The 275,466-nt window shown below is 40.5% G+C and overlaps 1 protein-coding gene across 2 annotated transcripts; it reads left to right on the forward strand.

Moving 5' to 3' along the window:
* Positions 1–117,894: 117,894 nt before the first annotated feature.
* On the forward strand, positions 117,895–231,557 carry LOC124798424 (zip homologous protein 2-like). 2 transcript variants are annotated; one of them, XM_047261831.1, is made up of 10 exons: positions 117,895–117,991; positions 118,762–118,826; positions 119,981–120,100; positions 120,839–120,921; positions 144,231–144,345; positions 185,532–185,689; positions 211,820–211,897; positions 215,097–215,204; positions 226,230–226,481; positions 231,099–231,557. In XM_047261831.1, exons 3-9 carry the CDS (start codon positions 119,981–119,983, stop codon positions 226,465–226,467), a joined length of 900 nt encoding a protein of 299 aa, XP_047117787.1. In that variant the 5' UTR covers positions 117,895–117,991; positions 118,762–118,826; the 3' UTR covers positions 226,468–226,481; positions 231,099–231,557. The 2 variants fall into 2 exon arrangements, with proteins under 2 accessions (XP_047117787.1, XP_047117786.1); XM_047261830.1 differs by lacking the exon at positions 117,895–117,991 and adding an exon at positions 118,023–118,398.
* The last annotated feature ends 43,909 nt before the right edge of the window (positions 231,558–275,466 follow it).

A 275,466-nucleotide genomic window follows, 5' to 3' on the forward strand; every position in this document is an offset into this window, starting at 1 on the left:
ACATAAGCCTTACGGTTATTAACAGAAGTAGGTTATTGCAAATTGTAGTTCTGTTAGACAATAAATTAAGTGGAATGTTGAACGGAAAGGACAATGTCTTGATAAGAGCTCATAAGATGGAAAGTGAAACAAGGGTAATGGAATGTAGCCGAATCACATGAAGAGATGCTTAAGGAATTAGATTAGGAAATGACGCATTAATCATCATCATCATCATTATCATTTAAGACTGATTATGCCTTTCAGCGTTCAGTCTGGAGCATAGCCCCCCTTATACAGTTCCTCCATGATCCCCTATTCAATGCTAACATTGGTGCCTCTTCTGATGTTAAACCTGTTACTTCAAAATCATTCTTAACCGAATCCAGGTACCTTCTCCTCGGTCTGCCCCGACTCCTCCTACCCTCTACTGCTGAACCCATGAGTCTCTTGGGTAACCTTGCTACTCCCATGCGTGTAACATGACCCCACCATCTAAGCCTGTTCGCCCTGACTGCTACATCTATAGAGTCCATTCCCAGCTTTTCTTTGATTTCCTCATTGTGGACACCCTCCTGCCATTGTTCCCATCTACTACTACCTGCAATCATCCTAGCTACTTTCATATCCGTAACCTCAGCCTTATTGATAAGGTAACCTGAATCCACCCAGCTTTCGCTCCCATACAACAAAGTTGGTCGAAAGATTGAACGGTGCACAGATAACTTAGTCTTGGTACTGACTTCCTTCTTGCAGAAGAGAGTAGATCGTAGCTGAGCGCTCACTGCATTAGCTTTGCTACACCTCGCTTCCAGTTCTTTCACTATGTTGCCATCCTGTGAGAATATGCATCCTAAGCACTTGAAACCGTCCACCGGTTCTAACTTTGTTCCTCCTATTTGGCACTCAATCCGTTTATATTTCTTTCCCACTGACATTACTTTCGTTTTGGAGATGCTAATCTTCATACCATAGTCCTTACATTTCTGATCTAGCTCTGAAATATTACTTTGCAAACTTTCAATCGAATCTGCCATCACAACTAAGTCATCCGCATATGCAAGACTGCTTATTTTGTGTTCACATATCTTAATTTCACCCAGCCAGTCTATTGTTTTCAACATATGATCCATAAATAACATGAACAACAATGGAGACAGGTTGCAGCCTTGTCTTACCCCTGAAACTACTCTGAACCATGAACTCAATTTACTGTCAACTCTAACTGCTGCCTGACTATCCATGTAAAGACCTTTAATCGCTTGCAAAAGTTTGCCTCCTATTCCATAATCTTGTAGAACAGACAATAACTTCCTCCTAGGAACCCGGTCATATGCCTTTTCTAGATCTATAAAGCATAGATACAATTCCCTGTTCCACTCATAACACTTCTCCATTATTTGCCGTAAGCTAAAGATCTGGTCCTGACAACCTCTAAGAGGCCTAAACCCACACTGATTTTCATCCAATTGGTCCTCAACTAATACTCGCACTTTCCTTTCAACAATACCTGAGAAGATTTTACCCACAACGCTGATTAAAGAGATACCTCTGTAGTTGTTACAATCTTTTCATGACGCATTAAAAGGAGTAGAAAAATTTTGCTCGTCGAACAGCGAAATAATCGCAGCCGAAGTAGAAATGAATTAAAATGCGGACTTGATATAGTAAGACATGCATTTCTGAAAAGGAGAAATTTGTTGTTGTCGAATACAAATTAATATTTTAGGAAGTATTTTCTGAAGGTATACTCGTGTGCAGAACTTACGAGTGAAACTATATTTCGCATGATCTATCACTGCCAAGTAACGTAGCTCGGTGAAATTAAATTTTTATTTGAAGGCAACAATTATAGTGAAGTCAAAGCAATTTCTGATGGTCCCGTGGATGATAAAAAAAGCATGTGAGACATGGTTCTTAATAGGGTGTGTGATCACCATGGACGGTGGTGCATGCTCTGCAATGTGCCCCCATGCTGACCACAAGGTTAGTAAAGAGTTCATGTGGTAAGGAATTCCATTCTACCACCAGCGTGGTTGAGAACCGGTCGTTGGGGCATCTGGACCTGCTGCAATGCGTCTCCCCAACGCATCCACACATGCTCGATATGACATAAGGAGGGGTGCGGGCTTTCAATTATTAAATGAAATGATGCGTGGTGGTCCTCAACTACGTACCCTCAGACTCAGAGTTGAAATATTAAAAGTTATGGCTGATTTCGTTGTCTAGGGGCTGGGATACGTAGTTGCTGCATTACAAGTGAAATACCGCTGAGTCTACAGTATATAATATGAATATACACATGAATCGAATGGTCGAAGATTCCTATGACTCGGCAATTGTGAATTTTTAATGCAACATAGTACTTTGTAAATGAAAGATTGCAATTAAATAAAATCTGCAGGTACTATCTTAACGACTTTAAATGATGAGAATGCGGTATATTTCTGCAAAACACTTATTGGTTCTATGGTCCAGCAATTAAATAAAAGGGAAACAATAGATTCCTACGGCACGTAGTTAGTTATGAATGACAACATAGTTCGCGAGATATTCACTTCCAAACACATACTACACCTTCACTCTAGAAGCCAAGGAAATCTCACAATTGCACAAGACGGCACTACGAAATATTTCTATCTCCCGCGACCATGCATCCATCGTGCCGTACTGTCCTGCACTCTCTCCTGTCCTCTCGCATACCCTTCCTCGCCCCGCACTGTCCAGAGCCCCCCCCCCCCCCAAATTCACTTTGGTAGTCGCCTCCCTTAGTAACGAGCGCTGTGATTGGCGACAGCACTCCCGTCGTGTCTCCAAGCCAACACACACACACAAACATTTTGAAACACATTCGAAGTCCTGTATTTACATTTAAATGACTTGAAATTAAATAACTGTTCTTATGGCTGGACCCTAAACACGCTCTAACACACATTATTAAATACACAAACAAATTAAATAAACATATAACAAAGGAATAGAAACAAAAGGTCTCTGTGCTTCCTAAAACACAGTAAATATTTAACCAATTTCTTCATCAATAGTGTATATCGGATATAAACAAAGACACAGACGAATAAATATATTTATAAGCATGATGCTACCGTTTTTTCGTGTAACTGAGAAGTACTTATGATCTGTCGCGATCGATAGTAATCGGTCACTTTGACCTCCAATAACTCATGTTCTGTTCAAGTTACATGCCTGTAATTTATACCAATTTAGGTTTACACTAATAGCTTTCTAGAGACACATTGATCGACAAAATTGTATGAGCCGTTCAGATTTTGGAAATCCTTTGCTGGGTGTTGCTTGTATAATTTGTCGTCAAATACCAAACTAATAAAGATATTGAAAATCTGGTAACACCATCAGAATCGTCGTGCAAATAATGATAATGTACATGTTTCTTTTTGAGGTATCATGATTCATCTGGCTACTATTAATTCCTATACGAACTGTGAAATGTCTGCCATTAAGCTTTCACAAAGTCCGCCATCTTTGTCACTCCCAGCATGTCTCCTTCATCGACACAGCGTCATCATGGAATTTCCAGCCATGCGGTCGCAGGACCTCGCACTGGGACTTCCCCTCTTGTCCGGCACCATGCGGTCATTCTGCCGAGCGGTCCGCACGGCATGCCAACTCCGAACTTACAATATTTTCAAAGCACCACAACTCGCAGGCCAATCCATTCGCCGAATTTCCTCTCGAGCTTTTCCATCTGAGATGGAGCATTTTCATCCATAAAAAATGAGGCAAGGGGCGAATGCGCCCCTGAAAATATGCTCGCAGGGAAGGTGTACAATGTCACAAAGTTTAACGGCGAACGTACAGTGTTCAATTGGCGGTCAGTGCACCCATGCAACAGTACGCCTCCCACAGCGCAACACCTGGACTACCAAAACGATCACGTTCGACAATGTTCCTTGCTGCATTACGTCGTTCCCACCTCTCGCCATACGAGGGTACGTCCAGAATTACTACTGAGGCTAAATCTGCACTCTTTCGAAAAGAGCACACAAACTCAATACTGAAACTTCCTGTGTGCCCGACCAAGACTTGAACTCGGAACCTTTGCCTTTCGCGGGCAAGTGCTCTTTCATCTGAGCTACCTAAGCACGACTCACAACCCGTCTTCACAATTGTACTTGCGCTAGTACCTCGTCTCCTAGCTTCCAAACTTCAGCGCACACTCCGCTGCAGAGTGAAAATCTCATTCTCGAAACATTCTCCAGGCTGTGGCTAAGCCATGTCTCCGCAATATCCTTTCTTTCAGGAGTGCTAGTTCTGCAACGTTCGCGGGAGAGCTTCTGTAAAGTTTGGAAGGTAGGAGACGAGGTACTGGCAGAAGTAAGGCTGTGAGGACGGGGCGTGAGTCGTGCCTGGGTAGCTCAGATCGTAGAGTACTTGTCCGCGAAAGGCAAAGGTCCCGAGTTCGAGTCTCGGTCGGGCACACAGTTTTAATCTGCCAGGAAGTTTCATATCAGCGCACACTCCGCTGCAGAGTGAAAATCTCATTCTGGAACCTCAATACTGGTTGGTCCAGTCTGTACGCTCTTGACAGCATCGCAAACGGTGTCGTTGATGCGTGGTTGCCAGCGGAGCACAACATGGTAGTCTTCGAGGAAAGAGACAACTCCATTGAGTCACCGTGCCACTGTGGTCAGTCAGATTGCGTGCCCTGCAGTTCTGTTAAAAGTGGTTTCAACCGCATCCGCTGTTCGATGTGCTCCCTTATTGCCTGTTGCACAGTTTAGCGGTAATACGTTACTGTAGGTGACTTTCTCCTCTGCTTAGGGCAGCAGTGTTGTAATGAAGAACACACAAAGTGCACAGTAAATGCTCGCTGATTGACACATACCGACTTTTATCGCTCCTTCAACTGCCAGCTATATTTGGCGCTATCGTCACTGTGATCTCACGCCACGGGCCGTCCATTTTTCTGTACACGACTGTAAGATCTCTGGTAACATGCTCCTGCACTTTGATTAACTTCCACCGAGTTGTTAATGCGTTATGTTACTTTATCTATCTCTTCCTTTAAGTTTTTCAGTGAAGTGTATTTGTCCGGTTTCTAGCCTCGTACGAGATGTGAGATTATTAAAGACTACTGGTACATTAACAGCCGCATTATAAGCACCTCTTATTCCCATAAATAGTATCGCAAGACACGTTGTCAAAGTCCAAGGTTAAATGAGATTAGTGGATTAGTCATTATCTGATTAACATTCGTTGTCGGCTAATACACGTAACTCCTAATTATCGCGAATTGCCTATGAAAAATGCTTGATAAACTGTTCAGATGAGAAGAGAATAGAAGCGTTTGAAATGTGATATTATAGAAGAGGTTTGGAGATTAGGTGGGTAGATTGGGCAACCAATGAAGAGGTACTGAATCGAATCAGGGAAAAAATAACGTTATGATACAATCGCAGTAGAAGAACATCCTGAGACATCACGGAAGCTTCAAATTCGTTATAGACGAAAGTATTGGCGGAGGGAGGCGGGGCGGTCGAGGTATAAGTTATTAAGGGAGACGAAATCTTTGAGTACATTACGCAGGTTCAAGTAGGTGGAGAATTACAGCAAAACCTTCGGAATGGAGACCACAACAACAAAATAGTGCAAAGAACGTGGACACGCCTACTGCTCTAGTTCTTGACGACTGCAGTATATATCATTCACGAGTGGACCGCGCATATGGCGAGCAGCCATTGATCGTCGCATTGCGACTGTAGTTCGGATTAAGACCATTGTTATACGCAGAGTGTCCTCATCGACCTTTAAGAATGGTTTGCTGGAAATGCGGCTACGAACAATGATTATCCCTGTAAGCCTCCCATTTACATCTTATCGCTGTTCTCCCGATCTCCGACACTGTCGCGAAAGACAAAAAAAAAACAACAAAAAAACAGAAAAAAAAACAAAAAAAATGGGAATCACGCAGTAGACGAAGGGAAAGCAGCTGTGCTAACTCAGGAGAACCATGACGCATTACAAATGAAGCAAGGAGAACATAAGAATCAGATTAGCACAAGCAAAGAGGGTATATCCAGCTAAAAGAAGTTTGGTAGTAAAGAACATATGATTCAATTTGAGAATTAAATTTCTGAGAACGTAAGTGTGGAGTACAGCATTCTACAAAAGTGAAACATAGACAGCGGGAAAACCGTAAAACTATTGAATCTTTTGAGATGTGAGACGAAAATTAAATGGTCTGATAAGTACCGAGAAATTCTACCGCAGATTCGATGAGGAAATAATATGTGGGAAACACTGACACTTATGAGACGTGGGTTTAGAGATCAGCAAATAACTCCCACACAAAACATGTAAAACACATATAGAATCATATGTATTTTAGAACATTGAGTGTAAATCATACTCTCAGACGAAGAGGTGGGCAGGGAAGAAGGGTCATGGCGGCCGTCATCAAACAGGTTGACGACCTATTAAAAAAAAAAAAAAAACCAAGGTGCCGCAGGTATCTGGGATTATTTTGCCCCCTACGCGACATATACAGTAGTACTGATTTTGGAAATAGATATTCCACACTACACTATTCCTATTTTATTTATTTCTCAGTTATCTTTCGTTCTTTGCCGCTAGATCTGGGGTCGTAGCCGCACTCTCAAGCAATTATTCCTACCATCAATGAAGCCGTCAGGCTAAGTTCCGGCTTCGCCACTGATTTGCATTTAGACTGCTGGTGTTACATGTCAGACTTGTTAAGGCCAGCGACTGCGTTCTGTATTCGAGGCATCCGTAACGTTCTGTCAACAAGATAACGCAAGACCGCATGCTGCCTGTGCTGTCCGGATCGATCTCGATACAGAGGGTGTTCGTCTGATGCTTCGTTGAGCGCTTTCTCCAGATACATCACCCGCTGAAAACATCTGGTCACGGGCTACAGAGAGATTGACTCGACAGCCAATACGACCGACGAAATTCGATGGAATGACGTATTTTTGTACCTCTCGTACAAGCTGTTCTACTCCATGCCAGCAGCTCTAGGACTGTTGTTGCTGCTACCAGAGGTGGCACAGTGTACCCTCAATTAAGTTACAAATTCAATCATGCACTCTTACTACACACATCAAAAAAACTTTTACATCACCTCGGTTCCGAGAGTTCCGGAACCTGAACAGAAACTTGGAGTAGAGGTCAACTTAAACATCATTCCGCCCTTTTTATTGCTCATTAAAATCACACATTGCATGTTGTACCACCATACAGCGAGACCTTCAGAGCTGGTACACCGGATTGCTGTACATACCGGTACCTCTAAACCAGTAGCACGTCCTCTTGCATTGATGCATAACATACTATCCACAAGTTTATCAAGGCGTTGTCCCACTCCTCAGCGGCATTTCGGCGTAGATCTCTGAGTGGTTGGTGCGGCACGTCGTCCACAAACAGCACTTCTGTCACAGGCATGTTCGAGAGGATTCATGCCTGGAGAACAAGCTGGCCACTCTAGTCGAGCGATGTCGTTATCCTGAAGGCAGTCATTCACAAGATTTGCGCGATGGGGACACGAAATGTCTTCTACGAAGACGAATGCCTCGCCAATATGCTGCCGATATGGTTGCACTATCGGTCGGAGGATGGCATTCACGTATCGTACAGCCGTTACGGCGCTTTCCATGACTACCAGCGGCGTACGTCAGCTCCACATAGTGTGTCCGCAAACAGCAGGGAACCTCCACCTTGCTACACTCGCTGGACAGTGTGTCTAAGGCGTTCAGCCTGACCGGGTTGCCTCCAAACACACCTCCGACGATTGTCTGGCTGAAGTGAAATGCGCTGCGAATACATAGAAAGAAAGATCGTTTATCATTTAGCTACAATATAGCAGGTCAGCAACTGGAAGCTGTTAATTCCATAAATTGTCTGGGAGTAGGCATTAGGAGTGATTTAAAATGAAATGACCATATAAAATTAATTGTCGGTGAAGGAGATGCCAGACTGAGATTCATTGGAAGAATCCTAAGGAAATGCAGTCCGAAAACAAAGGAAGTAGGTTACAGTACATTCGTTCGCCCACTGCTTGAATACGGCTCACCGGTGTGGGATCCGTAGCAGGTAGGGTTGATAGAAGAGATAGAGAAGATCCAACGCCGAGCAGCGCGCTTCGTTACAGGATCATTTAGTAATCGCGAAAGCGTTACTGAGATGATACATAAACTCCAGTGGAAGACTCTGCAAGAGACACGTTCAGTAGCTCGGTACGGGCTTTTGTTCAAGTTTCGTGAACATACCTTCACCGAGGAGTCAAGCAGTATATTGCTCCCTCCTACGTATATCCCGCGAAGAGACCATGAGGATAAAATCAGAGGGATTAGAGCCCACACAGAGGCATACCGACAATCTTCCTTTCCACGAACAATACGAGACTGGAATAGAAGGGAGAACCGATAGAAGTACTCAAGGTACCCACCGCCACACACCGTAAGGTGGCATACTCAGTATAGATGTAGATGTAGAAGGAATATGCGACACTCATCGGTGAAGAGAACGTGATGCCAATCCTGAGCAGTCCATCTGTACCGCACTGCATGGTGTCGCGGTTGCAGAGTTGACCTCGCCATGGGCGTCGGGAGTGAAGTTGCGCATCATGCAGCCTATTGCGCACAGTTTGAGTCGTAAGACGACGTCCTGTGGCTGCACGAAAAGCGTTATTCAACATGGTGGTGTTGCTGTCACGGTTCCTCCGAGCGATAATCCGTAGGTAGCGGTCATCCACTGCAGTAGTAGCCCTTGCGCGGCTAGAGCGAACCATGTCATCGACAGTTCCTATGTCTCTGTATCTCCTCCATGTCCGAGCAACATCGCTTTGGTTCACTCCAAGACGCCTGGATACTTGCCCTGTTGAGAGCCCTTCCTGGCACAAAGTAACAATGCGGACGTGAATGAATCGCAGTATTGGCCGTCTAGGCACGGTTGAACTACAGACAACACGAACCGTGTATCTCCTTCCTGGTGGAATGACGGGGAACTGATCGGCTGCCTAATAGGCGCTCCTCATGCATGGTTGTTTTCACCTTTGGGCGGGTTTAGTGACGTCTCTGAACAGTCAAATGGACTGTGTCTGCGATACAATATCCACAGTCAACGTTATCTTCATGATTTCAGGGAACCGGGGTGATGCAAAACTTTGTTTGATGTGTGAATTATACTGCATAAACACAAAAGATAAAATTTCGTTATTTACTTTAGATTTACATATAAGTTACTTTCGGATCGGTTCTTCTTGTAACTGATCATTTAACGCGTTCCATCTGTCATCATAATGAGAAAGGACCACAGCGGAGTCGGTACGCTCTATAGCGACGGTAAGTGGCACCATCTGTCCTGAGAAACTGCTTCGTGGGCAATTCACGGTACTTAGCAGATACATGTATTAGCCGACTTCAGATCTTACTCAGATAATGACTAACCGACTAATCCCACTTAATCTTGGACTTTGACAACGCGTCTTACGATACCATTTATCGGAATAAGAGGCACTTACAGAGCTGCAGTGAACGTAACACTAGTCGCTAATGACCCCACATATTTCTTCACTTGACTCCAACACACCTCGATCAAATTAAGATCAGACATATACAGCAGAAATATGTGGTCATGGCTCGCAGTCTTCTCGCTGGGCGTGTTTGTATGAAGAGCGCACCTTATCAAGTCGTCAACAACCAAACATTTTTTCTTTTTGGTGAACTTTTCGAAGGTAGTTTAATGTCCAGGATATTAATAATTACAACAAATTGCTTCTGAAGTTTGCCTAGAATGAAAATAACTTTCTCCTCCACTTTTCGAAATTAGCTTAGTTAATCTGCCCATTCATTTGGCAGTAGCTGTTCCCGCATTCAACAAAGCCTGGACGTCTTCTAAACGAACAACAATCACAGATCCTATAAAGATACTACCTTCCTGGCACTTCCTGCTACTTAAGTCTCCATCAATCCAAACCTCAACGCCCTAAAATAGTACCTACTGTAATCTTTTAATATCCATATCTTCTGCAAATACATTGCTGGAACGGTCGCAGGTTCGAATCCTGCCTCGGGCATGGATGTGTGTGATGTCCTTAGGTTAGTTAGGTTTAAGTAGTTCTAAGTTCTAGGGGACTGATGACCTTAGAAGTTAAGTCCCATAGTGCTCAGAGCCATTTCAACCATACATTGCTGCAAAAAAATCAGTACACCTACACTACTGGCCATTAAAATTGCTACATCACGAAGATGACGTGCTGCAGACGCGAAATTTAACCGACAGGAAGAAGATGCTGTGATATGCAAATGATTAGCTTTTCAGAGCATTCACACAAGGTTGGCGCCGGTGACGACACCTACAACGTGCTGACACGAGGAAAATTCCCAACCGATTTCTCATACACAAACAGCGGTTGACCGGCGTTGCGTGGTGAAACGTTGTTGTGATGCCTCGTGTAAGGAGGAGAAATGCATACCAGCACGTTTCCGACTTTCATAAAGGTCGGATTGTAGCCGATCGCGATTGCGGTTTATCGTATCGCGACATTCCTGCTCGCGTTGGTCGAGATCCAATGACTGTTAGCAGAACATGGAATCGGTGGTTTCAGGAGGGTAGTACGGAACGCCGTGCTGGATCCCAACGGCCCCGTATCAGTAGCAGTCGAGATTACAGGTATCTTATCCGCATGGCTGCACGGATCGTGCAGCCACGTCTCGATCCCTGAGTCAACAGATGGGGACGTTTGCATGACAACAACCATCTGCACGAACAGTTCGACGGCGTTTGCAGCAGCATGGACTATCAGCTCGGAGGCCATGGCTGCGGTTACCCTTGACGCTGCATCACAGACAGGAGCGCCTGGGATGGTGTACTCAACGACGAACCTGGGTGCACGAATGGCAAAACGTCATTTTTTGGATGAATCCAGGTTCTGTTTACAGCATCATGATGCTCTCATCCGTGTTTGGCGACATCGTGGTGAACGCCCGTTGGAACCTTGTATTCGTGATCGCCATACTGGCGTATCACCCGCCGTGATGGTATGTGGTGTCACTGGTTACACGTCTCGGTCACCTCTTGTTCGCATTGACGGCACTTTGAACAGTGGACGTTACATTTCAGATATATTACGACCCGTAGCTCTACCCTTCATTCGATTCCTGTGAAACCCTACATTTCAACAGGATAATGCACGACCGCATGTTGCAGGTCCTCTACGTGCCTTTCTGGATACAGAAAATGTTCGACTGAGGCCCTGGCCAGCACATTCTCCAGATCTCTCACCAATTGAAAACGTCTGGTCAATGGTGGCAGACCAACTGGCTCGTCACAATACGCGAGTCACTACTCTTGATGAACTGTAGTATCGTGTTGAAGCTGCATGGGCAGCTGTACCTGTACACGCCATCCAAGCTCTCTTTGACTCAATGCCCAAGCCAGAGGTGGTTGTTCTGGGCACTGACTTCTCAGGATCTATGCATCCAAATTGCGTGAAAATGTAATCACATGCCAGTTCTAGTATAATATATTTGTCAAGTGAATACCCTTTTATCATCTGCATTTCTTCTTGGTGTAGGAATTTTAACGGCACATGTCAGTTCTAGTATAATATATTTGTCAAGTGAATACCCGTTTATCGTCTGCATTTCTTCTTGGTGTAGCAATTTTAATGGACAGTAGTGTAGAAAGACGATGTCGATTTTGATTCCATGACGGCATTTGCTACCTTGAATGATAGTAGATGTACTGATGATAGTTTAAACGTCATGCACCTGCAGAGTGCGTCGTGGCTAGCTGTCAGTGCACCATCTGTGCCTACTCTTTAATAGGGAAGGCCCAAAGGTGCTGCAGACGTGGGAAGCAAGCAGCTGACCTTGCCACGTAGACGCACCCGTGCTTCATGCGGCCAGAGTTTGAAAGGGGTCAAATCGTGAGCTTCCCAATGGTGGGATGGTCTTTTCGGAGAATTACCACACAAGTTGGACGTGCTGCGTTAGCTGTGCAACGAGGCTGGTATCAGTGGTCATGTGAACATTCTCACACCCGTAGATGACGTTCTGGACGTCGACGCAGCACAGACGCCCGCCAGTTTCGTCATATTGTACGGGCGGCAGTGGCAGATCGTACAGCTGTCACAGCACAAATAAGAGGACTTGTGAGCCCAGACGTTTCAACACGAACTATTGCCAACTGGTTATTAGCAGTGGGACTAGGGGCAAGCACACTTCTAACCCGTCCTCCACAGCATCGACGTGCACAGCTCCAATGTTGCCGTCTGAGGATCACTTGGACGATGGAATGGCGCGCCGTGTTCTTCAGTGATGTTCGGCACTCGAGTGACGTTCGTCTGTGCGTACGACGTAGACCTGGTGAGCGCTGTCTCGTAGAGTGATTCGTCCAGAAGACATTGACCCCGTCCCAGGTGTTAAGGGGACCACACCCTGCCTCCACTGTAGTTCCTTCTCTAAATTGTCGCACAGATGACAATATGGTAGATATCGAAATAGACGACAGAGGGATAGAGAAACAATTAAAATCGCTCAAAAGAGGAAAGGCCGGTGGACCTGATGGGATACCAGTTCGATTTTACACCGAATACGCGAAGGAACTTGCCCCCACTTCTTGCAGCGGTGTACCGTAGGTCTCTAGAAGAGCGTAGCGTTCCAAAGGATTGGAAAAGGGCACAGGTCACCCCCTTTTCAAGAAGGGACGTCGAACAGATGTGCAGAACTATAGACCAATATCTCTAACGTCGATCAGTTGTAGAATTTTGGATTACATATTATGTTCGAGTATAATGACTTTTCTGGAAACTAGAAATTTACTCTGTAAGGAATCAGCATGGGTTTCGAAAAAGACAATCCTGTGAAACCCAGCTCGCGCTATTCGTCCACGAAACTCAGAGAGCCATAGACACGGGTTCTCAGGTAGATGCTGTGTTTCTTGACTTCCGCAAGGCGTTCGATACAGTTCCCCACAGTCGTTTAATGAACAAAGTAAGAGCATATGGACTATCAGACCAATTGTGTGATTGGATCGAAGAGTTCCTAGATAACAGAACGCAGCATGTCATTCTCAGTGGAGAGAAGTCTTCCGAAGTAAGAGCGATTTCAGGAGTGCCCCTGGGGAGTGTCGTAGGACCGTTGCTATTCACAATATACATAAATGACCTTGTGGATGACATCGGAAGTTCAGTGAGGCTTTTTGCGGATGATGCTGTGGTATATCGAGAGGTTGTAACAATGGAAAATTGTTCTGAAATGCAGGAGGATCTGCACCGAATTGACGCATGGTGCAGGGAATGGCAATTGAATCTCAATATAGACAAGTGTAATGTGCTGCGAATACATAGAACGAAAGATCCCATATCATTTAGCTACAATATAGCAGGTCAGCAACTGGGAGCAGTTAATTCCATAAATTATCTGAAAGTACGCATTAGGAGTGATTTAAATGGAATGATCATATAAAGTTGATCGTCGGTAAAGCAGATGCCAGACTGAGATTCATTGGAAGAATCCTAAGGAAATGCAATTCGAAAACAAAGGAAGTAGGTTACAGTACGCTTGTTCGCCCACTGCTTGAATAGTGCTCAGCAGGGTAGGATCCGTACCAGATAGGGTTGATAGAAGAGATAGAGAAGATCCAACGCCGAGCAGCGCGCTTCGTTACAGGATCATTTAGTAATCGCGAAAGCGTTACGGAGATGATAGAAAAACTCCAGTGGAAGACTCTGCAAGAGAGACGCTCAGTAGCTCGGTACGGGCTTTTGTTGAAGTTTCCAGAACATACCTTCACCGAGGAGTCAAGCAGTATATTGCTCCCTCCTACGTATATCTCGCGAATAGACCATGAGGATAAAATCAGAGAGATTAGAGCCCACACAGAGGCATACCGACAATCTTCCTTCCCACGAACAATACGAGACTGGAATTGAAGGGAGAACCAATAGAGGTACTCAAGGTACCCTCCGCCACACACCGTCAGGAGATTTGCGGAGTGTGGCTGTAGATGTAGTTGTTAATTTAGGCAAGTATTTGACACATTTCTGAAAAAACTACTTGATGCAGGACCTTAATATTTTTACTGTATGTTACGTGATGCCAACAGAGTCAACTGCATTAAAATCTACTTTATCCATTTTATAGTTTTTAAGAAATACCTTTTTAAATTTATTAACAAAAAATATTAAGTTTTTTTCTGCAGAAAATATTTTTTTGTGAACTTCCTAATGGGGGAATATTAATGTAGTACCAGAGGTGGTTTTTTATGTTATGCAGAGTCTCTGAAAATTTCGTTCATTTATCTATGATAGTTTCTGATATAATGGGGCATATGTACCGAAAATTTTAGTTTGCAGGAAATTGACTTTAAAGAAAAACTTTTGAAATTTGTTACAGTTAATTAAAACTGTCCTGCTGCATATGATGGTTCTTCTTTGGCCTCTAGAAGGTCTTCCAGCTTCTTTTTCACCTTCCTGGATGTTTGTCATGCTTCCTTGGCCATATTAGATGCTGACCTGTCTGCATCGGCTATCCTCATTTTATCGCAATGTTGCAGCCCAGTGATCATATTTTCACCAGGATTAATTCCCAGTGCCTGCCGAGGTGGCCGAGCGCTTCTAGGCGCTACAGGCTGGAACCGCGCGACCGCTACGGTCGCAGGTTCGAATCCTGCCTCGGGCATGGATGTGTGTTATGTCCTTATGTTAGTTCCGTTTAAGTAGTTCTAAGTTCTAGGGTAGGTCCCGTGGTCTAGGGGTAGCGTCCATAATTCATAATCATAACGTCTTCGTTCCCGGGTTCGATCCCCGCCACTGCCTAAATTTTGATAAATAATCAGCACTGGCGGCCGAAGACTTCCGGCATAAGAAGTCAGTCTCATTCTGCCAACGGCCTTGTCAAAGAGGGCGAAGGAGCGGATAGAGGTTCAGGGCACTCTCTTGTCCTAGGGGTGGGAAATTGCCCCTAAAGGCGGAAGAATCAGCAATGATCAACGACATGAGGATGCAGAAGGCAATGGAAACCACTGCATTAAAGACACGTAACGTGTATCCAAAGGACATGTGGCCTGTAATTGAAGAGGTGTCATGATGATCTCTCCATTGGCAAAAGATTCCGGAATAGTCCCCCATTCGGATCTCCGGGAGGGGACTGCCAAGGGGGAGGTTACCATGGGAAAAAGATTGAATAATCAACGAAAGGATAACGTTCTACGAGTCGGGGCGTGGAATGTCAGAAGCTTGAACGTGGTAGGGAAACTAGAAAATCTGAAAAGGGAAATGCAAAGGCTCAATCTAGATATAGTAGGGGTCAGTGAAGTGAAGTGGAAGGAAGACAAGGATTTCTGGTCAGATGAGTATCGGGTAATATCAACAGCAGCAGAAAATGGTATAACAGGTGTAGGATTCGTTATGAATAGGAATGTAGGGCAGAGGGTGTGTTACTGTGAACAGTTCAGTGACCGGGTTGTTCTAATCAGAATCGACAGCAGACCAACACCGACAACGATAGTTCACGTATACATGCTGACGTCGCAAGCTGAAGATGAACAGATAGAGAAAGTGAATGAGGATGGTTCAAATGGTGCAAATGGCTCTGAGCACTATGGGACATAACGTCTATGGTCATCAGTCCCCTAACTAACCTAAGGACATCACACAACACCCAGTCATCACGAGGCAGAGAAAATCCCTGACCCCGCCGGGAATCGAACCACGGAACCCGGGCGTGGGAAGCAAGAACGCTACCGCACGACCACGAGCTGCGGACTGTATGAGGATATTGAAAGGGTAATGCAGTATGTAAAGGGGGACGAAAATCTAATAGTCATGGACGACTGAATGCAGTTGTAGGGGAAGGAGTAGAAGAAAAGGTTACGGGAGAATATGAGTTTGGGACAAGGAATGAAAGAGGAGAAAGACTAATTGAGTTCTGTAACAAGTTTCAGCTAGGATTAGCGAATACCCTGTTCAAGAATCACAAGAGGAGGAGGTATACTTGGAAAAGGCCGGGACATACGGGAAGATTTCAATTAGATTACATCGTGGTCAGACAGAGATTCCGAAATCAGATACTGGATTTTAAGTCGTACCCAGGAGCAGATATAGACTTAGATCACAATATAGTAGTGATGAAGAGTTGGCTGAAGTTCAAGACATTAGTCAGGAAGAATCAATACGCAAAGAAGTGGGATACGGAAGTACTAAGGAATGACGAGATACGTTTGAAGTTCTCTAACGCTATAGATACGGCAATAAGGAATAGCGCAGTAGGCAGTACAGTTGAAGAGGAATGGACATCTCTAAAAAGGGCCATCACAGAAGTTGGGAAGGAAAACATAGGTACAAAGAAGGTAGCTGCGAAGAAACCATGGGTAACAGAAGAAATACTTCAGTTGATTGATGAAAGGAGGAAGTACAAACATGATCCGGGAAAATCAGGAATACATAAATACAAGCCGCTGAGGAATGAAATAAATAGGAAGTGCAGGGAAGCTAAGGCGAAATGGCTGCAGGAAAAATGTGAAGACGTCGAAAAAGATATGATTGTCGGAAGGACAGACTCAGCATATAGGAAAGTCAAAACAACCTTTGGTGACATTAAAAGCAACAGTGGTAATGTTAAGAGTGCAACGGGAATTCCACTGTTAAGTGCAGAGGAGAGAGCAGATAGGTGGAAAGAATACATTGAAAGCCTCTATGAGGGTGAAGATTTGTCTGATGTGATAGAAGAAGAAACAGGAGTCGATTTAGAAGAGATAGGGGATCCAGTATTAGAATCGGAATTTAATAGAGCTTTGGAGGACTTACGGCCAAATAAGGCAGAAGGGATATATAACATTCCATCAGAATTTCTAAAATCATTGGGGGAAGTGGCAACAAAACGACTATTCACGTTGGTGTGTAGAATATATGAGTCTGGCGATGTACCATTTGACTTTCGGAAAAGCATCATACACACAATTCCGAAGACGGCAAAAGCTGACAAGTGTGAGAATTATCGCACAATCAGCTTAACAGCTCATGCATCGAAGCTGCTTACAAGAATAATATACAGAAGAATGGAAAAGAAAATTGAGAATGCGCTAGGTGACGATCAGTTTGGCTTTAGGAAAAGTAAAGGGACGAGAGAGGCAATTCTGACGTTACGGCTAATAATGGAAACAAGGCTAAAGAAAAATCAAGACACTTTCATAGGATTTGTCAACCTGTAAAAAGCGTTCGACAATATAAAATGGTGCAAGCTGTTCGAGATTCTGAAAAAAGTAGGGGTAAGCTATAGGGAGAGACGGATCATATACAATATGTACAACAACCAAGAGGGAATAATAAGAGTGGACGATCAAGAACGAAGTGCTCGTATTTTTTAAGAAGGGTGTAAGACAAGGCTGTAGCCTTTCGCCCCTACTCTTCAATCTGTACATCGAGGAAGCAATGATGGAAATAAAAGAAAGGTTCAGGAGTGGAATTAAAATACAAGGTGAAAGGATATCAATGATACGATTCGCTGATGACATTGCTATCCTGAGTGAAAGTGAAGAAGAATTAAATGATCTGCTGAACGGAATGAACAGTCTAATGAGAACACAGTATGGTTTGAGAGTAAATCGGAGAAAGACGAAGGTAATGAGAAGTATTAGAAATGAGAACAGCGAGAAACTTAACATCAGGATTGATGGTCACGAAGTCAATGAAGTTAAGGAATTCTGCTACCTAGGCAGTAAAATAACCAATGACGGACGGAGCAAGGAGGACATCAAAAGCAGACTCGCTATGGCAAAAAAGGCATTTCTGGCCAAGAGAAGCCTACTAATATCAAATACCGGCCTTAATTTGAGGAAGAAATTTCTGAGGATGTACGTCTGGAGTACAGCATTGTATGGTAGTGAAACATGGACTGTGGGAAAACCGGAACAGAAGAGAAACGAAGCATTTGAGATGAGGTGCTATAGACGAATGCTGAAAATTAGGTGGACTGATAAGGTAAGGAATGAGGAGGTTCTACGCAGAATCGGAGAGGAAAGGCATATGTGGAAAACAATGATAAGGAGAAGGGACAGGATGATAGGACATCTGCTAAGACATGAGGGAATGACTTCCATGGTACTAGAGGGAGCTGTAGAGGGCAAAAACTGTAGAGGAAGACAGAGATTGGAATACGTCAAGCAAATAATTGAGGACGTAGGTTACAAGTGCTACTCTGAGATGAAGAGGTTAGCACAGGAAAGGAATTCGTGGCGGGCCGCATCAAAGCAGTCAGTAGACTGACGACCAAAAAAAAAAGTGTTCTAGGGGACTGATGACGTCAGAAGTTAAGTCCCATAGTGCTCAGAGCCATTCGAACTATTAATTCCCAGCTTTTCATTACCCAGCACTTTCCAATATTACCACAATTGAATGTAATAACAGCATCATGAACTCCTAGTTTCATTGTATGTATACCTACAAATACAGTTTAAGGAAGACGGTTCCAAATTATGCTGTTGGAACATGCACTTGGGTTCTGTGTCTGCCATGCAGACATTTCCTTAGAAGGTCAGAATGATCCAAGTCTCTGAAAATAGGTTTAATTGCTGTAATAACAGCAGCAGGAAGAGAATGCTGGTGAGAATAAGATTCTCCAGTTGCCTGAGCCGCATTGTATTTGGACCACGAATTTTCTTCTGATAGACACAGTCCATGAACACAGTCCATGACATGGCTTATCATCAGTAGAGGACTTATGGAAGAATATGGCCCAAACATCTCTCTTCATTGCCTCCAGATTTTCTTTATTTCTCCTAATTGCCTGCCCATATTATACCTGCAAGTTTTCTATTTCAGTTTTAGTTAACTGACCCCGTCCGGTCAACAATTTTCCATCTTCTAATTTTTTTTCCTTTCATATCAACAGTTAGTTTTCTCAGCCTTGTTCCCAAACGTTTTTGAACATGGCCTACACATTCTATTTTGCTAATAATGTCATCTCCATATGGCTTAGAGTTGACGGTGGGTTGACAGTGGATGACGGAAAAGTGGACGTGGCACATAAACACACGTGGTAGGAAAATGCTCTTTAAATGCTCGAAAAAAAAAGTTTCAGTAAAATCCTTTTCAGAGTACTTAAATAAAAGCTTAATCTGTCGAAATATGATGAAAACCGAAAATCGATTTTTTTCGACCTGAACCACGGTGTGGTCCCCTTAAACTCTGAGGTGCGATTAGCGACAACTCCGTTTCACCTTTGGTGTTCCTGGAAGGAACGCTAACCAACGCTCGGTAACTACAGAATGGTGTTTGATCAGTTCTTCTGCCGTTCTTGCAACAAGAAGCTGATGTGTTGTTGCAAAAGGATAATGCTCGCCCGAACACTTTGCAAAGTGCTCTGCGAGATGTGCAGCGACTTCCCTAGCCAGCCAGCACGGTCTCAGCTGAGAGAGACAGAGGTGACTCGTGCGGCTCGCCAACCAACAGCTCTTGCACAACCACGTGAACGTGTGGAGCAGGCGTGGACTGACGTATCCCACGACAGTATGATCGACTGGAATCCAGAGTCAGCACCTGCGTTGCCACCCGTGCAGGCTACACCATGTACTAATACTAGTGTTTCAGCATGGGTCGATACCTGGTACCACTGAACCGTTTGTGCTGTTGATCTGTAAATGTAATCATTTTATGTACTCCATACGCACTGTTGCAACAATAGATCTTGACTGAACTTGAAATCTCTAAAATGGAGTATTTTTTTTTTCTGGCACTGTCGCTGTCCTCCATATTTTATTTTAAGATAACCTTCTTCCTGACATGCATTTTTTCCTCCTGAACCCTATTCCCCTGAGGATGTGCCTTAACGTTGTCTTCCCATTGAATATTAATTTGCTCTTGAAGATCAGGCAGAGGTATAGAAAATTTAGGAACGGCTTTCTATCTCGCTTTAAACTCCTCAGTGATGGCCTCGATTGCACAACGACCGAATCCGACAACATGTACACTATGTTCCTCGCAAGATGCTTTTTCTTCCTCGCAATTATGAGCTTCGTTTCTTATCCATTGGACTGTTTTCTATCAAATGTTATAGTATATCACAATTCCGGGGTATCTTCACTATGTCAGTACTCTCTAATTTCTGCCATTAAACATCTTTCAGCACTATGAATTGTCTTTCCAAGTAGCTTTTTTGATGGCATATAGACAATAAAGTTTAATCCAGCGAGTGCTCATAAATTGTTTAGTGGCTATGACAGTTTCGAGTAGCTAACCTCTACCAACCACAAATACTTCTTGGCTCATGGCTGCATCCCAGAATCTACTCCACCATATCCTCATTTGAATCTTAAGAATCAGTACTCCTCTAATAAAATCATCACTGTGTTGGAACATGAGGCTCCCAGTTCTCCTCCAGTAAGATCCCCACGGGGATATTGTCAAAATGTGACTCGAACACCTACTCCAGTAAGCCCCGCATGGGGATGTTAGCAGTCAATATTAGGCTCTAACTCTTCCCCATCCTCATAGCAATGTTGCCAACTTGAAGCTCCTCCTACACCTCCTATAAGTATCTCACCCAAATGCTACGAGTTAACATGAGGCGCCTACTCTTCCTGTGGCAACATCCCCATGGGAATGCTAGGATCAATGAGCTTCCTCCTCCTGTAAGAGCCGTTTGGGGATGCTAGGTGCCAAAATTAGGCTCTTCCCCCGCAGCGATCCTCATAGCAATGTTGTCGACACGAAGCTCCGACTACTCTCCCAGTAAACATCTCATCTGAATGCTAGGAGTCAACAAGACGCTACTACTCGTCTTCAAGTAAGATGCCCATGGGAATGCTATGAGTCAACATGAGATTCCTATTCGTCCTCCTGTAAGATTCCCATGGGACTGCTAGACATCAGCATCAGGCGCCACTGCTCCTCTAGTAAGAACCCCAAAGGAATGCTAGGAATTAACATAAGACTCCCACTCTTCCTCCACTCAGAACCTCATCAGAATGTTGTCAGTGTGACGCTCATACTCCTTCTTCAGTAAGAGCCTCACGGAAATGTTGACTCCTTGCTTGCTATGAGATGGACGTAAGCCAAAAAATATTTTGGCTTTGTTGGCAATGACTAGCCATTCGAAATCGGTATAGCCATGAACGGTTCATGTGAGCATTGGCTGAAAAGTTTGTAAGCTCTTTCCTTTGCACAAATCATCCAATTTTTCTGAGATGCTCTTGATCAAAAAGTGGTTCAAATGGCTCTGAGCACTATGGGACTCAACTGCTGTAGTCATCACTCCCCTAGAACTTAGAACTACTTAAACCTAACTAACCTAAGGACATCACGCACATCCATGCCAGAGCAGGATTCAAACGTGCGACCGTAGCGGTCGCGCGGTTCCAGACTGTAGCGCCTAGAACCGCTCGGCCACCCGGCCGGCTTCTAGGTGGTTCACCACTTCTGTTTTCTAGAAGAATCCAGTTAGAAACTGATCACATATGCAAACAAATGGATATAAATGACGCAACGCCTGATAGTTATGCAACACACGTAACATACAGGTAGCGCAGTTACCATCTAAATTGCCAGAGGCTACTAGGAAAACTACCGTACTCTATGATTACTTTATCGTAGCCTACAGTAGTTTTACAACTCTAGCAACAAGTTTAGAGCGTTAGTGTTTAAATATAAAAAGGTTGTGGAAAAACGAAGTTCTTTCCGGGTCATACTGAGACGTAGATAAGGACAGGGATAAATGAACGTTGAGGAAGAAGCGTGAAGGGGCCCTGGCTGCATCAGGAAGTGCGGGCAGAGGCGGCGGCCTATCAGCAGCTGGGCTGCGCCGACCGACTGGCCTGCGTTGCCCCGCCTTATCTCGGCCGCGCCTGACTCAACACGCCGGCGCGTGTCCCAGCCACACCGGCAGCCGGCGCAAGGAGCCGGACAGTGGCGCCATCCCACACCACACCACACCACATGACACGGCACAGGTCGCACTGCAGCCCACCACACCTCGCCACACCACAAACGACTGGGCGCGCGCCGGCGTAATCCGGAGCAGCTGTCTGTAGCCACCGTCGCCCCAGGTGTGCCGAATACCGCCAGGCCTTCCCGCACAGGAGGAAAGGAAAGACCCAGCGCCGAACTACACATGGACCAGAATACCAAAGTGATTGACAGCTGCTTGTTTACAGGGCAGCTACTACCAGTAAACTCGCGACTTTTTAAATCATGGTTGGGCAAACGGTGGCCCGCAGGTCGGGTAGGCACGCGACCAATTTCAATCCGGCCCGCGGAAGAAATTCGTAGTACAGTATACTACGCCCATTCGCATTTTTCCAATTTGACTTCCCTATAATACACTCGACTTATACACTACCGACCATTAAAATTGCTACACCAAGAAGAAATGCAGATGATAAACGGGTATTCATTAGACATTAGACAAATATATTATACTACAACGGACATGTGGCTACATTTTCACGCATTTTGGGTGCATAGATCCTGAGAGTACACAGAACAATCACCTACAGCCGTAATAACGGCCTTGATACGCCTGGGCATTGAGTCAGACAGAGCTTGGATGGCGTGTACAGGTACAGCTGCCCATGCAGCTTCAATACAATACCACAACACCACAGTTCATCAAGAGTAACGGCTGGCGTATTGGGACGAGCCAGTTGCTCGGCCACCACTGACCAGACGTTTTCAGTTGGTGAGAGATCTGGAGATTGTGGTGGCCAGGGCAGCAGTCGAACTTTTCTGTATGCAGAAACTCCTGTACAGGACCTGCAACATGCAGTCGTCCATTATCCTGCTGAAATGTAGGGTTTCGCAGGGATCGAATGAAGGGTAGAGACACATATGAAATGTAACGCCCATTGTTCAAAGTGCCGTCAATGCGAACAAGAGGTGACCGAGACGTGTAACCAATGGCACCCATACCATGACGCCGGGTGATACGCCAGTACGGCGATGACCGATACATGCTTCCAATGTGAGTTCACCGCGATGTCGCCAATAACGGATGCGACCATCAGGATGCTGTAAACAAACCTGGATTCATCCGAAAAAATGACGTTTTGCCATTTGTGCACCCAGGTTCGTCGTTGAGTACACCATCCCAGGCGCTCCTGTCTGTGATGCAGCGTCAAGGGTAACCGCAGCCATGGTCTCCGAGTTGATAGTCCATGCTGCTGCAAACGCCGTCGAACTGTTCGTGCAGATGGTTGTTGTCATGCAAACGTCCCCATCTGTTGACTCAGGGATCGAGACGTGGCTGCACGATCCGTTACAGCCATGCGAATAAGATGCCTGTCATCTCGACTGCTAGTGATACGAAGACGCTGGGATCCAGCACGGCGTTCCGTAGTACCCTCCTGAACCCACCGATTCCATATTCTGCTAACAGTCATTGGATCTCGACCAACGCGAGCAGCAATGTCGCGATACGATAAACCGCAATCGCGATAGGCTACAATCCGGCCCTTATCAAAGTAGGAAACGTGATGGTAGTCATTTCTCCTCCTTACACAAGGCATCACAACAACCTTTCACCAGGCAACACCGGTCAACTGCTGTTTGTGTATGAGAAATCGGTTGGAAACTTTCCTGACGTCAGCACGTTGTAGGGTTCGCCACCGGCGCCAACCTTGTGTGAATGCTCTGAAAAGCTAATCATTTGCACATCACAGCATGTTCTTCCTGTCGGTTAAATTTCGCGTCTGTAGCACATCATCTTCGTGGTGTAGCAATTTTAACGGCAAGTAGTGTATTAAGTCCAAGCAATTTAAACTTCTAAACGTTTTGAAATGAACAAAGAAATGACATCTTTATTTGTTTAGTGTTACACAAACAACCCAAGCTTATGAAGTCAGTCATCAAAAGTACTTTCTGAGAAATGTTATAAAACTGCTTGTTAATACTCTTTGTGGATATTAACACACTAAATTTCAGACTCTCTAAAGATCTACGTGTGGCCAAAAACCGCAAAGTTACTCCTAACTGCTTGTCAGCTGGGACTGCCTGTCTGATTGTCGTATTTGTATTTCTGTTCTCTCTCGTATTAAAATCAGTAAATAATTCTTGTCCGTTTTGGACGGATTGCAACACTGCAAACTAACGATAATTTATAGTGAACCAACTGCAGTCAGTTGCTTTTACAGGCATTTATGTTACCATATTACTCTTCACGATGCTTGGCATCCCATCTTCAGATGTTTACATTTATTTATGAGTCGTGAACATTGTTTACTAACGGAGTTGCAAAATTTTCCAGTGGACTTTTTTAAGACAGCTATTGTAAAACACTGAGAATAAACAATGTTCATGACATGTAAATAAATGTAGACATACGAAGAAGGGGTAACAACAAATATGAAAGCGCGTTTTGAGGCATGGAGGCATAATTTGTTGCGTGGCGTGTCGGGAAATGGGTGCCATTCATGTTGATTCGTTACCCCATTAATATCAACGTCGACCGAGCGCAGTGGTTAGCACACTGGACTCGCATCTGGGAGGATGACGGTTCAAACCCGCGTCCGGCCATCCTGACTTAGATTTTCCGTGATTTCCCTAAATCGCTTCAGGCAAATGCGGGGATAGTTCGTTTGAAAGGGCACGGCCGATTTCTTTCCCCATCCTTCCCTAATCCGAAGGGACCGGTGACCTCTCTGTTTGCTACCTTCCCGCAAATCAACCAACCTACAATATCAACGTCACAGGCGATAGTTCTGACTTAACGTGCTAGGAGCGCTACTGTAGCTTGACGTGACCATCCAGCCCGCGAGTTTAACTTAGTATATAAATCAGGTCCGCACTTTACCAAAGGCTGCCTATGCCTGCTTTAAATAATCGAATTCCCATGTATAAAACTGCTTCAGAAGTCTGATTAGAGGTACGTTAATGTGTTAAATATTTCACTTTAAGCACATAAGCGAGAAAAGGTTTCAAATTATGCACACTGGGTGATTATATTCCGGTAATCTGCGATCCATTTTCATCAAAAGCTAGGTTCTCACGCACCTCCTTGTTAATGATGTCATATCTCTTCAACGTACGCGTTGTACAATGATATTACTTTGCAGGTACATTTAGAGATATATTTAGATATTCTGCTAAGTTTGTGGTCAAAAGAGTTAGTAGTGAATAAGCAATAAATTAAAAGTCATGCATGATGTTGAAGTTTTACTGCACACTATTTTAAACAAACACTAGTTTTTCACGCATCTCAACGATTATGACTTCATGTCTTCTGACCTGTGTGTCATACTGTGATATATTTTGCAGATACTTACAGTGGTATATGTGGATACCCTCTGCAAACTGTGTTGCGAACAGAGATTGTAGTTAAGAAGTAATACACACATCAAAAAAAAGTTTTCCATCACCCCGGTTCCCAGAACTCCTGAAGATAGACGTTGACTGTGGATATTGTATCACAGACACAGTCCCTTTGACTGTTCAAAGATGTAAACAACTATGCATGATCAGTGCCTATTAGACAGAGGGGGTCCCACAGCCGATCAGTTCCAGTCATTCCACCAGGAAGGAGGTACACGGCTCGTGTTGTCTGTAGTTCAACCATGCCTAGACGGTCAATACCGCGGTTCGATCACGTCCGCATTGTTACTTTGTGCCAGGAAGGGCTCTCAACAAGAGAACTGTCCAGTCGTGTCGGAGTGAACCGAAGCGATGTTGTTCGGACATGAATAGATACAGAGAGACAGGTACTGTCGATGACATGCCTCGCTCAGGCCGCCCAAGGGCTACCTACGGATTATGGCTCGGAGGAACCCTGACAGCAACGCCACCATGTTGAATAACTTTTTTCGTGCAGCCACAGAACGTCATGTTACGACTCAAACTGTGCGCAATAGGCTGCATGATGCCCAACTTCACTCCCGACGTCCATGGCGAGGTCCATCTTTGCAACCAAGACACTTTGCAGATGGGCCCAACAACATGCCGAATGGACCGCTCAGGATTGGCATCACGTTATCTTTACCAATGAGTGTCGCATATGCCTTCAACCAGACAATAGTCGGAGACGTGTTTGGAGGCAACTCGGTCAGGCTGAACGCCTTAGACACACTGTCCAGCGAGTGCAGCAAGGTGGAGGTTCCCTGCTGTTTTGGGGTGGCATTATGTGGGGCCGACGTACGCCGCTGGTGGTCATGGAAGGCGCCGTAGAGGCTGTACGATACGTGAATTCCATCCTTTGACCGATAGTGCAACCATATCGGCAGCATATTGGCGAGGCATTCGTCTTCATGGACGACAATTCGCGCCCCCATAAGCACAACGTGAGTTGACTTCCTTCAGGACAACGACATCGCTCGGGTAGAGTGGCCAGCATGTTCTTGCTTATTGACGAAACTAGAGGCGGCGGCAGTATACAACACAACTGTGACGGTGATATGTAGGCACACTGCTGTATGTCGGGTAGGGCCCATTTATTTTGTAAACTCAGTAGCTTCATACATCTCAGAATAAATAACTGCAGTGAGCTTTTACTTTCTGTACTTGCATGAATTCGTTTGCCCATGCCTTAAATCTGTTACTATATCCGGGATAATAGTAAAGAGCATAAACCATGATAATTTTCGTATACGGAGTGCTTTCCTAAAAAAATCAGATAACCTCCTTCCATAGACTGAAAAATATTAATCACAATCATGCTGCAATGCACCTGGCAGCTTATCTTTGAAGTTAAGAGTTATTTTAAGCCATTACGGTACACTTAACGTAGTTGGCACTCATTCTGTATCATTTCCAGCATGTGAATGAATGTATTTGTGTAACACAAAGACATGAATGATTGTGTTTCTGTCTCTTGCTCTGATTGTTGTGTTTTTTCCCAAGATACACAGTGAGTAACGTCAGTATTCGGGTGCTATGAGATTTTTACTTTGTAGCATCATAACGTTGATCTTAACAAAACAAAATAAAAAATAATCAAGTATTATCTTAAAGTAGATGTCAAGTAAATACCAGTATGAACGTTTTTGTACAACTTACAACAGTTCTTAAACAATGTAACTTAAATAAAACACTTAGATTTTCACGTTACTCTAATATTCGGACTGTTGATAGTGTAGTACTTGTATTGATCTCCCCCACCAATTTATATATCGTGAGCTAGAAGGCAGTGTTCCAGTGTTTGTCTGCAAGCACTGACAACTATCCAGACCGTACAATGCCACGCAAAACTAATACCAATTTAAGCACACGACTAGTTGTTCAAATGGCTCTAAGCACTATGGGATTTAACATCTGAGGTCATCAGTCCTCTAGACTTAGAACTTCTTAAACCTAACTAACCTAAGGATCACACATCCATGCCCAAGGCAGGATTCGAACCTGCGACCGTAGTAGCAGCGCGGTTCCGGACTGAAGCGCTTAGAACCGCTCGGCCACAGCGGCCGGTGACTAGTTATGATCTATCATAACGAAAAAGGTAGATCGTATAGACAAATTGGTACCATGCCCAGTATCAGTAAGGGTACTGTGGCACATATCGTCAGACGGCTCACAAACGAGGATCGTATAGATTCTATACCTCAAAATTACCAATCAAAGAAGCTAGCACGTGACAAGAGAAATTTAATACGAAAAATAAAGAATGATCCTATTTTCGGTGTGCCCAAATTATCAAGTGAGCTTCTAAACGAGGCTAGAAAGAAGGTACATCCTCAAACGATACGCAGAGTATTGAAAGATAGTGGCCAGAGTGGAAAAGTGAGTAGGAACAAACCGCAGGTCAATGAACGGAATCAAAAGAAGAGATTGATCTTTCATAAAGAGTTTATTACGAAGGAAGAAACGTGGTGGAACGTCATCATTTTTACCGACAAACGTAAAGTTAACATTTCTGGGTCGGATTGAGAAAGAACGAAGAGGCGGAAGAAAATGAAGAATTTAAAGTCAGAAATGTTAAGCCGACTATAAGGCATTTAGGCATGGATGTGGCACTGTTCTTGTCTGGGGCTGTATATCCACTTTGGACCGGACGAATTAATGTTCCTCGACAATATTAAAGGCACATATCTTTACCCAAAAATATAAAAAACAATTTATGCAAAAGAGTTTAACAAATGGGGATATCAAACACATCCAAGTTTTACCAGAACAATTACCGAAGTACAAGAAGCATTTGTTGTACACTTACTGAAAGTCTTACAACCACCACCTCAATCACCAGACTCTAGTCATATTGAGAATGTGCGGGGAGCGCTACAGCCACGTTTCAGGAAGACACCAACATCTTCCAAAGAAAAGTAGAAGGGTCGATTAAAAGGAGAATGGGGCGGTCTGTGTAACGACCACTTGAAAAATATCATTATCAGTATGCTGCAGCGTTTGAAAGCAGTGATACTACAGAATGCCTAACAGACAAGATATGGAAACACATAACTTCCACAAAAATTTGCAGTGCAATAATTAGTTCTGAAAAGCGTCCGAATATTAATGTAACGTGAAAATCGGATCGAGTTTTATTTAAATCATACTATTAAAGAACTTCTGTAAGGTACGTTAATACAGTTTATGCTATTATTCACGAGACATCTAACTTAAAATCGGTTCCATTCCATGCTGGGCGCCTGATACAGCAAGCGATTATGAATTTCTTGAAATAAGACAGTCTCGCTTGCAAATTGTTTTATCTGTTTATTGGCAATGAAATGTTTCGCCCTTGTGGGGCACCTTCAGTTAATATAAGTAGTAATGTGGTGAGCCAACATTCGTCCTTTAATGCCAGCATATTGCATTAAGACAAAAATTGTAAGGAAACATCGTGCTATAGGGCAATGTTTCCTTATAATTTTTTTCTATAGGACGATGTTCCATTATTATTCTTTCTATAGGTCGAAGTTTCCTTATAGGAAGAAAACACAAGTAACATAATATAATACTTGATTATGTTTTCTCTTTCTTTTGTTAAGAGTAAAGTTATGATGCTAGAAAGTAAAAGTCTCGTTGCTCACTGTAGCTATGTCGTGCGCTAATCGACGTTGTGAAGTGCTTTTGCTCACTGAATATTGTTTAAGAGAAAATGCTTCAGAAAATTTACTTTTTCTAGTTTTACATTTTGGCGGGGAGGGGATATAATTGCACATACATTCGGTTTCTTGTTATGCGATACGTAATAACGATAGTACAGGGCCACAACCAGGACTATTTGGAGGTAACAGCAAACAATAGTTAGGTTATCAGAGGTAAGTATACACTGAAGAGCCAAAGAAGCTGGTGCACCTGCCTAATATTGTGTAGAGCCCCCGCGAGCACGCAGAAGTGACGCAACACAGCGTGGCAGCAGCGCGGAGTGGCCGCGCGGTTTAAGGCGCCATGTCACGGACTGCGAGGCCCCTCTCGCCCTCAGACATGGGTGTGTGTGCTGTTCTTAGCATAATTTAGTTTAAGTAGTGTGTAAGATTAGGGACCGATGACCTCAGCAGTTTGGTCCCTTAGGAACTGACGCACATTTGAAAATTTTTGAACACAACGTGGCACGGGCTCGACTAATGTCTGAAGTAGTGCTGGAGGTAATTGACGCCATGAATTCTTTAGGGCTGTCCATAAATCCGTAAGAGTACAAGGAGGTGGAGATCTCTTCTGAACATCACGTAGCAAGCCATCCAAGATATACTCAATAATGTTCATGTCTGGGAAGTTTGGTGGCTAGCGGAAGTGTTTTAACTCAGAAGAGTGTTCCTGGAGCCACTCTGTAGCAATTATGGACGTGTGGGGTGTCGCATTGTCCTGCTGGCATTGCCCAAGTCTGTCGTAATGCACAATGGACATGAATGAATGGATGCAAGTGATCAGACGGGATGCTTACGTACGTGTCACATGTCAGAGTCGTGTCTAGACGTATCCCATATCACTCCAACTGCACACGCCCCACACTATTACAGGGCTTTCACCAGCTTGAACAGTCCCCTGCTGACATGCAAGGTTCATGGCTTCACGAGATTGTCTTCGTACCCGAACACGTAAATCCGCTCCGTACCATTTGAAACGAGACTCGTCCGACCAGGCAACATGTTTCCAGTCGTCAACAGGTCAATGTCGGTGCTGACGGGTCCAGGCGCGGTGTAAAACTTTGTGTCGTGCAGTCATCAAGGGTACACGAGTGGATCTTCGGCTCCGGAAGCCCTAATCGATGATGTTTCGTTGAATGGTTCGCACGCTGACACTTGTTGACGGTCCACCAATGAAATCTGTATCAATTCGCGGAAGGGTTGCACTTCTGTCCCTTTGAACGATTCTCTTCAGTCGTCGTTGGTCCCGCGTCGTTGGTCCCGTTCTTGCAGGACCTTTTTCCGACCGCAGCGATGTCGGAGATTTGATGTTTTACCAGATTCCTGATATTCACGGTACACTAGAGAAATGGTCGTAGGGAAAATCCCCACTTCATCGCTATCTCGGAAACGATGTGTCCCATCGCTCGTGCTCCGAGTATAGCACCACGTTCAACCTCACTTAAATCTTGATAATATGCCATCGCAGCAGTAGCAGTAACCGATCTAACAACTGCGCCAGACACTTGTGTTATATAGGCGTTGCCGACCGCAGTGCCGTGTCCTGCCTGTTTACATACGTATCTCTGTATTTGAATACGCATGCCTATCCTAATTTCTTTGGCGCTTCAGTGTAGTATGTATATGTAGTATTCAACAACAAAGTGGTGACAACGGCTCTTGTTATTTTCGTTTCAGGTCCATTAACACGACATTAACACGGCAATTCTTTCGTTGCGGGACATGAAGATGAAAGCCATTCTGGTAAAAAAAAAAAAAAAGTTGCACAGTGAAGAAATATACAACTTCAAGTACTTTAAGGAACTGTTCCGTTACAGTATGTACGGTGCGATTAGAGAACAAAAAAAATTAACTTGGAAATGTGGGATCCAGCAGCATTAGCGAACAAATGTAGTTATGGATTTTAATATTTCTGCTCGTTACTGAAAAAAAAACGACTAGCGACGTATACCTGTAATCTGTACATCGCTATAGATGATGCTACGGAATCTCAGCTAAACTAACAAAAACACGCTTTCTCAGTGAGCTGTACTCTGGAAATCGAGTAGTATCTTGGTTCCGGAACGATATTTCGGTAAATATCTTAGTAATCATCTTCTGGTGAAGATGTTGCCGTTGTTCTGGTTTCCTGTCCGACGACTGTTTTGATGCAGCTCTCCACGAGAGTCTAAACTGTGCAAGGTCACCATCTCTACATAACTGCTGCAACATACGTTCATTTGGACCTGCTTAATGTAGTCGAGCTTTGCTCTCCCTCTACACCTCCTCCCATTGCCCAAAGTAACAATTTCTTTAAGCTTCATAATGTATTCAGTCAACCGATCCCTTCATTTAGTCACGTTGTGTCAAAAATTTCTTTTTCCCAGTTTCTTTCAGTACCTCGTTAGTTACTCCAACTACTCTTCAGCATATCAAAAGCTTCTATTCTCTCGCTGTCTGCACTGCTTATCGTCCTCTACGTTTCTTTTCCATACAAAGCTACACTCAGATAGATACGTTCCGAAAAAACTTCCTAACACTTACATTTACATTAAATGTTAACAAATTCCTCTTTTTCAGAATTGTTCTCTACCTCGGTCATCGTCAGTAATTTTGCTGCCCAAGAAGCAAAATTCGTCTAATACTTTCTGTGTCTCGTTCTCTAATATAATTCCTTCACCATCCTCAGATTGAATTCGATTACAGCCCATTGCCCTTGTTTTAGTTTTGTTGGTGTTCATCTCTTGCAATACACTATCCATTGCGTTCGACTACTCTTCCAATTTCGTCTCTGACAGAATTGCAATGCCATCAGCAGACCTTAGTTTTTATTTCTTCTGCTTGAACTGTGATTTCCTTTCCAAATATTTCCTTGGTTTCCTTTACTACACTCCCAATAGGGCCGTTGCTAGGCGTTTTGCCGCCCTAGGCGACAGCTGAAAAATGACGCCCCCCTCTTTTTTTTTATTATCATCGGTCTCATCGATATCTCCCCCTCCACTAACACCAACATCCAACAGCAACATTAAACTAAGATGACCATACGTGCTCATTTTCTGGGGACAGTTCTCAATTTTCATGCTCTGCTCTCAATTTCTTTAAAACTGATTGACAACAAATGTCCTATATTTATTATTTTTTGTCCTCAGTTTTAGAAAGTCCCCAAAATAAGTGAAATAGAAAGAATTTTTTGAACATTTTGAACTAGAAGCCAATCGAATGTAACAGTGCAACCAAATATGGCATCAATTACTTGCAAGAAAATGGACTGACAAAAGTTTGGAGCTGTTTTCTAATGCGAATTAATTTTTCCTTGAATTTAGAAATTATTCTATAGTGATGTGAGACATGCCAAAGCTTCAGACTACGTCATTTGGATAATCGTGGTGTTATTTTGTTTCTGTTTTCATTGAAATAGTTTTAGAATGAGGATAAAATCTCATCTTTTTCAGCATCTTCTACAATGACGTATTGTCCGCATTTTCTATTGATAGTTCTACAACTTTTATTAGCCGCCCCGGTAGGGTAGTGGGCCAAGTGCATGGCTTCTGATCCGGGTTCGAATCCTGGTGAGGCATGGATTATGTGTTTGTCTAAAGGTACTGGTTCTCTCCCTCTCCTGGAGTTAGTGGCCCTAAGCTAGAGACGGGCGGCTGCTTATAGCCAATTTAGTTTCTCACTGTCATTAAACACTAAATAAAAAGTTTCAGTAGCGGCTGCTTTAATTTCGAGGCAGGCAGAGGGAATGTGTTTACTTTCGTCAAAGTGATTTAACTAATTGTTCCGTACGCTTCTGAAAACAATTCGATGTTCTAATTTTTCCTCTTTTTCATTTTTCTCCTCATTTGCTCAATTTTTTTCACTGTTTGACTCGAAATTAATTTTTCCCCCTTTGCCGCCCCTAAAATTTTGCCACCATAGGCGGCCGCCTAATGGAAGAAACGGAACTGTAGCTCAACTGAACACCTCTTGCTCCGTTTCTGCCACATTCTTCGCCCGCATTACATTTTCATTTTAATTCTACTTGCTAGCAGTCGGACAAGAACATTCAGTAGCAGCAAGGTAAGGAGAGACTACCGTGCATTGGGTTGTGCTGCAGATGGGAACGCGCCTGCTAGTATCATGATAGAGAACCGTACAGACAGCCAGGAAACACATATACAGCATGACCTGAATCAATACAGTGTTGCTAGTTAATATTTGCTATTGAAACTCTGCTATGCTCCTCCAGCCATAATGAGCGAGGCAACGCGTATCGGGGCGGTCAGGTGGAATACGGTGCCGATAACTCGTCGCAATTAACTGTGCCTCGGAAAGCGTTTGTGCGTAACAGCTCACCAGAAGCTTTGTATCAAGTATAAACAAATGCAACACGGGTTTTAGATAGTATAGTGTAAAGAGTTACCGACTATCGTTTGTCGTATTGAACAGTGCGTTGATGAACGGTAGTTCGAAGTTTTGAACATATTTTCACAATGAGAATCATTATGTTGTGTCGTGTTGCGGTTCTCTGAACGTAGTTAGCTTTCCGGAATTTGATTTAATGGATGAACACAATGAGGTTCTTACTTGCGATTCTTGATAATCGCTAAACGTTAAGGGGTAAAAATAAGGTGGCACCCTATCTTTTGGTAACTTTGTTTCGTAGCACTGTGTTTTCTCCCACTCTGCCACTCCTATTTAGTGCAGTTTGTTGTTTGCACTTCGAATCCTGCGCCTGTACCGAGGAGAAGCCAATCGGAACGAGATCTACGCGAGGTAAGCAAACCAAAGTCAGTGATGCTAGGTAAGCGAAAAAGACATACCCTCATTAATTGTACTATTGATAGAACCTGGTAACTCTGCAAGGTGGGTATAAACGCACCGTTTAATGTTTAGGTAGGTGAACACTGTAACGATAGTCCACCGTCGCTAGTCTTACTTTTTTTAAAACGTTTCACTATCTTCTCAACCAAAAGTATGAAGCTTGTCGAAACGTCTTACGATACGAAAGTATTATTCACCTGATTTCCAGGGAAGAATTCATCAGAAAAGTCAATGAAAATATTCCAGTATCGCAACGAAGATTGTCTGTTGCGGTGGCCAGTGACTGCTTTTGATTTATGGTAAGTAACGAGCAAAATATTATGACACATATCCCCACAGAATAGCCTTTAAACGAGTCACACGTGTTTAACAGCTGAGAGTGACTTTTCTGAATAGGTAAAGAGCGCCTGCCTTGCTTGTAAACGACGCAAGAAACAGCCTGTCCTGTAAGCATATTCTACACGTCATGCATACACAACAGACATTCAAGTCGACGTGAATGGGCCACTTTTACAGACGGCGTCTCAGCCGAGGTTACATAAGGCAACGCCTCATATGGTTAAAGGCGGTGTTACCGGGGGCATGACGAACCGCTTGAACGTTGATATTTTAAAACAAATGAAGCCGGGATCAAAAACTCCTTCGCCGTCCCTGCACCTTATCCATGGTTCCGTGACATTCATGTACAATGATCAAGTTGTGAAGGAAACCAAGGACAAATTTGTTACGGGGATTAAAGTTCACAGAGAAAAAAGAAAGACCTTGCGTTTTGCAAATGACATAGTAATTGGATTTCCGGGAGGCTTTTGACACTGTACCACACAGCGGCTTGTAGTCAAATTGCGCGCCAGTTATGGGACTAGATTCGTGATTTGCGCTTCAGTCTGGAACCACGCTGCTAGTACGGTCGCAGGTTCGAATCCTGCCTCGGGCATGGATGTGTGTGATGTCCTTAGGTTAGTTAGGTTTACGTAGTTATAAGTCTAGGGGACTGATGACCTCAGATGTTAAGTCCCATGGTGCTCAGAGCCATTTTTTTAGTGATTTGCTGTCATAGAGGTCACAGTTCCTACTAATTGACGGAAAGTCATCGAGTAAAACAGAAGTGATTTGTGGCATTCCCCAAGGTAGTGTTACAGGCCCTTTGCTGTTCCTTATCTATATAAACGATTTGGGGGACACTCTGAGCAGCCGTCTTAGGTTGTTTGCAGATGACGCTGTCGTTTATCGACTAGCAAAGTCATCAGAAGATCAAAACAAATGCAAAACGATTTATAAACGATGTATGTATGGTGAGAAAATTTTCAGTTGACCCTAAATAGCGAAAAGTGTGAGGTCATCCATATGAGTGCTAAAAATAATCCGTTAAACTTCGGTTACACGATAAATCAGTCTAATCTAAAGCCCGTAAATTCAACTAAATACCTAGGAATTGCAATTACGAACAACTTAAATAGGAAGGAACACACACAAATTGTTGTGTGGTATAGCTAACCAAAGACTGCGTTTTATTGGCAGGACACTTAGGAAACGTAACAGAGCTACTAAGGAGACTGACTAAACTACGCTTGTCCGTCCTCTTTTACAACACTGCTTCGTGGTGTGAGATCATTACCAGATAAGATTGACAGAGTTCATCGAAAAAGTTCAAAGAAGGGCAGCACGTTTTGTATTATCGTGAAATAGGGGAGGGAGTGTCACTGAAATGATACAGGATTTGGGATGGACATCATTAAAACAAAGGCGTTTTTCGTTGTGGTGGAATCGTCTCAAGAAATTCCAATCACCAACTTTCTCCTCCGAATGTGAAGCTATTTTGTTGACGCCGACCTACATAGGGAGAAATCAGAGCTCGTACAGAAGGATATAGGTGTTCGTTCTTTCCGCGCGCTATATGAGATTGGAATAATAGAGAATTGTGAAGGTGGTTCGATGAACCCTCTGCCAGATACTTAAATGTGATTTACAGAGTATCCTTGTAGATGTAGATGTAGATGTAATTGCATCACAGACCGTTTAAGGACTTGGAACATCAGTCGAACGGAATGCATGCTGTCTTGGAAAGAAATTGTAAGATGAACATCAATAAAAGTAAAAACTAGATAATTGAATGTTATCAAATTAAATCACTGAATGACATAGTAAATATTTCCCGTTTTATTCCACACGATAATTTTATTAGCTAGTTATGTACATACATGACGAGTCTCATATGCGTCACAATACAGTGTTCTGGAGTGTCTATTGATACTGTTTCACAGTTTATTCATTACGGTTCCTTTAGGTACATAATATATTTTCAGGCTGTTCTGCTTTGCGTTAATGGTCGCTTAAGTGTACGTAAGATGTGGACTGATCACTTTCAAAATTTCGCGTGTGTTCCTTAACTCTAATTAAGAAGTTCCCACCTGTTTGTACAGTGTTAAACTGGTTAGAATCATTGCACTAGATTTTATAAATTCCTGAGTTCGATAAAATTGAGATTTTTGTTTTTAGTGACTGTATTTTCGTTTGTGAAGAATGGCGTACGGAGCGCCATGAATGTAAGAAGTTTTACTTACAATGCACAGACAGGTGCCTCAACAGCACGTCAACTAATAAAAAAAGTCACAATAGACACATGTTGTTGTTGTGGTCTTCAGTCCAGAGACTGGTTTGATGCAGCTCTCAATGCTACTCTATCCTGTGCAAGCTTCTTCATCTCCCAGTACTTACTGCAACCTACATCCTTCTGAATCTGTTTAGTGTATTCATCTCTTGGTCTCCCTCTTCGATTTTTACCCTCCACGCTGCCCTCCAATACTAAATTGGTGATCCCTTGATGCCTCAGAACATGTCCTACCAACCGATCCCTTCTTCTAGTCAAGTTGTGTGACACATAAAAACGTAAATAACTACAAAATTAGACGTACGCAAAAAACAATGTTCAAATGTGAAATCTTATGGGACTTAACTCCTAAGGTCATCAGTCCCTAAGCTTACACACTACTTAACCTAAACTATCCTAAGGACAAACACACACACCCATGCCCGAGGGAAGATTCTAACCTCCGCTTGGACCAGCCTAGACGTACGCCATCTAATTTATATTGTATGATTTCATACTAAAAAATTGTACATCGTATAATGCAGAATACTTGAAAATACAACCATGGAAACGAGACGCGCCATGTATGTAAATAGCGATTTAATAATATCTTTGTGCAGCAGAAAATGAGGCCGTATTTACTATGTAATTCATTGACCTAATGGATGCTGCTGGCTCATTGGAAAAGTATGTTCTCGAATTAAAGTAGGAGATGCTGGGGGAATTAGATTAGGAAATGAGATACTAAAAGTAGCAGGTAAGTTTTTATTTGGGCAGCAAATTAACTGATGATGGCCGAAGTACGGAAAATACACAAGGCAGACTAGCAAAAGCAAGAAAAGCCTTTTTGAAAAGGAGGAATTTTTTATCATCAAATATATATTTAATCGATAATAAGTCTTTTCTGAAAGTATTTTCTGGAGTGCAGCCTTGTATGGAAGTGGAACATGGACGATAAGCAACCGAGACAAGAAGAGAATAGAAGCTTTCGAAATGTGGTGCTATAGAAGAATGCTGAAGAATTGATGGGTGGATCCATATAACAAATGTGGAGGTATTCAATCAAATAGGAGAAAAAAGAAGTTTATGAGACAACTCCACTAAACGAAGCCATCGGTTGATAGAGCACATACTGAGGCATCATGGAATTGTCAATTTGGTAATGGAGGGAAGTGTAGAGCTAAAAATCGAAGAGGGAGAGCAGGGCTTTAACACGGTAAGCAGGTTCAGGTGGATGTAGATTGCGGTAGTTTTGTAGCAATGAAGAGGCTTGCACAAGATAGATTAGCGTCGAGAGCTGCAACAAGTCGTCTTAAGACTGAACACAACAACAATTCCCACATTTAATCTTAAACAAGATTTTTTCCTCGTCGTTGTGAAAACGGATGCAGTGTCGGCGCATTCAACAGGAATTTAGCCCTGGGCCGATCACTTGGATTCAACGTCCCTTCGATGACGAAGTCATTAGAGACACAGCACGAGTTCGGATTGTGGGAATACAGGGAAGAAAATCAGTGGAGTCCTTTACGAACAAACGTAAATCTCGCTCGGTAGGGAGCGAGAACAGTGACTTAACGACTAACAAGGCAAGCACTTACCCAAAGGGTCACGGGTTTTGCTCATATTACGCACGACTGCGGAGTATACTTACCTTTAACGAATGGTGCTCTAGTACGATGCGCTTCTCTTGTGTTTTCGAGGTTCAAAGTTTTCAGGCCTGTTGAGTACCAGAAGAACGCCAGCAGTCAAGCAACGGCCATAGCATAGCCAGCTAAGGCGAGTGACTGGAAGTCTGCCCGCACTGCGCTCGAGTCACACCAGTAAACACCCGTATCTTTAAAGAATCGAACTCCTGCATACAAAAAATCTTCAGACGTGTGGTTACTTAACAAATGAATTAATGCGTTAAGTATTTGTTTTCAGCACGTAAGCGAGAAAAAATTTACGAAAGGTTTGAAATTATACGCACTGGATGATTATAGACTGGCTAATTTGCGCTGTATTTTAAGAAAACTCTAGCTTTCTGGCGGATTTAAACTGTTTGCTGGACTGAGACTCGAACTCGGGATCTTTACCTTTCGCGGGCAGGTCTTCTACCAACTGAGCTACCCAAGCAGGACTCACAACCGGTCCCCACAGCTTCAACTCTGCCAGTATCCCGCCTCCTACCTTCCAGACTTCACAGAAGCTCTGCTGATAACCTAGCAGAAGTAGCACTCCAGGAAGAAAGAATATTGCGGAGACATGGCTTAGCCACAGCCTGGGGGATGTTTCCAGAATGAGAATTTCACTCTGCAGCGGAGTGTGCGCTAATATGAAACTTCCTTGTGGCTTAAAACTGCGTACCGCACCGAGACTCGACACGACTCACTACCCGAGTTCGAGTCACGGTCCGGTACGCAGTTTTAATCCGCCAGGAAGTTTCATATCAGTGCACATTCCGCTGCAGAGTGAAACTCTCATTCTGAAAATCTAGCTTTTTACGCTTGTAAATGTTTATGACATCATATCTCTTGAACTATCGACCATGCAATGATATAATTTTGCAGGTACATTCAGTGTTCCAAAAAATGGCTCTGAGCACTATGGGACTTAACTTCTGAAGTCATCAGTCCCCTAGAACATAGAACTACTTAAACCTAACTAACCTAAGGACATCACACACATCCATGCCCGAGGCAGGATTCGAACCTGCGACCGAAGCGGTCGCGCGATTCCAGACTGTAGCGCCTAGAACCGCTCGGCCACCCCGGCCGGCCATTCAGTGTTCCATGTAGATATTGTTTGCAAATTGCGTTGCGAACGGAGTTAGTAGTAAAGAATTAATAAATTAAAACGTCACGTTTTGCGCTGAATTCTGACTGCATGAACGGCGAAAATGTAGTAAGCGATAAAGTTTTTCTTTGTTTCATCATTTAGTGGCGTTAGCCAGCGAAAAAAGTTTCGAAAAGGTTTTGAAACTATGTGCGAAGTTTGTTGGAAGTCGCTAAAATTCTCTCAGTCTCAAGCACTCTGAGTATAGTCCGGGTATTTGCGCTCCGTCACCTAAGCTGCCTCAAAGCAAACACAGAGTTTTCAACAGTAATATTTGTCTAGTTGTGTTGAACATTTGACGTAAGATTGACAGGATTTTAATTTTTTAACTCTCTCAGTAACTAAACAAAAAATTGAGATCAAAAATTTGTTTTCTCTGGATGTCGTTAGAAGGCATCCTGCAACTGGTATCGGATTCCCTGATAGCGGTATAGTAAAATAGACCATTTTCGTTTTCTCTCCTCATCTCTCAACGAACACTTGTATCGCTACAACTAATCATGTTTCTTCGGAAAGGAACAACAACAAGACAGGCGAGACATAATCGATAAAAAATAAATAACCGTGATGAAGTGAACATTTGAAAAATGGGAATATCGAACGCTCTAAGTGCCACGTTGTTCATTAAACGTGTTGTGTCCCTGTATTCTGTTACATGTCCCCAGACTTGGTCCAAGTGCTGTATATTGGCCAAAATGCTTCGAGCACTTATTACTAGATGGAGCACGATCTTTAAGAGTGTTTCTTTCTGGGTTTCCAAGTGCCATGCGTTAAGGTCTTCTCCATTTAGCTGATGCACTGTTTGTGTGGTAGACAAAATGCATGTAAGCTTTTAGTGTATCAATAAAATAAAGAGATAGTTGGGATTTCAAAATTGTAAAAAAAAAGCTGTAGAAATGAATAGACAAAACAACGTGTGTTTGTAAATTCTTATGAATGCTAAAGCTACGAACTCATTCATGCAATTCCAGTTTTTCCTCTGATGTTAAAGATAGTGCTAAAACATTGTTGCCAGTGCAGGGGTGTAATATCTCCAAATACAGTATGATTAAAGTGTCTCATAATCGTCCGTCTCAAATAGCTGTTCCTCTGAAACAGCAAATGAGTTCAAAAGAGGGAAGACCATGGCTGATGTACTGCAAGACGTGTTTTATTTGAAAGACCACCGATGTTTATCAGCTGGTAAATAGAAAGGCCTGTTGTCGACGTTGCTATTTCAGCCTCAACAGCACAGGGAGTTTCACAGCAAAAGTTGCGGTACCTGATTCCAAGAACGGAGTTCTGTAAAAAACAGAAGTTGATACTGTGGGATCTTTTTCCTTGAGTCTAATTTTGTTCTTCTCTTGTAAAAAATTTAAAAGAAATGAAGAATGGTTTTTGCTGACTACAGTTCTACCCGTTAAAACATTACTGCTCTATTACTGTACTTGTATTATCAGACATAAAACATAATGCCTCAGTATTAGTGGCACTTGAAACAAAAACTTCATTATTGGCACTTAGAACCAATCAGTTCCCTGGCATGGCACCTACAATAGTTTTAATAAATTATTTTCTAATTTGTTCCATCATTTTTTGCAATGTTGAGTCAAACAGCATAACTCTATAGTATTAGAATACCTTCTCAGTTTTTTGTATACAAATGGGTTATGAGTAAAACGACATACATTGTTTTTTGAGTCCCCTGGCAAAACTGAGATTTGGCACTTAAAATGTTTGACTTTTGCACTCCTCCTTTATTTATCGACACATTTATGTAGTTCATAGTTCGTCAATCAAAGCAGTTATAGCCCACTATGGAGTTACTGGAGTACTTACATACAGGATGTACATCCATACATTCATGCACGTATCCCAAAGACGGTGTACTTTATTCAAAGCAGGTGTAGCCCGATAAGACTTAACTGCGATACATGCATGAATGTATCGATAAATGCGATTCCTTATTACATCATAATTACAGGCTGTAAATAGTGTAGCACAGTGATTATTATTGTTGTTGTTATTTTTGTTTCTTTCCAAATAAACATAATTCGCTATAGCGATACGTTTCGTGCAAGATTAGAAAAAAAAAAGAGAACAAGAAAAAGTGACCGGAACGTACAATGACGCTTGCGAACAGGTTTGTAAAACTTTGGATCTCGATATCTAGAAAACGCTTGAGAAACATGTTGTACTACGTCAGCACTTGCTACACCTGAGAACGTGCTGCAGTCATGCGAAACAGGAGCAAAATCAGTAGTCCGCTGCCCGTATGCTTTCCTTTTGAACCACCTCTCTCGCGTGTAGGCAATAGAATTCATTACTAGAGACTTAGCTGCGAACTTTGTGAGCATATAATTCCCAGGAAATTTGTCATAAAGACTTCGTCATGTTTGCTAATGTGCTCCCTGACAGAATTTGTGCAAAATGTCTACGACTTTTCCGATAACCCACTTGAAATATCACCATGACTAATAAATGACTAATAAGAAGAGTGAGGTGACATTCCTTACTTTCTGACTGTGTAAATGCGGCAGTTGAAGAGAGCGATCTTTGCAGTCTTTCCGCAATGCTTACTTAACTGCGGAACATTATCGTTACTTCCGGATTGTTATCGCCATGCGCTATCGCCACGCAAGTAACTGAATGACGCAATATATACAACCAGAAGCAGTGAAGGAAGGCCAAGGGTACGAGGCAGTAGCTTGACAGGTTGGTAATTCGATCGTACTGAGACAACTTTTATTGGTAAACACAAGTCTTGCTCCATTATGGTTCCAGAGACGCAAGAACAATTACGCATTGTCAGTCACAATTCAGAAACTGTAGACACAAACGCACCGCGAAGCTGGAAAGTAAATCTTATTACCAGACGTGACGAGAGCTTGTCAGTCCATGCATGTAAGTAGTAGCTACTTAAAAACTACTCAATAATTATCGAAGAATAGCCAGCATCTAATTGTAAATGAATGTGAACGATGTTTAGACAGAATGAGTCCAAAAAACATTAGCTTAAAAACAATTATTCTGGGAAAGTACATAATGAACTTTTATACTCTGGTTGGTGATATCCCTTTTCAATATTTCAATGTATTTATTGGACTGGTAGATCGCAGCAGTTTAAAACTTATTTAAGTCGCACGCTTTCATGACCAGTGTCACACGTAGTAGCTAATTTAGGACCAGGACGTTCATCTACAAATGGCTCGGGGAACACTAAGAAGACTGATAGTTAATGCATCATCTTTCAAGTCGATATTTAAGGGCTGCAATAACATGTTGTAGCATTACAAGGGTAGTCGTCCGTATAGCCCTCGAAATCTTTATGAAATAATCAGAAATAATCTTGTGGGGATGTCCAAACAGAGTCAAAACAGGTAGTAACCCATGGCGTCATCTCAAATCGAGATATTTTTGCTGTGAAATCTTTGCTGAGTGATTGACACAGTATACATGTAAATCATTTCTAAATTTTATTAGTAATTTGTGGAGGAAAGAATTTAATTAAGTACAATATGTTTTAGGACCCCCCCCCCCATGAACCATGGACCTTGCCGTTCATGGGGAGGCTTGCGTGCCTCAACGATACAGATAGCCGTACCGTAGGTGCAACCACAACGGAGGGGTATCTGTTGAGAGGCCAGACAAACGTGTGGTTCCTGAAGAGGGGCAGCAGCCTTTTCAGTAGTTGCAGGGGCAACAGTCTGGATGATTGACTGATCTGGCCCTGAACACTAACCAAAACGGCCTTGCTGTTTTGGTACTGCGAACGGCTGAAAGCAAGGGGAAACTACAGCCGTAATTTTTCCCGAGGGCATGCAGCTTTACCGTATGATTAAATGATGATGGCGTCCTCTTGGGTAAAATATTCCGGAGGTAAAATAGTCCCCCATTCGGATCTCCGGGCGGGTACTACTCAAGAGGACGTCGTTATCAAGAGAAAGAAAACTGGCGTTCTACGGATCGGAGCGTGGAATGTCAGATCCCTTAATCGGGCAGGTAGGTTAGAAAATTTAAAAAGGGAAATGGATAGGTTAAAGTTAGATATAGTGGGAATTAGTGAAGTTCGGTGGCAGGAGGAACAAGACTTTTGGTCAGGCGAATACAGGGTTATAAATACAAAATCAAATAGGGGTAATGCAGGAGTAGGTTTAATAATGAATAAAAAAATAGGAGTGCGGGTAAGCTACTACAAACAGCATAGTGAACGCATTATTGTGGCCAAGATAGACACCAAGCCCACGCCTACCACAGTAATACAAGTTCATATGCTAACTAGCTCTGCTGATGATGAAGAAATTGAGAAAATGTATGATGAGATAAAAGAAATTATTCAGGTAGTGAAGGGAGACGAAAATTTAATAGTCATGGGTGACTGGAATTCGACAGTAGGAAAAGGAAGAGAAGTAAACGTAGTAGGTGAATATGGATTGGGGCTAAGAAATGAAAGAGGAAGCTGCCTGGTAGAATTCTGCACAGAGCATAACTTAATCATAGCAAACACTTGGTTCAAGAATCATGAAAGAAGGTTATATACATAGAAGAACCCTGGAGATTCTAAAAGGTTTCAGATTACAAAAGGTAAGACAGAGATTTAGAAACCAGATATTAAATTGTAAGACATTTCCAGGGGCAGATGTGGACTCTGACCACAATCTATTGGTTATGACCTGTAGATTAAAACTGAAAAAACTGCAAAAAGGTGGGAATTTAAGGAGATGGGACCTGGATAAACTGCAAGAACCAGAGGTTGTACAGAGTTTCAGGGAGAGCATAAGGGAACAATTGACACGAATGGGGGAAAGAAATACAGTAGAAGAAGAATGGGTAGCTCTGAGAGATGAAGTAGTGAAGGCAGCAGACGATCACGTAGGTAAAAAGACGAGGGCTAGTAGAAATCCGTGGGTAACAGAAGAGATACTGAATTTACTTGATGAAAGGAGAAAATACAAAAATGCAGTAAGTGAAACAGGCAAAAAGGAATACAAACGTCTCAAAAATGAAATCGACAGGAAGTGCAAAATGGCTAAGCAGGGATGGCTAGAGGACAAATGTAAGGATGTAGAGGCTTACCTCAAGAGGGGTAAGATAGATACTGCCTACAGGAAAATTAAAGAGACCTTTGGAGAAAAGAGGATCACTTGCATGAATATCAAGAGCTCAGTTGGAAACCCAGTTCTAAGCAAAGAAGGGAAAGCAGAAAGGTGGAAGGAGTATATGGATGGTCTATACAGGGGCGATGTTCTTGAGAATAATATTATGGAAATGGAAGAGGAGGTAGATGAAATGGGAGATATGATACTGCGTGAAGAGTTTGACAGAGCACTGAAAGACCTAAGTCGAAACAAGGCACCGGGAGTAGACAACATTCCATTAGAATTACTGACAGCCTTGGGAGAGCCACGCCTAACAAAACTCAACCATCTGGTCAGTAAGATGTATGAGACAGGCGAAATACCCTCAGACTTCAAGAAGAATGTAGTAATTCCAATCCCAAAGAAAGCAGGTGTTGACAGATGTGAAAATTACTGAACTATCAGTTTAATAAGTCACAGCTGCAAAATACTAACGCGAATTCTTTACAGACGAATGGAAAAACTGGTAGAAGCGGACCTCGGGGAAGATCAGTTTGGATTCCGTAGAAATGTTGGAACACGTGAGGCAATATTGACCCTACGACTTATCTCAGAAGAAAGATTAAGGAAAGGCAAACCTACGTTTCTAGCATATGTAGACTTAGAGAAAGCTTTTGACAATGTTGACTGGAATATTCTCTTTCAAATTCTGAAGGTGGCAGGGGTAAGATACAGGGAGCGAAAGGCTATTTACAATTTGTACAGAAACCAGATGGCAGTTATAAGAGTCGAGGGACATGAAAGGGAAGCAGTGGTTGGGAAGGGAGTGAGACAGGGTTGTAGCCTCTCCCCGATGTTATTCAATCTGTATATTGAGCAAGCAGTAAAGGAAACAAAAGAAAAATTCGGAGTAGGTATTGAAACCCATGGAGAAGAAATAAAAACTTTGAGGTTTGCCGATGACATTGTAATTGCGTCAGTGACAGCAAAGGACTTGGAAGAGCAGTTGAACGGAATGGACAGTATCTTGAAAGGAGGGTATAAGACGAACATCAACAAAACCAAAACGAGGATAATGGAATGTAGCCGAATTAAATCGGGTGATGCTGAGGGAATTAGATTAGGAAATGAGACACTTAAAGTAGTAAAGGAGTTTTGCTATTTGGGGAGCAAAATAATTGACGATGGTCGAAGTAGAGAGGATATAAAATGTAGACTGGCAATGGCAAGGAAAGCGTTTCTGAAGAAGAGAAATTTGTTAACATCGAGTATAGATTTAAGAGTCAGGAAGTCGTTCCTGAAAGTATTTGTATGGAGTGTAGCCATGTATGGAAGTGAAACATGGACGATAAATAGTTTGGACTAGAAGAGAATAGAAGCTTTCGAAATGTGGTGTTACAGAAGAATGCTGAAGAGTAGATGGGTAGATCACATAACTCGTGAGGAGGTATCGAATAGAATTGGGGAGAAGAGGAGTTTGTGGCACAACTTGACTAGAAGAAGGGATCGGTTGGTAGGACATGTTCTCAGGCATCAAGGGATCACCAATTTGGTACTGAGGGCAGCGTGGAGGGTAAAAATCGTAGAGGGAGACCAAGAGATGAATACACTAAGCAGATTCAGAAGGATGTAGGCTGCAGTAGGTACTGGGAGATGAAGAAACTTGCACAGGATAGAGTAGCATGGAGAGCTGCATCAAACCAGTCTCAGGACTGAAAACCACAACAACAACAACATGTTTTAGGATCAATAGGTAATGAGTCTTTATGAGATGGATATAAATGTGTTTTGGCATATCAGATCGCAATGCTCCGTTAGAGCTACCGAAGTTGAAACTTTACAAACTGTGTCGTGTTCCTTCAGTTTGGTAGGACAATAGACATTATAGTCTACACTACTATTTAACCTTGTTTTTCAAAAAGAGCACTTACCTTTTTCTTTTAGAGGAATGTTTCTGCTTCAGTCATCAATCTTCTCAAAACGGAGATAAGGGTGACACTCACACACAGCACTACGTCATCGTGATCAACCACACACATGTGCACCCTTTCTCCCTCCCTTTTTGTGTTGAAAACCCTGAGATATAGCCGCGGTACAATGAAGGAAGAAGGAAGAGGAGAAGTGAGAGAAGTGAGAGAAGAAAAGGAAGAGAGGGCCAAAAAATGGAGGTCACAACGTGCACTGTCAAAATACGCCAAATGTGCATTAATCCTAAAAGTTGTACTTCTAAAGTGTTTTTTAGTGTGTGAGCATCGTATATGTTATGTCAACTCGCATTTGACAGCAATTGTAACATACAACATGTCTTAGATGAGGCCCATGTGATGCATTACCGACGAATATTCTTACGGCTCTTGAATAGCCTATCTAAATTAACATGGAGAACAAGACTAGCGCATCACTGCAATACTTGTTACAGACTTGGATGTAATTTGATCTTTTCCATGATGGGTTAAGCAACATCGTAACTGCATAAAGGATTTACAGCTTGTATACGCAAGCTTAATTGTTATTCTCGATCCCGCTACTACGTAGGGTTGACAACAAGAAATTTTAGTACCCGTTACAGGGGACATGCAGAAACACTAAGATAAAAGAAAACTCTAGGCAACTTCCCATTTGGCTGCGAGTAAGCATACAAGTATCGGTATTCGAAAGAGCAACGCAGTCCAAATTGACGGATTTGTAATAAGAAACTGAAATCTACATAGCCAGATGTTCAGCATCTTTGATCTAAATGAAAGAAACAGAGCTAGCGATCAAAAACTATATTCGTAACTTTCAAGATGTTTACTTTAAAGGAAAAAAAAATCGCCCGGTGCAAGTAGGGCTCTCACTCTGAGGGTTCCTTAACAAACTTAATCATGCATATAGACAGTACATCCATCACGGGACTCGATAATCTCGACGATTTTTCCCGTTATTGACACTGATAGTGGCCGGATATCGATCCCGGGAAATCTAAGAATTTCGAGAATGTTTTAATTTTTAATTTTCGTGGGATACACATACAAATTAACTATTTTCGGATTTTTTTCCTCTAGTTGTACTGCGAAATCTTGCTTCCTGCCAAATTCCATTACTCTAGGCCAATGGAAAGTATCATACAGATTTTGATGAGTGTGTCTGCGAGTATCAATATATTTTACATAAATGGCCGTACCTTATGTTTAATTGACTAACAAGCTTAAATTTTCACGTCGCCAAAGGACCGTATAACTTACCATGTGCCATAATTTTCACATGAAACGTCTACCCGTTTCTGATAAAATGGGTTTTTAACAGTCGGACAGACAGACAGAAGGACAACAAACTGATCCTACAAGGATTCCGTTTTTACCGATTGAAATAGCGCCCGCAAGCACACACACACACACACACACACACACACACACACACACACACACACGCGCGCGCGCGCGCGCGCGCTTTTGATCTAACAACTCAACCTCCACGTTCTTCAGCATGATGTCATAAACCTGAGACTACAAAGGTCATGGGATACCTCATTTTGCCCGGTGTAGTGCAGCAACTCGACGTTGCATGGACTCAACAAATCGTTGGAAGTCCCCTGCAGAAATACTGAGGCACCCATAACTGAGAAAGTGTTGTCGGCGCAGGATTTTGCGCACAAACTGATCGCTCGATTATATCCTTTAAATGTTCGATGGGATTTGATGACTTCCAAGTAACCGAACATAACCGAGAACCCATGTGTGATCAGTGATCATCTTAAATCATTCCATGTAAACACGGCCCATACCATTATGGATCCACCACCAACTTGCACCGGGCCTTGCTGACAACACTATACCATCAGCTCTTACCACCTGATATCTGGACTCATATCACCAGGCCACAGTCCTCTAGTCAGCTGGGTTCCAACCGATGTGGTCACGAGCCCAGCAGGCTACGTTGTGTCTGTTAGCAAAGGCATTCGTATCGGTCGTCTGCTGCCTCAGCCCATTAACACCAGATTTCGCCGCACTGACCTAGCGGATCCGTTCGTCATACGTCCCACATTGGCTTATGCGGTTATTTCACGCTGTGTTGCTTGTCTGTTAGCACTGACAATTCTACTCAAACGCCACTCCTGTCCGTTGTTAAGTGAAAACCGTCGGCCACTGCGTTGTCCGTGGTGAGAGGCAGTGCCTGAAACCGTGGCATTGTCGATCTCGTGATACTGAATTCCCTAACAGTTTCCGAAATGCAATGTCTTGGGCGTCTAGCTCCAACCACCATTCCGCGTTCACAGTCTGTTTATTCCCGTTGTGAGGCCGTAATCACGTCCGAAACCTTTTCACGTGAATCACTTGGGTATAAATAACAGCTCCGCCAATGCACTGTCACTTTACATCTTGTGTACACAATGCGCTATGAGTACGACACAGCAAGCGGACGCGTGCCCTGTTCGCTTTCCTGTATAGATCGGTGAAGCGGACCCATCCACTATATTGGAACCCGGCTGCTTTATTCTATTACATACCGCTTTTTAACGGTGTTTTGTTCTCACGGAAAGCGAATGTTGGGTACAGAGTTCTGAGCTTTCCCGCTCTAATGTTTTAGTTCACTTGAAGACGTGGCTTTTAGTGACAATAACCGGTAGTGATCCAATAATAAGAGACTAAATACAGCTGCAGCGGTTTATTAACACCCAAGATGACTACCCATAGCTGTGGTTGCCCTACCTACAAGGTTGTCTGCCATCTCCTTTGTACTGTACTTGCATTTTCCCAGTATCCTACGAATGAGCCAAAGTCTACCACTAACTTTCCATACGAGTGATCATCTTCGGTCATTCCATCGCATGTTCCTACAAATTGTTACAGACAGTTAATTCTGTGAATTGACTGGATCCAAATGTGATTCTTTCATAATTCGAATGCAAAGTTACACTGTTATTAATGTCTGAAGCGAGTTGTCTATCTATCCACCACTTTGAAATCTTATAAAGATCCGACGCAATATTTGTTCAAGATTTTTTACACGCTACCTTATTATATACTGCGCAGCAAAATTAAACGGTCACTTGTTTGAAGCCCCGTTATGGTCTACCATTGCGACGCAAAAGTTTGAAATCGGGCTCGGAGGTGTCTATAACCTTCCTCTGTCATTGTGCAAAAAGCGTAGCGCTCTGCGATTTCACCCTCTGGCTAGGTACCTCTTCAGGCAGCAACGCCGCAAAAGTTTGAAATCGGGCTCGGAGGTGTCTATAACCTTCGTCTGTCATTGTGCAAAAATCGTAGCGCTCTGCGATTTCACCCTCTGGCTACGTACCTCTTCAGGCAGCAACGCGTCGACACAAGCAACAAAAAGGCCAGAGCACTGAAATTCTTGTGAAATGTTGTTGTTGCTGTTGTCTTCAGTCTTCAGACTGGTTTGATGCAGCTCTCCATGCTACTCTATCCTGTGCAAGCTTCTTCATCTCCCAGTACCTACTGCAACCTACATCCTTCTGAATCTGTTTAGTGTATCCATCTCTTTGTCTCCCTCTACGATTTTTACCCTCCGCGCTGCCCTCCAATACTAAATTGATGATCCCTTGATGCCTCAGAACATGTTCTACCAACCGATCCCTTCTTCTAGTCAAGTTGTGACACAAACTCCTCTTCTCCCCAATTCTAGTCAATACCTCCTCATTAGTTATGTGATCTACCCATCTAATCTTCAGCATTCTTCTGTAGCACCACATTTCGAAAGCTTCTATTCTCTTCTAGTCCAAACTCTTCATCGTCCATGTTTCACTTTCATACATGACGACACTCCATACAAACACTTTCAGAAACGACTTCCTGACTCTTAAATCTATACTCGATGTTAACAAATTTCTCTTCTTCAGAAACGCTTTCCTTGCCATTACCAGTCTAAATTTTATATCCTCTCTACTTCGACCATCATCAGTTATTTTGCTCCCCAAATAGCAAAACTCCTTTACTACTTTAAGTGTCTCATTTCCTAATCTAATTCCGTCAGCATCACCCGACTTAATTCGGCTACATTCCATCATCCTCGTTTTGCTTTTGTTGATGTTCGTCTTATATCCTCCTTTCAAGACACTGTCCATTCCGTTCAACTGCTCTTCCAAGTCCTTTGCTGTCTGACAGAATTACAATGACATCGGCAACCTCAATGTTTTTATTTCTTCTCCATGGATTTTAATACCTACTCCGAATTTTTCTTTTTTTCCTTTACTGCTTGCTCAATATACAGATTGAATAATATCGGGGAGAGGCTACAACCCTGTCTCACTCCTTTCCCAACCACTGCTTCCCTTTTATGCCCCTCGACTCTTATAACTGCCATCTGGTTTCTGTACAAATTGTATATACAGTTTCGCTCCCTATGTTTTACCCCTGCCACCTTCAGAATTTGAAAGAGAGTATTCCAGCCAACATTGTCAAAAGCTTTCTCTAAGTCTACAAATGCTAGAAACGTAGGTTTCCCTTTCCTTAATCGATCTTCTAAGATAAGTCGTATGGTCAGTATTGCCTCACGTGTTCCAATACCTCTACGGAATCCAAACTGATCTTCCCCGAGTTCAGCTCTTATCAGTTTTTCCATTCGTCTATAAAGAATTCACGTTAGTATTTTGCAGCTGTGACTTATTAAACTGATACTTCGGTAATTTTCACATCTGCCAATACCTGCTTTCTTTGGGATTGGAATCATTACTCTCTTCTTGAAGTCTGTTGGTATGAAATGTAAGCCGCGTTAATGATGATACTCTGGCACCCCGTAGTTCTCCCCAATGCCACCGTGAATGCGTCACAAGATTGGAAGTCGTCACGCCCGTTATTACCCACATTTCACCCCATCTTTTGACGTACCTGCGATGGAAATCAGAACCGCGACACCCAGCGTTGACGTCACGTAGTTTTCTTGTGGGTGGCAGAGGAAAACTTTTCAGAAACACCGCCGCTCATAAAAGACACGAGAAGGCCTCTGGAGGTGGCATAAGGGGTGTCAATGAAACCACCCCTTTCCTTGGGGCCTTGATTCCCACACATTTCAAAGTCGACAACGGCAGTTGGCAGTGTGGTGTGCAACAGGACGACGTTCTTGACAACGTTCGCCACTGCTGAGACCACGCGGGCAATTCAATCGTTCTCCAAGAACATCGTGAGGCTGCAACCCCATTGAGCGGTGTGTAGTGCGATCGTGATTTTTACTCTGTTGTACACAGTGGAACCACTAGGGACCAATCGAAATTTGAACGTGATCCCAAATGTTCAAGCCTGCCGGTGTGGCCGAGCGGTTCTAGGCGCTACAGTCTGGAACCGCTCGACCGCTACGGTCGCAGGTTCGAATCCTGCCTCGGGATGGATGTGTGTGATGTTCTTAGGTTAGTTAGGTTTAAGTAGTTCTAAATTCTAGCGGACTAATGACCTCAGAAATTAAGTCCCATAGTGCTCAGAACCATTTGAACCAAATGTTCAAATGTATGTAAATTGGTAGACCAAATTGATGAGATCATCGGTCCCTAAACTTACACACCACTTAAACTAACTTATGCTAGCAACAACACACACACCCATGCCCGAGGAAGGACTCGAACCTCTGGTGGGAAGGGCCGCGAAATCGGTGACATGGCGCCTGAAACCGCGCGGCAACGAAATACGAAGCAGCAAACAAAAGGTATTTATCCTTTTCCAGTCTTCCTGTTTCGCATGCTCCTGTAGCATGATAACTGGAGGTGTGGGGTGGAGACCGGGGGGGGGGGGGGGTGGAATGGTGGGTAGGGGGCAGGAGGCGTAATCCTGTGCAACACTTGTAAGTAGGCTTGTTTAAGTTTTTATGTTGGTAATGCCACGTGGCGCTTTGTATGAAAATCACTGACTGTGCTGTGTGCAGTGTGTGGCTGGTTTGCATTGTTGGAATATTCGCTATTGTAATGTTGGGCAGTTGGATGTGAACAGCGCGTAGCGTTGCGCAGTTGGAGGTGAGCCGCCAGAAGTGGTGGATGTGGAGAGAGAGATGTCAGAGTTTTGAGAACGGACTATCTGGACGTGCGTCCGCCAGAAAAAGGAAATTTGTAAAGATGGATATCACGAATTGATAGATACATTTGAACACTATTAAGGTAAATACATTGTTTGTTGTCCATCAAAATCTTTCATTTGCTAACTATGCCTATGAGTAGTTAGTGCCTTCAGTAGTTAGAATCTTTCATTTAGCTGACAGTACTGGCGCTCGCTGTATTGATGTAGTTCGAGTAAGAAAAATTTTTGTGAGGTAAGTGATTCACGAAAGGTATAGGTTATTGTTAGTCAGTGGCATTCTTTTGTAGGGATTATTGAAAGTCAGATTGCGTTGTACTAAAGAAAAAAAAAGGTTTGTCAGTTTATTGATGATCAGAATACGTAAAGAGAGAAATGTCTGAGTACGTTCGGTTTTGCTCAGATGTTTGAAAATCAAACAACCTAAGAGGTTTACCAGCACAGTAATTCATAATTTTGCAAAGGGGATGTTTCACACTGACACATACATGAGTAAAAGAATAAAACGGCAAACGCTCCCTCTAAGGGCCCACCAGTTCGGGAACATTCTCCGTGCCACCCGCGCAAGTTTGCTGACCGCCTTAAAAATGTACGTGTACAGTGACTTCGACTCACATTCAGCTGAGTGGCGCTCCGGAGCCACTGTAGCGCCTGCGTGCAGGGATGCGGATTCCAAAATCAAAGGAATCACCTACCCTCATAAAGAGGGCAACGAAATCTAACACAGAAGAATTCACAAAGAAAAGGAAAGAGGGAGACGGAATCGACAGAAGAAAGAAACGAGAAGCAGAGAAGAAGTGGATTCGGAGCTATAAGGAAAATATAACGACCCAGAAGTAGGAAATTCTACGAAAGAGTTCAGGAACTGAAGAGAGGCATTCAGCCGCGTCCTGTATTCTGCAGGGATGAAGAAGGAAATGATACAGAGGAAAACAGATTCTACACCTGTGGGCAGAATACTTCAGCGAACTGCTGAATGCTACTAAACCCCTAAATCCCTCCCGAACAGGCCATGAAAGCCCAACGGTACCAACCGGCCGCAGTATCATCCTCAGCCCCTAGGCGTCACTGGATGCAGATATGGAGCGGCATGTGGTCAGCACACCGCTCTCCACGCCGTATGTCAGTTTTCGAGACCGGAGCCGCTACTTCTCAATCAAGTGGCTCTTCAGTTTGCCTCAAAAGAGATGAGTGCACCCCGCTCGGCAGCCCGGATGGTCACCCATCCAAGTGCTAGCCCAGGCCGACAGCGCTTACCTTCGGTGATCTGACGGGAACCGGTATTACCAATGCGGCAAGGCCGTTGGCGCTGAATGGTACTGGGGAGACAATAATACCGGGAAAAAAAGGAAAGAGAGCGAACAGCTATGACACAACGTTAGCCATGATGAAATAATTGTACTTACACCAGTAATAGAGGAATTTAGGTTGGTAATCAAAAGCCTGAGCATTAATAAGCACGTCAGCAATCAAGTGTGAAGATTTCCCCATTTGCAGCCCATATCTTTGCTAGGGTCATCCCCCGTCCGCTCCGCTTACAGACTTTTGCCACCGCGTCAGTGCCCACAACGCGACTGGGCAGCATACATCGTAGCGGCGGGAAGCTATCATAATATTTTGGCTTACCGACGTATAATGGAAATGGAAAACAGCATTTCGCGTCATTGGAAAGGAGGCCCCTTGCGGGGCATATCCGGCCGCCTTGGTGCAGGTCTTATTACACTACTGGCCATTAAAATTGCTACACCACGAAGATGACGTGCTACAGACGCGAAATTTAACCGTCAGGAAGAAGATGCTGTGATATGCAAATGATTAGCTTTTCAGAGCATTCACAAAAGGTTGGCGCCGGTGGTGACACCAACAACATGCTGACATGAGGGAAGTTTCCAACCGATTTCTCATACACAAACAGCAGTTGACCGGCGTTGCCTGGTCAAAACATTGTTGTGATGCCTCGTGTAAGGAGGAGAAATGCGTACCAACACGTGTCCGGCTTTGATAAAGGTCGGATTGTAGCCTATCGCGATTGCGGTTTATCGTATCGCGACATTGCTGCTCGCGTTGGTCGAGATCCAATGACCGTTACCAGAATATGGAATCGGTGCGTTCAGGAGGGTAATACGGAACGCCGTGCTGGATCCCAACGGCCTCGTATCACTAGCAGTCGAGATGACAGGCATCTTATCCGCATGGCTGTAACGGATCGTGCAGCCACGTCTCGATCCCTGAGTCAACAGATGGGGACGTTTGCAAGACGACAACCATCTGCACGAACAGTTCGACGACGTTTGCAGCAGCATGGACTATCAGCTCGGAGACCATGGCTGCGGTTACTCTTGACGCTGCATCACAGACAGGAGCGCCTGAGATGATGTACTCAACGACGAACCTGGGTGCATGAATGGCAAAACGTCATTTTTTGGATGAATCCAGGTTCTGTTTACAGCATCATGATGGTCGCATCCGTGTTTGGCGACATCGCGGTGAACGCACATTGGAAGCGTGTATTCGTCATCGTCATACTGGCGTATCACTCGGCGTGATGGTACCATTGGTGCTCTACCCTTCATTCGATCCCTGCGAAACCCTACATTTCACCAGGATAATGCACAACCGCACGTTGCAGGTCCTGTACGGGCGTTTCTGGATACGGAAAATGTTCGATTGCTGCCCTGGCCAGCACATTCTCCAGATCTCTCACCAATTGAAAACGTCTGGTCAATGGTGGTCGAGCAACTGGCTCGTCACATTACGCCAGTCACTACTCTTGATGAACTGTGGTATCGTGTAGAAGCTGCATGGGCAGTTGTACCTGTACACGCCATCCAAGCTCTGTCTGACTCAATGCCCAGGCGTATCAAGGCCGTTATTACGGGCAGAAGTAGTTGTTCTGCGTACTGATTTCTCGGGATCGATGCACCCAAATTGCGTGAAAATTTAATCACATGTCAGTTCTAGTATAATATATTTGTCCAATGAATACCCGTTTATCATCTGCATTTCTTCTTGGTGTTGCAATTTAAATGGCCAGTAGTGTACATTCGACACCACATTGGGCGACCTGCGCGCCGGATTGGGATGAAACGATGATGAAGTCAACACAACACCCAGTCCATGAGCGGAGAAAATCTCCGACCCAGCCGGCAATTGAACCCCGGCCCGTAGGACTGCAATCCGTCGCGCTGACCACTCAGTTATAGAGGCGGACTACCGACATATAATGATATCGCTTTTATATAATGAGACTAATATGTGTTACTACTATTCAAAATATAATACCATTCATTAACAAATACTTTATTTACTTATTTCCCCATTGCTATATTACCTACTGGTCACTGATCAGGATAGAGTACGAATTATTTGCACGGGTCATCAGTTTAACTTATGTCCATCAGCTAACATGGCGTAATGTAAACTGTAAACAGCATCAATTCCTTTTTTATCGATATTACCATATGGAGACGTTGCTTATCGACGCCAAATGACGTAGTTGCGGAAATCTGGAGAGGATTCGGTGCCACATTTCTGTTGCTAAATTACAAGATACAGTCTTAACGCAATTTTTATTTGAATATAAATACGGTAAAATTAAATATAAGGATGCTTGTAACTGATAGCCTTGAGTAATTTAAAATACTCATTTGCGCTATAGATACAATGTTGTCCGCAGCTCGTGGTCGTGCGGTAGCGTTCTCGCTTCCCACGCCCGGGTTCCCGGGTTCAATTCCCGCCGGGTCAGGGATTTTTCTCTGCCTCGTGATGACTGGGTGTTGTGTGATGTCCTGAGGTTAGTTAGGTTTAGGTAGTTCTAAGTTCTAGGGGACTGATGACCATAGATGTTAAGTCCCATAGTGCTCAGAGCCATTTGAACCATTTGATACAATGTCATGGAACACTAAAGAATCAATAAGGTATATTAATTCTCCAATTTTTCCCCGTCTAGTGTAGTCACCTGCACGGACATACACCACATACTGCTGACTCAGTTCGTTCCCTGGAAATAAAAACAAAAACTAAAATAAAATAAAATAAAAAACCGGCAATCGAAGCTCAGGAACTCAAGGTCACACCTTCGTTCAATGTCGCTCGCCTATAGGTATCACAGTTTATACTCTGTGTGCGGAACCACGTGCGTTGTTGCCATGAGACGATATATTCAGCCATATGGGAAGTCGTAGAAATTGCGACTGGTTTCGGTCAGAGATAATTATCCAACACCTGTCATACACTTGGCATGAATACAGGAAAATTTCAGGCGAGACATGTGTTTTAAAATTGTAGTAAAAATTCAAGCAACAAGTATTTGTTACCGAGAAGACATACATCATACATAAAAAAATACAATGTCAAAAATTCCAAAATGAGAGAAGGCATTTACTGGTTCCTCCAACCGGCATCTGCATCCATATCTACATCCATATCTACATGGGTACTCTTCAAATCACACTCAAGTGCCTGGCAGAGGCTTCATCGAACCATCTTCATAATTCTCTATTATTCCAATCTCGTATAGCGCGCGGAAAGAACGAACGCCTATATATTTCCGTACGAGCTCTGATTCACCTTATTTTATCATGGTGACCGTTTCTCCCTATGTAGGTTGGTGTCAACAAAATATTTTCACATTCGGAGGAGAAAGTTGGTGGTTGGGATGTCTGAGAAGATTTCGCCGCAACGAAAAACGCCTTCGTGCTAATAATGTCCATCCCAAATCTTGAATCATTTCAGTGACACTCTGTCCTCTATTTCGCGATAATAGAAAACGTCCTGTTCTTCTTTGAACTTTTTCGATGTACACTGTCATTCCTATCTGGTAAGGATACCACACCGCGCAGCAGTATTCTAAAAGAGGACGGACAAGTGTAGTGTAGGCAGTCACCTTAGTAGTTCTGTTACAAGTGTCCTGCCAGCAAAACCCAGTCTTTAGTTAACCTTCCCCACAACATTTCCTATGTGTTACCTCCAATTAAAGTTGTTTGTAATTGTAATTCGTAGGTATTTAGTTGAATTTACAGCCTTTAGATTTGACTGATTTATCGTGTAAACGAAGTTTAACGGATTCGTTTTAGTACTCACAAATGGTTTAAATGGCTCTGAGCACTATGGGACTTAACATTTGAGGTCATCAGTCCCCTAGAACTTAGAACTACTTAAACCTAACTAACCTAAGGACATCACACACATCCATGCCCGAGGCAGGATTCGAATATACGACCGTAGCGGTCGCGCGGTTCCAGGAAGAAGTCATTTAACTTGTTGAGCGAGCTATACACACAGTTAAATCTTTCTGAATGTAAACTGCGTGATGAATGTTTTCGTTGAGGCTAGACAGAAAGAGTGACGTACGACTATGTGAGACTGACTAGGGACCATATACTTGTCTCAGATGTAAATAAGGTGTGTTAAAGTTGAGCGACTTTCATGATTCTAGCACTGTCGTTAAGCGTAGATCCCTATATGCACAGGAATCAGTGGGTATGACAGTTTAGGGACACGATAAAATGCAGTAGCCGCCTGCATGTCTGATGTAATAGCCACCAGTTTCACTCGTCCGATACCCACTAAAGTACAGTGACCTATCATTAATAGAATAAATATAAAATTAAACAGAATAAGAAACAGGAGCCGATGTAGAAGAGATAGGAGGTCCAGTACTACAATCAGAATGTAGAAGAGCTTTGGAAGGCTTAAGATCAAATAAGGCGGAAGGGATACATAATTTTCCGTCAGAATTTCTAAAATCACTTTGGTACGTTGCAATGAAACGACTATTTACGTTGGCGTGTCGAATGTGTGAGTTTGGCGATATACCATCTGCCTTTCCGAAAAATGATCACCCTCACGACTCCGAGCTGACAAGTGCAAAAATTATCGCACAACCCATGTAACAGTACATGCATCCTAGTTGATGACAAGAATAATATACAGAAGAACGAGAACGAAATTTGAAAATGTGTTAGATGACGATCAGTTTGGCTTTAGGAAAGGTAAAGGCACCAGAGAGGCAATATTGACGTCGCGGTTGATAATGGAGGCAAGATAAAAGAAAAATCAAGACACGTTCATAGGATTTGTAGATCTGGAAAAAGCACTCGACAGCTTGAAACGGTCCAAGTTGTTCGAAATTCTGAGAAAAATAGGGATAAGCTATAGGGAAAGATGGGTAATATACAATATGTACGAGAACCAAGAGATAACAATGTCACTGGAAGACCAAGAAAGATGTGCTCGGATTAAAAATGGTGTAAGACAGGAATGTAGTGTTTCACCACTACTGTCAATCTATACATCGAAGAACCAATGACGGAAATAAAAGAAAAGCTTAGGAGTGGAATTAAAATTCAGGGTGAAAGGATATCATAAGATTCGCCGACGACATTGCTATCCTCAGTGCATGTGAAGAAGAATTACATGATCTGCTGAATGGAATGAACAATCTGATGGGTACAGAATATGGATTGAGAGTAAATCGAAGAAAAACGAAAGTAATGAGAAGTAGCTGAGGCTAAGGAATTCTGTTATAGGTGGCAAAATAACCCGTGGCGGACGGAGCAGTGGCCAGGAAAAATCAACTAATGTCAAAAATCGCTCTTAATTTGAGGAAGAAATACATGAGAAAGTACGTTTGGGGCACAGCATTATGGAAGTGGAACATGGACTGTGGGAAAACAGGAAAAGAAGAAACTTGTTGTAGCTGGGATTCACAGTAAAAAAAAATTTTTGAAGGTCATCATCTTTGCGCCGGTGGCTGTTATAAGTTTTTATTGCACTATTGCAATTTCGGCCTTAAGCCATTATCAAGTGCTGATATTATGGCTTACATTACGTTGACATGGCTTAAAGCCCTAATAGCAGCATTTGATAATGGCCTAAGGCCGAAATTGCAATAGTGCAATAAAAACTTATAACAGTCACCGGCGTAAAGATGATGTCCTTCAGGAAAAGAAGAGACTCGAAGCATTTGTGAGGTGGTGCTACAGAAGAACGTTGAAAATAAGTGGACTGATAAGGTACGCAATGAGGAGGTTCTCCGCAGAATAGGGGAGGAAAGAAATATATGGAAAACACTTACAAGAAAGGACAGGATGGTAGGACATCTGGTAATACATCAGGGGTGGTACTACGGGGAGCTGTAGAGGGTGAGAACTGTAAAAAAAGACAGAAATTGGAATGCATCCAGCATATAGCAGAGGTCGTGGGTTGCAAGTGGTACTCTGAGATGAAGAGGCTGGCACAGGAGAAAATTTCGTGGCGAGCCGCATCAAACCAGTCAGAAGACTGATGACTTAAAAACTAATAAATAAATAAGGGCAAGCGTTTTACACCCTACAGGCAGGCACATGAACCGGCAAGTTACAATTGGAACCATCGCAAACACTTAGTTTCGATACGTAAGTTACAATTTACCCAATGTTCTATCTTAATTCATGTAAATGATATATTCTCCTGAGATGTGAAGAATCTTTTTGAAATTCGCTGTACATCTCCCGCAGTTTTCACCAAATAGGGGAGCGAATGTCACGAAAATAGAAAGCGAGTTGGGTTGGCAATCACTAAACAAAGTTGTTTTTCGTTGCGGCGAGATCTTTTCACGAAACTTCAATGCTTCTGAATGTAAAAATATTTCACTGTCGCCAGTACACATAGGGAGAAAAGATCATCATAATAAACTAAAAGAAATCAGAGCTCGTGCAGAAATATTTAAGGGTTCTTTCTTCCCAAGCGCTCTTCGAGAGTGGAACGGCAGAGAAATAGTCTGAAGGTGCTTCGAAGAACCTTCTGCCAGGCTCTTAAGTGTGAAATGCAGAGTAGTCATGCAGTTGCAGATGTAGATGATGTTAACTGAATCTTCTGTCGGTTCCTGGTAGAAACACATTAAAATAAATTAAAAGCGCTAGTTTGCTTTTTTTCTACAATAATTCTACTTGTGCTAACCAGTTTTCGCCAAAGTTACAATGTCGTTGAGAAACATTGCAACTTCTTTGGTCCCAACAGCCAGTAAATAACCCGAAAACCGGTTAATTAGCGCTTTTCATTTATTAGGTGTAAATGGAGACGCTCTAATGTTCGAGAATTCGTTCCGTCGAACCTTCCGCGAATGGTACAGGAATGGGAAATGACTCTGGTAGTTAAAATGTCCTCCGCCACACACAATGTATAATAGCTTGCAGAGTACAGACGCAGGTGTAATTAAAGTGTTGATCAGAAAGACTCCATGTGTGTTTTAAGTTAGTGTACTAAATTGCCGATACACCAAACGCCACTCTAATCGGAAACGATTCTTTATCGGCAGTTCTGTCGATGGCGTGTCGGTAGGATAAGCTGCGGCAATAGCTCCGCTCCCTTAATCTCCGGGGAAAATTGACATTTCGGCAGTAAAACATCGAAACGAACAGGCAAACTCTTCGTCAGTCACTTCCAGAAGCCGACGTGAGGCAGCAGTCGAGTCTTCACTCTTAGTGGAAAGTGTCACGAGCTGGAAACATTGAAACATTGGCAACAGTCTTCGTTCGACTACGGTGAGATAAAGAAAACTAATGCCAGCACGATAGTCAATATTTGCTAATTGAGTGGAGCAGAGAAAATGCTGAAATAATGTTGTCTGCTCAATTCCCTATTTCTTTTCACATATATCTTTGTAAAGTCTGGTCTTAAGGTTTAGTTGTGTGACGGTTTCTTAATTGGAGTCGTCGGCAGTGTGTAGGAGGATAGTCGTTGACAAATAGAGTCGTTACATGTAAAAAGGGTTAACTAATGTGCGTTGTCGTATTAGTTGACAGTTCCACGATAAACGTAGAAAAGGAAGCTCTTCACGAATTTCAGTTTCTCACTAATAGCAACTTCGTCAGAACGTAAGTAACCAGTTGCAAGTTACGAATATAAGGATGATGTTGAATACTGCAGTCCAGATAAAGATCCTCAATATGGTTCTGAACCCAAAGGTATTTCAAAATGTGTTGCTAATCAGGTAAATGTTAAGTTGCATCACTTAGGACCGTTTGTGTGAATTTACGTGACCGGGTGATGGTAGAAATGTTAGGGGCCATTCTTAGCATTGTTTACGAAATGCAGTAGGGTGCTTGCTAAAATTAATTTTATGTTGAGCTACCCACTGATGAATTTCTAAGAATAAAATTTTGGGTATCATTTACCATTTTAAAAATATATATTTACTGTAGATAAATTTGAAAACAATGACTTATCTTAATAAAAGATTATATTGAACGTACTTGAAATATCTTATTTAGGGGATTTAATTGACACTTTACTGTGAAGTATCACAAAACAACGAACTTGTCCCTCACCAATGTTTACAGCCAAGGTATTCGCTTAGAATGTCCCTGGTCAATAGAGCGAACTTATCACACTTCCCTCAGACACTCCTAAGAAACCTTGTTTCTATTGGACAATCGCCGTCGAGGATCTATTGCTTGAAGCCACTCAGGTATCTGGAAACCTATTTCGTATCCTCGTTCCTTTGTTAAAAGTCGGTGGTGAGGCACCATGTCAAACGCTTTCCTGAAATTTACGTGGGGCGTTCGATAAGTAATGCAACACCTTTTTTCTCGGCCGCTTCAGCCGAAAAAAATGACGAATTTGTTGTGGGGCATCATGGAACAGTCCCGCATCAGTCTACATAAAGTACCGATCGGTGGCGGCACTATATACAGCCTTAAAAATGGTGTCTGGACGGATGTGCGTTCTAAGCTGAGGGCTGTCGTTGAGGTTCTTTTGGCGGAAAACAAGAGTATCGCAGATATTTATAGACGCTTGAAGAATGTCTACGGAGACCTGGCAGTGAACAAAAGCAAGGTGAGTCGTTGGGCGAGACGTATTTCATCATTCAAACAAGGTCGCACAAACCTGTGCGATGTCCCGCGTGCCGGCCGGGCGCACACACCCTCAGGAAATTGAAGAAACAAACTCAACGTGCTCGGCGACTAAAAACGCAAACGAACTCTTCCTTCTCCATGACAACGCAAGGCCTCACACAATGCTGCGAACCCGAGATGAACTCACAAAACTTCATTGGACTGTTGTTCCTCATCCACTCTACAGCCTGGATCTCGCACATTCCATCTGTTAAGCCCAATGAAGAACGCACCCCACGGGAAGCAGTACGTACATGATGGGGAGGATACTGATGCAGCAAGATGTTGGCTCTGACGTCGACCAGTAGAGTGGTACTATGCAGGAATATAGGCCCTCCCGGTAAGGTGGAGTAAAGCCGTCGCACTGAACGGAGATTGCGTTGAAAAATAGGGTCCTGCAGCCAGAGGCGTGGGCAGTAATACGGTGTATTGGAATTATGAGTAAAACCAACCCGCTTTCAGAAAAAAAATGTACTGCATTACTTATTGAATGCCCCTCGTAGGGATAGGGAAGCTGCCTGTTACCCATCATCTATGGTTCGAAAGGGCAAGCAAGGTTTCGCATAAGCGATACTTTCCAAAACTAATTCTTGCTCTAGTCTCCTCACTCACTGATAGCCATGAAAAAGCTGCACTCTTTGGGCAAAGATATTGGCAGGAATTGTGACATTACATGATATGGCTCAGAGACAGGGAGAACAAACTTACTAATTTAAATGGAGATGACGTACGGGTTGAATCAGGCTTTTTACAATTGCATCACATCAACACACTGCACTTTGAGCCTTTAGGTAAGAAACAGGAAGAAAGGAAATACACACATCAAAAAAAGTTTTGCATCACCTCGGTTCCGAGAGTTCCGGAACCTGTTCAGAAAACTGGAATAAAGATCAACATAAACATCATTTCCGTCCTTTTTATTGCTCATAAAAAACACACAGTGCGTGTTGTACCACCATACAGCGAGACATTCAGAGGTGATGGTCCGGATTTCTGTACTAAGCCGGCCGGAGTGGCAGAGCGGTTCTAGGCGCTATAGTCTGGAACCGCGCGACCGTTACGGTCGCAGGTTCGAATCCTGCCTCGGACATGGATGTGTGTGAAGTCCTTAGGTTAGTTAGGTTTAAGTAGTTCTAAGTTCTAGGGGACTGATGACCTCAGAAGTTAAGTCCCATAGTGCTCAGAGCCATTTGAACCATTCCGTACTCACCAGTACCTCTAATAACCAGTAGCACGTCCTTTTGCATTGATGCATGCCTTTATTCGTCGTGGCATACCATCCACAAGTTCATCAAGGCACTGTTGGTCCAGATTGTCCCACTCCTCAACGGCGATTCGGCGTAGATCCCTTAGAGTGGTTGGTGGGTCACGTAGTCCATAAACAGCCCTTTTCAATCTATCCCAGGCTTGTTCCATAGGGTTCGTGTCTGGAGAATATGCTGGCCTCCCAGTCAAGCGATGTCGTTATCCTGAAGGAAGTCATTCACAAGATGTGCACGATGTGGGTGCGAATTGTCGTCCATGAAGACGAATGCCTCGCCAATATGGTGCCGATATGGTTCCACTATCACGTATTGTACAGCCGTTACGACGCCTTCCGTGACCAGCAGCGGCATACGTCGGCCCCACATTTTGCCACCCCAAAACAGAAGGGAACCTCCACCTTGCTACACTCGCTGGACAGTGTGTCTAAGGCGTCCAGCCTGACCGAGTTGCCTGCAAACACTTCTCCGACGACTGTCTGGTTGAAGGCATATGCGACACCCATCGGCGAAGAGAACGTGATGCCAATCCCGCCGCGGTGGCCGTGCGGTTCTAGGCGCTCCAGTCCGGAGCCGCGCTGCTGCTACGGTCGCAGGTTCGAATCCTGCCTCGGGCATAGGTGTGTGTGATGTCCTTAGGTTAGTTAGGTTAAAGTAGTTCTAAGTTCTAGGGGACTAATGACCACGACAGTTGAGTCCCATAGTGCTCAGAGCCATAGTGCTCAGAGCCAATCCCGACCGTTCAATTCGGTATGTCGTTGGGCCCATCTGTACCGCGCTGCGTGGTGTCGTGGTTGCAAATATGGACTTCGCCATGAACGCCGGGCCGAGCGGGATTAGCCGAGCGATCTAAGGCGTTGCCTGCGGTCATGGACTGTGCGGCTGATCCTGACGGATGTTCGAGTCCCCCCTCGGGCATGGGTGTGTGTGTTTGTTCTTAGGATAATTTAGGCTAAGTAGTGTGTAAGCTTAGGGACTGATGACCATAGCAGTTAAGTCACATAAGATTTCACACACATTTGAACATTTGAACACGAACGTCGTAAGGGAGGTTGCGCATCATACAGCCTATTGCTCACAGTTTGACTCATAACACGACGTCCTGTGGCTAAACGAAAAGCATTATTCAACATGGTGGCGTTGTTGTCAAGGTTCCTCCGAACCGTAATCCGTAGGTAGCGGTCATCCACTGCAGTAGCAGCCCTTGGAAGGCCTGAGCGATGTATGTTATCGACAGTTCCTGTCTCTCTGTATCTGCTCGATGTCCGAACAACACCGCTTTGGTTCACTCCGAGACGCCTGGATGCTTCCCTTGTTGAGAACCCTTCCTGGCACAAAGTAACAATGCGGACGTGTCGAAGCACGGTATTGACCGCCTAGGTATGGTTGAACTACAGGTGGAATGACTGGAACTGATCAGCTGTCGGACCCCTCCGTCTAATAGGTACAGCTCATGCAAGGTTGTTTACATCTTTTGGTGATACCTCTGAACAGTCAAAGGGACTTTGTCTGTGATACAATATCCACAGTCAACGTCTATCTTCAGGAGTTCTGGGAACCGGGGTGATGCGAAACTTTTTTCGTTGCGTGTACTTCTTTGTGCTATACGAATGTTGAGTTCTCTGAGCAATTTTACACATCTACTACTTGCATGAGTCAGATAAAATGTTTTATAGCCCTAACCCTCATATTTTGAAGTGCGTTACAGTCACGGCATCCTGCATACAAGTTGTGTCTAAAAAAAAGTCCAGTGAGTCTCGGATATACAGATGGCAGCATTACTTAAGTATTCGAGCGTGCATACTTATGCGTATCCAAAGGCATGTCTAGTAGCGACACGTAGCACCCAACAAACTCCTCTGAATCAAAATTGTGTGATGCGGTCAGTGGAATGTAGCGAGTGTGGAGTACGTGTCATAGTCCAGCAGATCAATACAGAACATCAAGGTTTTTGCAAACAGAAAAACAAAACAAACGCAAAGAAAGCGCAGCGATGTCAGTGCAGGTTTACTAAACATTCCTGCAGCTAGTTCAACTGCTTTCGGAATGGTAACCCCAATGTGTTTTTGATACACCACGTAACTGTAGCCTGTAAACTGGTGTTATGAAAGACAATATCAAGATAGTGAAACATATGCTGGCACAGCCACCGTCTCTGGGATTGGTATCTAATGAATAGGGAAAAGTCTCTGGATCCTATAAATTGATTACTCGCACAATCTATCTTTTAAAAAATGTCTTCTTCGTTTTCTCCTGGCCGTACAGGTTTAGGCTAACCTACGCGCGAAATTCTGGCAGACCTCGGGGAAAATTATTTTGGCTTCCGGAGAAATGACAAGAAGAGAATAGAAGCGTTTTAAATGTTGAGTTACAGAATAATGCTGAAGGTTGAACGGATAACATACGACGTGATAATGAATCAAATTACCAAGCGAATGGCGCAGAGGGTAGCACAATGTACTCGTATTCGGGAGGACTACACTTCAATTCCGCCTCCGGCCATCCAGATTTAGGTTTTAGGTGATTTTCCTGAATCACTCCAGGCAAATTCCGGGGTGGTTCCCTTGAAAGGGCACTGCCGATTACCTTACTCATCCTTGAAACATTACGAGCTTGTGCTCTGCCTCTAGTGGGGTCGATGTCGACGAGACTTTAAATCTTAATCTTCTTTTTTTACCGAAACGAACTGGGGATGAAGGAAATCTATTGCACAAATTAACTAAAAGAAGGCATCAGTTGATAGGCTACATCTTGTGGCACGAAGCAATAGTAAACTTGATTGTGAAGGGAAGTGTAGAGGGTAAAAATCAAAGGAATCTTCGTACTAGACTCCAACAATAATGAGGTGATGCAATACTTCGAATTCTTTTTTCTTAGGCTGTAAAACATGGTCACTGTCACTCCCACACTTATGTTCGATGAGAATTCTCATCGCGTTTTTCTTGTTGGAGATTACGGTGAAGAAGATAAGAACAAGCCTTCACCATTCCGCTGCCGATGCTGCAGTATGGAGTACGGGTTCTTCTGCTGCCCCTGGCGGCATACTGTCCCGCCAGGCCAGCGTCTCACGGAACCCTGAGCGCTCTCCCGCCATTTGCGCCATTGTCTGGCAAGAGTGGGATTCGTTCGCTCCAGAGACTCGTCTGCAGCTGCTGAGTCGGATAACATCTTTGAAATGCTACAGAGTTCCAGAGGGGAGGGCAGCCGTAAGACTGAAACTATAAAAATTAAGGACCGTTTTAACAAAACTCAAACTGGAGGGAAGCAGGCAGCTGAAACCATTTATGAGGTTATTAAAGATTACTGAGAGAAAAAAAAAACACCGGACGACTGGATCAAGTCATAATCCATCCACTACATAAGAAAGGTGACAGGACAGACAACAACAATTACCGAGGCATGTCTCTACTTCCAGCCACCTACAAAATTATGTCCAAAGCTCTACTGAATAAGGCAGAACACACAAGCAAGGTTCAGAAAAAATAGATCGTGTCCAGAGCAAATTTTTAACCTGGAATCTATCATGAGGATGAGAACAATGCGGAACCTTAGCACAATCACATTCATTGATTTCAAAAAAGCATACGATTCTGTAGACAGACAGACAATACTCCCAACACTGGAAACAGCAGGTATCGACAAAACCACCAGACTATTAATCGAACAGACGCTCACAGACACAACTTCAAAAATTAAATTTCTAGGAGAAGTTTATGAACTCTTCAGAATTACCATAGGTGTTCAGCAGGCCGATGGGTTCTCACCGAGTCTCTTCGGTCTGGTATTACACAAGGCCACGAGAGAGTGGGATAAAGAACTACAAGAGAAAAACGTCAAAGGAATGGATCTAGGACAAGGAAGAGGAAAATCTGAGGCCAAATGTCTCGCTATTGCGGATGATATTGCAGTAATTTCTAAGGACAAAACAGATGCAAAGATAATGATAGAAACACTTCACAAAACTGCGGATTATTAATATAATATGAGAAAACGGAATAAATTGAACATAAACAAAACAGAGGAAAATATTTACCAAACGCAACGCGGAAATATCAAAAGAGTTGATAAGTTTAAGTATTTGGGAGAATCAATACAATCAAATGGGTTAGATAACGCCACAAGTAAGGAAAGATCGAAGAAAATGTAATTAGCGTACAAATTCACCCAAAACCGAAACTTCGTGGCAGATTAAAACTGTGTGCCGGACCGAGATTCGAAATTGGGACCTATGCCTTTCGCGTGCAAGTGCTCTACCATATCAGCGCACACTCCGCTGCAGAGTGAAAATCTCATTCGGGAATCACCCAAAACCGTTTAATAAAAGATCAGAATCATTCCAGGCAAAAATTAAACGCAAAGCAACTGTAATTAAACCGGAAGCATTGCACGGATCTGAATGCCTAACACTGAATAAAGGAGATGAACAAGAAGAACTGAAAAAAAAAACCAAAGGAAAATACTCAGAAAAACTTTAGGACCACAAAGAACAAAGGTAACTGGATGAAGTAGAGAAATGAAAATCTATTTAGTAATATAGAAATTATCTCAGACATAATAAGAAACAGTAGATTAAAATTTTACGTTCATACACAAAGTGATCAAAAGTATCATGACACTCTGAAAAATACACATTTTCATTATTAGGTGTACTGTGCTGCCACCGACTGACAAGTATTTCTTATCAGCGACCTCACTAGTCATTAGACATCGTTAGAGAGCAGAACGGGGCATTCCGCGGAACTCACGGACTTCGAACGCGGTCAGGTGATTGGTTGTCACTTGTATCATGGATCTGTACGCGAGATTTCCACACTACTAAACATCCCTAGGTCCACTGTTACCGATGTGATTGTTGTTGTTGTTGTTGTTGTTGTTGTCGTTGTGGTCTTCAGTCCTGAGACTGGTTTGATGCAGCTCTCCATGCTACTCTATCCTGTGCAAGCTTCTTCATCTCCTAGTACCTACTGCAACCTACATCCTTCTGAATCTGCTTAGTGTATTCATCTCTTGGTCTCCCTCTACGATTTTTACCCTCCACGCTGCCCTCCAATACTAAATTGGTGATCCCTTGATGCCTCAGAACATGTCCTACCAACGGATCCCTTCTTCTGGTCAAGTTGTGCCACAAACTTCTCTTCTCCCCAATCCTATTCAATACTTCCTCGTTAGTTATATGATCTACCCATCTAATCTTCAGCATTCTTCTGTAGCACCACATTTCGAAAGCTTCTATTCTCTTCTTGTCCAAACTATTTATCGTCCATGTTTCACTTCCATACATGGCTACACTCCTTACAAATACTTTTAGAAATGACTTCCTGACACTTAAATCTATACTCCATGTTAACAAATTTCTCTTCTTCAGAAACGCTTTCCTTGCCATTGCCAGTCTACATTTTATATCCTCTCTACTTCGACCATCATCAGTTATTTTGCTCCCCAAATAGCAAAACTCCTTTACTACTTTAAGTGCCTCATTTCCTAATCTAATTCCCTCAGCATCACCCGACTTAATTAGACTACATTCCATTATCCTTGTTTTGCTTTTGTTGATGTTCATCTTATATCCTCCTTTCAAGACACTGTCCATTCCATTCAACTGCTCTTCCAAGTCCTTTGCTGTCTCTGACAGAATTACAATGTCATCGGCGAACCTCAGAGTTTTTAATTCTTCTCCATGAATTTTAATACCTACTCCAATTTTTTCTTTTGTTTCCTTTACTGCTTGCTCAATATACAGATTGAACAATATCGGGGAGAGGCTACAACTCTGTCTTACTCCCTTCCCAACCACTGCTTCCCTTTCATATCCCTCGACTCTTATAACTGCCATATGGTTTCTGTACAAATTGTAAATAGCCTTTTGCTCCCTGTATTTTACCCCTGCCACCTTTAGAATTTGAAAGAGAGTATTCCAGTCAACATTGTCAAAAGCTTTCTCTAAGTCTACAAATGCTAGAAGCGTAGGTTTGCCTTTCCTTAATCTTTCTTCTAAGATAAGTCGTAAGGTCAGTATTGCCTCACGTGTTCCAACATTTCTACGGAATCCAAACTGATCTTCCCCGAGGTTGGCTTCTACTAGTTTTTCCATTCGTCTGTAAAGAATTCGTGTTAGTACTTTGCAGCTGTGACTTATTAAACTGATAATTCGGTAATTTTCACATCTGTCAACACCTGCTTTCTTTGGGATTGGAATTATTATATTCTTCTTGCAGTCTGAGGGTATTTCGCCTGTCTCATACATCTTGCTCACCAGATGGTAGAGTTTTGTCAGGATTGGCTCTCCCAAGGCCGTCAGTAGTTCCAATGGAATGTTGTCTACTCCGGGGCCCTTGTTTCGACTCAGGTCTTTCAGTGCTCTGTCAAACTCTTCACGCAGTATCATATCTCCCATTTCATCTTCATCTACATCCTCTTCCATTTCCATAATATTGTCCTCAAGCACATCGCCCTTGTATAGACCCTCTATATACTCCTTCCACCTTTCTGCTTTTCCTTCTTTGCTTAGAACTGGGTTTCCATCTGAGTTCTTGATATTCATACAAGTCGTTCTCTTATCTCCAAAGGTCTCTTTAATTTTCCTGTAGGCAGTATCTATCTTACCCCTAGTGAGATAGCCCTCTACATCCTTACATTTGTCCTCTAGCCATCCCTGCTTAGCCATTTTGCACTTCCTGTCGATCTCATTTTTGAGACGTTTGTATTCCTTTTTGCCTGCTTCATTTACTGCATTTTTATATTTTCTCCTTTCATCAATTAAATTCAATATTTCTTCTGTTACCCAAGGATTTCTACTAGCCCTCGTCTTTTTACCTACTTGATCCTCTGCTGCTTTCGCTGCTTCATCCCTCAAAGCTACCCATTCTTCTTCTACTGTATTTCTTTCCTCCATTCCTGTCAATTGTTCCCTTATGCCCTCTCTGAAACTCTGTACAACCTCTGGTTCTTTCAGTTTATCCAGGTCCCATCTCCTTAAATTCCCACCTTTTTGCAGTTTCTTCAGTTTTAATCTACAGGTCATAACCAATAGATTGTGGTCAGAGTCCACATCTGCCCCTGGAAATGTCTTACAATTTAAAACCTGGTTCCTAAATCTCTGCCTTACCGTTATATAATCTATCTGATACCTTTTAGTATCTCCAGGGTTCTTCCATGTATACAACTTTCTTTCATGATTCTTAAACCAAGTGTTAGCTATGATTATGTTGTGCTCTGTGCAAAATTCTACCAGGCGGCTTCCTCTTTCATTTCTTAGCCCCAATCCATATTCACCTACTATGTTTCCTTCTCTCCCTCTTCCTACACTCGAATTCCAGTCACCCATGACTATTAAATTTTCGTCTCCCTTCACAATCTTAATAATTTCTTTTATTTCATCATACATTTCTTCAATTTCTTCGTCATCTGCAGAGCTAGTTGGCATATAAACTTGTACTATTGTAGTAGGTGTGGGCTTCGTATCTATCTTGGCCACAATAATGCGTTCACTATGCTGTTTGTAGTAGCTTACCCGCATTCCTATTTTCCTATTCATTATTAAACCTACTCCTGCATTACCCCTATTTGATTTTGTGTTTATAACCCTGTAGTCACCTGACCAGAAGTCTTGTTCCTCCTGCCTCCGAACTTCACTAATTCCCACTATATCTAACTTCAACCTATCCATTTCCCTTTTTAAATTTTCTAACCTACCTGCCCGATTAAGGGATCTGACATTCCACGCTCCGATACGTAGAACGCCAGTTTTCTTTCTCCTGATAACGACATCCTCTTGAGTAGTCCCCGCCCGGAGATCCGAATGGGGGACTATTTTACCTCCGGAATATTTTACCCTAGAGGACGCCATCATCATTTAATCATACAGTAAAGCTGCATGCCTGTCCAGCAACGAAATTCACAGCCTAGGAAGGCCAAGTCGACTGAACAGAGTCAGGACATCAACAAACGCATAAAATATGTCTGGGAATTTCCTGTCCAGCAACGAAATTCACAGCCTAGGAAGGCCAAGTCGATTGAACAGAGGCAGGACATCAACAAACGCATAAAATATGTCTGGGAAGATAGAAAGAAAAAGCTTGTACCTTTGTCTTAGGTTTTAGGCGGTGTATAATTTGCCAAATTCTGTAATTTAAAAAATCAACAACTCTAAAATTTGAAAAAATGAATTATATGTGTATTCGTGTACTTCTAACTGATTCGAAACCATTCTAGTACACGATTTTATGAAATCTTGCTATCTTCTTGTTTAATCTTGCACACTAAACTGTGAAATTCGTCTAAACTCGACATCTACAATTAATGTCTTTGCCAAATGTGAACATCTACTGCTCGTGTTAGACTTTTATTGATAGTTTTCGACTAAGTAGCTCACTACCATCCAGTCAGAGGTCACAGATTCATGTCCCCTGAACGGGCATCTGATACCATTCAAAAGGAATCAAGAAAACTTGAAACAGCAACCTCACGATCAAACTATCATGAGTTTCTGAGCCACCATGGAAGCTGTGTGGTTCTGGGCATGGACTGGCATGTCTTTCCAAGACCAATACTAAAAAATTAGTAAAATAGAAGCTGAATTTCTGAAGCCAGAGTCTCTATTCATAAAAGACAAAGGTACGGCCATCTGTAAAGTCGAGATAACATACCTTTCCTCTCCAATCATTGTTGAGGTGAAGAAAACTGAAGTAGGTAGCTTCAAAGACACTGATTAGATAGCTGTAATAGAACTTATAAACCATGTGGGTGTCAAAAAACATGACGATGTATAGAAATTAAAGAAATGTTTTGGTACTCCAGCAGCATCGCAGTTCGAGAGTTCTATGGGAACGCCCTAAAGTGTTGCGACGAACGCGAAAATAAAAATAATGAGCTACAATACCTTAATGAAACAATTTATTAAATAATTATTTGTTCAGTAGTGTAAAATATACTACAAAATTATTGCTATAGAAAAAATAATATGTTAAGGGGTGTAGGACGTCAAATGGGCCGACTTGGAGCAGGAGAGGCACCACAGGACATTTTAATTTCCACTGTCTATACTTTTTCAAGTAAATTCATAAAACTTTGTCAGCATGACCAGGAAGGATTCAGGATTCACACTCGTAGCAGCGGAAGTTCAAAAACATAAAACAATAATTTTTTTACATGTGAAATTTCATCATCTTTTCACTTACTATTGGCTGCATTTGTTGCTATAGGTATACTTTTCTTCATAAGTAAGAGAGAGTGTTCGATGAATTTTGCACAGCATACAAACCATACTTACAGATGTCTGAAACTCTAGAAACTATTTAATGAAAAAATGAATAATCTGTTACGTTTTAAACTTTATGTTTAGAAAAAAATCAAATTTTGTAGTTAATTATCTCAATTTTTACCACAGTTTTTAATAGATTTGGAAAATTCTAGAGTTTCACCTTCAAGTATGGTTTGTATGCTGTGCAAAATTCATCAAAGAATCCCTCTTACTTGTGAAGAAAAATGTACCTATAGCAACAAATGCAGCCAACAATAAGTGAAAAAATGATGAAATTTCATATCTAAAAAAGAATTTATTTTGTTATATTTTTGCCCTTCCACTGCTATGAGTGTGAATCCTGAATCCTTCCTGGTCATGCTGACAAAGGTTTATGAATTTATTTGTAAAAGTATAAACAATAGAAAATAAAATGTCCTGTGGTGCCTCTCCTGCTCCAAGTCGGCACGTTTGACGTCCTACCCCCCTTAAGTTTTCGAAAAATTCATGAATTTTGTTGTTTTTTATTTGGCATTGTATTACGTATCTACAGTTTATTTGTGAAATATAATTTTGTGAGACATCAATAGTGTATATAGTTCAAGTAATTCAGTAAAATGTGCTTCCTGAAAATTCTGTTTCTCGTAGACGTTTACTTTTGTGCTAACAGTTTACATATTGGGCTAAGTACTAATAATGCATAACCTACGATGGAAAGAAGAAGGATTTGGGTGTGACGGCCCGTCGATAACGGGGTCGTTAGAAAAGGAGCTCGGCATCTGGGGACGAAAAGCAGCCACATCCTGTTCAAAACAAAAGCAGTGGTACTCGCCCTACATGATTTAGGAAAACCACGAGAAACTAGACGGCCGAATTGGGATTTGACCCCCCCTCCTCTCGAATACGAGTCCAGTGATTCAGTCCTCTCGATTTACTAACTTCTTTATCTTCTAAATCATGAGAGAGAGAGAGAGAGATGAAGAAATAGAGACACCATCGGTGCCATAACAGTTTCCAGACAGTTTCAAAGCAAAGTAAATTCATGTGGTATAATTGGCGTGGAGTCCGTCAAGGGGTATGCTCAACCGCCCTTTTCCAAGTTCTTTCAACTGGACGCCAATTCGACGACTTGGGTGACCTTAACCTAACCCAGTAATCCTATAGAGGAAAATGGACCTACAGTTTAATGTGAAATCCGAACCACATATCGTTTCTGACATATCTTGTTGAAAAGTGAAGGCTAGCGTAAATGTAGATTGAAAAATTCCAGAGTCTGTCCAGTTTTAGGTCGATTTCAATAACACCAATTTCAACTAAACTTATGGAGTCTGTGATGAAACACTAGATACTAAGTTACTTTCAGGACAATAAAACCTTGCAGGACACACAGCATGGCTTTCTTAAACGAAGGTCAACGGTTACAGCAGCACAATACTTCATAATAAAGAAAAGTTAGGGGTTTGAGAGAAGAGAAAGTTTAGCGCTGTCACCTCAGCAAGGCACCTGACTGCATCTCGCACAAATACTACTTAAAATTTGATGTGCTATGGCAATGGAGGTGTTGTTCTGCCAACGCTTCAATATTTTCTTGCAAACCGAAGGCAGAAGTATCAGTCCATGGAGCAATCTCCCAAGAACAAAAATTGCAGCATGGGGTACCCTAGCGATCCGTCATAGGACCTCTCCTGTTTATTATTTATGTTAATAATATAGGTTGCAACAATGCCAATGGAAAACCTGCCGCACTAACTCTACAAGCAACACATGTGCTCTTTGGAAACCTCAAAGAGTGGTTCGTCAAGAATAAACATAAAATGAACGAAGAAAAGACATATCATCTGCCCTGCAACCGCTGCAAGTTGAGTGCCATGATAATATGAAGGCTGTCAGACTGTTGAGCTTCATGACTGACAGCAAACTGTCAATAAATGACCCATAGAGTATGTGCGCTCCAACTGTCTAGTGTACCATACCTTCGGAGAAGACTAAAGGCAGTATTAACTAATCAATATCTTACAACATGCACTGTTTCATAGCCACATTAATTATGGACTGCTGTTAAGGGGACACTCTGCAGGTTGCAAGGACGTGTTAATACTACAAAAGAAAACGGTCAGCATCAACACTTCAGGCAAAAGACTGGAGCAGTACAAGACCCTGCACACCTGGTTAGCGATAATAACCACATTAAGCCAGTATATGTTTCTACGCCTCATCAGCTTAAAAGAAAACCTAGTGGCTTTCAGAATAAGGCACCAGCAACAACAGAAACGCTGAAATACCAAGCTGTCGACTATCTGGGGCACAAGATAGTTTTCCAGTGGTTGCTAGAAAAATGTTCAACACACTGCCTCGAGAAGTAAAATGTCTACCGCTAGGATTATTCAAGGGTAAGATCGCACAGGACCTGACACAGCAACCATTGTACTCTATTGGAGAATTTTTCAGTAGTCACCAAACTGACTGTACAAAATAATGTTGTGGTCATCTGTTATACCGGGTGATCAAAAAGTCAGTATAAATTTGAAAACTTAATAAACTACGGAATAATGTAGATAGAGAGGTAAAAATTGACACACATTCTTGGAATGACATGGGGTTTTATTAGAGCAAAAAAAAAACAAAGTTCACAAAATGTCCGACAGATGGCGCTGGACAGCCAAACGTCAGTAACAGCTACCGTGACGGGTGAGAGATACGCCGATATGTTACAGAATCGCATCATCCCCAGCCTGGATGATAAACACCTGCTGGAACGTACGATATTTATGCAGGATGGTGCTCCACCCCATATTGCTAGACGCGTGAAAGATCTCTTGCGCGCATCGTTTGGTGATGATCGTGTGCTCAGCCGCCACTTTCGTCATGCTTGGCCTCCCATCTCCCCAGACCTCAGCCCGTGCGATTATTGGCTTTGGGGTTACCTGAAGTCGCAAGTGTATCGTGATCGACCGACATCTCTAGTGATGCTGAAAGACAACATCCGACGTCAATGCCTCACCGTAACTCCGGACATGCTTTACAGTGCTGTTCACAACATTATTCCTCGACTACAGCTATTGTTGAGGAATGATGGTGGACATATTGAGCATTTCCTGTAAAGATCATCATCTTTGCTTTGTCTTACTTTGTTATGCTAATTATTGCTATTCTGATCAGATGAAGCGCCATCTGTCGGACATTTTTTGAACTTTTGTATTTATTTATTTATTTATTTATTGTTCTAATAAAACCCCATGTCATTCCAAGCATGTGTGTTAATTTGTACCTCTCTATCTACATTATTCCGTGATGTATTCAGTTTTCAAATTTATACTGGCTTTTTGATCACCCTGTAGATGTCCCTATTGCGAACAGTTTTCTTGATATGTTCGCGGAGCCTTAGTGCCTGCTCCGTTTACAGTCACCATCTACCATCATGCTGTGAGGTCTGAAATGGTCTAAAACAGAACGAAACCGGTAACCTTACACAAAAAAGCTTATTGCGGTTTGACGGTCCACGTTTGTTTTTAAGTAGTGAAAAAAACCGATGAACTCCAAGATAAATGTTCTCAAGAAATAGATCTTCTTCTTCTTATTGTTACTATTATTATTACTATTACCTACTATTTTTGGAGGATGTGATATATTTTTGACTTGTCTAAAGACTTACGCCCACTGAATCTAACTTTATGCCTTTTAAGTCTTCCCTGGGCGACTCCCACAGGAGATCGTTTAGTGTAGCTGAAACAATCTTGCTGTGACTAATGAAATCCATCACAAATCGTGCAGCTATTTTGGAATCTTCTATATCTCTGCTGTTAACATAAAACGGTATAAAGTCCACACTAGCGAACAACATTCAGCAATTGGTCGGACCATTATTTTGTAAACTAGCTCCTTCACAGCTGAACTGGACTTTCTTCCAATGAATTCCATCCACTTTCCCCACAACTAGAAGAACATCTTTGGTTCTCATTAAATCATCAATTACGGTTCTATATATTAATCATTCCACATAGAATCTTTTTGCCGATTTATTACGTTGAGCGTCAGTTGACAATCTACGAACCAAACGTTTTCTGGTGACGCTAATTCCCTGTATACAACAAAGCTCTACAACGTTACCTACCAGATCATGTAACTATACAGCAGCAACGGTCTTATCACAAGTCCTTGGGGTATGCCAGATACCATTTTCGTATGGGACATGCGTACCAACATCTCTCTCTCTCTCTCTCTCTCTCTCTCTCTCTCTCTCTCTCTCTCTCTCACACACACACACACACACACACACACACACACATACATACACATCCACAATATATAAGATAATAAAAATTAATTCCCCACTGTTGACAACGTTATTATTTTGTATGTTCTGTGCACTTTTTAGCGTCTTTGCGTACTTCAATGTATACAACGTTATGTGACGTAGTATGTGATTTAAACACTACGAGAACAGGAGTGATCACTGAAGGGATTTAAATTTATTCTACTGTTTATCTTTGTAATCAAAGACTTCCACAAAATTTTGAGCGTGGTACCAAAAAAATGTTTTCTTTTTCTTCCGTTGTCAGACAGTGCCACAGATTACACAATAATCGTACACACAACACATGCATATCCCGTTAATTAACAAAATCACACCTCATGCTGGAGGTGAAACGCGCAGTGGAAATAAAAATAAATTGTAATTGGATACAACAACTTGTAGTTTCAATTAATATTCAGTTAAGAACACTCTCCACCTCAAATTCCTGGTATGGTATTTCTTTCTTTTTTTTCTAGGCGCCGGACAGTCTGAAATTGTATGTAAAGCTTTTTTACAATCGAGAAACAGGACAGAAGGTTTCACATGTAGAGGAAGGAATTAATTTGCCAGAAGTTAAACTTCGTATTATGCGATGCTCATTCAATGCTACTACTATTTTACCACTATTTCTATCACAGAATACCTTCCACGAAGTCAAGAACATTGTTACAATTGCTGCCCATACACGTTGCGCTACAAATAATTGCGGGACCAACTGTGTGACGTGGATGCTAGTAAGGTAACATGCAAAAGAAATGACAAAGGATTAAAAAAAATAGATTCCTCTGTTCTTCTGCATGTCACTTTAGCAACAGCCACATCACACGAATAATTTCAACACAAAGCTGCTGCCCTTTGTTAAGTTATCTTGCAGTGATGAGAAAAGTCCATGCAAAGAAGCACCCTCGACAGATGACCTAGGCGTAGCTTACCTCCCGGCGCCACGGTCTCTGTATATTCCAGTGGTCATGATTTTTTCCAGTAGGTCGCCCTTTCCTCTTTGCTCGTCGCTCCGGCAGCGCCTTCCCTCCCCGTGTATACCTCGATAAAAGAGCACAGCTCCTTTCTCAAACTCGAATGTTTACTTTTTCGTTCGGAGCGTGCTCCCGCCGGCGTTGCTGTGATTCCTGCCATCGCCTGAATTAATATCTTTGACCCTGCCGCTTTTCTTCTTCTCTTTCGTGCCACGTTGCGATTCTTGGTCATACTGGCATAACGGGTCGACTTCTCAATCAAGTACAAGCAGTGCTTTCTCCTGAAGTCATTTTGTTAAGAGCCATATGCAGTTAGAAATCTCTGTTTCCATAAGAGTGAACATTTATAAAACCGACAAACTGCGGGGACGGATTTCTGACTGAAAAAAGCTGTTATGATCATGTGGAAGGTGTGCGCGCAACGACAACAAATCGCCACAGAACACTGTAGAAAGCTACATCGCATCCACATCACAACATATGTTCAAAGTGGCCGCCGAGGCATGCAATGCAAACGTCGCATCGTGGACTGTCGTACTCTTTCGCTTGTTCCGGCCTCTCTCCGAATAGCGGCACAGGCGTCGTAAATACGCTGTGGAAGGGTTTGCATATTAGGAACTGGTTCAGCATACTCAACGCTTTTCACATACCTCCAGATGTAAAAATCCAGGGGGATTTAATTCCGGCGATCTAGTAGGGCATGCTACAGGGCCACCGCGTCCTATCCAACGGCCGGGGAAGATGATGTTGAGGTGTCGGCGATCTGTAATGCGGAAGTGGGGTGGTGTTCTGTCATGTAGAAACCACATAACTTGTAGTACTACTTAAGGCACATTATCAAACAGCCTAGGCAGAGTATTCCACAGGAGGTCCGAGCACGTTCCTCCGTCGAAGCGTTGTGGAATAATAAATAATCCAAGTACGTGGTCGCCAAGAATCCCTGCCCACACACTAATGCTCAACCATTCTCCGAGAACTGTCTGTAGCCCACGGACGACGATTATGCAGATTGTTCAAAATGTTCAAATGTGTGTGAAATCTTATGAGACTTAACTGCTAAGGTGATCAGTCCCTAAGCTTACACACTACTTAACCTAAATTATCCTAAGGAAAAACACACACACCCATGCCCAAGGGAGGACTCGAACCTCCACCGGGATCAGCCGCACAGTCCATGACTGCAGCGCCTTGACCGCTCTGCTAATCCTGCGCGGCTATGCAGATTGATGTTGCCAGTTCTGATAAACGCTGCTTCGTCGGTAAATAGAACTGAGGGCAGAAATCCTATAAAGCTGATGGTCTGCTGCAACAACCATCGAGAAAATCCGTCCCGTAAAGGGAAATCCGCTGCTGACAATCCATGAACTCGTTGCAGGTGGTAGGAACAGTAGCGGTTGTCATGCAGGATACACGTAATCGTTTTCTGGCTTACACCATGTCGGTGGGCCACTTGCCTGGAGCTTGTACTAAGGTTCGTCTCAATATCATGTAGAACCCGGTTCTCCAAATCTGATGCAGACACAGTCCGCCACCTCCCTGCATTTTCGTCTGTCTGAGAGGACCCACTATCACACAAACGCCCGAAAAGGGCTTAAAATGTTGTGTGTTGTGATGGGTATTTGTGAGGATACTTGTTTTGGTATAACAGCGCTGCCTCTAGACTGTTCCCATATGCTTGATCACACACAAACACCGTATCGGCTTCTTCCCGACATGTATACCGGGCCATTCTGATGTTAACACTACGCTGCGTCAACCACACAGCGCGCACCACACAAGGAATGCACGCCATCTACCATGGAACCGACGCATTTCCAGGCACATGTTCATCGGACGTTCTTCTTCCATTTGCAGTCAGGAATGCGCCTCTGCAGTTTGTTGGTTTTCTTGATGTTCAACCTGTACTTCTAAATTCAAGCCACCTCCTCGCATCTGTCTGTATGTGCAAATTAATCCGAGGAACTTCTGTAGGGATTTTTATCCGGTTTTCACATGATTTCGTACGAATTTTCAGAACTTTTTTTTTATTTTTAAGTCTTCTGACTGGTTTGATGCGACCCGCCACAATTTCATCTCTTGTGTCAATCTCTTCATCTTAGAGTAGCACTTGCAACCTATGTCCTCAACTATCATCTGGATATATTCAAATCTCTGTCTTCCCCTACAGTTTTTGCCCTCTACATCTCCAACTAGTGCCACGGAAGTCATTCCTTGTTGTCTTAACAGATGTTTTGCCATCCTGTCCCTTCTACTTGTCAGCGTTTTCCACATATTCCTTTCCTCTCCGATTCTGCGCAGAACCTCCTCATTCCTTACCTAATCAGGCCACCTAATTTTCAACATTCGCCTGTAGCACCACATCTCAGATGCTTAGATTCTGTTCTTTTCCGGTTTTCCCACAAACCATGTTTCACTACCATGCAATGCTGTATTCCAAACGTACGTTCTCAGAAATTTCTTCCTAAATTTAAGGCCTGTGTTTGATACTAGTAGACTTGTCTAGGCCAGTGCTAGTCTACTTTTTGTGACTTCCTTGCTCCTTGGTCATTGGCTATTTTGCTGCCTAGATAGTAGAATTCCTGAACTACTTCTACTTCGTGACCTTCAATCTTGATGTTAAGTTTCTCGCTGTTCTCATTTCTGCTACTTCTCATTACTTTCGTCTCTCTTCAATTTAAAATTTTTGAAAACATTATCAGCTATTTTTTAAAATTAAAATTTTAAGATTAAAAACTGTCTTGATCTCAACTTTTTATTTTTCTTGGAGTGACCGGTTTCGATTCTAATTCAGACCCATGTTCAGACTCTGAAAAAACATATTACCAGATAGAGTCTAATCTTCGACAGCACTGTATACTGCCACATCGGAATAGGACGCCGTTACCGCGGCAACCCGCAAGGTACCTTGCTAGTAGTGCCTTCCTGTTGATTTAGCAACCTTTGGTGCATCTTCGCAGAATAGACGTTAGAGGGCAGCATACTTTTAATTGATTTTAAACCAATGAACCTTTACAGTTTATATTTTATGACGAATAATCACTTACAATGATGCTACGATGTAATTTAATTATAACGCACTTTTTAAACTGCTTCTTGTGTTTAACTAATCATAGACGTTTTTCTGATTGGCTAACAATGATGCCACACTTACGACGGTGGGCATGACCGAGCCTATTCAATAACCGTTCCCTCCTTGTCCGATTAGCAGTTATTCCAGCGTCGAAGATCGGCGCAACTTGCTCCACGGAGTCCACACACCCTTCTGGGTATATTTATTTATTAGTTCTACATTTTGCTATATATACTTACTAGTATAACGATCCCTCTATCTGGTAGTATGTTTTTTCAGAGTCTGAAGATGGTTCTTAAATAGAATCGAAACCGGTCACTCCAATAAAAATAAAAAGTTGCGATCAAGACTGTTTTTAATCTTTAAATTCTCTTCAATTTATTCTCAATCCATATTCTGTACTCATTGACTGTTCACTCCATTCATCAGATCATGTAATTTTCTTAACTTTCACTCAGGATAGAAATGCTGGTGCCTTTACCTTTCCTAAAGCCAAACTGATCGTCATATAACACATCCTCAGCTTTCTTTTCTGTTCTTTTGTATATTATTCTTGTCAGGAGCTTGGGTGCATGAAATGTTAAGCTGACTGTGTGATAATTTTCGAACTTGTCAGCTCTTCGGAACTGTGTGGATGACATTTTTGCGAAAGTCAGATGGTATGTCATACATTCCAAACACCAATGTGAATAGTCGTTTTGTTACCAGTTGCCCCAAAGATTTTAGAAATTCTGATGGAATGTTATCTATTCCTTCTGCCTTATTTGATCTTAAGTCATCCAAAGCACTTTTAAATTCTGATCCTAATAGTGGATCCCCAATCTCTTCTAAATCGACATCTGTTTCGTTTTTTGTCAAATCAGACAAATCTTCCTCCTCATAGAGGCCTTCAATGTACTCTTTCCACGTATCTGCTCTCTCCTCTGCATCTAATAGTCTAATTCCCATTGCACTCTTAATGTTACCACCGTTGTTTTTAATTTCACCGGTGGTTATTTTCACTTTTCTATATACTGAGTCAATCCTTCCAGCAATCACTTCTTCTCATTTTTCATGCAGCCATTTCGTCACAACTGTGATGCATTAAGTTGTGAAATCGATGTCAATGCCAACGAGCAAAAAGGAGCCATAACTCGAGAGAGCAGCAGTGCCTTGGTGTAGCAGAGGGACTAAGTTTTCATCTGATGTGATGGTCTAGTTGTTTGGCTAGAAACCGAAAGGGTGTAGAATCGAATCCCCGATGGGTTACTTTTTTTCTGTCTACATTTTAACCTAGCACGCTGGGTCACTTTCTTTCACTGCGCCTTTTAATCTAGCGTTCATCTCTCAATGATGTGGAGATTCGCCGAAACGGATTACCCGTTACAGTGTAGGCCCCCTTTCCGCTGTTGGATAACTGGTTATGGATATGCAAGTCGCCTAAGTAGCATCCAACAGATTGCCATTATCGCAGTAGAACTGCATAACGAAGAAACAAGAGAGTCCAAAATAATTGGTTTTCAGTAGTGCATGTACAGCGTAAAACGCAGCATGGAATGCAGCTTTACTTAGTTTATATAACGGAAGTTTTGTAGCAGCGCAGCAGGCAACTCAACCCGCGAAAGGCAAAGGTCCCGAGTTCGAGTCTCGGTCCGGCACACAGTTTTAATCTGCCAGGAAGTTTCATATCAGCGCACACTCCGCTGCAGAGTGAAAATCTCATTCTGGAAACATCCCCCAGGCTGTGGCTAAGCCATGTCTCCGCAATATCCTTTCTTTCAGGAGTGCTAGTTATGTATGGTTAGCAGGAGAGCTTCTGTAAAGTTTGGAAGGTAGGGCATGAGATACTGGCAGAAGTAAAGCTGTGAGGACGGGGCGTGAGTCGTGCTTGGGTAGCTCAGTTGGTAGAGCACTAGGCCGCGAAATGCAAAGGTCCCGAGTTCGAGTCTCGGTTTAAGCACAATAATTATGTTAGTTACATTGGTAAAAATATAGATAAATAACAATTTTGATTGGGATTCAGAGATAGGGATGAAAGGCTGCAGTCAGAATGAGACGAAGAGGAAGAGAAAGAAAGAGGGAGAGAGAGAGAGTGGAAGGAGTGATTGGATGAGAGCAAACCTTCCAAACCAGGGGGGTTCTAATATTATATCTGTTATATGTAACTAAAGGTTGCAGTAATATATTGGTTACTCCTTTAAAATATGCAGGTAGTTCTACAATTTGTGCCATTATTTTATGTGCATATAGTATCAAGCTGACAGGCAGCACAAGCTGTTGGTGTGATGGTACATTTGTAAATGAGGTTGTAACACCTCCGATTTATGTTTCCCGCTCGATCGGGATCTGAATAGCAGCCCAAATAAATATTAATTAATGTGACCGTGTACCTAATGGGGCTGGCAATCGGATTTGACTGCTACGGAGTTGTTACATTCCATTTTGTCCTTCTCAAATGCTGTAATAATGAAATGTCTGGTGACAAGAAGAACGCCAACACAGCTTCACTAATCAAGACCTATATTCGTCTCAAAAACACAAGAAAAAAGGAGACAGCCACTGCCTTCGTCATACATATTTAATAACGGCTAATCTCAGCACAGGCTTCCTCGCTATTCATTATCGTCACACGCAAATTCAATCACTGTAATCCAACACTGCAATCCAACACTGCAATCCAAATGATGCCGGCGCGGTAGACGCGAAACCAAAAAAATATCGGCACAAAAATATCACTGATCACTCTTGTAATTGTACTTCTTCACTTTACCGTATTATTCTAACACAAAGGGGTTAAACTGCGGCGATGGCCACTCCCTTTGTCGGTACAGCTTTGGAATATAGCAACCGGCCTCCACACGGCTCGGCCTGCAACCTGGGAACTGACTTCAACTCTACACTCGTTCTCGCAACCCGACACACTATCGACTGTTTGCCCTATCGACCTGTGCCGAGTGCAAACTTATAGTAAGGGCCTTCGGACCCCTTACATCCCCGCCCTCGAAAACTTCTTTGGAGCCTCCGGCGTAAAAGAATCGGCAAGGGAATTAGACACTGCTACATCTGAACAAAACACAGAGTGTAAATAATAAATGAAATTACAATTCACCAAATAATCCCTCGACTCCGGTAGTGGGCTGCCTCCACAATAATATTCTACAAAAGGTTATTACATCTCATAAACATGGCATTGTCCAAATTACAATTTTTTATATCAACAGCAGTAGTCCTCTATAGTCCAATATTGAATGAAACACACAACTTACAATCAAAAATTATTACTTGAACACATGATATATGAATTATTATACTACAAATTAGTTGTTACAGGTTTTATACCCATTCTCAGATAATCGTCGATATGAAATATGCAATTCTAATTAAACACAATGTAAATAACATTTTCCTTTTTCAAATGTCCGTTTAACAACTAAATGTTCTAAACATGTCCTACCCAACTACATCAAGGAGCTTGAACACTCTCATTTCAGACATTTGCCCTAATCGAGTTCCCCTTCCTCATCTGGGTTATCCCTGTTCTCGTGTGAGTAGTACCTTTTTATGTTTTCCACATATTCCTTACCATGCACTCTCTTTGTCCGTGCATATTCCAACTCCACAGTGTTAGGATGACCAATTTTTATAATCCTGTGCGGTCCCTTATAAACGTGGTTAAATTTATGTATTTCAGAGTTTATTTTCTTTGATTTTGCATGAACCTTTACTAGTACCAGGTCTCCCATTTGGTAAGTTATCGGTTTCACTAACTTGTCGTGTCTTTCCTGTCTTTTCCTAGCCTTCTCCTTCATACTTAATTCCACTAGCTCCAATTTCCTTTCCCAAGTCAATGAACTTCCTGGTGGGTAGACTAACAACTCACAAAAAATACTGTTGGGTTCTTGATTGAGCAATACTTCACATGGTGCAAACCCTGTAGAATCATGTGGGAGGTGATTCCTCACCCACTCAAATTCTTCCAGATATTCTTTCCATGAACCATGCTTCCTATGACAGTATGTTCGGCATAAACGGTTCAATTCCTTCATTGTTCGTTCTGCTGGGTTAGAAGCTGGCCTATACCTAGAAATGGCAATTTACTCTATTTGGTGCTCATTTAGCATCTCTGTCCACTCCTTTGATCTAAATTGTAACCCATTATCACTCAAAATTCGCTTAGGAATACACACCTTTTGAAAATAGTCTTTCTCAAAATGGTTAATGATGGCTCTACTAGTGGCTTTCTTCAACGGGTAGAATTTTATGTACTTGGAAACCAGTTCTTCCACTACTAAGATTTGTGTGTAATTCCCTCATGAGGCAGGAAGTGGCCCAAAGAGATCCACTGCAACTATGTCCTTAATTGCTGTTGGTACAATTGGATGCACATATCCTTTGTGCTGTACTGTAGTCGTTTTAGATTTTTGACAGGTGTCACATGTACTCAGTATCTTACGTATACACCTTCCCATGTTGTTGAATGCACAATCTAACTTCAACTTTTCCAGACACTTCTTCGGTCCATAATGCGCATTACTATAGTGCGTATACCAAATTAATTTTTCTACCATATGCTCAGGCACACAGAGTTTCCAGTTCTCCTCACTCTCCTTGTTTCTTTTATAAAGTATCCCATTATGAATATAATAAAATGTGCGAATTTTTTCCTCTCCTGCACACCTGTATTTGGTTTTAATTGTCTTTAATTTCTCGTCCTCGTTCTGTTCCCTGTGCACATTCTTTAGGAACTTCCTTATGAATTCTTCATACTGTACTCTCTTCATCAGGTTAATTCTAACTCCTTCTCCTTCTGGCCTGTCCACCAACATTCCTCTCGAGTCAGCTGGTAATCTTGATAAAGCATCAGGTATTATATGTGTTGCTCCTGGTTCACAAATTATCTCGAAGTCATAGTCTTGTAATGCCAGGGCCCATCACGTTAGTCTGCTATGCCTCAACTTGCTTGTAGTCAGAAATGTAAAGGCCTTATGGTCAGTCACTACTTCCACACATCTACCGGCCAAATAATATCGGAAACGCTTAAACCCCCACACAACTGCCAATGCCTCCCTTTCAGTAATCGAATATTTCCTCTCCCAAGCATTTAAACTTCTGCTACCGAACGCTATTGTTCTTACACTCTCACCATTTTCGCCCCTCTCCATTTGGTACAAATGTATTCCTATTCCATAGTCAGAGCTGTCTGCTCCTAATAAAAATCCTTGGAAAAATCCGGGTGGTACAATATGTCTGCACTATATAGTGCTTCCTTGATATTCTCAAACTCGGTTTGGCACTCTGCACTCCAATGCCACGGCATCCTCGCCTTGGTCAATTCTCTCATACTCGGGGCATTAAGTACAGATCCTTTGACAAATTTTCTATAAAACTCACAAACCCCAAAGAATGCTCGCAACTGTTTCTTACTATGGGGGGTCGGAAAATTTATAATAGCCTCCATTTTACTAGGTTCAGGATAGATACCCTCCTCAGATATTATATGGCCCAGGAATTTTATCTTTGATTTGCCAAATTCCGACTTGTCCAGGTTTACAGTTACCCCTGCGGTTTCAAAAGCTGCTAAGATTGCATCCAATCTATTTAAATGCTCTTCCCATGATTCGCTTGCTATCAAGAGGTCATCCACATAGACGGTGACCTTTTTAAGTAACTCCTCGCCTAGTATCTTATCCATCGCTCTTATGAATTCAGACACTGACACATTAAGCCCAAATGGCAACACTCTAATTTGATAGCACCTTCCTCCATAAGTGAATGCTGTATACTGGCAGGACTCTGTGGCCAATGGTATTTGCCAGTAACCAGCAGTTAAGTCGATACTACTAAGCAACTTTGCTCCTCGAAATTTTTGAATCAGTTCTTCTATAGTCTCAGGTTTGTCCCGCTCCGGCTCGATGATCTTGTTCACTGTTTGTGCATCCAAAACTATCCTCACCTTTCCTTCCTTCTTATCAACAACAAATAGGGGGTTGTTATATTGACTATTGGCCCTTTCTATAACACCAAGGTCCATCATCCTCTGTATCTCTTCATCTACTGCTCTTCGTTTCGCCTGGGGAATGGAATACTGTTTTATATTGAATGGTTTATGGTTCTTTATCTTTAGTTTACACTCCACCCCTTTCATGATACCTGGCCGTTGAGAAAATACCTTACAACGCCTGTATAACACTGTGGCTAATTTCCTCTTAGTCCCCTCATCTAGGTGTGTCATCTCCTCCAACTTTTTACTGATCTTATCCTTTTTATGTCTATCCTCTCATGCTAATCCCTCAAGGTATATCAACACTTCTTCTTCTAGTTCCTCTTCCCCGTATCCCATAGTGGGTTCCTCTTCATGACACAAATTTATCCTTCTGAATTCCTCCTCTTCTTCGATTGCACTCCCCTCAGCAAACTTTAACCTCTTCTCTTCTCCCTTTCTTCCTTTGACCTTGATAGTACCTTCATCAAAACTCACTACTGCATCAACTTCATTCAACCAATCTATCCCTAAATTAATTGATGTGTTCAATCCGGCCACCACCAAAAATGTTGCTTCGTATTCTTTTCCCTCTATCTCGAAGGTAATCAACACTTTTTCTTTAATAGGTTTACTCCTTGCACCCAACGCGTTCACAATTCTCACTCCACTCACCGGGAAACTAGGCAAGCTAATATTTGCTTTTAGTACCTGTTCATATAACCTTTTGGATACTGCACATGCTTCACTTCCTGTATCGACTAATGCCTCAATATTCAGTCCACGTAGCTTGATCCCTATCATGGGTAGCATGGGTTCTTTGGGAATCCCACTTCTTTCCTCCAGTAGATCTTCTCTCAGATCTCCACCATTGTTGTGTCTTAGTAGGTTTACTCTGGTCCTTGTAGCTCTCACTCCTGACCGGACCTCATCTGGAGTGTCATTCAGTTTTCCGGTCTCTCCGCCTCTTCTATATGCACTGTGTCATTCGTTCGCCTATCCCATCCTCTCTCATGATCTCTTGGTTCTTCACTCCTTCTCCAATCATTTCTCCATTGCCGTTCACCACCATGGTTCCTGTACCTATGGCCACCACCTCTTCCTCTATAATTAGACGAATTACCAAAATGATTCCTTGGGTCATTACTTCCCCCTCGGTTTTGATCATTAGCTTGATTGTGTTCCTGTGATCGAACAGATTCCAACTGTTCCAGTATTTCCATCAAGGCCTCCCTATCTTTAATTAGGCTCCCGGATACAGTTTCTTGCATTCTCCGGCTCATTCTTCTTTTTATCGCTGATATCATTACGTCATCACTCAGGGGTTGTTCCAAGGTCTCGTTCAACTCCCACAAATGTTCGGCAAACTCTCTCAACGTTCCTCTCCATGTACTAAGTGACTTGCGGTGGAGTAGGTCCTCAATTGCTGCACACTGATGACTTTTGGAGCAGTATTTCTTCAAGAATTCCTCTTCAAACTGATCATAACTAGTAGTCCCTTCCTTCTTCCTGACTCCCCAAGTGAAGGCCTCACCTTCCATTCTATCTATTGCAAATTGAATCTTGTCTGAGTCTTTAAGATGTGCTGGGAAAACTCCTTTTAACCATTTCATAAATATCATTGGTTGCAACCCTCCTTTCGGTCTAAATTTCTGCCCTGTATTATTTTGGAGCTACCGACTATCACTGCTCATCAAGGTAACGACTCTACCTTCCGCAACGGTTAAAGTGGCATTGCTAATTCGTTTATCAATTTCTTCTGTCTTGCTCTCCAATTGCTGCACTCCCTGTTGCAATTGCCTGACCTCCATTGCAACCCTCTTGTTATCCTCTTCTCGTTGCACGGCTATAGCATTTCTCAGATTGACAGCCAGTTGGTTTTGCCTATCTCCTATCCCCTTAACTGCATCATTGCATTGTTTCTGCATCTGCGTCACCTTGGCGATCCTTTCTCCCAATTCGGCTTTAGTTTCTTCAACATCGTCTTCTATCTTTTTTGTCAACTTTTCTTCCATCTTCTCCACGTCTCCCTGGACTTGGTCTATGCTCTTCTGTAGCTTCCTCTCTCTCTCGTCGATGTCCATCTTCAGTCGTTCTTGTAACTCCTGCATTTCCTTCTTCAGATTACATTCCATCCTCATCTGCAATGTTTTGATCTCTTGTGCTATAGTTTCTTGTAAACCTTTCTTTAATGATTTACGGAATATTTCTTCCCTTTCTCTAGCTTCTTGTAAATCTTTCTCTAATGATGCGTTATTTTCTTGTAAATCCTTTAGTGATTCTCTTGTTTCTTGTAAACCTTTCTCTAATGATGCGTTAGTCTCCTTTATCAAGTCTACCAACATCGACCACTTATCTGCATCCTCTGAAACTGACTTATTTCTCATCGTTTGTCCCGGTGTCTTGGGATAACTAGTTGAATGTGCTAATGGGCTATCTAATGACACTCCATAATCACTGATTCTCGAATCCTCTCTGTCTTCCTGTCCTATCCCTTTCCTTTCAACTACTGCCTCACAAACCTGCTTATCTTCAGTAGACATGTTTGGTTTATTTTTAATGCACCGGCAAGTAACACAAAATAACCTCTAGTAAGCCAAAATACTCCTAATTACCATGAAACTAACCAAACAGTACCTACAGTATTTTCAGTTAATCCCAAATTGATACAATATGCATGAGTACCCTCAAAACCTAATAATTTCAAATAACAATTTTCACATACACAGTTTATGTAAAATGTTTTAAATAAGATAAATCACACCACTCATAAAATCTATAAATGTAAAATCCCCAAAAACAATAAGCATATTTGTATAATCAGCATTTAGACTGCGCAGTATGCATAAATAAGTATGCTATATTTCAGAGTATGTTTCGCAAACTTTTCGGAAATTACTGTAATTGGGCACTTTTCCTAACGCGAACTCAGTTTACAAATGTTTATTTATCGCGAAGACTGCACTCTACAATTTAATGTTATGTCAACCAGTCGTCCTCACTCACCAACTGACGTTACCACGAGTCGCGATGTTTTGACGTTTGAAGTGGGCGTGGCGCTGTACTGCCGCCGGAGCTGCGTGAAGTCGCACTGAAGATCTGTGGCGAGTCGTCGTAGTTCTCCGTCGGCCGCTCCGTGGCGCTGCAGGCGGGCGTAGTTTGTAGTTCGGCCGCTAGATGCCGGGTCGGCGCTCGGTGTCTCGAAGTCGCGCTGAAGACCGTCGGTGTAGTGCGTCTGTGCTTGAACTACTCCTTGCACAGGTAGTTAGGATGACGTGTGAAATCACCTCGCAGATCGAAGCTCTTTGGCGCAACTGCTACACGGGTCTGCGTGACGTCACTCAATAATTGCGTCGCCACAATACATTGTCGTCCGCATAACAGTTTATGGGTCCACATGAAGCTGTCCGATTTTCACTATTTAAAAAGCAATTCCAGTCACAATATTACTATTAAACACTTCTGTAAAAGCTTTAGTGACGAATTCTTGGCTCGTTTTGCTATTTTAAAGTTCACACGTGTCTTTCTTTAGTGTTCACTTTTCACAGTTTTTCGCGCGGATTTACGCATTTGCACATTATACCACAGTTTATCGACACTATTATTCTTATCTAATACGGCAAGAAAAGAAAGTTTAGTCACAATTGTAAGATGTTATTACTTCGTATTGTTCAAAAATGCACTGATTCTTGTCGCGATTTTAAAGTTTATACTCTGTCTCGATTCAACATTGGAAAAATATTTTCTCGCGTTAAGCAAGGTAAAATTACCTATTGTTCTTTACCATTCGTCCGAAAATTGCACTTGTCCTTTCACGGTAAGCCAAGGGCGTAACACCTCCGATTTATGTTTCCCGCTCGATCGGGATCTGAATAGCAGCCCAAATAAATATTAATTAATGTGACCGTGTACCTAATGGGGCTGGCAATCGGATTTGACTGCTACGGAGTTGTTACATTCCATTTTGTCCTTCTCAAATGCTGTAATAATGAAATGTCTGGTGACAAGAAGAACGCCAACACAGCTTCACTAATCAAGACCTATATTCGTCTCAAAAACACAAGAAAAAAGGAGACAGCCACTGCCTTCGTCATACATATTTAATCACGGCTAATCTCAGCACAGGCTTTCTCGCTATTCATTATCGTCACACGCAAATTCAATCACTGTAATCCAACACTGCAATCCAACACTGCAATCCAAATGATGCCGGCGCGGTAGACGCGAAACCAAAAAAATATCGGCACAAAAATATCACTGATCACTCTTGTAATTGTACTTCTTCACTTTACCGTATTATTCTAACACAAAGGGGTTAAACTGCGGCGATGGCCACTCCCTTTGTCGGTACAGCCTTGGAATATAGCAACCGGCCTCCACACGGCTCGGCCCGCAACCTGGGAACTGACATCAACTCTACACTCTTTCTCGCAACCCGACACACTATCGATTGTTTGCCCTATCGACCTGTGCCGAGTGCAAACTTATAGTAAGGGCCTACGGACCCCTTACAAGGTCAATCCATTCTTCATTTGGGGGATATCATGGTAAGATAACTAAACATTTGTGGTAAATGTTAAGTTAGGTAGGTGTTTGTGTGTGTGTGTGTGTGTGTGTGTGTGTGTGTGTGCGTGCGCTTGCACACACACACACACACACACACAAATTGGAAATTTAATAACGTCGGCAGCTGCTGAAAACAGAGACGATATTATTGTAAATATAATCATTTTCGTCATTTAAGATGGATTCAGGTTCTTTGGTTTCACAACTTTTCTATACTTTTTCTCGCTTTCACGCTTAATGTCAAATATTTAACACATTAATTCATTTGTAAAGTAATCAGAGAAGTTTGAATTCGATTTCTTAAAGAATCGGAGGTTTTTTGGTTGCTTTACTCCATAGAAAGAAGCACTGGGAGATAAGAACAACGCACATCACACAGTGGCGGCAGTGAAAAGAGGGTGACGTTGAAGCATAACCCAGGAACACCTGGGGAAATTTGAACCAAATTTGTTGCGTACATGGCTTGCTATTGGTATAAAAATAATGTGTAAGATTCACACTTCCACTAGGCGTGCGGATGTGGATGAGAAAGCGGTGACGTAAAAATATTCGAAAACGACCCGTTGGTATTTGCTTCCTGTATTTAGTTGAATTAGAATACTGTTATAAGCTGAAGTTCAGTTTGTCCCCAGAAAGTGTCATCGCTTCTGTCTCTGTGCTGGTCGTAGGTTGTGTTCCAAAAATGAACAGCATAGAGACAAAAGGGATGACACTTTCTGTAGGACCTGACCATCATTTTGCAGGATAATACTCAAGCACGTACAGTGCAAGCTGCTACTGATTTGTTTGACTGATGGGGCTGCTAAGTGCTATACCACCTACTGAACTCCCCAGACTTAAGCCCAAGTAAGTTCAACTCGATTTCTAATCTGAAGGAAACACTTCACGGCATTCGCTTCAGAACTGCTACAAATTCGTCGGGCAATAGACCGTTCCGCTCGAACTGTGAACACAACTGGCACTGCTAAGAGTATCCTACGACTTCCACACCGCTGTCAACGGGTTATACACAATGCTGGTGACTACTTTGAAGGTAAGTAAAACTTTAAAACACATATCTATTTTGTACGAGCTGTAAATAAATAGTTTCCACTATTAAAGTTCCAACCCTCGTATATAAACGATTTAGAAGATAACCTGAGCAGCCGCTTAGGTTGTTTGCGGATGACACTGTCGTTTATCGTCTGGTAAAGTCGTCAGAAGATCGAAATAAATAGTAAAACGATTTATAAAAGATATCTGTATGGTGCAAAAATTGGTAATTGATCCTAAATAATGAAAAGCATCAGGTCATCCACAAGAGTGTTAAAAGAAATCCGTTAATCTTCGGTTACACGATAAATCGGTCAAATCTAAAGCCTGTAAATTCAGCTAAATAGCTAAGAATTACAATTACAAACTACTTAAATTGGAAACAACACACAGAAAATGTTGTGGGGAAGGCGAACCAGACTGCGTTTTATTGGAAGAGCAGAGCACTTAGAAGATGCAACACATCTACTAAAGAGACTGCCTACACTACGCTTGTTCGTTCTCTTTTGCAGTACCGCTGCGCGGTCTGGGATCCTTACCAGATAGGACTAACGGAGCACATCGAGAAAATCCAAAGTAGAGCAGTGCGTTTTGTATCATCGCGAAATACGGGAGAGAGTGTCACTGGTATGATACAGGATTCGAGGTGGACATCGTTAAAACAAAGGTGTTTTTCGTTGCGGTGGAATCATCTCACGAAATTTCAATCGCCAGCGCTCTTGTCAGAATGCGAAAATATTTTGTTGATGCTGACGTACATGAGAAAAATGATCATCATAATAAAATAAGAGAAATCGGAGCTCGCACGGAAACATACAAAAATGGTTCAAATGGATCTGAGCACTATGGGACTTAACATCTGAGGTCATCAGTCCCTCAGAACTTAGAATTACTTAAACATAACTAACCTAAGGACATTACACTCATCCATGCCCGAGGCAGGATTCGAACCTGCGACCGTACCGGTCGCGCGGTTCCAGACTGAAGCGCCTAGAACCGTTCGGCCACACCGGCCGGCGAAAGACACAGGTGTTCGCTTCTTCCGGGCACTGTTCGAGATGGGAAATAACAGAGAAGTACTGTGAAGTGGTTCGATGAACCCTCTGTCAGGCACTAAGTGCGATTTGCACAGTGTCCATGTAGATACAGATGTAGATGAGATGTCTATGTTGTTCAGTGTATCAACCAGTTCGCGAGAATGAGCACTGCAGCGAGCCAAAGATTTTTGTTAACGTGTTTCGAGACGTAATACCGAATGCGACAGATAAATTTAACATTCCCTCTGCAGTACAACAGCAAAGAATCAGACATATGTCCGCAAGAAAATTTACACACGTATATGTTCAAAATCACCTCCTAGGACCCTGGATCGATTTAAACTAAACTTGGCACACCTATTACTTACTATCTGGAAAGAAATACTTTGGGGGTAAAAGCCACCAACCTCCCATTGGGATGGGAGTGGGACAGCAGCGAAGGGGTCAGGAGGAGGCAGCAGAGAGTGAGGGGATGAGGAAATGGACAGACAGAGAGGGACAGAGAGATGGAGAAAATGGACAGAGAGAGGGGGAGGACCACGTGGAGAGAGAGAGGAGGAAATGGATACTTTCCCAAAGAGACCACCGCATCGGACGTGCGACACGGCACCCTCAGTCACAACAATTAACTTCAGTTATTATCTATATTCTATAAGCAGCTCATTTGTTTCTAATATTCAGTAGACTCTTCACCACTTGCATCGTTGAAAAGGCCACGACATGTTCTTGATCTTACCTCAAAGGTTCAGTCACTCAGTCGGACTGACGTGTTTATTTCCTTCGGAGTTTGTACCACCTATGACAGATCTACTAATTTCGAGCAGTCGTCCATCAACAGTCAATCTGAAACTTCCTGGCAGATTAAAACTGTGTGCCGGACCGAGACCTTTTTTTTTTTTGTCATCAGTCTACTGACTGGTGTGATGCGGCCCGCCACGAATTCCTTTCCTGTGCTAACCTCTTCATTTCAGAGTAGCACTTGCAACCTACGTCCTCAAATATTTGCTTGACGTATTCCAATCTCTCTCTTCCTCTACAGTTTTTGCCCTCTACAGCTCCCTCTAGTACCATGGAAGTCATTCCCTCATGTCTTAGCAGATGTCCTATCATCCTGTCCCTTCTCCTTATCAGTGTTTTCCACATATTCCTTTCCTCTCCGATTCTGCGTAGAACCTCCTCATTCCTTACCTTATCAGTCCACCTAATTTTCAACATTCGTCTATAGCACCACATCTCAAATGCTTCGATTCTCTTCTGATCCGGTTTTCCCACAGTCCATGTTTTACTACCATACAATGCTGTACTCCAGACGTACATCCTCAGAAATTTCTTCCTCAAATTAAGGCCGGTATTTGATATTAGTAGACTTCTCTTGGCCAGAAATGCCTTTTTTGCCACAGCGAGTCTGCTTTTGATGTCCTCCTTGCTCCGTCCGTCATTGGTTATTTTACTGCCTAGGTAGCAGAATTCCTTAACTTCATTGACTTCGTGACCATCAATCCTGATGTTAAGTTTCTCGCTGTTCTCATTTCTACTACTTCTCATTACCTTCGTCTTTCTCCGATTTACTCTCAAACCATACTGTGTACTCATTAGACTGTTCATTCCGTTCAGCAGATCATTTAATTCTTCTTCACTTTCACTCACGATAGCAATGTCATCAGCGAATCGTATCATTGATATCCATTCACCTCGTATTTTAATTCCACTCCTGAACCTTTCTTTTATTTCCATCATTGCTTCCTCGATGTACAGATTGAAGAGTAGGGGCGAAAGGCTACAGCCTTGTCTTACACCCTTCTTAATACGAGCACTTCGTTCTTGATCGTCCACTCTTATTATTCCCTCTTGGTTGTTGTACATATTGTATATGACCCGTCTCTCCCTATAGCTTACCCCTACTTTTTTCAGAATCTCGAACAGCTTGCACCATTTTATATTGTCGAACGCTTTTTCCAGATCGACAAATCCTATGAAAGTGTCTTGATTTTTCTGTAGCCTTGCTTCCATTATTAGCCGTAACGTCAGAATTGCCTCTTTCGTCCCTTTACTTTTCCTAAAGCCAAACTGATCGTCACCTAGCGCATTCTCAATTTTCTTTTCCATTCTTCTGTATATTATTCTTGTAAGCAGCTTCGATGCATGAGCTGTTAAGCTGATTGTGCGATAATTCTCGCACTTGTCAGCTCTTGCCGTCTTCGGAATTGTATGGATGATGCTTTTTCGAAAGTCAGATGGTATATCGCCAGACTCATATATTCTACACATCAACGTGAATAGTCGTTTTGTTGCCACTTCCCCCAATGATTTTAGAAATTCTGATGGAATGTTATCTATGCCTTCTGCCTTATTTGACCATAAGTCCTCCAAAGCTCTTTTAAATTCCGATTCTAATACTGGATCCCCTATCTCTTCTAAATCGACTCCTGTTTCTTCTTCTATCACATCAGACAAATCTTCACCCTCATAGAGGCTTTCAATGTAATCTTTCCACCTATCTGCTCTCTCCTCTGCATTTAACAGTGGAATTATCGTTGCACTCTTAACGTTACCACCGTTGCTTTTAATGTCACCAAAGGTTGTTTTGACTCTAACAAGTGAAAATTTCATTCTGGATATATCCCTGGAAACATCCCTGGCTGTGGCTCCGCATAAGCTTTCTTCCAGGAGTGCTGGTCTTGTAAATTTCGCAGGAGAATTTCTGTGAAATTTGGTAAGTACGAGAATACGTACTGGCGGAAGTAAAGCTTTCAGGATAGGTTGTGCATCATGCCCCTACTTCGAGTCTAGGTTCACCACACGGTATTAATCCGCCAGGAAGATTCACTGCAGAAGGTTTATTCCATAATCTTACACTGAAATGTGAAACGGTTACAATCTCACGAAAAATTTTTGCAAACTTTCTATGACATTCTAAATGATTTTGCTGCCTTCCGTATATCGTTTTCATCACATGCTGATAAGACAAGCCGCTGTTTCCCGTTTCAAACCGTTTACCTTTGTGCGCGCTGTCAGTGTTTCTGCGTGGTTCGTTTTTGTTTTCTAGTTTTCATTTTAGTGGTTCGTCACCTATAGTGCCACAGTAACTTTATTTGATCTTGTTGTATGGTCTGTTCAGAGTTCTCATTCAGCACCCGATTCGTGATTATGCATGCCGGTCACAAATTGATATTCATACATATACCGTCGGAAAATGGAAAATTGTAAACTTTGGTGGCAGTGCAGTTTCACATCGCAGCTGGCTAGGATCGTAAACAGAGGCATTTCGATACCGGAGCATAAAGTCTTCGTGAATTTTATTCCGTGTACTGAGGTGGACGGTAACTACACCTCACAGACAGGCGCGAGAAATATATACACAGATTTCAGCATTTGAGAGAGGACGTATAGGTGAGCTCGAAAAAGCTAGTTGGAGCAATCGGTGAATCGTTCGACATTTTAATAGGAGTGATACCACTATTCGACGGTGTTGGCAGGAATGGGTGAACCATGCGTCAAGAAAGAAGCGGTCGACCTAGATAGACGACAGACGAGAGGATGACCAATCGTCGGAGAGGCATTCAGAGCCAAGGATTCATCGTTCTCATCGATCCGACGTGCACCTGGTGCTTCAGTGGCCACAACGAACCGTCAATAGGCGGCTCATAGAAAGGGACTGAGCTCACCGCACCCTTTACACCGACTACCGTTGACCTCCGTACACCAACATGCCGGTTTGCAACGGTGTCGGGCTCTTTCGGCCTGGAATCTCATTGAATGGAGTAAAATTGACATAAGTCAAAAGACACGCTTCAAAATGGGCCCCGATGACCGGGGAAGACGAGTATGAAACAGCATCTGACAGCGGTGGAATACCAAAGTGATTTTCGTCCTCCGTAGAGCCCGAGACCAGGAGTCATGGTCTGGAGTGCCATATCATTCCATAGCTAGACTCCTTTGCACGTCATCCTAGTCTCCCTTACAGCGTAGCGATACGTCCATGATATTCTGTGCCCTCGATATGCTGGAAAAATTATACGTTTAAAGCTGGCGGCAGGCATAAAACGTCATCCGAAATTGTACTGAATGCTTTCTAAAAAAATGGTTCAAATGGCCCTTAGCACTATGGAACTTAACTTCTGAGGTTATCAGTCCCCTAGAACTTAGAACTACTTAAACCTAACTAACCTAAGGACATCACACACATCCATGCCCGAGGCAGGATTCGAACCTGCGACCGTAGCGATCGCGCGGTTCCAGACTGAAGAGCCTAGAACCGCTCGGCCACAACGGCCGGCACACATATTCCTGATGTATGTTTAGGTTTCCAGCTGCTTTGAATATTTATCGTTGACAGTCGAAAAGGTTATGCGTGTTTCCGAGTGCTCGGCCAATTATTATTTTCGAGAGAGAGGGGTTCAGAGGCTTTGCACTAAATTTTACTTGAAACGTGAAGTCAAGTGCGGTATCGCATTCGAAACGTCAACTGTGGCTTTTGGCGAAGCTGCTATGAGTAAGATAAGAGTTTACGGGTGTTATAAACGTATCAAAGACGGTCGAAAAGACGTTGAAGAAGACGACCAGCCTGGACACACTAGTGCGTCAATTACTGACGACAGTCTGCAAGAAGTAAAGAAAATCGTTCTGGAAAATCGCCGGATCACCCTCAGGGAGGTTGCTGATGATTTTGGTATAATCTCTGGCTCATACTAAGGGATTTTTTCTGATGTTTGGGGCATGTAATGTGCAGCAGTACAGTTCGTTCCGGCATTGTTGAATTTCGACCAAAAACGACGACGCGCAGACATGCTCAGGAACCGTCGAATGAAATCGACGACGGTCCAGAACTTCTAGTACAGGTTATAACAGGTGACGGAAAATGGGTATCCGGATGGCTATGACATCGAAACCAAGAGCCAATCGTAAAAATGGAAACTGCCTGAAACGCCAAGACCGAAAAAAAATCGACAAATTCGATCACATTTGAAGGTTCTTCTCAATGTTTGCTTTTATTACTGTGAAGTTGTGCATCCTGAGTTCCTGCCTTATGGTCGTACAGTCAATAAAGAATACTACCCTGAGGTTATGCGCCGCGAAGCAATCCGAAAAAAACGATTAGATGTTACTTATGATTACACCCACTTTTCGCCAATTAAGTTATAAATGCAACTTTAACATAATGTTGTAAACGACACAAATGTTAATATGTTAACAACAAATTTACAGTTAAAATAAATATAGAACCCACTGACGATAGCACAAAAGTGCTGAAACATGTATGGGTGAAACAAAAGAGAAAAGGTGTCTTGCATAAGGTGGAACTTCTCATCCCATCATCCCAAAACGATCAGAATTCTGGTAAAATAACTCGCGGAAATTGCATCACAATATGCTACCGCTCACCCCTCAATGCTTGTTTGTGATTTTTTGGCAAAGAAAACAAAACCGTTATGTTGTCTCAGCCACAGTATTCGCCGGACATGGCCCCTGCGACTCCTCTCTATTCCCATGCCTGAAGAGAACCATGAAAGGACGTCGTTTTACCATCACTGATGACATAAAAACAGAATCGCTGAAGGAGCTCAACACCATAACGAAAAGTGAGTTCCAAAAGTGCTTCCAAGATTGGAAAAAGCGCTGGCGCAAGTGTATTATATCTGAGAGGGACTGCTTTGAAGGGGACAAAGTTGCTGATAATGAATATATAAAGACTCTTTAAGAAAAACAAAAATTCCTGTTACTTTTTATCACACCTCGTATGCAGGCCAGGTAGTTATTTGTTGGAAGAGGCACAAGGAAATGTAATCCATTGAGAAAGAAATTCCTTATAAAAACGCCGTTCACCCGAGACTTGATAACTGATCGTCAGTGCACGAGCCTCATCATTTAGCGTTAACAGAGGACACAGAGAGGATCCAAGGAAAAGCGGCGCGTTTCGTCAAGGGTTCGTTCAGAAAAAAATGGTTCAAATGGCTCTGAGCACTATGGGACTTAACATCTGTGGTCACCAGTCCCCTAGAACTCAGAATTACTTAAACCTAACTAACCTAAGGACATCACACACATCCATGCCCGAGGCATGATTCGAACCTGCGACCGTAGAGTTCGCGTGGTTCCAGACTGAAGCGCCTAGAACCGCTCGACTACAACGGCCGGCGGTTCGTTCAGGAAACGTGAGTGTGTCACCAAGGTGTTCAACCAACTCCCCTACCTAAGTTACAAGAGATGCGTTGCGCATCACGGAGAGGTTCTACATCTACATAGATACTCCGCAAGCCACTACGGTGCGTGGCGGAGGGTACCCTATACCACTACAAGTCACTTCCTTTCCTATTACACTCGCAAAAAGAGCGAGGGAGAAACACCTATCTATACCCCTCCGCATGAGCCCTAATTTCTTGAATCTTATCTTTGTAATCAGTAACGTGCAATGTATGTTGACGGCAGCAGAATCGGCAGTCAGATTCAAAAGCCTGTTCTCTAAATTTTCTCAATAGTGTTTCTCGAAGAAAACGTCATCTTCCCTCCAGGGATTCGTATTTGAGTTTGCGAAGCATCTCCGTAACACTTACGTTTTGTGCGAACCTATCAGCAACAAATCCAGCAGCCCACCTCTGAATTGCTTCGACGTCCTCCTTCAATACGGCCTGGTACGGATCCCAAACACTCGGCAAAACTCAAGAATAGGTCCCACCAGAGTCTTGTATGTGGTCTCCTTTAGAGATGAACCACTATTTCCTAAAATTCTCCCAATAAACGGACAACAACAATTCGCCTTCCCCACCACAGTTCTCACTTGCTCGTTTCATTTGAAACCTCTTTGCAACGTTACACCCGAATATTTAAATGAGTTGACTGTTTCAAGCAAGACACAAGTATTACTGTAACCAAACATGAAAGGTTTGTTCTTCCTACTCATCCGCATTAACTTACATTTTTCCACATTTAAAGCTACCTCTCATTCATCGCACCAAATAGAAATTTTGTCTAAATCGTCTTGTATCTTCCTACAGTCACTCAACTTCGACAACTTCCCGTACACCACAGCATCATAAGCAGACAACCGCTGATTGCTGCCCACCCTGTCCGCCAAATCAAGGGAAATAATAGTGGTTCTAACACACTTCCCTAGGGTACTCCTGACGATACCATTGTCTCTGATGAACACACGCCGTCGAAGACAACATATTCGGTTTTGTAACTTAAGAAGTCTTCAAGTTACTCCCATACTTGTGTACCTACACCTATTCCATATGCTCATGCCTTCGTTAACAGCCTGCAATGGGGCACCGTGTCAAACGGTTTCCGGAAATCTACAAATATGGACTCTGCCTGTTGCCCTTCATCCACAGCTCGCAGTTTATCATGTGAGAAAAGGGCAATCTCAGTGTCGCACGAGCGATGCTTTTTAAAACCATGCTGATTCGTGGACATAAGCTTCTCAGTCTCAAGAAAGTATATTATTCCTTTAAAGTCAGTACCGCCATTAGACTGTTTTTTATTTGCAGTGTTACATTTACACGATCATGATTTCGGCTTCAAAGTGCCATTATCAAGTGTTTAAAGTGTTATACAGTGCCTAAGATGGCATACTGTCGTATTTAAAATACACTATTAGACACATTTTCTAAGGGTGAATATTTCTGGTAAAGTAGTAGGCTAATAGTGTATTTTAAATACGACAGTATGCCATCTCAGGCACTGTATAACACTTAAAACACTTGATAATGGCACTTCAAAGCCGAAATCATGATCGTGTAAATGTAACATTGTAAATAAAAAAAAGTTTAATGGGGGTACCGACTTTAAAGAAATATATTATGAGTGTGGCCCCACATTATGAAAAAAATTGTTAAAGTATATTATATTCGAAATGAGAGTATTTTCAAGGATTCGGTTGAAATTCCGAGAGCGTGCGTTGAAGACTGAATAATCTGATAACATACTACTTCCTCCCTCATACGTCTCGTAAAATGACCATGACGAGAAAATCAGATAAATTCAACTTTGTACGCAAGTTTTTCTTCCCGCGCACCAGTCGTGCATGGAACTGAAAACAATGGTGATTTGACAGTAGTAACCAAAGTAACCTCCGCCTCACATCGCACGATGGCTTGTGGAGTATAGCTGTAGATGTAAAGACATAAGAGCGAAAGCATAGAGATGACAGCTTCATCTAGCTTCCTCCGCGAGCAGCTGAGCAAACGTAACAGGCGATACTGAATTATCCCCTGAATCCACTCGGCCGTGTAGATACTGGTTAAGCCAAGAGATTAAGAAACAAATATGTACTCCTAGCGACATATTGCCGTCAAGAACACAGATCTTCCTTTATTGTGTGTAGGTGAACCTCGCCAATATCTGATCCAGGTGTTTAGCACCCGATATATAATCTCTTATTAGGCAGTTGTGTTTAAAGGGAGACACTACCCTAAAACTTCAATTTTTTTTCAAAAAATTTTAACCGCTGTTTCACAACTTTGGGGTGTTTACTCTTAGTTCCCTAAACGATTTGGCCTTATTGGAATTACAAATACGTCTAAGAATTATTTGTAATGTGGACTGTGATAGGGGCCGTGGCACACCGATAGCTGCCAAAGTGGTCAAGAGAGTACCTGTCTATCAGAGACTTGCATCTGATGCGCTACTAGCAAGATGCACCGACGGCGAAACGCGAAATGTAAATGAAAGTTAGCGCAGTGTCCTTTGATCCAAGTACCCCAAAGAAAAAAAGAAAGAAAAATATTTTTGAGTCTTGTAGAATCTGTATCTGAGTTCGGTATGAATGATGCTGGTGAACTTTAATGAATATGTCTTGCACTAGCATTCATTTTTTAATAAAATTTTAAAATCCATTTTCCTGTAAGTTCGTTTTTCGAAGTTGAATTCCAAATTTTGTATCCTAAATATTAACCCATCTCAATGAAATTTTTGCAGAAAGTAGTCTTGGGGTATTTGCATTCATTAATATTATCGAAAATGTGCTGTGTCTATATTATTATCACATTTATCTACCGATAATTAAAGAAAATTTAAGTTTGAAATTTGAAACTAATACTGAAATTAAATTAATAATGTCTCATAAAATGAATGCAGAGAATTGTTGAACAATGTCTTGTAGATGAACCTAAAAATCTGGAAAGTTAAAATCGAGATCTGAGTACTAAAAGTAGAGGTTCAAAAATACCATTAAAAATCTTATTAAAAATTCGGACCTCATAAACCAATGACGTTATGGGCTTCAGAGATTGGATGTTGCTACATATTTAAATGATACACATGATTTTAATGTCTAGTCTCTCGCATCAAGACAAACACACAAACTAAAATTAAGTCAGCTGTAAAACTTTCGGAAAAGACAATGTCAGTGAAAAGATATAAAACAGTACAACAGATAAATATGCCTGGCCGATCACGGTACTAAATAAAGCATGAGAAGTCAGCAACAGTCTCATCATGGTACCGTTCGACAATCGTCTCAAACAGTTTTTCGGATACCAGGAACATTCCAATTCTGACGACCGGGGAGGGAGTGGTTTCGAGATCTATTTCTACGAAGTCTGTCCAGCGACTCTTCTCTTGGTAATAAATTCTGCCGTGTTGTTTCAGGTTACAGGAGATAGGACATGAGAACAACGACGTTTCGTGGCTTCTTGTCAACTACTGTGTTATTGACTAATACAGCAAGTCCCATAAATGCCCCAAAGAAACAGAAAGGAATGCGAAGCGATATTAATAAACAGAAGATATTACGAGCAAAATCTGTTTAAGTATTCTAAGCTGTACCCTACAGAAAATAGCTACTTCGAAAAAGCTGTTGGCTTTGCAACTAACCTGACGTGTTATCGTTAACTTGCTGCAGGGTACACGAATTTTTCCGAATATATGGATGATTTTCGGAAGAATAAAATTATGTGCATATAGTACAAACGAAGATAGCTCAGTTACACAAGTATGGGGAGCATTCAGCCATTCGCATATCGGCCATTTCGTACATCGACAATACAACTGTGAAATTATACAATGAATACAATAAAACAAACAGTTGTATCTCACAAATAGAGATACATTTTTATTCAGTACACACGGAATCGTAACAAATAAGTAATAGCTTCCTTAATCGTTACGTCCTAAGAAATTTACCAGTGAGCGGCATTCTGTCGTTTTATTTTTGTATTGTAAGATTCACCTTATCATTCTGTCTTACATTACTCTGAACTATCGCGTCAAGGAATACCAACGAAGTCATGCACTAGGGATTAATCTGTGTAGCATCTCTACAGTTCTGCTCTGCTAATGGACTGCACCACAGTCGACAACTACAAACAGCGATATCACAGTTTACTGAGCCACATACATCCAAATGCCACATCGGGTGTTCTTGAACCGTTGACAATACTGTCCTTTTCCAGGTTGTATGCTTCCGCCAACGGTAGTTTGGACACTCATTCCCTGACATTTCGTTCTCTGTATATCGATCGACGCTCACAGATGTCAAAAATATGATTATGATCAGTCTTGCTCTGTAAGTTCGCTTAAAAACAAAGTTTCTCATTACAAAATACACTCATGCTCATAAATTAAGAATAATGCTGATACAAGGTGAAACAACGCTCTGGTGGGTGATTTGCGGGTTTAAATCACCTCGGGGTATGACCATGCGGTGCATTTGATCTGCGGTCGTCGCAAGGTGGCGCTGGCAACAGCCCACATACGCAGAGGTGTGTTGGTGCATGTCAAAGTACGGTGCAGCGAGTAAGTGTGCAGACGTTTTCACACGTGCTAATGGTGACTGTGTGTTGGAAATAGCTAAAAGAACACATATTGATGACGTTATGAAGATAGAATACTATGACGACTGGAGGCTGGTCAAACACAGCAGGTCGTAGCACAGGCTCTCCGTGTGCCACAAAGTGTGATCTCAAGATGATGCCAACGATTCCAGCAGACAGGAAACGTGTCCAGGCGCTACAGTACTGGACGTCCACAGTATGCAGCACCACAAGAAGACCGGTATCTCACCATCAGTGCCCGCAGACGGCCACGGAGTACTGCAGTAGACTTGCTCGGGACCTTACCACAGCCATTGGAGCAGTTGTCTCCAGATACACAGTCTAGTTGACTGAACAGACATGGTTTGTTCGCCTGGAGACCTGCAAGGTGTATTCCACTGACCCCTGGTCACAGGAGAGCCCGTAGAGCATTGTGTCAAGAACACAGTACACGGTCATTGGAACAGTGGTCCCAGATTATGTCCACGGACGAGTCCAGGTGTAGTGTGAACAGTGATTCTCGCCGGGTTTTCATATGGCATGAACCAGGAACCAGATACCAACCCCTTAATGTCCTTGTAAGGGACCTGTATGGAGGGTGGGATTATGATTGTTGCACGTACACCCCTACAAGTCTTTGACAGAGGACCTGTATCAGGTCAGGTGTATCGGGACGTCATTTTGTACCAGTGTGTCTGCCTTTCCAGGGGTGCAGTGGGTCCCACCTTCCTCCTGATGGATGGTAATGCAAGGCCCCACCGAGCTGCCATCGTGGAGGAGTACCCTGAAACAGAAGATATCAGGCGAATGGAGTGGCCTGCCTGTTCTCCAGACCTAAAACCCATCGAGCACGTCTGGGATGCTCTCGGTCGACGTATCGCTGCACGTCTTCAAACCCCTAGGACACTTCAGGAGCTCCGAAAGGCACTGGTGCAAGAATGGGAGGCTATACCCCAGCAGCCGCTCGACCACCTGAACCAGGGTATGCCTACCCGTTGTGCGGCCTGCGTACGTGTGCATGGTGATCATATTTCATATTGATGTCGGGGTACATGCGCAGGAAACAGTGGCGTTTTGTAGCACATGTGTTTCGGGACGGTTTTCTCAACTTATCACCAATACCGTGGACTTAGATATCCGTGTCATGTATGTTACCTATGTGCCTATGCTATTACCGCCAGTTCTGCAATTGTCCTTAATTTATGAGCATGAGTGTAGATATGGGTCAGTGCTGTGAACACGTGCCTTTCACTGGAACGGTCATATCCTATGGCAAGAAAGCAATGAAAAACGAAATGTATACATAGATACATACAAGGCTGATGCAGTGATTTTCACTGCCTCTCTCCTCCAGTCCGCAACTGTTGATAAACATCTTGGCCGCTACGGTCGCAGGTTCGAATCCTGCCTCGGGCATGGATGTGTGATGTCCTTAGGTTAGTTAGGTTTAAGTAGTTCTAAGTTCTTAGGGGACTGATGACCTCAGATGTTAAGTCCCATAGTGCTCAGAGCCATTTTGAACATCTTGGATTATGGTAAGACTTCGTACCACATAGAATGGCCTTCTATCGATATAAACCGTCCAGGCGACTGTAGCGTAACCTTTCGAGGAATAACTGCTAGTCAGACACAAGCACGGGGCATGTAGTATCAGTAAAAGTGCTGTCCGTGTGTAGAATGGCGAAGGCGCGATCTACGTGAGTTTGACCGAGGGCGGATTGTGATGGCCCGGAGGCTCGGCACAAGCATTTCGGAAACTGCACAACTTGTCGGGTGTTCGAGGAGTGCTGTGGTGAGCGTCTTCTACACGTGGCGAAACCAAGGTGAAACCACGTCCAGACGTCGTGGTGGCCACCCCTCATTACAGGCGTCGGACGTCGTAGGCTGTGCAGACTGGTAAGACGGGACAGGCGGCTAGCTGTGGCGGAACTCATATCAAACGTTAATGCTGGGCAGAGTACAAATGTGTCTGAACACACATTGCACATAACACTCCTAACGATGGGCCTCCGCAGCCGACAATCCACGCATGTGCCAATGTTAACACCACGACGTCGTCAACCACGACTGAAATGGGCACGTGACCGTCGGCATTGGACGTTGGCGCAGTGGGAGAGCGTTTCATGGTCTTCACCATGCCGGTGGGAGGTCGCTACTTCATTGTCTTACAGGGGAACAGCTCCTAGACACCTGTACTACGGGACGGAGACAAGCTGGTGATGGCTCCATTATGCTCTGGGAAACATTCACGTGGACATCCAAGGGTCCAGCGGAGCTCATGCAAGACACCTTGACGACCAAGGAGTACCGTACACTAGTTGCAAACGACGTACACCCTTCATGACGATCATGTTTCCCGATGGCAGTGACATTTTTCATCAAGATAATGCGCCATGTCACAAGGCCAGGAGTGTGATGGAGTGCTTCGAAGAACACAGTGGTGGGTTCCAATTGATGTACTGTCCCCCCTCCCCCCAACTCGGCAGATCTGAACCAGATGGAATACATCTAGAATGTAACTGAATGTGGCGTCAGAGCTCACCACGCCTTTCCCTGGAATTTATGGGAATTAGGTGACTTGTGTGTGCAGGTGTGGTGTGAACTCCCTCCAGCGACCTACCAAGGTCTCATTGCTTCCATGCCACGACGCGTCGCCGCTGTTATCCGTGCCAAAGGCGGACATACCGGCTATTGGGTAGGTGGGCTGATCAGTGTATGTTCTCAGCTATACTCAGTCACTGGCACGTCATTGTTTCAGCTGAAAAATTACAATAGGCTCCTATCCTCCGTTCTCACCAAAAATTTCTCAAGCTTAAGTTGGCTGCAAGGCAGATACCAGATCTGCGCATCCGTTCCCACACTGTTCCAACTCAGTAACTCGGTCTCCCCGTTGTTCCAGTTCACAGAGCAGTTACTCACTGAACGCTCTTAAATTTCCGTAACCTACAGTCCTACACGTTCGCGTGGGGGAGGGGAGGAGGAGTTAGTTACTTGCCCCAGTCTGGAAGACTTAATTCTTTATAGAATGCTCTCCAATTTCTAGTAACCAAACGAAGGCCTTTCACTGCGTGAATCACAATATTCTCCTAGATAAAGTGACGTTTTATGGAACTGTCGGTGTAGCCAAGCAATAGATAATGACACAACTAACCAAAACTAAAACTTAGTAAAACAGCCAATGTAAGCAGCGGAGATTCTTCTGACTGTGGAGAAGTCGCTTATGGAGTTCCATAAGACTCTATCTTAGGTCCGCAATTGTTTCTCGTAATTATTTGTAGAAGACCTCCCGTCTAATACACAACAACCACAATTACTTCTTTTTGCGTATGATGATAGGACTATAATCAGTCCAAATGTACATATCGCAACACATATAATGATAAATAATGTTCTTAACCCTCCGTCACTCGCGCGTTAATCCCCAACATGTTCACTCACATGGATCCACAGCACAAACGGTGTATTTGGACACTTGGAACGATGTATATGAATGATTTTAGTTAGAAGATTTTTTAAATTTAAATCTAAATATAATACACCTATTACACAAATACAGTAAGGAATATACTATGTGATAAATATTTTTGGCAACTGTTCTAGTACCTCTCTGACAGCAGTCAATTTGTTCAAAAATGGTTCAAATGGTTCTGAGCACTATGGGACTCAACTGCTGAGGTCATTAGTCCCCTAGAACTTAGAACTAGTTAAACCTAACTAACCTAAGGACATCACAAACATCCATGCCCGAGGCAGGATTCGAACCTGCGACCGTAGCGGTCTTGCGGTTCCAGACTGCAGCGCCTTTAACCGCACGGCCACTTCGGCCGGCTAGTCAATTTGTCATTTTCTCTGCAAAGACCTCTAGTAAGTGTACTATGAAACGTCAGACATCTAAAGTTCAACTTGAATCGGTTTTCACTCGTGCGTAAGTAACATGATTCTAGTTCGTTGCCCTTTGATTTGCCGGCCGGAATGGCCGAGCGGCTCTAGGCGCTGCAGTCCGGAACCACGGGACCGCTACGGTCGCAGGTTCGTATCCTGCCTCGGGCATGGATGTGTGTGATGACCTTAGGTTGGTTAGGTTTAAGTAGTTCTAAATTCTAGGGGACTGATGACCTCAGATGTTAAGTCCCATAATGCTCAGAGCCATTTGAACCAACCCTTTGATTTGTGGGATAACTTTGATAAAATCTTTCTAGAACGTCTCAAAAAAATGGGTCTGAGCACTATGGGACTTAACTTCTGAGGTCATCAGTCCCCTAGAACTTAGAACTACTTAAAGCTAATTAACCTAAGCACATCACACACATCCATGCCCGAGGCAGGATTCGAACCTGCGACCGTAACGGTCGCGCGGTTCGAGACTGTAGCGCCTAGAACCGCTCGGCCACCCCGGCCGGCCAGAACGTCTCAAAGATCCACACAGATATTACAAACCAATGAAAGCTCTGATCTCTACAACAGTTTCCTTAGCATTCTTTTCCCTAGGAAAGTTACCACGAACTTCATGTACGTATAAACATTGGTACTTGTTGTTGTAAACGGTATGATACTGTCGTCCAAAAAGAACTTAGTAATATCTCTGTGTGTCTAGGTTTTACGAGGTTCATTTTTGGGTCTAGATCAATGCGCCTATAATTTTACAAGACCTTGTTCTAACATTGGTAGGATATTTAGTTCTCTTCCATCTTATCCTAAGAGAAATACGTCCTCTCGAATTACTTCTTCCTCTGATTAATATTCATCATTTTCTGACACTTTTTGTCCTGTTCCTGAATCATGACCACTTTCATGCACATAATCATCTTTCTCTGAGTCAGCAATATCACTGGCAGGATCTTCATCACTCAGCTCATGGAATCATTCCAGCCATGCATCGGGATCTCTGTTAAATTCTGCGCTTGATTTTTTTTTTTTTTTTTACTTTTTTTACCTTTGACATTTATTCCATAAAACAAAAGTATAGATAATGTTTACTTTTCGTAGGTGCGTATTCTACGTAAAGAGCAAGAGCAAATTTAGTTGTAATTAGTTTCGATACGCCTAAAATTACGCATATGAAAGTTGGATCGAATCTAGGAACGCAGTAAAGTAACATCCAATTACTTTGTTTCGGATTGTAGCACTAGTGCTCCGGTGGATGACCAGTGTCCTCCAAACTATAACATTGATTCATAACCAACGTAGTCCTACTTAGCTGAAAGCCAAAGACGGACGAAGCTAACGGATGGAGAGTTGAGGAAAGGTAATGGAAATGGCGCGAAATCAATCCAGCCCAGTCAGACAAAATACAGCGGGAAAAATCATGTGGAGGACAAGTGTCTCAATTTCAGAATTGCACAACGTATTCAGTTCTGCACATCTAGAGGTATTACACCAATGATACGTGTAACACAACGTAAAGAAATAATAAATAGGGTGGAAACTTCCAACATGGTTAGGCCTCCATAATAATGAGAATTTCAGCTGAAAAGAAAAACACTTTTTGAACACCCAAAACAACTTAACTCGGCCACATTTGCACTTCGAACCGTTGCCGCTTGTGGAAAGGTAAGTCAGTAAGTTGAAGTATTTTCATTCATGAATGTCATATTGAATGATTTTCTGGGGAACTCATACACTACTGGTCATTAAAATTGCTACACCACGAAGATGACGTACTACAGACGCGAAATTTAACCGACAGGAAGAAGATGCTGTGATATGCAAATGATTAGCTTTTCAGAGTATTCACACAGAGTCGACGCCGGTGACGACACTTACAATGTGCTGACATGAGGAAAGTTTCCAACCGATTCCTCATACACAAACAGCAGTTGACCGGCGTTGCCTGGTGAAACGTTGTTGTGATGCCTCGTGTAAGGAGGAGAAATGCGTACCATCACGTTTCCGACTTTGATAAAGGTCGGATTGTAGCCTATCGCGATTGCGGTTTATCGTATCGCGTCATTGCTGCTCGCGTTGGTCGAGATCCAATGACTGCTAGCAGAATATGGAATCGGTGGGTTCAGGAGGGTAATACGGAACGCCGTGCTGGATCTCAACGGCCTCGTATCACTAGCAGTCGAGATGACAGGCATCTTATCCGCATGGCTGTAACGGATCGTTCAGCCACCTCTCGATCCCTGAGTCAACAGATGGGGACGTTTGCAAGACAACAGCCATCTGCACGAACAGTTCGACGACGTTTGCAGCAGCATGGACTATCAGCTCGGAGACCATTGCTGCGGTTACCCTTGACGCTGCGTTGGTGTAATCAACGACGAACCTGGGTGCACGAATGGCAAAACGTCATTTTTTTCGGATGAATCCAGGTTCTGTTTACAGCATCATGATGGTCGCATCCGTGTTTGGCGACATCGCGGTGAACGCACATTGGAAGCGTGTATTCGTTATCGCCATACTGGCGTATCATTCGGCGTGATGGTACGGAGTGCCATTGGTTACACGTCTCGGTTACCTCTTGTTCGCATTGACGGCACTTTGAACAGTGGACGTTACATTTCAGATGTGTTACGACCCGTGGCTCTACCCTTCATTCGATCCCTACGAAACCCTACATTTCAGCAGGATAATGCACGACCGCATGTTGCAGGTCCTGTACGGGCCTTTCTGGATACAGATCTCTCACCAACTGAAAACGTCTGGTCAACGGTGGCCGAGCAACTGGCTCGTCACAATACGCCAGTCACTACTCTTGATGGCCGGCCGTGGTGGCCGAGTGGTTCTAGGCGTTACAGTCTGGAGCCGCGCGACCTCTACGGTCGCAGGTTAGAATCCTGCCTCGGGCATGTATGTGTGTGACGTCCTTAGGTTAATTAGGTATAAGTAGTTCTAAGTTCTAGGGGACTGATGACCGCAGATGTTGAGTCCCATAGTGCTCAGAACCATTTGAACTACTCTTGATGAACTGTGGTATCGTGTTGAAGCTGCATTGGCAGGTGTACCTGTACACGCCATCCAAGCTCTGTTTGACTCAATGCCCAGGCGTGTCAAGGCCGTTATTACGGCCAGAGGTGGTTGTTCTTGGTACTAATTTCTCAGGATCTATGCACCCAAATTGCGTGAAAATGTAATCACATGTCAGTCCTAGTATAATATATTTGTCCAATTAATACCCGTTTATCATCTGCATTTCTTCTTGGTGTAGCAATTTTAATGGCCAGTAGCGTATTTACGGAAAAATACTTTTCATTGCTCGTAAACCTGCCGCAAGAATAATATGTAGTGTTCACTCACGATCATGTTGCAGACATTTGCTTAAGGCGTTACGCATTTTGATTACTGAATTACAGTACATTATCCCCTCATTCAGCTTGTAAATATCCACTGCAGGAACAATGAAGTACATAATTACAACACCAGAAGGAAAAAATGTCATTCAACAGTCCATACTGAAGCTGTCTTTAGCACAAAATGGGCTGCACTATACTGCAACTGGATTTTTTTTCATTTACCCAGTGACATAAAACGTCTGATAGACAGCGAAATTAAATTTGGAAATAAACTGAAACTGGTTCTCCCTGATAACTCTCTCTATTCTATAGAAGAATTTCTATTTTTGTAATCGTTAAAAGCAGATGGAAAGCAAGTACTAACTCACATCAGTATTTAAAAAAATTGCAAATGGTCAGCATGTAGACATAAGTGACTGGTTCCACATCGTTACGATTAGTCGTACAAATGATCCACGGAACATGATACCAACCACCGAACTAACTTAATGTCTGCACATGTTACTAAACTGCATATTTGGCATTGCTGGGCGGAACGGGGAATGATGTGAGTGCAGCATGTATAACTTGGGTTTGTTTTCTCGTCAAGCTGCGCAGGAGAATTTGTGCCCTATCCTTGGCATCGCTGTTTTCCAATTAATGCTGATTTGAACCTTCATAGAACAGTGCCGGAGTAGTCCCCAATCCTTTTCTCTGTCATTTTCGCTTCCTCATATGCCTCGTATCGAACTGCAGGGAAAGACCGGTCCAACGCCCTGATACACAGAGCCTGTCCCAAATTCTGAAGATACTCCCCTCTTCGGTCAACAGCACAACAATACACGAACATGACTGTAGTACACCTGGCCAACATATGTCTCCGATTTCCACAAGGACGCTCCAGCTCCATGCTGCACAACGAAATCCTTCTTTCGTGAGCAAACACTGCCTGTGGTGGCTTCGTGAGACAACATTCAGTCTTACACGGAAAAACGACTTTAGTCGATCTAGTAGAAAGCCGTCAGTGTATACTGGTGGGTGTGCTGCTCATGCTTCATGTGTGGACCAAAATGGAATGGCTGCAATAGAAAAGAGAAGAAAAGTGTGAAATTTGGAGGTCGAAAATATATCCGTTCCTACAGAAGGCATCTTCTCGAAACCTTTGGAGCGCGACACAGCAATACAAAACAGCCACGCACGTACGAAGTTTGTAAGCCATTTAGCATGGTTGCAGAATAATGGGCCAAAGCGAGGAAAGAAGGGCCATCTTGTTTTAGCCCTAGGCTGTTAGGTCAGTTCTGTCTAGGGCCGTTGCTAGGTGTTTCAGCGCTGTAGGCGAGAACTAAAAAATGACGTCCCCTGGTTTTACTACCATCGGTCAGTCCGATAACCCCCACCCCGTCATTATCATCGACATCCCATGGCAGACTAATACAAGTTTCCTATCATGTTTAATCGATAACTAATGTGCCCAGACGTCATCATCTTCCGGGGACAGTCCTCAATTTTCACGCTTTGCCCTCAATTCCACTAAAAGTGACTGAAGACAAAAACGTTCTCAGTTTTTAAAATATCCCAAAATAACTGAAATAGCGATTAAACAAATGAATGACGCCTTGCTTGCATTTTCTATTCAGAGTTCAACAATTTTTATTAGCCCTCGTGGTGGTGCTGTAGTCTAAGCCATTGGCTTCTTATCAGTCGTTCGAAATGGGTCCGTGTGCTAATCCCAGTAAGGCATGGACGTTGTGTTTGTCCAAAGTTTCTGGTTGTTCCCTTCCCTGCAGTCAGTGCCCCTAAATTAGGGACGAGTGACTGGTTATAGCCCACTGAGTGGTCATGGTGGTCGTCAAACCTTAAATAAAAAAAATAAAAAATAAAAAAAAGTTTGTGAATATAGGCTTTCCTGGTGTATACTGCTGATGAAATCTTCTCGGGCTTCCATCCGTTTAGCTGCGTCGAAAATCTGCGACGTTTCGAAGAGCGTCATTCTCATCATCTTCTGGAAAAGATGAGAATGACACTCGTCGAAACGTCGCGAATTTTCGACGCAGCTACCGGGATGGAAGCCCGAGAATATTTCATCCAAAAAGAGTTTGTTTCCGTTTCGTACTCACTAGCGGCTGCTAGAGGTAGGTAGAGCCAATGCGTTTACTTTCGTCAAAGTAAATAAAGACTTATGAAGTAATTGTTCCATATGCTTTTGAAAACAATTCGATGTTAAGTTTTCATCATCTTCATTTTTTCTCATTCGCTCACTTTTTTCTGTGTTTGATTTGAAATTAATTTTTTCCGCCCTTTGCTGATCCTAAAATTTTGCCGCCCTAGGCGGCCGTTAGTCTTGCATAATGGTAGAAACATCCCTGGTTCTGTAGGCCAATTTCAGTATGGTTTTGGAAGGTTTCCCACATTCACCTAGTTGGATGCTTGCTATGCGTTACACTTTACGCAAACAACACAAAATTTTAGCTTTTATAACATTTTGTTCAAGTTACGCCAGTTGACACTGAAGAAACAGATGAGACGAAAATAATATAAGAAATTCTTTAACATGATCCGATGTTATTTTCATAAGCAAACTAAGTTTTATAGATAGCATCAAAGTTCTGGAAAAGAATTTTTGAAATATATTTCTTTTTTCTCTTTGTTGGTATTCGGCTGCGTATTCTCTATTCGGTAACTGGACAACAAATACGTTTCTTTCATATTATTTGAGGAAAAGAGTAAATAATACCACAGGTACACTAATGTATTCTGAAATGAAATATCTACGTTAGGTTGTGGTTATACGTGGTAATAGAAACTCAGTTACATGTCCAGGTTACAGTGTCTTAAGAAGTTCGCGATGATCTTCATGTTTCATTTCCTGACACGAGGACAGTGGCAATTGTAGGAGGCACGAACAAGACGGAAAGTTTAAACCCCCGACCTGCAAAGTTGTCTAGGCAAGTTGCCGTGAAGTTTCACGTGTTATACGCCCTAGTTTTAAGTTTACAGATGTAGGCGGATGTATTGACGTGGGGGTTAAGCAAGTGTTCGCTGTGTCCCCGAGTAGTCATTTTGTTGAATGCCTTGGCTTGTTGGTATCCAGAGAAAGCTCACCGAAGCTGGATACTGCTGTAGCTCAACCAGCTTCTGCATTATGTTCATCAGGTGAACGGAGTTACCTCTCAGGATTCGTAGGGTGTTGAAAGCTAAAAATAGAGCTAACGAGTCAGATGTGGTAAGGATCTCGTCCAGTTGTACTGGCCCGACGAACTCATGGGTTTGCGTGGTGGCCACTGTCTCTGCCTTGGATGCTAATGTCTTCTGAAGGAGACAAAATGGCCGAACTGCTTGATGAGAAGGACGAAAGAAGGCATCACCCACAAAAGTCTGATGAGTACATCCGGCACGTCAGTAAATACTTTATTCGCATCTGGCCACTGCTTATGTACATTTATAGTGAATCTGTTGTTAGTTTCACTTGTAAGAAACAGATGGATGTGTAGCAAGCGAGTAACTGAGAAAATGTTTCTTCAAGCGCTCATTCTCCGTTGAGTTGCTTCGTAAACAAACGTTCCTGTTAAGTAATGGCTACTATTCTGCACCGCGCTTTTTGTTTCAACAGAGAAACGATCATGAGACGCTCCTACAGATCTGTTAATGCCTGAGCAATCGTGGCGTCCAAAGAGCGAATGCTCTTAGAAACGCAAACGATTCCACCAATCCTTAGAAACTTAGTGATCTCGCTGTTAAGAAGAAAGATCTCAACCAAAACCTTCTTTCTTTCTCCTACAAGAGCTGATCGCAATCTGTACAGAGATGTAATACATAACGTTTTTCGGAAAATTATTTTCTTTCTGAATCCACACACACGCACACACACACACACACACACACACACACACACTTGGTGAACCGTTACAAAGTACCTTGGTTCCGTTTACTCACAGTATGTCTTGTCTACGCCTTCAGACTAGGCATCCATATTCCAAAAAGTCAGTTCAATGCCTGGCGCTTTTTATTCTGCAGGCATTTTTAGGCTCTATCGAAGCTGCCACATCCGGTGAGTTGACAAAAAGCAGTTATTTCGGAAATAAATTCGAACAACGTTTATATTCTTAGTGAATCTGCAGAAATGCTACCCGGTTTTTTGTTTTACTGAACAGAAAAGTGCACGTTCTTTTCTTCATCCAAGTAATCCGTCGAGATACGTGTTTCCCCGGTGTGGTCTGTCAATTTTAAGAACTCTGCGGATCACTATCAAGAGCCAGCCATAATCTCTCCTACCAGTGGACCGATATGCGCCTTCTTTGCAGTAGGGTCCCTGAGTGTATTCGCTATTTTAATTGTTTTCTGCTATCAGATATGTTACATGACAGTTCTCAGAAAAACTGGGAAACGTATGCCGAGGTTTTCTGAAACATGCCTTTGCCACCTTTCAAGGTAAATTCCTGTTACTACCCTGTCAGAAAATGGGTGAAGGCTTTTTTTTCTTTTTTAAATATTCGTCTACTGCTGGTTGTAATTACAAGCGTATAGTGGCTCGGTTATCATATCCACGTCCAGTTTTTCTGTTAATGTATCAGACGTTTTTCAACAGTACCTGCTTTCATAAATTCATTGACCTATGAGCACTTTTAGAAACAGTTGTGCTAATTTGAAAATTCCAGAAACTGTAAAGATTACTTGTGAATCGTTCTAAGGTGTGTAAGAATAAATGACAAACACGTTTAACTGAAACCAAGTGTACGCTGAGCTGCCTCTGACTGAGGGTGATTTCTGCGTCGTTGTATGAAAGAAATTTTTTGATTTTGCTTGAACTTCTCTGTGAGCGTCCCCCCAACACATCAACGTGCGGCGTCTCTGATTACAAAAGTCCAAAACCATGTAACCAACAGACATGCTCAAGATAGATAAATAGACGTACTTTACAAGGAAATAGAGGAATTCAGTATCACACTGGTCGACAACTGGAAAGTGACAGTACCATTGTTTTTTTCGTCAGCGTTAAAGATCGGTAAACTACTTATACTAAAAATGTGTAGTCTACAACCCGCTTGTTCTAAGCTACACTGATATGTTTTATTGTGGATAATAATTTTTCGGTAAGTGGTCTTCGGAAACACAGAAACACATTACGTGCCGCTACCTCTTTGTTTGAACAATTAGTACCGACTGTGATAAATTGTCACTATCAGTATGATGAAAATATTACTCGAGCACCTGTATTCAGTTTAGAGAAGACGTGTTGCTTTCCTCTTTGCCCAAAATGTATTAGTATCCGAATGTCTTAGTATACTTGGTACCCGAAGCGCCCAAGTATGTGAATCATAAAGACGGTCAGTGTAATTCGCATTTCATCTGAATTGAAGTATCTCGTCCATAATTTAACTTAAGACAACGCAGAACCTCTCAACTTTATTTTCTTTCCAAATTTTATTACGTGATTAAACTCATGCCGGTATAGCTGAACCGATGTAGGTGGTCGTTCGTTCTACGTGTTCTAAAACATTCGAAGATAGATCTTAATGAACAAGAATGATCTACAAAGTACATTTCACGGTCAAGTTAGGTAGAAGACAAAAATTGTAGAAAATTGAGTAAAATAGCAAGCGATGCGCTTTGAAGCCTACTACAGCTTTGTAAACTTTAACAAAGTTCCACTCAGGAAGCACACATGCTGAAATTGAACATGAGATACATCAAAAACACTAGCATCAAACCATGCAAATTGACATTGCCATAAATGTAGATAATTTTTCTTTCGTGTGGCGAATCCGCAGCTGCATCATTTGCCGGTGGACGCTAGGAAGAAGCGCTACATTCAGTTTTGGCGGGCTACGCAACCCGCCGCTCAAAATGAAATGCCACAAGCAAAAGAAGAATTTTTTTACAGGAACGTTAATAATTATGAGCATGCGATTAATAGCGAATATGTTCGTAGGAATAACGAAGAGGAGCAAAGTGAAGGCGAAAAGCAAGAATGAAGTACAAGAATCTCTACACAAAAAGAATGAACCTGATAGCAACAGGAAACAATATAGACTCAAAATTCTAGTTTTTTTCTCCATTTCAATAGTTTTGCTCCTACCGATCGTTTCTTCCGCAGAACTCCCTTGCTGTTTGACATCTGAGCCGCCCGCCAGCTTACCATGAACGTCGTCTGCATCTACACCTGTGGTAGCGCCGTAGTTGGGAAAAGTGGTCGGGTCTTCCGACTTCGTCACTTTGAATCGTTCCGACATTTCTGCACGAGACTATTTACGCGATTACAATGTCGCACACACGAAGCTCTCGCGAAGAAGACGCACATGCAACTTCACGCCGCTCTGTTGGCAGCCTTACACCGGCTAAGCACAGTGGCGATCTGTGCGCCACTAGCGCTCCCGGTGTCAGCTGTGAACATGCATCCCCACCACACTCCGTGACGTTTGTTAGCAACACTTTTTTTGAATTTCAAGAGATGTGCCGCCGTGGTGATGGACAGATGTGCACTGTATAACGTTGTTTGGTAAAGTGATGTTTTATTTAATCGAAAATACACATTTGAGAGGTTAATTTTATTTCTAATGACAAAGACGATTCTGTAATGCAATAAGCAAATCAGAGATTTATCTACAAGATAATGTGAATTATCTGTATGATTACTCTTTGGCATGTGTTCTCACCCGAAAAAGTGTTGGAGGGAAGTTTGAAGTGTTATAAACTTCGTCATTCTAATTCAGCTGTTCTTTCAAGTGTGCAGGCTGTATAAACTGAAGAGAAACCCTAAATGTGCTTTAAATTGTTCTCTCTAATCGAAGAAGATGGACTGGATCCACTGCAATTCTTGTTATACACAGCCGTCAGAAATTCGTGAAAGAAAATTCTTACTAACTAGCTGTGGTCATATCTATTGCAGCGAGTGCTTAAAATCGAGTAATTACGAAGTTTTTATTTAAATGAATAGTGTCACATTATTTGAACTTGAATAATCTTCCTATGATTGTAGTATCGTGTTCTGAAACAGAAATCAAAAAAGAAACTAGTTTCCTAGTTTTCTGCGATTACTTACTAGAAATCAGCAATTGTATATACAAATCATTGAAAACAGAGTAACTATTTGATCTCACGATATTTCGCCTTGACATTTTTGCAATGTCATCAGCAGTAGTTTTGCACGTTATCTACTTCATTCTGCCATTTCTTGACTTAGACCTATGTGGAGGGACTGTGAGACTTATCTATATACTTAAACCAGTGTGAGTAAAGAAATAATGTGATGTCCTTTATTAATTACAGCAATTTTGCAACAGAAGTGTGGTGTATGTGGCAATCAGTACACAACAACTCAGTTAACATCGAAAGTAAGTACTTGCATCATATTTAAAACACTCAGTTACGTAAACAAACACCAGGTATATCTTGTACATATTTCTCAACCATATATGACAACATTATTGGAAGATCCTGTTTATCACATTTAGCTTATGTATTAGTTGTTTTCCTTTTCTTTATTCATATTTAGATGGCGCCGTACGATCACTCATTGTATATTAGTCTGTATACAGCAACAGAGTGAATAATCCAGACCAATATTTACAAAATGCGTTGCGTACTTCCAATATTGTTTACAGTAGGATAGCTAATAAAGATTTAGAAAGGAGAAAGCAATGATGCTCTGGTTTACTTCTCATGACCTGTTGAACGAGGTATGTCATTAGCAAATGGCAACAACAACTGAAATATTGTTGAGTAATTTAATCATCCTATTCCTGGAACATTCAAATGCATTCAAAAAGATAGTAGGCCTGCACAAGAAGAATATATGATAATGTGGTATGATGAAGAGGCTGGATGAAATGTGAATACCTCTCACAGAAACAAACAACAAGAACATTGCAGATATTGCTGTTGTCTCATAGCAAAATAATGTCATGTGTGGCTAGCAGAGTATGTAGACCTTTCTGCTGTGTATACTGTGTTTTTAAAATAGTAGTTGGTGTAGCCTATTTTTCTATGACTTTATATATGATTGTGTGTGTTTGTGTGTGTGTGTGTGTGTGTGTGTGTGTGTGTGTGTGTAAAATTCATAGTTCATAAATTTTTATAGTAAGATAGAAACACTGAACCAGACAGTTTGTTGTGATAACATCTCAAAACTATAAGTTCTTTACCTTACTTTTGTTTGTATTTAGTGAAGGCAACTTACTGTAGTTCTTTGCTGCATGTTTGTGAACATTCTTCTGTAGGCTACTCCATTTCCTCAGTACAAAGGCAAAAACTTAAAAATAATATATTTTTACACTTCCTCTTTACGTATTTTCATCTACTATAGCCCTGTGTTTTCTCTGCCGCTCAGTTATTTGCACAATTTTTAAGTTATTCTATCAATCTGCAGAAATTCAGTCACATTAATGTTTTATTGATATTTACCCATCTGGTCACAAAATTTAGTCACCCAGGTTAACTGTCCTCATAGTAACAGTGCCTCATTTATTTATTATAATTTCTTTTGCAGATGAGACCAGATGTGCAAGAATATTTCACTTCACCAGATGAATTTCTAAATAAACTGATTCAAATACTTGCATTTCAAAATGGGCACCGTATGCGCATGATTGCTCATCTTAAAGCTCTGGTAATACAACTGAAGCTACAACTCATCCTCTTTTTAGTACTTTATATGAAATTCCATTCAATTTACAAGCTTTTAATCTATGATCAGTGTCAAATAAAATATCAAAAGCTTTAGTTACTGACAACAATGAGGGACGAAACGTTACAATGTCCTGTCTAGAAACCCTTCACAAAACACAATCTATTCAGTAACCAATGTTGACATAGAATTATTTACAAAAGAAAAATCACAACAAAACAAAAATTAAAGTTACGGGCAAGTTGTCCATAGTCAGACTCATTTAAAATAGCCTAGCAAATTTCCTTTCGTGGCAACTCAATTAGTCTTACGTACTCCACTTCCCATAGCATAGAATACCATCACAATATTTAGCAACACTTATTTTATTATGTTGTACTTATTCTGCATTTATGTAGGGAAATAGTTCTACCTAAATATAAATACAGTGGGTATTCCATTGCAAGTTTTATTGATGTATTATCATTTTTAAATATGGGCTACCAACAAACATTTTCCTTCAGACACTCCATAAATTTGTATTTCAAAGCTGTTTATCCTGAAAGACATGTCTTCAATGAACATGGCACCGTGGAAAAATTCATTACTATTATAATTAGTTCTCATGCCGAAAGTTGAACGCAAGGCACACTGTATCTTAAGAAACTCCACATTTGCTTGAAGTAATTAGAAAATAAGAAATACATCAGAAAAAAGTAATAGCTTTTTCCTTATCTACAGGATCTTAAGTATAAAGCAGCAAAACAAGAAATCAAACGACTGCATGATATCATAAGATCATTCCAGAAAAAGCTGAGTAATATGTAAGTATTTTACATCTGTGTGCAACACTTTTATTACAGTGATGATTGTTGAAGGAAATCACGTACTGTGTTTGTGTGTGTGTGTGTGTGTGTGTGTGTGTGTGTGTGTGTGCGAGAGGGAGAGAGAGAAGGGGGGAGGGGAGAGAGAGAGAGAGAGACCACTGGTGCAGTTACATTATGAGCTTCACAGAAGTTATCAGCAGTTGATTACATACTTCCTATTCCTGTTTTGAATACACAGATTTAAAAAGTAATATAACAAGCACTCTAGATAATATGAAGCTGATCAGTGTATCTGAATATTGTCTGACTATAATTTTTGTCTGAACATATTGTATATTAGTAGCCTGGAGTTGTAAGGCCTTTTTTAAACATTGTAACTAATAATTTACATCATAATTTGAAGCTCTAGTTTGGTAATAGTTACTGGTTGCTGTTAAGAATTTGTATAGGTACAGTGATAGATAAACAGTAGCACAGTAGTGTGAAGTCCATGCTGAAGTCATTCAGCTGTTGGTGCCCATATGGTATACATTTAGATGGGTTCTTTTGTGAGGGAAGTATGGAAAAAATATGTACTACTCACCAACCTACACAGCAGACTGTGAGGTTGATCACCATCGGTAACCCTCCAGACTTTTAATGCTGTGAATATGCCTTGACGCAGCATAACTCATGTTGCACAAATTCCATGGATCATAGTGATTGTATATTTAAGAACGACAACATTAGTGACTTCCAACAGACTTTGTATAGAGTTTCAAAACTTTATGAAGTTTTCTTGTTTTCCTTGCTGACACCACACTAAATGATGAAAGAAAATATGTTTCTCTTCCTACATTTTCATTGTTTGTGTAATAAAATGGCAGCATCAGGCATGACTTTTAATTTATTGCTTCTTTATTATTAACTCTATTCACAACACATTTGCAGATGTTATCAACATATACCACAGAATGTAAGTGAATAATTGTATCAATGGATGATGCAGAGGTTTGGAGATGTGACTTTTTTTTTACACGTATTGAGTTCAGTTCTCAAAAGAAATGGGGGTGGTAGTTTACTGTTACTCTGCTATCTGAGTGTCTGCTGTCATTTTGTGATGCATTCCTAAATGATTGAAAGTGGCTTTACAATTAGCCAAGTGTTAGCAGAAGTCAAGGAATCAACATTCAAGACATTTGATTCTAACTTGTAAAAAATTATAAATAGGTAAGTTCTAACTACCAATCTATTGAACTTAGACAACATCTGTTAGTTTATCATGACTGAAGGATAGACCCAGTAGCATACTAAGTGGTAAGATATCTTGCTTTAAATTTTCTGTAAGGTGCCTATAATTTTCTACAGCAAATGACTACGATATCTGTTATTTCGACTCACTCCAAAATTTCCTGAATGCAGCAAATCTCTCAAGCTACACTCAGCAGAGTGTATGTTATCAATTTTGTGAAGCAGACAACCAATGTATTTTACGTCCAATAATATCTCCAAAACTTTTTGTGTATTACATAACTGCTCTGCATGCTCAGATGTATTGATCTATTAGTTATGTTCACACTAAACTCCACCCAGTAAACTCTTTTTACTGTTGCATCATCTACTGTAATTGTCTTACCAAAACAAATTATACAATTTCACAAGCTGCAGTATGGTTGCAAATTGGACAGTGATCCAGAAAGTGTAGAATATATTTCTTTATTTTCGTCTGTGATCACAAAGTGTTATGTCCTCAGACTACCAGTTTCGGTCAGCGATGACCATCTTCAGATATGTTTTAAAAACATGTCCTAATGCAATGGAGCCATAGTGGCATCATAAAAAGATAAGTCCACAATCAGCTCAGTATTATCATACATATATGAAATAATGTATATACTAGAGTCATTTTGTTAACAGTGCTAATATGGCAGTTTGTTTTGAACAGAAGCAGTAGTAGTAGAAGTATACATTATATTTCATTTATGCTGAGCTGATGTTATATTTATCTTTTGACAATGCCACTATGGCTCCATTATATTAAAACAAGTCTTAAGATGGTCATTGCTGACCGAAACCAGTAGCCTGAGGACATAACATTTTGTGATCATAGACAGAAATAAAGAAATTGATTCTAAATTATACAATAATTCACGGCAGCTAAGAACCCAAGCTACTCTTTGATTAGTGTTTTCTCTTTGCACATGGTTGGAGGAACCCTGCCAAAGGTGGACAATGAATGGCCAGCAGCAGTGGTCTTGCATCAGTCCCACCGTGCATTACTCTTCCATGCTCATTCTCCAGATTTGAACTGCTACAAAACATCACAAACTACAGCAAAACATCACTATACAAAAATATAAGTATTGCATTATTCCACCTGTTTGTTTGTATTTGAATATCCAAGGAAAATTTCTTGTTCTAATCACTGTCAGAAATTCTGTTCTTTGATATATTTCTCTGGTATAAATTAGCATGTGTTCCAAGGCACATCAAAACATGAGTTAAATCACATAACCCTTGAGTAATAATAACCTTTAAATTGTAACAGAGTAACTAAGGGAGATGATGAAGAGACTGAAGAAATGTATGATGGGATAAAAGAAATTATCCAGATAGTTAAGGGAGACAAAAATTTAATAGTCATGAGGAACTGGAATTCAATAGCAGGAAAACAAAGAGAAGGAAAAAGAGTAGATGAATATGAACAGGAGGGAAAGGAATGAAAGAGGAAGCCGCCTGGTAGAATTCTGCACAGAGCAGAGCTTACATCATTCATCCAAGCCTCAGGCCTCAGTAGTGTGTTTACATTTTGTGGCATGCAGTTGCAGCTGTAGCGGTTATAATGCTAAGTACTAACAAATTTACTGTGCATTGTTATACAGGTATTAAATTTAATAGTTTTCAGCAGTGTTTTGTGCTGTTTGTGGTGATTTAATAAAGTTTTGGAAACGTATGTTCACTGTGTTTTTTAGAGTTTTCTGTACGTTGAAGCCATTTAGTAAATTTCTAGCTTTAGTTTTCAACTGATATTTTATTGTTTCTAGTGAAATATTTAAGTAAAATTTTCGTTCATGTTTTAACTTCCTTGAGTGTTCTAGTGGCTGCTAAAATTTTTGGTTTTAGCTAGTAATTTTGTGAAGTTTTGTTAGTGTTTATATCAGCTGTGGTGTAGTAGTATAATACAAGTAGTTGCTTTCTTAGTAGACAGAGAATTTTGAGATTGTTATTGTTAGTTCTATAAATAGTTCTGCTGGTATAACTGAACTTAGGTAATGTAAACATGTAGTTTTTTTCAGTAACTGTAAAATTTTACTGTGGGTGAGAAGTGTGGGCTCTGTCATAGGTTTGTGAGTAGTGGGTTATGGTGTGGGATTTGTTCAATGTATTTTCATTGGGGGGAAGCCAGTGGGCATTCTAACAAAATCCTCTCCTAGGAATGCAGAATCTGTAGCAGAAATAAGTTGATAGAGGAGCAGGAGCATAAGATCTGTGCTCTTTACGTGCAGTTACAACATGCAAAGGAGGAACTAGATAGGTTGAAGAGGGTGAAGGGTGGTGGGGAATGCGAACTGGCAGTTGGCAAGAAGGCAGCTAGGAAGAGGAGGTATTCAGACAGTCATACTTTGTGTATATGCAATAGATATGACTAGCTGTCAGATTTGCGTGGAGAGCAGCCTCTTGTAGCTATAGATGTAGGGAACATGCAGCTGTCCTCAGCAGTTAGGGGGCTTAGGTCAGTTGCAAAGTCTAACAGAAAGAAGAAGGTTCTGCTGCTAGGTAGTTCACATGGTAGAGGTGTGGGCCAGCAGTTGCAGGAAGTGTTGGGGAGTGAGTACCAGGTCACCAGCATTGTGAAGCCTAGTGCAGGGTTGACTCAGGTGACTGATAGCATAGGGAAGTTATGTAGGAATTTTACAAAGGAGTATCAGGTGCTGACACGTTCCATGACCTTGAAGATTTGCTCCTCAATTTGGTCGTATGGAACTTGACGTGTAAATAAATGAAAATAAGCATAATTTAATCATCGCTAACACTTGGTTTAAGAATCATGAAAGAACATTAGATACATGGAAGAGACCTGGAGACACTGGAAGATTTCAGATTGATAGAGTTATGGTAAGACAGAGATTTTGGAACCAGATTTTAAATTGTAAGACATTTCCAGGTTCAGATGTGGTCTCTGACCACGATTTGTTGGTTATGAACTGTTGGTTAAAACTGAAGAAATTTCAAAAAAAGTAGGAATTTAAGGAGATGGAACCTGGATAACCTGAAAGACCCAGAGGATATTGAGATTTTCAGAAGGAGCAGTAGGGAATGGTTGACAAGAACAGGGGAAAGAAATGCAGTAGTGGAATAATTGGTAGCTTTGAGAGATGAAATAGTGAAAGCAGCAGAGGATCAAGTAGGTAAAAAGATGAGGGCTATTAGAAATACAAGTGTCTAAAAAATGAGATCTGCAGGAAGTGCAAAATGGCTAAGCAGGAATGACTAGATGACAAATATAAGGATTTAGAAGCATATATCACCAGGGGAAAGACAGATATCTCCTATAGGAAAATTAAAGGGTCCTTTGGAGAAAAGGAATCTACCTGTATGAGTATAAAAAGCTCTGATGAAAAATAGGTCCTAAGCAAAGAAGGGAAAGCTGAAATGTGGAGAGAGTAGTATATAGAGGGCCTATACAAGAGATATGTACTTGAGGGCAATATTACAGAAATGGAGGAGGACGCAGTTGAATATGCGATGGGAGATATGATACTGTGTGAAGAATTAGACAAAGTACTGATAGACCTAAGTCAAAACAAGGCCCCAGGAGTAGACAACAACTACTGAGCCAACCACGACAAAACTCTTCCATTGGTGAGCAAGATATATATGAGACAGGTGAAATACTCTCAGGCTTCAAGAAAAATATAATAATCCAATTCCAAAGAAAGCATTTGATGTCAGTCATGAAAATTACTGTACTATCAGCTTAATAAGACTTGGTGGCAAAATATTAACACGAATTCTTTACAGAAGAATGGAAAAACTGGTGGAAGTTGACCTCAGTGAAGATCAGTTTGGATTCTGGAGAAATATAGGAACATGTGAGGCAATGCTGACTCTATGACTTCTCAAAGAAAATAGGTTAAGGAAAGGCAAACCTATGTTTATGGCATTTGTAGACTTCGAGGAAGCTTTTGACAGTGTGGACTGGAATACTCTCTTTGAAATTCTGAGGACGGAAGGAGTAAAATACAGGAAGAAAAAGGCTATTTACAATTTGTACAGACACTAGACAACAGTTATAAATAGTTTGAGGGACATGAAAGGGAGGCAGTGGCTGAGAAGGGAGTGAGGTTGTAGCCTGTCCCAGATGTTATTCAATCTGTACATTGAACAAGCAGTAAAGAAAACCAAAGAAAAATGAGGAATAGGAATTAAAGTTCAGGGAGAAGAAATGACATTGTAATTCTGTCAGAGACAGCAAAGGACTTGAAACAATGATATAAGATGAACATCAACAAAAGCAAAAGAAGGATAATAGAATGTGGTTGAATTAAATCAGTTGGAGGGAATTAGATTATGAAAAGACATGTATAGCAGTAGATGAGCTTTGCTATTTGGGCAAAAGTAACTGATAATGGCCAAACTAGAGAGGATATAAAGTACAGACTGGCAATGGCAGGAAATGCATTTCTGAACAAGAGAAATTTGTGAACATTGAGTGCAGATGTGCCAGGAAGTCTTTTGTGGAATTGTTTGTATGGAGTGTAACCATGTATGGAAGTGAAGCATGGGTGATAAGCATTTTAGACAAGAAGAGAATGGAAGCTTTTGAAATATGCTGCTACAGAAGAATGCTGAAGATTATATGGATAGATCACATAACTAATGAGGAGGTACTGAATAGAATTGGGGAGAAAAGAAATTTTGCCATAACCTGACTAGAAGAAGGTATTGATTGGTAGTACACATTCTGAGACATCAAGAGGTCACCAGTTTGTTACTAGAGGGAGGGGGGGGGACACATGGAGGGAGATCAAGAGATGAATTCAGTAAGCAGATTCAAAAAGATGTGGGTTGCAGTCAGAGATGAAGAGACATGCACAGGATAGAGTAGCATGGAGAGCTGCATTGAACCAATTATGGATGTAACAGATTATTAACTGAAGCTGAAGTTTGGTCTAAGAGAAAGGGAAAAAGACTTGAACTACTGTCACTTAATTTTGAAAATCATACACAATTTGTGTATAGCAGTGGTGTATCAGTAATCATTTCTAAGTATGGAACTGGAATATCTGAACCTTCCAAGGATGACAGAAGAATACAAAAAACCCCTCATTAAAATATATTTGAGCTGGGGCAAAACAGAGCAAAGGTGGGAAACATGGGAAACCTCCTACCACAGAAATATCCCTATCTCTTATGGCATAGTGGTCCTGTCTTCCACATGTTATATTTTCCAAACCTACTGGACAATAGACTGGTGCTCCCCAACAATGCTGAGGGAACTTCAGTCCACTGTGTGGAGCAGACTACATCCAGCATGCAAATGGTTTCTCTAGTTACTTGGATAACCTTTCCCAAAGGGCCAAATCTTGCCTGCCTGCAACCTTATGTGTTGTCTTTATGGTAAGTAGCTATCTGTCTTTTCCTACATTGTTGATTTTCCTACTGATCCATAATATAATCTCTGTAGCTGTTAATACTTGGGTTGTCTTGCACCTATTTGCAGCAGTTTAGGCAGAAAGTTACAGTGTAGCAATAATCCCACATAATTTCTTTTACATTTATTGTTGCTAAGTCATATGAGTCTAATCCACCAACGCAAACTTTAAAATATGATACTTAATTTCAGACTTTAAAAAATTTATAAAATCATCAAAATTTAACATCAAATCTAGGTTTTGGAAGCTTAGCTTGAACTATACACAAGGCAAATCACTGCAAAATGTAAAGCTTAATTCAAAAGAGCCTATTAAATCATTAAGGGTCAATCAATCATTCAATAAGGGTCATTGCAAATTTTGGTGATAAACATCTTAGTAAATTAGCTTATTACGCCTATTTTCACTCATTGCTTGCATATGGCATCATATTTTGGGGTAATTCATTACTGAGGAATAAAGTATTTATTGCACAAAAGCGTGTAATCAGAATAAGAGCTGGAGTCCACCCAAGATCATCCTGCAGACATTTATTTAAGGATCTAGGGATATTCGCAGTAGCTTCTCAGTATATATACTCTCTTATGAAATTTATATATAAAAACAAAGATGAGGTGACTTACCGAACAAAAGCGCTGGCAGGTCGATAGACACACAAACATACACACAAAATTCAAGCTTTCGCAACAAACTGTTGCCTCATCAGGAAAGAGGGAAGGAGAGGGGAAGACGAAAGGAAGTGGGTTTTAAGGGAGAGGGTAAGGAGTCATTCCAATCCCGGGAGCGGAAAGACTTACCTTAGGGGGAAAAAAGGACAGGTATACACTCGCACACACGCACATATCCATCCACACATACAGACACAAGCAGACATATTTAAAGACAAAGAGTTTGGGCAGAGATGTCAGTCGAGGCAGAAGTGTAGAGGCAAAGAAGTTGTTGAAAGACAGGTGAGGTATGAGTGGCGGCAACTTGAAATTAGCGGAGATTGAGGCCTGGCGGATGACGAGAAGAGAGGATATACTGAAGGGCAAGTTCCCATCTCCGGAGTTCGGATAGGTTGGTGTTGGTGGGAAGTATCCAGATAACCTGGACGGTGTAACACTGTGCCAAGATGTGCTGGCTGTGCACCAAGGCATGTTTAGCCACAGGGTGATCCTCATTACCAACAAACACTGTCTGCCTGTGTCCATTCATGTGAATGGACAGTTTGTTGCTGGTCATTCCCACATAGAAAGCATCACAGTGTAGGCAGGTCAGTTGGTAAATCACGTGGGTGCTTTCACACGTGGCTCTGCCTCTGATCGTGTACACCTTCCGGGTTACAGGACTGGAGTAGGTGGTGGTGGGAGGGTGCATGGGACAGGTTTTGCATCGGGGGCGGTTACAAGGATAGGAGCCAGAGGGTAGGGAAGGTGGTTTGGGGATTTCGTAGGGATGAACTAACAGGTTACGAAGGTTAGGTGGACGGCGGAAAGACACTCTTGGTGGAGTGGGGAGGATTTCATGAAGGATGGATCTCATTTCAGGGCAGGATTTGAGGAAGTCGTATCCCTGCTGGAGAGTCACATTCAGAGTCTGGTCCAGTCCCGGAAAGTATCCTGTCACAAGTGGGGCACTTTTGTGGTTCTTCTGTGGGGGATTCTGGGTTTGAGGGGACGAGGAAGTGGCTCTGGTTATTTGCTTCTGTACCAGGTCGGGAGGGTAGTTGCGGGATGCGAAAGCTGTTTTCAGGTTGTTGGTGTAATGATTCAGGGATTCTGGACTGGAGCAGATTCGTTTGCCACGAAGACCTAGGCTGTAGGGAAGGGACCGTTTGATGTGGAATGGGTGGCAGCTGTCATAATGGAGGTACTGTTGCTTGTTGGTGGGTTTGATGTGGACGGACGTGTGAAGTTGGCCATTGGACAGGTGGAGGTCAACGTCAAGGAAAGTGGCATGGGATTTGGAGTAGGACCAGGTGAAACTGATGGAACCAAAGGAGTTGAGGTTGGAGAGGAAATTCTGGAGTTCTTCTTCACTGTGAGTCCAGATCATGAAGATGTCATCAATAAATCTGTACCAAACTTTGGGTTGGCAGACTTGGGTGACCAAGAAGGCTTCCTCTAAGCGACCCATGAATAGGTTGGCGTACGAGGGGGCCATCCTGGTGCCCATGGCTGTTCCTTTTAATTGTTGGTATGTCTGGCCCTCAAAAGTGAAGAAGTTGTGGGTCAGGATGAAGCTGGCTAAGGTGATGAGGAAAGAGGTTTTAGGTAGGGTGGCAGGTGATCGGCGTGAAAGGAAATGCTCCATCGCAGCGAGGCCCTGGACGTGCGGAATATTTGTGTATAAGGACGTGGCATCAATGGTTACAAGGATGGTTCAACAACTTCTTTGCCTCTACACTTCTGCCTCGACTGACATCTCTGCCCAAACTCTTTGTCTTTAAATATGTCTGCTTGTGTCTGTATGTGTGGATGGATATGTGCGTGTGTGCGAGTGTATACCTGTCCTTTTTTCCCCCTAAGGTAAGTCTTTCCGCTCCCGGGATTGGAATGACTCCTTACCCTCTCCCTTAAAACCCACTTCCTTTCGTCTTCCCCTCTCCTTCCCTCTTTCCTGATGAGGCAACAGTTTGTTGCGAAAGCTTGAATTTTGTGTGTATGTTTGTGTTTGTTTGTGTGTCTATCGACCTGCCAGCGCTTTTGTTCGGTAAGTCACCTCATCTTTGTTTTTATATATAATTTTTCCCACGTGGAATGTTTCCTTCCATTATATTGATCTCTTATGAAATTTGTTATTAACAACCAAACCCAATTCAAAAGTAATAGCAGTATGCATAACTACAATACTAGGAGAAAGGATGATCTTCACTATTCAAGATTAAATCTAACTTTGGCACAGAAAGGGGTGAATTATACTGCCACTAAAGTCTTTGGTCACTTACCAAATACGAGGTGCATTCAAGTTCTAAGGCCTCCGATTTTTTTTCTCCGGACTGGAAAGAGATAGAAACATGCGCATTGTTTTAAAATGAGGCCACGTTCATTGTCAATACGTCCCAGAGATGACAGCACCGTACGGCAGATGGAATTTTACTGCCAGCGGTGAGAATGAGAACTGTTTTAAATACTTAAAATGGCGACGTTTTCCTTACTTGAACAGCGTGCAATCATTCGTTTTCTGAATTTGCGTGGTGTGAAACCAATTGAAATTCATCGACAGTTGAAGGAGACATGTGGTGATGGAATTATGGATGTGTTGAAAGTACGTTCGTGGGTGAAACAGTTTAATGAAGGCAGAACATCATGTGACAACAAACCGAAACAACCTCGGGCTCGCACAAGCCGGTCTGACGACATGATCGAGAAAGTGGAGAGAATTGTTTTGGGGGATCGCCGAATGATTGTTGAACAGATCGCCTCCAGAGTTGGCATTTCTGTGGGTTCTGTGCACACAATCCTGCATGACGACCTGAAAATGCGAAAAGTGTCATCCAGGTGGGTGCCACGAATGCTGACGGACGACCACATGGCTGCCTGTGTGGCATGTTGCCAAGCAATGTTGATGCGCAAAGACAGCATGAATGGGACTTTCTTTTCGTTGGTTGTGACAATGAATGAGACGTGGATGCCATTTTTCAATCCAGTCAGCTCAATGGAAGCACACAGATTCACCGCCACCAAAAAAATTTCGGGTAACCGCCAGTGCTGAAAAAATGATGGTGTCCATGTTCTGGGACAGCGAGGGCGTAATCCTTACCCATTACGTTCCAAAGGGCACTACGGTAACAGGTGCATCCTACGAAAATGTTTTGAAGAACAAATTCCTTCCTGCACTGCAACAAAAACGTCCGGGAAGGGCTGCGCGTGTGCTGTTTCACCAAGACAACGCACCCGCACATCGAGCTAATGTTACCCAACAGTTTCTTCATGGTAACAACTTTGAAGTGATTCCTCATGCTTCCTACTCACCTGACCTGGCTCCTAGTGACTTTTGGCTTTTTCCAACAATGAAAGACACTCCGTGGCCGCACATTCACCAGCACTGCTGCTATTGCCTCAGCGATTTTCCAGTGGTCGAAACAGACTCCTAAAGAAGCCTTCGCCGCTGCCATGGAATCATGGCGTCAGCGTTGTGAAAAATGTGTACGTCTGGAGGGCGATTACGTCGAGAAGTAACGCCAGTTTCATCGATTTCAGGTGAGTAGTTAATTAGAAAAAAAATCGGAGGCCTTAGAACTTGAATGCACCTCGTAGTATCAAAAGTTTGACAGATAACCAACAAGTATTTAAGAAGAAATTAAAAGAATTTCTGAATGACAACTCCTTCTACTACATAGAGGAATTTTTAGATATAAATTTTAAAAAAAGAAAAAAACCAAACAAAAAAATTATTTAAAAATAATTTAAAAAAAAAAAAAAACAAAAAAATAAAAAAGTTGTTATATTAACTTAATTATGTTGTTAAATTAACTTAATTATGTCATGTATTGGAAAATTTGACTCGTTCCACATCATTACGAAATATCGTATTCATGATCCATGGAACTAGTAGTAATCTAATCTAATCTCTAATAATTTACAAAGCTATAAACTCCTTAGGTCATCTAGTCTCGATGGAGTGCTTCATGTGAAGTCAGTTTGGGTATGCAATAAACTGACAGTAGGGAGGAGATTGAGCTACAAGACCTATAAGTAAGCAGCCATTACATTCAGTTCCTTCACTGATCCCTTGATTTTTTTGATTTGCAAGACTTCCTCCCATACTAATGTGTATGACCGCACTTTCTCTGTATTATATATATATATATATATATATATATCCTGCTTCCCTGCAGTCCCCATTTCTGTCAATCAGTGGGAGTTATTGTCCAGTCCTCTTTACTGGAATTTGATCCAAGCATTTCCAGTCATAATCCCTTCAACTGCTGAAAAGAGTTGGTTTAGGCTCATAATTTATCAATGTAAAAGCCATCTGCATCATGGTACTGCCCAGAGAGACTTTACATTACGCCAGAGATTTTATATACAAGGCCTACAAAGTGAATAAACTTTAAAAAACAAGGAGATGAACTTCTGTACCTTTTAATTTTCAGTTCTTGATGAAAATTACAGTGCTGGTATTTGATGTACAGTACTCACAACAAATCAGTAAATTTGCAGTCTTGCATTCAGAGGACATTACAAACTATCCTTCGGAAAACTGGAAATTATGATTTTTCACATCTTTATTTGCTGATTAATGTTTAATGTTCATCACAGAAAAATTATACAGTTACAATTTTTAAATATGGAAGCAGCACCACAGCATGAGGAAATACAATGTAGTCATTATTCACTATTTATAAAAAATTGAAAACAATAAATTTTCACATTTCCAGTCCATAAGACATTACAGTATCAAAGTAGGTATTTTGCAGTATTTAGAAAATGTTTAGCCTTATAACAGCGTTATCTGAGCTTAATAAAACAGAGAGAGAGTACCAGTCTTATGCTGTATTTCACATATTATGGAAAACACTGACAAGAGGAAGGGACAGGATGGTAGGACTTGTGCTAAGAAATCACAGAATAACTTCCATCTTACTTGAGGGAGCTGTAGACGAAGACAAAGATTGTAATATAAACAACAAATAATTGAAGACATAAGGTGCATGTGCTACTTTGACTTGAAGGGGTTATCTGAAGAGAGGAATTTGTGGTGTATCACATCAACTCAGTCAGTAATTAAACTTTTACTATTTGAGCCAGTGTAGACAAAAAAAGATTTTACCATACAGGTACCCAACTTTATAGGAACAATGTTACAATGTTCACACTGTGCACTGCAGGAGATGCATTCTAAGTAGTGTTAGTGTCTTGATTTGCCATTGCCAGAACACTGACACACATTGCAGGTTGAAGATGAGCACAGGGAGGGAGGTAGTCAACATCCCATTGGAGATGTTTCTGGTAGCAGTAGAAGAGGAATCTCTAGTGCGGTTCCAGGCTGTGATGGATGCAGGTGGTAATCACATTGCAATGTAAACATGTTCTTATAAATATTTCCCAAAAGTTTCGTTGTCCTGTGATCAATTGTTTTTTTTATGGGGGGGGTGGGGCCTCTTAAGCAGTGAAAGTTTAATTGTAACAATCCTGTATTTTGAATGGTTTGAAAGTTAAAAGCTTGTACATATTTTTAATTTTATTTATTTATTTGTCAGGTTACAAATTCATAAAACATTTTGAACACTTCACAGTAAATTAATAACAATTCATGGTACATTTTTGACAGTCATTTTTTAATCTCAGAAGAATATGTCATATTGCTTGTTTTAGCGCATCTTTGCAGTCCATTATGACAACAGCAGTGACTGCGATGTGACCTAGCAGTGCATCTCATGTATATATCTTTTATTCTGTATGCCTGTTTCCATCCAAACTCAAAAACTGAAATTTAATTATGTTGAACCACAGTCACATGGCAGGTATGACTGGCATTAGTTTTGGACATGTGCTGTTAGAAATATCATTGCTTCTATAAAACAATCGTCAGTGGAGAATTTTGTGCTGTTGTGGTTGTCAGTGATTTGCCTAGCACGTAATGAATACACTGATACAATCATGCTGGTTAGGTGTTAATGGCTTCTATAATGATACTACTATGACCGCTCCATCAATTAGGGAAAGTGCAGTTGAGGTGAGAACTCATATGATTGGTAAAATGTGGAAGGATCCATCATTCTGTAAGTTCATTTCCAATTGTATGGCCAACACATAATCCTATAGCCAATTAACAAATTTATTTTTCTAAAGAACTGAATTGAATTGAATTGAATGAATTGGATTGAATGAAATTTTATTGTCATTTAGCTATTACACCAATTGACAAAGTCAAGTTACATATATACAAGTTATACAGCAATTATACATGAAGATCAGTATGTCACTATTGGTTTTCCATAAAATACATTATTTAAAATCAAGTAATATGAAAACATTAATCAGTTAAAGAAATTATGCTGTACTCTCCAAACCGGTACCACTATGATATTTTACAGTCATAATATTCCTGAAGTGAGTAGCAAGGATTTGCAGCTAACCAACTGAATAATTTGTCTTTAAATAAATCAAATGGAGCCTCTACCCATTCTAGTGGAAGTTTGTTAGTTAAACATCTTCATACCCACCACTTCGCAGCTGTTCAGTGACTTGGATAATCTGTTGTAAGGTATGTCAAGATGGCTACTATTTCTGGTTCCATGAGAGTGTACATCTCTTCTATGCTGGTATTCTGATAAGTTGCTATTTATATGCAGTAGGGCAGTGTAAATATACAAGTTTATAACAGTTAATATTTTTAAGTTTATAAACAGTTGTTTACAGTGGGCCAGTTTATCAGTTTGTGATAATTCAAATTACTTTCTTCTGAAGTACCAAAATGTCCTGAAGGTGTGAGCTATTGCACCATATTAAAAGCCCATAAGATATAATGCTTTGAAAAAAAAACAAAGTAGGCTAATCATCTTACATAGGCCGCAGGTACATGGTTTTTTTAATTCCTGAACAAATACACCTCTCTAGACAACCTTGCACTAATGTATTTAATATGTGGCTCCCAAGTCAATTTACTACCTATAACAGTGCCTAAGAAGTTAAAACTATCCATGAAGTCTGCTACTGGCAGAACTCTTAAACTAAATACAATCTTTTGAGTTTTACTCTCATTAAGCAGGAACCCACTAGCTCGAAACCGGACTGATACTTGTGATATTGTGTCATTTGCCATAGTTTGGAGCATATCCATGTCTGAGCTGATATAGAAAAATGTGGTATCATCTGCATAGAGAATGGAGTGAGTATTTATGTAAGATGGTAGATCGTTTGTCATTAGGATAAATAGCAGAGGTTTACCAATACAAACAATTTGTTTACGGTTGCTGAGGAAAGATTCGAAGATGTTGTCAACTTCACTGTTTGTGATTCCATAATAAACTAGTTTGTTGAGGAGTGAAATATGCTCCACACAATGGAAGGCTTTGCTAAGATCACAAAAGGTAGCCTGAGCAAAATTTTTTCCTTCATAAGCATTAAGCACTTTTTTCATCAGGGAGTCATTGGCATGGACTGTGGATTTGCCCTTCCTAAAGCCAAATTGTACCGCAGTAATAATGTTATTACATGTCGGAGATATTGGACGATAGCTAGATGGGCAATTTTGGATCCTTTCTTGTAAATGGGCATTACCCTAGATAATTTTAATACATCTGGGAATATTCCTTCAATTAGACATCTGTTTATACATTTAGTAAGAGGATATACTATGTACCCAATTATCATTTTTAACATATTGCAAGAAATACCATATATATCTTCACTATCAGAAGGCCTAAAATTATTTACAATAGTTAAAACAACATCTGGGGTGACCTCTGTTAAAAGGAATCTGTCTTTCAGGGTATAGTCTCATTATGATATTTAATGAGATCAGCTAAAGTTTTTTGCGGCCTCCCAATTCTTTCCCTAATTTGGTTAACAGATTTTATACAGTAGTTATTAAATCTATCTGCTGAAATTTCTACCTCACCTTTCTGCTTGCTTTTGGCCACTGAATTTATTACAGTCCATGCTTTATTGCATTTATTTTTTGATGACTCAATGCTGACCAGGTTATGTTGTTTTTTGGCCTCATTAAAAGCATACTTATATTCCTTTTGTGCTCTTAGTACCTTTGTTTAACTATATCAGTTTTCTGAAGTCTGTAAGAATCTCTATACAACAACAACTCCTTTTCAATTGGCTAGTTGAGGGGTATACCATGGATTCTTATCCCTATGTCTATTACTGTTACTTTTAGGGTTAACTTTACATTTGTATTGAGGGCAGTTGGTCTCGATTATATTTAAGAAAGAATGAAAAAATGTATCAAACAATGTAGTGGCAGAGCCCTGGGCATTATTGTTAAACATATGTGACCAGTCATAATTACTAAGTGAGACTATGAACTTAGACAATTTTTCTCGTGTTATTGGTCTTGTGATGACTATTTTAGGCTCTTTAAACTCCTTATAGTCCATATTAGGCCTATCTGTACCTATTTTTACCCAACCTGAGTCATGGTCCGAGAAATCAAAGACAGCTACACCTGAAGACAGTAACTCTTTATTGACATTTGTAAGTATGCGGACTGTCTTGTGGGTTTGCAGTTCGTGAAAATGAAGTTGAATTGTCGTGACAGGTTTTTATATTCATTTATGGTATGCACGTCTTTGTTTACATCAAATGCGGCATTGATGTCACCACCAACCACTATACTATATTTCTTCCACTGAGGACTAAGAAAGAAATTTAGTAAAGTCTTGAGTTTTTCTAGAAATATTAGTGGACTTCTGTCTGGTGATCTATAAAGAGATACAATAGCAATTTTTAAATGATCCAGATATACATCTGTGGCTTCAAAATGTGCCTCACCGCACAGAAATCCTAGATCCAGTTCATTACTACAATTTATTAATTCTTTCTTAATGTAAATTGATACACTCCCATGAATATGCTGCTCTCTGCTAAAGCTGTTTGCTAAGTGGAAATCATCTAGTTATTCTAGTACATGAAGAGGTATTTCACTCCTTTACACCAGTGCTCACTTAAGTGTGATGCATCAAATAAGTTCTCATTTGCAAATTCATTTAAAATTACATGTTTTCCACTTATACTTTCAATATTGAGATAACCTATCTTGAGAGACAAAGCTGGTGAGTAATTTTTTTTTATGGGGACAATCGTCATTACTGCTATATTTCTCTCTAGTGTTACTGACATTTATTATATTATTATTATCTTTAATCTGGTCATCCACTGTGAATCTGGACAAACCTATTAGTCTCGGCCCTTCTTTGCTACCTCTAAAAAAGAGTTGCCCCTAAATCTAAGTGGTATTGACTCAGAGCTATCGGTTTTTGCTATGCCTAACTCATTGGCTACTTTTATGATTTCATAACTCACATACTTCTTTCCAAGTTGATTCAGATAAAGACCATGAGCAGGGTGGAATCTTGTACCTAAGTTAGTATATAATAGCAAGTAATTGTGTCCTATTAATGATTATTCTCCTCCAAGTAACATTACTACTAGGAAAAGCATTATACTGAAAGTATTTCTAATACAGCCCTTGTCCATATGAAATCCTTTGCTTCAGATACTTTCATCTGTAGTGTCACAGTGTTGGAGAGACTATATAGGAATATGGAACAGGTAAATGTAGCTATTAACATAGGGAAGCAGCTATTAGAAAGCACATTAATTAAGAACTGTTTTTAAACAGCAGCAATCTATTTGTGTTTACTTGGGCTAAATTTAACTTCGTATAATCAGCTAGATATACACTACTTTTTGCTGCTGTATATCTTCTGCTACCTGCTGTAAAATCCTGGCAATCGTACAAATACTGGAAAGAGCAACAATAACCACTAACCGTAAAGTGCAAGTATTGAGTGGTAGATGAACACCTTGATAAGTATGTGTAGTTTAGATATCAGACAGTTTTCTTCAAAAATAATACTGCAGTGCATTGGACTTTTATAAGGCCACTTCTCACAGCAGCACTTAAAGGCAACATGAATGGTCACAGGTTTATCTGATCCATGTGAAAGTGTCACAGAAATACTGAAAACCGTGAACTTGGAGACACTCAAAGATAAATGTCAACTGTCCTGCAAAAACCAACTTAGAGAGTTTCGAGAAACAGTACTAAGTGAGTAATCTAGAAGCTTACTACAGCTTCTGACGTGCTTCTCCTGTAGGGACTGTTTGGACAAGATTGGACTAATCAGAACATGCACAGATGCATTTAAGCAGCCATTATTCTCACACTTCATATGTGAATGGTGAGGGAAGAAACCGTAAAGTGCAGTACAACTGTATGTAACCTCTACCATTTACTTTGTTGTGTGATTCTCGAAATTTTCCCACCATAAAGAGTAGTTCATGAAGTTTTGGGATTGCAGCTGGATAACATTGACTTCTTTCCACAATATTTCAGCTGGTAACCATTCAGCCATCTTCAGGTGAGTGTTTTGCACTGGAGAGTGCTAATTCGCATTGCTAACATTATATCAAAAATTGTTGCACAGGCAAAAGTGAAAAGGCAGCTGCTACATCAGTGACCTCTGTCGTATTTCACACCCTTTTCAAATACTGCTCCATCTATGATGCACAGGCACGTGCATAATGGTGATATTACATGCATGCTGCCTGTTGGCAAGTGGATTCAAAGAGCTAAAATATCAGATTTCAAATTAATAATGAACCATGAACCTTACCATTGGTGGGGAGGCTTGCGTGCCTCAGCGATACAGATAGCCATACCATAGGTGCAACCACAATGGAGGGGTATCTGTTGAGAGACCAGACAAACATGTGGTTCCTGAAGAGGGGCAGCAGCCTTTTCAGTAGTTGCGGGGCAACAGTCTGGATGATTGACTGATCTGGCCTTGTAACACTAACCCAAAAGGGCCTTGCTGTGCTGGTACTGTGAACGGCTGAAAGCAAGGGGAAATTACAGCCGTAATTTTTCCCGAGGGCATGCAGCTTTACAGTATGGTTAACTGATGATGGCGCCCTCTTGGGTAAAATATTCCGGAGGTAAAATAGTCCCCCATTTGGAACTCAGTGTAGGGTCTACTCAGGAGGATGTGGTTATCAGGAGAAAGAAAACTGGCATTCTATGGGTTGGAGCGTGGAATGTCAGATCCCTTAATCGGGCAGGTAGGTTAGAAAATTTAAAAAGGGCAATGGATGACTTAAAGTTAGATATAGTGTGAATTAGTGAAGTTCGGTGGCAGGATGAACAAGACTTTTGGTCAGTTGAATACAGGGTTATAAATACAAAATCAAATAGAGGTAATGCAGGAGTAGGTTTAATAATGAATAAAAAAATAGGCACGTGGGTAAGCTACTACAAACAGCATAGTGAACACATTATTGTGGCCAAGATAGATACAAAGCCCATGACTACTACAGTAGTACAAGTTTATATGCCAACTAGCTCTGCAGATGATGAAGAAATTGATGAAATGTATGATGAGATAAAAGAAATTATTGAGACAGTGAAGGGAGACGAAAATTTGATAGTCATGGGTGACTGCAGTTCGATAGTAGAAAAAGGGAGAAAAGGAAACGTGGTAGGTGAATATGGATTGGGGGTAAATGAAAGAGGAAGCCGCCTGGTAGAATTTTGCACAGAGCATAACTTAATCATAGCTAAAACTTGGTTCAAGAGTCCTGAAAGAAGGTTGTATACATGGAAGAAGCCTGGAGATACTAGAAGGTATCACATAGAATATGTAATGGTAAGACAGAGATTTAGGAACCAGGTTTTAAATTGTAAGACATTTCCAGGGGCAGATGTGGACCCTGACCACAATCTATTGGTTATGAACTGTAGATTAAAACTGAAGAAACTGCAAAAGGTGGGAATTTAAGGAGATGGGACCTGGATAGACTGAAAGAACCAGAGGTTGTACAGAGTTTCAGGGAGAGTACAAGGGAACAATTGACAGGAATGGGGGAAAGAAATATGGTAGAAGAAGAATGGGTAGCTTTGAGGGATGAAGTATTGAAGGCAGCAGAGGATCAAGTAGGTAAAAAGATGAGGCTAGTAGAAATCCTTGGGTAGCAGAAGAAATATTGAATTTAATTGATGAAAGGAGAAAATATAAAAATGCAGTAAATGAAGCAGGCAAGAAGGAATACAAACGTCTCAAAAATGAGATCGACAGGAAGTGCAAAATGGCTAAGCAGGTATGGCTAGAGGATAAATGTAAGGATGTAGAGGTTTATTTCAGTAGGGGTAAGACAGATACTGCTTACAGGAAAATTAAAGAGACCTTTGGAGAAAACAGAACCACTTGTATTAATATCAAGATCTCAGATGGAAACCCAGTTCTAAACAAAGAAGAGAAAGCAGAAAGGTGGCAGGAGTACATGGAGGGTCTATACAAGGGCGATGTACTTGAGAACAATATTATGGAAATGGAAGAGGATGTAGATGAAGATGAAATGGGAGATATGATACTGCGTGAAGAGTTTGACAGAGCACTGAAATACCTGAGTCGAAACAAGGCCCTGGGAGTAGACAACTACTGACAGCCTTGGGAGAGCCAGCCCTGACAAAACTCTACCACCTGGTGAGCAAGATGTATGAGGCAGGCAAAATACCCTCAGACTTCAAGAAGAATATAATAATTCCAATCCCAAAGAAAGCAGGTGTTGACAGTTTAATAAGTCACAGCTGTAAAATACTAACACGAATTCTTTACAGACAAATTGAAAAACTGGTAGAAGCTGATCTCAGGGAAGATCAGTTTGGATTTCGTAGAAATGTTGGAACACGTGAGGCAATACTGACCCTATGACTTATCTTAGAAAATAGATTAAGGAAAGGCAAACCTACATTTCTAGCATTTGTAGACTTAAAGAAAGCTTTTGACAATGTTGACTGGAATACTCTCTTACAAATTCAGAAGGTGGCAAAGGTAAAATACAGGGAGCGAAATGCTATTTACAATTTGTACAGAAGGCAGATGGCAGTTATAAGAGTCGAGTGGCTTAAAAGGGAAGCATTGGTTGGGAAGGGAGTGAGACAGGGTTGTAGCCTATCCCCGATGTTATTGAATCTGTATATTGAGCAAGCAGTAAAGGAAACAAAAGAAAAATTCAGAGTAGGAATTAAAATCCATGGAGAAGAAATAAAAACTTTGAGGTTTGCCGATTACATTGTAATTCTGTCAGAGACAGCAAAGGACCTGGAAGAGCAGCTTAACGGAATGGACAGTGTCTTGAAAGGAGGATATAAGATGAACATCAACAAAAGCAAAATGAGTATAATGGAATGTTGTCGAATTAAATTGGGTGATGCCGAGGGTATTAGATTAGAAAATGAGATGCTTAAAGTAGTAAAGGAGTTTTGCTATTTGGGGAGCAAAATAACTGATGATGGTTGAAGTAGAGAGGATATAAAATTTAGACTGGCAATGGCAAGGAAAGCATTTCTGAAGAAGAGAAATTTGTTAACATCGAGTATAGATTTAAGTGTCAGGAAGTCTTTTCTGAAAGTATTTGTATGGAGTGTAGCCATGTATGGAAGTGAAACATGGACAATAAATAGTTTAGACCTTTAGCTTTCGAAATGTGGTGCTTCAGAAGAATGCTGAAGATTAGATGGATAGATCACATACCTAATGAGGAGGTATTGACTAGAATTGGGGAGAAGAGAAATTTGTGGCACAACTTTAGAAGAAGGGATCGGTTGGTAGGACATGTTCTGAGGCATCAAGGGATCACCAATTTAGTACTGGAGGGCAGCGCGGAGGGTAAAAATCGTAGAAGGAGACCAAGAGATGAATACACTATACAGATTCAGAAGGATGTAGGTTGCAGTAAGTACTGGGAGATGAAGAAGTTTGCACAGGATAGAGTAGCATAGAGAGCTGCATCAAACCAGTCTCTGGACTGAAGACCACAACAACAACAACAACAAATTTAACTGTCACTATATGTGTTGTTAGTCACAAAAAGTTTTCTTTCTGAAGATATTAAAGAAATAACCAGGTCTCATACCTTGTCCAGTTGAATATCTTTTGGAGAAATAATGCTTAGCTGTCGCTGGCTTATTGGGCTGCAAAAGGTGATTGTGGTGGTCATGTTCAACCTGCCCTTAACTAACTGTGTGCATTGCCTGATCAGTGCACGCTTTACCAAACTTGCAAGGTATTCTGTAGATAGCAGCCCTTCACTATCCCAGGTCATCATTTGCTGAACCACGAAGATTCAAATGGCTCTAAGCACTATGGGATTTAACATCTGAGGTCATCAGTCCCCTGGACTGACCTAACTAACCTAAGGACATCACACACACATCCAAGCCCAAGGCAGGATTCAAACCTGTGGCCGTAGGATCAGCGCGGTTCCAGGCTGAAGCGCCTAGAACCGCTCAGCCACAGCTGCCAGCTAAACCAAGAAGAGCACAATTCTTTGTAGGTGGGTGGAAGATTACTTTGACATGAATCTTGTAATCTGACTTGTTCCACATCATATCAATAAAATAATCATTAAAATTATCTACAGAACATGACATAACTAAACAAAACTATAAGATCAATAGGAGAAGGAGTGGTTCAAGTCCAGGGCATTCCTCCCATGTGCTGCCAATATTTCAACAAAATTAGGCAGGATCTCATGGAAACATCATGTCAGAGCAATCTTCTGCCCAGCTACAAAGGCTTGCGCTTTTCTTGGCTCAGCAAAGGACAACCTGTGATGCTCCTCACATGTTCTGAATAGCACTGTGAGGTGCATTGCTGCGAAGGGTCAATATATAACACACCACAATTGTAACTGATGCCATAGACGCCACATGATTGTAGACCTAGCTTGCATTTGAATGACCCAAGCATATTTTTTATTTTAACCGTTGATTGGAAAATAGTTTTTATTTTGTGCTTCTCCATTTTCCTGACAGTATTTTGAGTGGCCCCAGATACAAAAGGAATCCCATGTACTCAGTTTTTTCTTCTGGATTGTTTTCATTCACCTTCTTGCTGGACTGTAGAGCTCATCTTTTTTGTGATCCTGAGTAGCCATTCTTGAAAAAGTGGCTCACTAGTAAAGCCATGTAATCTTTTAGTGGTTCCCATGTGGAGAGAGACATGATGTTGAAGCTGACTAGATCACGCTTGTTGAGACATTTCTCTTGATGTGCTTTCACAAACTGCGTCAAATTGTTAACATGGCGTGCTGATGTGTTGTTCTGCCATAATTGGTAAATTTATAATGTTCACTATTGGACATCAAAACCATTTCCATTCAACAGTTAAAATCAAGACTATACTTGTGTCACTCAAATATCATAGGGCTATTTGCACCTAGCATCTACAGCATCAGTAGCAAGTGTGGTAGGCAACGATACTTGTTGCAGCACTGTTCAGAAAATGTGAGGAGTATTTTCCTTGGCCTTAGCCATAATAACAAGTTTGCTGTGGCAGAGCACAGCGCTCCACACCCCCAATGGATAAAAGCATTGTGGTGCACAAATGCGTTCTGGAATTTGGTCATCAAAGAGGCAGTGGAAATAAGAACACATGACAGTCTTGTCAGTCAGTAGTTTCTCATAAGCCCTGTATGGCATTGGCAAACACATACTTCAGGAATGTTCTCATGCAAAAGCAGCAGAGGTGGCAGGCAGAATAGAGAGGCAGCCCCAGGATTCAACGCGCAGGCCATGGCATCTCTTCTAGAGGCAACAGAAGGCCCACCTATGAGCCCTCGGCAGAGGTTTCTGCAGTCCAGTGACTGGGAAAGAATGAACTGGACATGAAAACAACACCCGATGATGACAAATAGGATGCTCAACTGACTGATAACCAGAGCAGGTTTCATCAATGATATTCTGCAAGACAGCAAGCATTCCCATTGATGTTACTGTGTTACTAATCACACTAGGGAGGATGCCGCTGGACCTATCTCTGTATCATTTATCACTTATACAATGTTCTAAATGTGCTCTAAGTCTGAATCCATGTGGGTCATACTTTCTGGATTGTGCAATTTTCACAAATGTATGTGTATATCATTACAAAAGTTATAGCAGTAAATATGAGAGTTATGTACAACAAAGCTGACTAAATAAAGTATAAAATGCTTTATTTTTCAGGGAAAAACATATTGAGCAGCTGAAACATGGAAGCCCTACATCTCCTACTCATTCCACATCCCAGTCTTCATTTTCTGCAACTACTCCACAGCAAAGATATTCTCAGCCAGTACAGGTAAATGTCAATCTTTTTAGTGGATTATCCATTCTCAATTCAGCCCAGTGTTTCTCAACCTGTGGTGTGAACCCCTTTGTGGGGGAGGGGGGGGGGCATTAAATGGTGGGTGCGAGCATAACAATAAAAACTATGAGTCAAAAATTGATAAATTTGCTGAAAGAAAGGAAAGCAAAATTCATTCTGACATTTAAAAAAATCGTGGTTCCACTGATACAAAGCAGTTATAAGCAGGACTGTATTAGTACTGCACAATGCTTTTCTTATTGACTTTTAAATATTAAATTAAAAACAAATTTATAATTAAGTTTTCAATTCTAAATTAAAAACAAGATAGGTAATTAACTTTTCAGTAATTAAAGGAAAACAAGTTTTGCAATTATTGTGACTTCTTTGAGCCTGTCTTGCAGAGCAAAGTTTTTCAAAGGAGAGTTTAATGTTACAAATAGACACTGTGAGTTCTTTTTCTGTTTGGCTAAGACCTATATTTTGTCTTCAAACTGTCCAAGAGAGAAAACCCAGTTTCACAAAGTAAGGATGTTGAAAATGGTAATAGCATATGAACTGCCCTTGTTTTTAGTGCAGAACACTAACATCCATTCCTGCCAAAAATTCAAAGAGCAATAAATACTAAATTCTCTTCTGATTTCAACATGTGCCATGAAGTCCATCAAGATATGTTCTTAGGCAGTTGGGCAGCCTTCAGGATTATTTTAGAATGGATCCCTAACCCACACGTAATGTGCTACCAAGTTTTTGTCAGCAAGGAAAAACTTTTTAAAATTCTTTTCCAGCATGATTAAGTGATTTTCAATAGGTACAAAACAATAGTTTTTACATGATTTTCTTCGGCCTGGTAAGTCTATACATGTTCATTTACATTTATGAACAGTTCTAGAATTTATAAATTTTTGCTCCACGACTTAAATTTTCTACAGAAAGTATCAGCTTTATCAGTCATTTCCAAATATGTGTATCTGCCTCTTAGAGTTGAAGGTTAAAGGCATTTCCTCATTAATAAATCATCTCAGAAATTCTCAGATTCAGGTTGGTTTTCCACTTCTAGAAAAATGTTGTGAAACAGCAATAAATTCTTGGCAACTTGTAACGTTTGCAGGTTTGTAGCTTTAGCATCAGTACTCAGAATACAGTATTTTTTAATGTATTGTTATCATATGAGGAAGAGAGGGAGGGGGGCGCAATGAAAATTATGACTGAAAGGGTCACAGCTAACTCTTAGTCAGCTACTGGGAAATGATGCTGCATAGCATTGGAGCCTATATCTTACACATTATAAGTACTGCAAAATATGCTTATTTAAAGTTAAAATGACCTCAGATTAAGCTCCTGATAATCTTAGTTAGATTATTGTTATTAACATAATGAACTGCTTATAAATATTTTATGATGGAAAAAAAGGAGCAGTATGAATTTTCAGAAAATTAGCATGCTCTCAATCCAGTACACAGGAAAAGAAAGAAACCCTTCTGGAAAAGAAAATGCAATACCTAGATCTAATGCTGTGAAAAAAATTGGTTAGAAGTTGGTAACGGTGAAAAATCCAATTTCATTGGACCTGCTTGGTTTCAGTTATGGAAAATCAACAACAATACTAATTTTCATTATGTAACAAGGTAAGCTAAATAACAATATTCACATTCTTGTCTCTGTGGCTATATGGGGTCTGCACCTGTTCTGGATGTTGACTCATTATAATATCAATAGGCAACTTGTTATCATCTCATGCTACTGGTTCATAAGTTTTTGAATTTATGGCAGTTGAAGAGAACGATGGGGTGGGCAGCAAATAATAATAATAATAATAATCTCTACATATAAAAGGCAATGTCCTGACTGATTGATTCATTCACTCACTGACTCATTGTTGCCCAATCCAAACCGCTAAGGGTAGAAACTTGAAATTTGGAAAGGTGTTGATCTTGTACTGTAGACATTATTTAAAAAGGGATGTTTCTTAATTCCACCCCTTAGGGGATGATATGTTTTTTTGAAAATATGTTGCTATTAAGGTAATTTTGAAGCCAGGCCTATAACAATTGGTATTTGGTTTCTTGACCAAAAATAAATAAATCCTTGTTTAAGCATTTTTGGAAATTTAACCTTTAATGGGGGTAGGATGTCAAACAGGCCGACTTGGTGCAGGAGAGGCACCACAGGACATTTTATTTTCTACTGTCTATACTTTTACAAGTAAATTCATAAAACTTTGTCAGCATGACCAGGAAGGATTCAGGATTCACACTCATAGCAGTGGAAGTGCAAAAACATAACAAAATAATTTATTTTAGATATGAAATGTCATCATTTTTTCACTTACTGTTGGCTGCATTTGTTGCTATAGGTACATTTTTCTTCACAAGTAAGAGAGATTCTTTGATGAATTTTGCACAGCATACAAACCATACTTGAAGGTGAAACTCTAGAATTTTCCAAATCTATTAAAAACTGTGGTAAAAATTGAGATAATTAACTGCAAAAATAGATTTTTTTCTAAACATAAAGTTCAAAACGTAACAGCTCATTCATTTTTTCATAAATTAAGTAGATACTAGTTTCAGACACCTGTAAGTATGGTTTGTATGTTGTGCAAAATTCATTGAACAGTCTCTCTTACTTATGAAGAAAAGTGTACCTATAGCAACAAATGCAGCCAATAGTAAGTGAAAAAATGAAATTTCACATGTAAAAAAATTTATTTTTTTATGTTTTTGAACTTCCCCTGCTACGAGTGTGATCTCTTCCTGGTCATGCTGACAAAGTTTTATGAATTTACTTGTAAAAGTATAGACAGTGGAAATTAAAATGTCCTGTGGTGCCTCTCCTGCTCCAAGTCGGCCCGTTTGACGTCCTACCCCCCTTAAGGGGGTGAAATAGTGAGTGAAAGATTTTTTTGAAAATAAATCATTATTGCAGAGCTGCTAAAGTATTTTTAAAACTACATCTATGAAAATTGGTGTTTGACTTATCAGATGGAAATAAAAAAATACGTGTTTCAGCGTTTTTGGAAATTCAGTCCCTAAGGGACTGAAATAGGAAAAGAAATGTTTTATGAAATATTTCCTTGTGAATTAATTATCAAAGCTAAATCTATGAAATTTGCATTTGGCTTTTCGGTTAGAAATAAAAAATTGTGTGTCACTGTTTTTGGAAATTCAGTCCCTTAAGGGGTGAAATGGGGGTTGAAAATATTTCAGAAAATAGTTTTTGTATCAAAAAATTTGTAAAGTTAAATCTACAAAAACTGGTATTTCACTTCTCGGTTAGATATAAAGAAATTTATATTAGGGGATGAAAGTTCCTGTTGAAATATCACCACAAGAATCCACAAGTCATGATTAACAGAAACTTTGGACTCAGCTACCGGAATTGCTTTTTGGTTAGAAGTACATTTGGGACAGACCATGCATCAATGGCCTTAATTAGTGTGAAAACTTTAGAAGATGTTGCAATTGGTGAACAACATAAAATCTTCATTAAAGAAAAACAAAAAATACTCTACAGACCATATAGACTACACAAGTGAAGCAGCGGGTGCTAAGGCTAAGCTAGTAAATAAATAAGTAAACAGAGGGGTAAAAATTATGTGGAATCCTTCCAGTAAATTAAAAAAATTCAGAAGTGAGGCCCCATTGTGTCTGAAATAGTACATTTATGATTACTGTCTGTTACCAGTTGTGACTTACAGCAGTGAGACAGAGACTTTTAATATAGAAACCATTCAAAAGCTGAGGGTTGCTCAGAAAGCAATGAAACGTAGCCAGAATGCTACGTTTCATCTAGGAGAGATAGGCAAGTTAACAAATGGATCAGGTTACAGATTGGATTGGAAAATGCAATAAAGGAAATTCTCTTTCCACATTACAGGAGATATGAAAATACGTAAGTGAAGCTGAACAGATGGTATTATAAAATCAATAGGAACAACATGGTTGTGTATATCTGAAGACTACAATGAATTAATAAGGCTGGAGGAGATGCTCAACCAGCTAAGAATGCTGGATGTATGATGTTAATGTTCATCATCACAGTCATCTCAAGCTCAACACAAAGCAAATCATGCAATTTAGAATTTCCGTCTTAGACAAACATCTACAAGGGAGGCCATTTACCACTGGCACAACAAATTCGTTGTGACGGGTTGCTTGTGCCTGGCAAAGAGAAGCAGATGTCCCAGTGTGAGTGAAGTAAATGTGGAGCACGTACGAGAGACATTCATAAGGAGTCCAAAATTAATTGGTGCATCGTGCTTCCCGTGAACTCAAAATGGCTCCAATGACAATGTGGAAAGTCCTATGACAGAAGCTGTCTATGAAACCATTCAAATTGGGGCTAGTGCAGAAGCTCAATGAAGATGACAAAGACAAGCATTTTGAGTTTTGTAGTTGCAACAATTGAACGAGGATGGGGATCGCATTGTTGATTGCTTAATTTTTAGCGACGAAGCCACTTTTCACACTAATGGGAAAGTGAGTAGGCATAACTATCAAATCTCGGGTACAAATCATCCACACAAATGCACTGAATTTGAGTGTGATTCCTCAAAGGTAAATGTTTTTTGTGTCTTGTCACATTGAAAGCTGTATGGACCATTCTTCTTCACTGAGAGCACTTTCACTGCATATTCCTACTTGGACTTGTTGCAGCAATGTCTTTTGCCTCAAATGCAGTTGGACCCTCTGTTCATCTTTCAGCAGGATAGGGCTCCACCCCATTTTCGTCGTGAAGTTTGTGGGTACCTGAACATGGACCTGCCGCATCGTTGGATCGGCCGTGCTACAGAAGGGGACTGCGGTCTCATGAAATGGCCTCCCTGACCGTCAGATCTCACTCTGTGTGACTTTTTTCTGTGGGAACACATTAAAGATCTGGTGTATGTACCACCTGATGTAGCAGAGCTCCGGGAGAGAATATGGGACTGCCACAGTCAACGATGCCATTCTGGGGTGGGTATGGCAAGAATTCAATTACCATATTGACATCTGCTGGGTCACTCATGGTTCGCATATTGAATGATTGTGAAAAAAACTTTCAGAGTTCCTCTTCAAAATGCAATATGTATGACATCTGTAAAATGTTTAGTTCTTGTGCAATGAATTACTGAAAATGTTCCCGGACATTATGTACACACTGTATTATGACCAGTAACTATCTTATCACACTTCCTTGAAGTGCATCAGACACTACTTTTACTTCTGATAATTCCTCCTTATTAAGAACTATGTACTTGGTTTTCTTAGTTATGAAGTATCCATTCCTGTCACATATCTGTTGAAGATATTTTGTGCACTCTTACTTTGTTTTTAGATAAAAGTGTGGAACTAAGTCTTTCTGGCAGTACAGAAATGTGATATCAACCTAAGCTCTACTATCTGCTGCCCTCTAGATCTCATGAACAATCAGAGCAAATTAGTTTTCAAATATTCTTGATAGTCTGCAAAAATGAAATATAAGATGTTGTGACCATTTTCAGGGTGTGTGCGACCCGGGACAACTGGGAGATCCGGGAAAAAGCCCGGGAATTTTTTCATGCGGGAGATAAACGGGAAAAACCCGAGAATTGTTTAGAATTCTGGGAATTTTTCATTGTTTTGGTTTTCAGTTAAATTTTTGTGATTTTGACTGGTAAGAACCAATCTCTAACAAAGGATATTACTGTATCCCGCTGCTGCAGAATAATACTGCAGCAACAAAACATGAACGAAAAAAAGACGAAAATATAACTTAAGTTGCAAAGAAAATTGAGCCGTATACAACAACAAAACAGTGCTCATACAAGCGTCTGTCAACAGCAATGTGTGTCAAAGGATTTAGGAAGACTATGCAATGCTTTATAACAAATTGCCTCCGATGAGCGTGACGTGACAACTGTTTAAATTAGATTCGTTTGAGCTGTTGCGGGCGGGCTCTTGAGCATGCGCAGTTGAGTCGCGCATGAGTAATACGTTCTCCCGCTTCCGGTTACAGAAGTGTGACTGGGCGCCACTACTTAATATTGCCCCAGTTCGGAAATACAGTAAATCTGGAGCTGATGCAAAGAGCAGTCTGAGTTGAGGTGGGGAGTCTCCACGTGACCTGTGTTTACGTTCAGTGATTTTGTTGTTTCCTCTTCGTTTATTGCTCTCACGTTAAATGATAGCAAAACTGATTTTTGTGGCCGGGAGCTATCAAATAAAATACGTTCGCATGATTACGGAAGGCTAAAATATGTCATTAGTGTCAGATTTTATCTCCATCTCTCTGACAGTCAACCATTAATCGCCTTACAGAACAATGAAGTTATTTTTGCCGGTTTGCTTAAGAGATTTGGCTGAAAATTAATCTTATCTGCTGAGGCAGTCAATTTATTTGAAACGAAGTGTTTAATTTCGCACTATTAGCTAGTTTCAACTGTTCGTTGCATTTTAAGTGCACGTATGGCATTATGCCTTAATAAAAAACCAAACATTAGGTAATATACGCTCCAAGAAAATTTACATACGAATGTGCATTTTAAGTCGAATTATGCGTCTTAGTATGGTTCACGAAATTCCGACGCTCTTGAAGTATCGTCTGATGTCTTGTTTATTTTATGTCATATGTAAGAGCTTTTAATGTTCTACACGTACGAACATATGGGCTTCCTGCGTCATCGTAGCTGCGCAAGAGCGGTGACGCCTGTTATGTGACGCTCTCTTGCAACTGCAGACACGAACATATTTCTAACAGGTCGCGGGAAAATATTGCGAACTGTGGTTTGAAAAGCGTTACATTCAAAGCAGATTTCCTTTTACGCAAGATGAACTATATGCGAGAATGTACGATGAATTTCTTAAATCGCAAAGCGTTTGACTCTCATTTAAAAATCAACTCTTTGAGGAAGACCATTTAGAAGAATTTCGAGTCCAGTAGATCAGACATTTACGTCGTTATTAAAAATTTTACTGGCACATTTGTGTGATGTATCGTGAAGTCATACATAAGCAAAACATATCAACATTATATGTGGAAGCTTAGCTTCTCTTACAGCTTATTAATCTTCGAGACCAATATTATATGTGATAGCTATGTATATTAATTTAAACCATTAATTTTTCTTATTTGTGTTCGCGCTACTGAAGAGTGATCTTGCTATTGGCTTACTACATCACGTGTTGTATGCTGCCATCAGCTGGCAAGATCACGTGACATGAGCTATGACTGTCTTACAAAAGCGCATCACCATCTCGATTTCGATGTTTCGGAAAGTAACATGGGGTGTTTAGTGGAATTCAAATTTATACCTTCGTAATACGAAAATATGCAGCGTACATGTTGCTGCACAGCAAAGGACTTTCAAAGCATGTTTTTCCCCATTGAGTTTCGTTTTCTGAAGTGCCTGGAAATTCTACTCCGGTATATAAAACCATAAACATTCAAAGGATTGATGAGGTTTACTGTGCCGAGGAAGAGTATACTGTCACTGAACACGAAAAAAGTGTATTTTCACCCGGGAGAAAGTGTATTTTTAACCGGGAAATCCGGGAATTTTTTTCCTTGTCCACATATACACCTTGATTTTGCACTTGAAAACTTAAGTTATCACCATTTCCTGGGTGAAAACTCTATGTGTCTTGATATTACAGTATTTCCAGTAGCAATTTAGCATGAAGATTTTTTTTATATTTTTAAAAATTTGATAATATTTCTCCATAAGCTTTAGTAGATTCATTGTGACATTTATGTAACCATTACCTATTTATGATACCTTGTGTGTTGGGTGAATCACCTAATACGTACACTGAAAATATTGCGGAAATGGAAAGTGCCATTGATTTGCGGTTTTCACAGAATGGATTAGTAGTCAGGGGCTTGTATTGTTAGCCAACAAACAGATTGTAATAATACTTTGAAACTGTATTTTTCTGCAAACATACACTTTTTTAAATGGAACAATGTCTATTGACATTAACAAACTAAAAGTAGGGTACATTAGAATATCAGTTGCGTTTGTTGCAAAAGTCTAGTTGGAGAAGTTGTTTATGAGCTATCTTATGTTCGAAGTTTCCACACTGACACTTTTTCATGTCTTTCAACATGTGTAGTTGCTGGGTACGATGTTGTTATGTTTGCTCACAGTGTGCTAGTGTATCCCTTGAGTGCACTGCAACTTGCTAGTCAGTTAGTGTGTGACAGTCCAAACAGTTGGTCATGAATGGATGATGGGATTCACCAATATAGAAAAAGCCAACATGCTCATGGTGTATGGATAGTGTAGGAAGAATGAAGTTTGTTCATGCGAGGTGCATGCGCAAGATTTCCCAATAGACATCAATGATCGTGGCAGTTAGTTGTCAATCTCTTCAACCAATTATTTGAAAATGCTAGTGTAACACCTAGACAATGTAACAGAAGGAAACAAGCAATGACAGGAGAGAGGGAACAGTGTTCTTACTGCTGTTTCAGCTGATCTTCACTCTAGCTCCCATGCAATCACACAATGAAGTAGCATGAGTCAGGTAAGTGTCCTATGCATTCTCCATCGACATAGGTTCCATCACTATCGCATCTCTCTTCATCAAGAGCTTCATGGAAATGATTATGAAGATCATGTTAACTTTTGTACATGGACATTAAGACATGATACTCCAGATGTATCATGTATCTTGTTCAGTGATGAAGCGACATTTAGCAATCGTGGCCAGGTAAACCGTCAAAACATGCACTATTGGTCTGTTGACAATCCCCACTGGCTTTGTCAGGTGAACATCAGCTTCCACTGCGTGTAAACGTGTGGTGTGGGATAGTGAAGCACCAGCTCATACTCACTGGCCTGTTTTTCATGGATCGAACACTGAACATGTGTAAATGCTGCTGCCTCCTAACAGACCATCTTCCATGGGTGCTAGAAAATGTTCCGCTGCAGGCTAGCAGGAACCTGTGATACCAACATGATGGCTGTCCAGCCCATAGTGCATGAAGTAATACAGCATGTTTTCATAAAATGTTTCCAAATCGTTAGATTGGACACAGATGACCTGTTTCTTGGCCAGCCTGTTCCCCGTATTTGATACCTGTAGACTTTTTTCTGTGGGGAAAGCTGAAATAAGTTGCTACAAGTATATAGTAACTACATTCAATGATATGCAATTACATCTTACTGCAGCCTGCTCAGATATCTCCTCTAGATATGTGCAGCAGCTGTTCCTCACCAGAGTGGAAGCATGTATTGCTGCTGCCAGTAGTCAATCTGTGAATCCGTGATGGTCAATCATCTTGTTAGTGGTCAGGATCCATGTAACTAGTGTGTGCCCTTGTATTGTTCTTTAGTGTGTGCTACCACTTTTACTCTACAAGCCTCGTGTGGGAACTTCTCAAAATACGATATCTCTTAAATGACTCACACTAGGCTCCTGCAACAGACACCACTGACATCTGATTTACCCTACTTTTAGTTTTTTAATGTCGACAGGCATTGTTCCATTAAAAAAGTGTATGTTTGCACAAAAAAATAAACTTTCTAAGTATTATTATAATATGTTTGTTGGCTAACAGTATGAGACCCTGACTACCAATTCATTCTTTGAAAACTGCACACCAATTTCTGCAGTATTTACAGTGTAGGTTTTAGGTGATTTATCTGTATACTTCTTTGTGCCTTTGAAAATTATGTAATATTGAAATGCACAAGGCAATTTTCGTACATTAAAAAGAGTGTCTGAGACAAGTGAAATTTTCAAATAATTAATGTTGGCAGAAATCATGGTTATCCCTATAGAGGACTTGTTTGATGGCCCAGAAAAGATATCATACATAGTCACATAGTACATTCCATAATACTACAGCATAATTACATCAGTGAGATAGATCAAGACCTGCATCTTTTCAAGTCATGTGGCACATTTCATTGGTCTAGTCACATAGCATAAACTGTTGCTTTTAGAGGGGCCAATTCTCCTACATATTTTATAAAAAAACTACAGACATCACACCAGAACCAGTGGCTCTTGAGAAAATGACTTTATTTAATTTTTTAATTTCCCCTTCACTTGTTTACACAAGATTCATTTTTGCATATGTGTACCAGCTGAAAGCAAGAAATGCACACTGATCTTCCTCAGTGAAGCAATTTTGGGAGGTAGACTATAATCTCTCAACCTCAATAACGATAAACAGCATGTAGACATCAAAACATCCCAGAGAAACAGTCACTGGAATGAAGTAACCTATTGCCTCATGGGGTCAATCAAAAGAAAAGAATTGGCCCTTGCCAGATTTGGACAATCCATATAAACCTTCCATAACAGAGTATCTAAAACACACCATTACCTGACCATTATAGGCATTAAATGTTTCTTCACAGAAAATTTGATTAAGTTCATTACAATGCAGATTAATCTATACATAGACCAACAAGAGAATCTTTACATGTTACCTATCATGAAGTACTCACTGTGATAGCTGTCATGCTTTCACCAGTATATTATGAGTGCCTAATATGTGAATGTATCAACAGACTGTAACATAAAAATTGGGAGTGATGCCATTCACATATGGAGGTTTGAACAAATTCTGAAAGATTTGCATTTAAATGATGAAACACCATAGACTGATTATAAAAATATCTACTTCTCCTAAAAAGTTCTATTTTCTCTTTGAATTTATCAATGAGGCTTTCAGATTGATGCTAAAGGGCAAGGAATTGTCAATGGATGAAAGTATAATACCATACTATGGGCATCACAGAGCCAAACAGTCCATGGGAAGTGAACCTGCTAATTTCAACCTGTGGATGTTGGACAATTCAAAAGGTGATGTATTCCATGCAGAACTTCACTGTGGAGACTGGATTTGGTTGGGGTGACATACAGGGTGCCCATAAATAAAGCTCCAATTTTAAAATGCTGTACAACGAGAACCATTACTAAGAATGGCATCAAATTTGAACAACATATTATTGACACAGGGGGAAATGCCATGGAACCAAAATAAGATGTTAATTAAACTTTTACCTATTGATGGTGCTGTAAGTGTCTTAAAGTAAGTGGGTTTAGCTACAAATGTCAGATGAATTGCAATATGATGGCTATGATTCAAGTTGCATGTTACACCATCCATACTGTTCAGTATGCAATACTGCACAAGTTCAGCAGTCAACAGTAGTAACACTGTTAATAGATAGGTCCACCCACCAAAGCAAGATCTTACCACACTGAATGGGAAACATCAATTTTTAATTGTCCTGAGGCAAAAAGATTAATCAAAAAGCAAAATGAGACCAGTTTTTAATTGTCTTGGAGTCAAAAACCACATAAAAAAGCAAAATGACATGGGTTTTTAATTGTCTTGGGGCTAAGAATCACATAAAAAGTGAAAAGACATCAGTTTCTAATTGTCATGAGACTGATGCACAGAATGTTCCACAACAGAATAGTATCTCAGGGGTCACATTCAGAATGCATTGCGCTATGTGTGCCTTCAATTCAGCTACATTCATAATTGGAGTGCTGAATACATCTTTCAGATAACCTCACAGCCAGAGGTCACATAGATTAAGATTAGGTGATCTGGATGGCCAGGCTGTAGGGGAATGACAGCTAATAATTCTGGCATTTCCAAAATGTCTGTACAGCAGCTGCTGTGCAATGTGCAGAGAAGTGCCATCTTGCATAAAAATGATCCTACCCACACATCTGCACTGTGGAAGGTATGAAATGATGTTTGTGCACAAAAGACTCTCATAGTGTTTATCAGTGATAGTACAGGTAACAAGACCTGCAGGACTCCTCCTCGCAAAAAAATGGCTCTGCCACAAACGGTGCAGTCAACTTGTACCACACAGTTATCTTGGCAGAATGAAGTGGTATCAGTTGATGTGAGAATGGGTTTTCTGTCACCATATTCTGCACTTCTCTGTATCGACATGTCCTTGGAGATGGAAATGAGCTTTGTTTGTCTACAGAGTATTCCAAGACCATTCATTATCCACATCATGTGAGCAAGAAATTCTAGAACAAATATTTCTCTTACTTGTAGGTCAGCATGAAGCAACCACTGCACTTGGGTAATTTTGTATGGATAGCAATGCAGTATGTTTCATAGAATTTTGTGCACCATGCCCACAGGTATGTCCAAAGTCTGGCCAATTTTCTATGCACTCTGTGCTCTGCATGTTTGCACAACACCACTCGATCCCTCCTGTAGTGTTGTGGCCACATCTTCTACTGATGCTGGATTAATTGTTTTCCTCCCTCTGCCACACTGCACTTCAAAAGCATCTGTCTTTTCGAACTCAGTAATAATTTTCTCCAGCCCCTTAGCAGACAATGGGCCAACACCTTTCATACCCCTGAACATCTGGAATTTCTGCAGAGACTCTTTCACACATTCAATGTTCTCGTAAAAGAGCTTTACCAGTGATGCATGATCGTGCATTGAGACAGTCAAGCCAAGCACCTCAGACAGAAACTGAGGTACAGCTGTGTACCCTGCCTCTTTTGTTTTTGTATTCTTTTGCTTACAGCATCATCTAGTGGTAAATTTTTGTTAAAATTTTTGTGTTCCATGGCGTTTCTCCTTGCACCAGTAATATACAATTCAAATGCGATGTCATTCAGAGCAGTTGTTCTCTTTCTACTGGAACTTTAATTTTGGACACGCTGCATAGTGACTGTTCTGACTAAAGTTTGGATGTTCCTAGTGGTTTGAAACTATATTTCGACAGTTTATTTACATCTGCTCCATTGCAGGAGGTATAGTCCAGATGAAACATAGCTGGAACTGGCACTCTAAAGGAGAACAATGCCAGTAAAGCTATAAAAAGTGCCAACAGCACAGCAGTTCCAGAAATCTAAAAGAGAGGGTGTTTGCTATTTAATTCCCAAGTTGCAGCTAACCTGTGGAATGACAATACTGTTGTCACAGTGCTTTCTAACTTTGATGGAAATGAACCAAAGGAAAGTTGAAAAACAGTCTGTGGAGCAGAAAGAAAGAAAACATTCACATGCTGAGTGTGTTTGCACAGTGCATTACACGGGAGTAGTTAATCTGAACAATCAATTTACAGTTCAGTACTGGACAAAAATTCGAATAAAAAAGTGGTGGTGGTGGAATATTTTTGCCAGGCTGTTGATGCATGTTGTGTATGAAGTTGGTTAGTTTTTAGACAGCTGGGACATGAAATTCTGAATCTTCAGTTCAGAAGACAAGTGTGCTCCAAATTCTGACAGTCCGTGACTCCAAAAACGCAAGACCTGAACCATCACTCATACCTTTCCAGACATCACCGAATGATGTGGGACAATTCAGAACAGATGATTTGATAGAAAAATGAGTAATGAAGTACCATAGGTGAAAGATCTGCAGTATCTACACAATGTAGACACGTATGAAATGCGAAGTTCCATTTCATCCGTATTGCATTCAGATTTCCAAACTGTTGTGGGCAATTTGTCATACATTTTTCTGTTTTCTTATGCAACAAATAAAATAACAAGAATTGCAATAGAAAGTATTGGAATTATTTTTCTCATCGTTGCAGCAAGAGCTCAATGGCAACTAAAGTGACCATAAAATTTGAAAAGGTTGTGCTGTGCAAACAATTTTCACATACAACATTCATCCAGTCATGTTCCATTGATCCCAATAAGAAGGGGAACCTTCAGAGATGTGGAATGACAGACAAAGACATCAAAGAGAGTTAATCTGCATGCTGTATTAACAATAAAGTGTCACTATACCGAACTACACTGCTTAATGCTATTCACACTTGCGCCTTCCAAATTTGAGTAAATAAGTAAGAAAGCCGCTCCTTCAAAAAACTCTGCTGCCTCCTTAATTTTATTGTATGCTGCTGTTTTCCTGCTGCTTGTAGCTTAATATTTACTTATTACAATAGTATTTTTCAAAGAAAATATTTCGACATACAGAGATATGGATATCTGTAATTGTTTTGAAAACACATTTGTGACATATACATTTCAAGGAAAAGTTTCCACACTACACACAGTTTTCACATAAATAGACTAGGAAAAAAACATTATAATAATGAAGATTTTAGACATCGTAAATAAGATCTCAAATGTGCTGAGTATGCTGCAGAGATCATACCCCTCATAAACAGAAAATGTATTTACCTGGAGAATCAGATTTAATTTCTGGTGCCACACCACTCCAAGCCTACTGTGAGATGTCACTAAAGGAGGTAACATCCCAAATGACACCAGTTCACAGAGAAGAATCAGAAGAACAAGGTCAGATAAAGTACCTAATACAACATACGATGGGCTACTGTTTATGAAGATTTCTCAGCCTCCATAAACATCTCAAAGAAATACCAGAAATTCACAGGAGAGCACCATAGTAGTGGCAGTATCTATAACAACAGCACCATCATCAGCGAAAACAAATATGGGAGAAACAGCAGTGGCAGCAAGCTACTCACCTCAGCATAGGGAATGACTCATGAGGTGCAAAAAACCTATGCTTCTCGAGGATTTTTGGGATCTCACCAAGGCACAGGATAGAACATGACACTGAGTACTGTAAATATGACAAAAACATCCACATATTAATGTGATGCAAGTGAATTCATGTAGCACTAGGAATAAATTGTTGGATGTGGAGCATTTCTTCAGTAATGAGAAAGTAGATACTTTGTGTGTATCAGAGCATTGTCTGAGAAGTAATGAGATAGATTTCTTTATTCCTCAGGGATTTTTTGCTGCAGATATAATGTGTTGGGAAGTGAAAAAAAATGTTGGGGCACGCATATTTGTTACAGAGGGTACAAGATTCACAAATGTGTCAGGAAGTGAAAAAAATTTTGGGGCATGCATATTTGTTACAGCGGATACAAGATTCACAGATGTGTTGGGAAGTGAAAAATAATGTTGGGGCATGCATATTTGTTACAGAGGATACAAGATTCACAAATGTGTTGGGAAGAGAAAAAAAATGTTGGGGCACACATATTTGTTAAAGAGGATACAAGATTCTGAAAAATTGATATTAGCACATACTGTTCTGAAATAGATGGTGAATTCAGCTGTGTAAATCTTGTGCATCACAATCTAGCCATTACAAGTCTCTACAGCTTCAATACAGAAATGGGAAAAAAGAGTGCGTAAGTCACTAAGTTATGATACAACCTCCTTAGAATGTCCCATCTATATTGTAGCAATAGAAATGTTACATGAGATGGAGCATGTATAGATAACATCATTGTTAAATTTTAAAGGGATTCGTTCACTATCAGTATCATTCAAGGGGGATTTGCAGGCTGCGATCCAATGCTCCTTAAGCTTAACCAAAACAAAACTGAAGGACTCCCCTCTAATGCAGATGCCACCACTAAGGAAAAGGTTATAGCCAGAAGGAAAAAGTTATAAACCAATTCATTCAGAAATTTAGAAATATTAAGTGGGACTATATATAAATACCAGTGTCAAATGGGAATACATGAAACTGAAACTGCTTTTGAGAACTTCATTTAAATTTACTATTTATTTAGATATGTGGTATACTTTTTCCAATCTTATAAAAAAATCACTCCTAAAAGCAAGCCTGTAAGGAATAACATTAAGTGGTACACATATGAACTTAACAATATTAGGCAAAATATGTTATGTAACTTTTCCTTAGTATGTAAGTGAGCAGAAAGATGTACAAAGCTTATCGTGAATGTAAGAGAATGTACGAAACCAATCTTAGAATGGCAAAAAGAACAGTGTATGAAAGGTAGACTGAAGGTGTTCCTAATAAGTGCAAAGCTGCATAGAATGTTGTTGCACAAGAGCACCTATCATGGACGTAACATAGCTCTTGATCTGGATAAAGTTAATATTTCTTTCATGGATTCTGTAAGTGACATTAGGAACAAAATTGAAACTATAAGTACTAATGCAACATCAACATGAGGCTATAACTTTAAACAGAGGACAATCATACCCATTGAGACTACAAAGCTAGTGACAAAGTTCTCAAACTTCAAGAGCATGGACTACTCCTGGTTGACTAGTTATCTAATTGGAAAAACAATGCATATACTTAGTGAACCATGGTTCTGCCTTTTTAACAGGTGTCTAGAGTTTGGAGTATTTCCTACAATACTAAAAATATTGGAAATTATTCCAGTGTACCAAGAAGGGGCAAACATGGTCTCAAAAATTACCAGCCAGTTTCAGTAGTTTCTATTTACTCCAAAATATTGGAACCTCTTATTTATGACCAACTAAACAACTACTTTGAGCTGCATAATCTACTTTCTAATAGTCAGTTTGGCTTCTGCAAGGAAAGAAATACTACCACTGGTGTTCTCTCAATTGTGAATTAAGTAGTAATAGTTTTTGGGAATAAAAATAAAGCTTCACTTCTTTTGCGTGATTTAAATAAGGAATTTTACAGTATTTCTCATGACACTGTACCTAAATAGGAAGGGGAGAGATAAGTTAGATTCTCTACTAGCAGGTACTGTAAGGGGGCCACAGTCACAAGGGATGATCCCTGTGGTTAACGGGATAAGGCAGACAGGTTTCTTTTAGGTTATAAAACCATGGTCCAGACAGACAACAATCAAGAAAAATAGAATAAATGAAACTTCATGTACACTAAATAGAAATATAGCTAAGGGTAGAATCAATTTGCTTCATCAAAATATCAGTGGAATAAAAAATACAGCAGATGAGCTGTTAATGTGTTTAGATGCTCTCAAAAATAAGAATGAGATTTATACACTTCGTCTGTCTGAACATCATGTGACTGTGGGGATGGAAAGTGTCAGTATAAATGGGTATAATTTAGCATCATACACTTGCGGATCTAGCATGGATAAAGGAGGAGTCACCATTTACATAAAACAATGGTATAAGTAAAAAAAAACTCTAAAAATAAGAAAATTTTTTGTTGATCAGCACTTTGAAGTTTGTGCATGTGAAATATAGCTAGATAATGTAGTTTTCATATTAGCAACAGTGTACAGGTCCTCATAAGGAGATTGGGAGCTGTTCATAAAAAAGTTTGACTCCCAATTATTTTGTCTGTCAGACAAAAAGAAGAAGTTATTAATCTGTGGTGATTTCCATGTATACTTTCTAAGTGATTCTGATTGGAAAAGTGAACTAGAAGTGTTATTAATGACATATAACTTAGAATCAGTGATCAACATCCCTAAACATATAGCTGAAGATAGCAGCACTCTCATAGGTAATGTATTTGTACAGCAAGAGATTATAAAACTAACACGTGGTTTCCCTGTGATAAATGGATTATCAGACCATGATGCATAATTGATTAATTTACAAAACATAGCAGGATGTACAGTTCAGAAAGTGTAAAGTTTGTCAACCCGGTATCTACAAAGCACTTCAGGGAAAGTTTAAGAAATGTTAATTGAGGAGATGTATATAATGAGCCAAATGCTAATGATAAATGCAACATATTTCTTGATAAAGTTATATCCCTTTTTGAACGCTGTTTCCCCCAAAAAACTACTAAATGTAATACAAACAGTTTTCAAAGAAACCCTGGATTACTACAAATATTAAAGTGTCTTCAGAAAGACAAAGAAAATTATGTGAGACAGCAAGTATTAGTGAAGACCCCAAAGTAATTTTACACTATAAAAATTATTGTAGCATACTGAAACAGTCGTCAGAAAAATCACAAAATATTTATATTAGAGATGAAATTAACAACTCGGGCAATAAAATCAAATCAATATGGAATGCTGTTAGAAGAGAGACAGGAAAAGCAGCCACTGGGGTGGGTAGTATTACTATTAAAGAGAATGAGACCATCTTAACCAATGGTCCATAATTAGCTAATGTATTTAACAACCATTTCTTAAGTGTAAGTAAAAAAATTGGTGAGAATAGTTCAAAGGAAAATGCCAAGCAGTACATGGAAGAGTCAGTTGTGAGAAATCCTTGTCAGATTAATTTTCATCTAACAACCTCTTGTGAAATACGAAAAATCATTAAATCTTTGAAAAATAAATGTTCTGCTGGAATAGATAGCATCTTTACAAGATATTAAAACAATGTGGAGCAGTTACAGCTGACGTTCTGAGTCACATTTGTAATGCATCATTAACTCAAGGTATTTTCCCAGACATGTTAAAATATGCCATTGTCAAGCCTCTCAACAAAAAAGGGGACACCACAGATGTCACTAATTACCAGCCAGTATCCTTGTTTACAGCATTTTCAAAAATTGTCAAGTAAGTAATGTACTCAAGAGTGGTTACAGGATACTTGGTAAATCACAGTTTGGATTTCAAAAATACTGTTCTCCTAAAACAGCTACATACAATTTCACTGCCCACGTAACAGAGTTTTTAACTAGTAAAATGTCACCAATAGGAATTTTCTGTGATTTTTCCAAAGCATTTGATTGTGTGGACCATAACATTATACATTACATTACATTTATCATTTTCCATGGATCCCTTGGAGGGGATTCTCTGGGATGTGGAAAGAGAAAGAGTCAAAGTTAGTTTCTTCCTTTTTTTTTATGAGCTATAATCCTTGTGAAGATATTCATCAGTGGCGTAGAAGGAGTTGGCCAACAGGAAATTCTTTATTTCACTCTGAAACCAGTCTTTATCACTTACAAAACCTTTGATATGCTCTGGTAAGTTATTGAATGTATGAGTACCCAAGTATTTGACTCCTGTTTGTACTGATGTGGTATTATAATCATGTTTTGCACTATTTTGTGTAAAAAGAGACATTTTGGAAATGACAAAAGACAATACTGAGAAATAGTAGTTAGAATACCAAGTTTCTTAAAGAGGTCTCTGCATGATGATCTAGGACTGACATTAGATATAAATTTAATTACTAGTTTCTGAATTTTAAAAATGTTCTCTTTGTGAGAGGAGTTTCCCCAAAAGATGATTCCATAACACATTAGTGAACGGAAGTAGGCCGAATAAACTAACTTCTTCATTTTTAAATCACCTATTTCTGCTAACATGCATACTGCAAATGTAGCTGAACTAAGGCGTTTCATTAAGTCTAGAGTGTGAGTTTTGCAATTTAGGTTGTGGTCAATTTGTAGCCCTAAAAATCTGACACTGTCTACAACTTTAATTTCATTGTTTGAATACATTATACGTATAGGGTCAGGTATTCTTTGTGAGGTACTAAACTGTATGTACTGGGTCTTGTCAAAATTCAGTGACAATCCATTTGCAAATAACACAACATATGCATTTTGTGACACTGCGTATGGAAAGTCTTTAATATATAACAGGAACACCAAGGGACCTAAAATAGAGCCCTGGGGCACCCCTTGTTAAAGGAATTACAGTCCTATGGCATAAACTGAAAAGTCTATGAGTGGTTTAAGTCATATCTACAGAACAGGAAGCAAAAAGTTTCTTTATATGGATTAAGAGATTCAAGGAAGTTTCCCACGTCATCTAACTTGGGTGTTCCACAGGGCTCGATCGTGGGGCCCCTTCTGTTCTTGATATATGTGGACGACCTCCCTTCTTATCCAAAACAAGAAGCTAAATTGACACTGTTTGCTGATGATACAAGCATCATTATAAATCCAGTAAAAGAAACTCCAATAGAAAATGATACAAATAATGTCTTTGGAAAAGTTATGAATTGGCTTTCTGTGAATGGGCTTGCTCTGAACTTTCAAAAATCACAGTACTTCCAATTTTCTACTGCAAGGACTACAGTTCCTTCATTAAATATAACACATCAACAGAAGTCAGTAGCCAGGGCAGACTATACTAAGTTTTCAGGTGTACATATGGATGAGAATCTTAATTGTAAAATTCACATTTTGGATCTCCTAAAGTGACTAGGCTCTGCAACTTTTGCAATCAGAATAATTACTAATTTAGAGGATTTAGAAATTAGCAAGCTAGCAAACTTAACATACTTTCACTCTCTGATGTCTTATGGAATAATGCTTAGGGGTAACTCAACACTAAGGCAAAAAGTATTCACTGTTCAAAAGAAAATGGTTAGAATACTGTGTGGAGCTCATTGTCGCACATCTTGTAGGCATCTGTTTAAAATGTTAGGAATTCTTACAACAGCCTCACAGTACATTTACTCAGTATTGAAATCATATCTCCTTGACAATTTCTTCTATACCATTGATGAATTCTTGAATAGGAATGAATAAATCTATAGGTGTAACATAGGCATTTTGTACCATTTAAGGAAATGGAGTAGGTAATAAAAATTTAATATTTTAATTAAAAAACCATGATTCATTTTTGCATTTCTTATGCACTTGACACATTCCACATCATAATGGTTTCCGTGAGACTGATCAGTGGAACATGTAACCAACTAACTAAATAACTAACTTGCTAAACTCAAATTCTGCGGAGTACAAGACTCTTCATCGGCAACAATTGTATCATACCTAAACAATGGGAAGTAGTTTCTCTCTGTCAAAATCAGGCACACACAGCTGCAAGAAGTTAAAACAAGGGTCCCCCAGGTTTTTGTCCTTGGGCTCTTCTTTTTCATAACTGCAGTCAGTGATTTCACTGTGTTCCCAACTCTCTTATTTGTTATGCCGATGACACAATTTTGCCAGCAGAGCATGAGAACACATTAGTTCTGCAAGATATGATGCAGGATGGCATGGCATGGAAGCAGCACTAAATTAGATCTCATCAAATACACTGCATTGCAATTCTGATAAATGCCACTAGATTATACTAGGATTGTCAGAAGAGGTAGAAGTGCAAGCAGTTGAAATTCTAGGAATTCGTGTGGGTCTAAGTTAACGTGGGAAATACACATTAACCATAACTGTACAAAGTTATCCTGAGTCACTTATTTAATGCGGAAACTGAGAGGCTTAATAACAAAAGAATATTTAAGAGTTATTTAATTTGGACTCGTTTCAGTCACATATAGAGTATGGGGACATTCTCCTCATATCAGTTACATTCTATAGATTCAAAAGAAAGTGGTCCTGGCAGTGAAACAATGCCAGTAGCTAGAGCACTGCCAGCCACTGTTCATAGAACCAAAATATTAACAGTCATTAATCTCTCAATATATGTCTCAGCACTTTATGGGAAATACAACACAGCAGATTTCGATATGAGGGAAGACATACACCACCATAACACCAGATGAAAAATGAAATTAGATATACCTAGACACGGGCTGCTGGCAAGAATAGGGAATTTCCATCTAATCAGTAGCTTAAGAATATTTAATAAACTTCCATTTTCTGCTCAGTCAGGTCACATAACTAGTGTCTGAAGCAAGCTATTAAACTGGTTACTTGTTAATCCTTTTTATGATACATCTGAATTTATGAATGTAAAAAATCATTTGACATTAATTTTTAATTGTTTTGATTGTGTGACATCATTGATTGTATTTATTTATTATTTTATTGTGCAAGGTGCCATTTCTATGTTCTGTTTGGAATATGTAATGCTCATTTAGTTTTAAGGCACTATTGAAGGAAAATGTAACATGCTATCAATGTAAAATGCCTATTTCACCTTAGGTGATCAATGATAAATAAGGAATCTGAATCTGTAAATACTGTTTATAGTACATTATTACTTGTTATACACCTTTATAACAACCACTGCTACTTGTCATGTAGCTCAAAAAAACTTTAAATCGCTGTCTCCAGGTATTCAGGTAATTTGTTGAAAGAATGGCTGATGAGATGGTTTTTTTCTTTTCTTTTTGAACTGGTAAGGATTCCCAGTTTCTTGCTTTTTGTTGTACAGGAGCTTGTGGACTCTCTTTCTACCATCGCACTTTTCTTGAAAAAATACCAGTTGTTTTCAGTAAGTACCAAACTACCATAGCGAGCAGTTATTTTGTATAACTGAGGAGGTAGGAGGATATCCCCCTCCCCACCAAAGTAGCTGTTTCCTTGCTAGTTGCTAGATCACTTAAGTACTATAAGCACAAATAGTATTGAGCAATATAACGATAATTTACTTTCCATATTGTGTACATGAAGTTATCAAAATTTGCCTTTCTCTCTTTTCTTTTTTTTTTTATTTATTTTTTTTTTAAAAAAACCTTCACTGATTTCACATCCCTGGACGTTCTCTTGCTTGTTGGAATCTACGTGACACAATGAATAACTAAAAGTAGTTGAACTATTGTACACAGCACTTCTAAGATCTGATGCATGACCCTAATCCCTGTAAAGTAAGCAAACAATAAACAATTAGAAAGCACTACTGAACACAGACAAAAATATTTACAGTATATTTCCACACTGCAGCACATAATAAAATGAATAAATTAAACACTGTATGAACCAAAACCATTGCCTGCTGATTACTGATTCATGCTTGAGAGCTGTTGCACGTGTATGTGAGTCACACTGCCCACTGGAGAGCACTTTCCAGTCAAGTAGGCCCACCCCTATGATGTAGAGGTCGACAACCTGTCGCACCTTTGGATATGTTGGTGTATGTTTGTGCCTGGCATTTGATGGAACGTGCAAACATATGTTTACAAGCTATGTGAGACCTGGTTGGTAGGTAACCAGAGAGCGCACAGGATAAGTTTAAGGTTGTGTATGGAGCTGTAAACAGTTATTGTGTGTTGCACAATCTAACACGCAATTTTATTTTCTAAGAACCACTTATTTACACACTGGCTTAAAGAGCACAATTAAACAATACAAATGAAGGTCTAGTTAAAGAAAACTTGAGATGCTTTCTGGGCTGAATGCCCAAAACCACACAGCAAACACAAGAACGCCTGAAGGCCTGGCTTAAAAATCAAAAGCAATTAAATGTAGAAAGTAAAAAAATTTTTAAAAAATCATGCCATGAAAACAATTAGCGGCTGAAGGCTTACACTACACATCTGAAGGACAAGTATAATTAAAGCACATTCATAAACAATTTTTCTAACCAAGAAATTTCCTTTTGAACTTACAACAGAACGGCTGGAGCCTGATTAAGGAAATATTAACTTATTGCATGGCTGAAGGCCACAAATTTGAAACAGCAGCTGAAAGCCTGGACAACAAGTCAGATAAATAATTTTGAATTATTAAAAACATTTTCCTACAAAGAATACACACAGTTGAAGGCCTTATTAAGGGGTTCATGCAACTCCTCGACTGAAGGCCACACACAACACATGCAACAACTAATGGATTAGGGCCTGGATTACAAACAATTTAAGATAAAAAAAATTCTAAAACAATCAATGCTCAAAATTTTAATTTAACGTGGCTGAAGGCCTTTATGTAAAATTTTACAAAACTGAATTAATACACAGCCAAAGGCCACCCACAATACTTCAACTAAAATGAAAATCACAACTTAAAACAAACAGAAGAAATGGTGCTCAGAAATGTTCCAAGCATCGGCCTGGGAAGGTAGCTCAAATGTAACGTGAGGTAAGACAGGCAGCCAAGAGTTGAAGTTAGGTAATCAGATGGCAACCCAAACTAGGGATGGCCCAAGGACCGACCAACAATTAAACCAATTCCCTTCTGTCCGACCAATGGCACAACAGTGGCGAATATCAGCAGAGGGCGAGAATACGAACAGCACTACATCTCCAGAAATTGGTGTCTAAAAACAGCCAGGGGAACAATAATCACAAAAACACTTCCACAAACAACTCGAACAATACTAAAACCAGTGACTGTGGAACAACAAGGACGAATCACAAGTCGATACACACCGATAACCCAGAAGCGGTTGGTGACCAAATATATGTCGTCTGATGAGATGGCCAACCAAACGACCAACCAAGATCATCCCCACTCAAGTCATGTTTGTCGGCAACGATCGGGCGAGTCATGGCTGTGCAGACCCCACTGCTGCTCCATCATGACTCCCTTGATGTCTGTTCGCAACTCGGACACACAATGACCCAGAGACACTGACTCGGAACCAACCATGCAGAGGGAACACTAGCCCACTGGCCACCCAACATCAATGCAAAAGGAAGGAACTGACCCACATCCCACAAGGTGACCAATTGAAGGGGACCAGAAGCTGTTGGAAGACCAAATACACGTCACCCAATGAAGCGACCGACTGAATAACCAACCAATGGTCATCTCTGCTCAAGTCTCCTTCCGTTGGACAGTGCATGTGTTTCACCAGCGGTCAGGCAGTACTGGCTGTGCAGACCTTACTGGAGCTCCATCCTGACTCAACTCACTGCACACCATGACCCGGAAACACTAGCTGTCACTCCAAAGGTAGTACAGCAGTGCTCTTATCGATAGCACTGTTGCTGCCACTCATGTGCAGGAAGGCCAGCAACTTAATGATGCTAGTAAATCGAGTAAGAAATGGGACGGCAGTACCGCAAAGACAAGATGTCCAGTAATAAACGGCACAAACACGAGTTCCACACGGCTCAACCTCCCCCCTCAAACTTCAATCCAGGGGTCACATGCTAAAATGAAATTGACAGGCAGCTCCTTAATGAAAACAAAATACAATGGCCATGTGAAAGTCGCAAGCGAGACACTCGCTCGGAGACACCCATGCAGAGGGAACATCTGCCCTTTGGACACCCAACATCCCTGCACCAGGAAGAGACCAACCTAAGTCCTGCAAGATGACCAACCCAAGTACCATTGCTACCTGAACAATGGAAAGAAGCGAGATACTTGCTCGAAACCAACCAGGCAGGTGAACACATGCCGATAGGTAACCTGACATCCCTGCACTGAAGAAGGTATCAAGCTAAGCCTCACAAGATGACCAACTTCAGGAACTATTCGAAGTTGACAGCAAAAAGAGATACCAGAATTTAAGCCAATAAGAAGATGTCTTGGAACTAATGCGTTAACTGTGCCCACACCCTATCTAACTGACTGCTACTAGATTGAGTGCCTTCCAAAACGCAAATGGTGTCCGCAAGGCCCCTAATAGCCTTAATCAAAAGTTCAATAGCTGCTTCTGTCTCACCCACCACATCTGGCATGACACCAACCGGGTGAAGAACGGTAGCATGCAAATGGGCCACTAAGTCCAGAATACTGCCCTCAATAGACTGGCGCCTTATCACCAACTCATAAACGAGGTGGTCCTTCCTCAACAGGCCAATCCCCAGGCACTGCCTGACCACCGTTAAAATAAGTCACCTGAAACAATCAACAACCAGGCCAATATGGTGCAACACTACCCAAAATACAATTCCAACCAACAGTAAGTGTATCGGCAATACCACAACCGTAACCACGCTCTGCTACCACTTGAGACCTGATTGGTAGGTAACCAGAGAGTGCACAGAATATGTTTAAGGTTGTGGATAGGGCTGTGAACAGTTACTGTGTGTTGCACAATCAAACATACAATTTTATTTTCTAAGGACCACTTATTTACACACTGGCTTAAAGATCACAACTAAACAATATGGATGAAGGCCTCGTTAAAGAAAACTTTAGATGCTTTCTGGGCTGAAGGCCCAAAACCACACAGCAAACATAGAACGGCTGAAGGCCTGGCTTAGAAGTCAAAAGCAATTAAGAGTAGAAGGTAAAATTAAATAAATAAATCATGCAGTGAAATCAATTAGTGGCTGAAGGCCTACACTACACATCTCAAGGACAAGTATAATTAAAGCACATTCATAAACGCTTTTTCTAACCAAGAAATTTCCTTTTGAACTTGCAACAGAACAGCTGGAGCCTGATTAAGGAAATATTAACTTATTGCACGGCTGAATGCCACAAATTCGAAACAATGGCTGAAGGCCTGGACAACAAGTCAGATAAATAATTTTGAATTATTAAAAACATTTTCCTTCAAAGAATACACTTGCAACAACTAATGGCTTAGGGCCTGGATTACAAACAATTTCAGATTAAAAAAAAATTAATTTAACACGGCTGAAGGCCTTTATGTAAAATTTTACAAAACTGAATTAATACACAGCCAAAGGCCTTGCACAATACTTCAACTAAAATGAAAATCACAACTTAAAACAAACAGAACAAGTGGTGCTCAGAAACGTTCCAAGCATCGGCCTGGGAAGGTAGCTCAAATGTAACGTGAAGTGAGACAGGCAGCCATGAGTTGAAGTTAGGTAATCAGATGGCAACCCAAACTAGGGATGGCCCAAGGACCGACCAACAATTAAACCAATTCCCTTCTGTCCGACCAATGGCACAACAATGGAGAATATCAGCAGAGGACAAGAATACGAACAGTACTACATCTCCAGAAATTGGTGTCTAAAAACAGCCAGGGGAACAATAATCGCAAAAACACTTCCACAAACAACTCAAACAATACTAAAACCAGTGACTGTGGAACAACAAGGACGAATCACAAGTCGATACACACAGATAACCCAGAAGCGGTTGGTGACCAAATATATGTTGTCTGATGAGATGACCAACCAAATGACCAACCAAGATCGTCCCCACTCAAGTCATGTTTGTCGGCAACGGTCGGGCGAGTCATGGCTGTCCGGACCTCACTGCTGCTCCATCATGACTCCCCTGATGTCTGTTTGCAACTCGGACACACAATGACCCAGAGACACTGGCTCGGAACCAACCATGCAGAGGGAACACTAGCCCATTGACCACACAACATCTCTGCACAAGGAAGGAACTGACCCACGTCCCCACAAGGTGACCAATTCAAGGGGCCCAGAAGCAGTTGGAAGACCAAATACACATCACCCAATGAGAAGACCGTCTGAACGACCAATCAATGCTCATCCCTGCTGATGTCTCCTTCCATCGGACAGTGCATGTGTTTCACCAGCAGTCAGGCAGTGCTGGCTGTGCAGACCTCACTGGAGCTCCATCCCGACTCAACACACCGCACACCAAGACCCGGAAATACTAGCAGTCGCTCCAAAGATAGTACAACAGTGCTCTTATCAATAGCACTGCTGCTGCCACTCACAGGCAGGCAGGGAGGCCAGCAACTTAGTGACACCAGTAAATCGAATAAGAAATGGGACAGCAGTACCGCAAAGACAAGTGCCCAGTAATAAACGGCATGAACACAAGTCGCGCTCGGCTCACTATGGAATGCAAGAAGGAACATTTCCATCAACTTATGTTGTTTTACTTTTGTAATGGGAAAACCACCTCACAATGCTGGCAGAGGATCCATGCTTTATACGGGGATCATGCAGTAATACCTAGAGCATGTCAAAACTGGCTAAGTCAGTTTCAGGCTGGGAATTTCACCCTAACAGACAAACCTTGATCTGGATGGCCATTGGTTAGGGATGTGGATTACCTTAACAACACAATAGTCAACAACCCCTGAATGGCAATGCAGTGGAGGTGGAACTCAATGTCACTCATGTGGCTGTAACCAGGAACTTGAAGAAGCTGGGTTACATAAAGATTCATGCTGTAGAAACAGCCGGATTTGGGACACAATGTTGTCTTTCATCATAACAACGCCACACTGCATGCCTCTGTGGTGACCCATCCAAAGTTGTGTTCTTTTGAGTGGGATGTGTTGCTGCATTTGCCAGACATTGGCCCTTTCAGCTTCCATCTATTCCATTCCCTGCAGAATTTCCTGAATGACAAATGCCTCACCTCCTTGGAGGACTGCAGACTGAACCTCAAATAGTTCATCAATGTGTAAACCTCCACAATTCGGAAGAATTGCATTTATAAGCTTCCAGAGAAATGGCAATATATTGCCAACAGTAATGCTGTATACTGCAGGAAATAAAAGTTTATTTACAAAACCATTCCACCTTGTTTAGTTACATTGTGCACGTCCTTCTATATGAAGTGTGTAAGCAGACAGGCTGGCAATCACTGTGTCGTAGCTGTGCTGTGGGTAGATGTGTCCCAAGACATTGTTTGTGATTGCACTTTAATGAAAAGTAAATGTACTTATTAGGCAACCAAATATTTGTAGCCACTCAAACTATGTATAACATAGCAAAATTAAAAGAAAAATACTTTGGTTTAAAAAAAGGCTATTGATTTCTCATGCAATGGCTAAAGGAAAATACATTAGGTGGAGGTTAGAGAGAAATGGAGTTATGCACAAATATTAAAAATAAATGGGATTAATACAGAGAAATACTCCAAAATTGGAAACAAAGTGATTAATGCAAAGAAACATTCCAAAGTAGAAAACAGAAGGTTTAGAGATATTGTAGTGGAAGGGTGCCAGGAGTTGCTGTATTAAAATTCGGCAAGAACTTTTCATATGATTTATTCGTTTCCACTACAGAGCTTCATTCACCTCGGCCTGTGTCACAGGCCCCACATTGCTGAGGAAGTACCTCCAGCGGCCTGTGCAACGCAACGCTATGTCGTGCCGGCCTTGTTCGCCAGCTGTAGAGTTCCGATTAGGTCAGGATGGCTGTGCCAGCAGCCGACTCAGGGGCCACCATTCCCGTTGACTCCGCGCTGCTCCACTGGGAGTTGTAGGCCTGGCCCACTGCTGCCTCTTCCTCGGTTGGCGTAGCTGTGAATGCGGCGGCAACGACCACCCATGATCTGGTGTTCGAATTTGAGGCCCTCGTCTCGGGAGTCTCCAGCAAGTGTCGGGAGCTGAGATGACTGCCCGCGGTAGCGACCGGAAGAGTGGCCTGCCCTGGCTGGCTGTGGACCCTGCGTCAGCCTCAGAGGGTCGAACCAATGACCCGCCGTGGATTGGGACGCTGTCGCCACATCTGTTGCTGCGTGTAGCCCGGTAGTGTGATACGCATCGCCATCCAGGAGAGCTGCCACACTTGAATGAATCTCATTAGAAAACAACACCTATTTATACTCGGCTGCGCACCTCTGTTTCGCTAACACATTGCTCCAAGTCACGTACGCCCCACAGCCCGGTTGCGCAAATGGGCCCCTTCTTCCTGTAACTTGCGACATGCGAACCACTGCATTTACGCTTTTCAGCACTTCGATGGCCCCTGTGGCCTCCATTCCACTTCGCAACCGCTGGTCAGCATAACTTACTGCAATCCGGCCCACACCTGACTGTAATTATGCTCAGAATATCAGACAAAACTAACTTTCCCTATCCTAAATGGTGGTCCCACATACACATGTGCCACATGCACATAGTTAACATACAATGCAAACTTATAAAGGCAATCCCAAAGAGAAGATCTTGGGCAAGAGCACAGCCTACAGTGTAGTCATCCTGAATAATAAATACAATATGTTCACACAAACCTTTATTGCTTTCAGTTCTTTTAAGGTGTTTTGGGTCTTAATCATGAAGCAAACCTTGTTTTGAATCCAGTTTAAACAACAATGAATGTTTACATAGACCTTCTTAAAAGGAGAAAATATCAACCAGAGAAAAGCATCTAACTCTTCTGGCACTGATATTTATCTTTACCAAAAAAGAATGCAAGTAATATTTTTTAAATGATGAGTAAAAAATTTATCACGTGCATTTATTAACAGCTGGTACATCATGGTATCTGAAACATGTACATTGCGCAAATGTTGTAACCCACACGTTACTACACCTCCACCATTATGGCCATGGCATGTGTCTCGATCAAGTAGTGCACAGTTCAGCAGCTCTAGTCAGTTTTACCAGAGGCCACTGACTGTGGAAGGTGCCTCAGTCACCTGTGGCAGGAAGCCAACAGGCCTGGCGGATGAATAGCCTTCATATTGTCTTTCACTGGCTCTGGTTGGTCTCGCTTGCACAAGTTAATAAATGATTTTGTTTTGTCTTCATTATGCTGTCATGCCTTGACTCAGATAAAGGTAGTTGATTTCTTATAACCACGCTTCTTATTATGTTCACAGCTAGAATATAAGTGGCAATGAGAAGCAGCAACTTTCTACAGCACCTTGCAAAAATTCGTGGCTACATTGTCTGTTCAGACTCCAGTGTCTCAGTTGTATCCGCTGCCATTTCCACCATATGGGGACTCTGCTGAAGATTGGGAAGCTTATGAAAAATTTCTCTACCAAAACTTCGTTGCAGTTAGGGTGCAGAACTAGGACATTTGTAAGGCTTTGTTTTTGTCGTAGATTTACCTGCACATGTATCAGTTATTGTGTCAGCTAGCCACCTTGCAGGAACTGGCCTCAGTTTTGTTGTCTTTTATCGTTGCAAGTGCACCCATGTTGCTGCCACTTGAATGGAGTTTTACTAGTGCCTCAAGCAACCACAGCAGTCACATCGGGCTTGGGCAGCAGAGCTCCAGGGTCTAAGCTGTAAGTGTCACTTTATTGGTAAGAACTCCATGGAATGCTAACTCCATGATTCATGACGCAGTCATCTGCTTCGCACCTGACAAGGAAGTATGTTAGAGGACCCTTCAATCTGAAGATCCATCCCTGAACAAAGTGTTGAACACTGCTCAATCTTTCGAGGTCTCCTGCATAGCGGGCCACGAAATCTGAGCATTGGGTAGACGTCACTGTCATTGGTAGTGAACTACAATGGTGCATAGCAACCGACACACTGAGTGAAGAGGAAGTTGATGTCATGCAAAGCAGTAAACCTGGTCACAATGGTCAAACAAAGCAGCAACCACAACAACAAGGACTACACGCAGCTCATCAATCCTGCCTTTCTTGCTCTGTGCAACATAAGAGATGGCATGTGTGACATTCGCCTGCTTTATTTCTTCTTTGATAGTCCTCAGGTTTGACATACAGCATTGTTATATTGGCTGAAAAATGGGGAGGTGGAAGTTCAACACTGACTACTGTAAATGATGTAGCCGACAGTTGCACAATTGTGTTTCACAGTTCTTTAGTTTCACTGCTCACAATCCCCCAATATTACACAATTATATGGCCAGTGCCCTGTTGGTAAATGTTGGTAAGCCTCATTAATAGGTCACAGGCAAGATTAGCATACTGTTACAGTAGTTTGCTGTTGAAAATCTACAAGCAGTAAAAACCTAATAACACAGTTCACAGGTCTTGCAGAATAATACGGTACGTGTAATACATTTATCAAGTAAATTAAACAGGCGTTGTCATTAATTGCCTATTTGTGGAGGAGGAGGATATTAGTGTTTAACGTCCCGTCGACAACGAGGTCATTAGAGACAGAGCGCAAGCTCGGGTGAGGGAAGGATGGGGAAGGAAATTGGCTGTGCCCTTTCAAAGGAACCATCCCAGCATTTGCCTGAAGCGACTTAGGGTAATCACGGAAAACCTAAATCAGGATGCCCGGAGACGGGATTGAACCGTCGTCCTCCCGAATTGGAGTCCAGTGTGCTAACCACTGCGCCACCTCGCTCTGTCACCTATTTCTGTTACACTTGTTGTTGTGGTCTCCAGTCCTGAGACTGGTTTTATGCAGCTCTCCATGCTACTCTATCCTGTGCAAGCTCCTTCATCTCCCAGTACCTACTGCAGCCTACATCCTTCTGAACCTGCTTAGTGCATTCATCTCTTGGTCTCCCTCTACGATTTTTACCCTCCACACTGCCCTCCAATACTAAATTGGTGATCCCTCGATGTCTCAGAACATGTCCTACCAAATGATCCCTTCTTCTAGTCAAGTTGTGCCACAAGCTCCTCTTCTCCCCAATTCTATTCAGTACCTCCTCATTAATTATGTGATCTACCCACCTAATCTTCAGCATTCTTCTGTAGCACCACATTTCAAAAGCTTCACTTCTCTTTTTGTCTAAACTATTTATCGTCCACGTTTAACTTCCACACATGGCTACACTCCATACAAATACTTTTAGAAATGACTTCCTGACACTTAAATCTCTACTCGATGTTAACAAATTTCTCTTCTTCAGAAACGCTTTCCTTGCCATTGCCAGTCTACATTTTATATCCTCTCTACTTCGACCATCATCAGTTATTTTGCTCCCCAAATAGCAAAACTCCTTTGCAACTTTAAGTGTCTCATTTCCTAATCTAATTCCCTCAGCATCACCCGACTTAATTAGACTACATTCCATAATCCTTGTTTTGCTTTTGTTGATGTTCATCTTATACCCTCCTTTCAAGACACTGTCCATTCCATTCAACTGCTCTTCCAAGTCCTTTGCTGTCTCTGACAGAATTACAGTGTCATCGGCGAACCTCAAAGTTTGTATTTCTTCTCCATGGATTTTAACACCTACTCCAAATTTTTCTTTTGTTTCCTTCACTGCTTGCTCAATATACAGATTGAATAACATCGGGGATAGGCTACAACCCTGTCTCACTCCCTTCCCAACCACTGCTTCCCTTTCGTGTCCCTCGACTCTTATAACTGCCATCTGCTTTATGCACAAATTGTAAATAGCCTTTCGCTCCCTGTATTTTACCCCGGCCACCTTCAGAATTTTAAAGAGAGTATCCCAATCAACATTGTCAAAAGCTTTCTCTAAGTCTACAAATGCTAGAAACATAGGTTTGCCTTTCCTTAATCTTCCTTCTAAGATAAGTCGTAGGGTCAGTATTGCCTCACGTGTTCCAACATTTCTACGGAATCCAAACTGATCTTCCCCGAGGTCGGCTTCTATCGGTTTTTCCTTTCGTCTGTAAAGAATTCGCGTTAGTATTTTGCAGCTGTAACTTATTAAACTGATAGTTCAGTAATTTTCAAATCTGTCAACACCTGCTTTCTTTGGGATTGGAATTATTATATTCTTCTTGAAGTCTGAGGGTATTTCGCCTGCCTCATAAATCTTGCTCACAAGATGGTAGAGTTTTGTCGGGACTGGCTCTCCCAAGGCTGTCAGTAGTTCTAATGGAATTTTGTCTACTCCGGGGGCCTTGTTTCGACTCAGGTCCTTCAGTGCTCTGTCAAACTCTTCACGCAGTATCATATCTCCCATTTCATCTTCATCTATATCCTCTTCCATTTCCATAATATTGTCCTCAAGTACATCGCCCTTGTATAGACCCTCTATATACTCCTTCCACCTTTCTGCTTTCCCTTCTTTGCTTAGAACTGGGATTCCATCAAAGATCTTGATATTCATGCAAGTGCTTCTCCTTTCTCCAAAGGTCTCTTTAATTTTCCTGTAGGCGGTATCTATCTTACCCCTAGTGAGATAAGCCCCTACATCCTTACATTTGTGCTCTAGCCATCCCTGTTTAGCCATTTTGCACTTCCTGTCGATCTCATTTTTGAGACGCTTGTATTCCTTTTTGCCTGTTTACACTTATTCCACTGTTAAGTTAATGCATTGTTGTCAATCTAACCAATACATTTTTCACATCTGAATATCAGCTGTGAACAGACTGTCTCATGACCAAAAATTGGTTCTTTATACAGGGTGGAGAAAAATTGTGCCATGAAATTTTAAACCTGGATAGATGATGCCAGTAGGAACCAAAATTACTAATGTTGTGTAGGTCGACAACGCACAGTTTTTAAACTACAGAAACGTGGTGCAACACACTCCAATTGGCCATGGGGTTGTCCTGTTGCTGGATGCTCTGGACAATGTGTGACCGCAAATGCTTTGCGTGCCACAGATTGCGATGTATCCAAGGTGGCCCACATGCTCAGTGGTAGCCCACCAGCCTTCCAATCTGGGGGGCCTGGGGGCGAATCTGCCAGGGTCCCGACACATCTGTTGTAGTTTCATGATAAGACGTACTGGAAACAAACCCATCAACAGCTGTTAGTTCGCATACTGAAAGTCTTTTACAAACTGTGTCAGCCCTGAAAAGGGCCTTTTCCCTGAAAAGGACCATTTTTGTAGCTAGGACATTGTTTACTTAAAGCTGGAAGACCTCAAACACGACAGGAAGCTGCATTTGAAGAGAATGTTCTCGAGCACCTCAAGGAAGCACTTACTACAAGTGCTCGAGCAGTTGGACATGACATGACATGGGGGTCACTCATCAGTCAGACTGGGAGGTATTGAGGGATGACGGCCAGCATCCATTTAGTTTCCACCCTGTCCAAGACCTAAATCCTGTGGCACACTATGAACACAAGCTAGGGTTTTGCTGATGGTTCCTGCGACGTGTTGCACAAGATCCTGACTTCCCCACCATTGTGTTTTTTACCGACAAGTGCACCTTCTATTGGTATGGCCTTTACAATGCTCTAAATGTTCATTACTGGGCAGGGGGAAATCCGCACGTCATGTTGGCAAAACAAAAGAGGAAGTAAAGAGATCCCAGCTTGCTTCATCACACGTGCCCCAGGAGGTGGGTGATGCATCAGAAGTGTCACAAGAAATGCTACATTGCATCAGTTTGTCATTCTTAGCCATCCTCGAGACAAATGGATGTGGGCATTCATTTTATTTTAGTGCTGTCCAAAGGCCAGAATAAGCTTTTCATTGAAGTATATTTGAGCAAAACATGTTGTCACTGCAAGGAGACAATAGAGTAGCTCTTTCCTTCCTCAACTCTCAAACATATAAATGGTTGGGCTCCCCATCATTGGCTCCCATCAGCTGCCATCTTCTAAGCTACAATAAACAGCATATTCCTGTTCACGATCAATTTCTGGCCGCCATGGCTTACAAATCTGTAGTCCATCCTATCACGTATTTAGTTGTTAACAATCCCCATACTGATAATTGTTTTGGTTAGATGCTTTTGTTGCTTTTTCATTTTCTATTACTGATTCTGTGTATCTTCAGGTTCCTTATCAACCTTTAGATTCATTGTGCTCTGAATTTTCAGATTTGTTTTCTGAGGGTTAGGGTGAGCACACAATTTCACAGCACATACCATGCTTAAACCTCCAGCTTGGCCATGATTTTTCCAGGTGCAGCTCTCACCTGTGTCTTTACATGACCCAGCTAAGTCTGAATTGGATAGCCTGATGCCATTCAGCATCAGTCAATTGATTTACATGAGTGAATGGGCTATGCCATCAGTGATGGTAAAAATGCCATCACCATCAGTGATTGTAAAAATGCCATCAAGTCAGCTCTGACTTTGTGGAGACTTTAAAGTTATCATAAATACACAGTTTGTTATTGACACATACCCCATGCCTCCACCTGATGAGTTACTTGCAAAACTGGCTTGAGGCCAATTCGTTTCCTAGGCTGACTACTCTGAGGCCTTCCTGCAGTTTCCATTAAATTACGACCTCAAACAATTGCCAGTTGTGAACATGCATTTTGATCTTTATCAATGTCAACATTTAATGTTTGGTATGACCAGTGCCCCAGCTATAATTCAACACTTTTTGGAACAACATACAGCTGATGTTTCTGCTGTACCAACTATCTTGATGATGTCATTACTGGTACTACAATAGAAGAACACCTACATAACCTCCGTCCTCTCTTTATTGTTTTTCACATCGCAGGCCTTAAGTGTAATTTTAATAAGTTACAATTTTTTCAATCCTGTATTGAGTATCTCAGTTATGAACTTTCCTGTCAGGGTGTTTGACCCACAGAACGTCATGTCGCCACTATTGAGGCTTTGGCTCATCTGTCCAATTTGCAGAAACTGCAGGTATTTCTCAGTAAGGTAGCTTACTATCACATGTTCTATCACATGTTTGTTCCAGCTGCAGCCACTCTGGATCACTCTCTGAACCATCTGCTTTGTAAAAATGTTCCTTTCTAGTAATCACCAGCTTGTGAGCATTCATTTGCACAACTCAAACACAAGTTACTCTCTGTGCCTTGCCTTGCACTCTTCCCACATGGTAAACATTTAGTCTTGGCTACAGATGCATTCCAGTATGGGATTGGTGCAGTTCTGACCCATCATCATGCAGATGACTGTGAGAACTCTATTGCTTTTGTGTTCAAAATGCTCAGTGCAGTTCAGCAGCACTATTCACAGGTCAAAAATGAATTTTTGTCAGGATATAATTATGAGATCCATTTCAAACCCCATGTCACAGCATGCAAATGCAGGCACATTGTCTTGGCTGCCCCTGGGCACTGACATGTTGTTTGATCAGGAAGAACTGTTATGTTTTCAACTTGACATGGAAGCTCAACAGGCCATAGATGGTTTCCCCATTACCAGATCTAGTATTGAATTGGCAGTAGTTGCAGATCCAGTGCTTAAATAAGTTGTGCACCTGATATGACATGGGTGCCCTGCCCATCCACTGGACAGGGCATTCCATTCTCTGCAGACCTTCTATGCTTTGCATCATCAGCTTTCCCTGTTGCATGGTGTCTCTCACTAGTTGATGGAGGGGGCACACCCCAGGTTGAGATTCGTGTGCTGCTGCAAAGAGAGGTTTTCATGCAGTTACATCAAGGACATTGGAGAGCTTCCAACTCCAAACAGTTGGCACATAGTCATGCATTCTAACCTGGTGTTGACTGTGAGGTGGTTTGCATGGTCATGGCCTCCCGCTAGTGTTTGAATCCACACACAGCACTGTCCACTGTTTTTTGCCCTGGGCCAGTGCCCATGCTACCTTGGGAACACTTCCTGGCTGCATGTTGTCAATGCCATTACCAAGTTTTCTATGTTGTTCATTGTCTGTGTAACATGGCAGAAGCAACAGTCAAGGTGCTGTCAGCAATTTTTTCTATCGAAGGCCTGTCCTTTAGGGTGGTTTTGGATGATTGTCCTCAATTTGTGGCTCAATCCTTTCAAGATTTTTGCTCCTACAATGCATACACCATGTCAAGGTGCTACCTTTTCACCTGCAAACCAATGATAAGGCAGAACGCCTTGTGCAGATGTCCAAAATGCAAATACCCACGTATGTCATGGACTTCCCGGCAGAAGAGGCTCTTACATTCATGCTCAGTTCTCACAGGATGACTCTAATCAGAATTAAAAGCCTAGCTGAACTCTTGCACAGCTGGTGACACATGAGCAGCAGGGCTTGGCCTCACATCACCCTTCAGTGCCACCAGCTCTTGCAGCTGCGGAGAGGGGGGGGGGGGGGCAGAGGGCTAGCCAGGGCTTCATCAATGCACCCATGGGTGCCTCCTATGCTGCTATCGGCCGCTTCTCCACTGGTGTCAGTGCCATTCCCTGCCACCCCCTTCTATGTTGCCTCTGGACACCATGGCTCCCTAGGTCTCAATCTCCAATCCTCACCTCTGTGTTTGTCGCCTGTGTGTCTGCTGCCTACGAGGAGCCAGGCCCCTCTGCCTGCTCTCCAGAAGGGGATAATGATGCATATGTCCATGCTCACACCATTTCTACCCCTACTCCATGCATTCGTGCGAATTGGGATCTGCTCGCACCTAGGATGGATGCACTTGACACCATGGACTTGTCAGACGTCAGAGTGTCATGGAGGAGCCAGCATCTGGGCTTTCTCTCTACCACTACAGTCATGGCACGCATCTCATTCAAGTAACATGCCATTGAGCAGCTCAAGGCAGTTCCACCAGAGGCCACCAACCATGGACCGTGACTCAATTGCCCACGGCAGGAAGCCAATGGCCCCTGGCAGGCAAATACCCATTATATGGTCTTGCACCAGCTCCAGCTGGTCTGTCTTGTACTAGTTACTAAACGATTATGTTTGTTATGCTTTCATGCCATAACTCAAATAAAGAATGTTGGTTTCCTATAACTGCATTTCTTATTGTGTTCAGAACTAGATTACCAAATAATGGGTGAAACCATAAACTATCGTAACATTTCCAGAACTAAATGTGTCTTAATCGTCACTGCATTTGCTTTCTTGCCTATTCTCCTACTGAAGTTGAGCAATGGAAAATTGAATTCCTTTTTATTTAACTGAAAAAGGAAGACATAGCCACTGAGCAGCTGCAGTATGGTCTCACTTAATTCAGTAAGTTGTTTCGATTGCTATATCATCACCTAGTCAGCATGCTGGCAAACTGTGGCAATCTGCTGTCATTATAGTAAGTAAAACATTATAAATGATTGTGTAAGTGTCAGAATATCTGGTACAGTCTTTGACTTTACAATAAACAAGTTCATTGTTCAAAAATCAAAAAACCTTTTTAAACTGAAAGTGGAAAATAAGTAAATAGCTGTTTGAAACCATGCTACAAAATGCCTTGTGGGCCATTAATAAACTTCGTCATACACATTGTGTGTTGAGTTTCAGTCCACTGTTACTTTAGTAATGTGATGGTAGTCACATAATAAATAAATAAGTCTGTGCAAAGCTGCAAACATTTTTAACACTTCATAGAACTATTGTACCACAGTGCAACAGTAATCTTTAATATCAGAAGGAACGCAACTGATTTGCACTACAAAGCTACCAGGAAAGATCTACAGGTATTTATGCAGATGTATTGTGCATAAAAGGACATCATTTGTAAGTCACAGTAATTGATCAGAGTGCCGTAGATGGATGTAATGTAATATCATGTTATTGTCAGCAACATGTAAGGAAAGAGAAAGTGGCCCTAAACACAAAAAGTGGAATAAAGTCACAGGCAACAGACCTAACTGAGCACTGCACTTCATTAATAGACTTGGAAATATAAAAGATAACAATTCTTACTCATTTTGAAAGACAGCATAGTTGCCATCAAATATAAAAATTAATTATTTTCACTTTTGCAGTTTCTGCCTTATGGCCATTCTCAAGTGGACAACTACAGAAGCTAATGTAAAAGGCTTTGTATAAACGTCTGAAAGCTACATCTAACTTTGCTATTTCTGACACATACACGTTCATAGGCCTGTGGTTAATAATTTAGACATATTCGAAAATAACTGCAGAAATCAGTCATTGAACATTCAACAGAAAAACAATGTGCACGTTCATAACACTTCCTTAACAATAGTACAGCAGGTGTTTATTATTTTGTTTGTTATGCTTTCAGTAGATTTCCTGGAGACCTTAAAAAAATTGAGAGATAAACTTCAGATTTTCAAATATAAGTTGAAAAGCTTCTTTCTAATACATTCCTTTTTTTGTAAGGAGTTGTTAATAGTAATTCAAAGTCTTTTGGTATAATGTGTTAATCATTTGTGCATAGTATCACATATATTTTGTTTTCTTATTTGTTTTTTTATGTTTTCAAGAATTATGTATTGTCATATTTCATGACAGATATTTTGGCTAACATACTCCCAAGGAACATGAGACAAATAAATAAGCTGATAAAGAAATATAGTGTATGAGAGATGGAATTAAGTTGAATTAAATGTCTCATCAATAATGTACCACTGGAGTCAGGATACAAAATAAACTGAACAAAAACAGGGTAGAGGCGGGCGTGGAGGAATTTATGGTCTTCTTGCTACATGAGTTCTCTTAACATTTGCATGGAATACATAATATAATTAAAGTGGATGTACAAATGTATGATTTACATCTCCTACTAAACCACTGAAACCACTGTGGGCATAAGAGCCATCTTCCTCTCAAAACAGTGGGGGTGGGGGTAAGGGTGAAAAAGTGTCATAGCACACGACAAGCTTGTGGCCACACTATGTTCATCCAGTTCTTGAGAATGAGAGGAGTCAGTGACTTGCGACAGTCTTTACATGTAGTATCAAACATTTTGAGACTGTTTCTCGCTGACACCCTCACAAAATGATGAAAAGAGAAAAGCTTATCACTTCCTAAATTCTTGCTGCTCATGCTTCCACACCAAGCATGACCTTTTAATTAATTAGCTTTTTACTAACTTTATTTCCAATACCTTTTGCAGAGAGTATTCACATATACTGCAAAATGTACCTTCAAAAATATAATTGTGTGACACATAGCTCAGGAGATATGACTTCATAAACACTGAGATGTATGAAAAACTGCTGCATCATGTATTACATTTTGATTTATTACTTCTTTACTACTAACTTTATTCACAACACATTTTGAAGACATGCTTTACATTCACCATTGGATGTACCTGCAAAATTATATCATTTTATGACACTCAGTGTAGGAGACATGATACCATAAACATTGAACTGTGTAGCAATGGAACTGCAGGGCGAAATTCACTAGAGATAGACCATAAATGTGTGTACAAATATGAGTGAAATATGTTAAATATATATGTGACAAGTAAATACACAGGTAGAGCTGGTGAGGGGGGGGGGGGGGAGCTCCTTCTAAACCTATGGATCAGTTTCAACCAAGCTTGGTATACTTATTATGTGCTGTCTGGAAAGTAATATTGTGGCATAAGAATGAGCAACCTCCTACTGGGGTCAGGGGTGATAATGTGGAGAGAGAAAGGGGAGAAAGAAATGGACAGACAGAGAGAGGGGTGGGGAGACGGATAGACAGAGAGGGGGAAGGAGGAGGTGGGCACAGATAATGGGGAGGGGAGGTGGGAAGAGATGGACACAAAATGAACTGAGAATGGAAAGTGGAGGAGGTGGACGGAGAAAGAGGAGAAGATGGTCAGGGGAAGGGGATGGAGGAAATGGAAAGAGAAAGGAGATGAAATGGACTGGGGAAGGGGGGAGAGGGGGTGGATAGAGAAAGGAAGGAGGATGAGATGGACAAAGAGAGGGGGAGGACAAACTGAACAGAGAAAGGGGGAAGGAGGAGATGGACTGGGAGGAAGAGGGAGGAGATGGACAGAAGGGGAAGGAACAGATCGACAGATGGGGGAGGAGCAGATGATATGATAGAGAGGGTGGAGCAGATGCACAGAGAGATGGGGAAGCAGATAGAGAGAGAAGCAGGAGGAGATGGACAGAGAGAGGGAGCAGGAATAGACAGACAGGGAGACGGGTGATGAGTGATGAACAGGAAGAGGGGGGAAGAGTAGATGAACAGAGAGAGGAGGTGGAGGGTATAGACAGAGAAAGGTGAGGAGGAGATAACAGAGAATGAGATGAACAGAAGGGAGAGGCACACATGGAAGTAGAGAGGAAAAGAAGCAGATGGACAGAGAGAGGGGGAGGAGCAGATGGACAGGGAGAGGGGCGCTAAGAGATGATTTCTTACTCATGGGGGTGGACAAGGTGGATAGAGAGGAGGGAAGGAAGAGATGGACAGATTATAGGAGGAGGAAATGGGCACAAGAGAAGGAAGGAGAAGGTGGATTAAATAGATATCCAGGCACTGCCTGGTATTCAGCTAGTAATTATTAAACTATAGGGTATGAAAACCAGAAAAGCAAGTTGAAGAAGTGAAAAAGTTTAAAGCATATTCACTCAGTCAATTTTCAGTTTAAAATGATAGTTTATTGCTAATACAAAGGGATAACATATAAATCTAAGTTACTTTGCTGTGTCAGGAGAATGTAAATTTGTGTAAATATATGTGAATACGTTTGCTCTAAGGAAGAATCCAAATTCATAAGCTCAGCTACTATTTTCTTTTTGTTGACAATAAGTGTAACTATCATCCCACATATCCCCTATACTGCCATATGTACACCAATTTGATGCCTTGGACATGATTTCTTACATATCCTTCAACTATTGTTTTCCTGCCACCTTCTGCATTTTGATTTATATTTAGTATTGATTTTTAGGCATCACAGCTACAGAGAACCTTCATGACAACCAACAGGATTTCTCTTCCACGAAATTTGTCTCCAAACACGTCATTACCTGAGTTTTCACCTTATAGAATTGGTACGCTTACGACATCCACACCAGTCAGCAGAATCAACTGTGGTTCTGCAACCAGGTAAATCTCTCCAGCATCAAACCAATCTTAAAAAAGGGCCAGTTTTCACTTGTAGTATATATTTTTATTTATTTTGAATATTTGGAATAAAAATCACAGAACTGCTGCAAATATATTGCTTTTACAGAAATCCATCTTATTTACGTAATGTTTTAAATTACACTTAAACATTGCTGTAGCCTTTAATTAAAGGATTAGTGAAACTGAATTTTAAGAAGCATCATACAAATATAAGAGAGTACTAACATGAGAATACATCACATGGACAGGTAACACTTACTTCATTATACATAATAAAAATAGCACGTCTTATTACATTAACAGAAAATTGGGAGATGCTAATTATTTGTAAAATTGTTATGAACTGAATACACACACTTAGGTTGTAGAATAATAATCCAATGTGTGAGGTTCTTCCCAGATTGCAGTATTTTAGGGGTAGTGAACATGTTCTGCATTTATACCCAGTCTATATAAGAAATAGGTTCTCCAAAATTAAATTATCATCACATATTGGGACAATATCCAGTAAAAGAGAGGACAAAAATGGAGGAAAATCACAGTGGGGTAGGACAATCTGAAAAGCAACAATCAAATGCTGAAAATCAACGAGAATAAAAAACGAGAAATTAGGTGTGGCATTCAGGACAGGAGAGATCAATTAAGACAGGGCAGTCTGAACACTGGAAACAAAGATGAAGGACAAACAAGTAGCAATCAGTAAAAAGAAAAGCTGAAGTAAATAATATTACTTTTACAGAGATAAGATGTAACAGAAAGCATCAAAAACATTCCATAATGCAGACGTAAGCAAAATTATGCTAAAACAGTTCTGCAATTAAGCTATTTATATTAACACTAAAAGAATTTTTTATAAATAAAAACATTTTTAAACTTATGTTATCTACACAGAACTGAAAACAGCCATTTTTTCACTCATCCCACATGCTGATTCTTGTTACCACACTTTTTCTTCCTATCTCTTATGAATAGAGTGTCACTTCTCCCAAGCATTTGAAAAAAGAGAAACACCAGCAGAAAAATTCTCAGACAGCTCATTGTGCCTGTTAGGATCTCAACGTGTTATCTTTATGATGACTATGTGGGCGTTTGTTGTGTGAAATGCAACCTGCAATTACAAGCACTTTGTTCGTCAAATTAAGCTATTTTTCACATGCTAATGATTCTTACTTCTTGGAATATAGTTACATATATCACTGTTCAACTATGCACAACAATCAGTTTTTATATGTATGATTTTTGCTAGTACTTGGCAAATATCAGTTACTAGTGTCAGCAGTTCAGAAAAAAAAGACTTACTCAGAGAGTTCTGATGATTGGAGATATTCACACGCTCTTCAATATCAATGATCTCAGTGGAGGATTTGGAAAACTGAGCCAGTAGGAATCTGGAAATTTTAGAGAACATAATTTATTGATCAACAGGAAGAAAACTATGTGTACAAAATTTGAAACAAACAGAACTACTAGCTCAGAGGAATTTCTTCTGAGCATTGGAATGCAGACTTAGAAGAAGTAGACTCTAATAGGTTTCTGAGAATTGAGGTGGATGAATTTCTGGCATGGGAAAACCACACTGATCTGTTCAAAAATAAGTACAAACGTATTCTTAATGAAAAGAATATGCTATATGGTGAACACAGAAACCTTGCTAAAGTTTAGCAAGGACTTATCTTCCCTCACGTACTTTACTGTAGACCAGTATGGGCAGGAGCACCAGGTGTACACATTCAGAGAATCTTAAAACTTCAAATGAAAGCCATCACATGCATATCTAAGCTAATGCAATGGTAATGCTGCAAAAATAAATTCAGATAATTTAAAATATTGACAGTGCCAATTTTGTACATACATGAGACAATACTTCTTTCAATGGAAAATTGCACAGCAGCTCTAAACAGAGATTTACATGACCACAACACAAGAACTAGAGATAACTACTATATTTACAGCATAAGTTTGAAAATGACAGATAGAGACCCTACAAATGCAGGAAGCTTATTTTATAACAGATTGCCACTTAGCGTAAAGAGCATAAAGGAAGTGAGCACCTTCAAAAGAAAACTGAAGGAGCATCTCATCTCTGGATGCTGGTATAAGGTAAAGATGTACTTGCAGGCAAATCCATATGGCAAATGTTAAGTTGGAAATGGAGTAAAACATTTTCTTTTTCTGTGGAAACAAATTTCCTGAAAGAAGGAAGTGGAAAACAAAGTGTGGTGCAGAAAATACAGGACAGAACATAAAAACTAAGTTTATTGGTGCAGATATAATTTAAATGAGTTTTCTCTATGTGTACATGTCCAAATATTTTCTGCAATATAGTTAACATATATGACCTAAAAAATTAGTTTTTATTTTGTCTAAATATCTTAGTATTTTTCAGCAGTTGTTGTTGTTGTTGTTGTTGTTGTGGTCTTCAGTCCTGAGACTGGTTTGATGCAGCTCTCCATGCTACTCTATCCCGTGCAAGCTTCTTCATCTCCCAGTACCTACCGCAACCTACATCCTTCTGAATCTGCTTAGTGTATTCATCTCTTGGTCTCCCTCTACGATTTTTACCCTCCAGCAGTATGGCAAAAATATGTAACTTTGTAGACTTTCCTTAAGTATATAAGACTGTTGCATAAATTAATGTAGACTGTCAGTACATTTTGTCATTGTGTGTTGATACATTATTACATTATTACAAAAAAATTGTTTTTGTGTAAATGACAAATTTCTGAGAAATTTGTTTTATTTCTGTATAAAATTGATAACATGACATGTCTAACATAATTGTAAAATTTGATCTATGGACAGAATAGAATAGAAACTTTATTATCACATAATATGCCATATACAATCAGGTGATTGGGACATAGGTGACTCGTCATTTTAAAGCTACTTCTAATTGTAAGTATACAGAATAAGTACAGGTATTTTGTAATTTTAAGTACCACAAAATCATTTAAAATAATCGTGTTGAAAATAAAGTAAAATTAAGAATAAGTATTTACTAAAAGTACTTTTTTAGCATGACAGAATAAAATGTAACATTGAGGCACAGTTATTTGTGACAGTCAAGTCATAAATTCTACTACACTGTGATAATGTTTACTTGCTAGGTATTTTTTTTTTTTAAATTATGTCCAAATTCTTCTGGTTCATATTTTTTAAATTTTTCACAGACTTTATGTCCCAGCCTCATGCCTATATAGTAAGGTGTCTTCTCCAGCAGTTTTAGCCTGTGATTTGGTAACTTATATTGAAATTTGTTTCTTGTTTCATAATCTTGTTTAAAGAGGTTATCCTAAAAAAGTTGTGGGTTTTATTTAGAAAACTTAATTGTCTCTCAGATTTATAGTGCAGAAACATTCATAAGATCAAGGGCCTTGAACAGAGGTCTGCATGATTGTCTTTTTTCTGCACGCGCCATAGCTCTGATGATTTTTTTCTGTAGCTTAAAGACTCTTTATAAGTTTGTTTTCTCCGATTCCCAAAAAATTGTACCATATCTAATCACAGATACAAAATATGCATGATATACAACTTTTAACATTCACTGCAAATATCAGACTATTTACACAGTGAGACATGGCATCTACATGGTCTGTCCATGATAAATTTTTGTTCAGCATTACACCTAGAAATTTGGTACACTTTGTGGTGGTTAGGTGATTGTCCTCATGTGGTATTTCTAGTATATCCTGTAGAGCTTGTTTTGTGGTAAAGTGAATGACTTGTGTCTTTGTTAGATTTAATTTCAGACCATTATTTCTCACCCAGGCCTCAATTTCAGCCAGAGACTGATGAAGATGACTAATTAAATTTTCATTTTTCTTGCAACAGACTATTAAAAAGTAAACTAAAGTAATCTAAGTTAAACTGCACTTCAGGAGTTGAATTTGCTATTCACAATAAAATAATGCTGGCTGTGAGTAAATGGTCTCCAGTAAATGACCACATCTGCTGAATGATTTTGAATGATAAACCATATAGGACCTGCTCAGAGAACTGTCATGCCCCTTCAGAGGATGGTGATGAAAAAACAAACAATATTTTCAACCTTGAGCTTGAGAATATAGTAGATTGATTACCATGACACTCAATCCTGTTGGTAATAGAAGACTTCGGTACCCAAGTGAGGACAGAAGATGAGTATTGTCCAACAGTTGATCCTGACAGTATCCACGAAACAAGCAATGGAAATGGCATCAGGTTGATTAACTTTGCCAAAACAATGAGAAGGACCATTAGGAGCATGTTCTTCCCTGAAAAATAGTTCAGGAGGTTACCATGATATTCCCAGATGGGAGTACAATGAACGAACTTAACTATGTTCTATCTGATGAAGGACATCATAGAAGTGTTGAAAATGTAGAAACCTTCCTTAGGGTAGATACGAATTTGTCTTTGTTGGTGGCAGTCAAACTGTCTGAAACTGTCTATCAAGTGCAAGGTAATGCTGAAATTATGGTCTGCTTTGAAAAGGATAAATTGAAAAATGTGAAAGTGCGATAGCACTATGAAGATAAAATCGCACAACACCTCACCATGTCAGAGGATCCTAACAATGTCGAGGGCACAGGGTTGCTATTGTGAAACACAATGTCAGCAAGTGCACATGAAGAGTTCGATTGCAATCCAAAATGCGGAAGTAAACCTTGGTTCAAAGAACAATGTCAGGAATCTGTAGAGACCAGAGCAGCAAACAAACCAAAATAGTTGATTGTAGGAGAGGCATAATACAAATCAGCTCATAAGGAAGAAAGAACAAGAACACCATAAAAGTCTGTTGATAGCAGTCGAAGGAAGTTAGTTCTAGAGAATGAGACTGGTAAAGTGGTATGACCATCAGAGCAGGCAAACTTTTTTAAAAAACATTTTGAGAAATTACTGAATCATGACATTCCAACAAATGTGACAACTCAGATGTGGGCTGAGTTTGATACAGTAAAATTCCCTGAACCATTAGAGGAAGAAATCTACAACAACTGCTCACCATAAAGATGACATGTTTAGTTGCAGACAGGTACAACAAAAAGACTGTTGTTCACTTGGATTTCAACCAAAGCCTTCTTCGGAAAAGAAAAAAAACACACACACAAACATTCACACAAGCAAGCACACCTCACACATACATGAAGTTGCATTTTTTGGGACGTGCACTTAGCAAACCCTCATCCCTGCAGATGACCACATCAAAGCCATCATTAACCTGCTGGCGCCCAAGCACTTGAAGGAGCAAACTTTACCAGGAGGGCATTAAGTTTTTCTGGTTTGTGGATTGTCAACAGGCTTTTCAGTCTCTCAAGCAGTGTTTGTGCTCTGCTTGTCTGTGCCTGTCAATGTGGAGCCCTTGGATTTTGACCCATTCTCCTCCCTCTCTGCCTCATCCCCAACCTCACTGGTGGAGGTGGCCTCATTTCAACTGCTGCTGGTGGACCCTATGTTGCCTTAGACCCTGTCCTTCCAGCAGAGCCAGCAGCACCAGCCTTACTTCCATTGGTGATCAGTCCACTGCCGGGTTCTCTGGTGGACTTTATGGTTCTGCACCACAGGTTGCACCTCCAGGCTGACCATTTTTGGCCCTGTGGCCTTTACAGGAGAGAGGGGCTTAGTATCCCTGCCAGTAGACATAGTGATGGAGGTAGATAAGTTGCCATGGGTAGCATTGCGGAGTAGTGTGGAAACCTGCCATGGTGGGCACATGTGATGTGTAGTATGGCCAGAACTGCTGACAACAGTGTTTATCCACATGCAGCAGTAAACTGAGCAGGCCAGTGCTAATGCTGAGTTCAATCACCACGGAACTCACTTTGCACTTCACGCTGAGTGTTGCTGAGTGATCACTCGTCCACCTCCCATGCCAGCTGTGTGTTTAGTTTTTCCCCCTGCACATCTCTAAGTGGCTTCAGATACTCTGCTTCCCCACAGATTGACTCACACAGCAAATATTTTTCCCTCCCCAGAGTTCTGTTCCTCAATTATTGTCAAGTCATCGTTGGCCAACAAAGTACCCACCCTGACAGAAGTGTATAGCAGTGTTATCATGCCTGTGCAGATACTAAAATTCAAATCACGTCTGACATCACAGAAGAATAAGATCGAGCTGTACATAACACTAGTACAGCCAGTACTTTTGTATGGTTATGAAACCTGGGCAATATCAGCAGTGACTGAAGAAGAAGTCTGCATCTTCAAGAGGAAGTTCCTTTAAAAGATCTATGGAAGGAAGGGGAAGGTAAACAGGAATGAAGAATGAAAGGAAGCCACACAATGGCTGACTGTTAGGGCAGAAGAGGTTACAGTTATTTGGCCACATCTTTCAAGTTGATGAATTCCTCCCTGAGTCGTCCCTTCTCAACATGCTGTGAAATGTCCAAGGGAACATCCATCAATGTGATGGAAGGATCAAATATTAACAACCCTTAAACAAGTGGAGCTGATAGTGGTGACGGATGAAGCTTGAGGCTGGCAACAATAGACTACCATTTGCAGTAGATATGTTCTCTGTTGCAACTGGCTGACATTCCTTCTTTGTTTTGCTTTTTGTAATGTATTCTTTAATAATATTTTTCTTAGTGCACAGTTTTTTCTTTTGTTTTCCTGCTGTTGGCCTTAAGGGCCTGTTGATGCAATAAATCGTGATGATGATGGTGAAGGTGTTTGTTTCCAATACAGGGCGATTATAATTAAAGTTACAGTTTCAAAACACCGTTAAAAAAAAATGCTGTTCAGAATGACATCACATTTGAATAAAAAAAAAAATGCCCACTAGATGGTGCTGTAAGGATCATAATGTAAATGGGTTCAGTTACAAATGAGAGATGAACCATAGTACGAAGGCTATGGTGTGACTTGCACATTAAACCAGCAGTACTATGCAATATGCATGACAGCACATTTGCCATTCAGTGGTTGCTGCACTGTTAGATAGGTAAGCCCTTCCACCACAGCAGGATTGTACCACATCAGATGGGAAAAACCAGTTTTTAATTGTCCTGAGGCAGAAAACTTTGTAAAAAGCAACCATAACATCGACAACAAATTTTCCTGTGGCCAAAAACTGCATAAAAAGCAACAATGAAATAAGTTTCTAGTTGTCATGATGGTACAACACATGGTCAATATGCCATCTCTGTTTTATGCCGCAAATTGAAATTGAGAAGCAGAATGCTCCTTAACAGATCAGAGTGTCTCATGGATCATATTCATAATGTGTTGTGCAATTAGGTCCTTCAGTTCAGTTACATTTGTAATTGGAGCAGTGAACACAGAATCTTTCAGGTAATCTTATAGCCAGAAGTCACAAAGATTAAGATGATGTGATCCAGACAGCAAGACTGTAAGGAAATGATGGCTGATAATTCTAGCATTTCTAAAATTCCTCTACAGCAGCTGCACTACAAGGAGGAGCATCATCTTGCATAAAAATCATTCTACCCACACATTCGCACTGTTGAAGGATTGGAATGATGCTCATGTGCAGAAGACTCTCATAGCATTTAACAGTGACAGTACAGATACAGGACCTGCAGAAGCCATTTCCTGAAAAAAAAATATGGCCCCATGATAAACAGTGCCACCAACCAGCACCTTTGCAGAATGAAGCAATACTAATCAGAAATTTATCAAGTTCATGTCAATTTTTAAACTCAGATTTGAAGAGATGTTTCCCAAAACTCTTTATCAAATTAAAACTACAAAGAGAAATCAGTGGGTGACTACAGGTATCAAAAAATCCTCAGAAACTCTTAGATATCTCAACTCCATAAAAAATAATCAATCTAACCCAGAAGTTCTGCAATCCTACAAAAAGTACAGGAATATTTACAGAAAGGTGTTGCTAGCCGCAAAAAAACTTTCAAACAATAAAATATTACTTGAAGCTGAAAACAAGAGCAAAGCAGCCTGGAACATCATCAAACAGGAAACATCTAACTCTGCTAAAAAGGACCTCAATTCACATATTAAAAACAAAGATGTACCAGTAGGTAACCCTAAAAAATTAGCTGATTTTGTAAACTCATATTTCAGTAGTATTGCAAAAAAATTACAGCAGAAATTTCCAGATACGTATGATTTACCTACTCAGAACCAGCCAACAAACTCAGTGGTGCTCTTGCCAACTACAGAAAGGGAAGTGGCACTAGTAGTACACCAACTAAAAAATAAAACTTCAGTAGGACTTGATGAAATCCCAGTCTGCGTAATTAAAGATTGTATAGACTCCATAAAGGGCCCATTAACAGACATAATTAATGAATCTTTCGAGTCTGGATACTTTCCGGAGTACCTAAAACAAGCAAAAGTTATACCTAGCCTTAAAAACGGAGATGTGGAAAATGTAGAGAACTACAGGTCGATCTCTATACTGTCTATCATTTCTAAAATAATAGAAATACTAGTCAAAAAGAGACTGCTAAATTACCTGAATAAATATAATCTTCTTTCCAATGACCAATTTGGTTTTAGGCCCGGAAACGGCACACAATATGCTATAGCACAGTTCACTAAAGTAATTTTAGAAGCACTGGACAAAGGTGAAAATGTAAGTGGTATCTTTTTAGACTTGTCCAAGGCCTTTGATACAGTTGACCACAAAATCTTACTTCATAAATTAGGGCAAATAGGAATAAGAGGTGTGACAAAGAAGTGGTTCAAATCATACTTGGAAAACAGAGTTCAACGAGTTGAGATATCACAAGTTTCAAACAATTCCCTTATAAAACACTTGTCTGACCCAGAAAATGTGAATATAGGTGTCCCACAGGGAAGTGTATTAGGCCCAATATTGTTTCTTATATACATTAACGACTTCCCACAAAGTATCAGACATGGCGAAAAAATACTTTTTGCTGATGATAGCAACATAGTAATAACAGGTGAAAATCCAACACAACTGTCAGAAAGAACAAACGAGGCTCTCAATGATGTCCACAACTGGTCATTAAAAAATAAAGTAACCCTAAATGTAAAGAAAACTAACTATATTCACTTCCAATTGAACAAAAAACACAATTCCACTAGAATAAAAGTTAATAATAATGAATTAGAATGTGTAACAAGTGCCAAATTCTTAGGGATGAATGTAGACAGCCAACTGAAATGAACAAACCATGTCAACATTTTGGCAAAGAAATTATCCACAGCATGCTATGCTCTTAGAATCCTTGCACCGGTATGCAATAATACCTGTCTTAAAATAACATATTACAGATATCTACACTCAGTCCTCAGCTATGGGATCGTGTTTTGGGGAACAAGTGCCAGTAACATACAAACTGTGTTCAAAGTACAAAAAAGAGCCATAAGGATAATAACAAATAGCAACAACAGGGCCCACTGTCTAGAATTATTTAGAAAGCTAGGAATTCTAACTGTTTCTTGTGAGTATATCTTTCGGAACATAATGTTCATTAAGAAAAATCTTAACATGTACAACACAAACAGCCTAATACATGACCATGAAACAAGAGCTTGTCACCACATCCATCTAGATAGAAAGAACAAGGCAAAGATGCAAAAAAGTATATTTTACAATGGGATAAAACTGTACAACAAATTACCACAAGAAATTAAAGAAATAAATGAGCCCCTCACTTTCAGACAAAAGCTTAAAACCTTTTTAGTAAGCAAAAGTTGTTATACTGTAAAAGAATATTTAACATAGATGTAGATTATTAGCAACATATGACATTATCACCAAAATATTATGTAATTATAAATATGTGTATGACTAGTTATAAAAACTACACAAAATATGAGAAACCTGTTTAATTGTAAATGTAAATGTGTGCTCATGTGTTGTAATCTGACGACATCCATACAATATTTATTGTTCCACGGATGAATAAATAAATAAATAAATAAAATGTGATAGCAGATTTTCTGTTCCCCATATTCTGCACTTCTCTGTATTGATATGTGCTTGGAGATGGAAATGAGCTTTGTTTTGTCCACAGAATATTCCATGGACATTCATTGTCCAGTTCCATATAAGCAACAAATTCTAGAGCAGACATTTGCCTTACTGGTAGGTCAGCATGAAGCTAATTTTGTATGGATGCAAGGCAGAATGTTTCATAGAATGCTCACAGGTAGGTCTAAAGATTAGGCAATTCTATGTGCACTTCATGTTTGCACACCACCACTCGATCCCTCCTGCAATGCTCCATTTTCTACTGACATCATATTAGTTGTTTTCCTTCCTCTGCCACACTGCACTATGAAAGCATCTGTCTTTTTGAATTTCATAATTAATTTCTCCAGCCCCTTGGCAGACATCGGACCAATGCCTTTTTTCATACCCTTGAGTTTCCAGAACTTCTGCAGAGCTGCTGTCCCACAGTCATTGTTCTTGTGAAAGAACTTTACCAGCAACATATGATCAACATTGAGACAGTCAAGCCAAGTATCTCAGTTGAAAAGTGAGGATCGGCCATGTACCCTGCATCTTCTGTTTAGCATATTCAGAATATGCTAAACAGAAGATGCAGGGTTCTTATTACTCCATCTAGTGGTAACGTTTTCGTTAATTTTCTTTGTTTCCGTAATGTTTCCCCCTTCTTCAATAATATTCCATTTAAATTTGATGTCATTCTGAACAGTAGTTCATTTTTAAAGCATTTTGAAATTGGAACTTTAACTGTGTAGTATGTATGTAATGTACATACAGTGGTGGAACTGTTAATACATTTGGTTCTCTGTGTAATACGTTGAAGGATTGTCACGGTGGCAAATCAGCAATGGAACTAATCACTTTCTTTTGTAGTTTAACAAATTTTTGTATCTCTTACATGCTGTGATTTCTTATGCTAGAATAATAATGCAGTTGATGTGGTTATTAATTCCATAGTACTATGTCTACAATGGTTCAAAATTTTCTTAAAGAACCACTCATTTTTATGTAATTTTGAGTAATTATTATTTTATAACTTCATTGCTTTAGGATTCTTCATATTTAGTAAGTTTTTGTAATGAAATACGCAGTAAAATATCTTAGAAAAACCCAGAAATAAACTATGTACCATGGAATGTGATTGGGGAGTTGAGGGTTGGGTTTTACTGACTTATAGTCAGTTGAGCCGAATATTCTTTTTTATTTAAATGTTTAACAGAAAATATGTCCACCTGTGTATTCAGGACTTCTGCTTCTTAGCCTGTGGGGTCAATGATGGGCAACTGCAGAAAGGCTGCAAGCGGGTGGAATGCAACCAGACATGACAAACACTTTCCTCTGAAACAGTGAACTGTATAAATAATATGCCCATTTTTAACTGACACACACCTTTAGGCGACACTGCTGATCTAACAGGTGGAAATATTTTAAGTGGTACTGTAAAAGACATGTCCATGAATTTCAACATTTTAAAGAATTAATTAAAATTTTTCAATATTGTTTAAAACAAACAAATTTACATAAAACATTAAAAATAACTGCCCTCAACAATGTAATTCAAATTTCTGATAAAAATAACTGCCTTCAACAATGTAATTCAAATTTCTGATGGATGGCATCTTTGAACACATAATAAAGCATTTGCAACCTCTCAAAAATTTGCGAAACAGCACACGCTGGCACACACAGACACGCACTCAACACAAGGCAGCACAGACAGATAGTCAATACATTTAACCACTGGTCAAACCATCAGTAATAAAGTTCAGCCAAACAATGTAAAATCCATAGTGGAATAATGACAATATTATAAAAAAAAAAAAAGGACAGATTGCTACTCACCATATAGCGGAGATACTGAGTCACAGACAGGCACAACAAAAAGACTTCTAAATTTGTAAGCCTTCAGCCAGAAGGCCTTCTTCTGAAACAGACAGCGTACACATACACATTCACGCAAATGTAGCTCACACACATGACCACTGTCTCTGGCTGCTGAGGACAGATTCTCATCAATCAGCTCTAAACACTATTAACAGCTTAGAAACTTCATCTTAAGGTATCAGATAATATGCTTAGTTCAAGTTCAGAGTTGTAAAATCACTGGCACCTCTGAACTAAGCAAAACATGAGTGGAAATGTGTCAGAGGGAATAAATGCAAAATGATCTTTCTGTTGAGTTTGTGGTAATTAACTCTGCCTTGTGGTTTATCTACAGTAAATATCAGAGCTGAGTACAGTGATGATGAGGGGGAAATTACCCCTTGCTGAATAATCTTTTCAATCTTGATTCATATGTGGCAGGGATAACCCATAGGATTGTTTCCTAACTGGTATGTAATATTTCACTTTAGTTTTATACTTAATAAGGTGTGTGAGGCCAAGTTCCTCCATCAGCACATCAGGGAATTTATTGCAAAAGCTCTGAATCTTTCTTCGATCTTCAACAGATAAATGTTGCAAATTTTCCTCTACGTCTGACTTCCTGCTCCCTTGTTCACAAAACTGAAACTGCTTACCATGACTAACTTTAAGTTCAAAATAACCATCACAACAATTATGAAGTAATCCTACATTAGCAATGATGTCAGATCTGAGGATAACCCGTATGGTAAGACTCTCAATTAATCTGAACTAACTCTTGACAATATGGCAATCACTGTGGACAAAACAACAATGCATGAGTTATTAGCAGCAGTCTATTGACCCCCATCTGTTTGCATAAGAGGAAACTTGCAATGCTGCTGATGCAAATTTGACCATATTGGATTGACAGCTGAAATGGCACTACCCAAATCCAGAAGTGCACATACTGGCCTTTTATTCATCTGACAACAAACAAAGGGCTACTTATCCTTTGCCCATATGCAATTCCAACTATTCGGTGAATATTCACCACCCGACCTAACCCAATATTCTTCAATTGTCAAATTTTATTAGTGGCTCTAGGCTGAATGCAAAATTGGTGAATGTGACCTGCTTTATTGCACTGAAAACACTTGTCATTAGCTCTTTCTGACACCTCCTGTTGCCTTCACATCTCTTCCCTGGGAGTTGTTTGTCAACTAACCTCTATCTTTGGTCATCATGTGTTACATCTCGAATATGTCGACTTAATTTGTCTAGTTGTTGATACGTAACTGGTATTGGACATAAAACTGCCATTTGCCTATCATTAGGTTTCAAACCTTCCACAGTATGACTGACCACTTGTTGTTCTTCACTATAAACTAAACTGAGGGTTCTAACACTCTGTCTAATACTATGGACATAATCTCGTGTAGTTTCATTCAGGCCTTTCTCTTTTCCATGATGGAAATATCATAGCTCTTGCAAGGCTCACCAAGGAATCATATCCACAACAACTTTGCAAAGTACTTGCTCCAATGAATCACCCATGGCTACTTTTAATAAACTGGCAATTAATGCTAGCAAATCCTTATCATTGACCACAGGAACCTCACCTTTATCCTGTACATCCACCAATGTGCATAGAAACTTAACAATAATCATAATCAAATTATCACAAGAGGGATCAGTGTTCTTAAAGAAAGAAACTGTGCAGAGTATTTGTAATTTTAACATCGTATTAGCCTCTTGCAGTCATTTGCAGCTGTATATCAGTATTTAGCTTCTGTCCTACCTCGCACATTCTACCAATACCTTCTTCCACACATGCATTTAATCCATCAATTAAATCACTCAAACATTATTCCAACTGTGCTTGGTGAAGCACCTGCCCCCCACCCTTGACTATATCCTGCAATATGTTTCAACAGTGCATGATTCTAGCTTTTAACCTTCACTGTTGAACTATTGACATGGGTACTCCAACAAATAACTGCATAATTGCCTGTATTTCCACAATGACCACTTGGACAGACACCAGCACCTTATTTGCATTTTGAAGAACCTTTCAGGAATCATGATCAGTGCTTTCATCAGCTGTCTTAATGTTTGTTGTTGTTCAGCTATGGTACCATCATAATTGCCTCTCCTGACGCGAAACTCATAACACAGCTCCTCTTGCCTGCCCATGGCAGCCATGTGCTGATTTCAGGTGAGTAGGCATGCTATGTCAATTACACCACAATTTCATCTTCACATAATTATCATTTTTAACCAAACCACAGGGTAAAAGCTGAACAAAACAACTTTTCACTGAATTAATTATTTATTTGAGATCAAAAAGTTGCCACATTATAAAAATAATTTACTTTCTGAGAATTGATCCACATGATATTATGCCTTTCTTCCTCAGTAGACTGAGAGGAGTTGCCTTTTGCACAAACCCAGGAGTAAACTCGCAAACGAAATTTGCCATCCAGACAAAACATGTAACTTAGTTATATCAGAAGGTGCTGGAAAATTCATTATCAATTTTATCCCCTCTGTATCTATTGATAAAACCTTCTAAAGAGACTACATGGCCAAAAAATTGCATCAATGGACTCTGTTCAGCAGTGCTAGAGGAACTCCGTTCGTCTGCAGAGTCTGTCCACAACTTTGGGGACACGGGCATCGGGACGTACCACAGCTGCCAGCAGTGCTGCACATGATTAGCAGTGGTCGGTCAAATTCCTGTAGACACTGAGCACTTGTCTCAACTACATATTTTCTTTTGTTCTAGTGAAGCTTCTGCAGTACAAATTAATCAGTCTCCTTTTGTTATGTTTGTAGGCCTTGCTTGCTTATACCATACTGTGCTTCATTTAAAGTGCTTTTCTTTTCTATAACATATACTAATATGTCTCATAACAGTTTCATTTATTTTTGATATGACACTGATAGTGGCAAGCATGAGGACAATGCTTAATTTTTCTGAGTAGATATACAGTCCACTTTTAAAGTGTTTTTGCAGTTTAGACTATGTACTGGTTTTGCTACCCAGATAACAGAGCTCATTAAAATGCATGCTTCTGGGATGTGAGGAGATTGAATCCGCCTCATGGATTAACAATGGAGACCAAAACGTCATTCTGCCAGGAAATGGTTTTTAGGGGGCTTTCCATATCCATCTAAGTAAATACTGTGCTGGTTCCAAAATCCGACCCCACATACATAATGCGCAAACATTTTCAAAAACTGTCACATTTGACTGCGGGATTACACTAGCTGTAGACAGAAGGGGTAAAAGGTGTACACCAATTCCTTCCCAAGGGGTGGGAGGTGGGGAGGTAGAGGGGATGGAGGAGGGAACGGGCAGAACAGATTTAGTTGGTTCTCCACGAAATTGGGGACAGATAGTGCCAGTCGTGACCCAGTACTGACAGGACAAAGGTCACAGGAAAGGGAGGAAGGATCGTTTTTGCTATCTGTAATATATGTATTTGGAACAACAAGAGCCATTTTGTCACACGGGGTATGCTATGTTATCTTTTAACTTTTAAATTACAGTTATTTATGAATCTGTTTGCTACCTCCATATAGCACTGGTTACAAATATTAATACTTTTTTTTTAAGTCTCTACATTGTTTCCTTCTTTATTCTGTATTATGTTTCTGTTATCTTTACTGCTTCAACCTTTTCTATCTTTACTTATGGGAGACTGTATTCTCGTAGAAGCATATTTTGAAACAACAAATTTAATTCTTGTAGAAGTAATATATATTTTCTGTTATCAGTATAATGTTTGTTTCCATCATTTCTTTGTATGCATCACTGCCTAGCCTTCGATTTGTTTGTTGTATTTGCCTTCTCAATGAGATTCAGAGCTCCATTACCGTGTACATGTTATATTTTGTAATACATAAAGTTGAACAGAAATATTCCCATTTTGCTTCTGTATTTTCAGCTGTGTACATAGGTCCCCTATCCTCACACCCTAGTAACACTTCTGTATTGCCTTAGTGTGGGGGTTTTATTCTCTTGCCTCTATAAAGCACTTCCATTAGGCTATGTTCTTTTACAGTATTCCAGACATTTGTCCAGAGAGACCCACAATAGTTTTATCCATTTGTCGACTGTAAGGAATATTAGTTATTCAATGATGTAACAGTATGTTTGATTTTTTTATTATAAATTGATGGACTCTTAATTCTAACTTCAAGCTGTAAATATTGAAAAACAATCACAAAAAATCTTTTAACACAACTGCCTTTCATTGTAATTTTTAATATTTATGTCTCCAACCAATAATTACTGCTTAAATTAATCTTCTGGTAACTTTAATTAAAAACGTGTTTTACTCTACATCATTAAAATTCAGTATGCTTGTGAGACAGACAAATGGGGCAATTCTGAGAAATATCCCTTGGCGACTCTGTTTATGCATCTGTGTAGCCAGTCTCTACAACCAAAAACATACATTTTTATGACAGTCTAGGCTGTAAAGGGGAATGTGTCTTGCATGGCAATCTTTTGTTTGTTGTTGAGCCTGACAAGAAGGCCTACTGCAGTTAGGAGAGGGTCAGTAATAGACAGAGATCAACATTGAGTTTCAGAAGAAAAAAATGTGAATTTTATATGAGAACAGAGACCAAAATTTCAATTAATGTATTGGAAGCAGTTGATTGACTAATGGACACCAAAAAACACTAGACTCACGCTAATCCAGCCCTCAGTAGTTCGGCTTCTCAGTAATCCGGCACACATCCAAAGACATGTGCACAATGAATTATCATGCGCAACAATGCTTTATATACTGTATTTGAAATTGTAGCTTTCTTTACAGTTTGGAATCATATCTTCTAAAAGGAAACACGTTATGCTAGACCTCAAGCAGAAACTCGAAATTTTAGATAAGTTAAATTGAGGTTCTTCGCAGAAAGCCATTGCTGCTGAGTTAAATGTTGTACTAGCAACTATTTATGATATCAAAAAGAAAGAAGATGTTATTTGATAGTACCCAACACAAATGGATAATGAGTTGGGAAAACAGAAGGTTATGCGAAAGAGTGAAAATGAAGAACTGGACGTAGCTGTTTATAGATGGTTCATACAACAACACAGTAAAGGAATTCTAGTCAGTGGCCCTATTATAAAGGAAAAAGCAGTGCATTTAACAAACAACTTGGTGGTAGTAACTTGTTTGCAGTGAGCGAAGGTTGGCTATCAAACTGGAAAAAACGACATGGCATTCAGCAGCTGATAGTCACCGGGGAAATCCGCTAACAACAAGGATGCTGATGATTCTGTAAGCAAGATATGGAAGATAATAGAGGAAGAAGATCTAACTACTGATGCTTTGTATAATGCTGATGAAACAGGGCTCTTTTACAAGATGCTTCCTTCAAAAACATTAGCTGCCAGGAACAAGAAGGAAGCTCATGGTTACAAGCAACAGAAACAGCGTGTAACATTAATGGCATGTTGTAATGCAAATGGGAGTCATAAACTAGTACTTGTGGTGATTGGAAAATCACAACATCCACGTTGTTTTCAACGCATTGACATAAATACTCCACCAGTGCAGTATTGCACTCAGAAGAAAGCATGGATGGACAGACAAATATTCTCTCGGTGGTTCCATGAAACATTTGTACCAGCAGTGAGAAAAGAGCTAAAAAAGGAAAAGCTTCCACTCAAAGTTATCCTTATAATTAACAATGCTCCCAGTCATCCTTCAGATGTTTCTCTAAAGTCCAATGGTATACAAGCACCCAATGTGACAACCCTAATTCAGCCCATGGACTAGGGAATTTGGGAATCAATTAAACATCATTATCGACATTCACTTCTCGTCTCCTTGCTGAACGAAAGTGAAAACAACTCTATCGAGACTATGCTGAAGGCATGGAAAGCAATTAACATATGTGATGTAATTTTCCAAGCAGCTAGAGCATGGGATAAAGTGGAGAGTGCTACCATAATGAAGAGCTGGAGAAAATTGTGGCCATCCATTGATGCTGAGTTGGATCCAGTAGTCAGTGACAGCGATGAGCCAGTCAATTCAGAATTATCAATTACTTTGTACACTGACATGTTCCACAACCTTCCAGGAGGAGAAGAAATGGATGATGAAAATGTTACTAAGTGGCTGAATGAGGAAAACTGTGATACGGACCAAACTTTAACAGATGAAGAAATAATCAAAAGTGTGTAAAAAAGTAATGATGAAATTGCTGAAGAAGAGGACACAAGAGGAGAGAGAATGAAGATTTCTCACACTGCTGGTGCTGAAGCTGCTGATGTCTTCCTGGAGTACATTAAGCAATAACCAGATACATGCAGTACCGATGTAATGTATTTTTGGATTTAATAAAGTATATCCTCTACGTTTTCAAATTGTATTCTTCAGTTTAAGAAGCACATTACACTATATCCCATATGTTTCAAAATAAATGAATAAAATAAATTTCAGGCACTCAACAATCCGGCACTTCCACTAGTCCGGTACCCTTATGCGCCAGGAATGGCCAGATCAGCAAGAGTGTAGTGTATTTGTAAAGAGGCAACTTCAGTTATGAATGCCGAGGTTGGAAGTGGAGGAGGCCGAGTGCAGTTTTTACAGACACTCCATGAAACATTTAGCATTTTTAAAATAAGAATAAAATACCCAAAATATTTCATGGACTATATGAAATCTGTCTCATTAGTATTACACACAAAAACACAGTCAATCAGGCTTTCATTAGCAAGCTTCTGGAAGAGTAAGAAAATTGTATGAAATGTGTGAAACTACCCAGGAAAAGAGTTTTATGGAGCTTTGGCAATTCCACTAGTTGATGGTAAGAATTTCAGTTTCTTTTCCTTTTTAATTTTTTGTTTATTTACTGGTTATAGAAATGAAAGTCTGAAGACTAGTTACAAGAATCCAAAAAATTCTGTTTAAATAGTACATTAATGAATAAATAAACACACTAAGGAAGATAGAGGCAAAGAAAATAACTTGAAACCTGGAAAGGATCTAAATACACTAACAGAGCTCAAATGAGGTGTAACACCAAATGCCATTGCAATTCTGCCCAACATCACTATGGAGGTGTCGTATGATATGAAGGTCATTACACATTACACTCACTCTTGACCACATTTCACCATTTCTTTTGATTCCACTGTGTTGAATGTCAGAACCACCCAGTGGTGAAATCATTTGTTTCTTGGGTGGATAAGGAAAACATTTCAGACACAACACCACTCAGTATCAACACAGAAAGATTCCAGGGGATTGTATGAAGCATGTCAGTGAAACCATTCCTTGTATTGTATACTGGGTGGAACAACTAGGATCCTCTGGTAATAACTCCCTCAGTTTGGCAGAGCCTGCAGTGCCACCCACTTACCTTTGTCGAGCACTTTAAAAATGTACCTGTACCGAGACAGCCAGTCACTGATTACTATATGCTTGTGTGAACGGCAACTGTCTAAACACTGCTGAGCTGACTGGCACTATGTTTCTTAACTACTGGCTACTGTCCCCAAGTGAAATCTAAGGAATTTCAAAATGTTTGTCTGTCATGCTGGTGCCTAGTAATCACTAACAGGCTGTCTCTGTACAGATAAATTTATAAAGAGTTCAACAAAGATACACAAGTGGCACTAAAGGTGTTGCCAAACTGAGGGAGTCAAGGGCTAAAAAAGTATAAACATCCTTTGTTACTTCAGATTGCATTCATGTTTCATTGAATGGGTTTAATGGTCCCTACTGGATCCACCCTGTATACCAGAGCAAAAATTGTAGTCACTTTATACTCCAAAGAGCTGTGGTCACGTTCAGTGGGGTTGCAGGCCCACAATGTCATTAGGGAAAGGTTGAAAGATTAGAGTAAATTAATATTTGTTCCTAATGATATGCAACCCATTAGTTTGACAAAAAATTTATTTGCCTGCCATAATTCCATAATTCGAATTCTCTCTCTCTCTCTCTCTCTCTCTCTCTCTCTCTTATAAGATTACTAATTAATGTTGAAAAGTTCACCTATTGAGTAGAAAGAGTTGTCACTCAGAAATCTTTTAATTTCTTTCTAAGTGTTGATTGGTTATCTGTCACACTTTTGATACTATTTGGTAGGTGACCAAAGATCTTTGTGGCAGCATAATTCACCCCTTTCTGTGTCAGTTACGGAAAGCACAGGCCAAAAGTAGCTAAAAAGCTCCAATAAACATGTGTCCGCAGATCAACCCTTGCTGAAATGACTTATTAATTCGAGTTTGGAACCAACTGTAAATGCCCCTGGATACCACAGTATTTATGTTTGTATTTCAAGGTTTGTTTATGCATGCACAACTATTTCCCTCTCCCCCTTCTGTGCACTCTGCCGTACCAACCTCACAATCAATTACAAACGTGAAGGCATCAGGGACAGAGGTTACACTAGAAGAATACACCAACAAGCACTTCACATGTGGCAAAGCTAATGGCAGTGCCCTTGAGACTGCATGATTGTATGAAGAAGCTTTTTCTCTCTCACACAGCCTGACAGGCATACATTTAGCCGGTTACATCAGTGCCTTACAGAAACTGGGAGTTTTGCACACCTTGTATGAGAAGATCGACCCAGATCCATAACATCTGATGTTGAGAAAAGGGTGTTACGCATTGCACACAAACGTCCAAGTACTTCAGAAAGGAGGATTGCTACCTAAGAGTGTCTACTGAGTAATAGCAGTGAGTGGTAGATTTTACGTCGGCAAGTACTCTACCCGTATCATCTCCAGCGAGAGCAAGCTCTCAACAATCCAGACTTCTCCTAGAGAGAATTTCTGCCAGTGGGTGCTACAACAGTGTACTCTGAATCCCCTGTTAAGCAGTATTCTGTTCACAGATGAGGCTGGATTTAGCCATGATGGTATTTTTAACTACCATAACTTTCACATTTGGGCTGATGTCAGTCCTAATGCAACACATGTATCATGACATCAGCAGCATTATTCATTGAATGTCTGGGCAAGACTGCTCAGAAACTGCATAACTGGACCACACTTCCTACCACAGTGACTGACCAGACAGCAATATATGCTGTTTTGTGGAATGTACTTCCAGATGTATAAACCAATGCCTGAACAAGTGGTGCATGCATGATGGTGCTCCAGCATTTTTCATTTATGAGTGGGTTGGCTTCTAACTCAGACGTACGGTCAACATTGGATAGGTAAAAGAGGGCCTGTGCCATGACCTCCAAGGTCTCCAGATCTAAATCCTATGTATTTCCATGAGTGGGGTCATGTCAAAAGCCTGGTCTATGTTCTCAACTCTGTTGAGGAATTACGCTTGCTGTTCGAAGCAGCCGTCCACCATTTACAGAATTTCCCAGGACTGCCTGAGAGGATTCACATCTCATTTCAGAGATAAGCTCAATGTTGCATTCAGATGCACGGACAACATTTCAAACACCTACTTTAATGTTTTGAGATGTCATGACATCCTAGATACTGATGAACTGCAACAGAAAATGTGTTGTATATCAACAACAGTTGATTTGTGGACCCATGTTTACTGGAGATTTTTAGCTACTCTTCATGTGTACTTTCCATGTGTGAATTATTGACCATCATTCATGAAACACCCTGTATATATACCGGGAATATCCCTAGTTCCATAAATAAATGTCTGCAAGATGATCTGGGCTGGGCTCCAGCTATTATCCTGATTACATGCTTTTGTGCAGTGAAAACTTTTTTTTCTAAATGATGAATTATCCCAAAATATAATGCCACACAAAAGCAGGGATGAAAATAGGCACCATAAACTAATTTACTTATATGTTTACCACAAAAATTTGCAATAACCCTAATAGCATAAATAGCTGAACTCAGACGTTTCAGTAGATCATCAATGTGTTTCTCCCAGTTCAATCTCTCATCAATGCTCACACTCAAAAATTTGGAATATTCTGCCTTCACTAAAGTCTTCTGTTAAAATTCTACATTTATTAACAGTGTTGTGTCATTTACTGTATGAACTGTATATACTGTGTTCTACCAAAATTTAATGAGAGTCCATTTGCAGAGAACCACTTAATAATTTTCCGAAAAACATTATCTACAGTTTCCCCAACTGATTCTTGCTAGTTGTATGTGATTGCTATACTTGCATCATCAGCAAAAAGAACTAGCTTCATGTGTTGTTGTTGTTGTTGTTGTGGTCTTCAGTCCTGAGACTGGTTTGATGCAGCTCTCCATGCTACTCTATCCTGTGCAAGCCTCTTCATCTCCCAGTACCTGCTGCACATCCTTCTGAATCTGCTTAGTGTATTCATCTCTTGGTCTCCCTCTATGATTTTTACCCTCCATGCTGTATTAAATTGGTGACCCCTTGATGCCTCAGAACATGTCCTACCAACCGATCCCTTCTTCTAGTCAAGTTGTGCCACAAACTCCTCTTCTCCCCAATTCTATTCAATACCTCCTCATTAGTTATGTGATCTACCCATCTAATCTTCAGCATTCTTCAGTAGCACCACATTTCGAAAGCTTCTATTCTCTTCTTGTCCAAACTATTTATCATCCATGTTTCACTTCCATACAAATACTTTCAGGAACGACTTCCTGACACTTAAATCAATACTCAATGTTAACAAATTTCTCTTCTTCAGAAACGCATTCCTTGCCATTGCCAGTCTACATTTTATATCCTCTCTACTTCGACCATCATCAGTTATTTTGCTCCCCAAATAGCAAAACTCCTTTACTACTTTAAGCGTCTTATTTCCTAATCTAATCCCCGCAGCATCACCCAACTTAATTTGACTACAAGCTTCATATCTTCATGAATATAGGGTCCAAATCATTAGAGTATATTCAGAACAATAAGTGACTCAAGACTGAATCTTGTGGTGACCCATACTTGATTCCTCGCCAGTTTGAGGAATCTGCTGATTTTCACACATTATGTGAACTCTTTATTTCACCCTTCTGTACTCGTCCGGTTAAATATGAATTAAACTATTTGTCCACTGTCCCAATCATACCACAGTACTTAAGCTTAGCTAGAAGAATTCCAGAATTTACACAGTCAAAAGTCTTTGACAGACAGGAGAAAATCCCAACTGGTGATGTTCAGTTATTAAGACCATTTAATATTTGATCAGTGAAAGCACATACAGCATTTTCTATTGAAAAGCCTTTCTGAAAGACAAACTGGTTTTTTGTTATTACTTTACTTTTACAAATATGTGAAGATACTCATGAATACATTACTTTTTTAAGAATTTTGGACAAAGCTGTCAGAAGTGGGATATACCCCCTTTTTATGCAATGGTTTTGACAGCAGCATAATTCAGTCTATCAGAAAAAATGCACTGTTTCAGTGAGCTATTACATATGTGGCTGAGAATTCTACTTATCTGTTGGGGACAAGCTTTTAGTACTTTGTTGGAGATGCCATAAATTCCATGTGAGATTTTACTTTTGAGCAAGTTTATTATTTTCCCAACTTCAGGAGGAGCCGTGGGTAGAATTTCAACTTTATGAAATTGCATAGGTATTGCCTCTTCTGTACACAACATTGTCTTTTCTAATGAACATCTGGATCCTATTTTCTCCACAACATTTAAAAAATCATTATTACAAATATTTTCAGTCTGTGGCATTTTGTTAATAAACTTTTCATTCTGTTTGATGGTAATACAGTCTTCCTGTGCTCTTGGTTGACCTGTTTCCCTTTCAACAATATTCCAAATTGTTTTAATTTTATTTTCAGAGTTGCTAATCTCAGACATAATACACATACTTCTGGACTTTTAATAACTTTCCGTAATATAGTACAGTAGCTTTTATAATATTTGACTGTTTCTGGGTCGTTACTCTTTCCTGCTTTAGATTCATCTCTCTTTCCCAGTTACAAGACATTTTTATCACTTTAGTAAGCCGTGGCTTTTTGGGTGGTTTCTTACAATAGTATTTCACTGTTTTCTTAGGGAAAATGTTTTCAAAAATGCTCACAAATGTATCATGAAATAAGTTATATTTTAAATTAGCATCAGGTTCCCGGAACACTTCATCCCAGTCTAACTGCTGGAAACTTTTCCTAAAATTTGCACCATTAAATCATTAATTGAATGCACTATTTTGGAGGACTGTTTTGCATTACTGTACAGAGCTACGTCATCTACTGTAACTAGCTGTACATAATGATAAGAAAGACCATACTTAACAGGATAAATGTTTATTTGATCAAATTCGTCTTAGTCTGTGAAAATGTTATTTATCAGTGCGCTTCTTTCATGTACTACCCAAATAGGAAAATCAGTAACTCATGTCATATTGCAAGAAGTGAGTAGTACTTGAAGATCATTCTTCCTATCTTTCTGAAATTCTACATTGAAATCCCTACAAATAATAATTTGCTTCCCTCTGTCTGATAGATAGCACAACAAGGAATCCAGGTTTTTCAGAAATAGTTGAAAATTTCCCAGTGGGGATCTATACACAGTTACAAAAACTATAAAATTACCATTATTCAGTTGAAGTTCACAGGCACTTGCTTCTATGTGTTGCTGTACATATTTTTTTGTTTTTTTGTTTTTTTTTGTTTTTTAATTTCTAAATTTTCCACACTGTGATAACTTTTAACCTTTATAGCTACTCCTCCTTTTTCCATATCATCTGTACTTACATGTGCTGAAAGCTTATGTCCACTTACATTTATTTTTCCATATCTGTGACTTTATGATGTTCAGACATGCATAGTACATCTATTCCATTCTTTGTTTCTAAATCTTCCAAACAAACAAGAAGGTCATGTACTTTGTTTTTAATCCATTGATATTCTTGATATTCTGATGCAATGTACTAACATTATTTATTATTTTTCACTGTACTGTTATAAGAATCTTGTGATATTTTAACATCTCTAATCTGAATTTCACATTATGCTTGATTCCTTTCAAGGTGGTATCACTAGTAAAATGTGTGTGTGTGTGTGTGTGTGTGTGTGTGTGTGTGTGTGTGTGGTGTGTGGGTGTGGGGGAGCAGTGTCAAAGGTTGTCAAGCACAAAATATGAGGGATCAATGCCCCAAGGGAAGGAACAGATTCATTATGCCACCCCCTGAAGCCTTTCCATGTTGATACTGAGTAGTGGTGCATCTGAAATGTTTTCATCGACCACCCACAAGAAAACTACGTGATTTCAATGCTGATCAGAAACAAAGGGATGAAATGTGGGTAACACTAGGTGTGGTGACCTCCCTATCAGGTGACACATCCACAGTGGCATCGGGCAGAATTGTGCTGAAATTTGGTGCCCCTGTGGCATCATTAACCCACCGTACACCTCACGTGATGGTTTGACTATAGGCCTTTTTCTAACATGTGTTGAGATCTCCCTGTTCAAAGCATCACTGTGCTCAAGGGTGATGCCATGCTTTTGCTCAGTTACAGAGGAAGGTTGTAGGCACCTTCGAGTCAGATTTCAAATTTCTGCAACATAACTGGATACAATTACAGAGTTTTGAAAAAATGACCTTTTAATTGTGTCGGACAGTTTACTAAGGAAGCGGCAGTCCCGTGGGCATCGCTACAGAAGGGAGTTCATCTTCACCACCGCCTTATGGTTTTTACTGAGGATTAAATTATTTTATTTTCGGTGGAATGTGTGTTATGTTCACTAAATGTGAAAAGTTCAAATTATGTCGTGACTGGGACTTCAATATGGACTTCACCGAAAAAAAATAAATTTAGAAATTATTAGTATATAATTAGAGCTAAGCTCCAGAATGAGATTTTCACTCTGCAGCGGAGTGTGCACTGATATGAAACTTCCTGGCAGATTAAAACTGTGTGCCCGATTGAGACTCGAACTCGGGACCTTTGCCTTTTGCGGGCAAGTGCTCTACCACTGAGCTACCGAAGCACGACTCACGCCCGGTACTCACAGCTTTACTTCTGCCAGTATCTCGTCTCCTACCTTCCAAACTTTACAGAAGCTCCCCTGCGAACCTTGCAGAACTAGCACTCCTGAAAGAAAGGATACTGGCAGAAGTAAAGCTGTGAGTACCGGGCGTGAGTCGTGCTTCGGTAGCTCAGTGGTAGAGCACTTCCCCGCGAAAGGCAAAGGTCCCGAGTTCGAGTCTTGGTCGGGCACACAGTTTTAATCTGCCAGGAAGTTTCAGAGCTAAGCTATTTGTTTAAGAGATAAATTTACGTACTGAATTCTGGCTTATGCATCTAATAGTCATTCAAAATTATCTTGAAATAAAATACTTCTTATTTTATAGTAGAATTGTAATTTTTCTTCCTTATAACCAATGATATGTTTTAGTTTTTTCTATAAAAATAACAATTCTTTTACTTTAAATTCTTTTACTGTGTAATTAATGTAAACCAATGTAATCTTTGCAGGAACTCAGGTCATGGACCTGGAGATTTTAAATCCCCTGTGTCACCTGTTTCTCCTCCAGATGTTTCTACACAATACAGGTAATAGATGATATATTAAATGTACCTTTTTTGGGGTGTATTCAGTCTAATATTGGGCATAAGTGCTGATTATGCCTCCTTTTTTTTCAGTTAGACCCCTTCTCTGGGACTACGTGAGAACTGCAGTGTATTCTAGCACTGTAGACCCAGAGAAGGAATTAGATTACAGAACATGCCACACATTTTCCATTGAACATGAGATAACCTGTCATGCAGATACTGGCTCTTCAGTTGTTCAAATTGATGGTGCTCATTTTGAACGGTCTTTTGTAACATTTATCAGGGAAATAAATAACCGAATGTTTTATTGTCAATCACACCCATTGATCTTGAGGATGCTCCAAACTCACTTAGTATGCAATTTTGATGTCTGGTTGCTCAATGAGATACATTTCTTGTTGTCTCCATTATCATATACTTCAGTTTAGGCATTGAATTTTTGAAGCTTGTATTTCAATCATAGATTAAAAACCTGGACTTGGATCTTTTAAGGACAAAGTATTAAAGCTTTTTAAGTTATTGTTGCATTAGTAAAGTTCTTCTAATTAATTAATATTAATTGTAGAATCATTTTGTGGAGTAAACAAATTACATGCATCAAGGTTTTTGATCTTTTGGATTGACTTTGACACTTCAGTTTTGAAAAGTAAGTTGAGCACTGCTTTGATTTAAAGTTTTGTGGGTTTGGTTCATAGAAGGTATCTGCACAAAATCTATTACATCACTGAGAATAAGATGTGGTTCTGACTTCCAATAAATATTATTAATGCTGTGGATAATTTTTTAAACAGAAATCAAATATGAAAACTTGATCACATGAAGGAAACTGGTAAAGAAAATATAAGTAAAAAGATCTATTTGGAAAGGAATGGATAATTTGAATCAATGTCATGTTGTAGTCAAATGGGTTGTCTATGTTAAGAGTCCACTTTTACAATGGGGAAACTTGGGTTACGATGAACAAAGGGCCTTCCTTCTGGAGCAGTTGATTAGGTATAGATCTAGTGCTTGGTGTTAGAAAATATATCTTTACTATTAATTAACGATAAATTATCACTTCACTCCTGTATACTTCTTCCAGGAGCTGATACTTTTAGGAATCTACAGTTTTATATCACAGTAGAAAAGGCAGATTTGCTACTTTGAGAAATCTCTGGTTGCCTATTTTATATTAAATACCTGTTATTTATCTCCTATTATTGAAGTCCTTGATGGAGCAATACATAAAATAAGGAAAAGACAACCACTCACCTGTAGTGGCTTGATGCATGGAGCACAGAAACAATTAACAGAAAACAGCATTCATGTTAGCTTTCAAAGCTTGCTCTTTTTCTAGCCATTCACACACATAACTGCACAGAGGCCCAAATGCACATTCCTAAGGTCATGGCAAGACTGATTTTAGTGAATGTGAATGTTTATTGCATGTCTGTAGGTTTGTGTGTGTGAATTTGTGTACTGTTGCTAAAAACAGAGCTATTGTTAGTGTGAATGCTGTTTTCTATTATGTGTTTCTGTGTGCCATACATCAATCCACTATAGGTGAGTGGTTGCCTTTCCATTATTTTACTGTAACATAACATTTTCATAACCACATTGATATTTATGAGTATCAAATCCCTAAATCAAATGATATTCATAATATTGTGTATTTTACACTTCTGTCAAATCATTGTTAGACATGCTTATCAAAGATACATTTGCAGTAACTGAGGAGATTGTTCCTATCATTTCTTTGATGATAGACTCAAAAAAGCCTTAGAACTAGCTGTCTAATTAATTTAGCACCATGCTGTTACTGTAATTATAAAATTAAATTCTTCCAGAATCCAAGGCAGGCATAAAATAAGGTCATTTACATGTACCTTAAGACTCTGTTTGGTACAACATTAATTACTTCTCTGGGAGAGGTGTCAGATAGTTATTATGAATAGTGTTTTTCTCTCTTATTCTGGTACATATTAATCGTTTTATTCTGATGCCAAGCATTTCTTCAGTAAACTTTCCTCAGCGAGTAACAAATTACATACTGATGTTTTCCACGTTTAAACTAAGCAGAAGAACTGCTTAGTTAAAGAATTTTCCTCATCCCACACATAATAAGATTCCTACAGTAGCAATTACATTTTATTACTATTGTTTGCTATCTTCGTGTACCTTTCTTTTTTCATATGACAAGATCAGTTGTTTTGAAATACAGAATTTCAGTTGCCCTTACTAATTTGAGCTCTATTGTCCATTAAATAGATCTACAAAGAATGAGGTTTTTCCTCCTGTTTTCTCTGATGTCATTATTTTTAACATATAGTTTTATAGCTTATTTAATGAAGACCTGCAAAAGAAAGCTTCTTGAAAACTTATAAATTTGTTTTAGAAAGGTAGAGGGGGTATATATGAAGGAAACAATATCCTCATATATGTTTTAGACTCATAGATTCTTTTCAGGTACTTATTTGTCACCACTCTTCAATTTTCATCTTTTTTGTAGCAGTGCATTTTCATACCCCTGCTCCAGTATGAATAATGAGTCATTTCCTGTACATTGTTGAAATGTTTATGAGACCAGTAGTACAAGCTTGTAGCAAGTTGTATCGACTCAAAAACATGCTTCACTACTCACTTGGAACAAAACATGGTTTATATTTATAGGATGTAGCAAACGAATGCTTATAAATTTTGAAGAGTCATAGAGAATGTCTTGGAGAATAAATTCATGATATAAATCCATGTCCAGAAACATCATCCAATGACACTACAGAGCATAGAAGATATAGGTTGCAACACCTGTCACTAGGTCAATCCTTCTTCATCAAACATGCATTTGAATGCTAGTAGATCAGAATCATAATTTGTCACAATGGGGCTGGCAGCATTCTGAAAGTTAGATGGCATCAAACATGTTCATGCCTGTCATAACAACACTGTAGGGACTGCTAACTGAAATGATAGTGGAGACATCAATGTATAAAATCATATTTATTGGAGAAGAAGTTACCTAGAGGTAGGTGTTAGACACCATAACTTTGGCATGCTATTGTATTGTTACATGATGTTTCTGGACAGGGGTTTCTAACATTGATTTCTTCTCCACTGCCTCCTCTACAGCCTCTAAACATCGGTTGATGTTGTTTTGATGCACCCTATATCTAAAAACAGTTTCCAATCAGATCCCTCATTTCCACTTGTGCTTGGGTTTCAGAAAACCAGGACATTATTCATCTCAGTCAACGACTCCTGGAACACCAAAAACTCCATCCACTCCAGGATATTCCCCACGTCTGCCCGAGCCTGCTAATCTTATGAACAGGTATTAATCTAGATTTTTGCCTGAATCACTGGAGACTTAGTATTTGTTATTGATTGCTTAATATCAGTCAGTGGATATAACTTTTTACTTGTAATGCTATGAACTACTGAAGTAATGCTGATTAAATTTTGTGAATTGGTATTACAAGCACTGTTCATCTTTTCTTACACTATTACTGTTGTTATAATTCGTATCACTGCTTCAATGTAGGCTTCATGTTCCAGTCAAAATAATATTTTTAAGGGAGAAAAATCAGTGCCTATATATTGTCTCAATACTGTATAAAAACCATTGGGATTCTTCAAATATATTTAAAATTCATTAGTTGCTGACTTTAGGGGTCTATAGCTCTTGTACCTTCTGTGAAGCCTTTTGTGAAAGGAAATAGGTAGCAGTTTTGGACTGGCAGCCTTATGAAGTTCTGTTAGTCTTACAGCATTTTTATTTGTTCCTTTGTGTGGGATATACTCTCCTACTATCATGTAGAATGATTGTTCTTTTCACTATTACTGTTCCCATGTAGAACTTTGACATTATCCTTGGATCAATTTTCATTTATTTGTCCATAGTAATTGACAAAAGTGAATGATTCAGTATCATTTACTAAATTTGTAACTGGTTATCTCTCAGATGGATTTGGTAGTGGGGTTTGATATGTTTCTGTTTATGTAGAAAGTGGTGCCAAACAGAGAAGTGTTACCCATTAGCCACTTGCTGCCTTCTCATTTGAAATCCTCTGCTCTTCACCATATGTACTATTTCCTTCTGTGAGTCTTTTTTATTGAATTGGTAGTATTGGATTTCTCTTTTTTGCAGTATTAGCTAGAATTTTCCACTTTGAGCATCAAATAAATATTTAATCCAAAAATGTATTTTTTTTCTTATTGATTTTAGGATTTTAAGAAACTGCAATTCATATTTACTTTTTGTTTTGGCATTTAAGAGGACATATGCACAATTGTGTTGCCTTTGGTAACAGTGGATTTTTCAATATGGTGTTGTATTTGCTTTGACAGTTTTTATGATGTACATTTGTTGTGAATTTTAATTTGGAGATAAAATCAAAGTACTGTACCTTGTTTCAGTGTTACAACTACCACTTTACATCCTAAGTGACTTTTTAAGTATCCACTTTTGATTTGGAGAACCATCAGATATGTTTAGGTCCGTAACGAAGACTGACAGTCACCTTTTCTAGCACAGAGATTTTATTTTTTATTGTCTTCTAGAAATTTGCCCTCCTATATGTCTGAAGCAAGTCATATAATACATTTGTAAAATTGAAAATTCTCTACATGATATTGCTTTTTTCTTTCTCTTTTTTTCAAAAAATCTTAATCTTAATAGTGCAATAATAAATATTTTATTTTATGCAATGTAAATTAACAATAAGTAAATACGTAAAACATTTCATGTCCAGCATGTGGAACAAATGTTTTAACGGTTTTGAAGAAAATGTCCACATAAATTGCACTGTTCTTCTTATTTTAAACACCAACCGGTTTTTGTCCCCAAGGACATTACCTAGTGGCACATGTGAGGCATCCTGAGAGGGCACATAAAGGGATCATCCCATGCCCTGTCTCAGGATGCCTGACATATACCATTACTTAATGACCTTGGGGGTCAAAACTGGTTATGGCTTTCAATAAAATGGGCAGAAGACATCCTGTGCCCTCTTAGGACACCTGACTTATACTGCTAGATAATGATATTGGGTTTTTTGTAAGTAAAAAGAAAAGTGCATAATTAACTAGAGAGAACATGAAATGAAATCAAGTCGAGAAATGACTGTATCAAATTCTTCTAATAAGAATTTCTCTTGCTGCTCTTTGGACAGTGGCTACTTCGGTACGTCCAAGTAGCCCTGAGATTGAAATATTTATCTGTTATTAGTGTATTTAGCCCTTATTATCTGTAACTGTAGCCAATCTCCCTGACACGATTCCATTCTTTAGGGCCAGGTGAATGCTTCTTATCAGACATTACTCCTCTCCGTCCCCTTTTCTCAACTACTTTCAAACTGTGGGAGATATTTTTACAACTTAATATTATAAAACATATAGGTTTGTCCATTTGAAATCTAGAAGTATTTGTGCAGAAATGATATACACGTTAAACAAATACCCAATCTCCACAACAAAATTAACTTAGAAAGATTTTATTATTTTTGTAACATTGTTAGACATAGTTTCTGGTCTATACTTACCTTCAAGAGATAATTGCTCCATCAAATCGCTCAGCATCTACACTGACAACATGTCCCAGGATTTTCTCTCTGGCAAAAAATCTCTTCTTTTTCTTGGCTAGTAGAGCTTCCACATCCAAAAAAATCAGAAGCAAGCCCTTTGTCAGTCAGCACATTCCAGACCTCGAATGCCTCAATGTATTACTTTGCCAATGCTTTGATTTTCTAAAGTCAAGCCTTGAAATGAGATTCTCTCTCCCATCAGCTGTCACATTCCACCACCTTTCTAACTTCCTTTACATCCTTGTCAAACATTATAACGTATGCAGATCATTATCTTGACCCGAAGGATTCTATCCCTGAAATCATTCCCACTGTTCCATGGATACACTAACTGCTACTTAGTCCAGCCCCACCACTGATAAATCCTACAAAATCAAAGGCAGCACAATTTTTGAAACCACGCATGTTGTTTACTAACATTCTAGGGGACTGATGACCACAGATGTTAAGTCCCATAGTGCTCAGAGCCATTTGAGTGATGGTTTTAGAAGAACTGCCCACCTTGGGAATACTCGCTACACAGTTGCTGAACATCCTCTACAGTATGACTCAAGGGACCTAAAACTGTGTCATGTTGGCTATTTGGATCCTCCACCAGATATCAGTTTCTCAGAAAACCATATGGAAACTTGTCCTTCAACATATCCTCACATCCTGTCACCGTCTTTGACTTAATCTCTATTTATGTACAATTCTCCCTCTCTTTTTGACTGTTTTTATTGTTTTATTATATATTATTTATGTTTATCATTTATGTCTTTTTTAGTTATTGACTTTCCTGTTTTGTTTTACTTTCTCATCTATGTTCGTCACCCCCAATCCCCCTGATGGTTCATTTCATATCTCCTTTTCCTTCTAGTTCTTAATTATACTACTTGTTTCATTTCTAGTCCTGTTAATCCACCTTTACTTAACACTCTGTCCACATCATCTCCGGACTGAAGATGGAACAGGGCTTACCATTGTACTATCTTTGACTCCTACTCCTACAAGCTACAGACAATATTGCTGACTTATTTTGCATACTTTCACTTGTTGTGCTACAGAATTGTCTCCTGCAACAATGTTACTAAAGCCAATAAATATTAATTCTGCAAAATTGATCAATTAAAAAACTGTATAAAATAGGCAAACACATGTCCTGTAGAGGTCTCTGCATTTTTTTCATTTCTCATATTCACTATTTAACATATTTTCTCTGTAATGGTTTTTGTGGCTAACAGTGATTACAAAAGAATCAATTTCAAGTTGGTTGAAATTTACTCCGGGAGGATACTGGATACAAAAATAATGTTGATTGACTAAAACTGAGACTGAAATTCTGTATTCTATTTCAGACATCCTTAAATGCCTGTAAACAGATAGCAAGAGGCTGTGGATTCTTGAACAACAGAAGGAAAGTGGGAGGCATGTTTCATTAGATACTCCCTGTAGGAATTATCATATCATCTACATTTGTAACAAAAATCCCTGTTGGTCACATTGTTGATTTATAGTCCTCATTACAAACAGGTCTTTAATCTGCTTGCAAAGATAGATGATTGTCATTCTTTGACAGTTACCAGCATACTAATGAAATAGAAAGAAGTAAGAGATAACAACAGCTACGTAATTGCTGTCAAATCACCAGCATGGCTTCAGGCAATCTAGATCCACAACCACAGCAGTCTATGAATATTTGTACTTCAATCTGGAAGCTGTAGATGAAAAGGAAATGGCTACTGGAATATTCCTGGACCTATCCAAAGCATTTGAAATGTTAGATCATGGTATTCTACTACGTAAGTTGGAAAGAAAGGGAATTAGAGGTATTCCAAATGAATGGACTAGATCATATCTTACTAGCCAGCAACAAAAACTTGTTCTCAAATAAGACACAATAACTGAAAACATTTCAAGAACAACAACATACACATCAGAAAAAACTACCATCAAATATGGTGTGCCACAAGGATCAACATTAGGTTCTATCCTCTTTGTTTTGTATATTGATGACCTGAATGACACTGTCCATGCCAAACAGAAAACTTTATTTGCAGATGTTGCCAGTATTTTGATTACAGGGTCGGACCTAAAAGAGCTTCAATTAACTACAGATGCATCATTGCTGGAGCTAACACACTGGTTTGAAAAAAATAAACTTATAATTAACACTGGGAAAATGATGGCCATGTACTTTCATATATACCCCTATAAGCAACAAAATGATCATGCACTGAAATAAACAACAAAATTGTAAAATTAGATGATGATGTTAAGTTCCTAGGAATATATCTGCAGAGTGATCTCAAGTGGAATACACACATTAAAGCTCTTACACCGAAGCTATCATCAGTCTGTTACATGCTATGGATACTAAGCACAAGCTGTAACAGAAATATAGTAATACAGGCATATCACGCACATTTCCAGTCAGCAATCCGATATGAAATAATATTTTGGGGGAATGCACCCTGTAGTCAATCTGTTTTCAAAACCCAGAAACAAGCTATCAGAATCATCTGCAACAGAAAGAGGCAAAGTTCATGTCGCTCTCTTTTTCCTACTCTAAAGATACTGAATCTTCCATGCCTATATATATTTGAAACAATAGTCTTTGTAAGAGAATATTTAAGAACCTCCAATGCCTATCAGGTGAACAGCTCTGTGCACAATTACACAACAAGAAATGGCAATAACATTCATGTCTCATATGCCAGAACATCAGCCTACCAGAAGAGTGTCCTCCATAGAGGCACACAATTGCATAACCACCTCCCTAATAACATCAATTTGGTAAAGCAAGACAGATTGTTCAAAAAAAGCTGAAGTCATTTCTAATAGACCACAGTTTCTACTCTGTAAATGAATACCTCTCAGAATGAAACAGATTTTTATAATGTTAAATTAATAAACAGTTTATGGCAATGATTTGTATATTAAAGTGTACTAGTTGTACATGTAATGTTGTATTAATATATCTAAAAACAAAGATGATGTAACTTACCAAACGAAAGCGTTGGTATGTTGATAGAGATAAAAACAAACACAAACACACACACAAAATTCAAGCTTTCACAACCCACGGTTGCTTCATCAGGAAAGAGGGAAGGAGAGGGAAAGACGAAAGGATGTGGGTTTTAAGGGAGAGGGTAAGGAGTTATTCCAATCCATTCCACATGTGAAAGCACCCACGTGATTTACCAACTGACTTGCCTACACTGTGAAGCTTTCTATGTGGGAATGACCAGCAACAAACTGTCCATTCACATGAATGGACACAGGCAGACAGTGTTTGTTGGTAATGAGGATCACTCTGTGGCTAAACATGCCTTGGTGCACGGTCAGCACATCTTGGCACAGTGTTACACCTTCCAGGTTATCTGGATACTTCCCACTAACACCAACCTATCAGAACTCCGGAGATTGGAACTTGCCCTTCAATATATCCTCTCTTCCTATTACCCACCAGGCCTCAACCTCCGCTAATTTCAAGTTGCCGCCACTCATACCTTGCCTGTCATTCAACAACATCTTTGCCTCTGTACTTCCGCCTCGACTGACATCTCTGCCCAAAATCTTTGCCTTTACATATGTCTGCTTGTATCTGTATATGTGCGGATGGATATGTGTGTGTGTGCGAGTGTATACCTGTCCTTTTTTTCCCCCTAAGGTAAGTCTTTCCGCTCCCGGGATTGGAATGACTACTTACCCTCTCCCTTAAAACCCACATCCTTTCGTCTTTCCCTCTCCTTCCCTCTTTCCTGATAAAGCAACCGTGGGTTGCGAAAGCTTGGATTTTGTGTGTGTGTTTGTGTTTGTTTGTGTCTCTATCAACATACCAACACTTTCGTTTGGTAAGTTACATCATCTTTGCTTTTAGATATATTTCTCCCACGTGGAATGTTTCCCGCTGTTATATTCATATCATTAATTTGAACCCAACAATAATGGTGTATTAAAGTAGATATTTGGAGTCCACAGCATTGTATTGATCTTTATGTATATATAAAAACAAAGATTCTGTAATTTACCAAACGAAAGCGTTGGTATGTTGATAGAGACAATAACAAACACAAACACACACACAAATTTCAAGCTTTCGCAACCCACGGTTGCTTCATCAGGAAAGAGGTAAGTAGGGGGAAAGATGAAAGGATGTGGGTTTTAAGGGAGAGGGTAAGGAGTCTTTCCAATCCCGGGTGCGGAAAGACTTACCTTAGGGGGAAAAAGGGACAGGTATACACACACACACACACACACACACACACACACACACACACACACACACACACACATACACATATCCATCCGCACATATACAGACACAAGCAGACATATCTAAAGGCAAAGATTTTGGGCAGAGATGTCAGTCGAGGCGGAAATACAGAGGCAAAGATGTTGTTGAGTGACAAGTGATGTACGAGGGGCGGCAACTTGAAATTAACGGAGGTTGAGGCCTGGTGGGTAATGGGAAGAGAGGATATATTGAAGGGCAAGTTCACATCTCCGGAGTTCTGATAGGTTGGTGTCAGTGGGAAGTATCCAGATAACCGGGATGGTGTAACACCATTCCAAGATGTGCTGGCCATGCACCAAGGCATGTTTAGCCGCAGGGTGATCCTCATTACCAACAAACACTGTCTACCTACTCCGGTCCCGTAACCCGGAAGGTGTACACGATCAAAGATAGAGCCACGTGTGAAAGCACCCACGTGATTTACCAACTGACCTGCCTACACTGTGAAGCCTTCTATGTGGGAATGACCAGCAACAAACTGTCCATTCGCATGAACGGACACGGCAGATCACCCTGCGGCTAAACATGCCTTGGTGCACGGCCAGCACATCTTGGAACGGTGTTACACCGTCCGGGTTATCTGGATACTTCCCACTGACACCAACCTATCAGAACTCCGGAGATGGGAACTTGCCCTTCAATATATTCTCTCTTCCCGTTACCCATCAGGCCTCAACCTCTGCTAATTTCAAGTTGCCGCCCCTCGTACATCACTTGTCACTCAACAACATCTTTGCCTCTGTACTTCCGCCTTGACTGACATCTCTGCCCAATATCTTTGCCTTTACATATGTCTGGTTGTCTCTGTATATGTGCAGATGGATATGTGTGTGTGTGCGAGTGTATGGTTGCTTCATCAGGAAAGAGGGAAAGAGAGGGAAAGACAAAAGGGTGTGGATTTTAAGGGAGAGGGTAAGCAGTCATTCCAATCCCGGGAGCGGAAAGACTTACCTTAGGGGGGAAAAAAGGACAGGTATACACTTACACACACATACATCCATCGGCACATGTACAGACACAGGCAGACATATGTAAATGCAAAGAGGTTGGGCAGAGATTCAGTCGAGATGGAAGTACAGTGGCAAAGATGTTGTTGAATGACAGGTGAGGTACGAGGGGAGGCAACTTGAAATTAGCGGAGGTTGAGGCCTGGTGGGTAGCGGAAAGAGAGAATATATTGAAGGGCAAGTTTCCATCTCTGCCCTGAAATGAGATCAATCCCTCATGAAATCCACCCCTCTCCACCAAGAGTGTCTTTCCACCGTCCACCTAACGTTCGTACCCTTTTGGTTCATCCATATGAAATCCCCAAACCACCTTCCCTACCCTCTGGCTCCTAACCTTTTAACCACCCCCGGTGTAAAACCTGTCCCATGCACCCTCCCACCACCACCTACTCCAGTCCTGTAACCCGGAACGTGTACATGACCAAAGGCAGAGCCACGTGTGAAAGCACCTACGTGATTTACCAACTGACATGCCTACACTGTGAAGCCTTCTATGAGGGAATGACCAGCAACAAACTGTCCATTCACATGAATGGACACAGGCTGACAGTGTTTGTTGGTAATGAGGATCACCTTGTGGCTAAACATGCTTTGGGACACGGCCAGCACATTTTGGCAAAGTGTTACACCGTCCAGGTTATCTGGATACTTCCCACTGACACCAGCCTATCAGAACTCTGGAGATGGGAACTTGCCCTTCAATATATTCTCTCTTCCTGTTACCCACTAGGCCTCAACCTCTGCTAATTTCAAGTTGCCGCCCCTCGTACCTCACCTGTCGTTCAACCACATCTTTGCCTCTGTACTTCCGCCTCAACTGACATCTCTGCCCAACTTCTTTGCATTTACATATGTCTGCCTGTGTCTGTATATGTGCGAATGGATGTGTGTATGTGCGCGCGAGTGTATACCTGTCCTTTTTTCCCCCTAAGGTAAGTCTTTCCGCTCCCAGGATTGGAATGACTCCTTACCCTCTCCCTTAAAACCCACACCCTTTCGTCTTTCCCTCCCCTTCCCTCTTTTCTGATGAAGTAACCATGGGTTGTGAAAGCTTGAATATTTGTGTGTGTGTTTGTGTGTTTTTTTTAATTTTTTGTGTCTAGCAACATACCAGTGCTTTCTTGTTTGATATACCGTATATGTGTGTGTGTGTGTGTGTGTGTGTGTGTGTGTGTGTGTGTGTGTGTGTTAGCGTGTGTGTGTGTGAGTGTGTGTGTGTGTGTGTGTGTGTGTGCGAGCGCGCCCGCGCGCGCGTGCTGTGTCATTTACTGACCTGTCCTATATCTGTACAAGATGCCACAGGACCAAAACTAAATAAATAAATGTATGAGAAAGCACCACCATTTTTCAGACTTGAAGATTTCTTTTCAGTATTTCTAAGTAAAAACTGAGTATAACACTTTAATGTTTGTTAATATTGACTATAATAATATTTTCCAACAAATACTTTGTTCTGTTAGTGCATACCTTGATTCATTAGAAATACCTAAAGGGTTTTTCCACATTATATGTTTTACAGAATAGAGTTCCTATATTATTGCTCATTCAGTTTAGTATCTACCTTGTCTTTTATTTGTTTTTTCAATCTCCTTTATTACACATTTAATTAGTGTCTTGGTTTCCCACCTCAAAATACCCAAATAAAAGTATTTTCTGTTTCTGTTGTTAAATTTAATTACCATTTATTTACTTTTCTTGGTGCCCCATAATTTATGGGCTGCTGTATGGTGAAGTATTATCCTACTCTGAAACAGTACACCATTCACATTTTGTATTTTGCATTGCACTCAACACTGATTATGTGTACTTGTAGGTAATTAGATGATATCATCTAGAGCAGGAAACATTTTACTGAAAAATTTATACTTAAAATGCTCATGTCAAGCTGTCCATTTTTGATATTCAGTTTAAAACATTGTATTCATTCACTGCAGAAAGTATTGAGGTGAATCTCTTGGAGTTCTGTTGCATTCTTACAACTTAATAAATGATTTTCCTACACGACTTACTGTTTCTCAGTGTCCATGATTTATTTGTAATTTTGTAACTTAACATTTACAAATAGTAATTATAACTGTCACAAACTGAGCAAAAACTTGACTGAAACTGAATTGAAAACTGTACTGCCCTGCACAGAAGCTACCGTGGTTCCTTAAATAATATTACTGTAATGAATGTAGGTGTTGTTAGCATTTACATTATATGTTAATTACAATGGAAAAAGATCTATACAAGCAATTTCACATGTGACATCAAGCTTAACAGAGAACGAAGACATATTTTAAACAAGATTTGAAAGATCTTTGAGTATTAAATATTGCAGTATGAGTACCTTTAAGAGTTAATATTACATATACATTTTGATGTTAAAGTGCTTAATTATTTTGATCACTGTCACTTACAGAGACTTTGATACTAAATTTATATTACGTGGTATTGCCAGCTTTAACTGATCTACGTTAAAGATTATTATTTACTGAACAGTTTCAGTAATCAGCCACAACATTACAACTTATTTTTCTAGCTTTTCTCTCCATTAGTTTTAGAAAACTGTATTATACAAGTGAACCATCATCTTTCTGGATTAGAAATTATTGTTTCAACAAAATGGAAAACTGCCTAAATGGAATTCGAAACTATTGTAATTTTGTGAATGAAATAATATAACTAACTTGTCATTTACAGGACATTTAATTATCCTAAATAGTGTTAGATAAAGAATAATAACTGTGGAAGGAATAAACACAACTGTAAATACAGGGTGTAGCTTAATTAACGGTGTAAATGCATACAGTTGAAATTACATGACAGTAGAAGCAAAAAGTCTCAGTAAACGTGGGCTCTAAAATGCATATCTTAAGAGGTATACGCACTTCTTCATCTTTGATACTATGAAATAAATCTCTTTTACTGTAATCTCACTGCTCTCCATAATCTGAGTGGTAGCAGTGTGGACAATATGGACTGAGACAAGAAAAAATTGTCCAGTAAATGTGCGCTCTAAACCTCAAACCTTACGAGCTACTGTGAAACACATCTCTTGTACTGAAAAAGTGCTCATAGTTCTTAAGGTATGCACTTTAGAGCCCAAGTTTACTGGACATTTTGTTCTTGTTTTGGTCCATGTTACCTCCTCCCAAAATATTGAAAGCAAAGGGCTTGCAACAGAAAATATTTGTTTCACAGTATCGAAGATGAATAAATGCTCATAGCTCTTCACGTATGCATTTTCAAGCACGTAATTACTAAGAAATTTTTATTCAAGTATTGTATAATACACCCTGCATAAGTTTATGCAATATAGGATATAACATATCAAGTATTACACTAAATACCTTGTACTGTGATGATTAGTAATTAGATGTATCGTATATTACTATATGCGAGTCTTTGACTGTTACATTACAATGGGAAGAAGAGTATTTAACTTCTTTACAACAACTAATGTCAGAATCTTTTCATTTTCTGATAGCAAAAATTTGTTATAGGATGGATCACATGACAGAAGTGACATTGAGTCAGAACACTCTGCTGAATGCCTTAAATAATCCAAAAAGAATATCTCCTCTACAAACTAGAATATCTCCACAGAAAACTAGAATATCTCCACATCAGACTATGAGAATATCACCCTTGCAAAGTCTCAATGCCAAAGGAAGCCAGTCAAGTATTTATTCAAGCCAAAATGTTTCACAGAGATCACACAGGGGAAGCAATTGCTCATAGACAACATGATCAAGGTACTGTATAGTAGTTTTGTTAATTGCATCAATTTCTTTTATTAGTGATGTGGTATTGATGTTTAGAATACTCACGACATGGATTTAGTATCACCCTATCCTGATATATTTTTGTTCATTATTGAAGCTGATGTTGTGGCCGTCATTCTGAGGACTGGTTTGATGGAGCCCTCCATGCTGCTCTGTACTGTGTGATCCTCTTCATCTCTGAATAACCAATGCAACCTATATCTTTCTGAATCTGCTTACTGTATTCATCTCTTCGTCTTCATCTACGTTTTTTACCCCCCGCCGCACTTTCTTCCAAGACTAAATTGGTAATCCCTTGATGCCTCAGAATGAGTCCTATTAACTGACCCCTTCAGCGGTCAAATTGGGACACAAATTTCTTGTCACCGCAAGACAAGACTCTCCAGTACATCCTCATTATTTATGTGATTGACCCATCTATTCTTCATCATTCTTCTGCAGCACCATATTTTGAAACCTTCTATTCTCTTCTTATCTAAACTTTTTATTGCCCATGTTTCACTTCCATACATGGCTATACTCCAGACAAGTACCCCCAGAAAAGACTCTTAAACACTTAAATCTATATTCACTGTTAACAAATTTCTCTTCTTCAGAAATGCTTTTCTTGCTATTGCCAGTCTACATTTTATACCCTCTATACTTCGGCCATCATCAGTTATTTTGCCACCCAAATAACAAACTCATTTACTACTATCTCATTCCCAATCTGATTCTCTTACGGTTACCTGATTTAATTCGACTACAATCCATTATCCTTGTTTTGCTTTTGTTGATGTTCATCTTATATTCTCCTTTATTTATACTGTATGTTGAAATAATTCATACTCACTGACAAATCTGATTCCTTTCATGCTCTTAGTGAGTGAAACAAAAACAGTTACATTACTTATTTTGAAAGTGGTCCCATTATATGATCCATCTGTGTGACTTTGTGTGAGATATTCTCCTTATTATCCATCCATTTCTCCAACAGAATGTATGTGGTAGCAGTAAGTCTAGAATTCTTACACCACAAGTCAGGTACTGTAAGTGTTGTACTCTCTTGGTGTCACCAAGATGTTAAACACTAGAAAATTAGAAAATTATGTCATACTTTTTACTATTATTAAACTAAAAATTTACTCGCCATTTGTGTGATAGAAAATCTGCTTTTACATTAATCTATCATATGAAAAAGCAAATACTTCAGCTGTACATGTTTACTCACTACTCACATTCAGATTCTTTTAATTATTATTGGTGGAAATATCATCGCTTATTATGTAAAATATCACAGTTATGTTTTAGCTTTAAATTATTTTTTCCATGCCTTTTCTACATTTTTTTACTTTCCACCAGACAAGCACTACAAGAAATGTTGCTCTTTTCTATCAAATATCATCAATCTCGTAGTACAATATAATGAAAATGATAGTTGTTATTCACTATATAGCAGAGATGCTGAGTCGCAGAGAGGCACAACAAAAAGTTAGCATCCTGCCAACAAGGCTTTTGTCAAAAATAGGGAACACACACACACACACACACACACACACACACACACACACACACACACACACACACACATATATATATATATATATATATATATATATATATATATGCAAATGCAACTCACACACACACGACCACAGTCTCTGGTAGTTAGAGACTGTCTGATTCAGTCTCTTAGTACAAATATTCTGCACCAATGAGAAAAGTGCCATGTTCAGTATTGTGGCCTTGCAACTGAATGATGTCCTCTTATACAAAAGCTCTACAGTTCTGATAGCATTGTATGATTTTATGTTTATCCCATCTTCTATTCCAGTCACATTCAACAGTTTTTCTGTTTCCATAATGAGATTTTCACTCTGCAGCGGAGTGTGCGCTGATATGAAACTTCCTGGCAGATGAAAACTGTGTGCCCGACCGAGACTCAAACTCGGGACCTTTGCCTTTCACGGGCAAGTGCTCTACCATCTGAGCTACTGAAGCACGACTCACGCCCGGTCCTCACAGCTTTACTTCTGCCAGTATTTCATCTCCTACCTTCCAAACTTTACAGAAGCTCTCCTGCGAACCTTGCAGAACTAGCACTCCTGGAAGGAAGGATACTGCGGAGGTTTGGAAGGTAGGAGATGAGATACTGGCAGAAGTAAAGCTGTGAGGACCGGGCGTGAGTCGTGCTTCGGTAGCTCAGATGATAGAACACTTGCCCGCGAAAGGCAAAGGTCCCGAGTTTGAGTCTCGGTCGGGCACACAGTTTTAATCTGCCAGGAAGTTTCATATCAGCGCACACTCCGCTGCAGAGTGAAAATCTCATTCTGGAAACACCCCCCAGGCTGTGGTTAAGCCATGTCTCCGCAGTATCCTATCTTTCAGGAGTGCTAGTTCTGCAAGGTTCGCAGGAGAGCTTTTGTAAAGTTTGGAGGGTAGGAGACGAGATCCTGGCAGAAGTAAAGCTGTGAGGACCGGGCGTGAGTCGTGCTTCGGTAGTTCAGATGGTAGAGGCGAAAGGCAAAGGTCCCGAGTTCGAGTCTCAGTCGGGCACACAGTTTTAATCTGCCAGGAAGTTTCAGTTTTTCTGTTACTTGAGCTCTAAAATTGTGATTATTTACAATGGACATCTTCTTATGCATAATCCTGATGTAGTGATTACTGACCTCAGAATCTAATTAGTGTACGCATCTTTACGTTATTGGCAATATGTGTTATTTTCTCCAAATTTCCTTCAAACACACTTTTCAAACCTAGATAATCTCTCACATTCGATATCTTACAAATGCTTTTACTGTAAATTTATTAATAATTTATTAAAGAATAGAAAAGCCAGGTTGGAACATAACAATATTATGAAGATATTACCTACAAAAAAATACAGGGTATGGCTATGGGCACCATCCTATGCCAACTATTAGTGGGTTATCTAGACGAATAATTCCTAACCACCTATAATCGTAAAACCCTCACCTGGTTTAGATTCATTGATGATATCTTTGTGATCTGGACTGAGGTGAGGACACCCTATACATTTTCCTCCAGAACCTCAATAGCTTCTCACGCATTCGCTTCACCTGGTCCTACTTAACCCAACAAACCACCTTCCTACATGCTGACCTCCACCTCAAAGATGGCTATATCACTGCCTCTGTCATATCAAACCTACTAACCACCAGCAATACCTCCACTTCAACAGCTGTTGGCCGTTTCACACCAAGAAGTCCCTTCCATACAGCCTAGCAACCCGTGGTCATTACATCTACAGTAATGAGCGGTCCCTCTCGAAATATACCAAGGGTCTCACTGAGGCCTTTACAGACCGTAATTATCCTCCAAACCTAGAACATAAACAAATCTACAATTCCTTATCTTTCCAGTCACCCGCCACCTCCTAAAGTCTCACCGTCTTGCCACAGAGGAGCATTCCCCACGTAACTCAGGACCACCTAGAACTGTAGCAACTGAATTACCTTCTCTGCCAGGTTTTCAATTACCTCTCATCATCCCCTGAAATGAGAAATGTCCTGCACACTATCCTTCCTACCCCTGCCACAGTGGTATTCCACCATCCACCGAACCTAAACAGTATACTTGTCCACCCCTACACAGTATCTGCTCCCAAACCCTTACCTCATGACCCATATCCCTGTAATAGACATAGATGCAAGACATGTCCCATATATCCTCCCACCACAACCTACTCCACTTCGGTCACAAACATTACCTATCCCGTCAAAGGCAAGGCTACCTGTGAAACCAGTTATGTGATCTACAAGCTAAGCTGCAACTACTGTGCTGCATTCTATGTGGGCATTGACAGACAACCAACAAGCTGTCTGTCCACATGAATTGCCACAGACAAACTGTGGCTAAGAAAGAACTGGACCACCCTGTTGCTGAGCATGCCGCCCAACATGACATTCTTTATTTCAATGACTGCTTCACAGCCTGTGCCATCTGGATCCTTCTGACCAACACCAGCTTTTCTGAATTGCACAGGTGGGAACTCTTACTGCAATATATCCTATGTTCCCGTAACTCTCCTGGCCTCAACCTTCATTAGTCATTGTCCTCACCCGTCAGCCCCTTCCTTGCTCCCATTCCAGCACTACACAGCCCTCTAATACACCAAAGCACTTTTCACTTCTCTCTTTCTCTGTTACCCCACCTCTCCCCCCACTCTCCATCTAATCTCCCAAATGCACCTAGCTGCTCTATCCTCTCTCCACGTCGTCCCTGCACTCTCCCCAGCAGCAATTCACTGTCCCTCATCCCTACCCTGCTATCCCACACCCTCCCCACCCCATCCTCCTCCTTACCCCCACCCAGTTGCCTCTCTGATCATGCACTGCTGCTGCTGCTGCTGCTGCTGCTTGTAGTGTGACTTCAACTGCCACAGACTGTTGTCATGTGTGTGTGAGTTGCACTTTCATGTGTGTGTGTGGGGGGGGGGGGGGGGGGGGTGTCTGTGTCGTATATTTTTGACAAAGGCATCGTTAGCTGAAAACTTATTTTGTGACAGTCTTTTTGTCGGCCTATCTGTGTTTCAACATCTCCTTAATGATTTGTTATTACTTTGTAAATATTTGCCCCTCTTTGCAGAAAATTTTATCAGTAATCGTGCAGTTGCAGGCTTCCTAATGTTGTGATTATGATGAGGCAACTTCGTATGAATGGTGTGCGGCTTCTGAAGCATCTGGGTTAGTTACAAGAAGTTTGGTGATACAACCTAATTTCCATTCCAATAAATGCAACAATTGTCATCTTATTTCAGAGACAACCACATCAGTACTAATGGTACATTTGGGCACTTAACATACACATTGTGAACTGTCCAATGTGATGTATAGCATAATATATGTGCAATGACACATTGTAAGCAAAAGATAACAGAATATGCATTTTATGAGAAGCATTGTTCTCCAATATTCATTTGTCTTCCTTTTGTAATGGGAATTCTGCAATGGCTTCCATGTAGGTTAGTGTAATTATAGCCAATGAATAAAATTCAGGTATTATATTTGAGTGTTACTTTAGCTCTCATAGGATTTCTTTTCCAAAAACCAAAATGAGAATTTAAAAATGTGTTAACTTTGAATGAAGTTTTTGTATTATGGTATGTAAGTGAAGCAACAGATACAGAATAAATCTTTACAGACTACTGTTTTATACAAGAAACTGCCTCATCATGTATTAAATGGTGTTAAAATGTTAATTATATTGGCTGAAGAGCCACCAAATGATATCTAAACTATTGGTATTTAATTTGTTTTAGGTGCTGTCTTTGATGGCAGCAAGGCTGGTATGTGCCTTGTCATATTTGTTGTCACCTACAGTGACACTTAATACACAGCTGTGTTTTCATGGTTAAATTAGTAAAAATTCAAGGGACGGTATATATTTTAATCTAGGGAAATGAAAGACACAAATGTATCAAATTGCCTAACATCACCCATGTCTGATGAGGGTACCTACAGTGGGAACACCCCTGATCACAGTCTGTTCACACAAACTTCCATAATTGGAAAATCTAAGGCAATCCAGTGGTAGACTTGCTTTTATCCAACTTCCGCTATAAAAGTGAACTGTGATTGCTACTGCTGCTTACTTGGACCATTTTGGACTTGTGGTATAATGCTTTGGGCAAATGAGTGCGTGGCTTCCACCACCACAAGAGTTAAGTGGAACTTTGCTTAATATTATTATTTGAATGTGTGTCCAAAACAAAGTAGTAGTGCTTGCACTTAGGCCTATATCAATTTTAGTCAGATATTGTTGCATATTTGTTTCTGTAAGGTTCTATAGCTTATATTAATTTCCATCAAGAACTGATATTATCTAGTTTCATGAATTACTGGACCATTTTAATCTGCTGTAGCAGATGTGTTCAATAAATATTGTTGCCCCTAAAGTGAAGGTTACAGTACTGATGACAAGATAGCTGTGTGTTTGGTTTTTTCAAGCACTATCATGGAGGAAAAATTGGTTTAGCTTTCACAGCAACATCTTAGGCAGCATCATGAATCGGTAAAGGAATTAACTAGTTCTATACTGCAGCAGTCCCAGGTGCTGCCAGCTATCCCAGCTTTTTAGCCACTCAACGAGCTCAAGAAGGTTGGTAAGTACATCGAAAGCACCTCCTGCCACACTTTCTGGCAAGTGATATCAAATGTCCAGATCATCAATAGCACTTTTGTTGTCTACAAATCCTCAGCTACATTATTTGGTTCAAAGTTGGCCCCACTGTCTGATCCGTCTGTGTTACTGTTGCCCGACATATTCTCTTTATTATCCAACCATTTTTCCAACAAAACACGTGTGATGGAATTTACTCCTGAATTCTTACAACACCACAAGTCAGTTGCCATGTAAGTCACATATTTTGGATTGCAGATTCGAAGGCCTTCAGTAGAAAATGTAAATTCACACGTTTCTGTGGTAAAGCACATGCAGAAAATTTGATATACGATGTAGTAAGTACTTTAGCTCCAGCTAAGGAGTTCTGCACACAAGCCTTAAGACAGTCTGACCCATTCTTGGCTGAGGTACTGTGAATTGTGCTTGGATTTGAGATATTGCAATCTGCATGACAAACATATTCAGCACATTCTAACATTTCACACATGACCCATAGTCACAATCGTACACTGTAGTGGCTTCTATAACAGTCTCTCATGTACTAAAGAAGTTCTTTTTAGTAGTGGCCACCCTACATCAGTATCAGGCAACATTTGTGTTGATACACTTTGTTCCCAACTTGCCCAGACTGTTTCTCCTTGCATCCCAGATGGAAATGACTACATAACGAGAATAAGTGTTATATGTGTTTACGCAGGTGTCACATTGCAGAAGTAAAATTTTGTTACATTCAGCAGTCCATGACATTCCAGTGACATTTATTTTCGATATTGGCACATCAGTTTCAGTCATTAACCAATCTATATACTTTAGTACTGGCGATCCCTCCTCAGCAATGTTCAGTCAAAGTTGTGAGCATAAGCCACCATGAGGTGCCACTTTTATGTCATGTGCACCTGATGTTCACTTACTTTCATGTTAGTATCAGTGTCTCAGTTGTTGTCATTTTTGGATGGTGGATCCACTGATCAAGCAAATTTTTAGCCTCGACATTTTCATTACATCATAAAGGCTTGTCGATATCAGAGATCTGCACTGGGCGTTTATACTCGGCCGAATTACTCAGTGAGTGTAGTTCCATGAAAGTCTAACTGATGTCAGTACAGCCACTTTGAACGAGGCGAGCAACTGCACTCTAATTCCTTCCCACTCATTTGAGCATTACACGTTCGAAAGCCACAACTGTCTACTCTAGTTACTCAACTGCCGAACATTCGCCCACTACCGGGTCATGGCACGTGAATGTGAGATGAAGGAGATTGTGGAAATGAAACTTGATGCGAAATAATATATCCTCAATGCGAAAGACGCTGTTTGTAGCTGTGTTTGGGGGAGGTTTCTGGTAAGCATGGGAATCAGTTATGTTTACTGTGACAGGTGCTCTGCTCTCCCGTCTTACAGGTCTGCCACCAAACGAAAGCACATATCTGAAGAACATGACAAAGAGTAAGTTCTGAACCGAATTTCACCGAAAGAACGGCAAATAAAACATGTTTAGTAATGTGAGCCAGATATCTTCGTCCTTTACACTGATATCAGGCGGGATGAAGCATTAAAAGACAAGCCAATGAAATACGAGCCCCATGGATCCCAACACTTACAGGCTATAGGCGTGAATGCATTATGCATGCATTACACAGGTTTTGAACACAGTCGCGAAACACACGATCATTTGAAACCTGAGGTTGTAGTGGTTTATTCCGTGATTTATGTTCCCAAAGAAACTGTCCATCACAAATTGGTGACGTGAATTTGATACAAACATCTAGGTACAAGAAACAGAGAGCATGTGGTACAGTTAGCTTGTTTAGAATGCTATAGTTTGCAGTTAGGCAGTACGTGGAAATTTTTTGCCAATAATGGCGTCTCCGACAAGCGTTCTTTGTTACGACAATAACGCCGCAAAAACACTCGTACCATTTTTAGATCTATTCAAATAAGCAACAGAAGGCGAGAAGTATCTTACAATTCAATCTGTTATGGGTGCATAAAGTAAAAAGTCATTGTAAAGCAGGGCCCGAAGACACAGAGGTACGTTTAAATTATTACAGACCTAGTCTTCTTCTTTAACCCGTAACTGGTACACCTGGGTCCCAGGGACCCGAGCGAAATTTCTTTTTTCCAGCTCCGTGATGTGTGTGGTAGCACTGACTTCCCTCTCCCTGTACTCTCCTAACAATCAACTGGCTACCAGCCCACAACATTGTTGCAGGCGTTTCTTTGTTAGTTTTGTTTCTATAAAGGTGATCGGGTCCCGTGGACCCAGGTGTACCGTTAGTGAAAGTTTTCTTTTCGTGGCATTATTTCCGGTATCTTGGATTTACGGTGTAGTGCTTCAGAAAAATGAGCGAGGAAGATACTACAGATAATCTGAACGAACCATTGGACAGTGATATTGAAGACATAAGTGGAAGCGACAGTGACTATGAAATTAGTGAACATGAAACTGGAAGTGATGAAAGTGATGATGGAGACAGTAACAACGAACAATCTGGAACTAATTATATCTATGGAAGAAACAGATTCAAGTGGTCAACAACACCCAGCATACGTGGAAGAACCTCTCAAACCAACATCATTGCTCCAATTCACTTTCCTGGCATACGTAATGCAGCTAGACAGGTAACAGAAAAGACCCCTCTAGCATTTTGGGAACTACTTTTCAGCAAAGAAATGATTGCAGAGGTAGTACTCAGAACCAATGAAAAGATTATGTCATTGCCACCTGAGTCAAAAAAGAATTCTTTTTCAAATCTAACAGACAGTACTGAAATAAAAGCTGTCATAGGTCTTTGTTATTTGTGGGGAGCCTTCAAGTCAAACAACGAAGATCTGAATGGTTTATATGCTACAAACGGCACTGGTAGACCAATTTTTAGGGCAACTATGCCCTTGAAACGTTTGCTGTTTTTATTACGTTGCCTTCGTTTTGATGATGCAGCAACCCGTGACGCAAGGAAACTCACAGATAAACTGTACCACATCTCTTGGCTCTTCAATTCATTGATAGAAGCTTGTCAAGAAAACTATTCAGTCGGAGAGTACGTCACTGTTGACGAAATGCTTGTAGGATTCCGTGGTAGATGTCCATTTAGGATGTACATTCCATCCAAGCCACGGAAATACGGTATAAAAATATTTATTCTAGCTGATGCCAAAATGCACTACTGTTTGAATGCAGAGATATATTCGGGAAAATCAGCTGTAGCCATCCCGCGCCGTGTCCTCTTACCAACAGCTGTTGTCATGCGGTTGGTTGAACCAATCAAGGGAAGTAACAGAAATGTGACAGGGGACAACTGGTTCTCAAGTGTGGAGTTGGTCAATGAGTTGTCGAACTGTAATTTGACTTATATTGGCACCATGAGAAAGAACAAGGCTGAGCTACCACCAAGCTTTTCAACAGCAAAGGGCAGAAATGTGTCTTCTTCAATCTACGGATACTCTGGTTCTGTAACAATACTTTCACACGTCCCCAAAAAGAACAAGGTTGTCAACCTGATATCGACAATGCACCATGGAGAATGTATGGTGGAAAATAAGCCTGAAATAATCCATGACTACAATAAAACAAAAGGTGGAGTTGACGCACTTGACGAAAAGACGCATAATTACACGACTTCTAGAAGAACAAGGCGGTGGCCTATGGCAGTCTTCTACACTATGCTAGATATAGCAGGTGTAAATGCTTTTGTTTTGTACCATGGGAAAGAAGATACTGATGATGTGACACGCAGAGAATTCCTCATTGAACTAGGTACACAACTCATAAGTGATTGTATGAAAAGAAGATTGGATTCTCCATTTTTGAGAAAAGATATCCGAAATTCCATTTGTGATATTCTAGGCATGACCCCCTCCAAGGCATCAGGAACATCCCAGGTTCACAGTGAAGCTGGTGCTACTAAATCGAAGAGGAAAAGATGCTCAGTGTGCCCATCTAAAAAAGACAGGAAAGCATCCCGGGCGTGTGCCAGATGTCGAACACCATTATGTTTGGAATGTTCCACTGCTTTATGTCCAAACTGTTTCGGTAGTCTGGATGAATGAAATAACTGAAATGGACTGGTGAAGATGCTGTATAATTGAAACCTAATATTTTGTCATAATTTCTGCTATTTTCAAAGATCACATAGTCATTTAGCTGAGAAATGTACTAAAATTTATCCAAAAGTTGTGCCTGCAGAAATTTTTATATTGATTTTGAACTTTTCTTCTGGCTTACTGTTGTGAAGCATAGTACATTTTGTGTTTAAACGTGAAGTTTCAGTTGTCTATCTTACTATTTGTAACTGATGTGCAGGACTTTCCAAAAGTATATTTTTCACATTTCGTATTTTATGCAGTTTATTGTCCTTTTTTGTAACATCTTTAAGGTATGACCATAAATGAGGAATGTGGTTTTAAAACATTAGTAACAAAACATTAATAAAAGTTTCATATTTAAATTTCATTTAAATGTGTTTTTTTTACCAAAATATACTCAAAACTTGGGTGGGTCCCGAGGACCCAGATGTACCTTATGTGTTACAATTTATAGGTGTACCAGTTACGGGTTAATACAAGCTGTGTGTCAAACAAATGAAAACTGCACTTACAGTAGAGCGTCGATCATCCGAACGTCAGTCAACCGAACGACCGCTTAAGGCTTAACCGAACTGTTACTTCTTTGTTAAGATCACTTGAGTCAACGCTACCGCGTAAAGTAAGCTTCCGATATAAAATGCCCAAATGTAAACTTGTGTCCTTCCTATGAGAGGTGAATACGAGATTATTAAAATGTTAGAGGAAATTATATAATGAGTACGAGGTTGGTAAGTCGACAATTACGTATATATTAAAAAAACAAAAGAGCATTACAAATTTTATATTTGGGCTTCATTCTGCTGATGGATCGGCAAGTCGTAAAATTATGAAGCTCGCCACGACACGGATCTAGATGTTGCTGTTACCGTTATACAAAAAAAGACCACAAGGAAAACCTATCTCTGGTCCCATTCTGTGTGAAATGAGAAATCAATTTAATGAAAACCTTGGAGGGCCATCGAATTTTAAAGCCAACACGGGCTGATACATACATACATTAACCCTTCTTCCATAGATCATGAATACGACGTTTCATAATGATGTGGAATGTGTCACTTTAACATAAATTTTCTTTATGCAAAATAATGATATTTTTTCTTTTTTAACTACTTCATATCTAAGAATTCATCTATTGACTAGAAGGAGTTGCCATTCAGAAATTCTTTTAATTTGCTTTTAAATGTTGGTTGACTATCTGCCAGACTTTTAATACTATTTGGCAAACGACCAAAGATTTTTTTGGCAGCATAATTCACCCCTTTCTGTGCCAAAGTGAGATTTAATCCAGAATAGTGAATATCATCCTTTCTTCTAGTGTTGTAGCTATGCACTGCGGTGTTATTTTTGAACTGGGATGGGTTATTAACGACAAATTTCATAAGTGAATATATGTATTGCGAATGTACTGTGAATATCCTGAGTTCCTTAAATAAATGTCTGCAAGATGATCTTGGGTGGGCTCCAGCTATTATTCTGATTACACGCTTTTGTGCAATGAATACTTTCGCTCTTAATAACGAATTGCCCCAAAATATGATGCCATATGAAAGCAGTGAATGAAAATAGGCATAGTTGGCTAATTTACTGATATGTTTATCACCAAAATTTGCAATAACCCTAATAGCATAAGTTGCTGAATTTCTTCCGATTCAATTTCTCATCTATGTACACACCCAGAAATTTTGAGTATTCTACCTTAGCAACAGACTTCCGTTCATAGTCTACATTTGTCAATGGTGTTATGTCATTTACTGTACATAATTGTATAAACTGTGTTTCTCAAAATTTAGTGAGAGTCCATTTGCAGAGAACCACTTAATAATTTTCTGAAATACATTATTTGAAATTTCCTCAGCTCATTCTTGCTTCTTGGGTGTGATTACTATATTTGTACCATCAGCAAAAAGAACTAACTTTGCACCTTCATGAATATAGAGTGGCAAGTCGTTAATATACAAAGGGGTCCCAAAAAATCCATCCACTGTTTAAAAATCCATAACTGGCATACTAATTGACAGAGTTGTCTCATCTTTCGTAGTGTAATAGTTTGTAGTTTCGGCAATCGCCACACAAGCGTTGTGTTGCGTTATTTTGTTTTGTCAGATGACAGTCGCCAGATAGTCAGTGTTTTGTTCTTAGTTGCACCTAGTTACTCGAGTAAACATGGCTGACGCAAGGCTAACATTCGATGTTAGGAAGTCAGTTTTGAAGTGATATTTTAAGTACGAAAGTACTAATGAGGTTCAATGGCAACGGCGAAATGAGTATCGAACAGAGCCACTGACACGTTTAATGATTCGTCGCATATGAGACAAATTTGAAGCCGAAGGCTGTGTTAAAGATGTACACAAACAATGATGTGGACGACCTGTAACAGTACCAAGTCCAGCTAACTCCTGTCGTGTGTTACAACAATTCATCGCTCACCACAGAAGTCTGAGAGACAGTGTGCCCGTGAAACTGGAGTGAGTCGCTCAAGTGTTCGGCGAATTTTGAAGACAGCAAAGTGGAAGTGCTACATCCCATGATTGCTATACGCAATGAACGAGGACGACCCAGATCATAGAATGGAGTACTGCGAGTGGTTTATTAACATGGTGCGCAACGATGACGAGTTTGCAGAGGTGATTGTGTGGTCTGATGAGGCACAGTTCAAACTCAATGGTACAGTAAATCGCCACAATTGCATCTACTGGGCCGAAGAAAGTCCGAACGTCCATGTAGACAAAGCCATGAATTTGCCAGGAGTAAATGTGTGGTGTGGGTTGTCTTACCAGGGCTTGATTGGGCCATTCTTCTTTGACGGCACAGTTACCGGCGAGGTGTACCTTTAGAAGCTTCAGACATCCATTTTACCTGCCATCCGAGACTTTTATGGAGACAGAAGAGTTTACTTTCAACGAGATGGTGCCCCAGTCCACTACCAAAATCGTGTTAGGGCGTATCTCGACTAAGATCTACCTGGACGATGGATAGGCCGTAGAGGTGCTGTGGAGTATCCACCACGTTCCCCAGACCTAACTTCTCTGGACTTTTACCTTTGGGGAACACTAAAGGACGTCGTTTATCAGCAAAAGTCACGCACATTGGATGAACTTCGAGAATCCATCGTACATTCATGTGCAAATATCCAACTGAACACGTTGCATTCAGTAGTTCGTGCTGCAGATCGGCGGCATCATTTGTGTGTGGATGTTAATGGTGACCATTTCGAACACCTACAGTGATATCTTTAAATTTGGACTTTCAGCTACACTTTCACCAAAAATGAGACAACTCCGCCAATTAGTTTGCAAGTTATGAACTTTTAAACAGTGGATACATTTTCTTGGACCCCTCTGTATATTAAGTACAATAAGGGACCCAAGACTGAACCCTGTGGGACACCATTCTCGATACCTCCCCAGTTAGAGGACTCTGCTGGTTTTAGTAGACTAACTGTACTGTTAATTTCAGCCTTCTACATTCTTCCAGTTAAGTATGAATTAAACCATTTGTGCACTGTCACTCTAATACCACAATACTTAAGCTTATGTAGAAGAATTTTATGATTCACACAATCAAAAGCCTTTGAGAGATCACGAAATATCCCAATGGGGATTAAGTCAATGCACAGCATTTGTGAGCTTCAAATGTGTGGAGAAAAAGTGTCTGCTGATTTTTCAGCAGCTGGTTCTTTCAAAATCAATCCAAGGGACGTATTGAGGGAAGAAGATTATGCTTTACGTTTACAATGCTAAGGAAACTGGGCTTAAGTGGAAAGCTTTGCCAAGAAAAGTTGTTTCTTCACGTCGTGAATTTGCAGCACCTGGTCCGAAAATAAGCGCAAGGATCGTATTATTGATTTAGCTTTTGTTAATGTTCCTGGTAGCCACCGATTGCCTATACTCGTCATTGGTAAAAGTAAGAAACCGCGTTGTTTTAAACACATAAATATGTCTACGATGCCTATTCTTTGCACCTCACAAAAGAACACCTATATGAATAGTAACGATTTTCACAGAATGATTTATGGAAGTTTTTGTACTCTGTGTAAAAGCTCACCAGTTAAAGAATGGCAAAACGGAGAAAACATTACTGCTCCTTGACAACGCACCAACTCATTCACCATATGATATCGTAAACGAATAGGTCGAATTCAGAAAAGTGATATTTCTTCCACCTTAACGGACAGGACCCTTATTACAGCCCATGGATCAAAGTGTTATGGAGACTTTCCACGATATTACGGAAAAGAATTATAAGTTATTGTTAGAAAGAGAAAAGGAAGGACAAGAAAGTTTGTTAAGAAATCATAAAAATATTGATTTGAAAGATGCATCCCACATTATCGAAGCAGCATGGGATAGTGTAAAGAAATAGAATATGAAAAAAAAAAACTGGAATAAAATTTCGGGTATGGCAGAAAGTTTCCAAAGTCTAATTGAAAATGAAGAAAAGAATGATACGTCCATAATGCTCAGTATGCTACAAGAACTCAGTTGCCATGAATGTGATTGAAGAGTTATGTCCAATAATGGATGAGTGTCGACGATGCTGAACCAGGGCGCCAGATCAAACAGGATAGCGAAATTGTAAACCTCATCACTGATAAAACTGATGCCGCCTGCATCTCATCAACTAGTGGTGCAAAAAATTAAGATGGAAATATACTGGTTGCTTCTGGAAGCATTTACACATTTAGCTACTGCCTTGCGATGGTTTGAATCTCAAGATGAAAGCGACCAGTATCAGACATCCGTCGTGAAAAATGTGCGTGACTTTGCTGCTCGTAAGCGGATAGGCTTGCTTAGACAGACCAGAATAAAGGATTTTTTAAGTGTTAATTCTACACACATGTACTGTACATGAAAAATGCATATGTATTTCAAATATCTTATTTACTGAGCTGTACTACATAGATTCCTACTCTACTTGCCTTTTTAACAAGAGATTATTATAAATACAGGATGGTCAGAAATAAGATGAAACGCTTGTAATGGTTTTGCAGGGTAGGTTGTGCTGATAAGTAATTGTTAAGAAAAAATTCTATACATTGCACCGTTTCCGAGTGGATTAACACTAAAGTTAGCCAATCAGGTCGTTGCGCGCGCGAATTCAAGAGGCCCGCCAACGACGGTGTCACCACACGTGTCGTTCATTTGGTTTCCTAAAACCTAACAAGAGAGATATACAGAAATTGCACATGGGATGGTAGTAAGGATCTAAACCGAGCCAAAGGCTAAGCAGTCTCGTGCGCTATCATCTACGCTATGAGAATAAGATAATAATTTTATCTGGCGCGCCGCTTGAATTTTCGCAATTAACTCGGAAACGGTGCAACATATCGATTTTTCCTAACAGTTATTTCTCTGCACAACCTGCCCTGCAACGCCTTTACAAGCTTTTCAGACTGTTTCTGATCACCCCGAGTATGTAGCTGTTGTTGGTAAATAAAAGTATACCGTTCAGTTATTCGAGTGAACTGGTTTCCGAACATGCATGTCACCCAATTAGTTCGGATAATCGACGCTCTATTGTAATTGTTAAACGCGTTTCGTTGGCACGGGCAGTACAACTGGTATTAGCCGCAAATAAAAGAGCGCTGTCTCCGTTTCGTAGAGGAGAAAGTCGAAATTCGGATGGTCCACTGAATAGTAACATTTCCGTGTGTCCCTGTCTTATTATTATAAACAATGTCCGTTTCTGGCAAAGAGATCTTTGGAGAAAAGAGAACCATTTGTATGAATATCAAGAGCTCAGATGGAAACCCAGTTCTAAGCAAAGAAGGGAAAGCAGAAAGGTGGAAGAAGTATATAGAGGGTCTATAAAAGGGCGATGTACTTGAGGACAATATTATGGAAATGGAAGAGGACGTAAATGAAGATGAAATGGGAGACATGATACTGCGTGAAGAGCTTGACAGAGCACTGAAAGACCTAAGCCGAAACAAGGCCCTGGGAATAGACTACATTCCATTAACTACTGATAGCCTTGGGAGAGCCAGCCCTGATAAAACTCTACCACCTGGTGAGCAAGATGTATGAGACAGGCAAAATACCCTCAGACTTCAAGAAGAATATAATAATTCCAATCCCAAAGAAAGCAGGTGTTGACAGATGTGAAAATTACCGAACTATCAGTTTAATAAGCCACGGCTGCAAAATACTAACACGAATTCTTTACAGACGAATGGAAAAACTGGTAGAAGCCGACCTCGGGGAAGGTCAGTTTTGATTCCGTGGAAATGTTGGAACGCGTGAGCCAATACTGACCCTACGACTTATCTTAGAAAATAGATTAAGGAAAGGCAAACCTACGTTTCTATCATTTGTAGACTTAGAGAAAGCTTTTGACAATGTTGCCTGGAATACTGTCTTTCAAATTCTGAAAGTGGCGGGGGTAAAATACAGGGATCGAAAGGCTATTTACAATTTGTACAGAATCCAGATGGCAGTTATAAGAGTCGAGGAACATGAAAGGGAAACAGTGGTTGGGAAGGGAGTGAGACAGGGTTGTAGCCCCTCCCCGATGTTATTCAATCCGTATATTGAGCAAGCAGTAAAGGAAACAAAAGAAATTTGTTAACATCGAGCATAGATTTAAGTGTCAGGAAGCCGTTACTGAAAGCATTTGTATGGAGTGTAGCCATGCCTAGAAGTGAAACGTGGACGACAAATAGTTTGGACAAAAAGAGAATAGAAGCTTTCGAAATGTGGTGCTACAGAAGAATGCTGAAGATAAGTATGGTACATCACATAACTAATGCCGGCCGCGGTGGCCGTGCGGTTCTAGGCGCTCCAGTCCGGAGCCGCGCTGCTGCTACGGTCGCAGGTTCGAATCCTGCCTCGGGCATGGGTGTGTGTGATGTCCTTAGGTTAGTTAGGTTTAAGTAGTTCTAAGTTCTAGGGGACTGATGATCACAGCAGTTGAGTCCCATAGTGCTCAGAGCCATTTGAACCACATAACTAATGAGGAGGTATTGAATAGAATTGGGGACAAGAGGAGTTTGTGGCTCAACTTGACTAGAAGAAGGGATCGGTTGGTAGGACATGTTCTGAGGCATCAAAGGATCACCAGTTTAGTATTGGAGGGCAGCGTGGGGGGTAAAAATCGTAGAGGGAGACCAAGAGATGAATACACTAAGCAGATTCAGAAGGATGTAGGTTGCAGTAGGTACTGGGAGATAAAGAAGCTTGCAGAGGATAGAGTAGCATGGAGAGCTACATCAAATCAGTCTCAGGACTGAAGACCACACAACAACATCAATAAGACGTTAAACAATGTGTGTCAAATTTGTAATGAAATATCACTTCTAGATAAGCTACAACAAAATTAGCGTGATAGTAACATCTGTAAATAATTATTTAGGGCGGCTTGGAGAATGTCAGACGCGTTTACCAGCCAAAAAATGAAGTCTCTGTTTTTTCGGAGAGATAGCTAGACTGTGGACCACGTCATATTTAATTTACCGAGGAGATTGACTGGTGTTGAATCCGAGTGGACAGTGGTGACGACGACGATGCGCTTGAGAGATGGAAGCGTAACGGCAGTCTCTTTCCCAACCTTAAGTTTAGCGAGAAGAATGTTTTGTGTTCCAGGCTCATTGTGGCTAGAGAAAGAAACTTCGGTCGGCAGGCAACCGTATCTCAGACAAAGGGCCGGTTCGAGAACATTTTTCGACACAAGCGAGTTTTCATTTGGCGCTCCTTCGCCCCCTCCTCCCTTCACCCTCGTACACTTTCACCAATGTCAGTTTTCGCTACTAGTTGTGATAGGCGTTTATAAAAATTATGCATTTGGAACGTCCTGTGTAAAAATCTTACAATATTATGGAGGGTTTGGCGCCCCCTCAGCCCCAAGCGGCAGCATGTGTGGCTTGAGCCATAAACTGCTCCCTGCTCGGACAGACGAGTCGATGATATCCTGATAGATCACTGTAATTACAACGGTACCAGAGAACTTTTGGAGATAATTTTGTTCATGTTTGAGTCTAATTCCTTAGGTGGTGAAACTCACAAATGTAAAACAATCAAAAACCAGATGGTGTTATTAAAAGCAGCTACGTGGTTTTCCTAACTTTCGTTAGCGTATTAAACATCAAGAGGTGGTCAAAATAGTGACAGGATGCTTTCATACACATGGATTAGGAACTGTATTGGTGGAGCGCTTCAGAAAGAACTTGCAAAATATCGTTAGTAACTTTCCTGATCATGGCGTTGTAAAAGGGAGTGACTTCAAGTTGCCAGGTACAGTACGGGAGAGTCGCACTATCAAAACTGGTGCTAGAGACAGGAATATGTGTGACATTACTCTGAATGTCTTGCCTGAAAATTACTACGAGTAAATAATTAGAGAATCAGCTCATGAACGTAACGCCTTAGACCTAGCAACAAACAGTCCTCATATTACCGAATCAGTTAACTTAGAGGAAGGTACAAGTGACCATAAGGCTGTAATAGCAACTATGACTGCATGTATTGCAAGGAATGCTAAGGAAGATAGAAAAAACAGTTTTGTTAGCAAGAGTGACAGGATACAAATTGTAGAGTACATGAGTAGTCAGTATCAAATATTCAGCATTGAGGACGAAGATATGAAGCACAAATGGAAAAAATCTCAAAAGCATCGTTTAATATGCCTTAGACAATTATGTTCCGAGCAAGGTCTTAAGGCAAGGGAAAGACCCAGTGTGGTTTAATAGCCGTGTTAAAAAAACTGCTACATAAACAAAGAGAGCTTATCACAGAATCAAGAGAAGTCAAAATGTTGCTGTCAAACAAAAACTGAACGAAGCGAAAAATGAGTGAAAACAGAGCAATGAGAGATGCGTTCAATGACTTTGGAGGTAAAATTTTGTCAAACGTTCTTGGTCAAGGACCCTTCGAGGTCTTTGTCTTACGTAAAATCAGTAAGCGGTTCGAAACCCTCTGTTCAGTCATTCAGTGACCACACCGGCACCGAAATGGAAGCTAAAAGAGACAAGGCCGAAATACCAAAATCTGGCTTTCGAAACTGTTTCACTGCGGAAGATCGTAGTACTGTCCCTCCTTTCAATCATCGAAATGGCAGATACAGAGATAATCGAGCACAGAATGGAAAAGCAACTACAGTTACTTAGTAGTGGAAACAAGTCAGAACCAAATGAGAAACCTGTAAGATTCTACAAAGTTTATGCGAAAGAACTTGCTCCACTTATAGCCGCAGTTTATCGTAGGTCGCTGGTCCAACGTAGGGCACCTAGCGACTGGAAAAAGTGCAGGTCATTTCCGTTTACAGGAAGGGTCATAGGACAGATGTACAGTATTACAGCCCAATATCGTTGACGTCAGTCTGTTGTAGAATTATGAAACATGTTTTACGCTCATCATTTATCACGTTTTTGGAGAACGAATATCTCCTCTATAAAAATAACATGGATTACGCAAGCAAAGATCTTCCGAAACTCGGCTCGTTCTGTTCCTCCATGATACCCGTAGCGTTGTGAATAACGGCTCTCAGGACGACGCCGTATTCCTTTACTTCAAGAAGGCAACTGACACAGTCCTTCACTGCCACTTAATGAAAAAAGGTACGAGCTTGCCGAGTATCGGACCGGATTTGCGACTGGATTCAAGAGTTCCTTGCAGATAGAAGTCAACTCGTCGTCCTTAGAGGAACAAAAGCGGCAGATGCACTTAAGGAAGTATGATAGGACTGTTACTGTTTACAATGTATACAAATGATCTAGTAGAAACCGTCGTAAGCCCTTTAAGACAGTTCGTAGATGATGTGGTTGTCTATAAGAAAGTAGTGTCGTCAGGAGACAGTACCATTTGCAGAATGACCTACGGAAGACTTGTGAGAGGTCAGATTCTGGCAGTTGATTCTGAACGTAAATAAATGTAACGCACTGCGCATACGTAAAAAAAGAAATCCACTGCTGCACAACTACCTACAGTTACATCTACATCACATTCTGCAAGCCAGCTGATGGTGTGTGGTGGAGAGAACTTCTGTTACCACTAACTGATCCCAACTACCCCTTACCACTCGTGAATGGAACGTGGAAAGAATGATTCTCGGCAAGTGTCTGTACTGGCTCTAACTTCCCGATTTTTCTCATCGTGGTCATTATGCGAGATGTATGTGAGAGGAAGTAACACGATGTCTGACTCTTCCCAGGAAGCGCTCTCTCGAAATTTCAATAGCCGGCCTCTGTGGTAGAGCGGTTATAGGAGCTTCAGTCCGGAACCACGCGGCTGCTACGATCGCAGGTTCGAATCCTGCCTCGGGCATGGATGTGTGTGATGTCCTTAAGTTAGTTAGGTTTAAGTAGTTCTAACTCTAGGGGACCGATGTCTCATAGTGCTTAGAGGCATTTGATTTGAAATTTCAATATTAAACCTCTTCGTGATGGAGAACTCCTCTCTTGTAATGTCTGCCAATGGAGTTTTTTTGAGCATCTCGGTAATACTCTCGCGTCGACATACACGATCCCGAGACGAAACGCACCGCTCTTCGTTGGGTCTTCTCTATCTCTTCTATCAGTTCTACCTGGTAAGCAACCCAGATTGGTGAACATTATTGAAAAATCGGCCGAACAAGAGCATTATGAGCCACTTCCTTCGTGGATGATTTATATTTCCTAAAGTCTCCTCTATGAATGGGTCTGCCATCTGCTTTTCCTACTGTTTGTTTTATGTGGTCACCACTTAGGTCGCTCTGGATAGTTGTTGACGAGAAACTGCTGGAAGCAATATCTGCATAAAATATCTAGGAGTAAGTAACCAGAGCGACATTAAGTGGAATGACCACATAAAACAAATGATAGGAAAAGCAGATGCCAGACTGAGATTCGTACGAAGAATGTTAAGGAAATGTAAATCACTCACGAAGGAAGTGGCTTATAAGGCGCTTGTTCGACCGTTTCTTGAATATTCTTCGTCAGTCTGGGATGCTTACCAGATAGGATTGACAGGAGAGACAGGGGAAGACACAACGAAGAGCGTCGCGTTTCGTCTCGGGATCGTTTGGTCGGCGCGAGAGCTTTACAGAGATGCTCAATAAACTCTAATGTCAGACGTTACAAGAGAGGACTTGTGCATCACTGAGATGTTTGCTACTGAAATTTCGAGATAGCAATTTCTGGGAAGAGTCGGATAATATATTATTTCCGTCCACATACATCTCGCTAAATGACCACGACGATAAAATTTGAGAAATTAGAGGTAATTCAGAGGCGTACCGACAATCATTCTTCCCACACACCATTCGTGAGTAGACAGGGAGGAGGGATCAGTTAGTGGTATCAGACGTACCCTGCGCCACACACAGTTAGTTGGCTTCCGAGTATAATGTAGATGTATAAAGCAAGCTGTTGTCTCGTATAGATCATAATGATGTCGCAATTAGACACTACCATCCAGTAACATAAGTCCACAGAATTGTTTCCCAAACAGTGATCCGAAAGAGCTAAGTATGGTCCCCAAAAAATTGAAATTTTCAAACTTCTTTTCGTTTTACATAATTATTAACCGCTTCTTGCAAAGGCGTATTACCGCCGCGCGACTTGCAAGTATCTTACACATTTTGCTATGGTAAATCTCTTAAAAGTGGGTCTACAAAAGGGAATATAGGTGTGTGTGTATACCTACGTAAGAGGGCGAAAAAAAAAAATAAAAAAAGACATTGCCGTGGGCAGAGCTTGTGTTGTACGCATTTCTACCGCTACACGTGTATTGCCTGTATTTAACATCTGGATCGTTGTGTTCGGCTGCAGTGATTGTTTTTGCTAGCTCTGTTTTGTTCTTGTTTGATTTTTTATGATGGCAAGTTTAAGTGAACAATATGCAGCTGTGAAAATCTTTTTCTACACGGTAACTGTTTTAATGTCGAAAACAGCTTATCAAGCTGACGCTATGGGAAAAAGTCAAGTGTACGAAAAAACAGCGACATGTCGAGTCGTGACAAACCTCGTTCTGGACGTCCATCAACTGCCCGAATCGACGAAAATTTGACAAAATTCCAGAGCTTCTGCTCACAGACCGTCGACAGACCATAGATCATTTGTCAGAGATTAGTGCGTTATCATGGAGCTCGGTTCAGAGAATTTGTGGCAGACAGGAAACCGGTTCTTCCACTACGATAACGCACCTGCACACACAGCCATTTCTGTTAGGCAGTTTTTGGCAAAAAATGGCATGGTTCCGCTGCCACACTCTTGTTATTTGCCCACACTCTTCTTATTTGCCTGGCCTTGTTCTGTGGGACTTTTTCTTATTTCCGTGTATGAAAAGGAGCGTGAAAGGACGCCGATTTGACAACATTGAAAGAGTGAAGAAAAAAAGGAGGGAGGAGCTGTCAGCCATTTCTAAAGATGACTACAGAATATGTTTCTAACAGTGGAAGCACCGGTGGGAAAATGAATTAGCTGTAATGAAGAGTATTTTGAAGGGGATAACGTTGTTTAGTAAACAGTTTGGAAATTTATAGCTTTTCAAAAGTAATTCCGGTTTTTTTTCTTTTGCATACCCCCTCATATGCGTGTATTGCAAAAAGTTCACAACAGTCAGATGCATTGAAAGCTAATAAGAGTATTACATCACATAGCGATACAGAATTAGATATAAAGACAGTAAAAGTGTATTTATTTATTTGTTATATTATTTATTTCTTTTGTTACGAAAATTCATTATTTTTAGGCTTTTGCTTGTTATTCTTATATTCAACTGCATTTCCGCTTTATTTTCAGAAAATGACACCTACGTGAAAACAGGACAGTAGTTACATTACATTTGGATTTCCTTCGATGGAGAGCAATGGAAAAATAAACCCTCAGTGCGTTACGCGCGCAAAAATTCTCGTGAACGATTCCTTAAAGCCAGTGAAATTAAAACGCCACTTCGAAACTGCCCATCCCATTTTCTCTGACCGACCAGCAGTATACTTTCAAGGAAAATTTGAGAATCTGAAAAAAATGAAAGTCAAGTCTAGTGGTACAAGATTTGCATCATCGGAGGAAATATCAGTAGCCTTGTTTGAGATATCGGAATTGATAGCGCCATCAGAAAAGCATAACACGACAGGAGAAACACTCAGAAAACTTGTTTGATCAAAGCTATCGAAGAAGTATTGGAGTTAGAAGAAAAAAAATGCCTGTATAGAAAAACACGGTAAAGGCTCGAATTGAACTAATGGCAAATGACGCCGAGGAGCAACTTGTTTCAAAGGCTAAAAAAAAAAAAAAAAAAAAAAAAAATCGCCTCGCTTTGCTTTGTAGTGTGGTGAACAGACTGACTTGTTAATTGCTGTCAGTTACCTCGTGTTGTACATGCTCAGAGGAGAGGTTGAGTTGTTTCTAGTGGAAGATTTACTAGAGCAGTTTTCTAATCTGACATATCAGATATATTTGGGTTGTCTTGTGGATATTTTCACACACTTGAATAAGTTTAACTTGCAGCTGCTGGTTTCCAGAAACAGACATTTAGAAGACGTTCTAAACATATTTATCATTTGTCTTTATACGCAAACTACAATTATGAAGAGGTAAAATTGGTGAAAACAATTATTCTGCATTCGCAACATTAAAAACACCTGTTGATGATATAAAGTATGACACATTAGGGCAAACATAAAGAAAACATCAAGGGCCGTCTGCAGGCACAATACCGAAGCATTTTCTTGCATAGGCTCAATCTGAACGTCGTGACTGCCTTTTTCGCTACATCCTTGTAACTACTGTACTCTTTACCATTGTTCAACTTCTTTGCACCAATTTCGATGATTTTTACTGATTCTTTATACACTCCTGGAAATTGAAATAAGAACACCGTGAATTCATTGTCCCAGGAAGGGGAAACTTTATTGACACATTCTTGGGGTCAGATACATCACATGATCACACTGACAGAACCACAGGCACATAGACACAGGCAACAGAGCATGCACAATGTCGGCACTAGTACAGTGTATATCCACCTTTCGCAGCAATGCAGGCTGCTATTCTCCCATGGAGACGATCGTAGAGATGCTGGATGTAGTCCTGTGGAACGGCTTGCCATGCCATTTCCACCTGGCGCCTCAGTTGGACCAGCGTTCGTGCTGGACGTGCAGACCGCGTGAGACGACGCTTCATCCAGTCCCAAACATGCTCAATGGGGGACAGATCCGGAGATCTTGCTGGCCAGGGTAGTTGACTTACACCTTCTAGAGCACGTTGGGTGGCACGGGATACATGCGGACGTGCATTGTCCTGTTGGAACAGCAAGTTCCCTTGCCGGTCTAGGAATGGTAGAACGATGGGTTCGATGACGGTTTGGATGTACCGTGCACTATTCAGTGTCCCCTCGACGATCACCAGTGGTGTACGGCCAGTGTAGGAGATCGCTCCCCACACCATGATGCCGGGTGTTGGCCCTGTGTGCCTCGGTCGTATGCAGTCCTGATTGTGGCGCTCACCTGCACGGCGCCAAACACGCATACGACCATCATTGGCACCAAGGCAGAAGCGACTCTCATCGCTGAAGACGACACGTCTCCATTCGTCCCTCCATTCACGCCTGTCGCGACACCACTGGAGGCGGGCTGCACGATGTTGGGGTGTGAGCGGAAGACGGCCTAACGGTGTGCGGGACCGTAGCCCAGCTTCATGGAGACGGTTGCGAATGGTCCTCGCCGATACCCCAGGAGCAACAGTGTCCCTAATTTGCTGAGAAGTGACGGTGCGGTCCCCTACGGCACTGCGTAGGATCCTACGGTCTTGGCGTGCATCCGTGCGTCGCTGCGGTCCGGTCCCAGGTCGACGGGCACGTGCACCTTCCGCCGACCACTGGCGACAACATCGATGTACTGTGGAGACCTCACGCCCCACGTGTTGAGCAATTCGGCGGTACGTCCACCCGGCCTCCCGCATGCCCACTATACGCCCTCGCTCAAAGTCCGTCAACTGCACATACGGTTCACGTCCACGCTGTCGCGGCATGCTACCAGTGTTAAAGACTGCGATGGAGCTCCGTATGCCACGGCAAACTGGCTGACACTGACGGCGGCGGTGCACAAATGCTGCGCAGCTAGCGCCATTCGACGGCCAACACCGCGGTTCCTGGTGTGTCCGCTGTGCCGTGTGTGTGAGTCGTGTGAAGTTAGCACCCCTTTTTCGAGAAATATACATTTTTTTCACAGTTCTTGTTAGATGTGCCATAGTTCTAGAGTTCTTTCCACAAAATTTCAATAGTTCTGCAAAATGTAACGAAGAAAACAACAATACTCGAAAAAAATTTTCGTATCGAAAATATTCTCTGACAATTTCCGCAAAATGTAAATAAGTACAAGAGTTCTGAGCACAGTTCTGAACAGAGCTCCAAGAGTTCTTTCGAAAACCCAAGTAACATTTTTTTGTGCAGCTAATAGCTTACGAGATAATTGCAATTTAAGGAGAAAATCTTTTCACTTACTGTGAAGTTGGCACCCGTTTTTTCAGAAATGTATACTTTTTTCACATTTCTTGATAGATCTGCCATAGTTCTAGAGTTCTTTGTACAAAATTTCAATAGTTCTGCAGAATTTAGCGACGAAAACAATATTCGAAAAAATTTTCGTATCGAGAACATTCTTCGTCAATTTTCGCAAATTGTAAATAAGTACAACAGTTCTGAGTACAGTTCTGAACAGAACTCCAAGAGTTCTATCGAAAACCCAAGTAACATTTTTCTGTGCAGCTAACAGCTTACGAGATAATTGCAATTTAAGAAGAAAATCTTTTCACTTACAGTGAAGTTGGCACCCTTTTTACAGAAATGTATATTTCTTTCACAGTTCTTGACAGGTATGCCATAGTTCTAGAGTTCTTTGTACAAAATTTCAATAGTTCTGCAGAATTTAGCGAAGAAAACAACAATACTCGAAAAAATGTTCCTATCGAAAACATTTTTTGTCAATTTTCGCAAAAATTAAACTTGTACAACAGTTCTGAGGACAGTTCTGAACAGAACCCCAAGAGCTCTATCGAAAATCCTAATAACATTTTTCTATGGCGATAATAGTTTGTGATAAATTGATTTAATGTGGGACACACTTTCTCTACGGAAAATATATTCGTACAACAGTTCTGATGACAGTTCTGGACACCACGTGAAGAGTTCTATCGAAATTCCTAGTGGAATTTTTTAGTGCAGGTGATAGTTTAAGAGGTAATTGCAACTTAATTAAGAACCCCATAAGAGCTCCTACTGTGAAGCTGGCACCCTTTTTTTCAGAAATATATATTTTTTTCAGAGTTCTTGATAGATAAGTCATAGTTATAGCGTTCTCTGTACAAAATTTCAATAGTTATGCAGAATTTAGCGAAGAAAACAACATTGTATAACATAGCTGATTCAGGAACCCTTTCCTTCTGATACAATTCTTACTGTTGCCACAATAAATCACTTGTGCATAGATTCCAACGGTACTGATCATTACAAAAATACAACCATTGACCAGCGGCGCACATTTCTTGCAGCGTTGTACAAAGCATTCAGCTTATCCGCTGTGAAAATACCACGCTTAACGCTATTTTAAAATTTACGGTGGATGGCTCCCGTTTATCTACAATGTCAGCATCTATCGAATTATGCAAACGTGGATCACACACGTCCCCTTTTTAGGTACGGAGGAAACTAGAGTTCAGTCTTGTGGAAGCCAAAAAAGGAAATGTGGGCATCCCTTCTTTTACTGATAGCAAACTCTAGAGAAATCTCCACGCTTGTTTTTCTTCATCATGCCAAAAAAAGAAAAACTCTCCCTTCATAGCTCTATTATCATTCCAGTACTAGTAAACCAGTTGTCCGCTTTCACATTTCGACCTGACTGATATATAGGTTTACACAGTCACAGAACAAGATCAAAATGTTTATTGCTCAGTTGGTAAATCCTTCTGGTTGCAACACAGCATATATTTCCAAATTGTACAGGTAAAATACTTAAGAATCCACACTTAAGAATCCATACTCGTTTGTTTTGATTGATACATATTGGCGAAAACTGTATCTTCCACAGAATCCTTCCAGCTTCTTGTCTACTGTAACATTTTCTCCAAGGGTGTAAGATTTGTGGTAATTGCGTACAAACACAGTAAATATTTCCCGAATAGCTGTTAGCTTGTCTAATTGTCTCCTTTCATCACGAATAGCGCGACTGTAAAATCTAAGGCTCCCCAGAATAAATTTGAAACGTTTTATGTTCATTTGCGAGGTGAAATTTTTCAATGCCATCACCATCAGTTCCACACAGATCTTCCAGGCTTTATCTGTTACACGTTGAAATGAGGCTTTGATGCTCTCAAAATTCTGATTGGAATACAAAACTACAATAGACAAATATCGTTATCTATGAGGTAATTATAGCATCACAAATGCTGCTTTGGCTGCACCTATTGGTACAGGTAAATTTCGAATAATATTATGCTCTTCGAACAATATGCTTTGGATTTATTCAACACTATCTAGTACTTCCCACTTACAACAATAAAATTTCTATGAAATAACGCAACCACGCACAGTGTATTGATCTGAAATTTGACGTTCAGACAGCGGACACTGACTATTAAACAGTTCAAACAGAATTTAAGTGCAGTTTACATTCTGGATTAGCTTTGTACTACTTACTACGGTGATAAACAAATAAATTAATCGCTGAAATGAAATATGAAAGGGCACAGTGGATAAAAACGAGCAATCGGCTCATATCTCATCAAGAGAGCATTAACGTCGATACTGAATCATACAACAATGAAAGGCACACATGAAGTGTATACTTTTAGAATCAGGAAGAACCAGATGAATTTTATTACGTAAAACAGTAATTGTTTTGGGCTCTCATGACATCCAGGACCCAGTAACAGCTAAAAATATGGCCAGGACCCTCATGGATGACAGTTATGTGGCAACATCACCAGCCGCTAGGATACATAAAAACATGTACTGTGTGTAACGAATAAATTTGAAATTGCTGTCGTTAATATTGTTGCAAACATTTGTTCTAGTTAGAAAGGAAGTGTGGAAGTTTGATGAGTTACACTACAGCGAGAGTTAAAAGTCTTTACAATGTATAGAAATGTAAGTATATTTACTGAATATATCGTACAAACGAACTAAGTAGTATGTTTAAATCCTAATTCAATACATGACTGATAGAGGTGTTATTATGTTGAGGGGATACAGTATTAAAGTTAATAAGAAGTTCGAAATTTGTAAATAAGAACATCGTTTATTTGGTCCTCAGTAATCCGGATTTCCGGTTTATCCGGATTCATATTTTGTGTCCCTTGGTATTTCTCTCTTTTTTTCTTATAACACGAAGATGTGTAGTCGGTGAGGTACATAGGCTGCTTATCACTAGGCCGGTAATTTAGTCTAGTACTGAGTGATAAGGAACTCGGAGTGTGTGAATGACATTGTTTCTCAGGTATTGTACATTAATATAACGGTGTATTGATGCCCATCAAGTAAGTTGCATAGTAACCACGCCAACAGCACTCCACCACAGCTCATTGTACCTCTGGTGCGATTCTCGACAGGTGTGACACCATCTGGTTAGTGGCGCGTGTGAATGTATCTGCTCTCTCAGCCATCTGTTTGTTTTGCACTGACGAGCCTTCTCTCCTTGAATCATCTAAGCGTGCACATCCCACGCTTCCACCTACAGTTACTACAGTCAGTCTTAAGAAGGTGTACTGGCATTTGTGTAGTGCTGAACATTTAGACTTTTTGTATTTAGTAGAATATACATCCGGGTTTTCGATTTTCGGTTTTCCAAAATAAAAGTGAGAATTTACGATCGTACTCATAGCTGTACTTCCAGCAGTACTTTAACTCCTGCGTTCCCAATTTCGTAGAAGTTGTCCTACGAAAATTGCAGAAGAAGCACTCCTGGACGAAAGGATATTGTGACGATATTCTTTCGTCACAGCCTGGGGTTAGAGACCCGGTCCGGCACACAGTTTTTATCTGCCAGTAAGTTTCACATCGGCGCACACCCACTGCAGAGTGTACACACTATCTATTTCACAATCTACTGGCACCATAAAAATGTTATGAGGGTTTTTAAAAGAACTCTTTAGGTGCTATCCAGAAGTGTCAGCAAAAGGGTTGTGCCAATTTATTATAATGTAGACCAAGTGGGTCTCTCGAAAATGCTATTATCTCATTAACTGTTATCCCCACAAAAAATGTTATTACAGTTGTCGGTAGAACTCTTAGGGTCGTATTAAGAAATGCCATCAGATCTTTTGTACGAATTTATTACTTTTACATGACAAAAGTGAGTCCCACATTAATTATCTCATATAATGTCATCGTCACAAATAATGTTATTATAGTTTTTGGTAGAACTCTGTGGGTGATATTCAGAACTGTCATCAGAACTATTCTACGAATTTTGCTATATTAGATAAAGTGAGTATCAGATTAAAACAATTATTGTATAAACTATTATCGCCACAAAAATGTTCTTATCATTTTCAATGCAACTCTTCCGGTGCTATCCAGAACTGTTATACAAATTTATTTTTTCCAAACTGACAAATAATTTTTTACCATACCAAAATTTTGCCGAGTTAATGTTTTCTTCCCGAAATTCTGTAGAACTATTCGTGTTTTGAGCAGGGAAATCTAGAACTATTGCATATAAATCAAGAACTGTGAAAAAAATTTATATTTATCGTAAAAGGGGTTCAAACTTCACGGGAAATGCTCATAAGCATTCCTTAATAAAGGCAGTTACTACGTAAACAATTACCTGCACAGAATATGTTACTAGTATTTTCGATAGAACTCTTACAATGCTATCCAGAGCTGCATCAGAGCATACGAACAGACATATTTTTTTTTTAGTAAGAGTGCCCCACAATTAATCAATTACCATACAAACTATTATAACCACAAAAAATGTTATTATGATTATCGATAGAAGTCTTGAGGTGTTAACCAGAACTGTTCATCAAAACTGTTGAATGAATTTACTTTTTCTGTGGAGAAAGTGAGTCTAACATCAAAGCAGTTACCGTATAAACTACCATCGCAACAAAAAGATATTATTAGGATTTTCGATAGAGCTCTTGGTGTTCTGTTCAGAACTGTTGTACGAATTTACTTTTTGCGAAAATTGACAAAGAATGTATTCGATAACAAAAATTTTTCGAGTATTGTTTTTCTCGCTAAATTCTGCAGGACTATTCCAATTTTGTACAAATAACTCTAGAACAATGACATTTCTATCAAGAACTCTGAAAAAATATATCTTTCTGAAGAAAAGGATTCCAGCTTCACAGTAAGTGAAGAGATTCCCTCCTTAAATTGCAATTATCTCGTAACGTGTTAGCTGCACAAAAAATTGTAATTAGGATATTCGATAGAACTATCGGGGTTCTGTCCAGAACTGTCATCAGAACTGTTGTACGAATATATTTATATTTTCCGTAAAGAAAGTGTGTCCCATATTAAATCAATTTATCTCAAACCATTATCGCCATAGAAAAATGTTGTTGGGATTTTCGATAGAGCTCTTGGGGTTCTGTTCAGAACTGTCCTCAGAACTGTTTTACAGGTTTAATTTTTGCGAAAATTTACAAAAAATGTTTTCGATACGAAAAATTTTTCGAATATTGTTTTCGTCGCTAAATTCTGCAGAACTATTGAAATTTTGTACAAAGAACTCTAGATCTATGGCATATCTATCAAGAACTCTGAAAATAATATACATTTGTGAAAAAAAGGGTGCCAACTTCACAGTAAGTGAAAAGATTTTCTCCTTAAATTGCAATTATCTCGTAAACTATTAGCTGCACAAAAAAATGTTACTTGGGTTTTCGATAGAACTCTTGGAGTTCTGTTCAGAACTGTGCTCAGAACTGTTGTACTTATTTGCAATTTGCGAAAATTGACGAAGAATGTTATCGATACGAAAATTTTTTCGAATATTGTTTTCGTCGCTAAATTCTGCAGAACTATTGAAATTTCGTACAAAGAACTCTAGAACTATGGCAGATCTATCAAGAAATCTGAAGAAAGTATACATTTGTGAAAAAAAGGGTGCCAACTTCACAGTAAGTGAAAAGATTTTCTCCTTAAATTGCAATTATCTCGTAAACTATTAGGTGCACAAAAAAATGTTGCTTGGGTTTTCGATAGAACTCTTGGAGTTCTGTTCAGAACTGTACTCAGAACTGTTGTACGTATTTACAATTTGCGGAAACTGCCAAAGAACATTTTCGATACGAAAATTTTTTCTAGTATTGTTGTTTTCGTCGCTAAATTCTGCAGAACTATTGAAATTTTGTACAAAGAACTCTAGAACTATGCTACATCTATCAAGAACTGTGAAAATAATGTATATTTCTCGAAAAAGGGGTGCTAACTTCACACAACTGTGCGTGTGATCATTGCTTGTACAGCCCTCTCGCAGTGTCCGGAGCAAGTATGGTGGGTCTGACACACCGGTGTCAATGTGTTCTTTTTTCCATTTCCAGGAGTGTATTTTCGTCAATGTTTCCCATTTCTACAACCGCCATGTTCACTACTAGTTTTGTATTCTGTACCGATTGTGCCAACTGAACACTTCAAACACTCTCAACTAGGTTCATAAAGTGATTAACATTACATACAACACAAGGACTATTTTTCGTGTTCACACTTTTATTAATTCCAATATAATCTACTTCAACCCCCAAACCCTTTCAAATTACAGTTAATTTTCTGTTGCCTGTTTATCATAAGGCACAGTACTGGCTATCCTGCTACTCAACTACTCAACTTCTTTCCGCTGGAGAAAAGGCGGGATGTAGCAGGCGGCAGTAGCGGATTCAGGGGAGGGGCTAAGAGGCTCAAGCCACTCCCCCCCCCTCCCCCCAAAAAAATATCTGGATCCAACCGTGACAAATCTCAAATTAAACTTGATACTATCCTACTGTCTTAGTACTATACTACCTACAGTACAATTTTCATCACTTGTTACGTCTCCATTTTAATTAGGTGTAGTATGCTTTCAAATTTTACAGTTCTCTAAGAAGGTGCTTATGTGACTAGTTTTTAAAGCGCACGCTACCCATTCGGAACGCAGCTACATACATACACCACTACCACATACACCGCTGCCCGATACGAGTGTGAGGTTTGCGAGTGCGCGCGCCGCGCTGCTGTACACACAGGGCATTGTTGTATGGTTTGTCGAATCAGACACAATAGAATTCGCTGTTCAAGTGGTTTTTAATTGTAATCAAGGCGTGTTTTTGTTTGTATCTGGCTGATTTTCAAAGAAATGACTTCGAAACGAATAGTAGCAGATTTTTTTTTAACTTAAAAGGAAGAAATTAGAGGTACAATCGAGCGAAAATGAAACAGTATTACCTCGACTCAACTTTCAACAGGAATATCTTTCTGATTATTTTGTATGTACTTAATGAAATTCATACAAACACTATTAGTCGAGTTTGTGACTTTTTATTGGGTTGTGTTCGTTGATCTTTCGGTCGGTCTGGTGTGTGTGGCTGTGGACTGGACTCTGGATCAGCATTGCGAAGGTTAGTGATTTTTCCCACTAAGTTTGGTGGTTTTGAGTACCTGTCTAGTGTGCAGATTTTGCATCTACTGGCTGGTGTGAATTACGGTGGATTTTAAAAAGATTTGGGTGATTTATGGTAAAATTAATTTTTAAAATCGCTTGATCCATTCTACATACAGCAAATAGCACAATTTAGTTTGTTAACGTCCAGTAGCTCTTAAATTTATATCACCTAAACATTTATAAGACACGGTATTTTGTCTTCGCTTCCGTTTTGTTTTGTGGCCGTATTGTTATGCACCTGTTTTGTCATGGGCTCTACTATTAATAACTCTGCAATTGCAACCACATTGCATATCTGTAGTGCCGGTTGTAATGTGGTGTTTCTTAAGTCACTGGCTGTTGTTTTAGTGCTAAACAAATGAGAATCAAAGAGTCAGTATAACCGAAAATTTCGTGCAGAATCGCTACGCGATAGTAAATTTGCAGACCGGCTAGAAATTGTTGAATTTATGGAGCTCCTTCAGCTAACCGTAAGTTACAACTACTTCATTTTTAATGGCAACATATATAAACAACTATATGGACTAGCAATGGGATCATGATATCTGGTACCATAGCTGACATATACATAAATCACTCAGAACAAAAATTATTTAAAAGCCAAGAACCTTCCCTAAAGAGAATTGAATTTTATAGGTGATATGTAGATGAGACACTACTGTTAGTGAAAGCGGATACCAAAGACATCACAGACATTCTAGATTACTTCAATAATCTACATGAGAAAATTAAATTTACAGTGGAACATGAGCAAAATAAAAGCATCAGCTTTCTGGACCTAAATATTACAAGACACAACAACACATGCACAGTCAAAAGTCATAGGAAAAACACAATGACTGACACCACAATCCTTGCAACCTCATGTCACCCAGATATCCATAAACAGGCAGCATACAGGTCAGTGCTACATAATACAATTGAACCAAGAAAACATGCTACAAGAAATAAACGCAGTGAAAAAGATCGCAGTTGCCAATGGGTACAATTGTTCCATGGTTGACACGATCCTAGACAAAGTGAAGAAAGAGACAGGTACAAACTGCACCTCAGAAGAAAAAGAGAAAAAAAATGTATATCTAGTATCCCATACATTGGGAATGTATCACAGAAGATTGCAAATATTTTCAAAAATTACAAAATAAAAATTGGGCTTTCTACATCTAATAACTACAACAAAAACTAATACACAGTAACAAGTGCAAGTATGATTCTACAGACTTCGGAATATACAAGGTCACATGCCAGAAATGCTCCATGTTCTACCTAGGACAAACAGGCTGAAATTTCAATACCAGGTACACAGAGCACATAAAAGCCTAGACACACAACAGACACACTACATCAGCCATAGCAACACATGTACATAATACAGGACACGCATTTGTAAAAATAGAGCAAAATGTCAAAGTACTCAACCGACTAAATAAAGGATATAAAATGGATTTGCTAGAACTGGAGATATATTCACATTACAGAAAATATGAAGATAAATATTAAATGTTTCGACAGTGTACTTAAATAAAAATAGTAACACATAGAAATAAGCACAATTGTAAAATTGTGATCCAAATTGTTAAGGTAAATAACCTCTGTACAAATGCATATCATACACTGTAATGTCATCTCTGTTGACTACATGTAAGAACATCTGTGTCACTGTTTTTTTTACGTAAAATGTTTTCGATGTTTTAAAGTGTACAACAAGCTGTGTGTGATGTTTAGCCTGTGTGTGTGAGACTCTGCACAAATGAACCATAAGGAAACTGTAAGTACAAATTCTTCTAAATTTCGCCACTAACTTCACAAAAAGATCGACAACCAACTAAAAATCGCGTGTTTTCTTACATATTGCAGTAAAGTCAACGAAATGAAGCAGAATCTCACACATCGACGACATCACATAGGAATGACGTAACAAACACAAAAAACGCACTTGAAAATGGGAATCATTTCCCGAAACGCCGTGCGAAAAATAAAATAAAGAAAGTCGTGACTGGTAGCAGATGAGTTCTTTATAAACAAACCTGTAGGGTGTTAGCGAGTTACAGGTAGGAGGGAACTTGTGGGGTTGAGAGTTGAGTTGCATGTTAGAGAGCACGAATATGTTCGCATGCCAAAATATTTGGAAAATTTTTTAAAGGTGCTGAGGAAGATAGAATGAGGCAGCTGGTGCACCACTTTTGAGCCAGAGTCTGTTTTAAGCATGAGCATATTCGCCTTTTTTGTGCTCCGACATGAGCATTTCACGGTGGTTCTTAACGGTCACGGGAACAACAACAACAAAAAACGCGTGAATTTTGCAAATGTTTTCTGTCATGCAACCAGTGACTAGAATGTCATCAAGGTAATTCACAAATTATCGAATCCCTGCAACAATCACTAGCAACTCCGAAAGACAGCTTCTTCCATTGATACGATCGAATCAGTGCGGTCACGACTGAAACCTACCTTGAGTCATCGCCAAGAGACAACTAAAAATATGCTTCCACTAGATCGATTTTAGAAAAGAGTTTTCCTTCTGGAAATTTTAGAAAAAAGTTCATCTGGATAAGTAAGGCATGATTATCAATGCTTGAAGTCTCCATACAGCCAAAGAGAGCACCCAGGCTCCCCAACCTCCATTAACGGCGAAGATCACTGACTGCAGGGAACAGTGACAAAAGTTGTTATTGGTCTTGTTTGTCTAGCTCAGTGTTAACAGAACTGATGTCGAGCCCAGTTACGGGATTTGGCCCGTTATTCTACTTGTAAAACTAAAGAAAAAATTTCATATAAACGTAGGTACGCAAATGTTTAGTTACGGAGTTACGGCTAATAAAAGATTTTGCCTGAAATTTTGCAACTTCGGTAATATGAAGCCATCGCAAAACTATACGAGGTTAAAGGAAAGCATTATTTGCATTTATTTCGTTGTTATTAATCTGGTGAATCTAATAAAACATGTCCTAGACGTGTATCTGCAGTAATTTTCCAGAACATCCAGAGAAGCAAAGACATAATTTCGTAATATTTTTAATTTATTAACTACTTGGCCCAATTTGTTTTTTAAATTCCAGCCAACTGCACAAAGTTTTCAACAGAATTTGTAAAGAATTTAATCTTGTAAAAATGATGGTAATAACGGTAACTGAAATTGTATGAATGTATCAGATAATCTGTTTTTATTAATACCATAGCAAAGGTGAATTCATGTTAAGCCGAAAAAAAACAAAGGTCTGTGTTAAGGAAGCTGTGCAGTGTACAAACAATTTCACAAAACATTCACAATAAATGTTCAAAAATGCCTCCACAGAGTTCAACGCATTTAGCTGCATGTGTAGAAACAGATTTTGTTGCTCGTTTCAGTTTCACAGGGTTGTTCTTAATTTCGTCTATTGCATTCATAATGCGAGCAAGTAGTGCCTCACGCGTATTGACTTTGTCCTCATAAACTACGTCTTTCATCCATCCCCACACACAAAAATCCATTGGTGTTAAATCGGGCGATCTGGGTGGCCACAGACGTGTAGCACCACGACCAATCCATTTCTGGGGAAGATGTTCATTTAAATGTGTAGTAACGGCGTTGGTGAAACTTGGAGACGCGCCGACATGTTGAAAATACATTTGGAATCGCCTAGGAAGTGGAACATCTTCGAGCAAGCGGGACATATCTTCTTGAAGGATTTGTAAGTACGTCTCGCCAGTTTGGAAACATCTTTAAAACTGCTGAGGAAGATAGAATGGGGCACCCACTTTTCAGTCACAGTATTTTTTAAACAGCAGCATATTCACCTCTTCTGTGCTCCAGTAGGAACATTTTTCTGCTTGTTCCCGTCTTTTCCCTGCTCCAGCAGTGCATGTCACTCACATAAAAATAACTGTGTGGGTCAGAAAAAAAAGTGTGTGAATTCCCAAGGGACCAAACTGCTTAGGTCATCGGTCCCTAGACTTACACCACTACTTAAACTAACTTATACTAAGAGCAATACACACACCCATGCCCGAGGGAGGTCTCAAACCTCCAGAGGGAGAGATTGTGCAGTCCGTGACATGACGCCTCAAACCCGGCAGATACTCCTCATGGTCGGGTCTTGAAATTTTGATACTTTACTTGTGTGAAATTGAAATAACACAAGGAACTAATTTTACATCTCAGGCCAAATTTTAAGCGCAAAAAAATTTTACTTGTGCTTCTGATGATATGGTGCATATTTCTCCGTGCTACGCTACTTTATGAACTACGTTATCACCTCACACTGAATTTTACGAGCGTATAAAACTAGGGTAACTTTGAACCTCTGACATCAAGAAAATTTCAGGTTTTCCGACGTCGGGATCTTAGGAACATATCACAAAAATTTCAGCTGTTTGTTGTACATAACCATCTTTGAATCCGCGATCCAGTTTTGGTACCAAAAATCATATTTTCGGGATGTTTTTCGATAACGGGTAATCATTTTTCAAAATGGGAAGATGGCACTCGCAGATAAATGTCTAGAGAATAAACCGTTAAAACCTGAGCAACTTGCCACTGTTAGCTGTGTCGGTGTAAAATGGTGAAAAACGCTTTTCTCGGGTTTTCTCAGAAACCGTCCATGAACTGAATGGTGCCTTAATAAGCCGCTTAAGGTGTATCGTAGACCACAACTAATGCAAAGAAACTAAAAAAAAATAAAGCCAACCAACTTGCTCCTGCCTAAGCTGGAGGAAGTGTGTAATATTCAAACTTTGACCTTGTACAGGAGAATAGTTACCGTAAGACGATTCTTCAGTTGGATATACAAATGGTCTGTAGCCCCAGGGCTATCCAAAGCATTTGACACTACCTCTCTTTCTTCAATAGAACCTGGGGTATGAATTCCGGAAAAATCCCGTTTTTATGTGCAGTGTTTTGGAATGTGTTGGTAACGCATGCGAAAGTATGTGCATCGATTAAATGAGTCTTCCAACAACTAGGAGTCACTTGTTGAGGCTGTATCATGGGCCGTACTGATGCCGTGGCGAGATAAGACGCCGCAAGGGCGAAGACACAGAGGGGGCGCAAAAACTCACAAAAAAGGATGTAAGGTCCAATTCACACGGAAATGGCGTGGTGCGGACTTGGCACTGTTTCGCACCACCTCCACCTTAACAAATGGAGCAGTTCACACAGAGATAGCGTGGCGGGCACACGCCGCTTCATGGTCCACGTCACGTCCGTTTGTCGCCACGCGAGGGGACGCGTGGCGGAGACGTCCATGTGTCGCACTGCTGTTTCATTAGTTTGAAGTCATCCGATATGCCTAAAAATATTATTTTATGTAGATGGAGAAAAGCTACATTCGTCTCTGTACATTGTTTCTTAGTAACACTTTTATTCCTCACATAAAAAATAAAAAAAACACTGATTTAGGTTTTGTGTGTGTTCTCCACTACACAATCTTTCTCATTGAATTCTGAGGAAACTATATAGCAAAAAAAGAAAAATAATCCTTGTTTTCCGATATCTAATGGTCTGACGTCACAGCCTGCTAGTAAACTGGTTGTATTTTCGCTATTGGCCACAGTTATTCTAATACTTCCCAAATAAGTAAACCGCCAGACAAATTTTGAAAAGTCTGCAGTGAAGAGTGTAGTCGCTGGCCATTTTACGTTTGGTGGGCTTTTAGGACATAGGTTGCTACTTGCGAAATACAACTATCACATCGAAATTATTTTAACAGTGGAAGGACAGGCTTACCCTTTTTCAGTCCCGAGTATATAAGTGATGTACGAGGGTTGAATGAAAAGTAATGCCGCCACATTCGTTAAATGGGTTTGGATGAGAATATTTTAATAAATCAAACCCAGAAATAATCAAAAACTGGTTCAAATGGCTCTGAGCACTATGGGACTTAACATCTGAGGTCATCAGTCCCCTAGATCTTAGAACTACTTAAACCTAACTAACCTAAGGACATCACACACATCCATTCCCGAGGCAGGATGCGAACCTGCGACCGTAGCAGTCGCGCGGTTCCGAACTGAAGCGCCTAGAACCGCTCGGTCACCGCGGCCGGCCAGAAATAATCCATACAATGTGATCTTTAGTAACCAATATTCACTTTTCCACATAATCACCAGCCAATTTGATACATTTCTGAAAACGATGAACAAGTTTTCTGAAGCCGTCACGGAAGAAGTCGACACGCTGTTTCTGCAACCACAGTCATCAGAAGCATAATGATGCCCGCACAGATCATCTTTCATTATCAGGAACAGATGGAAGTCAGATGGTGCTAAATCTGGACTGCATGGAGGATGCCGTACGGTGGTGAGATTCAGTCTCTGAAGTTCTTCTGTGGTGGCACGTGAAGTGTGTGGTTAGCCAAGCAAAGTAATAATGTGGCCCACACGCTCTTGTGAATTGCCGATTGTGCTTGCAATTTCTCTCTGAGTGATATGACGATCGCTCTGAAATATTCTGTCAACATTTCGCTTGTGAAACTCGGTGGTTGCTGTCACAAGACGTCCAACTCTTTGTTTGTCAGCAGGTCAGATGTTCCCACCTCAACATCTTTAAAGTTACTCGCCCAACGACGCACAATACATCAACACAGTCACCATAAACTGCATTCATTCTCTGATGAATCTCCTTTGGGGTGACACCTTCTGCTTGAATCGCATTGACCGACGGTCTGCGCAGGGTTCCATACTTTACACTGTGACAACACAACCGTTTAATGCTAAGGCTTTCCGCCAACTGGAGCCGTAGAGAAGATGCTACGGAACAAGCCGGTACCTGCCGCATACCAATGCTTCCAACTGTCGAAGGTAGAGGCATTACTTTTCAGTCAACCCTCGCATTTTGATCTTTGACTACAACGAGCCATGATGCGATACACTCGTCGTTATTGCCACACACTAAGCGGATTTGTGGCTCGTGATTCTCTTTTGTATTTGATATACTCGCCAGGTTAGCCGAGAGCGCTAATGCGCTGCTTCCTGGAATCAGGTAGGCGCGCCGGCCCTGGATCGAATCCTCCTGGCTGATTAACGACGAGGGTCGGTGTGCCAGCCAGCCTGGATGTGGTTTTAGGCGGTTTTCCACATCCCACTACGTGAATACTGGGCTGGTCCCCACGTCCCGCGTCAGTTGCACGACTCGCAGACATTTGAAACTGTTCACACTATTTCATGGCTTACACTCGACGCAGACAGCTGGGGTACACTGATTTCCGTCCCGGGAGGGGGGGAATGAAATGGTTCTCTTTTGTATTTGGCTTATGAAGTCAGTTACGATCACATTAAGTTCATATTTCAGTAAGAGTCATTTTAATTTTAAAACTAGAGGCACACAACCATAGCTCCTGCAGCAGAGTTGGCTGTACACTGTATAGGTTTTTTTTTTGTCTACACTAACAGTTTATTTTCGAACAAATGACATGTGCTCCAGCGAGAAATTATTGGGAAATGGTGTTTTAATATTGATGTAACTAAAGTATTCTGCGTTTTGAGTGTTTTATGCTTACATATCTGCTTACCTGTTTTATGCTCACATATTTAGGCTTTTTTGATGCAGACAGTGTATATGAGATTTTGCATATTTTATAGCAGTTATTAGACAATTACTAATGTTATCATTGTAAAAGTAGCATTATCTTTTTTATTTTTGTAGACGAAAAATGTTGAATCTGTGCAGTTACAACGTTGTGCTACAGAAACACTGTGTTTTAATTATTGCAGAAATAGAAAACTTATTTTGAGAAAGTAGCAACACAGGTCAAAATGCATAATGTTTACTGCAATACAATCCTGCACAAGCAGCAGCAGAAGATATGGAAAACTTTTAACGTTATTCCTGTTGCAATTACACTAAACGTGTACTGTCAGCGTTACATCTTCTGTTCTGTGAATAGGTTTCGCCACCCAGACGTGATAATCCACTGCTTACTTGGCACTTCCTCACAGAAATTTCGTTTCTCAGCTGGTATATACTTCAAATGTCAAATGAGGCTCTCTACTTGGCACTCTTTCCTGGCAGAATTTCAGCACGTAAGACAGGGAAAACTGTAACGTTATCTAGCGGCAGATTTCTTTTCCCAGCACCTTTGCAATGCTTTGACAGATCGATGATTTGTAAATAAAGTTGCAATAAAAGCAGAATCTTTGGAAAGGAATGTGTTCTCAAAATTAAATGTTACCTCTTTGTCTTTTATTTCCAGTTAATAATTTACGTACGTTAATAATTTACGTACGTTAATAATTTATGAGGAGCAACTAAAATCTATTCTTCATTAAACATCATACTGAAGCTGCCATAAACAAAAAGACATAGATTTTGTTTTTTTACTTTTAATTTTTTTAGAAAGTTTATGCAATTCGTAATTCATTGTTGTGAGCAATATATCTCATCTGTATAGCTCATTTAAATAATATTTTCCAATCATACATCATTTTTATTAAATCTACCTTACAAATTACAAAATTTCCTAAATCTGAGTACAAAAAACTGCAAAATAGGTTGTTTTTCGAGGTGGGGCAGGGATCAACTATAGTAATTCTGGCAAGGGCGCAGTGCACCTCTGGTTACATCCTTAAAGAAGAGGGCCTTTGGTCCACCAAAGAATCTGTAGGGGCTATTCAGAACTTGCCTGTGTCTAAATCCATAAAAGACTTCTAAGTATTTTCCAGGAAAGAGATTTACTATGATAAATTTACTCTCCAGGCAGCCTCCATAACCCACCTGCTAAATCATCTCCGTAAAAAGGGAGTCTCCCATCAGTAATCAGAAGAACTACATCTGGCTTTTGAGAAACTAAAATCGGGCCACCAGTCAACATTTCAGCATGTGACTTGACAGCTTCACTTATTTTACGTTTGTTAACCTTGTGTAGCTGGTTGTTTGACAGTGTGACGTTTGCTAGCCTCACCGGCTGGCCCCTTCTCAGTTGTTCTCTACATGGCCGGCCGAGGCGGCCGAGCGTTTCTAGGCGCTACAGTCCGGAACCGCGCGACCGCTACGGTCGCAGGTTCGAATCCTGCCTCGGGCATGGCTGTGTATGATGTCCTTAGGTTAGTTAGGTTTAAGTAGTTCTAAGTTCTAGGGGACTGATGACCTCAGAAGTTAAGTCTCATAGTGTTCAGAGCCATTTCTCTCCATGACAAGTTCCAATATAATCGTGGGACCTAGTTCACAACAACTTCGCGAGCCTTATCGTGTGATCCATTTGATTAATGGTTACTGACTCATTCTCCCACGTCCAACAGACGACAACAAAGACCGTGGTGGAAGTCTTGTTACACATCTACACAACAGAAGTTGCCATTCCATACGCTGGTGACCGACGGTAGGCCCAAGTCGCAGTGATCGATTTCAAAGATTTTTCATCCGCAATGGAATTAAATATTTTACGACACCCGCTTCCCTCCCAATCCATGGGCTAGGAATGGCTTGTTTGTACATTCAAGGTTCAAATGTTAAAATCCTTAGGGTCTACTAAACCAGCTGAAGCTCTAAACGCTTTCCTTGCTTCTTGCAGGACCATGCCGATCAATGGTTAAATCACCGTGGAGCTCCTTCAACGTCTGCCTCACAGGACACTTCTGGATCTTATGTCTCCACTGCTGGAACATGAAGCAGACGCATCCAAATCAATCTGTATAGGTGTATCGGCGTGAGTACAAACATTTGGGCAGAATCTGGTTGGATCCGGGTATGTATGACAGAGCAGCAGGGATGCCAGCTGCTGACCCTACCTGCAGGTTCAAGGAGAATTTAGTAAGCCATTCAGATGCGCAAATGGAAGATACAAATGTACTGATTTGCATAACATCGCCCGCATCCGGCAGTTGATATCACAGGGTGGTGGAACATGTTCCTGAAGCAGTTTGACTACAGTTAACAGTTACGTCGAGGATACTGTTAAAAAGTGGCTGATGGTTTTTGTAGACTGTCAATTGGCGGGAAATGTGTAGGAGGAGACAAGAGTAGGGAAAAGAGAGTGTGCCCAATGAAAAGACCCTAAACGTTGTGTGCAAGGGTATAAACAGATCACACAACTGTGATTAAAATATCCATTTAATAAATAAACATTTGGTGACCAAACAGATAGTTCCATTTGTATTAAGGGATTTGGTTCAATAAGAAGCACGAGGATGTAGAGGGACAGATGTTGTTCTTCTCTGATGGTTATGTGAATCAGTTAATCGGCTATATCAATTAAAGTTACAGATATTATTGTCCACAGAAGAGAAATTGAACTCTTGAAAGAAAAGATAATCTTCAGTAACATAGCCAGGACAGCTAAGAAATAGCTTGAAAGCTATACTAAATACCAGAGAGTAAACGAATCCACAGCATATAAGCCGAGTATTGTGCTCGAAAAGTCCAGTAGTTTAGTGGCAGTTGATGTATTTGGTCCACTGGCAATTGGCAAAGAAACCTGTGCATACATATTTGTAGTAGTGAACTGTTTCAGTAATTTTGTTAGGCTGTACCCCATTAAGCATTTTACCATCAGATATTTGATATCATTGTTTGACCAGGATTACTTTGGTAACCTAAGAGTAACTGAATCAGTGCTCCCAATAAAAGGGAACACAGTTGATCTCATAGCAGCAGAATGAATCCACACACAGAGAAAGCATCAAACACATCAGGATTTCTGTATATTGTCCTGCTAGCAGTGTTGCCGAGTGATATGTGACAGAGACTGGCAGCCTCTCCTCAACATAATGTAATCACAAACATACATCCTGGGAGCTCCACTTAGATAATTTTGAAAGGTATGGGAAAGAAGGAACACAACATAATTTGCATGATAGGAAGTGCAGTTTAATATGGGCCCTCATAACCTCATGGCAGAGCATGTAGAGTTTCCACCAGTGTAATTCATTACACCATGAAAAGAGGAGTGGTGGAGCCATTCATGGAGAACAGAGCTGCAGAAAGGAGGACAGTACATAATAAAAAGATAATACACGTTAGTTTCGCATCAGTGTTGTAGAGTTATAGTCTGGTCAGCAGGTGCACTGGATCTTACAAAAGGTGTGAATCTTATGGACTTTTAGTACTGTATGTAGATGACGTGTAGTGGAGAAAAAGCTTTCGACAACGAGAATCCAGAGCTAAAACGGCAGGAGCCGAAAAACCGCGAAACTTGTCATTTTTTCAGTTTTTTCTCTAAATTTTTTTTTCCTTAGGTCTTCTGACAAAAAGTACTCTGACCTTTCTCGTAGAGCATCAATTTTCTACAATTTTCACTGCTCAAAAGTAACCTTTACAACTTACGGTTACCAAGATACAACGTTTCAAAGAAACAGCAGAATTATCATATTATCAGAAATAGTGCACGAGGGACAGGTTTTACACTATAATTTTAACTACACAACTTTTTTTAAAAGGATAATGGTAGATGCCTCTAATAATCAACAATTAATATAAATAATCTCCTACTCCCACCCTCACCCTCAATGGAATGCTTATTTCTGGTAAGGCTGCTTAAAAATGGCAGAAAACACAATTGTTTCATGGTAGGTGCTTCTAATTGTCAAAGTTTAACAACCTTAAGAGCAGCTGCCCTCCTCCTAATTTCTTACCAGCTAAATGTATATTTAAACAATAAATGTTTAATAATGGTATGGCCTAATACCCAAAATTATTTTATTCAAAATTTTTTTATCCTTCCCTCTCTTTCACAAATAGATGTTTGAGAACAAGCTAATGCTGGCAGCGGTGCGAATATATCTATGTCTTCATTTGGAATGGTAATACTTTAAAGCAATGTTTGATACAGCAGTGCTCATTATCGTCACATCGATATCTTCAACTGCTGCTTAACCACAATGCCCTTTGCAGCCATTTCAGTCATCGGCATTGAAATGAAGTTCCTTTCGTTAGTTTCGTTCCATAAAAAAACTTTCTTGTGACACCGTAACGGTTATTGTTGTGAAGAGGACTAATTTTGTGGGTGAATGCTTTGATAACAGACGTCACTAGTACACCCAGACACCGTTGTCAGTGAAGAGACGTCTTGGAAAGGTTATAAGCTCAAATTTGAACGATTCTTTCAGGCTATAATCAGACTGTTTGACAAGGAAGAGAGTAAAAAGACCGACTGTACCTTTTTGTCTCGAATATACAGGGAACATCCGAAACCGAGGCTACAGTTACAAGCTTAATGTTTCCATCGAATTTCAAATCTTCAAATTTTCTCTCGCCATTTGCTTCGTACAGTTGCTGCTAGTTCCTTGAACTAAAGACAGTTCACCTCTTAGCGCTAAGTGTCATTATCCCTCTAGTTTAAAGAAATGATGGTTGCTCAGAGAACCATGGTTACATGGGAAGGTCTCATATCTGCACAGTGTTCAGGTGTTGTTGAATGTATTTGTTTACAGAAGTGCTGAAGGCATATCACACCCAAATTCTATCGAGACCACATACTATTCGTTTTGTAGCGACTATAAGACAGTCTTCCATAACCTTCATTAGGATTTTCCAGCATGACTAATGGTGAAGTGGTCATCATCGTGAATTTGTGAAATTCTTCGGGATCCATTTTGTCGTTTAGACTGATTATGTCCTTGTTCTATAGATGTGAATTGTAGGGCAAAGTTTATACAGTCCCACTCTGCATTGCTGCCAAATTTATTCAAGATGGCGGATCCAAAATGTGGCCACAGATGTGGCAATGTTGCAGTGACGCCATGGCAGGAAGTTCCAATTTTGTTGGGAAAATAAGTCACCTTCTCCCCTCCTCTCCCCTCCCCCATCCAGAAATTGGGGGGCAAAAAGAGTCAGTCTGTGCTGGCCTGCCAGATAGAATGAACCTAAGTACACATTGTTTATTTAAACAATTTGAGTTTTTGTAGACAGTAGCTCCATTCAGTGTGTTCACCATGAGGTCTGGAGTCCAACTGACCTAGTTCACAACATCACCACCAGAGGGCGCTGTCGGCCCTCCCCCTCTCGCCCTCCATGACGTAATCCAAGATGGCGAACTGGTGAAAACAATGGCGGGAAAAGGACTCTGTGTCTAGCTGCTGGACTGTAGGGACGAATATAATTGTTTACTGTGTTCAATGGATGAGATGTCTGTGATGGAGAAGGAGTATATTAGCTGTAACCATGCATCTGAAGACTGCATCAATAGCAATGATATTCGTTGCATAGCACACCATCTACTATAACATGTTAATTCTCGATCAGCCATCGCCTATAACCCAATGGATACATCGTAGAATATGTGATACGGCATTGGATTAGAATGCATTACGAATACTCGAGAAATATCTAATGACGGCATGAGGGAGTTGCAAATACCAGCTTCATACGATGTTCCTTAGCTGCATCACTTTCTAAATTCGGTGGTTTTATTACGAACTTACACCGCCTGCAACATTGCTCATTGTCAAACGTTGTCAGATTGAGACTGCAATCATAATATTTAATTGTAAGTACAGTGATAAAATATATGTGGCTGGTTTCCTAGGACGATTCAATCTGGGGTGCGGGACCGTGCATTGCGGCGGTAGCCTGTGGCCAGAATGATTGACATTTATGGCAGGAGCCATCCGAACTGGAGAGGGCAACTGGAGTGCAGCAGCTGACCTTTCCGTGTCGCCCTCTAGGCGGGTGAATAGCGAACTAACACAGTGTGTTGGGTGGCCTTCATGATCGCATGTGTTCTCCGTGGAAATTTGAGAAGATTCAATATGGACGTGTGTTTGGCTGGACCATTATTCCCTCCCATGTAAATTGTCCCGTTGACTGCCCCTGTACATTTCCCGTCTTTATTTGGTTGAGAATACATCGATTCTTGTGTGTGTTGTGTGCATCTAGATGGTGAACAACGGGTGGATGACATGTTTGTTGGTTCTCTAGACATGAGAAACAACTGAGTTGACTTTGTAAGGTAGAAGGATGATTTATAATCTGTTATATCATTGAATTATGTATTTCTTTAGAAAATAGGACTGGAACTACCAGTTTTCTCTTTTTTTCAAGTTTTCACATAAAGATCTTCGTGGATGAGATAAGTTTCTAGTTACTCAATGGTTTGCAGCACATCCCATCTCATTGCACCTAGCTTAAGTTTCCAGTTTCTAGAGATACAACTTCTACTCTTTATCTTAGGAATTATACTATGCAAGTGATCGGTAGCTAAGTGGTATGTGGCTGACATCGAGAACTATCGCGTAAATGGTATTATATTCTGGCAAAGCAAGTGAAAATACATATGTTCTTGTAATCCCAGAGCATGGAGCAAAGTTATAGAGAAAAAAATTGAAAATTTTTTCGTTTTACCCCAAGGAGGAAAAGGGTTGGATTCTACACTATAGATCAGTTACATACAACATACTAATAAGGCAGAAAATTAGGACCTTTAGAGTGCATGCCGACTGAAGAAAAGCCATGTAATTTGATAAATGAATCAATAATATTTTAACCTTACTAAGAGCGCAATGCCAACAAACTGATTCACTCTCACTTCAAGAGGCTGTTAGGCTTAAGAACTATTTATGACCCTCTTGTTTTGAAACCTGAACGGATGATGATGTGTGAGAGTATAGACAAAGCACATATGAGCGATGATTAACGAGACTTTCTTATTTATGTATCTTTGTTTGATTTCTAGTTTTATTAAGTGATTTGTTTTGCTTCACTGGGAACGTTCACTGAAGAAATTTATGCTCAAATAGATATTTTTGAATAAAAAAACTTTTAGTCCTTAGCTTTAGCCAAAAATTCAACCATTTGATCTAGAAAAACGTCTAAGCAAAAGTTTGCTATTTTTAAAACGACCTAATATTTCACACATTTTTGCCATTCAGTCAGTCGCGCACAACAGTTCACGATTATGACATAGCGAGTAGAAGAGGAAGAATACTGACACCATGCCTGGAAAAACAGGTAGAATAGGAAAGGTGGCGTGTCTGAACTACGAGCAGCACTGTCGCTTGAAACAAGTTGACGTGCAGTCGCACGGTTTTTGTTGCTTTTGTGTACACTTAACTTTGTATGCTTCTTAACGTGTAGTGAGTGAACGTTTAAGAGCTGAAGGCTGCAATGACGAAGAGGTGTTAAAAGTTACAGTTACTCAAGTTTATAGAAAAAAAACAACACAAAACGCCCACGGTTTTCATTGCAGCGTACGCATCTGTCTGCAGAAAAAAATAAAGGTAAATATTTTCTAGGCTTCTAAAAAACGAAGTAGAATTTTCAAAATGGGGACGAGCAATTCCTCGGAAAGATAAAGATCTGACTCACAATAGTTTAGTGTGGAAATCGCATTTCGGTGCGGAGAAACATCAGTAGACTTCTTTAATATTGATAAACAATTTGAAATTCCTTGACAATGGTGGAACAAGGAGCGGTCCAGCGGTTACTCATTTATTTCCCAGTTTACTGAAATATCTATCAAAATTATTACGCAAAAGAAAATCGCCAGTAAAACACTCGCAAAGAATCTGAGAAAAGAAGGTAGTAAACAAAATGCATTTGTGACGTCTTCTGGTATTTCTTCTGTCGAGGAAAACGTAGGGAACGGATCTGTACCGGACGGAGCAGTTATTAAGAACAACATCGAAGAGCAAAACTGGAAATTTTTATGATTATCTATGAAATTAAGAACAGCGAATGCCGAAACCAATTTCCTGCGTAAGCAACTCAGATGAAAAGCGCAGGACAGCCCAGTCAAATGTCCTAGACCATTGAAACTCAGTAAGAAACAAGAAATCGTAGTTGACACTACGTTAAGGACGGCGTGCTCTTAAAAATTAAGTAGCGCAAAGGATGCAGACGTTGTTTGAAGTACGGATTGTTGCAAGAACCTTCCGAAAGAAGTCTTCGAAATTTAGTAAATGATCTCAAATGCTCATGTGGTATTAACAGACAGGCTGTGGAAGCAATTAAGATTTATTTCGGGAAGAGCAAGATGAAAACAAAAGTGTGCTGATTTTGATGAAGTTAAGCTCCAAGAAAAGCTGCATTTCAATAGCACTTCGCTGAAATTTGACGGTTTCGTCGATTTAGGGGAATATAATCCAGAGGATTGTAATAGTAATCTTGCAAATCACGCTCTGGTGGTCATGTTTGTTGCTCTGCAGCATAATTAGATTTAACCTCTTGCTTTGCGTGTACATCGCAACGCCACTCCTAGTGAAGTTTTGCATATATTGAATCAAATAATTAACCAGTTAAAGCAAGCCAGAACGAAACTTATTGCATTCGCTTCTTGTGGTA

The sequence above is a fragment of the Schistocerca piceifrons genome, chromosome 5 (genome assembly GCF_021461385.2).
Source record: "Schistocerca piceifrons isolate TAMUIC-IGC-003096 chromosome 5, iqSchPice1.1, whole genome shotgun sequence".
NCBI classification, from domain to species: Eukaryota; Metazoa; Arthropoda; class Insecta; order Orthoptera; family Acrididae; genus Schistocerca; species Schistocerca piceifrons.

Bases quoted from the DNA above. Each gene is read 5' to 3' on its own strand.
- LOC124798424 (XM_047261830.1), top strand. From the start codon at position 118,287: ATGGACTGGATCCACTGCAATTCTTGTTATACACAGCCGTCAGAAATT. The intron at 118,399-118,761 runs GTAATTACGAAG...TATTAATTACAG, and splicing joins CAGCGAGTGCTTAAAATCGA to CAATTTTGCAACAGAAGTGT. The intron at 144,346-185,531 runs GTAAATGTCAAT...ATTGATTTTTAG, and splicing joins GATATTCTCAGCCAGTACAG to GCATCACAGCTACAGAGAAC.